Genomic DNA, 250677 nt, shown 5'->3' with positions numbered 1-250677 from the left:
AAGCAACATATTAGTACACCTAATCGGGCTAGTGCTTAAAATATTATATACTTTCTGAAACAAAGTTCACATATGCATTAATTATAAGCTCTTAAAGATTAATAACAACAACATTTTATTATCAGGTTACATAAAAATTATGCATTAGCTATAAGCTTCAAGCATTAACAATGAAAGTAACCACATTATGATTGGATAGGAATTACATCGGTCAATATTGTTAATCAACATACTTATAAAAAATTAAAAAAATTGTCTGTACTTAAAACAAGCGAATAACGGCAAGGCTAGAAATAAAATAATTTTTCAGGATTTTTTTGCTGTTTTACTACTAAACATATACTTAATATTGTTTCCGAACACAACTTGTGGGGCAACTTACCTTGACAGTAAGAAACTTTGGGATGGGTCAGGGCAAATGTGGTGAGGATATTCATTAATGCTACAGTGTTTGGATTGTCGTCCCTTCCTTGAAAAAACGGATGGCACCTACAAAAAAACATCGACATTTCTAAAAATAAAAAATTTAAGTCACTACATTAAGGTTTTGAGAAGTTATTCACATTTTTAAAAGCTACAGAAAGACATATTTGTCTATATACAGCAATTTGGTTTTTGAAGAGTTTTTTTTTATCTAAATAAGGCACACACTGTGCTATTTCATCCATAAATATAAAACATTTAGACACAGTAAGACTTAACAATTTTTTGTTTTTAACAATTTTACTAAAAGGTGTTTTATATGAGCTAATCTGGTTTTAAAATGCAAGTTCAATATTATATACCAACTCGGTTTTAACAATACAGTACATTGTAGGAAGCTATCCGAACTTTTTATAAATCAATCTGAAAATCTACATATGCTCATAAATTTAGTCAAAAAAATAAAAGGTTTTTAAAGTGCTAAAACTGGTTCAAAACTCAAAAACAAAACATAAATACCATGCTCAACACACTAACAAAAGTTTTGGTTTTACTACAGCATGTTTTAAACACTTAACTTAAGTTAACTTAAACTGCGCAAAAAATAAATTTAAAGACTATTAACTGACTTGGAAAAAAACAAAGGGTTACCCAAAGTTTTTTTTAATACAATTCAAACAATCATATTACCTGTCTGTTCTTAATACATCTTTCCAGACCATGTTCGAAATGTACTTGACGTTTTCGTTGTCAACTCGTGCTTGCCAAGTTCCCCTCAGTTGTTGATATTCCTCTGAAAGTGTAAATATTAACAAATAACTTGATTTTATACAAGTTTTAAACATACAGCAAAGTGCTTAACTTGTTACAATAGCTTTAAAAAACCTTAACATAAATAACCTTTTTAGAATCAAAAACGCTGGCAAATTCTAGATACATTGTTATTTTTCTTATATAACATAATTAAGGGGCAATTATGAAAAGCTAGACAGATAATTTATGTATACTTTGGGGTTGTTATCTACAGTGAAACGTGGGGTCCATAAAAAACATCCTAGCATGATTATGGGATGACAGGATGGTAATTTGGCAGGAAATAATAACGGTATGCGGCCAGGATTATCTTTGAAATTGTTGTTTGCGCAGTACAATACATTGCCACTGTTCCAATAGAAAACACTGTGTGAAAACCAACAACAAAACACTCAGCAAAAATGAAACCATGAAATAGAAGTACTTAATAATATCAGTGTTGTGATGAAATATGTCAGTGACTTGACTTCAGTGCAATTAAGTTACTGTTTTCAAATGACTTAACTTGACTAAAGTGTTTTACCCGTAATGTGCGTTTTTGTTCATTTTAGTTTTTTCACATTATTGGCCAAGTGTACAAACATTAATGTTATATTTTATGTCATTAACTTGCCTTAAAGTTGACTTGACTCGTTATTTTTGGAAAAGACTTGACTTGGAAGTAAGTTTTTTTTCAAATGACTTGTTGGGACTTAAATCATTTAAAAAAATGACTTGTTTACAACACTGGTTGAAATACAAATTTGAACTACAACAAAGTCAACTTTTTTCTATTTTGAATTTTACCAGTTTTTCTTTTCATATAAGACATTCTTTCTTCTCCCGATAGGTGGGATGGAAAAATGTTAAGCAGAAGTCTCCAGACTACTTTTCTTAAAGCTGGAACGATTCCACCGTGGTAGACACGGAGCCGGAGTTCCTCTGGATGCTTCAGCCTTCCACCTTCATCGAGGAACGCTCGGAACTCGACATCATCTGTATTTATATATATGTTTATATAAAAATACCTTTTCTGATTGAATAAAAAAAATTGAACGAAATATGATAAATGTTGCTATTAAACATGATAAAATTTCAATAAAATTTCTATTTTAAGCAAACAGAGTGAAGATGTCTATAAACTTCACTAAATAAAGTATTAGACTTAGTGCTAGGTATAAGAAAGCTAACACAAACCACACTAAAATTCTATAGAGGTTATAATGAAAAACAGAAATTACCCAACGGTGGCTTTGAAGGAAAAAATGCATACTCCAGATTGGCTGGACTAGCATTGTATCCCAAGCCAACTGTTAATTTGTTAAATGCACTCCCGAGTGATGACATCCAAGGCTTCTGTCCAGTGGGTAGAGTTAGAATGCTGTTCATACTAGAAACAAATAAAATAACCCAACATTTAAGACAGAAAAATTTGAAACATTAAAGCATGGTACATGACCGTGACAAGTATGTTTTATAGGGTATATTGTTAATAAAAGTGATAAGAGGCCAAAAAAAATAAAATAAAATCATTTAGAATCGCATTAAAACCCACTCAAAAATACCTAAACTTATACACAGTATTATATACATGTTACCTTTCAGACACAGGTTGCAAAATGTTCTTTACAAGGTTCGCGTTTGAAAATATGCTGTTATTGTCCGAACGCTCATAGTCTTTCATTTTGTGCATCAAACCATCCTTGTAAGGTTCAGCATCAAGCTTTAGTAAACAAAACTACTATTGCATTGCAAAAAACGACAATCACCTTAAATAAAACAAATCTATAAAAATACACATGATGCCTTCTGATAGGCAATTAGTCAACCTAATCAGAATTTCCGTGCAAGCAAGGTCAGGCTAGTCAAACAACTAGCTACCTTCGGCCATAACGGGACCTTCGCAGACTTAGTCGTAGCTGGTCAAAATTGTTGAATGACCATAGCACTATTGCCTGCTGCATGCGGTTTATATACATAATCTTTTTTTTAACAACATTATTTAATTACAAATTGCAACCTTTAGTCTTAAATGTGGATCAGAAGATGTCATAAAGGCAGCATCCAAATCCCAGTCAGTGAGCATTGACAGAAACACATTTTCACCAATGTCGTCGCGACAGAGATATGTTATGTGGAATGGTCTGCAGTAAAAACAAAACAAATTCACACGGCAAACCAAATATTTTGTTTATCTAATCAACAATTCACAAGGAAACAGACAAACAATTTATTCAACCTTTTTAATTTTTAAAAACCACGGAAGACAGTGACATAACCAAAAGCTATCTAATTAGGTGGCATAGGTTAAAAGCAAAACTCATTTATTGTTTAACTGAAAAACTAATCAAACAGCACTTATTTGTTTGGTATTAAATGTCCTTTCTTTTATATTCTGAAAAATGCTTTGCATTTAACACTTTGAAACTAAACAAAATTTACCATCAATGATGCCATATGCTTACCCACAAAGGTTAAATGCTTCAACCAAAATCTTTTGAAGATCTTCAAATGTTGTTAGATGGGGGTCAACTGCAAAGCTTTTACTTTCTGGATTGAAGTAGCCAGCATATTTCTTATAGTAAAAATAAATTATTTAAAATTTATAAGTTCAACTATTAAGTCACTGAACATTTTCATGCAAGTGTGTAATGTGCAACTGTGCCCTTTAAATCTATTGTTAAAGATTTTCTAAGAAACTGATTTACAATTCTTTCATCAAAGGGTGAACTATATATTTCTGTAGAAAAGAATTGATTTTATGTTTTCTGTTTTCATAAACAGTCTAAATATCATTTAGGTTAATAGTCGCATTTGTCTTATTAAAGAAATCTCAAAAACAAATTACTTGATAAATGACAAGTTCTGTACGAAAACTTAACAAAAGTAAGTTGCCGACATTTTTTTTAATTTAAAGAAACATTACTTGAAAATATTATTACCTTTACTTTGATGTGAACGACATCTTTTACATCACTTGACCGTTTCACTTTAAACATATCCGTCTAATAATAAGATGAGAAATTTGTGCAGGCATTCATCGAAACAGGCCAAATGGAGCAAATTAATAAAACTGTACTGAAATGCCTGATTGAAAAACATATCCCAATTATCAGAAACTTTATGGTTAATATAAATGACCCAGCCTGCATTTTATGTACCTTTTTCAAATATCTTTTCAACCGAAATTGTTGTCAGAAAGTTATCGATTAGGAATAGGGGTTAATCACCTTTTAACATTGCAAAACGAAGTAACCTAACTGCAAACCTGTGACTATAGCAAATGTTCTCCGGTGGTAATTCACATTATGTTATGAATAAGCGCTTTTGAGGGAGGAGTCTGCCTTTTGTTAAATTCAACGCTATACCATTCCAAGAAGAACTATAAAACCGGGTATATTTGTAAATAATGTAAGACGTCACGAATTAAATTCAAGTGTGACGTCACATAGTCACAGAGTCGCCATTTATTGTCAATGTTTCAATTTTGAAATTTTAAAGAAAATTAGAGCGACCTTGGCCATGATTCGCGCCATCGATCCTAAACATGATGAAAGACATTTAAATATAAATAACTTTTTTTAAAGTGGTTTTCCAAAGCTAAGGTGTAAATATGTCTTTGAGGACATTTTTCATTATCAATGGGCCTAATACCAAATACAGACCAACAAACCCCACGCTGTCTGACTAAACATTAGCACGTTTATAATCCACCATGATCTACTTTTACTAGTTCTGATGAGTTATGTACGTGATGCCACAAAAGCGAAAACAGTGTTAAAATTTTTAGAATAACAACCAGATGTAGGCTACTGGTTGTTGTAGGCTACATCGAGTATCCGCTACACAGTTAGGTCATACGTCAGGGGTTATTAAACTGGAGTACATCAACTTTTTGGAGTAACGTGAACTGTTTTCAAAGGTCCGTGAAGGCTCGTGGTAAAATAAGATAATTTTTGAAAAGAAAATAAATTAATAAAAACAACATTTTGCCATCTGATTTAGTGTATGTAGACTCGATATAATTAAGTCTAATAATTAGAATTATGTACGACCGGAGACAGGAGATTTCTTACGTCTATTTGAATCATGAGGTCAAAAATATGCTTAACAGTGATATTGGAGACCGGGGAGAAAAGTAAAATTGTAACACTCTAAGTGCGCCACCAACGGACAAACTTGAATCACGTGATTAACAATGCGCATGCGCCTTTCGGTTTATTTTCGCCATTCAAAGTTTACGCAGGCTACCGGTACCTAAAGTACAAACGAAGTTGTGAAAATAAACATTTATTTCAGGTAAGAAGGTAACTCTTTTTAGTTTTTGTAAGTATTGTTCAACCATTTAACTTGGAAATTTGAAAAGCATTCAAACTTATTTAGCATTATTATAGTTTATTTGTATATATTTTATGAATTAGTCAGTTGACTGGGCAAGTGGTGAACGAAGGTAAATATTGGCAGACATGGGCTTGGGTCGGTTGTAACAAAATTGACCGAGGTTGCTGTAACATTTGAAAGGTTGCAACTGACCCCGAGCGAAATTGTATAATGTAACAAAGTTACAAATATTTTCAACTGTTGTGAGAAACTTCAAACGAAACATTGACAACGTACGTTGCACATGTACAAATTTACAACAGTCTATCAGAAGTAACTAAAGAGTATTTCGACAAAATATACAAGTAGCACAAAAAGATGAGTTATTTTTAGGTAAGCCTTTAATTGTAAAAAGTGTCAATATAAAAGCAGACAGAAAATTAGAAAAAAATTGTACAGTAAAGATTCGTGTTTACAGAAAGAACAAAGAATACAATGTAAGACTTGTCCTATGACGAAAACGACAGTTTTAAAACAACCATATGAACTTCCGTTGGACATTACAAACATTGCTGGACCTTCATCTGCATAGCTTTGATAACGAATCTTGAATTTTTGCTGTAAAACACAGTTAGCATTCCCGATTTCTTGAGTCTTTCTGTAATAAAAGCGTTTTAGACAATAATTTAATATACTATCGAGTTAAAGAAGATTCTTTATAAAAGGTTTACAAATAATGCTCTGAAAAGGGTCCTACAAAAAGCGAAAAAGTCATGAAATGTAGCCTATTGTTTATCTAAACGCATTTTCATTGAATATTTTATGTTATTTTAAATTCTAAGAAACCATAAACGAATGTTTTTTATGCTCAATTTTGTTGTGATATACGTACTTAAGTAAATGCTGTTCAAATACATAATACGGTTTATAAACCATGTAAAAAGTGCGAAAAACAAATTTATAGTCAACAGTGCTTCTGGTATAAACAGTGTTGAATTCTGACTCACTTGGAATTACAATTTCTTGCCATTTGATGGGATAGTCGTTATTGCGTTCCGTGACACGTGGTTTGAAGGTCACTGGTGACACGTCTAGCCAAGCAGAACGAAGTCTAGTGAAGCTAGGGTCACATTGCTCGAACTGAATGTAGTTGGACCTAGTTCCAAGAATGATGATTGGTTTTCGTTTTACTTTAATCTCATATTAAAGGGAAATGGTAAATGCACAGCGGTTCTGGCAAATTATGTTATGGCTGACAGTTATAGTTGATCGTACAAGAATTATTTAAGCTTCAAGCATATTTTTACACAAATAAATGAACGTTCGTAACAGTGTTGACTGCGCGAAAATATTTTACCGGCTAAATTCTGAAGCTGATTAAGAGTATACATTTTAGCATTCTATATATAGGCCTACATATTATGCTTTCTATTCTGATCACATTATTCGAAAAGCATAAAAATATACAATTCAACCACGACTTTCGCTTTTTAAGATTCTAAGGAAATTATTAGTTTTACATCAGGTAAAACAGGGGACACTAAACTACGGCCCGCGGGTCTGATCGGTGCGTGATTTAATTCTTTCGGCCAGCGGAAATTTTCCAAGATGATACCAAAATACGGTTACCGGTATTAATATTTTTTTAAATGAGATGTTCAAAACTAAGCTAAATTCGGATGAAATTTTAAATAACACAAAATGAAAGCATAAAAATATACTAAATATTAAAACCATCGCTTTATGAGATTTTAAGGTTGTTATTAGTCACTCATCGGCTAAAACAACAGACCTCATAATAGGTGACTTGAAAATTCAGGAGTAAAACTTAAAAACATTTGTTTTAAAAACGTACCTTGTTCCGTCGTTTATACAGGCTGTTTTCGGATAAAAGGCCGCAGTGCAATTTCGATATCTATCCTCAAAGCATTGCGCTGTTGTCAGAAAAACAAGGCAAGCCAGACATAAAGGTAAAGCGGACCGTACCATAATAATTCAATAGGTTGGTTATCCTAAAAGATAAATTAAGGTCGAATAAAAGTTAAGTCTAATCAACAAGATTTGTGTAAAATATACCGGATCATTTTTTTTAAATCAAAATAGATATTTGAAAAAAGACAGTACGTACGATTTTTCGAAAATAAATTAACTGACTGTGACAATTTTCGGAAAATTCAAGCATAAACTAATTTGCTGGTCTTGACTGGTTTATTGTGAGACAAAAACACAGTTATGGTGTCACGAAAGGTGTATTTAACTTAATAAAACCAAACATAATAAATAGCAATGTACCTTAAAATTAAACCAAACGCTTTCTATATAGATTGAACATGTAATATTTTTTTGAGAACTGAGATAAGGTATATCGGTATATACTTGTAACTAACTGAAATGTTCATATACACAACGACACAACGTGTTTTCTCCGTTGAAGTCATCCTGAGGTCATAATGGCTAGTGATAACGGCACACATTACATACACCGATGCCTTCGGAAAGGCTTGTCGAAAGCAGTCAGCTTTTCTGTTCTTGTAACTAAAATAAAAATATGATAAACTATCGCTAGCAAGTTGCTGCTATAAGTAACATTTTCTAACGCGAAAGAAATCCAAAAAGTCAGTTACAGTTCTACTCGGTTTAACTGCAACCCATCAGTCGATGACTCAGTGCTTCGCGTCTTATTGTGCGACATTTGCCGTTAGTGCGAGGCTAAATCGGTCGAATGCAACCCGACCCTTAAATTGCTTGTTTGGCGTCGAAGAAGGCACGTTATCAGGAAACGCCCTTATCTTCGTGGTGTTATTTCGTGATCGCATCCTTAGCACGTCGCACGCACATCAATAAACATAAATAATCTTGACGACTGTGTGAATAATGAGTAAAGTACACTTCCTATAGCATTGAAGTCTTATGAAAATTAAATTTAGGATTTTTTATGCAAAGACAGTTAATTCGCCCTAATGACTTTATTAGTTTTGGCTAGTTGCTGCTTTTAGTCGGGCGTAATCTTATGTTTTTAGTTTAGTTTTTTTTATTTCGTACTTTGCTGTGATTTGTAACCTTCAGCGAAAGCAATGTTGAAAACAAACAATTTGTTGAAATTTAAATTTGGGTAAGCAGACTGATTTCGGTAAGAGCCTGAAGACATTCAGTGTACTATTTATAAGTTTGACGTTATCGTTGATAATTCTGACATTAAAAGAGCTATGATCCCATACAAAATATATTCACTGCGAATGTCGTAGAAGTTTTCGTACTTTAAACAGTTTCTAAAAAAGGTCCCCTAGTTTATAAATCGAAAGGCTTTCCAGAAAAATTGCATATTATATGAAAAGCCACATTAAAAAGATGTTATCGATTCGCGAAAAGCAAAAATACGCCTTGATATTGTTTAAGTTGCCAAAACCTTCATTTTGATGGTGCGATAAGACTCAAGACGACTTAAGCTATAAGACAAATTTATCAAAAATGAAGTTATGACATATTGGAAATGTATTCGAGATTCGCATGAAACCCGAAATATTTTTGTTTGGCTAAGTTAAAATAGGTAAAAAATACAATGGCAACGACCCCCCAAAAATTGGCCACCTCCCCCCAATTTAATTGTGGGTTAAACTCGTTTCATTAAATTAAAAGCCAGTAAATTTCTAGTCTTCTTCAAACTGAGTAACTTCGATTTTAATCTTATTTTTTTATTGTTAAAATTACATTCTTTCCAGAAACAAAAATTCGAAAAACAGTTCTTTAAAATACATATGAAGTAAGTTCTGGTGCAATGGTTGTAAATTGTGCGGCTTAATAGCGTTACAACGCTTTTATGACATTTATTAACCTTTCCTAACAAGACATACAGTTAACAGTAGCCTACATTAATCATGGAACATCCGAACTAACTGATTTTTGGTCTACTAAGTTCTGTACTTAGTTTAATCTTTATCATTGATGTGCAACCAGAATCGTTTGTTTTTCATCATTCGGATTCAGGCAGATTCTGTTATTCAAATGAAAATTCTGATTAAGCCCTTATGGCATTTATTAACTATTCCCAATAAGACATACAGTTAACAGCACACTATAAGAAAAAACAACACCCACAGGTGTGATACACTTTCTTTGTTTTATAATTATTAAAAATTAAAGTATTCCTAATAAACCTCCAATTAGTTAAATAAGAACACAGCAATATATGTGAAACCCATAAAGATAAGACCTTGGAAAGTTAGGCAGAAATTATTACTAACCATAAACGCTTGTTGGTGCAGATTGTCTATTCTAATACACCTAATTATGTAACATTTTCGTAGCATAAAATCTCCAAACTGAATATGGTCATTCAAATAACACGTGACGTAAATCAACATAAACACATTGTGGTATACAAATAAGATCAGGCTTAGTTCAACAGCGACGGAATTAGGATTCCTCCATTCTAGTTTCGTCTTTGTGAGTCAAAATGTTAACGACGCTTTTCACCGCGTAAATGTAGAGATCCATGTTGTTGCCGTAACCAAAAACTAAAAAAACATAAATAAAAAAAAATCGCTGTACCACAATGTTTTGGCAAAACTATGAAAACATATCCGTTATGGAAGGAGTGGCGACGAAAATTAATTGCAAGACTCACGGGTTTATTCGTTAACTTGCAGATTGCACTTAAAAACCCTGTACCATACATAGTTATTTTTAATGAGAACAGTGGTTATTAATCAGGTGAATGGTTCACCCCAGGGTGAATAAAATTTTCGCAAGGGTGAACCAACCAAAAGGGGTGAGTAAGGTGCCGTTATATATAGACGAGATAGTTTCATCATATCATGAGACAAGGGTGAATGAAATCTAGAGATAGTTGTTAGGCGTGAACAAAACTAAAAATGTTTAAGAAGTACTATGTAAAAAAGCACTGGAACCGCATTTATTAAAATTGAAGTAAAACTAGTCAACGAAAAATTATTAGGCCTATGCATCAACAGTTTTCTTTGGATCGGATGTAAGATTAACTCTTTAGAATAAATCGCATTTTTAACTTTAAACATGAGCATGAGCAAATTTACCAACAGGTTAAGAGGATGCGACAATCAATAAGCTTTTTCTATTATATACACACTTTTCTTTGTTTTGCTTTTTTCAAGAAGTGCGTAGTGACGTACCGTTGTGGTTATGACGTCTTCTCCCGTGATGGTGATGACGTCTTCTTCCTTCGACTTCATGTGATGACGTCAGCCCGGCAGTAAACAGCAATAGGGCAAGCAATACAGTGAACCTCATCTGAAGAAAATAGAACTTATATTTCTGTTAGTTTTAGGAGCGGAGTTACGATTCTATTTTTATTTTTAGGGCAGACAAGGGCATTATTTAGAAATTTCAGATGAAGTCACAAAGTTTCTATCGCGTGACGTCATAAAACAACTAATCAACTGTGGTTCTTTGCGTTTGCAACTGAAGTTCAATATGGTGTAACTGTAACTCACTATACAATCACGAGGTTACAAAGGCTGTTTTTAGAGAAAATTGAACTATATAGATTAATTTAACAAACTGTATTTTTAAGAGAGGATAGTTTTTCGTAAGCAATTCTAAATTTAAAGCGTGTAAAAATGTTTCCATGTTTTAATAAATTTGCCATCCTACATAAGTTTTGTTTAACATAAACTGGATTAAAATAAAAATCTTTGCACTATGCGGTATCTTTTGAGCATCTAACTAAAAATGCGTCTATGGACGTTTATTTACAATGCTAGGTGTTTTTAAGCGTAAACATTATTTTGACTACAGATAGCAAGATTGCGTTTAAATTGATTTAATACTCTTAAATATTTTTTTAGGTTGTGTTTATTTCTGCCGAGTAACTTACGTTAGTTATTGTCCAAGTTGTTTTTATCTCCAAAGAGCAAATATTACCAACCCTAGAGATGTAAAAGCACAGGTAAGCCAAACCCTAGATAGAAAGCAAAGCAGGTCAGTTACTTTAAGAACGCCTGACACTAATTCACTGCATAAAAGTGTTTTCTGAACAACACTGAAATAATTTATCTTTGCAGGTAACTTTAAATGAATACTAAGATATTTCTAACTATAGTGGGAAAACTATCACCATAGCAGTCGCAGTGGAGACCCGTAATGAGTATTGGTCCGGAAATCTTTTGTATACACTTAACGTTAGGTGATTTTTTCGTTTGGCTAGAACGCTAATCGGCGAACCTGTTTTATCGGTACGTTGGATATAAAAGTGAAAATTGTTTATTAAACCCAATTTAATTTGAAAATATCCTCCCACGAACAATGCTTAAACTTTTAAACCTTGAATATAAATCCTTTTTATATATTCGCAAGAGAAAATATATTAGTTCTTTTCAAAAATTGTGCGGGCATGCTTAAATATCATCTGTTGCTGTTTACATAGGCTAATTACATTAGTAACCTCGAGCATTTTTTGCGATATTATATAAATGCAATAATAATAATAAAACATTTTACTCATAGCGAATAAAAAACTTTATTTGAATTCTTCAAATTTATGAATATATTGACAAAGCATTTTGGCCGAAACCATAATGAAATAGTATACGCGAGGTGTCAAAACAGAAATATTTCAACTAAGAAAAAGAATATCCCATCGCGAATACTGCAAAGGTATTAAGAGCATAAGGCGCAAAATTTCCTGGAATAAATTGGTCCATGAATATTTTCAATTCAGAGTACCTTTGCCAATTCTTTTAACTTTAACGTAAACAAATAATAACGTCAACAAAAGTATTTCCAGCGATAAACTATCACATATAGTATACCATTGCAGAGAGCAATGTTTATAAAACTGATTCATGGTTTGACAATAAGGTGAATATAAACATTTGGCGACTAAACGATATGGGTGAAAGACAATTTATTTTTCAATTGTTTTTTTTTTTAACTTGCATGAATCTAAAAAGTCTAACGAAGATCATTATTTGTGAAATACTAGGCAAAAAAGTGAGATAGGTTTGCAACATTTCGTGTTCATGCTAACATGCCATTGTATCGTTGTTTGGGTCATATATATTTATATATATAACAAAAGTTAACTATCTATATCAGGTTGCTTTTTGGTCGGGCGAACAATTTGCAACATTCCAAGGTAGGAGTGAAAAACTGGTTCAAGGCCTGAGTCCGACGTTGGCATGCGCAAGACCAAACGACTTGGCCGTAGATGCCATTTGTTTACACTTTTACTACCCAGCGGTCGGGCTTCTAATTAATGTTATCTTCTTGATATTTTATTAGTGTTATGCTAAAATCAAGGAATAAATAAATTCGTCGACTCACCATATTAACTTTTGCATTTTCACTTTGCAAAATGATAACTGTTACAGTTCTGCTCGGGAATAAGTATACTTTCTCAAACATCAAATTTATTTTTGAGAACAAAACCAAACGTAACTTGAACTCTACACAGCTATCTTAATGTAGCCTGTAAACCGAACAGGTTTTGCGGCTTTTGGTTCATTAATAAGTTCTGATAATATTATGATGTTGCGTGACGATGTCACAAAGCTTCCAGAATCTGCAACATTAGCATTCCTAACTCTCTCTCATATGTCAACATTTTACATATTATCGCATTTTATGTGTTTTGACTCGCCCAAATTAAAGTAAACTTAGGTTTGTTTTTGCAAAATTGTTCCACTTTGAAGTGTTCTTGTTTTGGAGCCTAATGTCAGAGGTTTGACTTGACCTACAAAAAGCACACAAAAGTATATAGCATCATATTTTGAATGTTTCAAACAAATCGTAATTTGTTGTTCTATATTAATTCCATTCTAAGTCTTGTGTGGAACTTTATTTGCAGTCCGCACGATAGACGTTGCAATTTTCGGTTGACTGTATTTATCTCACTGCAAAAATGTTACTATCCTATTGCCTATTATTATTATCAAGTTTATTGATAAACTAACTCGCACTTAGTGAGGAAGATGTTTCGCGATGTAGTCCTTAATAAGCGCGCAACATATAGCGTTTCCCTAACATATATAAGTAAGCAGTACATATTAACGTTTAAGAACAACATATAGGCCACTATAGTAACCAGAATTCAACACTCAACTTATTTCTGGCCTCGATCCAGATGCAAAGCGCAAACTCAGATCTGGTATTTTCTATCGTAATTCCTGATGCAATACCAGTTAAACTGCAACTGTAGATGGGGGTATATTTTCCTAAATCGCAAAACAACACAGTAAAATGCAAACATGAACCATAAAAAACTACCACACTTCTTGCAAAGCTATTATCTACAGGCGTACAGCGTCAAAACATCACCAAGGGGGAGAAATATCAAAGGAAAGCAACTGTTTCAGGAACATAGTAACGCAATTCGCAGCCAACAATACTGTGACTTCAAAATCGAAAAAGGTATCCAATTTTAAAAACAAATCTAAACAGAACACTTATTTAAACGTACGATACCAACGTTATTTCCCCCTCCCCACCTGCGATAAAAAAATTATAGCCTCTAAACCGGACAGAGCAGCCGCAGCAGCCACGTGTACATTTGGTGTCCGGCTTCCATCCAGCAACCAACAGTGAAGAGGTCACTGAGCGCCTGTGCGCTATCCATACTGATGTCGAAAGGCATTTGGGCGATCGGCTCGTCAGGAGTGGACAGCAGGTTGGCGATCTGGTTGAGCACGTGTTTCCAGTCCTCCTCTAGCTGGGCGTCGATGGTCGGCGCCGTCGCTATGGTTCGCTGCGTGCTTCGGCGCCTCGCCGCTTTCTGAGTGGACTCTGCCGCAGCTGCCACCCGACCAAAGTACTCGTCGGTGCGCTGAGGGACAAAATACGAAATTAACGGTCATTTAAATACTAATTGAAGGTAAATTAAACACGTAAGAAGTTGGACAATTACAAACAAATGCCCTACAGCCATGACAATATCTGGTGTTATATCACAATCTTTCAAGAATATAGTCTTGTGCAAGTTATTTCTGACAAATAACAAGGCAAGTCCAATTCAAGGCATTCGTAGTTTTAGCTAGATTAAACTCATGTTTTTTCCATCTACAATTTTGAAACTGAAATACAATTGAAGCGGGTTGTGATATAATACACCGCCACTTATTGTTGCCTTACAAGGGACGGAATCTCTTAAAATTCAACGCCCAACTGATGTCACTTTTTTGTAATTATCAAACTTTGTGAACCAGAAAAACAAAAAGGCCGAGTGTTTTTTACCTGATCATTAAAAATACAGCAAAAGTAATAAAATATTGTATAAAATAAACTTGCTCTCGCAATTTTTTTGTTACCGTAGTATTATCAACTAACGATTTCATTTACCCAATATTAGGTCATGTCTAGGCACTATGCCAAACAAAAGTGACTGCAATAAAGTCACGACCTTATAGTATTACCAACATTAACAAAGCCCCAATCGCAAAACACCAACCCTCTTTTTTCAATTGTTACTCAACCGTCCTGTAAACTAACCAATGCTAATCAAAGTAACGCATAGTCGATACGCCTACAACTCGTCCATAACAGATCCGGCACACAAGATACATTTTTCGAACTTAAAAAATACCCGACAATCAATTTCTCCTTACCTTTTTCAGTGACGTCACTTGCTCGATGACGCTCTCCAGAAGGCGCACGGGGACTTCCCCGCGTGCGCAGTCGGCCTTGGCGCCGTGGTCGGCCCGGAAGGCGCACCAGAGGATGGCGGCGTGTCTGGCGCCGGGCTCCCGGTGCCACTGTACCGCAAGGCCGCTGGCCTTGTGGCGCGCGGTGGCGGGTGGCAGGTGACAGGTGGCAGAGTAGGCTGACAGGCGTGAGTAGAGGTAGTCATGTAGCGCGGTGATGCGCAGGAGAATGGTGCCGCTGTCAAGCGGGAAGCGAACCGTCGTTGCTCGGCCACCTGGAAAGAAAGGATTGTAATGAATGTGTTGGATAAACGAGTAGGCGAAAAAGTCTATTAAGCGGTTATTACGTTAATATTTCAGACAAGAGTTTTTTTTTAGGAGAACAGCTTTCTTCAACCTAAATATTAACCTAAAAAACAAGCCGCAATGATTTGTATTTAGATACCATATTGGATAAAATCATTAAAGCTTGGTAGAGTTAAACCCGAAAGCAAAATTTATTAAATAAGCAGTTATATGACCGTCGTTGCTCGGCTCCCTGGATTGACGTGGAGTATTTGGGTCTCGGAGAAAGGCTAATTAAATAACGTTGTCTGATGTTTTGGGAAAAGCGTGTTATACGTTTTGCTAAAAGGTAAACTGTGAAATAAGGGATCTACAAAAAAAGTAGAATCAGTTCATATGGGGCGTCATCATATTTCCATTTAAACAAATTTATGTCTCATTTTTTTAAGTTCTAATTTTAACTCGAACACAAATCTATATTAACTCATTAAATAAACAAGACGGAATACATAACCCAAACTTTGGTTAAAGCGTGTTAACAACTAAAGTGAAAGAAAAACAAATCAGAAACACAAATGGCCAAAGCACAAACACAAAACAGGTACTGAACATAATCAAGTTTGTCTATTTTGGACTGTTCATATTTTGCATATGGGCGACAGTTAGTGTTTCTACTACTAAATATAACAGCAATTACCAGATTCGAACATGTCTTCCCCGTAGCTCTCATCGGAGCCCATTTGTAAATCTTCTTCGAAACCAGCGCCTCCGCTTGCAACCAAAGTCGACAATCTAGCTTTCCTGTAATTCAACATATATTCGGTTAATGTTGACAAAACTACATACTTATTAGTTGTGTGTCTTGAGGTTTCCTTACAGGAATCCCCTTTAATTAATGCTTTTAAAACTTAGAGTTACGCAAAATATAAAACAATTTGTCTTTCTTTAGATTCGAATACGAATACGGGCAATGTAAACTTCAAAAAGTGGTAAGTAATTTATTAAACCTTTAAAATTCTACTTAGTAATTCTTTATATAAGGTGAAAGTAAAATATACGTTAAAACTTTTGCAAAATATCTGTATTTAAAAACATAATTTTGAATATATCAGGTTCGCATTTGCACAGCAGTCTTTTAGTCACAATTTTAAAAAAGTGTGGACAACAATCGATTATCGTAAACTTTAAAATTAATAAACAGTAAACTTTGAATTTGTAAATTGTAAAATGTAAAAGTTGACAATGCAAAAAATTGACGTTCCAACTTAAAAACAAAACAACCTTTATGTCAAAATAAATGTCAATCCCTAAAACAACACTAGAGTTGCCCAACAATCCATTTTAGCCATAACTCAACATAACAAGTAAAATCAGTTCACTTTTGTCCCATAAACCGCCACTTCTCACCTTTGCAGCAGCACGTTGTACATGAGCACGTGGATCCACGTCAGCTCGCCCGCCCGCGCCTTCACGTCACTCAGCAGCGAATCGACGCTGACGTCATTACCGTTCAGTGACGTCACGTCGAGCGTGCTGTGCTCGGTTGTGAGGTCGAGCACTACGAAGTCGGGCAGCGCGGCGCGCTCCTCGGCCGTGAAGGTCAGTGACGTCACCTGTTCAAGGTCAAATGTTTGGGTAAGAGATTTGTATGAATTAGATTTAACAATGAGACCAGTTTAAAGCAGGGCTGCGGAGCCGGTTAAATATAACCCGAGTCCGACTGCGACCAAAAATAAATATACCCGAGTCCCACCCCGAGTCCCAAATCCAACTTCGGTTAAATGTGAGATTTCGTCCCGAGTCCGGCCCTGACTCTACAGCCTGTATTCCGCCAATTTACGTAACTAAAATAATGTGGATATTCAGCGATTCACTTATAAGGGTCTCATATAATTCATTCACCCACAATACGTGATTGGAAAATATCCAACATATTCTATTCCGCCTTTCATATTTCAAGTTGGCGGCCATATTTGTTTTAAAATTTGTACTGCGCATGCGCATGTCAGGCTCGGGAAGTTTAACGTAGTCTTACTCGAGTCCCGAGTCCGACTCCGCAGCCCTGGTTTAAAGTACTGGAAATTTTATTTTTCGTGACATCGATGAATATCTAACTATACGGCAGTGTTTCTTAAACAGGTGAATGGTTCACTCTAGGGTGAACAAAATTTTGCAGGGGTGAACCAATCAAAAGGGATGAATAAGGCAGAACTGTCGGAAATGTACGATAGCTCTTTATTGAATTGACTACTGAACTGTTGTTTTTGCTTCGTGTAATAGTGAAGTTGGTTTGCACTGAGTGTATAAGTACAGAAAATTGGTGACTATGTTTTGTGCTTTTAAAGCTTCATATTTCTGGACTCGAGAAATTGTATATTTGCAATGGTAAAACTTAGCTTAAGTTGATCTTCACAAAAATCGAAACAACCTAAGTCATTTTGTGCTGATATTGATAGACGAGATAGTTTTATCAGCTCATGATACAAGGGTGAATGAAATCTGGAGATAGATGCTAGGGGTGAACAAAACTAAAAAAGTTTAAGAAGCACTGCTATACGGTAAGATTAGTGTTTAACGGTATAGGCCATGTCACATTGTATAACGGTACGGCCTGTTTGACCTACGTAAAAGCACTGAAAACTGTGATTTTTCCAGTATATATACTATTCCAAACAAGTACATTTTTTATGGTTTTAACAGAACTAGGGAACCTTGTGTCTACCCTATACTTTTTATAAAGCTATTTTTTGTATACCATAGAGCAGGGGTGGACTAACTGCGGCTCGCCGGCATGTTTTTTGTGGCTCTTCTAGTCGAATCGCAAAATTCCCCCCAAAATTTTAAAGGCTACCAAGAATAAGTTTATGAACGTTCTCTCTTTTTCTTTTCTTTATTTGGCCAGCATTTCGTTTATGACGTAACACTAAATATAGCTTCCGAAGAGATTTAGCAAATCAAACAAAACTAGACGGGGGTGCGGTTGTTTTATATTTTATCAGGGGGTATATTTTCAGGGCTTAGAGTTTATTTTCAATTTTTACTTTATTTTAATTTTTTTTTTTTTTTTTTTAATATTTTGTATTGTGTACTTTCATTTCCTTAAGTTGCAAGCAAAAACAGATATGGGCCGAAAACTTCCCCACTTAAAATATGCCTTTGATGCGAAAGGGATTCAAATAAGGCGTAGAATTTGGGGAATGATCGAAACATATATTTGATAAATAGAATTTACGTAGATAATGCGTATGGCCATTTTATTACATTTTGACCAGCTTACGTGTTTGAAAATCAAATATTATCATTCTCTTAAAGACTAAAAATGGTTTAACGCCTATGGTTTGCTATACTTTTGCAAACTTTTACTCGGTAATTTTTTACCATAGCCTGGTCCGAGCAATCACTGTTAAAACAGGCTTTAAATCTGTAGTTTCAAACAATATGAAAAACACTATTATGTTCTCAATACGCAAACTATTAAATCGAAAGTTTTGCTAGATGTTTAGGCCTGATGTTGGTATGCCGGTTGGAGCAAGATGCACGACAGGTGCTAACAGAGAGGCGTAGACTGCCTCAAGATTTCGCATTTAAACTTGCGGCGGTAAATACATCCTATTGACACTTAATTATTAGGCGAAGCTTATCGCGAAGTAATTGGTCGCCCGAAAAAAAGCTAACGCCGCATTGAAAGCAAGCATTATAAATGAGTCGCCGAAATTCTGCTTTGAACATCTCTACTCGCAATGCTTCCCTCCGTTAATTGTACGGTGGGTGAAACTTTATTCACGGCCTTACCTCTTTGTGTATTACCGCGACAATACGATGAAATACGATTTGGAGAATATTGGAAAAATCATATTTGGAGAATATTGGCTATTTGCACCTGTTCTGTATGTTACTCCAATCCAACATATCAACACACAATTATAAGTTGTGTATAATAATATAATAACTTATGGCTTTGAAGCGAAAGGGGTTCAAATATGGCGTAAATTTTGGGAAATGATCAAAACATATATTTGATCAATAAAGATTTACGTAGATAATGCTTACGGCCATGTTATTACATTTTAGTCAGCTAGCATGTTTAAAAAGCAAATATTTTCATTCTTTCTAAATGATTTAACGTCTATGGTTTGCTATACTTTTGTAAACTTTTACTCGGTAAATTTTTACCATGGCTTGGTCCGAGCAATCACTGTTAAAACAGGCTTTAAATCTGTAGTTTCAAACAATATGAAAAACACGATTATGTGCTTTATACGCAAACTATTAAATCGTAAGTTCTGCTAGTTGTGTAGGTCTGATGTTGGTATGTTGGTTGGAGCAACTTTCACAACAGGTGCTAACAGAGAGGCGTACACTGTCTCAAGATTTCGCATTTAAATTTGCTGCGGTAAATACACCCTATTGACACTTGATTATTAGGCGAAGCTTACCGCGAAGTAATTGGTCGCCCGAAAACCGATATTCTGCTGTGAACATCTCTACTCGCAATGCTTCCCTCCGTTAATTGTACGGTGGGTGAAACTTTATTCACGGCCTTACCTCTTTGTGTATTACCGCGATAATACGATGAAATACGATTTGGAGAATATTTGAAAAAATCGTATTTGGAGAATATTTGCCATTTGCACCTGTTCTGTATGTTACTCCAATCCAACATATCAACACACAATTAAAAGTTGTGTATAATAATATAATAACTTATGGCTTTGAAGCGAAAGGGATTCAAATATGGCGTAGATTTTGGGAAATGATCGAAACATATATTTGATCAATAAAAATTTACGTAGATAATGCTAACGGCCATGTTATTACATTTTGGTCAGCTAGCATGTTTAAAAAGCAAATATTTTTATTATCTCTAAATGATTTGACGTCTATGGTTTGCTATACTTTTTCCAACTTTTACTGGGTAAATTTTTACCATGCCTTGGTCTGAGCAATCACTGTTGAAACAGAGTTTAAATCTGCAGTTTTGAGCAACATGCAAACACGTTGATGTGCCTAATAAGCCACGTTTTATATTGAAAGTTTTGCCAATTTAAATCTAATAAACGCAATATTTATTTATTTATGACGCCATGTTATGACGTAGCTTTGTAACGTCGTCGTTAAGAATGCGTTTGTTGTTGCGGCCCGTGTATAATTATATTTGTTTAGGCCTGGTGTTGATATGTTTGAATGGTGCAACAATTACAACAGGTGCTAACAGAGATGTGTCCACTGCCTCAAGGATTCGCATTTAAATTTGCGGTGGTAAAATATTTAGTGTTGTAAGAGCAATAGGTTTATTTACTTAGAGAGGCCTCTTTATGAAAGGCAAGTCGCATTCGCCTAGCTTTACTAAGCAAGCCACTTCGAACAAAAACGTTGCACGCGCAGGACAATGAGGCGCAGCAGGGATGCCAGCAGCCGCCTCGTCGCGACGCGAGCTGAATAAAGCAAGTGATATGAAAGCATTCTGTATTTAAGTTTTTCTTCCGCTAGAAAGTATAGTAGATAGCTGTTATGAACTAAAACGATGACGTAACACTTTTGTTTTTGTCCCCCAATTGGAGGTGCCTAGGGGTGCAGCCTCATAAACCTCTACATAGCACCTTCATACCACTCTACGCCATGTCTGGAAAGTTCTACGATGTTCACTTTTTCTATAATGCTCTGGACAAAAATCGGTCTGAAATATGCCATAGCAAACCATAGCAAACCATAGCAAACCATATGATACCAAAAAAAAATAACGGCAAAAACAAGATATGTCCCGAAAATAAATTTTCGGCCCATATAATAACGGCAAAAACAAGATATGTCCCGAAAATAAATTTTCGGCTCATATAATAACGGCAAAAACAAGATATGTCCCGAAAATAAATTTTCGGCTCATATAATAACGGCAAAGACAAGATATATCCCGAAAATAAATTTTCGGCTCATATAATAACGGCAAAAACAAGATATGTCCCGAAAATAAATTTTCGGCTCATATAATAACGGCAAAAACAAGATATGTCCCGAAAATAAATTTTCGGCTCATATAATAACGGCAAAGACAAGATATATCCCGAAAATAAATTTTCGGCTCATATAATAACGGCAAAAACAAGATATGTCCCGAAAATAAATTTTCGGCTCATATAATAACGGCAAAAACAAGATATGTCCCGAAAATAAATTTTCGGCTCATATAATAACGGCAAAAACAAGATATGTCCCGAAAATAAATTTTCGGCCCATATAATAACGGCAAAAACAAGATATGTCCCAAAATAAATTTTCGGCCCATATAATACTGATATCAATAAATATTGTACGTGTTATTTTGCTATTACCGTTACTATTATTATGCTATTTATTACCGTTTTGTTATATTACAATTCTGTTATCATTGCTGAACTTGCATAATTTACCGTTTTTGCATTGAGATAGTTTTGAGGCTCTCTAGTACTTGTATTTTCTGCAAATGGCTCTTCCATTGAATACAGTTGCCCACGCCTGCCATTGAGGTACTATTTCAAAACGACTTTTGGTTGCCATTAAAGCTCAACCAAAATACGCATCAACTAATTGACAGAGCCTGTTAGGTGGGTTGTAGTATGTGGCCCACCTTATAGATCGTCTTATAACTAAAAAGGTTAAACATGTAGACTACTAACTTATTACTACCTCATATATACATAGGCGCAGTGTTTTAAGTCAATCTTGAGTATAAATGTGAGCTACACGAGTAAAATGAAAATGATTATTGGCAGAGACTTAAGCAAAAGGCTATTTCATGTTGTATGATGCTACCGCCTATTTAACATTTGGCAAATTGTTGAGGAAATAGTTCTAAATGGGAGTAGTTGGTTTTATTTTAGATTTAGGCTCCCAGCAGAGTGGCGCAGCGGAAGCGTGCTGGGCCCATAACCCAGAGGTCGATGGATCGAAACCATCCTCTGCTACATACGCTGTAATCGTATAGTGGTTAGTACTTCACGTTGTGGCCGTGACAACCCAGGTTCGAATCCTGGTTACAGCATGTTTTTGACTAAATATTTTTAAATTTCACAGGGCACATGCTTTCATCTATACAAAACAACTCGATGAAGCCATGTACATGTAAAGTAAATTACAAAAAAGCAATACATTCTTTTTTACTTTTAGGCAATAAAACCTATAGCAAGTTTCTTAATTCCTAATTAGAGCACTAAACTAAATATTTCATTAATAAATACACACTGTGCTCTAATTCTGGGCATATCGGGTTTTTAAACTGATGCATACAATATGACGTCACATACGAAATTATATGACGTCATGTTGATAAAAACGAGGTCTCTGCATTTGACAAGGATCCAAGATACAATAAAGACAAAAATTGGCCCAAAATGATTCAGGATTGCAGTCAGTCATAGAAAATCAACAAAACAGAAAACGACACTGCCACAACTAGGAACTTCAAAGAAAAAAAAATCACTTGCTTACCATGGGGTTGCCTGGCAGCACGGCGCGTTGCTGTGAACCCTTGGCAGCGTAGTAAGCGGCGCTGAGTGCTGTAGCCACTCTCTGCTGAGCCTGCGTTACCTCCAGAGGCTGCGAGAGAACTCCAACGTCGAGAGAGAAGCTGCGCTGCGGATTGGATGGCACCGGAGCCCCTGCTGACACGGATGGGGACGAAGAAGCGCGGTCGAGCTCAGTGGGAGGCTGGCCTTCTTCCGAGTACTGAAAAATAGATGATGATTACTAACTATATTTCAAAAACGTAAAAAAATTTATAATAATTTAGAAAAGTTTTAGAATTATCCAAATCCTAATTGTAATGTGTTGGGTAGTTCTGCAAATAACTATAATCATAACGGGACAGCATAAAATCCAAGATATTCTAATAGTTTTCTAAAAAGCCAAGAAAGGCGGTATAGCATTTAATAAAGTTACCACCTAGTTTATAAAGCAATGGCGGCGTACAAGAAAGTTAACTTTACGCTTTAAAACCGGCATTTAGAGACAGGCATATGTTGAGTTGCCCTGTAGTTATAGTTACACAACTAGATGGGAGTTCACAGCTTCAGAGAGCTAAAACAATGACGTCACAATATCTTCGGTTTTTTGTCCCCCAATCGAAAGCCCCTGGGTGGGCTGACTGATAAACCTCTTATGCACACCAACATACCACTCTACGTCTTGTCTGAATTTTGAGAATACTACGATGTATACTTTTTCTACAGAGCTTCGGACAAAAACCGGTCTGAAACATTTAACGGCAAAAACAAGATATGTTCCGAAAAAAATTTTTCGGCCCATATAATTACACTGTCGTGGCCCAGACCTACCTTAACCTCCAGTGTAACTAGATCGACGATGGCGCTTTCGATGTGAGCTTGCCTCAGCGCGCCAAGGTCACTGCCCATTGATTCGGTCAGCTTGACCGCTTCCCTCAAACTGGACAGAGCCGCCTTGGATGACTGGTTGACGCCGCTTGTGTGCGCGCCTCGCACCAGCATCCGTTGTACCTAAAAAAGTTTGGGTTGGAAATCGCTTTATGTGAAAAAAACAATTTTATAATGAAACCCTAAGGAAAGCATTTCAATTTAACCCAACTCATTTTTCAATTTAACCCAACTCCCAACTCCCCCAGAAGACTTAAGTCAAGCCAAGTCATTTAAAAACGGTGACTAAGTTTTGCTGTATTTCAGTTTGAAACACACTTTCGGTGAAATTAATTTTCTGAAATTTAATGTTTTATGTTTTATTTTACTAGTGCGGTGTTTTACGAAAAAATATACGTATTTTGAATTCAAAATTTAACTGCACGTTTGTTTAAGATAAAAGAAATATCTTACGAACAAAATTCCACCTTCTTATGTATGGACTTTGATGTTCATTTCACGTCTAACTCAACGTTTGTTAAACACTAACGCAGGGCCGTGTAACCTGCGGCGCGCGGGCCAAATGCGGCCCGCGGAACCAAAATGTGGCCTGCGGCGTGCTTTGGTTTTTGGCCCGCAACACAAAACATTCGTTAACTATTAAAATATTGAAACTTCCTGACTGTTCCTAAGTTTAGGTCGCCTTATAGCATGTAAATGTTTAGTTTATTAGAATCCCACAACCACGGAACAATCGCTGCAGTAGCTGCTAACAGTTAGTTACTAGTTTGTTCATAATTTTGAGTCAAAAATTGGATGGTTGACAGAAGCAAAAAGAGAAAGTAATTCCAAAGTAATATGACCTGTTAACAAAATAAAACTACAAAACTGTTTGTTTTTGATTTTGTTGCGGAAAGTGTACAAGTTGTGTGAAAGCTGACAGTGTGTGTTGCACTGAACGGTGAGCGCTGCAAAATTTTTCGTTATTGAAATGAGTTTGAATATCTATTTTACTTGTGGTCTATGTAGCAAAGGCATAATAAAAAATGGCCGCTTGATCTTTTTCGCTCATTTGAAATTTAATTGCTTTTAATTCAATTTCATTGTTCATGTGAGTTGTGAAAAAAAAACAAGAAACAAATTTCTCTCTGCGAAGCTGAAAAGTAGTTTTTTTACCGCAAAAATCTCGATCTAAATAGTTTTTCATCAAAGATGGCATTGTTCAGTTCAAAGTACGTGTGTGAACAATTTTTTTTCGAACTGGGGTTTATAAAATCCCCTCATAGCCTAGAACTAACAAATGGTTGGGGGAGCAAGACAGCTTCAAAGCTCACATTAAAGTGATTTTAAAAACTTTCCGTTGATTCGCTATAAACTATAAACACAAAACTGTTTTCGTTTCGTGGTTAGTCACAAACATGTAGTCAACGAGAAATGCAAACGGCCCGTTGTCTAATCCGAATACAAATATTTGGCCCGACAGTATGAAAGTTCTGGTTCAGTTAGAAATGCGCAAACGGGCATATTTACAGATTGTTCTCACTTTGGGAACTCTTTTCCAGTTTTTTCAGGCTTCTTTGTAGAAATGAAATCATTTAGCTGCAAATAAAGAATGCACAACAAACATGGTTCTGAAACGCGCTTGGATTTCCGCATTGCCGTCACGCATGACGTAGCGGTACGATTAGAAAAAGGCATTTGTCGTTGGTGAGAAACCATGCTCGAAGTACAGCGAAAACGTACACTGCACACTGCACAGGTCACAGGACAGCTGAAGTATAAACCGTTGTCATGCGATGCAACCCTAAGCTATGCTGTAGGTTAAAAGTTGGTGTATGTATGTAGTCCGAACGATTGGAATCTATAGAGTATGTCGATATTCATAAACGCGCATTTCCTACTATGAAAGGCAGGAAGTGCGACCGACTTTTAATTAGGGTTGGAGTGGCATCGCGCAGTAAACACTTCAACAGCAAAACTCAACAGTCTTAACAGTTAAGCCGAAGAAGTCAAGATTAGTGACGTTAGTTTCTGGTCATGTTTAAATTAGTCTATAAAATTTACGAAAATTGAAAGGTTTGCAGTGTCACGACTATAAGCTGGCCGCATAGTTTGTTTTTCAAATATCTTAACATAAAACTAGGTGACAGTTATTGTATCAGCTGTAATTTGGTCAACTTCTATGGCATACACTTATACATTACTTTTCTTAAAAGTATTATTATAAGTGTGGATACAATTTACGGGTTGGTATTAAAAATATATAGAACATTCTAAAACCATGTGTTCACTGAGCAAATCTAATCGGATAGAATTATTAATCCAATAGCATGATAGAATCAAGGTTTGAAAAATTAACTGTAAATTTGTATATTTTTAGAATACAAAATGATGTCGAAATATCAAGTGAATTTGATAAAAACAGAATTTGAACAACATAATGATAGAGCTATTACTGGTGATTCTGTCGCCACGGTAACGGATTGGTCACCACTTAAAACCGAAAGCACAGAATACGATTGTGACAGAAAGTGGGAGTCAGATAAAACCGAAATTCAGAGTACGAATGAAAACGACCTTATAAGAAATGAAATCAATTTCGATCAGGAAAACAGCGAAGAGTTTCGATGCCACGTTTGTGAAAAGTGTTTCAACAATCGCCGCCAGCTCAATGGACATTTGTCCAAAACCCATTTCAAAAAGCACCCATGCAAGATTTGTGGAAAACGTTTTGCTGCAACTTACGCTCTTAAAACTCACGCCAGGATTCACACTGGAGAAAGGCCGTTCAGCTGCAAATATTGTGAAAAGTCTTTTATCGACTTAACTACTGTTAGAAATCATGAAAGAACCCACACTGGAGAAAGACCCTACAAATGTAGGATTTGTGGAAAATGCTTTATTCAGACAGGACATCTTAGAAACCACGAAAAAACTCACCTCGGAGAAAAACCCTACCTATGTTTGATTTGTGGAAAACGTTTTGCAACAACTACCGGAATTAAAGCACACGGAATAATACACACTGGTGAAAAACCATACAAATGCCAGTATTGTGCAACCTGTTTTTTCAGCTTAAGTGATGTAAGAAATCACGAAAGAACTCACACAGGAGAAAAACCCTACAAATGCAAAGATTGTGGAAAATGCTTTATCCGGACAGGACAACTTACAATTCACAAGAGAATTCACCTTGGAGAAAAACCCTACAAATGCCAGTATTGTGGAAAGTGTTTTACCGGCTTAACTGCTGTTAGAAATCATGAAAGAATCCACACTGGAGAAAGACCCTACAAATGCAGGATTTGTGGAAAATGCTTTATCCAGACAGGACATCTTACAAATCACGAAAAAATTCACCTCGCAGAAAAACCCTACAAATGCAAATATTGTGAAAAATGCTTTATTCAGGCAGGACAGTGTACAAATCACGAAAGAACCCACCTTGGAGAAAAACTGTACAAATGCAAGTATTGTGAAAAACGTTTTACCTGGTTAAAAGGTCTCAAAGTTCATGAAAGAATACACACTGGAGAAAGGCCCTACAACTGCAAATATTGTGGAAAATGTGTTGCCCATACCGGAAAGCTCAGAAGTCATGAAAGAACCCACACTGGAGAAAAAATGATTGTTAGTAATAATAAAAAAACGCGAAAAAATTCCTACTTGGCAAAAATTTTAAGTCTCAAATTGGTTGAAAATATTTTACCCGACTAGAATCTTTTATAAACCGTTGAAAAAAACACTGAAAAAAACTTTCCAAATGCAAAAAATGCTTCGCGAAATAAATGCCATGAATAAAATCAACCCTGCCAATATTTAAAAAAGCAAGAATTCTGTAACAATTCCAAACCGGATGTCACGAATGTAATTGGTCGCAGCCCTTTTGTGCCGAACTATTAAATGGTGCGTTTGGTCGCGGGAAACGCCATTTCAGATCGGCCGCCCGTCGACTTTCATTTCCCTAGAGATATAACTTTGTTTACACTCCCGCATTCATGGCGCTGCGTGGTTTCTTTGTGCGTGATTTTAGCTGTTTTATAATGCGAAGTATAACGTTTGGGATTCGTCGAATGAAGATTAAGCGAATCGGACCCAATTTTAAGCACAGCATGCAACCGTATTAGATACAATCTGTAGCCTAATGCTAGGTATTTGATATTTATCTGTTCTTACGATAAACTGACTTATATTTCAATAGACATCTCATTGAGAAAGTAAAGTTAAATTTTAGCAGCTACTTTGGAAATTGTGTCCCGAACTAGTGTGCGGCACCGGATAAAACATTATAAAATAATAAGAATAAGGCTTACACTGGAAAATGCCCTTCAAAACAAACGTTACCAACAATGTTACTTCCAGATTTATTACAGACGTTTTATTTTTGCAAAAACGAGAACGTGTTGTTCGTTCGTTTATTTTTACAAATTTGATGTAAGCACGTTTCGTTTAAATCTGTAGGCCTTAAAGAATTGTTTTTTATTTCGTTACCAATTGTGTACAGTTTATGTGTGTCGTAAAGTTTTGACATTACAGTAATCCGCTGAGATACAATTAACCTATTTATCTTTCCTGCAAGGTGCCAACAAGAGACGAAAAATGTAAAGCCAAACCACTGTAGTAAAATAATATGTAACGTGAGAAGTTTAAATAACCCTATGCTACTCTTTTTTACTTACATGTCCACAGTGCTTTTAACTAATTTTCAGCTTTGAAAACAATTACGCTTACGGAAGTGTAGAATCGCTTTTTAACTAGTCAAAATTGAAAAACAAAACCCTTGAACATGACAAAATCAACCATAACCATATTAAAGTCTGCTAGCAAAGCGATATGCTGCATTCCAATTATGCAAAAACGCTAGATTCGTTTATAACCAAGGCTTAATTTTGTGATTGATATAGAGAAAGGGTTGGCAATCATGTTTAACCGGGAACCGCTGAGAAACAGAAATGTCTTGTACCCGGTTTGAAAAGGTGATCCAATATATGCATAAAATAAAGTGTGGTCTTTTTTAAAGAAAGCTGTAAAATGAATTGTTTTGTCAAACTGATAAGAGTAGAAAAAACAAAATTTGCCTTACTGGAGTGTTAGGGATGTGTTAAACTAGTGAAATAACTTATTTTGTTTCTCTCATATATTTGGAATAAATGATTTATTATATAGCGGGCAAAGTATGATGTAAAAAGTTCGTCGAAGTGACAATTACGCACGTGAATGATACAATGTTTAAGCATGTGCCTTGGAACTCTAACGTCTACTTGTATTTTCATTATAAACGTAAAATTTCGTTTAAATATAGTATAAACATCTCCCTCAAACATACGACTGCAAAGTTTTTTTTGTAAAGTCTGCACTGATAGTTTCCAATAACTTTCGGAAAAACAGTTACGATCTTGTAAAATTTAAAAAGTAAGTCAAACCTAAAAAACTTCATACCAACACTGAGCAAAAAACGAACTCACCTTTCCAAGTTGTACGAGTATTTCTGTGAGTAGCTGCGACTCGCCAGTGATGTTGGGTATGCAGAGAGATCGCGCCTGACCGAGTAGCTCAGCCGCCACCCGATGGTCGTCACCGACCGAGTCAGCCGGAACGGTCTGGACCAATCAGAAGTGGTGATTAGTTTAGAGTTATTTATGTTTGTCAGGTCTACTCCATTCGGTCGAATACTTTTTCTAAAGGTCTTTGCTTGCTACGAGGGCACATGTGTATAGCCCTAATTATATTAGCCGAAAATTTATTATCGGAACATATCTTGTTTTTGCTCGAATTATATGGGCCGAAAATTTATTTTCTAAAAATATTGGCTTTTTAAACATGCTAGCTGACCAAAATGTAATAACATGGCCTAAGCATTATCTACGTAATTTTTTATTGATCAAATATATGTTTCGATCAATTCCCAAAATCTACGCCATATTTGAACCCCTTTCGCTTCAAAGCCATAAGTTATTATATTATTATACACAACTTATAATTGTGTGTTGATATGTTGGATTGGAGTAACAAACAGAACAGGTGCAAATAGCAAATATTCTCCAAATATGATTTTGTCCAATATTCTCCAAATCGTATTTCATCGTATTGTCGCGGTAATACACAACGAGGTAAGGCCGTGAATAAAATTTCACCCACCGTATAATTAACGGAAGGAAGCATTGCGAGAAGAGATGTTCAAAGCAGAATATCGGCGACTCATTTATAATGCTTGCTTTCAATGCGGCGTTTTTCGGGCGACCAATTACTTCGCGATAAGCTTCGCCTAATAATTAAGTGTCAATAGGGTGTATTTACCGCCGCTAGTTTAAATGCCCATAGGCGTTAAACCATTTTTAGTCTTTAAGAGAATGATAATATTTGATTTTCAAACACGTAAGCTGGTCAAAATGTAATAAAATGGCCATACGCATATCTACGTAAATTCTATTTATCAAATATATGTTTCGATCATTCCCCAAATTCTACGCCATATTTGAACCCCTTTCGCATCAAAGGCATATTTTAAGTGGGGAAGTTTTCGGCCCATATCTGTTTTTGCTTGCAGAAACAAGTTAAGGAAAATAAAAAACAAAATATATAATACAAAGTACACAATACAAAAAATTAAAAAAAAGTTGAAAATAAACACTAAGCCCTAAAAATATCACCCCTGACAAAATATACAACAACCGCACCCCCGTTTAGTTCTTTTATGTTTTTTTTTGGTTTGTTTCAGACCGTTTTTTGTCCAGATTTTACAGGAAAACTATAATTTAGAGAGACTTCAAATGTCCATACAAGAAGAAGGCGTATATGTAGATGAGCCTTTAAGGGTTTAGAAGTCTATTTACCTAGGGGCCTTCAGCTGGGAGTAGAAATTGGAAACAAAATATGACGTCATCGTAAAATTGGTTTTAGCTCTGTACTCCTACCTAGCGGTGACAATATTTCCTAAAAAGGATCAGGTTTAAACGACACCGGTTATACCGACTGTCTCGCGTTAATACGCGACAAAGGGGCACTGTTAAAGCAGCGAACCAGATTCCGCCAAAAGGAGTACATTCTGCTTTGGAACGCCAGACACAAGTATGTTAATAAATACAGCCGAAACCTAAACACCTTATCGGCTGTTCTATGCAATATGAAAACCGTTCATTATGTTTTTATAAGCCTTTAGATTTGCGTATTTTTATTTTTATCATTAATGCATTAGGCAAACCATAAATAATCAATTCTTTGAAACGTATAAAGTCACTCTAAAAAACACGTACTCCGGTATGTTATGAATTCTACACTAAAAGCTAACATTGTATAACCTTAGCCCTAGAATGATTTAGCTCGTTTTAAGGGAATCGTTGCCCAATTCTGTAAGATTTACAAAATTTAACATTTGATCTCATGCGGCCCTTTGTAACAAACTTGCCCATTCTGGTTAGAATGTTTAATTAGGGCAATGAGTGAAAAATGATTTTTAAATGTAAAATCATTTTTTCAAATGTAATATCAGCCTAATAAGTCAATTACAGTCTTGCGATTTTAGGAAAATTAATTTTTGAAAGAAAAATACAATTTATCAGCGTCGTTCATCCATTATGTCACAGTTGGGCGCACAAACGTATGACGTGTAGATCGCAGCTGCAGTGTGGAGAAGTAGTTTCTACTGCTCTGTTGCGGAATAAAATAATCTTTGGTTGGCTCTATTATCTTGAAACTGATGCCTGGCAGCCCTAAACAGACACCGCGTAACGCAAAATGATTTATGTTTATTGTCGCGTACAAACTGCAGTGATGTGGTTCTAGTGACCTCCAATGCAGACAGGGGAACGAAAATACGTAATGAGTAGTGAAACATACTAAACGAAAGAAATTAGGCTACGCTTATTCGGAAACGGAACCTTTTACGCGCTTGCGATTACCCATCAACGTTTATTTATTGCTTCACTACCATAAAAATATATTTATTCGCAAGGATTAGGAAGAATTACAATTTTAACTGTAAAACAAAAACTGTAAAACTTTTCGCTTGCAATGGTAGAATATAATGGGCAATAATAAAACGAAATCAGTTTTTTTTGTGGTTTTGGAAAATTCGTTTCCTGTTTTAAAAGAACTAAACGAGTTTGCCGCAATCTATTAAGTGGAACATGCACTAAATGTTTTATTAATGCACAGAGCAAAATATTGTCACTTTTAGCCAAAACACACACTTCAAAGAAACATTCCAATCTCCATTACCAGGATTATAATTTAAAAAGGCTGGCATAAGTTATGTTAAAAGTCGAATATTGGTCAAGATCCATTATAAGTGTGGTACAACTTTAATATTTGGTACAGCTGTTCGGACTATAATTTCGATAGCCATAATAGGTTGAAAGGAAAATGTTGTGGAGGCTGTTTCGCGCTAATAAATGACAAAGGGGCACTTTGATTGCAGCGAAACAGATTACGTTGTATTTTGCTTTAAAATGCCAGAAGCCAGTATGCCAAACAAATACAAAAAAAAACCTAAAAGTCTCCCTGGCCATCGGATGTCATATGGATTTATGGAAACTGTTTAGTATGTTACCATCAGCATTTATATTTCGCAGTATAACCAGTTCATCGAAATGTATAACGTCATCTTGAAATTGTGCGCGCATTCTAAATTTTTATCTTAATAAACAAATACGGAATACGGTAAGAAACAGTCTAATGAATTCTAGACAAAAATCTCACAGTTTTAAGAATGAAATGTAATTTTTTTCGTCTATATTGGTAAAAGCAGTCATCTATTTATACAACGAAGATGAAATAATGATTTTATAGTTACAAGTAAACAAAACAAAATCTGTTGGGAATACTATTTACTAGGGTTGCCATATTTTTTACATAATCACTGCTAAACAACATGATGGTTTAAGGGGCGTAAAAAGGCCGGAAACGTCATAAGGTTTTTAAACTTTAAGAAACTTGCTGTTGTCACGCGAAACAGACCGCAAACAAGCAGCTTAAGTTAAGTGTTTTTGCGCAAAGCGCGAAAATGTTTTTTCTAATTGTTTTTACCATGTTCATTGTTATTATTTGAAAACGGATTTTGTTAATTGTGCCTCAAAATTTTGAGGATCTATAATCTAGCACTCATAAAGTTAACCTTTAAAACTTGACATATTCGGCTTTCATCTTTAAAATTTATGTTTATTATGTAATTTTGGTTTATAGGTTTTAAATTATGAGCGGGTCCTATTTTTTCGCAGTAAAATAGTGTAACGTTAAGTTATTTGAAGCTTTCTACGCCTACCTAACGACAGTAATATCTAGCAATATATCTCCCTTTATTAAGTGGTCGCCAATATGCTAGTTATTTAAATCAAACCGCTAGTAAACCATAAAAATGATACTACGAGTTCCTTGTTTGTTTTTCAGGCCTAAACAACCCAACATTCGGGTGCTTTTGTGGAAAATTAATAAAAAAAGTTAATTTTTAATTTAGAAAAAAAGATGATGAAGAAGGTTGTATATTTTTGTGGTTTTTGCCCAAGGGTTGGGGTAGCATTTTTTGAAGGACGTTTAAAAAAAAAATTAATATTGTTTTGTTAATGAAATATTTACTCCCGGGTGGAGAATGTTTGTTTATCGTTTATCTTTGGTTTCGGGGGAATCAAAAATATTTTTTTAATGGATTGCATTTTTTTTTATTTATAGAGGGGAAATAAGTTGTTTACCGTTAATCGAAAAAACCTTACGTTACGGAAAGGTATTCTCAGGCTTTTAAGCATTTAATTACTTAAAATAAGCTTTAAGTGACCTCAACCCTTTAACCAGTGGTATAGAGCTGCGATTTTCAATTTTATACATTAATCTGGAAAGATTGTTCGAAAAACAGACAAGTCTTACTTACCTACGTCAAGTTTAGAGCAATGCAAAAGTAGATTTTTACATAAGAATATGCATGTAAGCGAACTCATACTTTTTAATTTGTATGTTTTCGACTATTTTTTTTTATTCAATTGGAATTTCGGAATTTAGCAAGTTTGTCAAAAGGTACAATTTCTACAGAACTATAGACAAACCAACTTTTTTTAAAATTGATCACAAAACCTAAAACATTTCTAATGTTTCATCCACATAATTTTTTAATAAAACAGGTAGGGCTTTTATTTAACCAAATAATATAAAAGCAAAATATTAAATTAAACTAATAATCATAAGAGAAAAAAATTCAGACATTAGAGCTCTGTAACAAAGGAAACAATAATATAGAAGTCCAAAAAAAAAGTTTGATAAAAATAAATTAAATTTGGCACTTTATATCTTTTAAAATCGGAATTTCGTCTATAAAGGCCAGGTGTTAAGATTTTTAGGTTCAATTTTTGTTTCAGGCAACTTAAAATGTAAGGATCAATGCCAAAAAATGTAAACAAGACTCAAACAACCAAATCAACTAAACCACAGTAGTTCATTTCTCACCTGGAGCATGGCGTGCGCTATCCTCAACTTGATCTTAGAGAGGAGACTCGGGTAGGAGGAGAAGAGGTTCTTCGGAGGAGAGGACACGGTGGAGAGCTCTCCTCCTGCGTCGCGATGCTCGATCTTCTCTCCTTCCTGCATTGCCTTGAGTAGGAGCACGGAATGGGCGCTCTTGTATGAGAGGACGCTCTGAGGAAGAAGAGGAAGAGGACATTTGAAGGAAGGTCTTCTTTAAATTTGGTCAATGTATTTAATCCAGTATTATTTTATTTTATTGGGCGCTCTTTAATGAGAGGACGCTCTGAAAAAGAGGAAGAGTCTATAGTTGCGCAGGTCTTCAGTTATGGCAACGCAAGTAAAACAGGTGGCATTTTAAAGATACTTTTATAAGAATGCTATTAAGTCTCGTGATTTAGTTTGTCAATAACAAATAATTATTTTTATAATGACATTTCCAAAAGTTTAAAGATTTTTATTCAAGACATTTGAAAAACAATTCTATCTTTTTGTCAAATTAAGGTGCCGTTTTTGGGGCGGTGAGAAACTAAACGAAGCAAGGACTATTTAACAGAAAAATATTCGACAAAGTCCAAGTCTGGTCATTTGCCATATTACGAGGTACAACCATTTGATCATTTTATGACGTCATTATGTGCAATATCTATTATTACGTCATGAAAAAAATCAACCGATATGTGCTGAAGCGCGAAAAAACAAAAAATTCGTCAAAATTGTTGAATGACGTCAATAAAAAGCTAAATTAATTTGTTTACTTTATTAAAATCTTTAAAAACGAAAAAAGCACCTCTGCTGAAAAAACAACACTATTGATGCGCTTCAAGTCCAAGTTTAATCTTTAGCGTAATGTGAGTTACAACAAATCGAACATTGGATGGCGTCATTATGAACCCTAAAAGCGTACGATGACGTCATGTAAAATATTATAACACGTAAAAGACGAGATGTGCGGTCGTGCGAAAACACGAAACAATTCGAATAAATGATAAACACAAAACATAAAAAAATGTTAGATGACGTCATTAAAAAAACGAAAATCATAGGATCACATAAAAAACTGATGAAAAACTAAAAAACGCACCTCAGATGCGCTCGCTGACCCTGAGATGAGCGAGAGATCGGCGAATCTTGTCGTGCACTGGACGAGTCCGAGGACCGCGCGGTTGGAGAGCTCGGCTTGATCATCCAGGGAGGAGGAGGCGTCCTCCAACATGTGGAGGCTCTCCTCGATCGAGATCCCGTCCAAAGAAGAACCCTAGGGTCGAGGAGCAAGTATAATGATTTTAAAGCCATTTGATTTTCTTAAAGTTTATCGTATCAGTCGTAAGGTACAAGCTAAATGAAGCGGTTATATTCCCTTGTAAGGCTTAAGAAACGTTTTGTAACTGGGTGATTTTTGGAACATACCGTTTTAACCGTGCCTTCGCTATGGTGTTAAAAAGGCGTTCATACAGACCTCTTTAAATACACCACCAATGAAATACCAGCCTACAGTACAATTTGAACTCGCAATCTCTGAAATGGCAACTTTAGATACTCACCTGGATAAGGAAGAGGGCTTGCATTTCCACATCATCACATGCTTCTGCCTCGGCCAGTCCCTCTGCGCAGTAGAGCTGCGCCTGGGAGTGGTCAAGCGCTCCGGTGCTGTCCGGTGTGCCGCTGCCCACCTGCGTTTTGTGAATAATGTTAAACGATGCGATTTCATCATTAAACATACAAAGTTTTATGAGGCAAACGTACAATGTTGAAAATGAGTGAAGTTTATTTACAACACTCGAAATGCTACTAAATCCTTTATGTAATTAGATATTCACCAAACAACAAGCATATATTTCCAGTATTAGGTTTAACCAAAAAGAAAAATGTAAGGAAATGTACATACTTTGAAAAAAGCAGTTTTGGAGCGGATTACAGCGTACCAAAAAAATAACATTTTTGTTGTGAGGATATCTTTGACAATCACTTGATTAAATGCAAAGAAAAAATTTCAGGGAACAAAGTTCTTCGGGCAGTTTGTTGGTTTTTGTGTTTATATTATGTAGGTGCTTCGACAATCTGACTTTCAAGGGGGGTGGTTGGAGCTTTACAAGTTTGAGCCAAAGTACAACATTTCAAATTACCTTGCCAAGTCCCTTGACTTGAGTTGCAAGCGCTTGGCACATTCGAAGTCGACAATCCAGCCAGAGACGGGCGTTCAACCTTGCTCGGTATAGTTGCTCCAGCACCTGAAACAGCACATCGTTGTTAACCTGTGCTGCATGGTTAAATAGTACGGTGAAACTTGACGGGGCATACTGTATATTAGACTACAAGAGAATAGCTAAGCAACAAAAATTCGCGCTTCCAAGAGAAAACAAGAGCATATTTGGCCAGGAAGCCAATTTAGAAACTTTGGTATTAAAGTATCATAACCAGAATATTAAGTATTAAAAAGAGATTCTACTGAGGACCTAAGGTCGCTGAGTAGCATCCCCAAATTTCAAATTTTTAAACGATCTCTCGACATAACGCAAGCTTATACCTGGCTTGGTTCAGTGGCTGTTGTTGAGTCTACTAGTGTTGCCAGACTATAAAATGCCCTTGCCAGTGTTTAACGCAAGTATGTACCTGGTTGGGTTCAGTGGCTGTTGATTGTGCAGTAGACACTTGATCTACGAGTGTGCACATACTACTTAGTACTAGCATCTCTTTCCCACTGACCTAACGCAAGTATATACCTGGTTGGGTTCAGTGGCTGTTGGCTGTGCGCCAGAGGCTTCATTCACGATGATAACTATACGATTTATGAATAGCGGTCCTATCGTTCAAACTAACAGAAGTATATACCTGCTGGTTGGGTTCAGTGGCGGTGGGTTGTGCAGTAGACACTTCATGAGAGTTTCCATTCTACTTAACACTATAGAATGCATTTCGCTAGTGTTAAACGCGAGTATATATACCTGGTTAGGTTCAGTGGCTGTTGGTTGCGCAAAAGAGGCTTCGCGTGATACACGGTCAGCATTCTGCTTCTTCTTGCGCAGAGCCGACCTCAGCTTTCTGCTCGAGATGTCGGGTTTGTCATCGAACAATGGGCAACTCTGGAGCCGCTTGAGGGCGTTGAGTGCGACGGCAGCGCTCACCGATGATAACTAGGGAAAAGGTTTGGTAAAACGAAATCGAACGTATGTATATTTCTGCCTAAATGCCCTGATAATGTTTTTTTTTATTATGTTATCTTCGGTGGAACATTCGGAAACTAATTGGCTTGAAAAAAAAGGAATATGGCGAAAAACAAAAGTAAATGCCTGGCCTCAGCACTACGCGCTGATGAATTTGTTGGTATTAAGCTTTTTAATAATGAGTTTAAAGTATCTTTACTTGAAGATGACACCTTGGTTTTCCTTAAGGGTGATCAGGTAGATTTCGACAGAGTTTTTAATGTTCTCGACGAATACGGCCTAATGTCAGGTTGTAAAATTAACATGAATAAATCACTTGCGTTTTACGTCGGGCCCGGGCGACAGATTAGGACGGAGCGACCCTTTTTAGATAAAGGGTTAGCTTGGCCTGCAGAATCATTTAGGTATTTAGGCATAGAAGTTCCAATCATGTCACGAGATGATCTTTTTAAACTAAATTTCGGTAACTTCTTAAGCAATATAGGTACAATACTTAATGTATGGTCGTCACGAGGGCTCACCCTTTTAGGGCGAATATGTATTCTCAAAAGCCTGGTTATCCCATCACTAATTTATAAAGTCAGCGTCATCCCGATCAACCTTCCAAAAAACTTCCTGCGCAAACTTAAAACAAAACTTTTTCAATTTATTTGGGGCTCTAAATGGGAGAGGATAAAACGAACAAAATTGTACGCTAGCGTTGCTCAAGGTGGCGCTAACATGATCGATGTGGATGCCTACATCCTCGCGCTGAGTATGAAATGGGTAACAAAACTATTCGATGACAGTTGTAAGGCGCCTTGGAAAAAACTCGAAAGAAGTAGTATAAGCAACAATGAAATAGAATGTTGGCTTCGCGGAAGCCAGTCTGCCCTCTCTCAAAAAGCCCGAAAACTGATTCCTTTGCAAACTATCAGAAAAACAATTGCGGACTGCAAACAGTTGATTAGCATAATGTTTGCAAATCTAAGGAACGGTAGACCGTTGTGGATTAACGACCAGGTTCAATACCGTAAACAAACCTTTTTTATAAAGACTATGATTAATGCTGGCATATTGGATTACGCGCATCTTATCGACAATACAGATCATTACATGTCTTATGATAACCTCTCCCAATATTACAGCTTTTCCACCAACAATAATGATTATTTAGAACATCTAAAACTAATTTCGGCTATCCCTGGACAATGGGACTTGAATGAACCTAGTAACATATCCATGATTGACAACAAGTTGCAGACTTGTACCAAATTTCTCTTAAAACTTGATACAGTTAAAGAAATTTATTCACATATTAAAGATGCTGGCTTGTCCCCCCCCAGTCAAACAGCAAATCAAGTGGGAACAGATCTTGCAAGTTTTACCAAACCGAATCCCTTGGGACAAACTTTACCAAATTATCTACGACTGTACCGTGGAAAACAAACTTAGAAGTTTTCAGATAAAATTAAACCTTAGGGCCATCGTCACCAATGACGCCCTGTGCTCATTTGGAATTAAAGACTCAGATAAATGTGTTTTCTGCTGCGATGCATTAGAAACTGTAGCGCACGTGTTTTATTTTTGTACCAAAGTAGTAACTTTCTGGGAAGAAGTAACTGCCTGGATCTCGGCGAAACTTCTGATTGATTTACGCCCTAACCCTGTTCATATGTTGTTTGGTATTGTGGCAGATCAATCTGAAACCCTTTTGAATTGTTTGTTGTTGTGTGCGCGTTTCGTAATTTACCGCTGTAAGTAGGCCGAATCCGTGCCGAATTTCAATATGTTCCTAAATATGGTTAAATCTGTTCAGAAATCGGAACATCTTATCGCCATTCGGAATTATAAAATGAACGACTTTCTTTGCAAGTGGCAAGGGCTATTTTAACGATCACTTCATGTTACTCCGAATCCCCAACTGTATTTTAATGCCTTCCTGCTAATTCGTCGCTTTCCGACATGTGTTTTATCTCGCCTCTTTTTTTTTCTTTCGCACTCGCTTTATTGTGTCGCTATATAATAATAAAAAAAAAAAAAAAAAAAAAAAAAAAAATAGGGAAAAGGTTTGGTAAAACAGAATCGAACGTATGTATATTTCTGCCTAAATGCCCTGATAATGTTTTTTTTTCATTATGTTATCTTCTGTGGAACCTTCGGAAACTAATTGGCTTGAAAAAAAGGAATATGGCGAAAAACAAAAGTAAATGGTCGTTAGCTGCCTGAGAGCTTTTCTATATATTTTTTTCGCCATATTTATTTTAAAAAAAATTAAAAAAACAGGGAAAGGGGAAAACATAATATGTTTAGGACTCACTTGTAAGGTGAGCTTTCATAATGTCACTCAGGAAGATAAGCCAAGAGCTGTGATAAATATAATAGCACCTTCGTCGAAAAACTGGAGTGTTTTTTCTGCGATACAAGTTTTTAACTAAACCTCAACAACTTGTCATTATGATTTTTAAGGGAGAAAGCGGAAGAAATCGAACCGAGCAGACAAGAAAATGTGACAAGGACTCAAGTATTCCGTTTAAAATTTAAACATGAATCGGACTCGGGACTCAACGGAGTTGGGTTATTTACGCTGGAGTCGGACTCGGAACTCTGGTAAGACGCAAAAATACCGAGTCCCGTGCCTGACGCGCGCATGCGCAGTACTAAATTGGGAAACCGATAAGGCCGCAAACTAAAAATCACAAATGTGGAATGACGTATGGTGGAATATTTTCAAACCACGTCTGTTGGGGGCTGAGTTCATATGGCCCCCGAAACGAAAGTCACACTCGAGTTGTTTAACCGACTCAAAGACATGGTTTAAACAGGGACGCTACAGGATTCGGAAAAACTTTATCGTTTTTAGAGTCATTTTTCAAATTCTATGCAAGATTGAAAAAACTCTGATATTTTGTAGACCTAACTTTACCTGTCGCTGTTCGTAGACCTCTGAGAGCAGACAGTAGCCAGTTGTGAGAAGATACAGCTCCGAAGGAAGCAAGTTGTTCTCGGACGATTCGAAAGCTTTGGTCATAACGCCTGTCAAGTGTTCAGCCACTGATAGTAGCATACCTACAACAAAGAATCAAAAAGAAATTAGTACTTTTCAGTGCCTTGGTGTAGTAACACGAGGAGAGTATTAAAGTAGTATTTTTCTATGAAAAATTAAATGTGTCAAGCTCTCTAGAGTTTTACCAACTTTAAAAAATCGATTTGAAACTAACAATATTCTAGACGCAGTTTACTTGTTGAAATTTAGTTTACGTGCTACAGTGCTTTTGTCGTAGTAGGGAGTGTTCACCCAATTAAAATGAAAAGCAACCAAAACCACTTGATCCTAAAGAAATAAATGTCAATCAAGTATTTTGACACTCAAACAACCCGAGGTTATTGAGAATGATAGTAAGTTTACTAAACCAGTGAGCCAACTTAAGCGAAAGCAGCTTAAATATCAATCTAAAGCCTGTAGAGTTTAGAAAACAGACGAGATAAGACGAACAATCACCCAAGTTCTTGATATACCGACTAATTCAGGTTAACACATTACAAAACCCTTTGTAGTATCGATATATGTTCCACTAAAAACAGCCAGGTTAATCGTAAAAGGTGATAAAACGGTTAACATAGGATCCGGTGTTCATTTAAAATAAAATAGTATCGACTTTCTTCTTTATCAAGACTCAAGCATCTTAACGTATATATGTGGCTTCCTTTACTTGCCTTTAAGCAGCTGCAGACCGACCGGTCGATCCCGCTTGGTGAAGAGTTTGTTAATGTATCGTGATGCAGATGCCACAGAAAAGGCGCTGATGTTGGATCGTGCGTCGTCCGCCTGGTGAGCAGCGCCTTTTCCATGCTTGCCGGTTGGTGGCTGGCGCCCTCTGATAATAAGTAATATCGGTGGGTTTAGTACTGTAACTCGAACTCACGACATTCGGAATACGCGACTACTGTTTTATTAGTTGTACTATCAAGTCAACTTGTGAAATTCCTGAGCATTTTAGTCGCAAATGTAAGCTCACAACTTGTTGTTCAGGTGAACGGTTTTGTGGCAAAGTGCACTAAGTTGTACGAGACGACGGTTGTAACTAAAAAGTTACATTTAGCCAATAGTTGTTTTACGAACCTACTGGTTAAGCATTCCTGTTAAATTCTGTTAAAAAAATTATCCATTTTGTTTTTATCTTAACAATTCGTTTAAGATTTTTTGCTTAATTGATCAGCTAAGAAGTGGATAAGTAACTGTTTATGTTTATAAGAGGTGACCTCTAATCAGGAAATAGTTGTGTTTTAAAAAGTCAAAACAAAAAAAAAGTTTACACTCTGATAGGTAAGGATAAAACGAACCGCAGGTGAGTTAACAGTTAAAACAAAAAGCGTAGGGCTGCTTTATTTACGAAGCTATTTTATTTATTAATACTTTATTCACAAACACAGTCTGCGCTTTTTTGTTGACTTTATTTTAATTTCTTTAGTTTGAAAATGACAGGGAAAAAACATGGCAAAGGGAACCATTTGTCTAAAATATCACTTAAGGCCATTTCATCTACTACTCTCCAATTTCTTTTAATTACCAAGTCACTTTTGAAATTTTGACAACAACATTTTTTTTCAGCAAAAAATTGAAATCTTAAAAAACATGTTTTGACCAGAATTTTTAATTTTTGTTTCACGCCCTGTTATAGAAAAAACGACACGAAACAGTTTGTCAAAATTTAAAACAAAAATATAAAGAAACGTTTTTTTCAAGCTGTGATGTAAACTGGCCAAAAGGTACATTGAACTACAAACCAAAACAAAGCAATTCTCACTTTTGGCGCGACGTCTGCTGCTTAAAGTCAGGCGACACGAACTCCAGATCCTGCTGCGATGGCCTCTGAGGGATCCTCGATATACAGCCGGCCACGCGGGTCAATAACCTCGCTTGACCTAGAGTAACCTCGCAGGTCAGGTGAGGTCCGTAGAGCGACGATAGCGTTGTGGAAATGCGCTTGCTGGCCAGAACCTCCATCGCCTGCAATTCAATTTAAGATTAACATAGTTGTAGTCGAAGTTATGCCGCCGATATATTTTTAAAATTAATGAATTATTTTGATACTCCTCTCTACATTATACTGGAAATAATGACTTGATGTTTCTATTGCGAAAATAGTAATTTCAAGTGTTCTTAAAAATGTAGGTTTATTGTAAAACAGCAAATGTGTTGGACAAAGTAAGTCGCGTAAAATCCCGATTCAAAGCCATAGACATGGAAGTGTATTAGATATTTCTTCTTTAGATTTTGTAGGGCGACTTCCACCATATTTTTCACGATGCACTGACATATATACTTTGAGGCTAACAAAAACTTAGGTTGACTTCTTTTTTTTTTCGAAGCGCTTTCTTGGCATTAACAAACCCTGAATTAAATTTAGTACTATACTTATACCTTGAATGAAAAAATGTTTATTAGACTGCTCAAACGATTTTGCCGACACCATATCACGGAATTTTCTATAACTGTTCCTTTATCACGAGACACAAACATTAAAGATGCCATGAACTTTATAACCTTCATTTCTTTGCAGATAACCAAAGCACTAACCTATTTATATCGTTCCTTTTATTTTACTGTGCAACAAACTTTTAAGCTCATTTAGGACAAACCTTCAAGTTCTCCTGATCCTCCATCGACTTCATGGTGTTAAAGTTGACGGTTGGTACGGCCAACTCCGGACACATGAACGCCACGTCGCTCTGATGAGGAAGACGAACTCCGTAGAGGAGGTTAAGCGCCTCCGTGGTGGCTTCTTTGAACATCCGGAGGTCGGTAAGAGCGGAGAGCTTGAGACATCGGCACTGGACAGACTTTTGAACATCCCTGAAGATTGAAAAGTGGAGAATTGATAGTGGTTTATTTGTTACCACTGAAGGCAAATTTGGTAAATTTAAATCACATTTTGATTACAAAGAAAACAATTTATATTTGTTTGTAGCGGATTCGTTTGAATTAGGTTAGATAAATTTAAATCAATTAAGTGGTGACAAGGCCGTTATAAAAAAGATGTTTTTTTCAAGTTTTCAACTTTTCTATGCTATAAATTTTATTAGGTTCTAGTTTAGCCTAAAAGCAAAGGAAGCTAGACCATTTTTGCCGAAAACTACCGTTTAAATATTTATGTGCTGCCATTTAAAACATTTTTCGAAAATTGGAACGACTTGGATAAGATAATTATTCGAAAATATGTTAAGATTTTGCATCAAATCATCGAATAACGAAGCTGGTATTGGTGGTTTCACATATTTTGTATTGTATATTGTACGTTGAACTTTTACTTTCATCTTTATTGGGTAATTGGAAATAGTAATGACGTCATTCGTTATCGGATCAGATCGCGATACATTTTATCCAAAATATTCGGGTATCAGTATCGAAATAAAATGTCAAATATCAGATATCGCTAATACTCAGTATGGTTGCTTAGATATCGTGTTCCGTGATTTTACAAAATGTAATGGTTTTGTGCTGACCTGCTGACGAATGTGGCGAGGTACTGGTAGAAAGTTAGACAGGGAAGGGCCGAGAGACTGAACTGTAGGCTGACGAGGGAGTCGCACAACCAATGCAGGGAAGCAAGGAGACCACCCAGGTCGCATCGGAAGCGATCAGAAAAGATGTCGATGCCGTTGATCAGGGATCCTGATTGAACGCGGGACTTGAGCACCGGTGATCTACAAAGAAGACGAACTTGTTATCATATGAGCCTGACTTAACATTTGGTTTGTTTTTAATTTATTACAATATGACGTTAACCCTAAATAAAACTGCAGTTGAGATTAGCCAATGCAATTGCACTGGTCATAAGAAACGGAGATCAATGCGATACCGTAGGCCTTTGTAAATACCAATTAAAATCTGTCTACAATAAAGTCCAACTTTTACATTTTTTTTATGCCCCGAGTATAACTGTTGTAATTTTAGAACTAGCGTAGGCTTTGAAGCTCTAATATTATATATTAAATGCCTAAATTGAAGGCTCAGAACTTTCTTAGGCTTTCAAGCTTAAATATTGTGTATTTCAGTCCATAAATTTGATCATTAAAAGCTTAGGACTAGCTTATGCGCCAAGTCTTAATACTTTAAAGTTTAAACCCTTACAGAGCTTTCAAACGTTATAATTGTATGTTGCGGGCCCTGATTATGCCAGGTGTAGTCTTACTTGGTCTCAGTGGGTGAGGATTGTAACGACGCCTCCGCAGGACTCGGAATGATCTCGTAGGTTGCGTAGTCGTGGTCGGCGGTCGGATGCGGGAGGGAGGATCGGAAGATGGATCGGACCAGATGGGAAGAGAGAAGAGCACAGGAGGACTTCAAGTTGATGTTGACCGCCGTCAGTTCTCCTGTTGGGAGAAGATCCACCAGGTCCGGATTATTCAAGTTTATTAACAAAAAAGTTTTACGTACACAACCGAGATAAAGTTTGCTAAAATTGTAAACTAAACGGCGATTTCATAAAGGTATTTTTATAGTTCGGAAAATACTTAAATATTATTTTCGCCTAATAATGTCAAATAAGTTTAAAATAAAACTTTTATATACGGCCCGCGATCTTTGATTTTTACAGTAATCAGTGTTCTAATGACGTAAGCCTCTGATTTATCTTAAGTGCACTTAGTTCACTGTTTTCAAATACCTTGGCTCGACTTAGTTATTTAGGACAGAATGACTTGACTTGAACTTTAGTTATTTTCGCAATTGACTTGATTTATATTAAGGTGCTCTAATTTTTTAAACAAGTGTGGTGACCCCTGCATTAAACCAACAAGTAAGCCTTTTGATCGAACCGCACAATTTACAGATGTCTTATTTTTTCATAATAGGCTTACAAGTAATCTTTGCAATGTTTAGAGCACCTGTGCTATTGTCGTACTTCTGTCAAACTTACCGCAAAACGCAATTAATTGGAGCTGATTGTATGAAGTTTAATAACTTTTTACCAGGCAATTAAATCAAGCTCTTGAGCAACTTCCTTCCAACAAAGCGTTTTGTCAGTTTAGTCAAGAATGTGCTTATTGGGCGGTAAGAAATATTGAGATTTTTGATCACCTGACACGTGTCGTTGTGGAATTATAAGAAATTTAAAGATGTTTTACAACGATTTGCGTATCTGTTTAATATAACGGGATTTTTGTGCTTACCAAGTGTTTACATCATACAAATAAATCCTGAAATTGCAAGCCTGGGGAATAATGGTCTTTATGGGAAAGATTGAATCCTATAACTTAGCTGAAACCTGGTTGATTTTTCAGTAAAACATTAACGTGAAATGACAATGTTGATAAGTGATTTTTACTTGAGTTACTATGTCCATATTGTCAAGCAAAAACAAATTTATTGGTGCGTATTTTTGTTGCGCGTAAGTTAGACATTTTTTTTTCGGCGAACATCAAGTCTTCATTTAATTTGTTAGAGTATACGGAGCTAACAAACAAAATCTGCAAATTTCAAAAAAATGTTCAGTTGATGATAATAACACGATAGTTCATAAATTGTAGTTAAAAATTGACTTGAGAAAGAATAATAAAATGCCCGCGTCCAGTTCGTTTAAAGCAGCAGATAAGAGATAGAATTGTCAATTTATCGGATTTAAAGCCACTTTTACAAGCGGTAAAAGGAATTGAAACTAAAATAATTAAAGACCTGGCGTGGCGTTATGCATCTACATCCCACAAAAACTTGAAACAAAAGACGGAACATCAATCCTGGAATAACTTACCAGGCGATATATTACAGCCGCTAGAGGTGCCACAGAGTCACGTAAGCTAATTGATGGATTCGTGTCACAAATAACATATAAGCCAACCGTCAATAAACACGTCAGCAAACATGGGTTGCGGGGTTCTGGATTATAGGACGGGAAATATTACGTTATTCACCTTCCTACCTTGCCTTAGTAAATATGGAGTTATGGTTGTACGGTTTATTATGAACTGTGGGGCGGCATTTTTTTTTTGAGTGAGGCTAAAAAACTTTGATGTACACCTTAAACTTTTCACAAAATCGCCAAGAAACTCATGATGTTTAGTTTAAGTGTGTTTAGCTCAACGGTGCATTATGAACCTAGAACTTTCCTATTTACCCCTAATAATTACCGACACGCCCCTGACCCTAGTAACAAAACGGTTTTAAATTTCACGAAATTTTGAAAAATAAGTTTAAAAATCGGCCAAGAAACACGACTTTTTCCAAAACATGGGTGTGTTTCTGCGGGTGTGGGGTAAGGGTGGGTAAACAACCGCTTGGGAAGCGGAACATGGGGTTTGTGCTACCCTGGGGTGAATTACCGTAACCCCTTTTTACCGGATGTAATGCGAAGTTAGTCACTTATTTTTCCCGGTTGCAAGAACACAAGCAAAACAAACTAAGAACGAAAAACCACTGATTCTAACCTATTTTATTTCATCTCCATTTCTATTTATTTTCTAGTAAATTAAATTCACACAGTAAAACAACTCAATTCATGGTGGACTGTGTATTGTTTTAAAGCTTTTTGAAATACAAAACATTAGCTTAACGATTACCGAATAAAATAACATTAAATACGGAACATTTATTGAGACCAATAACTTTTGGTTTGTTCGTAAATGGTTTGTTCTACTATTTGGAGTGTACTGTTTTATTTAGTTTTGTATTTTGAATGTAAAAAAGTGTCAAATTTGACCGCCAAACATAATTTTATAGAAATTAAAAATTGTTTTTTTACAATATTAAAAACAGTGTTGCACTGAATATGTGTATAATGGAAATCACCTTGACCCTTGCAAGATAAATGTCGACCTTAATTCCTGATCAGTAACAGCAGAATACTCTAGAAAAGCAGCAGAATACTCTAGAAAATGCAATTCAGGTCAGACACCATAAATTGTGAATTTTGCTGATATTAGAAACAGCATAGTGTTTTAACATTGATTATATGACAGTGTGATGTGTACGAATATTAAAACTAAACCTAAAAATCGTATCGCATTTAAATTAAATAAAAGTTCGCACCTGTTGCCTAAATACAGTTAAACAGGTTTGTCACAGTTTGTCACAGTTTGTCACAGTCGAAGCCATTGATCTGTTGTTGACCCGCAAACATTGACGCAAGTTGACAAAAATTTACCGAAAACATCTCGCCTTAGTGGAAACCCACTAATCCACATAATCCCACACTCAGCACGTAACATACAACGCCAAATATACTTGAAGCATTTGGTAAAAGCAAATATTTAGGTGCCCTATACAGTTTACTGTGTCCTTTTCTATTTCGCCACTTTAAAGAAATCTTTGGGTTCTTTCTAAATATATATATTTATATATATAATATGTATAAAAATTTTAGCTAGTTGAAAAAGCCGCTTTAAAGACCTCTAGGCCTATAAGAATCTTTCATTCGCAAATTGAAGATTATTCTGCGTTTTATTCTTTCCTTAAAAATAATTTGTAGGTTGTGCAAGTAAAAGTGCGAGACTCGGTCACACTTTGAAACCACAAATTGACCGATTTTTTTGTTTTTAAGCCACAATAAAAAAGCTTCTCAGGTCAATTAATGTGAACTGGTCAAAACACGCCTTAGTGTTGTAAATACTTTTCTTTTGTGTTCAAACAAACTTTAAAGCTAGTCGAGAAAAACTACTCTTCGTCTTTTTATAAAAGGCTTTTCTACTAACCTTAGGACCAGCCAGAATTCAACAAAAAGCTGTAAAATGGAAGGAGACTATGCAAACTGGATAAAATAAAGGCTCCAAACTGGTATCAGGAAAATTGTATTTCACTTTTATCAAATGGCAAGTTACATGCTGATGTTATATTCTATTCATTAGCACATGGGACTTTTTACAATAATCATCGAAATATGCCGAAGTGCTGTAAAAGACGCATCCATGCTAATTCCAAACGGTCGTTTAAACGGAACAAAAAATACACCGCAGCAGCGACCAGCGTTGTTAAAATCATGTTTTTCGACCTGCCAGAAAAGCACAAGTACACTGGTGAAAAGCGATTTGCCGCCTGTAGGATTGCTGGTCGATAAAGGGCGCTAAAGATTTTTGTATTTAGTTAGTTTGTAAATAGCGAGAAGTTGAAACGAAAGCCTCTGTAAGCCAAACACAAGTTGTGTTCTGACACTTTTAACGTTGCATCTTGTTCGCAAAGGTGGTCCTTACACTCCTACATCCAACAAAAGTCAGAAGTTTAACATAACATCCACGCGCCTTGCCCCCCAATGACGTCACACTTACCCCCAGTTCGTGCGATTCCCCCCGCGGGTCGCGGGCCACCCATTGTTGCGACATAACGCGTCGCTTTTTTCTCCCACATACGCTTATATAAGAGCAGGACGTTGGTTTGAGAAGTTGTATTGTGAGGTTGGGTCTGTTGTGAGATAACGTTTAGTAAAAATTCCGTTTGATATTTTTGTTGCGTCTACGATTAATTTATAGGATTGGTATATTTTAGATTTGCACTTTGGTACATGTTTTAAATTGTAATGGGAGTCACAGCCGGTTAAAAATGAGCAACATACAATTTCGTTAAAATTCAAAATAACAGAACTTAAGTTTAAATGAGCAGTAGAAAGCATTCTGATCTTCTCAATTTAAAAAATCTAGTTTTTGTGATTTATTATGTGACTGTTGCCCGCCCGGATTAATAGATTTATTAAGAACAACAAGTTTTAGATTGTTAAACGCTTGCCTTAACACAGCTCACCGTTCAAAATAACACCACAATTATCGATTTTACAACGCTGGATGTATGCGCCTATAACTCTGTTGATGTTTACGAACGCTATAAAGATAACATGCTTAAGTCTGCTAGTCTTTAAACGCTAAACAGCAGACTGAGATAACTGAAAGCTTCTCCCTACAATTTAATGCATTCAGTCCACAAAGTGGCCTAAATAGGTGGCCAAAATGAGGACCGAACCTTTTTTGGCCTGATTTTGTGCTATTATTAAACATTTCTGTTTATACCGACGTTACGAGTTTAACCAGAACTTTAATTTCACAATTTTGTGGCAACACAGAACTAAAAAGTAGCTTTAAATTATGGGCTTTTAAACGGCCAGATTTTTTGGCCGGTTCAGCAGCTGGCGGCGAAATATGAGAAGTTGTTTGTGTTGGGAAAACATCAATCGCGATGCAAAGTTGCGCTCGCTTCACAGGGAGGCTGACTTTAATGTAACTCCGCTTAAATATTAGAAGGTTTCGAGCAGAATGCAAGGAATTTTCGGGTAAACATAAAATGGTTTACTTTAAATGGATGCAATAAAGGCGTTCTGTACGAAAATAGTCTCTGTTTGTTTAGCAATGTATTTGTAAGTAACGAGGTTTAGAAAAGGTGAGATGCTTTTCTAATAGTGTGAAAAACTTTAAGGAGTTATTCTACAGAAATGCGAAATATATATTTGTCGGACATAAGCAAAAGTTTTTGAAAGTTTAAGGTTCAATGCCACTAGAATATTTACGACAGTTCATAACCACATCAAGCTTAACTTGTATTTGTGTAAAAAGTGTTACAAATAGTGTGCCTTTCTAAGGTTAAGACTTCAAAGAAATTTTGGAACTGTGGTAATACTTTCTGTGTTTTACAGAAATAGTTTAACTAAAAGAAGCAATTCTAAAAAGCAAAAACCACAAAAAAATGAAACTAAACGCGATATTTGCGACTCTGCTTCTCCTGATTTTGCTTTTTCCGCTCCTCACCGAATCGAAGCGGCGCAGGTGCCGGGTCGGGGAATCCCCTCAGACCCACAACTGCCGACGAAGGGGGAGAAAAGGGGGTTTCCCAGCCCAGCCCCGACCACCGCGCACAGAAAGAAGACTTCGGGGAAAAAATCTTCGTCGTCGGAAATCCAGGCTCCGAATCCCGGCGTAAGTTCATCGGCGGGAAACGGGAGCCTCTCGTCCGGGGACGCGCTCTACTGCGGTCCTTGCTCGGAGAGACATTGTCCTTCCTTCGCCGGCTACAAATGCAAGGGAGGTGTTGCTCGTGGATTCTGCAACTGCTGCCGCGAATGCGCCAAGGTTTGGGTTGTTAGGGTTGTTTGTTTATATCGAGCTACACTGATTATATTCGGGTGAAGAATAAGTCGTTTTTTTCTTTTGTTTGTTGTTTTGTTTAAAGTGATATTAAGGGGTTTAATCATCAAAGGAGCGTTGGGTTTGAAAACTGCTTGTTGTACCGTGTTATTCCAGTAGCCTACATGTATTTTTACAAAAAACAAAATAGCATTTGTCAAACTAACCCGAAGGAGAAAACGACTTCCCACTATGCCGTTGGAAAATCATGATTTAGGTTGTACAAAAAATACTTCCAACAAGTGACGTAATTGGGCGGCTGAGGAAAAAATAACCCTATTTAAAATTTAGATAATTTTGGATCCTTTTACCACTTTTGGTGTACAAGAACGAAAAGCACAGTAACAAAACGAGTTGGCAAAATAAAAATTGCAAACTGGGAGAAATAAATATAATTTGAACGCTGCCCTGGGGGACAAGCTCAAACTCGGCTGACAACAAAAGTGATTATATAAAAAAATAAGATTCTAGATCACGCCTCTTTCAAGGTTATTTGAGGAACAGTTGACTATAATTGCGCCGTACAAATAACGTGTCTCAGGTTAAACAGAAAAACTTCTAATTATTTCTCTCTGATATTTATTCAGGTTGAGGGGGAGCTTTGCGGGGGGTTACACGACCACTACGGCAAGTGTGACGTCACACTGGAGTGCCGCTTCGCCGAGAGCGTGGGTAAGCGGTCGGTGCTCGGGGCTGGGGGAGAGAAACCAAGTGTCGTCATCATGATGTCACACAAGAAGACGTGCCACAAAAGTAAGTTGCGCAATAAATGTGCATAAATGTATTTAACAATGCTTTCAAGCTGCAACCTTATGTAAGGTGGCAAATGATTTTAAATTAAAAAACTGATGCATCATATTATTTTAAAATAACATTGGAGAAGAAATATTTTAATAAAATGGACTTAAAGTTCGAACATATTTACCAAAATATTATTGCTAAATTTCAATAAAATATGCATAAGATGAAATTCCGTATGAAGCAAAAAATAACACGACATTAAAAAAATACTACAAATTAGAAAACAACAATTAAACTTGAAAGGCAGCCAAGAATCATTTACAGCTTGCGGTTATTTTCAGCAATAATACAACTTAAGGAAGATTGTATTCCAGAGTATAAACCTCTTGGATAAAAGTGCAACCAACAGACAAACTCCTTCTTAAAGTGTTTGTTTTTAATAGTTTCCACAAAGTTGTTATGCTGAAGAAATGTTTGTGGATCAGAAAACATTTCGTCGAAGTTTTGAATGCCATGTTTGGGATCCAACGCGAAATCTAATCGTCGTGATTGTTACGAAACAATGAGAGCACGCGCGCGGTTTCTAAATTACACGCCATTATTAAAGAGTAGGGCTACAAAACGTATCCTTTCTAAACGCCAAGTAATTGAAATCATAGAGTTTTTGATATGTTTTTGTGTTTAATAAATTCGGTATCTTAAGTAAACAGTAAAAATAAACACACAAAAAAAAAACCTAGTGACCCAAATGCACATCCTTATTGCAGCGATTCGAAAGCTAAGGATCTGCTAAAGGAGCTGGACTTAGCACTCCTCTTACAACTTGTTTAAGGTGTAAGACAGGGGGTCTTCAATTGGCCATGACTCCCTTCAATGAGCTCTCAACACTTTGTGCCCCCCCCCCTCCCCGCTCACGAATTGGGAAAAGCTTCACATAAAGTCACAATAGAAGTCTATAAAGTCATATCGAAACCGACATAAATTTTAGTTTAACTGGCTAATATTTGAAATGAGATACACTTGTGGCCACCTGAAGACTGCTCCGTGGTCCTAGAGGGACCAGGGCCAAGGTTGAGAAACGCGGGTGTAAGCCAACAAGTAAAATAATAACAACAAATATTTTGGAATGCAAGTTTTACGAATAAATCCTCCGCAAGGTTAAGCAAACAGTTTTTTTTATAGAAAAAAGCATGTATTTGTGTTCTGAGACGTTGTTGCCAAAAACAAACTCTAGAATTATATTAATTTATCTCAAAACCACCTACAGGGATGTGAACGACTTTCTTTAATAACTTAATAGCCCCATTGACTTACCTAAAAAAAGTTGATTATCAATTGTTTTCGTCGAAGTAAAAAAATCCTTAAAACGCAAACAAACAGCAACTAGAAGTAACCTGTTGTAGGACTGCATGACGGTCGAGAGCTGTGACGTGACCGAAGTCTCGATGACGTCAGAGGACTGGAAGTCGATCGTGATTATGTCATGAGAGGTGGATGAGTGGGGTTCCAAACGCTAGGTCGAGAACTCGACGTTCGAACTGTTGGATTCGAGGCTGGAAAATAACACAGTTAATACGATATAGTCACTTTTTTCTTATGTTTCATGTTATAGGTGCGGAACATAATGGTAAGAGGTTTGTAGTAAGGCCTAGTAGGAATACCAAAGCCCATACAGAAGTAAGTAGCATTTTGAACGCTTCGAATATAAAAAAAAAAAAAAAAAACTTGTCACTCAGTCTGGCAAACGGCAACGAAGACGTGACCAAGAAATAAGATACGTGCAGCGTTCAATTGCAGGGAGATAATAGCATCCACTTTTTTTAAGGTCATGCCGATTAGTCTAATGTGTCATTTCCGGAAAATGAGGTTAACCCTTAAGCACAGATCTGGGTAAAATCAAACGCAAAACTTTTAGCTTCAACAATCAAAATGAAGTGCCTAAGGAACACGATAGTAAGTTTTGAATTAATATTAGTCAAGTGTAGCTAAGTATCAGATATTTGGGTAAACATCGAGTATCCCAAATCGAAACAAGTACATAGAGTGAATATCAAATTCTAAGCTTCTAATTCATTTTAAACATGGTGAAACAGCAGTGCTTCTTCAACATTTGCTACAGTGGGAAGTTTACTTTTAAATTGTGAGAGTCCTTAAAACACTTACTTGCCTAGTTCAAATCGTTTAAAGACATGTCAAACTTTTGCGGATGAAAAAGGGTTAGGAAAGCAAATGCGTTTTTTTCTAGAAGTTGTACATGTAATATTGTCACGCTTTACGTAATATTGTCACGATTAGGCTATAATCTTGACAGTAATAAATAATTCAAAGCCAAAAGCAATCCTTTACGTTCACTCTCTAGTTTTTTGCGAAAGTATCATTTGAACTATGAAAAATTTTAAATTTTTCATAACCAATAACACCGAGAAGGCAAAGTTGCTCGTATTCAAAAAACCAATCGACTGTCTGTTAAAGGATGCCACGATAGCCCTTTAAACTCCAAGTTTATTTTCTTCACAAATCAACAGTGGTGGAGTCTAAGAATTTATCCAGACTGGAAATATAAATATTTTGTTTTAATAGTTTTTTAGACGATTCAAAAATAATGCATATGTTTTACGTGTTAAGCCCGTTTTTTTATTGCGACCGCCTTAGCTATTTCTGATGGTGAAACAGATGGTAAAGAATTTACTCGCACCCTAACCCAACTATAATGTTAGCAATATAACCCCCCGGACGAAATGTGGAAGGCCAGCGTCAAAAAATGATTTACACATCAATAACTTTAACAGGCAGTATGCCAAATATATAGTGACGGAAAACGCGAATTTTGAAGAGTAATTTGTTTGTTTGTGGACGGGACTGTTCTAGGCTAGGGTGAACAAAAAAAAAACGTGCAGAACAACTTGAAAATGAGTCAAAACACATTAAGTGAGTTTTGCAAACGGCAACAAAGCCGACGCGACTAAGAAACAAGATACGTGCAGCGGTCGATTTTAGAGAGGTAATGGCATTCACGTTTTTAACGTTATGATCATCCGACTCGACATGAGGTGTCGTTCCTGCAAAATGCGGTTAACCCTTAAGCACAGATAGGGATAAAATCAAACGCAATACTCTAAGCGTCGACTTACAAAATAAAGTGCCTAAGGAAACTATATTAAACAAGTTTGAATTAATATTAGTCAAGTGTAGCCAAGTACCAAATATTTGCATAAACACCGATTATTATGCAAAATCTAAACAAGAACATACAATAAATATCAAATTGTAAACTGCTAATTCATTTTAAACATGGTGAACCAGCAGTGATTTCATTACCATGTTGAAGTCAATTTAGAAATTCTCAAAACGTCAAACTACGTATACCTATACTTTGTTTGCTTTGATATTCTTTTTAAGTGTAACTACAACCTCCAGCCGTTATGTTCCAAAACAAAAACATTTACCACAGTGAACAGTTTACTTTTAAATTGTGAGAGTCCTTAAAACACTTACTTGCCTAGTTCAAATCGTTTAAAGACATGTCAAACTTTTGCGGATGAAAAAGGGTTAGGAAAGCAAATGCTGTTTTTTTTCTGAAATTTGTACACGTAATATTGTCACGCGACATTAGGCTATAACATTGACAGCACTTCGCGAAAGCAATTCAGTACAGCATATAAGATCAGAGGGGTTAGAATTAGCCAGCATACAAATGTAATGCTATACAGTCCACATTTTAAAGTGTGATTCGCAGTCGGCGTAGAATCAATCAAAAAGTCCATGCAAACAAATTAAATCCAAAAGCTATCCTTTACGTCCACTGTCAATTTTTTGCGGAAGTAGCATTTAAGCTATGAAAATTTTTGATTTTTTATAACCAAACACCAAAAAGGCAAAGTTGTTCGTCTTTAAAAATACAATCGACTGTCTGTTAAAGGATGCCATGATAGTGATAGTGATTTAAACTACGAGTGTATTTTCTTCACATATTGACAGTAGTTGAGTCTAAGAACGTATAGGCTATTCAGGACAAATTTGACATCCAAATATTTTGTTTTGATAGTTTTCTAGACGATTCAAAAATAATGCATACGTTTTACGTGTTATGCGCGTTTTTGATTGCGACCGCTTTAGCTATTCCTGATGGTGAAACAGATAATAAAGAATTTGTCATAATCAACAAGCTACCGAATGGATGTCAATACGAAAACGAGACCACGCTCCCTGAAAACAGTGAGTATATATGGAACAATGCAAATGCAATATCAAATCTTTTCAATGAGCTGCTCAAAAAAAAGTTTAGGAATACTTGTTACAGGCAAATACTTTGCTAATAAGAGATAACAATATTGTGCAGTTTTGGCGTCGATTATAAAATCGTTTAACATTCTAACAATTCTATGCAGAATACAAAGCCAAGTTTCAATCAACTGATTTTAACGGATGGATGAACACAGGAATATCACGGTACAGTTATAGGAGGTTTATACTTGGATACGCAAACTATTATCATGTACCAACATGGAAAAGAGTTAACCAAACCAAACCAAATGGAAAAGGTGATGAATAATTGTATTGGTGTCATTAGCATACCAGGATATGATGTTTAAAACTATTAAGGAGGGGCTAAATTGAAGTTTTTGCTATTCCTAACTAATGCTGTTCGTTGGCAATAAAATATTTGCCCATTAGTAAAAAAAAATAGTGACTTGTTTTTGACATACTTTTTTTTGACAAGCACTAAACATTAAAATTGTTAAATTTTATTGATAGTATAAATACCCTCAAATTAAGTATGGAGCAATATTTTGCTTTACGGTAAGCAAGTGTTTACATAAGAATAAGGCATTTTGTCAAAGTTTCTGGTAGACTATATGGTAATAAATACCGCGTAATGATTAAGTAATTTGACACACAACCTTGGGTCAAATCCGGTTTAGCTCGCTAAAGCAACTAAATGGAAGATAACAGTTCGTAAAGACAGCGTTGTCTCCATGTTCTCTTTTTCTAAGAGTTGTTCTCATTTCTAAGTGCACTTTTCGAAAAATAATCTTGTGCTCATTTCTAAAAAAGTTCATATTTTGGGTTTGATTTATTATTATGTTTTATTGTACATTTTTAAAATATACCACACCGCACCCCGCCTAACTTATTTGCTATTTAAACACAATAATTATATCAACTATAGTGAACCACTATATGAGGATGGGCAGCGAAGGACTGGCAGGCGGCGATAAAGTCAGTTTGCACACAAAGTACGAGCTGGCCGGTTGCTTCTGCGTGCATTTGGACTTCCGCATACCTGTACCTGGCGACAGCTTGAACGTCTACGCCTTCCGTACACGGTTGGCAAAAATGGATAAGAAACAGACCGAGTGGAAGAGACTTTCTGTGCAAGTCGACAGAGAAAAACAAACTATGGTAGGTCAAAGGGTGTCACTATGTTATTTAACATCTGTCATTACTGCAATTTCAAAAAAGAATCGGCTTTCAGACAAATATATCTTCGTTTTTTAGATGGTGCCTGTTCAGGCCAAAAAACTATTTTTCCATTTTTTGAAAACAAAAATAACTTTAAATTGGTTAAAAACCAGCCACAAAGTCGAACTTTAACCGAGTTTCGTTCCAGATTCGAGTTGTTGGGATCAAGGGCTATAACTCTGTTGGGGCAGTGGAGGTCGACAACTTGTACATGATGAAGGGAATGTGCGGCAAACCGCAATATGGTCGATAAAGCCAATTAAACTTGGTTGTTATAATGCATACGTTGTGCAATTTTTCATTTAAGTCATATAAAATGTAAATTAAAACTATAATCAACTTTCCTTTCAGAATTAACCTATTTTACTGTTATTGTCAATTACATTTTTTGTCCATTACTTGCTTATGAAGGGAGTGTGCGGCAAACTAAATTATACCAACAATTCATTAACGACAGATCATTATTAATTAATGGAAAGCCAATCATCCACGAACGATGTTGTAATACATCAAGCCTAAATTGTGATTTTGCATAAAAGGTTCAATTCATACGAAATATAAATTGCAATTATAATAAACAAACTTTGCTGCATTTATTTTTCGTGCTGTGATTGTCGATTATATGCCTTTGCGATGCAAGAAATAATCTCTAATAGTGACAAAATGAAAAAGAAACCATTTCTAAAAAATTACAAAATTAACTCGCAAAAGGCCTTCAAAGGCCCATACTGACGTATCCTTCATAATCTGGGTTGCAATTAATTTCCTACAGCAACAAAAAAACAGTTGTTACAATGGAAATTGCAAAAAGTAATAATTGAAAAAGTTATACTTGACCCACCCAAACCGAAACGCTAACTCGCACCCTAACCCAACTATAATATGAGCAATATAACCCCCCGGAAGAAATGTGGTAGGACCAGCGTCAAAAATTGATTTACACATCAATAACTTTAACAAACAGGAGGCCAAATATATAGTGACTGAAACGTTTTCACGAAGCGAGTTTGAAGTGTAATTTGCTCGTTTGTGGAAGTGACTGTTCTAGGGTGAACAACGAAAAACGTGCGGAACAACTTGAAAATGGATCAAAACACATTAAGTGAGTTTTGCAAACGGCAACAAAGACGACGTGACTAAGAAACAAGATACGTGCAGCGGTCGATTTTAGAGAGGTAATGGCATTCACGTTTTTAACGTTATGATCATCCGACTCGACATGAGGTGTCGTTCCTGCAAAATGCGGTTAACCCTTAAGCACAGATAGGGATAAAATCAAACGCAATACTTTAAGCGTCGACTTACAAAATAAAGTGCCAAGGAAACTATATTAAACAAGTTTGAATTAATATTAGTCAAGTGTAGCCAAGTACCAAATATTTGCATAAACACCGATTATTATGCAAAATCTAAACAAGAACATACAATAAATATCAAATTGTAAATTGCTAATTCATTTTAAACATGGTGAACCAGCAGTGATTTCTTCACCATGTTAAAGTGAATTTAGAAATTCTCGAAACGTCAAACTATGTACACATACTTCTTTATTGGCTTTGATATTATTTTTTAGTGCAACTACAACTTCCAGCCGTTATGTTCCAAAGCAAAAACATTTACCACAGTGGGCAGTTTACTTTTAAATTGTGCAAGTCCTTAAAACACTTACTTGCCTAGTTCAAGTCGTTTAAAGACATGTCAAACTTTTGCGGATGAAAAAGGGTTAGGAAAGCAAATGCTGTTTTTTTTCTGAAATTTGTACACGTAATATTGTCACGCGACATTAGGCTATAACATTGACAGCACTTCGCGAAAGCAATTCAGTACAGCATATAAGATCAGAGGGGTTAGAATTAACCTGCATACAAATGTAATGCTATACAGTTCCACATTTTAAACTGTGATTCGCAGTCGGCGTAGAATCAATCAAAAAGTGCATGCAAACAAATTAAAGCCAAAAGCAATCCTTTACGTCCACTGTCTAGTTTTTTGCGGAAGTAGCATTTAAGCTATGAAATTTTTTTATTTTTGATAACCAAACACCAAAAAGGCAAAGTTGTTCGTCTTTAAAAATACAATCGACTGTCTGTTAAAGGATGCCATGATAGTGATAGTGATTTAAACTACGAGTGTATTTTCTTCACATATTGACAGTAGTTGAGTCTAAGAACGTATAGGCTTTTCAGGACAAATTTGACATCCAAATATTTTGTTTTGATAGTTTTCTAGACGATTCAAAAATAATGCATACGTTTTACGTGTTATGCGCGTTTTTTATTGCGACCGCTTTAGCTATTCCTGATGGTGAAACAGATAATAAAGAATTTGTCATAATCAACAAGCTACCGAATGGATGTCAATACGAAAACGAGACCACGCTCCCTGAAAACAGTGAGTATATATGGAACAATGCAAATGCAATATCAAATCTTTTCAATGAGCTGCTCAAAAAAAGTTTAGGAATACTTGTTACAGGCAAATACTTTGCTAATAAGAGATAACAGTATTGTGCAGTTTTGGCGTCGATTATAAAATCGTTTAACATTCTAACAATTCTATGCAGAATACAAAGCCAAGTTTCAATCAACTGATTTTAACGGATGGATGAACACAGGAATATCACGGTACAGTTATAGGAGGTTTATACTTGGATACGCAAACTATTATCATGTACCAACATGGAAAAGAGTTAACCAAACCAAACCAAATGGAAAAGGTGATGAATAATTGTATTGGTCAAATCTTGTTTAGTTCGCTAAAGCACCTAAAGGGAAGATAACAGTTCGTAAAGACAGTGTTGTCATTATGTTCCTTATTTCTAAAAGTTGTTCTCATTTTTGAGTGCACTTTTCGGAAAATAACCTCGTGCTCATTTCTAAAAAAAGTTTTTATTTTATTTTGTTGTACATTTTTAAAATATACCACACCGCACCCTGCCTAACTTATTTGCTATTTAAACACAATAATTATATCAACTATAGTGAACCACTATATGAGGATGGGCAGCGAAGGACTGGCAGGCGGCGATAAAGTCAGTTTGCACACAAAGTACGAGCTGGCCGGTTGCTTCTGCGTGCATTTGGACTTCCGCATACCTGTGCCTGGCGACAGCTTGAACGTCTACGCCTTCCGTACACGGTTGGCAAAAATGGATAAGAAACAAACCGAGTGGAAGAGACTTTCTGTGCAAGTCGACAGGAAAAAACAAACTATGGTAGGTCAAAGGGTGTCACTATGTCATTGAACATCTGTCATTACTGCAATTTCAAAAAAGAATCGGCTTTCAGACAAATATATCTTCGTTTTTTAGATGGTGCTTGTTCAGGCCAAAAAACTATTCTTCCATTTTTTAAAAACAAAAATAACTTTAAATACAACTTGTCGTTGTTGCCCAACGTTAAAATTCAATCATTTAATACCAATTATTAATCTCTTGTTTTCTAATTTTATATTGTATGTTGTAACGCGCATAGCCTTTGATTGATGGTTAAAAAACAGCCACAAAGTCGAACTTTAACCGAGTTTCGTTCCAGATTCGAGTTGTTGGAATCAAGGGCCTAAACTCTGTGGGATCAGTTGAGGTCGACAACCTGTACATGATGAGGGGAATTTGCGGCAAACCGCAATATCAAGGATAAAGCCATTTAAACTTGATTGTGATAATGCATACGTTCTGCGATTTTGCATAACCTGTTCAAGTCATATAAAATGTATTTTAAAACTATAGAAGGAAAACATTGATGAGGTTTGTGGAAAATTCGTTGGACAAATGCAAGCATTGTGATAAAAGCTTTAATCAGTTAAGCCATGTAAAACACCATAAAAAACACAAAACTGGCGTAAAACCTTACAATGCAACATTGGGAAAAATGTTTTTCCGGGCCAAGTGGAGTTCAACACTACGAAAGAACTTTTACTATAGAGAGAAATGTTTTGTGGAAAAGGATATTTCTGGAGAGAGCCCTTAAACGTCATGAGAGAATGGGAAAAAAACGTATGAATGCACATCGGAAAACGTTTCGCCTAAACAAAAGCCCGTTCATCATGTGTGAACTTCATTCACAGTCCGCACGATCTTGACGTTTGCAATTTTCGATGGAATGGAATTATCTCACTGCAGAACGTTACTAAGCCACTGCAAAATGTTTTTATCCCCTTACAAAAAGTTAGTTTTAATATTGTTATCAACTTTATTTATAAACCAACTCGTACCTAATGCAAAACATGTTTCGCTAGGACTATGCAGACTTTATTAAGCGCGCAACATAATAGCGTTTCAGATAACTACTCTTACATGCCAAGCAGAAACGTCTCTAAGATAGGGTCCTGGTTTTGCACGACCAATGACCATTACTTAACGCTAATGCCGCGTGCCTCGCAGGCTTATGCAGCTCAAAAAATTGACCTCTGCAAATTTGGGCGTGATCTGTCATGCAGCTTAACTGGATAGTTTAAAACAAATTTTCATCAAACCACATGTGTTGGTTATGAAATGTTTCCTAGAAATACGCGATGATTTCCTCATGCATATCAGTAAGCAGTACATATTAATGTACAAGAACAACACATAGGCCACTACAGTAACCAGAATTCAACATTCTACTTATGTCTGGGGTCGTTCCAGATGCAAAGCGCAAAAGCACCTGGTATTTTCTATCGTAATTCTTGCAGTAACACCACTTAAAATGCAACTGTAGATAGGGGTTTATTTTCTTAAATCGCAAATCAACACAGTGAATACAAACGTGAACCCAAAACAACTATCACACTTCTTGCAAAGCTATTATCTACAGGCGTACAGTGTCAAAAGGTCACCAATGGGGAGAAACATCAAAAGCAACTCTTTTGGGAACACAGTAACGCAATTCGCAGGCAACAATACTGTGACTTCTAAATAGTAAAAGTTATCCAATTGCAGAAGAAAATCTACACAGAACACTTATTTAAACGTACGATACCAACGTTGTTTCCCCCTCCCCACCTGCGATAAAAAAAAATTATAGCCTCTAAACCGGACAGAGCAGCCGCAGCAGCCACGTGTACATTTGGTGTCCGGCTTCCATCCAGCAACCAACAGTGAAGAGGTCACTGAGCGCCTGTGCGCTATCCATACTGATGTCGAAGGGCATTTGGGCGATCGGCTCGTCAGGAGTGGACAGCAGGTTGGCGATCTGGTTGAGCACGTGTTTCCAGTCCTCCTCTAGCTGGGCGTCGATGGTCGGCGCCGTCGCCAGGGGTCGCTGCGTGCTTCGGCGCCTCGCCGCTTTCTGAGTTGTCTCTGCCGCGGCCGCCACCCGACCAAAGTACTCGTCGGTGCGCTGAGGGAAAAAACACGAAATTAACGGTAATTTAAACCCGAATTAAAACGTACAAGCCAATTCAAGGCCTTTGTAGTTATTCGCTAGATTAAACTCAAGGTTTGCCACAAAAAGGCCGGGTGGTTTTTAAACGATCAATAAAAATACAGCAAAATGAAAATATTGTATAAAAGGATACACTCTGGCAAATTTGGTCTTCCCTGAGTATTATCAACTAATGATGTCACCAAAATAAAATGACTGCAATAAAGTCACGACCTTAGTATTACTGACATTAACAAAGGCTCCAAATCCCAACACAGCTTAACCCTATTTTTCATATTGTTAGTCAACCGTCCTCTAAACTAACCAATACTAACCGAAGTAACGCATTAAAGTCAATACGCCTACAACTCGTCCATAACAGATCCGGCACACAAGATACATCTTCCGAACTTAACAAACAGCCGCGTTCCATAATTACAACTTCGCCTCACCTTCTTCAGCGACGTCACCTGCTCGATGACGCTTTCCAGCAGGCGAACGGGGACTTCCCCGCGTGCGCAGTCGGCCTTAGCGCCGTGGTCGGCCCGGAAGGCGCACCAGAGAATGGCGGCGTGCCTGGCGCCGGGCTCCCGGTGCCACTGAACCGCCAGGCCGCTGGCCTTGTGGCGTGCGGTGGCGGGTGGCAAGTGGCAGGTGGCAGAGTAGGCTGACAGGCGCGAGTAGAGGTAGTCATGTAGCGCGGTGATGCGCAGGAGAATGGTGCCGCTGTCAAGCGGGAAGCGAACCGTCGTTGCTCGGCCGCCTGGAAAGAAAGAATTAGGATGAATGTGCTAGAATCTAGATAAACAAGTAGGCAAAAAAGCTATTAGGCGGTTGATGTACGTTAACATTTCAGATCAGAGTTTTTTTTAGTGAGAATTAAGAGCGTCCAGTAAATACAAACCCAAAAAACAAGCCGTAATGATTTGGATTTAGATACCACTAAATATTGGACAAAGTCATTAAATCTGGGTTGAGTTAAGCCCGAAAGCTAAAATTATTAAATAAGCAGTTATATGACCGTCCAGAGAATGGTTAATCAGATAACGATGTTCGATGGTTTAGGAAAAGCGTGTTATATGTTTTGCAAGGAGTAAAACCGTAAAATATGGGATTTATAAAAAAGTAGGATCAATTCACATGGGGCTTCATAATTTCATTCAAACAAATTTAAGTCGCATTTTTGTAAAGTTCTAATTTTGAACTTGAACACAAATCTATATAAATTTATTTAATAAACAAGACAGAATGGATAACCCAAACTTTGCTTAAAGCGTGTTAACAAATAAAGTGAAAGAAAATACAAATCAGAAACACAAATGGCCAAAGCACAAACACAAAACAGGTACTGAACATAATCAAGTTTGTCTATTTTGGACTGTTCATATTTTGCATATGGGCGACAGTTAGTATTTCTACCACTAAATATAACAGCAATTACCAGATTCGAACATGTCTTCCCCGTAGCTCTCATCGGAACCAATTTGTAAATCTTCTTCGAAACCAGCGCCTCCGCTTGCAACCAAAGTCGACAATCTAGCTTTCCTGTAATTCAACATATACTCGGTTAATGTTGACAAAACTATATACTTATTAGTTGTGTGTCTTGAAGTTTCCTTAAATACAACCTAATTTAAAAGATTGAAACAAAATAAAAGATTGTAACAAACAAGGACTCCCCTTTTATTAATGCTTTTAAAGCTTAGAGTTACGCAAAATATAAAACAAGTTGTCTTTCTTTAGATTCGAATACGAATACGGTCAATGTAAACTTCAAAAAGTGGTAGGTAATTTATGAAACCTTTAAAATTCTACTTAGATATTCTTTATATAAGGTGAAAGTAATATATACGTTAAAACTTTTGCAAATAAATGTATTTAAAAATATAATTTTAAATATATTAGGTTCGCATTTGCACAGCAGTCTTTTAGTCTCAATTTTAAAAAAGTGTGGACAACAATCTATTATCGTAAACTTTAAAATTAATAAACAGTAAACTTTGAATTTGTTAATTGTAAAATGTAAAAGTTGACAATGCAAAAAATTAACATTCCAACTTAAAACCAAAACAACCTTTATGTCAAAATAAATGTCAATCCCAAAAACAACACTAGAGTTGCCCAACAATCCATTTTAGCCATAACTCAACATAACAAGTAAAATCAATTCACTTTTGTCCCATAAACCGCCACTTCTCACCTTTGCAGCAGCACGTTGTACATGAGCACGTGGATCCACGTCAGTTCGCCCGCCCGCGCCTTCACGTCACTCAGCAGCGAATCGACGCTGACGTCATTACCGTTCAGTGACGTCACGTCGAGCGTGCTGTGCTCGGTTGTGAGGTCGAGCACTACGAAGTCGGGCAGCGCGGCGCGCTCCTCGGCCGTGAAGGTCAGTGACGTCACCTGTTCAAGGTCAAATGTTTGGGAGAGATTTGTATGAATTAGATTTAACAATGAGACCAGTTTAAAGCAGGGCTGCGGAGTCGGTTAAATATAACCCGAGTCCCACCCCGAGTCCCAAATCCAACTTCGGTTAAATGTGCGATTTCGTCCCGAGTCCGGCCCTGACTCTACAGCCTGTATTCGGCCAATTTACGTAACTAAAATAACGTGGATATTCAGCGATTCACTTATAAGGGTCTCATATAATTCATTCACCCACAATACGTGATTGGAAAATATCCAACATATTCTAATCCGCCTTTCATATTTCAAGTTGGCGGCCATATAAGTTTTAAAATTTGTACTGCGCATGCGCATGTCAGGCTCGGGTAGTTTAACGTAGTCTTACTCGAGTCCCGAGTTCGACTCCGCAGCCCTGGTTTAAAGTACTGGAAATTTTATTTTTCGTGACATCGATGAATATCTAACTATACGGCAGTGTTTCTTAAACAGGTGAATGGTTCACCCTAGGGTGAACAAAATTTTGCAAGGGTGAACCAATCAAAAGGGATGAATAAGGGAGAACTGTCGGAAATGTATGATAGCTCTTTATTGAATTGACTACTGAACTGTTGTTTTTGCTTCGTGTAATAGTGAAGTTGGTTTGCACTGAGTGTATAAGTACAGAAAATTGGTGACTATGTTTTGTGCTTTTAAAGCTTCATATTTCTGCACTCGAGAAATTGTATATTTGCAATGGTAAAACTTAGCTTAAGTTGATCTTCACAAAAATCGAAACAACCTAAGTCATTTTGTGCTGTTATTTATAGACGAGATAGTTTTATCAGCTCATGAGACAAGGGTGAATGAAATCTGGAGATAGATGCTAGGGGTGAACAAAACTAAAAAAGTTTAAGAAGCTCTGCTATACGGTAAGATTAGTGTTTAACGGTATAGGCCATGTCACATTGTATAACGGTACGACCTGTTTGACCTACGTAAAAGCACTGAAAACTGTGATTTTTCCAGTATATATACTATTCCAAACAAGTACATTTTTTATGGTTTTAACAGAACTAGGGAACCTTGTGTCTACCCTATACTTTTTTATAAAGCTATTTTTTGTATACCATAGAGCAGGGGTGAACTAACTGCGGCTCGCCGGCATGTTTTTTGTGGCTCTTCGAGTCGAATCGCAAAATTCCCCCCAAAATTTTAAAGGCTACCAAGAATAAGTTTATGAACGTTCTCTCTTTTTCTTTTCTTTATTTGGCCAGCATTTCGTTTATGACGTAACACTAAATATAGCTTCCGAAGAGATTGCGCCAATCAAACAAAACTAGACGGGGGTGCGGTTGTTTTATATTTTGTCAGGGGGTATATTTTCAGGGCTTAGAGTTTATTTTCAATTTTTACTTTATTTTAATTTTTTTTTTTTTTTTAATATTTTGTATAGTGTACTTTCATTTCCTTAAGTTGTTTCTGCACGCAAAAACAGATATGGGCCGAAAACTTGAATTTGGGGAATGATCGAAACATATATTTGATAAATAGAATTTACGTAGATAATGCGTATGGCCATTTTATTACATTTTGACCAGCTTACGTGTTTGAAAATCAAATATTATCATTCTCTTAAAGACTAAAAATGGTTTAACGCCTATGGTTTGCTATACTTTTGCAAACTTTTACTCGGTAATTTTTTACCATGGCCTGGTCCGAGCAATCACTGTTAAAACAGGCTTTAAATCTGTAGTTTCAAACAATATGAAAAACACTATTATGTTCTCAATACGCAAACTATTAAATCGAAAGTTTTGCTAGATGTTTAGGCCTGATGTTGGTATGCTGGTTGGAGCAAGATGCACGACAGGTGCTAACAGAGAAGCGTAGACTGCCTCAAGATTTCGCATTTAAACTTGCGGCGGTAAATACATCCTATTGACACTTAATTATTAGGCGAAGCTTATCGCGAAGTAATTGGTCGCCCGAAAAAAAGCTAACGCCGCATTGAAAGCAAGCATTATAAATGAGTCGCCGATATTCTGCTTTGAACATCTCTACTCGCAATGCTTCCCTCCGTTAATTGTACGGTGGGTGAAACTTTATTCACGGCCTTACCTCTTTGTGTATTACCGCGACAATACGATGAAATACGATTTGGAGAATATTGGAAAAATCATATTTGGAGAATATTTGCTATTTGCACCTGTTCTGTATGTTACTCCAATCCAACATATCAACACACAATTATAAGTTGTGTATAAGAATATAATAACTTATGGCTTTGAAGCGAAAGGGGTTCAAATATGGCGTAAATTTTGGGAAATGATCAAAACATATATTTGATCAATAAAGATTTACGTAGATAATGCTTACGGCCATGTTATTACATTTTAGTCAGCTAGCATGTTTAAAAAGCAAATATTTTCATTCTTTCTAAATGATTTAACGTCTATGGTTTGCAATACTTTTGTAAACTTTTACTCGGTAAATTTTTACCATGGCTTGGTCCGAGCAATCACTGTTAAAACAGGCTTTAAATCTGTAGTTTCAAACAATATGAAAAACACGATTATGTGCTTTATACGCAAACTATTAAATCGAAAGTTCTGCTAGTTGTGTAGGTCTGATGTTGGTATGTTGGTTGGAGCAACTTTCACAACAGGTGCTAACAGAGAGGCGTACACTGTCTCAAGATTTCGCATTTAAATTTGCTGCGGTAAATACACCCTATTGACACTTGATTATTAGGCGAAGCTTACCGCGAAGTAATTGGTCGCCCGAAAACCGATATTCTGCTGTGAACATCTCTACTCGCAATGCTTCCCTCCGTTAATTGTACGGTGGGTGAAACTTTATTCACGGCCTTACCTCTTTGTGTATTACCGCGACAATACGATGAAATACGATTTGGAGAATATTTGAAAAAATCGTATTTGGAGAATATTTGCCATTTGCACCTGTTCTGTATGTTACTCCAATCCAACATATCTACATACAATTATAAGTTGTGTATAATAATATAATAACTTATGGCTTTGAAGCGAAAGGGATTCAAATATGGCGTAGATTTTGGGAAATGATCGAAACATATATTTGAGCAATAAAAATTTACGTAGATAATGCTAACGGCCATGTTATTACATTTTGGTCAGCTAGCTTGTTTAAAAATCAAATATTTTCATTATCTCTAAATGATTTGACGTCTATGGTTTGCTATACTTTTTCCAACTTTTACTGGGTAAATTTTTACCATGCCTTGGTCTGAGCAATCACTGTTGAAACAGAGTTTAAATCTGCAGTTTTGAGCAACATGCAAACACGTTTATGTGCCTAATAAGCCACGTTTTATATTGAAAGTTTTGCCAATTTAAATCCAATAAACGCAATATTTATTTATTTATGACGCCATGTTATGACGTAGCTTTGTAACGTCGTCGTTAAGAATGCGTTTGTTGTTGCGGCCCGTGTATAATTATATTTGTTTAGGCCTGGTGTTGATATGTTTGAATGGTGCAACAATTACCACAGGTGCTAACAGAGATGTGTCCACTGCCTCAAGGATTCGCATTTAAATTTGCGGTGGTAAAATATTTAGTGTTGTAAGAGCAATAGGTTTATTTACTTAGAGAGGCCTCTTTATGAAAGGCAAGTCGTATTCGCCTAGCTTTACTAAGCAAGCCACTTCGAACAAAAACGTTGCACGCGCAGGACAAAGAGGCGCAGCAGGGATGCCAGCAGCCGCCTCGTCGCGAAGCGAGCTGAATAAAGCAAGTGATATGAAAGCATTCTGTATTTAAGTTTTTCTTCCGCTAGAAAGTATAGTAGATAGCTGTTATGAACTAAAACGATGACGTAACACTTTTGTTTTTGTCCCCCAATTGGAGGTGCCTAGGGGTGCAGCCTCATAAACCTCTACATAGCACTTTCATACCACTCTACGCCATGTCTGGAAAGTTCTACGATGTTCACTTTTTCTATAATGCTCTGGACAAACATCGGTCTGAAACATGTCATAGCAAACCATAGCAAACCATAGCAAACCATAGCAAACCATATGATATCAAAAAAAAATAACGGCAAAAACAAGATATGTCCCGAAAATAAATTTTCGGCCCATATAATAACGGCAAAAACAAGATATGTCCGGAAAATAAATTTTCGGCTCATATAATAACGGCAAAGACAAGATATGTCCCGAAAATAAATTTTCGGCTCATTTAATAACGGCAAAAACAAGATATGTCCCGAAAATAAATTTTCGGCCCATATAATAACGGCAAAAACAAGATATGTCCCGAAAATAAATTGTCGGCCCATATAATAACGGCAAAAACAAGATATGTCCCGAAAATAAATTTTCGGCCCATATAAATAGCGGCAAAAACAAGATATGTCCCGAAAATAAATTTTCGGCCCATATAAATAGCGGCAAAACTGATATCAATAAATATTGTACGTGTTATTTTGCTATTACCGTTACTATTATTATGCTATTTATTACCGTTTTGTTATATTACAATTCTGTTATCATTGCTGAACTTGCATAATTTACCGTTTTTGCATTGAGATAGTTTTGAGGCTCTCTAGTACTTGTATTTTCTGCAAATGGCTCTTCCATTGAATACAGTTGCCCACGCCTGCCATTGAGGTACTATTTCAAAACGACTTTTTTTTGCCATTAAAGCTCAACCAAAATACGCATCAACTAATTGACAGAGCCTGTTAGGTGGCGTTGTAGTATGTGGCCCACCTTATAGATCGTCTTATAACTAAAAAGGTTAAACATGTAGACTACTAACTTATTACTACCTCATATATACATAGGCGTAGTGTTTTTAGTCAATCTTGAGTATAAATGTGAGCTACACGAGTAAAATGAAAATGATTATTGGCAGAGACTTAAGCAAAAGGCTATGTCATGTTGTATGATGCTACCGCCTATTTAATATTTGGCAAATTGTTGAGGAAATAGTTCTAAATGGGACTAGTTGGTTTTATTTTAGTTTTAGGCTCCCAGCAGAGTGGCGCAGCGGAAGCGTGCTGGGCCCATAACCCAGAGGTCGATGGATCGAAACCATCCTCTGCTACATACGCTGTAATCGTATAGTGGTTAGTACTTCACGTTGTGGCCGTGACAACCCAGGTTCGAATCCTGGTTACAGCATGTTTTTGACTAAATATTTTTAAATTTCACAGGGCACATGCTGTCATCTATACAAAACAACTCGATGAAGCCATGTACATGTAAAGTGGATTACAAAAAAGCAATACATTCTTTTTTACTTTTAGGCAATAAAACCTATAGCAAGTTTCTTAATTCCTAATTAGAGCACTAAACTAAATATTTCATTAATAAATACACACTGTGCTCTAATTCTGGGCATATCGGGTTTTTAAACTGATGCTTACAATATGACGTCACATACGAAATTATATGACGTCATGTTGATAAAAACGAGGTCTCTGCATTTGACAAGGATCCAAGATACAATAAAGACAAAAATTGGCCCAAAATGATTCATGATTGCAGTCAGTCATAGAAAATCAACAAAACAGAAAACGACACTGCCACAACTAGGAACTTCAAAGAAAAAAAAATCACTTGCTTACCATGGGGTTGCCTGGCAGCACGGCGCGTTGCTGTGAACCCTTGGCAGCGTAGTAAGCGGCGCTGAGTGCTGTAGCCACTCTCTGCTGAGCCTGCGTTACCTCCAGAGGCTGCGAGAGAACTCCAACGTCGAGAGAGAAGCTGCGCTGCGGATTGGATGGCACCGGAGCCCCTGCTGACACGGATGGGGACGAAGAAGCGCGGTCGAGCTCAGTGGGAGGCTGGCCTTCTTCCGAGTACTGAAAAATAGATGATGATTACTAACTATATTTCAAAAACGTAAAAAAATTTATAATAATTTAGAAAAGTTTTAGAATTATCCAAATCCTAATTGTAATGTGTTGGGTAGTTCTGCAAATAACTATAATCATAACGGGACAGCATAAAATCCAAGATATTCTAATAGTTTTCTAAAAAGCCAAGAAAGGCGGTATAGCATTTAATAAAGTTACCACCTAGTTTATAAAGCAATGGCGGCGTACAAGAAAGTTAACTTTACGCTTTAAAACCGGCATTTAGAGACAGGCATATGTTGAGTTGCCCTGTAGTTATAGTTACACAACTAGATGGGAGTTCACAGCTTCAGAGAGCTAAAACAATGACGTCACAATATCTTCGGTTTTTTGTCCCCCAATCGAAAGCCCCTGGGTGGGCTGACTGATAAACCTCTTATGCACACCAACATACCACTCTACGTCTTGTCTGAATTTTGAGAATACTACGATGTATACTTTTTCTACAGAGCTTCGGACAAAAACCGGTCTGAAACATTTAACGGCAAAAACAAGATATGTTCCGAAAAACATTTTTCGGCCCATATAATTACACTGTCGTGGCCCAGACCTACCTTAACCTCCAGTGTAACTAGATCGACGATGGCGCTTTCGATGTGAGCTTGCCTCAGCGCGCCAAGGTCACTGCCCATTGATTCGGTCAGCTTGACCGCTTCCCTCAAACTGGACAGAGCCGCCTTGGATGACTGGTTGACGCCGCTTGTGTTCGCGCCTCGCACCAGCATCCGTTGTACCTAAAAAAGTTTGGGTTGGAAATCGCTTTATGTGAAAAAAACAATTTTATAATGAAACCCTAAGGAAAGCATTTCAATTTAACCCAACTCATTTTTCAATTTAACCCAACTCCCCCGGAAGACTTAAGTCAAGCCAAGTTATTTAAAAACGGTGACTAAGTTTTGCTGTATTTCCGTTTGAAACACACTTTCGGTGAAATTAATTTTGTGAAAATTAACGTTTTATGTTTTATTTTACTAGTGCGGTGTTTTACGAAAAAATATACGTATGTTAAATTCAAAATTTAACTGCACGTCTGTTTAAGATAAAAAAAATATCTTACGAACAAAATTCCACCTTCTTATGTATGGACTTTGATGTTCATTTTACGTCTAACTCAACGTTTGTTAAACACTAACGCAGGGGCGTGTAACCTGCGGCGCGCGGGCCAAATGCGGCCCGCGGAACCAAAATGCGGCCCGCGGAACCAAAATGTGGCCTGCGGCGTGCTTTGGTTTTTGGTCCGCAACACAAAAAAATTAGTTAACTATTAAAATATTGAAACTTCCTGACTGTTCCTAGGTTTAGGTCGCCTTATAGCATGTAAATGTTTAGTTTATTAGAATCCCACAACCACGGAACAATCGCTGCAGTAGCTGCTAACAGTTAGTTACTAGTTTGTTCATAATTTTGAGTCAAAAATTCGATGGTTGACAGAAGCAAAAAGAGAAAGTAATTCCAAAGTAATATGACCTGTTAACAAAATAAAACTACAAAACTGTTTGTTTTTGATTTTGTTGCGGAAAGTGTACAAGTTGTGTGAAAGCTGACAGTGTGTGTTGCACTGAACGGTGAGCGCTGCAATTTTTTCGTTATTGAAATGAGTTTGAATATCTATTTTACTTGTGGTCTGTGTAGCAAAGGCATAATAAAAAATGGCCGCTTGATCTTTTTCGCTCATTTGAAATTTAATTGCTTTTAATTCAATTTCATTGTTCATGTGAGTTGTGAAAAAAAAACAAGAAACAAATTTCTCTCTGCGAAGCTGAAAAGTAGTTTTTTTACCGCAAAAATCTCGATCTAAATAGTTTTTCATCAAAGATGGCATTGTTCAGTTCAAAGTAGGTGTGTGAACATTTTTTTTTCGAACTGGGGTTTATAAAATCCTCTCATAGCCTAGAACTAACAAATGGTTGGGGGAGCAAGACAGCTTCAAAGCTCACATTAATGTGATTTTAAAAACTTTCCGTTGATTCGCTATAAACTATAAACACAAAACTGTTTTCGTTTCGTGGTTAGTCACAAACATGTAGTCGACGAGAAATGCAAACGGCCCGTTGTCTAATATGAATACAAATATTTGGCCCGACAGTATGAAAGTTCTGGTTCGGTTAGAAATGCGCAAACGGGCATATTTACAGATTGTTCTCACTTTGGGAACTCTTTTCCAGTTTTTTCAGGCTTCTTTATAGAAATGAAATCATTTAGCTGCAAATAAAGAATGCACAACAAACATGGTTCTGAAACGCGCTTGTATTTCCGCATTGCCGTCACGCATGACGTAGCGGTACGATTAGAAAAAGGCATTTGTCGTTGGTGAGAAACCATGCTCGAAGTACAGCGAAAACGTACACTGCACACTGCACAGGTCACAGGACAGCTGAAGTATAAACCGTTGTCATGCGATGCAACCCTAAGCTATGGTGTAGGTTAAAAGTTGGTGTATGTATGTAGTACGAACGATTGGAATCTATAGAGTATGTCGATATTCATAAACGCGCATTCCCTACTATGAAAGGCAGGAAGTGCGACCGACTTTTAATTAGGGTTGGAGTGGCATCGCGCAGTAAACACTTCAACAGCAAAACTCAACAGTCTTAACAGTTAAGCCGAAGAAGTCAAGATTAGTGACGTTAGTTTCTGGTCATGTTTAAATTAGTCTATAAAATTTACGAAAATTGAAAGGTTTGCAGTGTCGCGACTATAAGCTGGCCGCATAGTTTGTTTTTCAAATATCTTAACATAGAACTAGGTGATAGTTATTGTATCAGCTGTAATTTGGTCAACTTCTATGGCATACACTTATACATTACTTTTCTTAAAAGTATTATTATAAGTGTGGATACAATTTACGGGTTGGTATTAAAAATATATAGAACATTCTAAAACCATGTGTTCACTGAGCAAATCTAATCGGATAGAATTATTAATCCAATAGCATGATAGAATTAAGGTTTGAAAAATTAACTGTAAATTTGTATATTTTTAGAATACAAAATGATGTCGAAATATCAAGTGAATTTGATAAAAACAGAATTTGAACAACATAATGATAGAGCTATTACTGGTGATTCTGTCGCCACGGTAACGGATTGGTCACCACTTAAAACCGAAAGCACAGAATACGATTGTGACAGAAAGTGGGAGTCAGATAAAACCGAAATTCAGAGTACGAATGAAAACGACCTTATAAGAAATGAAATCAATTTCGATCAGGAAAACAGCGAAGAGTTTCGATGCCACGTTTGTGAAAAGTGTTTCAACAATCGCCGCCAGCTCAATGGACATTTGTCCAAAACCCATTTCAAAAAGCACCCATGCAAGATTTGTGGAAAACGTTTTGCTGCAACTTACGCTCTTAAAACTCACGCCAGGATTCACACTGGAGAAAGGCCGTTCAGCTGCAAATATTGTGAAAAGTCTTTTATCGACTTAACTACTGTTAGAAATCATGAAAGAACCCACACTGGAGAAAGACCCTACAAATGCAGGATTTGTGGAAAATGCTTTATCCAGACAGGACATCTTAGAAACCACGAAAAAACTCACCTCGGAGAAAAACCCTACCTATGTTTGATTTGTGGAAAACGTTTTGCAACAACTACCGGAATTAAAGCACACGGAATAATACACACTGGTGAAAAACCATACAAATGCCAGTATTGTGCAACCTGTTTTTTCAGCTTAAGTGATGTAAGAAATCACGAAAGAACTCACACAGGAGAAAAACCCTACAAATGCAAAGATTGTGGAAAATGCTTTATCCGGACAGGACAACTTACAATTCACAAGAGAATTCACCTTGGAGAAAAACCCTACAAATGCCAGTATTGTGGAAAGTGTTTTACCGGCTTAACTGCTGTTAGAAATCATGAAAGAATCCACACTGGAGAAAGACCCTACAAATGCAGGATTTGTGGAAAATGCTTTATCCAGACAGGACATCTTACAAATCACGAAAAAATTCACCTCGCAGAAAAACCCTACAAATGCAAATATTGTGAAAAATGCTTTATTCAGGCAGGACAGTGTACAAATCACGAAAGAACCCACCTTGGAGAAAAACTGTACAAATGCAAGTATTGTGAAAAACGTTTTACCTGGTTAAAAGGTCTCAAAGTTCATGAAAGAATACACACTGGAGAAAGGCCCTACAACTGCAAATATTGTGGAAAATGTGTTGCCCATACCGGAAAGCTCAGAAGTCATGAAAGAACCCACACTGGAGAAAAAATGATTGTTAGTAATAATAAAAAAACGCGAAAAAATTCCTACTTGGCAAAAATTTTAAGTCTCAAATTGGTTGAAAATATTTTACCCGACTAGAATCTTTTATAAACCGTTGAAAAAAACACTGAAAAAAACTTTCCAAATGCAAAAAATGCTTCGCGAAATAAATGCCATGAATAAAATCAACCCTGCCAATATTTAAAAAAGCAAGAATTCTGTAACAATTCCAAACCGGATGTCACGAATGTAATTGGTCGCAGCCCTTTTGTGCCGAACTATTAAATGGTGCGTTTGGTCGCGGGAAACGCCATTTCAGATCGGCCGCCCGTCGACTTTCATTTCCCTAGAGATATAACTTTGTTTACACTCCCGCATTCATGGCGCTGCGTGGTTTCTTTGTGCGTGATTTTAGCTGTTTTATAATGCGAAGTATAACGTTTGGGATTCGTCGAATGAAGATTAAGCGAATCGGACCCAATTTTAAGCACAGCATGCAACCGTATTAGATACAATCTGTAGCCTAATGCTAGGTATTTGATATTTATCTGTTCTTACGATAAACTGACTTATATTTCAATAGACATCTCATTGAGAAAGTAAAGTTAAATTTTAGCAGCTACTTTGGAAATTGTGTCCCGAACTAGTGTGCGGCACCGGATAAAACATTATAAAATAATAAGAATAAGGCTTACACTGGAAAATGCCCTTCAAAACAAACGTTACCAACAATGTTACTTCCAGATTTATTACAGACGTTTTATTTTTGCAAAAACGAGAACGTGTTGTTCGTTCGTTTATTTTTACAAATTTGATGTAAGCACGTTTCGTTTAAATCTGTAGGCCTTAAAGAATTGTTTTTTATTTCGTTACCAATTGTGTACAGTTTATGTGTGTCGTAAAGTTTTGACATTACAGTAATCCGCTGAGATACAATTAACCTATTTATCTTTCCTGCAAGGTGCCAACAAGAGACGAAAAATGTAAAGCCAAACCACTGTAGTAAAATAATATGTAACGTGAGAAGTTTAAATAACCCTATGCTACTCTTTTTTACTTACATGTCCACAGTGCTTTTAACTAATTTTCAGCTTTGAAAACAATTACGCTTACGGAAGTGTAGAATCGCTTTTTAACTAGTCAAAATTGAAAAACAAAACCCTTGAACATGACAAAATCAACCATAACCATATTAAAGTCTGCTAGCAAAGCGATATGCTGCATTCCAATTATGCAAAAACGCTAGATTCGTTTATAACCAAGGCTTAATTTTGTGATTGATATAGAGAAAGGGTTGGCAATCATGTTTAACCGGGAACCGCTGAGAAACAGAAATGTCTTGTACCCGGTTTGAAAAGGTGATCCAATATATGCATAAAATAAAGTGTGGTCTTTTTTAAAGAAAGCTGTAAAATGAATTGTTTTGTCAAACTGATAAGAGTAGAAAAAACAAAATTTGCCTTACTGGAGTGTTAGGGATGTGTTAAACTAGTGAAATAACTTATTTTGTTTCTCTCATATATTTGGAATAAATGATTTATTATATAGCGGGCAAAGTATGATGTAAAAAGTTCGTCGAAGTGACAATTACGCACGTGAATGATACAATGTTTAAGCATGTGCCTTGGAACTCTAACGTCTACTTGTATTTTCATTATAAACGTAAAATTTCGTTTAAATATAGTATAAACATCTCCCTCAAACATACGACTGCAAAGTTTTTTTTGTAAAGTCTGCACTGATAGTTTCCAATAACTTTCGGAAAAACAGTTACGATCTTGTAAAATTTAAAAAGTAAGTCAAACCTAAAAAACTTCATACCAACACTGAGCAAAAAACGAACTCACCTTTCCAAGTTGTACGAGTATTTCTGTGAGTAGCTGCGACTCGCCAGTGATGTTGGGTATGCAGAGAGATCGCGCCTGACCGAGTAGCTCAGCCGCCACCCGATGGTCGTCACCGACCGAGTCAGCCGGAACGGTCTGGACCAATCAGAAGTGGTGATTAGTTTAGAGTTATTTATGTTTGTCAGGTCTACTCCATTCGGTCGAATACTTTTTCTAAAGGTCTTTGCTTGCTACGAGGGCACATGTGTATAGCCCTAATTATATTAGCCGAAAATTTATTATCGGAACATATCTTGTTTTTGCTCGAATTATATGGGCCGAAAATTTATTTTTTTTTTTCTAAAAATATTGGCTTTTTAAACATGCTAGCTGACCAAAATGTAATAACATGGCCTAAGCATTATCTACGTAATTTTTTATTGATCAAATATATGTTTCGATCAATTCCCAAAATCTACGCCATATTTGAACCCCTTTCGCTTCAAAGCCATAAGTTATTATATTATTATACACAACTTATAATTGTGTGTTGATATGTTGGATTGGAGTAACAAACAGAACAGGTGCAAATAGCAAATATTCTCCAAATATGATTTTGTCCAATATTCTCCAAATCGTATTTCATCGTATTGTCGCGGTAATACACAACGAGGTAAGGCCGTGAATAAAATTTCACCCACCGTATAATTAACGGAAGGAAGCATTGCGAGAAGAGATGTTCAAAGCAGAATATCGGCGACTCATTTATAATGCTTGCTTTCAATGCGGCGTTTTTCGGGCGACCAATTACTTCGCGATAAGCTTCGCCTAATAATTAAGTGTCAATAGGGTGTATTTACCGCCGCTAGTTTAAATGCCCATAGGCGTTAAACCATTTTTAGTCTTTAAGAGAATGATAATATTTGATTTTCAAACACGTAAGCTGGTCAAAATGTAATAAAATGGCCATACGCATATCTACGTAAATTCTATTTATCAAATATATGTTTCGATCATTCCCCAAATTCTACGCCATATTTGAACCCCTTTCGCATCAAAGGCATATTTTAAGTGGGGAAGTTTTCGGCCCATATCTGTTTTTGCTTGCAGAAACAAGTTAAGGAAAATAAAAAACAAAATATATAATACAAAGTACACAATACAAAAAATTAAAAAAAAATTGAAAATAAACACTAAGCCCTAAAAATATCACCCCTGACAAAATATACAACAACCGCACCCCCGTTTAGTTCTTTTATGTTTTTTTTTGGTTTGTTTCAGACCGTTTTTTGTCCAGATTTTACAGGAAAACTATAATTTAGAGAGACTTCAAATGTCCATACAAGAAGAAGGCGTATATGTAGATGAGCCTTTAAGGGTTTAGAAGTCTATTTACCTAGGGGCCTTCAGCTGGGAGTAGAAATTGGAAACAAAATATGACGTCATCGTAAAATTGGTTTTAGCTCTGTACTCCTACCTAGCGGTGACAATATTTCCTAAAAAGGATCAGGTTTAAACGACACCGGTTATACCGACTGTCTCGCGTTAATACGCGACAAAGGGGCACTGTTAAAGCAGCGAACCAGATTCCGCCAAAAGGAGTACATTCTGCTTTGGAACGCCAGACACAAGTATGTTAATAAATACAGCCGAAACCTAAACACCTTATCGGCTGTTCTATGCAATATGAAAACCGTTCATTATGTTTTTATAAGCCTTTAGATTTGCGTATTTTTATTTTTATCATTAATGCATTAGGCAAACCATAAATAATCAATTCTTTGAAACGTATAAAGTCACTCTAAAAAACACGTACTCCGGTATGTTATGAATTCTACACTAAAAGCTAACATTGTATAACCTTAGCCCTAGAATGATTTAGCTCGTTTTAAGGGAATCGTTGCCCAATTCTGTAAGATTTACAAAATTTAACATTTGATCTCATGCGGCCCTTTGTAACAAACTTGCCCATTCTGGTTAGAATGTTTAATTAGGGCAATGAGTGAAAAATGATTTTTAAATGTAAAATCATTTTTTCAAATGTAATATCAGCCTAATAAGTCAATTACAGTCTTGCGATTTTAGGAAAATTAATTTTTGAAAGAAAAATACAATTTATCAGCGTCGTTCATCCATTATGTCACAGTTGGGCGCACAAACGTATGACGTGTAGATCGCAGCTGCAGTGTGGAGAAGTAGTTTCTACTGCTCTGTTGCGGAATAAAATAATCTTTGGTTGGCTCTATTATCTTGAAACTGATGCCTGGCAGCCCTAAACAGACACCGCGTAACGCAAAATGATTTATGTTTATTGTCGCGTACAAACTGCAGTGATGTGGTTCTAGTGACCTCCAATGCAGACAGGGGAACGAAAATACGTAATGAGTAGTGAAACATACTAAACGAAAGAAATTAGGCTACGCTTATTCGGAAACGGAACCTTTTACGCGCTTGCGATTACCCATCAACGTTTATTTATTGCTTCACTACCATAAAAATATATTTATTCGCAAGGATTAGGAAGAATTACAATTTTAACTGTAAAACAAAAACTGTAAAACTTTTCGCTTGCAATGGTAGAATATAATGGGCAATAATAAAACGAAATCAGTTTTTTTTGTGGTTTTGGAAAATTCGTTTCCTGTTTTAAAAGAACTAAACGAGTTTGCCGCAATCTATTAAGTGGAACATGCACTAAATGTTTTATTAATGCACAGAGCAAAATATTTTCACTTTTAGCCAAAACACACACTTCAAAGAAACATTCCAATCTCCATTACCAGGATTATAATTTAAAAAGGCTGGCATAAGTTATGTTAAAAGTCGAATATTGGTCAAGATCCATTATAAGTGTGGTACAACTTTAATATTTGGTACAGCTGTTCGGACTATAATTTCGATAGCCATAATAGGTTGAAAGGAAAATGTTGTGGAGGCTGTTTCGCGCTAATAAATGACAAAGGGGCACTTTGATTGCAGCGAAACAGATTACGTTGTATTTTGCTTTAAAATGCCAGAAGCCAGTATGCCAAACAAATACAAAAAAAAACCTAAAAGTCTCCCTGGCCATCGGATGTCATATGGATTTATGGAAACTGTTTAGTATGTTACCATCAGCATTTATATTTCGCAGTATAACCAGTTCATCGAAATGTATAACGTCATCTTGAAATTGTGCGCGCATTCTAAATTTTTATCTTAATAAACAAATACGGAATACGGTAAGAAACAGTCTAATGAATTCTAGACAAAAATCTCACAGTTTTAAGAATGAAATGTAATTTTTTTCGTCTATATTGGTAAAAGCAGTCATCTATTTATACAACGAAGATGAAATAATGATTTTATAGTTACAAGTAAACAAAACAAAATCTGTTGGGAATACTATTTACTAGGGTTGCCATATTTTTTACATAATCACTGCTAAACAACATGATGGTTTAAGGGGCGTAAAAAGGCCGGAAACGTCATAAGGTTTTTAAACTTTAAGAAACTTGCTGTTGTCACGCGAAACAGACCGCAAACAAGCAGCTTAAGTTAAGTGTTTTTGCGCAAAGCGCGAAAATGTTTTTTCTAATTGTTTTTACCATGTTCATTGTTCTTATTTGAAAACGGATTTTGTTAATTGTGCCTCAAAATTTTGAGGATCTATAATCTAGCACTCATAAAGTTAACCTTTAAAACTTGACATATTCGGCTTTCATCTTTAAAATTTATGTTTATTATGTAATTTTGGTTTATAGGTTTTAAATTATGAGCGGGTCCTATTTTTTCGCAGTAAAATAGTGTAACGTTAAGTTATTTGAAGCTTTCTACGCCTACCTAACGACAGTAATATCTAGCAATATATCTCCCTTTATTAAGTGGTCGCCAATATGCTAGTTATTTAAATCAAACCGCTAGTAAACCATAAAAATGATACTACGAGTTCCTTGTTTGTTTTTCAGGCCTAAACAACCCAACATTCGGGTGCTTTTGTGGAAAATTAATAAAAAAAGTTAATTTTTAATTTAGAAAAAAAGATGATGAAGAAGGTTGTATATTTTTGTGGTTTTTGCCCAAGGGTTGGGGTAGCATTTTTTGAAGGACGTTTAAAAAAAAAATTAATATTGTTTTGTTAATGAAATATTTACTCCCGGGTGGAGAATGTTTGTTTATCGTTTATCTTTGGTTTCGGGGGAATCAAAAATATTTTTTTAATGGATTGCAGTTTTTTTTATTTATAGAGGGGAAATAAGTTGTTTACCGTTAATCGAAAAAACCTTACGTTACGGAAAGGTATTCTCAGGCTTTTAAGCATTTAATTACTTAAAATAAGCTTTAAGTGACCTCAACCCTTTAACCAGTGGTATAGAGCTGCGATTTTCAATTTTATACATTAATCTGGAAAGATTGTTCGAAAAACAGACAAGTCTTACTTACCTACGTCAAGTTTAGAGCAATGCAAAAGTAGATTTTTACATAAGAATATGCATGTAAGCGAACTCATACTTTTTAATTTGTATGTTTTCGACTATTTTTTTTTATTCAATTGGAATTTCGGAATTTAGCAAGTTTGTCAAAAGGTACAATTTCTACAGAACTATAGACAAACCAACTTTTTTTAAAATTGATCACAAAACCTAAAACATTTCTAATGTTTCATCCACATAATTTTTTAATAAAACAGGTAGGGCTTTTATTTAACCAAATAATATAAAAGCAAAATATTAAATTAAACTAATAATCATAAGAGAAAAAAATTCAGACATTAGAGCTCTGTAACAAAGGAAACAATAATATAGAAGTCCAAAAAAAAAGTTTGATAAAAATAAATTAAATTTGGCACTTTATATCTTTTAAAATCGGAATTTCGTCTATAAAGGCCAGGTGTTAAGATTTTTAGGTTCAATTTTTGTTTCAGGCAACTTAAAATGTAAGGATCAATGCCAAAAAATGTAAACAAGACTCAAACAACCAAATCAACTAAACCACAGTAGTTCATTTCTCACCTGGAGCATGGCGTGCGCTATCCTCAACTTGATCTTAGAGAGGAGACTCGGGTAGGAGGAGAAGAGGTTCTTCGGAGGAGAGGACACGGTGGAGAGCTCTCCTCCTGCGTCGCGATGCTCGATCTTCTCTCCTTCCTGCATTGCCTTGAGTAGGAGCACGGAATGGGCGCTCTTGTATGAGAGGACGCTCTGAGGAAGAAGAGGAAGAGGACATTTGAAGGAAGGTCTTCTTTAAATTTGGTCAATGTATTTAATCCAGTATTATTTTATTTTATTGGGCGCTCTTTAATGAGAGGACGCTCTGAAAAAGAGGAAGAGTCTATAGTTGCGCAGGTCTTCAGTTATGGCAACGCAAGTAAAACAGGTGGCATTTTAAAGATACTTTTATAAGAATGCTATTAAGTCTCGTGATTTAGTTTGTCAATAACAAATAATTATTTTTATAATGACATTTCCAAAAGTTTAAAGATTTTTATTCAAGACATTTGAAAAACAATTCTATCTTTTTGTCAAATTAAGGTGCCGTTTTTGGGGCGGTGAGAAACTAAACGAAGCAAGGACTATTTAACAGAAAAATATTCGACAAAGTCCAAGTCTGGTCATTTGCCATATTACGAGGTACAACCATTTGATCATTTTATGACGTCATTATGTGCAATATCTATTATTACGTCATGAAAAAAATCAACCGATATGTGCTGAAGCGCGAAAAAACAAAAAATTCGTCAAAATTGTTGAATGACGTCAATAAAAAGCTAAATTAATTTGTTTACTTTATTAAAATCTTTAAAAACGAAAAAAGCACCTCTGCTGAAAAAACAACACTATTGATGCGCTTCAAGTCCAAGTTTAATCTTTAGCGTAATGTGAGTTACAACAAATCGAACATTGGATGGCGTCATTATGAACCCTAAAAGCGTACGATGACGTCATGTAAAATATTATAACACGTAAAAGACGAGATGTGCGGTCGTGCGAAAACACGAAACAATTCGAATAAATGATAAACACAAAACATAAAAAAATGTTAGATGACGTCATTAAAAAAACGAAAATCATAGGATCACATAAAAAACTGATGAAAAACTAAAAAACGCACCTCAGATGCGCTCGCTGACCCTGAGATGAGCGAGAGATCGGCGAATCTTGTCGTGCACTGGACGAGTCCGAGGACCGCGCGGTTGGAGAGCTCGGCTTGATCATCCAGGGAGGAGGAGGCGTCCTCCAACATGTGGAGGCTCTCCTCGATCGAGATCCCGTCCAAAGAAGAACCCTAGGGTCGAGGAGCAAGTATAATGATTTTAAAGCCATTTGATTTTCTTAAAGTTTATCGTATCAGTCGTAAGGTACAAGCTAAATGAAGCGGTTATATTCCCTTGTAAGGCTTAAGAAACGTTTTGTAACTGGGTGATTTTTGGAACATACCGTTTTAACCGTGCCTTCGCTATGGTGTTAAAAAGGCGTTCATACAGACCTCTTTAAATACACCACCAATGAAATACCAGCCTACAGTACAATTTGAACTCGCAATCTCTGAAATGGCAACTTTAGATACTCACCTGGATAAGGAAGAGGGCTTGCATTTCCACATCATCACATGCTTCTGCCTCGGCCAGTCCCTCTGCGCAGTAGAGCTGCGCCTGGGAGTGGTCAAGCGCTCCGGTGCTGTCCGGTGTGCCGCTGCCCACCTGCGTTTTGTGAATAATGTTAAACGATGCGATTTCATCATTAAACATACAAAGTTTTATGAGGCAAACGTACAATGTTGAAAATGAGTGAAGTTTATTTACAACACTCGAAATGCTACTAAATCCTTTATGTAATTAGATATTCACCAAACAACAAGCATATATTTCCAGTATTAGGTTTAACCAAAAAGAAAAATGTAAGGAAATGTACATACTTTGAAAAAAGCAGTTTTGGAGCGGATTACAGCGTACCAAAAAAATAACATTTTTGTTGTGAGGATATCTTTGACAATCACTTGATTAAATGCAAAGAAAAAATTTCAGGGAACAAAGTTCTTCGGGCAGTTTGTTGGTTTTTGTGTTTATATTATGTAGGTGCTTCGACAATCTGACTTTCAAGGGGGGTGGTTGGAGCTTTACAAGTTTGAGCCAAAGTACAACATTTCAAATTACCTTGCCAAGTCCCTTGACTTGAGTTGCAAGCGCTTGGCACATTCGAAGTCGACAATCCAGCCAGAGACGGGCGTTCAACCTTGCTCGGTATAGTTGCTCCAGCACCTGAAACAGCACATCGTTGTTAACCTGTGCTGCATGGTTAAATAGTACGGTGAAACTTGACGGGGCATACTGTATATTAGACTACAAGAGAATAGCTAAGCAACAAAAATTCGCGCTTCCAAGAGAAAACAAGAGCATATTTGGCCAGGAAGCCAATTTAGAAACTTTGGTATTAAAGTATCATAACCAGAATATTAAGTATTAAAAAGAGATTCTACTGAGGACCTAAGGTCGCTGAGTAGCATCCCCAAATTTCAAATTTTTAAACGATCTCTCGACATAACGCAAGCTTATACCTGGCTTGGTTCAGTGGCTGTTGTTGAGTCTACTAGTGTTGCCAGACTATAAAATGCCCTTGCCAGTGTTTAACGCAAGTATGTACCTGGTTGGGTTCAGTGGCTGTTGATTGTGCAGTAGACACTTGATCTACGAGTGTGCACATACTACTTAGTACTAGCATCTCTTTCCCACTGACCTAACGCAAGTATATACCTGGTTGGGTTCAGTGGCTGTTGGCTGTGCGCCAGAGGCTTCATTCACGATGATAACTATACGATTTATGAATAGCGGTCCTATCGTTCAAACTAACAGAAGTATATACCTGCTGGTTGGGTTCAGTGGCGGTGGGTTGTGCAGTAGACACTTCATGAGAGTTTCCATTCTACTTAACACTATAGAATGCATTTCGCTAGTGTTAAACGCGAGTATATATACCTGGTTAGGTTCAGTGGCTGTTGGTTGCGCAAAAGAGGCTTCGCGTGATACACGGTCAGCATTCTGCTTCTTCTTGCGCAGAGCCGACCTCAGCTTTCTGCTCGAGATGTCGGGTTTGTCATCGAACAATGGGCAACTCTGGAGCCGCTTGAGGGCGTTGAGTGCGACGGCAGCGCTCACCGATGATAACTAGGGAAAAGGTTTGGTAAAACGAAATCGAACGTATGTATATTTCTGCCTAAATGCCCTGATAATGTTTTTTTTTATTATGTTATCTTCGGTGGAACATTCGGAAACTAATTGGCTTGAAAAAAAAGGAATATGGCGAAAAACAAAAGTAAATGCCTGGCCTCAGCACTACGCGCTGATGAATTTGTTGGTATTAAGCTTTTTAATAATGAGTTTAAAGTATCTTTACTTGAAGATGACACCTTGGTTTTCCTTAAGGGTGATCAGGTAGATTTCGACAGAGTTTTTAATGTTCTCGACGAATACGGCCTAATGTCAGGTTGTAAAATTAACATGAATAAATCACTTGCGTTTTACGTCGGGCCCGGGCGACAGATTAGGACGGAGCGACCCTTTTTAGATAAAGGGTTAGCTTGGCCTGCAGAATCATTTAGGTATTTAGGCATAGAAGTTCCAATCATGTCACGAGATGATCTTTTTAAACTAAATTTCGGTAACTTCTTAAGCAATATAGGTACAATACTTAATGTATGGTCGTCACGAGGGCTCACCCTTTTAGGGCGAATATGTATTCTCAAAAGCCTGGTTATCCCATCACTAATTTATAAAGTCAGCGTCATCCCGATCAACCTTCCAAAAAACTTCCTGCGCAAACTTAAAACAAAACTTTTTCAATTTATTTGGGGCTCTAAATGGGAGAGGATAAAACGAACAAAATTGTACGCTAGCGTTGCTCAAGGTGGCGCTAACATGATCGATGTGGATGCCTACATCCTCGCGCTGAGTATGAAATGGGTAACAAAACTATTCGATGACAGTTGTAAGGCGCCTTGGAAAAAACTCGAAAGAAGTAGTATAAGCAACAATGAAATAGAATGTTGGCTTCGCGGAAGCCAGTCTGCCCTCTCTCAAAAAGCCCGAAAACTGATTCCTTTGCAAACTATCAGAAAAACAATTGCGGACTGCAAACAGTTGATTAGCATAATGTTTGCAAATCTAAGGAACGGTAGACCGTTGTGGATTAACGACCAGGTTCAATACCGTAAACAAACCTTTTTTATAAAGACTATGATTAATGCTGGCATATTGGATTACGCGCATCTTATCGACAATACAGATCATTACATGTCTTATGATAACCTCTCCCAATATTACAGCTTTTCCACCAACAATAATGATTATTTAGAACATCTAAAACTAATTTCGGCTATCCCTGGACAATGGGACTTGAATGAACCTAGTAACATATCCATGATTGACAACAAGTTGCAGACTTGTACCAAATTTCTCTTAAAACTTGATACAGTTAAAGAAATTTATTCACATATTAAAGATGCTGGCTTGTCCCCCCCAGTCAAACAGCAAATCAAGTGGGAACAGATCTTGCAAGTTTTACCAAACCGAATCCCTTGGGACAAACTTTACCAAATTATCTACGACTGTACCGTGGAAAACAAACTTAGAAGTTTTCAGATAAAATTAAACCTTAGGGCCATCGTCACCAATGACGCCCTGTGCTCATTTGGAATTAAAGACTCAGATAAATGTGTTTTCTGCTGCGATGCATTAGAAACTGTAGCGCACGTGTTTTATTTTTGTACCAAAGTAGTAACTTTCTGGGAAGAAGTAACTGCCTGGATCTCGGCGAAACTTCTGATTGATTTACGCCCTAACCCTGTTCATATGTTGTTTGGTATTGTGGCAGATCAATCTGAAACCCTTTTGAATTGTTTGTTGTTGTGTGCGCGTTTCGTAATTTACCGCTGTAAGTAGGCCGAATCCGTGCCGAATTTCAATATGTTCCTAAATATGGTTAAATCTGTTCAGAAATCGGAACATCTTATCGCCATTCGGAATTATAAAATGAACGACTTTCTTTGCAAGTGGCAAGGGCTATTTTAACGATCACTTCATGTTACTCCGAATCCCCAACTGTATTTTAATGCCTTCCTGCTAATTCGTCGCTTTCCGACATGTGTTTTATCTCGCCTCTTTTTTTTTCTTTCGCACTCGCTTTATTGTGTCGCTATATAATAATAAAAAAAAAAAAAAAAAAAAAAAAAAAAAAATAGGGAAAAGGTTTGGTAAAACAGAATCGAACGTATGTATATTTCTGCCTAAATGCCCTGATAATGTTTTTTTTTCATTATGTTATCTTCTGTGGAACCTTCGGAAACTAATTGGCTTGAAAAAAAGGAATATGGCGAAAAACAAAAGTAAATGGTCGTTAGCTGCCTGAGAGCTTTTCTATATATTTTTTTCGCCATATTTATTTTAAAAAAAATTAAAAAAACAGGGAAAGGGGAAAACATAATATGTTTAGGACTCACTTGTAAGGTGAGCTTTCATAATGTCACTCAGGAAGATAAGCCAAGAGCTGTGATAAATATAATAGCACCTTCGTCGAAAAACTGGAGTGTTTTTTCTGCGATACAAGTTTTTAACTAAACCTCAACAACTTGTCATTATGATTTTTAAGGGAGAAAGCGGAAGAAATCGAACCGAGCAGACAAGAAAATGTGACAAGGACTCAAGTATTCCGTTTAAAATTTAAACATGAATCGGACTCGGGACTCAACGGAGTTGGGTTATTTACGCTGGAGTCGGACTCGGAACTCTGGTAAGACGCAAAAATACCGAGTCCCGTGCCTGACGCGCGCATGCGCAGTACTAAATTGGGAAACCGATAAGGCCGCAAACTAAAAATCACAAATGTGGAATGACGTATGGTGGAATATTTTCAAACCACGTCTGTTGGGGGCTGAGTTCATATGGCCCCCGAAACGAAAGTCACACTCGAGTTGTTTAACCGACTCAAAGACATGGTTTAAACAGGGACGCTACAGGATTCGGAAAAACTTTATCGTTTTTAGAGTCATTTTTCAAATTCTATGCAAGATTGAAAAAACTCTGATATTTTGTAGACCTAACTTTACCTGTCGCTGTTCGTAGACCTCTGAGAGCAGACAGTAGCCAGTTGTGAGAAGATACAGCTCCGAAGGAAGCAAGTTGTTCTCGGACGATTCGAAAGCTTTGGTCATAACGCCTGTCAAGTGTTCAGCCACTGATAGTAGCATACCTACAACAAAGAATCAAAAAGAAATTAGTACTTTTCAGTGCCTTGGTGTAGTAACACGAGGAGAGTATTAAAGTAGTATTTTTCTATGAAAAATTAAATGTGTCAAGCTCTCTAGAGTTTTACCAACTTTAAAAAATCGATTTGAAACTAACAATATTCTAGACGCAGTTTACTTGTTGAAATTTAGTTTACGTGCTACAGTGCTTTTGTCGTAGTAGGGAGTGTTCACCCAATTAAAATGAAAAGCAACCAAAACCACTTGATCCTAAAGAAATAAATGTCAATCAAGTATTTTGACACTCAAACAACCCGAGGTTATTGAGAATGATAGTAAGTTTACTAAACCAGTGAGCCAACTTAAGCGAAAGCAGCTTAAATATCAATCTAAAGCCTGTAGAGTTTAGAAAACAGACGAGATAAGACGAACAATCACCCAAGTTCTTGATATACCGACTAATTCAGGTTAACACATTACAAAACCCTTTGTAGTATCGATATATGTTCCACTAAAAACAGCCAGGTTAATCGTAAAAGGTGATAAAACGGTTAACATAGGATCCGGTGTTCATTTAAAATAAAATAGTATCGACTTTCTTCTTTATCAAGACTCAAGCATCTTAACGTATATATGTGGCTTCCTTTACTTGCCTTTAAGCAGCTGCAGACCGACCGGTCGATCCCGCTTGGTGAAGAGTTTGTTAATGTATCGTGATGCAGATGCCACAGAAAAGGCGCTGATGTTGGATCGTGCGTCGTCCGCCTGGTGAGCAGCGCCTTTTCCATGCTTGCCGGTTGGTGGCTGGCGCCCTCTGATAATAAGTAATATCGGTGGGTTTAGTACTGTAACTCGAACTCACGACATTCGGAATACGCGACTACTGTTTTATTAGTTGTACTATCAAGTCAACTTGTGAAATTCCTGAGCATTTTAGTCGCAAATGCAAGCTCACAACTTGTTGTTCAGGTGAACGGTTTTGTGGCAAAGTGCACTAAGTTGTACGAGACGACGGTTGTAACTAAAAAGTTACATTTAGCCAATAGTTGTTTTACGAACCTACTGGTTAAGCATTCCTGTTAAATTCTGTTAAAAAAATTATCCATTTTGTTTTTATCTTAACAATTCGTTTAAGATTTTTTGCTTAATTGATCAGCTAAGAAGTGGATAAGTAACTGTTTATGTTTATAAGAGGTGACCTCTAATCAGGAAATAGTTGTGTTTTAAAAAGTCAAAACAAAAAAAAAGTTTACACTCTGATAGGTAAGGATAAAACGAACCGCAGGTGAGTTAACAGTTAAAACAAAAAGCGTAGGGCTGCTTTATTTACGAAGCTATTTTATTTATTAATACTTTATTCACAAACACAGTCTGCGCTTTTTTGTTGACTTTATTTTAATTTCTTTAGTTTGAAAATGACAGGGAAAAAACATGGCAAAGGGAACCATTTGTCTAAAATATCACCTAAGGCCATTTCATCTACTACTCTCCAATTTCTTTTAATTACCAAGTCACTTTTGAAATTTTGACAACAACATTTTTTTTCAGCAAAAAATTGAAATCTTAAAAAACATGTTTTGCTCAGAATTTTTAATTTTTGTTTCACGCCCTGTTATAGAAAAAGCGACACGAAACAGTTTGTCAAAATTTAAAACAAAAATATAAAGAAACGTTTTTTTAGAAGCTGCGATGTAAACTGGCCAAAAGGTACATTGAACTACAAACCAAAACAAAGCAATTCTCACTTTTGGCGCGACGTCTGCTGCTTAAAGTCGGGTGACACGAACTCCAGATCCTGCTGCGATGGCCTCTGAGGGATCCTCGATATACAGCCGGCCACGCGGGTCAATAACCTCGCTTGACCTAGAGTAACCTCGCAGGTCAGGTGAGGTCCGTAGAGCGACGATAGCGTTGTGGAAATGCGCTTGCTGGCCAGAACCTCCATCGCCTGATATTCAATTTAAGATTAACATAGTTGTAGTCGAAGTTATGCTGCCGATATATTTTTAAAATTAATGAATTCTTTTGATACTCCTCTCTACATTATACTGGAAATAATGACTTGATGTTTCTATTGCGAAAATAGTAATTTCAAGTGTTCTTAAAAATGTAGGTTTATTGTAAAACAGCAAATGTGTTAGACAAAGTAAGTCGCGTAAAATCCCAAATCAAAGCCATAGACATGGAAGTGTAATAGATATTTATTCTTTAGATTTTGTAGGGCGACTTCCACCATATTTTTCACGATGCACTGACATATATACTTTGAGGCTAACAAAAACTTAGGTTGACTTCTCTTTTTTTTCGAAGCGCTTTCTTGGCATTCACAAACCCTGAATTAAATTTAGTACTATACTTATACCTTGAATGAAAAAATGTTTATTAGACTGCTCAAACGATTTTGCCGACACCATATCACGAGACACAAACATTAAAGATACCATGAACTTTATAACCTTCATTTCTTTGCAGATAACCAAAGCACTAACCTATTTATATCGTTCCTTTTATTTTACTGTGCAACAAACTTTTAAGCTCATTTAGGACAAACCTTCAAGTTCTCCTGATCCTCCATCGACTTCATGGTGTTAAAGTTGACGGTTGGTACGGCCAACTCCGGACACATGAACGCCACGTCGCTCTGATGCGGAAGACGAACTCCGTAGAGGAGGTTAAGCGCCTCCGTGGTGGCTTCCTTGAACATCCGGAGGTCGGTAAGAGCGGAGAGCTTGAGACATCGGCATTGGACAGACTTTTGAACATCCCTGAAGACGAAAGGTGGAGAATTGATGGGGGTTTATTTGTTACAACTGAAGGCAAATATGGTAAATTTAAATCACATTTTGATTACAAAGAAAACAATTTATATTTGTTTGTAGCGGATTCGTTTGAATTAGGTTAGATAAATGTAAATCAATTAAGGGGTGACAAGGCCGTTATAAGAAAGATGTTTTTTTTTTGTTTTTTTCAACTTTTCTATGCTATAAATTTTATTAGGTTCTAGTTTAGCCTAAAAGCAAAGGAAGCTAGACCATTTTTGCCGAAAACTACCGTTTAAATATTTATGTGCTGCCATTTAAATTTTTTTCGAAAATTGGAACGACTTGGATAATATAATTATTCGAAAATATGTTAAGATTTTGCATCAAATCATCGAATAACGAAGCTGGTATTGGTGGTTTCACATATTTTTTATTGTATATTGTACGTTGAACTTTTACTTTCATCTTTATTGGGTATTCGGGAATAGTAATGACGTCATTCGTTATCGGATCAGATCGCGATACATTTTATCCAAAATATCGGGTATCAGTATCGAAATAAAATGTCAAATATCAGATATCGCTAATACTCAGTATGGTTGCTTAGATATCGTGTTCCGTGATTTCACAGAATGTAATGGTTTTGTGCTGACCTGCTGACGAATGTGGCGAGGTACTGGTAGAAAGTTAGACAGGGAAGGGCCGAGAGACTGAACTGTAGGCTGACGAGGGAGTCGCACAACCAATGCAGGGAAGCAAGGAGACCACCCAGGTCACATCGGAAGCGGTCAGAAAAGATGTCGATGCCGTTGATAAGGGATCCTGATTGAACGCGGGACTTGAGCACCGGTGATCTACAAATAAGGCGGATTTGTTATCATATGAGCCTGACTTAACATTTGATTTGTTTTTAATTTATTAGAATATGACGTTAACCCTAAATAAAACTGCAGTTGAGATTAGCCAATGCAATTGCACTGGTCATCAGAAATGGAGATCAATGCGATACCTTAGGCCTTTGTAAATGCCAATTAAAATCTGTCGAATAAAGTCCAACTATTACATTTTTAATGCCCCGAGTATAACTGTTGTAAGTTTAGAACTAGCGTAGGCTTTGAAGCTCTAATATTATATATTAAATGCCTAAATTGAAGGCTCAGAACTTTCTTAGGCTTTTAAGTTTTAATATTGTGTATTTCAGTCCATAAATTTGACCATTAAAAGCTTAGGACTAGCTTATGCGCCAAGTCTTAATAATTAAAGTTTAAACCGGTCATGTTCAAATGGCGGATCGCGATCCGGTTCCGGATCTTTTCAACGTTTTGCGCGGATCTTCTAATGTAGTCTTGAAAAAATAAAATACTTACTTTTTGACTATTTTAACTATACGTAAGTGCGAGAAATTTTCGCGCTTCGCGCGAAGGATTTTTCTACGTCCAACTTGTTTACGTATTAATGCTGTCATTTGAACTAGATCAGCGCTTCAACGGAAAACGTATTCAAAAATAGTCATATATTTTTTAACATTTTTATTTTCGGCAATGTAATAAAAACTTGCAAGAAATTCAAAAGAAATGCTGGTATACCTAAAAAAAAATCGCGCTCGCTTCGCTCGCCCCTGACAAGGTTAACAACGACTAAACAAGATTAACTATTATCGCGTTTCTTCGAAAGTACTTTTATTACACTTTTCATTAGTAGTATGGATGACGACGTTTGGGCTCGAATTTCAAACCAAACAAACGCCTTTTTTTCGCGCTTTGCACCAACACTTTACTGTCTCCTTAAATGTATTTAAACACGCTTTCAAGTGAAAAAAGAAATCCGAGGTCCGCCTGATTAAAAGTTGTTCTAACAATTTAATAACACAATTCTCAGTTAACATTTTGTGCAGCCCACAAAACCTTTCTGAGTTTGGTGTTGGCCCGCGACTAGAAAAAGGTTGCCGACCCCTGGTCTAAACCAACTCATCATTTTTCTCACTGAAACATTCTTGGTGCTGTAGCACACTTCATTTTTGACTTTTAAAAGTTATCAATATGTTGTAAGGTACATTTACACAAATAAAGCACCATAAAAATTAAAGCGTGACCAATATGTTTACTATTCGCATTTGGTGGATCATCATGTTGTCAGGTTTGACTGTGGTGGATCATGGCAGAAATCATTTGAACACCCCTGGTTTAAACCCTTACAGAGCTTTCAAACGTTATAATTGTATGTTGCGGGCCCTGATTATGCCAGGTGTAGTCTTACTTGGTCTTAGTGGGTGAGGATTGTAACGACGCCTCCGCAGGACTCGGAATGATCTCGTAGGTTGCGTAGTCGTGGTCGGCGGTCGGATGCGGGAGGGAGGATCGGAAGGTGGATCGGACCAGATGGGAAGAGAGAAGGGCACAGGAGGACTTCAAGTTGATGTTGACCGCCGTCAGTTCTCCTGTTGGGAGAAGAGTCGGTTAATTCTTTAATACAGCGCTTCTCAACTTTGTTTATTTTTTAATACCGTGGTTCTCAATTTTGTTTATTTTTTAATACCGTGGTTCTCAATTTTGCTGCCGCGGCACCCTGAGGTGCCATTTCTAATCCTCAAGGGGCCGCGACATATTTGGGAACATTTAACATTCTGATATTTGCTCAATTCTTACAACTTTTTGTGTAAGATTAGAGTGGATTAAATCCAAATATAACAAAACTTCGGCGAATAACTTGACAAATATTTCAGATATTTGTTGCCAACGACTCAACAATACCCATCAACGCTACACTTATAGGTTTTACCTATTTTGCAGGAGAGCGATGTTGCAAGAAGACATCCCCAGATGCCGCACATCTTGAGTAAGTGGGCGGGAATGTCTTCTACATCTTTCAGCTTCTGCCTCCAGTTGTGGATCGAGCTCTTGCATCTCAGTACCTGAAAAAATGGTATAATTTTCGTATTTTTTTTAAGGGCGAGCGTCTGTAGTTTTTTAAATCTGTAAATGCTATTTAAGTATAATTAATTTTCAGCTAAATGGCTAAATGTGTTTGAAAGGCATCATTTACAATAATGTAAATTGAGGTTATCGAAATAGGTTACATGTGTCTGAGAATAACAGAACAGATTAGTCTAAAGTGGCAGGTGAAATATGCCGTCTAAAAATCAGTGGATAAATGACCGTGAGGATTCACTTTTTTTAAGGTCAACCAGAAAGAGGCGGGTTGATAACCTATAGCGCACGTTACGCAAATATAAAACTAAACATTAAAATAATTAGTTGTCATAAAGATAGCTGAAATCCTATATTTAAAATTACTTAAGTAAAACACGACCAAATAATAACCAGTCGTCATCTTAGTTGCAGGAAAATGACAAAGGTGTGAAAAATAACAAACCAGCGCTATTTAAGCGGCCACTTAGAATGGGATACCTTTAAAAACATTTACCTGATCAAGTGCCAAGGTCCACCACTTGTGTGCCGCCCTCTTGTTACCTTGGTGATAGTAGAGGTCAGCGAGTTCATTTGACGCTTGCGCCACTAGGTCGCGTTGTCCGTGAGAGAGCAGCAGCTCGATTGTCCTGAAGGTTTTAGGAAATGTAAATTCGAGTTCATACTGCTTTAACGTTACACAATCGGCATGGATGCGTAAATTGCTACATCCTTATTGCGGCGATTTGAAAGCTAAGGATCTGCTAAAGGAGCTGGACTTAGCACACCTCTTACAACTTGTTTAAGGTGTAAGACAGGGGGTCTTCAATTGGCCATGACTCCCTTCAATGAGCTCTCAACACTTTGTGCCCCCCCCCCCCTCCCCGCTCACGAATTGGGAAAAGCTTCACATAAAGTCACAATAGAAGTGTATAAAGTCATATCGAAACCGACATAAATTTTAGTTTAACTGGCTAATATTTGAAATGAGATACACTTGTGGCCACCTGAAGACTGCTCCGTGGTCCTAGAGGGACGAAGGCCAAGGTTGAGAAACGCGGGTGTAAGCCAACAAGTAAAAAAAATGCAAGTTTTACGAATAAATCCTACGCAAGGTTAAGCAAACAGTTTTTTTTATAGAAAAAAGCATGTATAACTTAATAGTCTCATTGACTTACCTTGTAAAAGTTGATTATCTATTGCTTTCGTCGAACTAAAAAAAATCCTTAAAACGCAAACAAACAGCAACTAAAAGTAACCTGTTGTAGGACTGCATGACGGTTGAGAGCTGTGACGTGGCCGAAGTCTCGATGACGTCAGACGACCGGAAGTCGATGGTGGTGACGTCCTGAGGGGTGGATGAGTGGGGTTCCAAGCGCTTGGTCGAGAACTCGACGTTCGAACTGTTGGATTCGAGGCTGGAAAATAAACAAAGTGTATACGATATAGTCACCTTTTTCTTATGTTTCATGTTATAGGTGTGAAGCATAATGGTTGTACTAAAACGTAGTAGAAATATCAGAGCCCATGCAGAAGTAAGTGGCATTTTAAACGTTTCGAATATCTCATTATTCATTTTCAACAAAAAAACTTGTCACTCAGTCTGGCAAACGGCAACTAGGACGTGACTAAGAAACAAAATACGTGCAGTGGTTGACTTCAAAAAGGTTATAACATTCACGTTTTTTTTTCAGGTCAAGATTATGGTGACCCGTCTAGGATGCCATTTCCGGAAAATGAGGTTAACCCTTAAGCACATATCTGGATAAAATCATACGCAAAATTTTAGAGTTTACCATACGAAATAAAGTGCGTAAGGAACACGATATTGTAAAAAAAAATTGAATTAATATTAGTGAAGTGTAGCTGAGTACCGAAAATTTGCGTAAACATTGGGTATCCCAAATTAAAACAAGTTCATAGAGTGAATATCAAATTCTAAATTCATAATTCATTCTAAACATGGTGAACCAGCAGTGCATTTTTTGCCATGTTAAAGTGAATTAGGAATTCTCGAAACGTCAAACTATGTACACATACTTCTTTATTGGCTTTGATATTCGTTTTAAGCCAAACTACAACTTCCAGCCGTTATGTTCCAAAACAAAAACATTTACCAAATTGAGTAGTTTACTTTTAAATTGAGTCCTTAAAACACTGACTTGCCTAGTTCAAATCGTTTAAAGACATGTCATTTTTTTGCGGATAAAAGGGTTAGGAAAGCAAATGCTGTTTTTTTCCTGAAATTTGTACATGTAATAGTGTCACGCGACATTAGGCTATAACATTGAGAGCACGTCGCGAAAGCAATTCAGTACAGCATATAGGATTATAGGGGTTAGAATGAACCTGCATACAAATGTAATGCTATACAGTTCAACATTTTAAAGTGTGATTCACCATCGGCGTAGAATCAATAAAAAATTCCATGCAAGAATAATTCAAAGCCAAAAGCAATCCTTTACGTCCACTGTCTAGTTTTTGGCGAAAGTAGCATTTAAACTATAAAAAAAATTGTTTTTTTTATAACCAAACACCAAAAAGGCAAAGTTGTTCGTCTTCAAAAATCCAATCGACTGTCTGTTGAAGGATGTCACGATAGACATTTAAACTCCGAGTTTATTTTCTTTACATCTTAACAGTAGTGGAGTCTGAAAATGTATTCAGGATAAACTTGACATCAAAATATTTTGTTTTGATAGTTTTTTAGACGATTGAAAAATAATGCATACGTTTTACGTGTTATGCGCGTTTTTGATTACGACCGCTTTAGCTATTCCTGATGGTGAAACAGATGATAAAGAATTTGTCATAATCAACAAGCTACCGGATGGATGTCAATACGAAAACGAGACCACGCTTCCTGAAAACAGTGAGTATATATGGAACAATGCAAATGCAATATCAAATCTTTTTAATGAGCTGCTCAAAAAATAGTTTAGGAATACTTGTTACAGGCAAATGCTTTGCTAATAAGAGATAACAGTATTGTGCAGTTTTAGCGTCGATTATAAAATTGTTTAACATTCTAACAATTCTATGCAGAATACAAAGCCAAGTTTGAATCAACTGATTTTAACGGATGGATGAACACAGGAATATCACGGTACAGTTATAGGAGGTTTATACTTGGATACGCAAACTATTATTTTGTACCAACATGGAAAAGAGTTAACCAAACCAAACCAAATGGAAAAGGTGAGGAAAAGTTGTATTGGTGTCATTAGCATACCAGGATATGATGTTTAAAACTATTACAGTGGGGCTAAATTGAAGTTTCTGCTATTAACTAATACTGACTAATACTGTTCGTTGGCAATAAAATATTTGCCTATTGGTAAAAGAAAATAGTGACTTGTTTTTGACATACATTATTTTTGACGCACCTACCATTAAAAATTGTTGAATTTTATTGATAGTATAAATACCCTTAAATTAAGTATGAAACAATATTTTTTTATTATGAGAAGCAAGTTTTTACATAAAAATAAGGCATTTTGTCAAGTGACTTGTTTTTGACATACATTATTTTTGACAAGCACCTAACATTAAAAATTGTTGAATTTTATTGATAGTATAAATACCCTTAAATTAAGTATGAAACAATATTTTTTTATTATGAGAAGCAAGTGTTTACATAAAAATAAGGCATTTTGTCAAGTTCCTGGTAGAACATATTGTAATATATACTGATTAATGCTTAGGTAATTTGACACACAACCTTGGGTCAAATCTGGTTTAGCCCGCTAAAGCACCTAAATGGAAGATAACAGTTCGTAAAGACAGCGTTGTCATTATGTTCCTTATTTCTAAAAGTTGTTCTCAATTTTGAGTGCACTTTTCGGAAAATAACCTCGTGCTCATTTCTAAAAAAGTTTTTATTTTATTTTATCTTGTTGTACATTTTAAAATATACCACACCGCACCCTGCCTAACTTATTTGCTTTTAAAAACACACCAATTATATGAACTATAGTGAACCACTATATGGATGGGCAGCGAAGGACTGGTAGGCGGCGATAAAGTCAGTTTGTACACAAAGTACGAGCTGGCCGGTTGCTTCTGCGTGCATTTGGACTTCCGCATACCTGTGCCTGGCGACAGCTTGAACGTCTACGCCTTCCGTACACGGTTGGCAAGAATGGACAAGAAACAAACGGAGTGGAAGAGACTTTCTGTGCAAGTCGACAGAGAAAAAGCCACTATGGTAAGTCAGTCAAAGGGTGTCATAATTTCATTCAACATCTGTCATTATTGAAATTTCATAAAATAAATCGGCTTTGAGACAAATATATTTAGATGGTGCTTGTTCAGGTCAAAAAACTATTCTTCCACTTTTTGAAAACTTAAATAACTTTAAATGCAACTTGTCGTTGTTGCACAACGTTGAAATTAAATCATTTATACCAATAGTTAATCGCTTGTTTTCTAATTTTATATTGTATGTTGTAATGTGCATAGCCTTTGATTGATGGTTAAAAACCAGCCACAAAGTCGAACTTTAACCGAGTTTCGTTGCAGATTCGAGTTGTTGGAATCAAGGGCTATAACTCTGTTGGGGCAGTTGAGGTCGACAACTTGTACATGATGAAGGGAATGTGCGGCAAACCGCAATATGGTCGATAAAGCCAATTAAACTTGGTTTGTAATAATGCATACGTATTGCAATTTTGCATTTATGTCCCTTTAAAATAAATCAAAAATATAATCAACTTTCCGTTCAGAATTAACCTATTTTACTGTTATTGTCGATTATTTTTTTTGTCCATTACTTGCTTATGAAGGGAGTGTGCGGCAAACTAAATTATACCAACAATTCATTTATTATAGTCATTATAATTAATGGAAAGCCATTCATTCTCGAACGATGTTATAATACATCAAGCCTAAATTGTGATTTTGCATAAAAGGTTCAATTCATACGAAATGTAAATTGCAATTATAATAAACATACATTGCTGCATTCATTTTACGTGTTGTGATTGTCGATTATATGCCTTTGCGATTCAAGAAATCATCTCTAATAGTGACAAAATGAAAAAGAAACCGTTTCTAAAAAAATACAAAATGAACCCACAATAAGCCTTCAAAGGCCCATACTGACGTATCCTACATAATCTGGGTTGCAATTAAATCCCTACAGCAACTACAAAAAAAAAAGTTGTCACAATCAAAATTGCAAGAAAGAAATAATTAAAAAAGATATACTTGACCCACCCAAACCGAAACGCTAGCTCGCACCCTAACCCAAACTAATGTTATCAACATAACCCCCCGGACGAAACGTGGTACGACCAGCGCGAAAAAATGATTTACACATTAATAACTTTAACAGGCAGGAGGCCAAATATATAGTGACGAAAACGTTTTCGATAAAGCGAATTTTGAATAGTTATTTGCTCGTTTGTGGACGTGACTGTTCTAGGGTGAACAACAAAAAACGTGCAGAAAAAGTTAAAATGTGTCAAAACACATCAAGAAAATCGTGCAGACGTCAAATCGTGCAGACTGGTTATATGATTTACTGCAATATTTCAATAAAATTCGGTCAAACCTCGATCACTTTTGTAGTTTAACGAACGCAAAAGGTTTCGCGTAAACCCCAAAATACAAATGTTTTTAGATTTTCCACGAGACTATGCAAAGCAACATTATAGTAATTGCAGTATTCAATAAAATAAAGGAAGTCGCGAAAATTATTCAGTTTAGAACAGGATTGAGTGAATAGAAACCTGCCTAAAAGTGTAATGATACATTGTAAGGTGTGAATCTTCAGTCGATGGACAGTCCATAAAAAAATTGATCGCAGGAACAATTCAAAGCCAGAGCCGAACCCTTTTGTTCACTTTGTAACTTCCAGCGATTTTCAGTAGCGATCAAAGCATTTTCTGTATATTTTAACCCAGTATAGAACAGGCAAAGCTGCTCCTCTTCAAACAGTGATCTATAAACTGTCTTTCAAAAGACGTGACAATATAGTTGTTTGAGTTCAAAGTCTCGTTTGCCTTGTTCTCAAAAGTAAGTTTATATGTAGTTTAATTTATCGTCGTTATTTTATCCTTTTTCGAGATCATTTCGAAAAATGCAGAAGTTGCGTGGGTTTTTTCTTGCTATTGCCTTATCTATCCTTTATGAAAAAACAAATGGTAAAGAATTTGTCATAATAAACAAGCTATCGGATGGATGCAAACACCAAAACGAGACAACGGTTCCTGAAAACAGTGAGTAAATTTGGAACATCACAAAATGAATATGCTTATTCGACGAATTATTCCCTTATTCCTTCTTAAATTTCATCAAGAATAACACTAATAAAATGTCAAGAAGATGACACTAGTTGGAAGCCGACACGTTAGGTGTTAAAAGTCACTTTAAAGAGTTGCTTTAGCATCGACAATAGGCTCATTTAACTTTATTTTACTTCTGCAGAGTACAAAACCAAGTTCGAAACAACTGATTTGCACAGATGGAGGAAAACAGGCGTGTCACCCTATGGTTATTGGAGGTTCAGACTTGGATACACCATCTTCAATGTACCAACATGGAAGAGAGTTGTGGAGACCAAACCAGATGGAAAAAGTCAGTTATAATAATTTAGATTTAACACAAGGGCTGTAAACATAATATTGTTAATCATTTCTGAAGTTTTTTTTTGCAATTTAGGTATTGTAATGATTTAGCTCTACAGATATTCTTCTTCGACATTTTAGTTTTATTTATAATAATCCAAACCTAATACTAGACAATTACTACATGAGGATGGGCAGCGAAGGACTGATAGCCGGTGATAAAGTCAGTTTGTACACAAAGTACGAGCTGGCCGGTTGTTTCTGCGTGCATTTGGACTTCCGCATACCTGTGCCTGGCGACAGCTTGAACGTCTACTCCTATTTAACACTGTTGGCAAGAATGGACAAAAAACAGACAGAGTGGAAGAGACTTTCTGTTCAAGTCGACAGAGTGCCACTATGGTAGGTCAAAGGGTGTCATTATACCATATATAATAATTAGGGACTCGCAGTTTTCTAAGTGTCTATTGTGTGTTGTTATCGAATTTGTTTGGTGCTCCTAAACCTGAGAAGAAACAAACTTAAACCGAGTTTCGTTCCAGATTCGAGTTGTTGGTATCAAGGGCTACAACTCTGTTGGGGCAGTGGAGGTCGACAACTTGTACATAAGGAAGGGAGTGTGTGGCAAACTAAAATATAGCGGTTAAAGCCAATAACTGCTTGTTGTGATAATGCAAATACGTTCTAAGTTTACTTAACTAGTTCAAATCTTATAAACAATGTTAAACAAAACTCTTTTTCAACTTTCCTTTGGGCACTGATTTTTTGTTGTGATTGTCCATTACTTGCTATTGCAAACACACTAATATAACAACACAAGTTACATATCCAACTAAACATCCCACGACAAGAGGGTGTGGTTCATTAAAAAAAAGATTGTTTTTTCGTTGATGTGTTACAACCTAAATTAAATGGTAACCATCGTTAGTCTTTCAATTACTAACCAATCTGAGAACTCATATAAATGCGTTAAATTTGACAAACTTACACCAAATCCCAGAAATATCGTATTATATCCTGGTAGTCATAAGATTTAAAATAAAAAAAATGTTAAACTCATTTACTACAGTTTTAAGTAACAAATCGCCCAATCGCATAAAAATAGCTTATGTCTAATTGCACTTCCATTCTTTAGGAAAAAACATATTTTTTAAGGTTATTATTTAAATTTAAATTGTTTCGAACAATTAATTACAGTTTATACGACTAAATAACTCACACTGAGGGTTCCCGAATAACTCTAGGTCCCACTTAAAGTATAAAAAAGTACTTTTACATCTATACAATTCAACATGAAAAGCAGTAGGTCAAATATTAGGACGGAATCGCTCATATTTAGGTAAAAAATTTTAAATGCAATATGCTAATTTGTGGACGTAATCATTGCACGGCAAACAACACAAAACGTGCTAAACAACTGGGTAGTGTGGCCAAAATACATCAAGTGGTAATTACGTTGACCTAAACGTTCCTAAAAAGCGTTTTTTAGGTCAAATCTAAAACGTTTTTCGGCATTAATTTATGTCATAGTGGTCGATTGCTACGAGACGAATTTTGCGACCAAGAATATATTTCCACTTTTGAATAAATAGACGAACAAAGCTGAGGCAGTAATTTTATGTTTCAATCGTATTTGTAAAAGATCGTGTTGTACATTTGTAAGGCTTAGCTATACTTTATTGAAAATAGTTCCTCTCCAGAATAATACCTATTCGAGAGTACAAATATCTTAAATATAAAGGCTGGGAGGCTTGCAATTTACAACCGTGGCGAAAACTTACTTTGCAAATTCTTTTCATAATGTTGCGAATTCACCAGTGCTCACTTTGTGCACATAAATGTAAACTATACTATGGTTAATTGTGTGAACAAACAAACTGATCCAGTGTTTACATGGTACTGGTGTTGAAGTACAAACTACAAGTGTAGTCGTCCAATTTCGAGGAGCAGCAGAAACAAAATGCTCGTGTTATGTTTAGTGATTTTAGGGGAGAGCTTACTCACTTAAAAATTACGACAGCTAAGAATATGCAAACCTCACTAAATTTAGATGCAATATACATCCAGCTTTCTAATCTATATCTAAGTAAAGCCTACACAATACTCATGCATCTTTTTAATGAGTGGTTCTTACATTTTAACAACTTGGGGGCAACTAAAAACAAAAAAGTTGCCCATTTGTAACAACCGTTACTACGGCAAATATATGGGTAAACGATTATCCATCTAGTGGTGAATTGTGTGCTTTCAAGTCCCAAACACTTCTGTATGCCAAATTGTAATACGAATTGGTTATTTAAAAATAATTATCAAAAAGTTCCACGGCCTCGAGACTAGACCGCAACACAGCTTGAAAATTCTTTTGTTAATTAGAGCTGATTTTTAAACTTACTTTGCGCTTGTTTTTCTCGACTTGGCAAAGTTGTTGTGCTGGGAAGCCAAATAAACCGAGTAGAGCCTTCTGGAATGCTGCAGGGCGCGGGATGTGTACTGCGACTTGGACATCGAAACACGGAGAAGCTCCATGCTGAAATGTATCACATTGTAATGGAAACAAGCTACTAGGCTCAGTTGGTTAAGGCTGCAAATAACAATACAGTCCTGGTCTACTACATATTGCTTGTGACCGCATAAACCAGCAACAAAAGTGAAAATGACTCGGTATTTTAAGTTGACATGATTGCAAAACTGACTTCTTTTTTATTTCGTCAGAAAAGTACATGCCGTTTGTCTTTCAGGTAAACGGCGACTATGTGTTGGTAACATATATGTATTATTTATCATTGGTGTTTCTATTGTCAACATGTTTTTAATGTTGCTATTTATTCATTCGAAATAGGGAACCTAAATGTTGTAGATATTAAACTTTTGTGCAACTGTCTGATAAAGACTGTCAAATTATACAATTAAATGAGAATGTGGTAAAAAAAAGTACTAACGCCGTATTTGAGTCATATAAAATAACAATCCTGAACAATAATATTTTTGTTATAATTACAGAAAAAAAAGTAAACAAAATTTTATAATACAGAAGGAGCTCACCTGTGTTTCGAATGTACAAGTATTAATAACTAAACTTATAACAAGATCATTTTTCTCTGAAAGTATAATACAGCGGAGTTGACTTGTTTTCAACAAAGGCGTCAGCAGCTCACCTGTGTATGGAGTCGAACGGCACGCAAGCAAGTGCCATAGCTCTTCTTCCGCTTTCGTATACGTCGTGTGACGCCGGGTCTATATGACCTCCTACCCCGACCGATGACGCGTCACTAGTGTAGTTCACGGTCAGCTGATGACGTAGATAATCCCTGCGAACCATTTTTTTATTATTTTGAAATGTTAAAAAATGTTGTATCCAAAAAAATTATTTTTTTAACACAGTCACATTAGCAACAAGAGTCGTGAAAATATAAGCAACAGACACAAGGGCAACAGTCAAAAACGACAGAATAACAACAAAAACAAAGGAAACTCAAGCAAAATAGCGACAACCTCAACAACAAGCACAACAATGACAACAACAAAAACGCCATTCGTCGGTATTTGATAACAAGTTCGCTGCATCAGTCACGTTGTTAACCATGACAACAGTAACAGCAACAAAATGAAAAAAAAAACATAATAATAACCATAACAAAAACGTCAATAACAAATACCACCAAAAAAAACTTAACCAAAATAACAACAACCACTACAACAAGCACAACAACAAGCACACCAACAAGAACAACAACAGCAACAAAACGTCACTCGTATGTTGTCGAAAACAAGTTCGCTGCAACAGTCACGTTATTAGCTACGACATCAACAAAAAAAAAATAAATAAAATAAAAAAAACAAAAAACATTACCATATCAAAAACGTCAACAACAGCCACCACTCACCGGTTGTCGACCTTCTTTTTTCCGATCATCTGCGCTGCCCCTGTGAAGTGGGGCTGGGGGTGACGCTCTCCCCCACACTTCTGCACCCGCTCGTGCAGCCGGAACTGCGCATGCGCAAGAATAGGCGTCATGACGTCACAGTAGCGGTCGTGGGTCAGAGCCGAGAAGCGCAGGCTGAGGTCTATCAGTTGCTCCCACCTATTGGTAAAAGACACGTCGATTAAAAACGGTTTGCTAACCATAAAGTTTAAACAGTCTGTTCTTAATTTTTTTGTATTATCGCAAACCCTAAGAGAAAAATCTAGAAAAATTTTCGTACACGATTGGCTGATTTAGTAAGAATATCAAAGGCCATGTAAAAGTAGGTAGCATTTTGAACGTTTCGAATATATCTCTAACAAAATATGTTACCTATTTAGGCTTTAATATTCTTACTACGTCCAACTAAAACCTCCAACCATTATGCTCCAAAATTAGCTGATTTGTTTTTGTATAAAAATATGCCACAGTTTAAACCTGTGTGTTTTTATATTCTTTTAGTATTTTTAGACCTAATTATTTACCCTATAATTAATAAGGAATTAAGGGTTGTATTTAACAAATAATAAAACAGCACCGGAATGAAATAACTATTTGTATTTTAATGTGAATTAGGGTGTAAACATTTGGAATGCTGATACCACTTTATGTCACAGCCAGCACCATAATATTATAGATAAGTCACCTCTTTAAAAGCGAAAAACTAGTAAATTAACCCTGTCGAGAAATGGAATTTAAGCGCTTTTTCATTTTTTATCAATTCTTATTAAAACTACCACATCATCCACAAGCAAACATTTGACTCTTTACCTTTCCTCGAAGTAGAGCATCTGAATGGCCTGAAAGACGACACGCTTGACCAGTGACACGTCAGTGAGACTGACGTCATCCAAGCGGGACTCAAACTTGAGAGAAGCCCCTCCACTGACGCTGGTGATGTCCCCTGCAAAGCTGTCCACTGGCCAGATGGCCGAAGCGTCCGAGCGTTCCTGCATGGACACCAGCATGTCCAGTAGGAAATCGGCGGCCATTGACACAGGACGCCACATCAGGCCTCTGTGAAAGGACAAACCGTTGGTCAGAATTTTTGGGTTAAATGGGTTATTTACAATTAGTTTATTCATTTGTAAGAGTATTACGACTTTCGGGAGGACAGTTAGTCACGTATAGTTTTCACCAGGGCTGCGAACAAGTCATTTCAAAATGATTGAAGTCCCAGTCTAGTCATTTGCGAATTGACAAGTCCAAGGGAAGTCATTTATAAAAAAAACATATTAAGTCCAGTCCAGGTCCAAATCATTAGTGACGCAAGTCAATTTCAACACATATCATTGGCATCAAAAATTAATATGAGAAAAATGGTAAACACGTTTCGTTCTGTCCAATATTTTTCAAAGCAAACGTAAAAAATCGAAACAAATAGCAAGTTAACATTTATTACATTTACTAATTGACTAACATATCCCAGTTTTAATAAAAAGTATTTAATTAAAAAATTTTAACGTTGTTAATTCATTTGTCTAAATAACTTAAGGTAAAGTCATTTTACCCAAAAGACTTAAGTCAAGTTAGGTCATTTAAAAACAGGGATTTAAGTGCACTTTAGTCAAGTCGACTAAAGTCATTACAAAACTGGCTTCGACGATTTTGTTTCCAAATTAAACAGGTTGTGACTAAATATATAAAAATCGTATTACAAAACAATGCCATAAATCGGCATTCGACATTTTTAAAAACGAAGTCAATAAATTAGAATTAAATTTAGTTAAAAAAGGAGAAGTTAATGACTTAAGTGACCTTTTTTGAAACTTAAATTACCTTTCTGAGAAAACTGAGATAAAAGTAAAAAATTTGAGGTCTGGGCAAATGCAACTGCGTGTAGCTTTATACCGAAACGAATCAAGCACATGAAATCGTTTAGTTTGAGGCAAAATAGATGTTATTGGTGTCAGTGGGCCGAGTATTTACGAAAAACATTGTACATATCATGTTAAACAATGTTGTAACAGTACTTTTCATTTTAAAGCTCGTATCAAATAATGTAAACTTTTAATAGCTTCTCTACTATACAAATAAAAAATCAACGCCTTTAAAAACATATATTAAAAACCAAAAATAAAAATGCCGTCACTCTGACCTGATTTTCTGAGGCGTGACCCCAGGGTCGGTGAGGTCGGGCATGGTGACCAGGACGGACATGACACAGGACACAAGTGACCTGGACAGGTTCTGCATGAGAGTCCAGTGCTGACCGCGGTGGGCCAAGACCAGTCCGCGACGGAAGCTGAGCATCGAACTCTGTGGGAAGCGATAAAATGACACTAATTAATTTAGTTAGAGAGTCGTGATTTTGGTTTCATTGCACATTACACCATTTAACAAGTAGCGGTACATCCATTCAACAGTTACGCGATGTTGAACATGGTCTTGGATCGGTCCTCTTATCAGCGAGCGTGCGCCCGTGGAACTGTTTGACCTTATACCTTTTATTGCCCATTTTTGCGCTTGCGCCTTTACTTCGTCTTTTTCCACTGTATTGTTTTTGTATTTCTACTTTGACCCGATGAAGCAAAGTTGTTTGAAAGCTCGTCCACTTAAAAATACAGTTTGTCAAAAGTGTCACTTTTTAGTTATTGCATAAAATATTACTTTATTTAAGTTAGCGCGTTTAGTTAAGCTATAGGAGTAATTCAATGTAGTGCAAAGGTAATCTAAGATTCCAAGTCAAAGTTTCTTGCTCTAAGGCCTGTCACATATTATTTTTTTATCACATATAATTTCGATAACTTGTGTTTTACGTACCGCAATATTAATACCCATTTCACTATTTTACAAACAAAAGGATTTCCATCAGTTAACGTCGGTAAACATTACAGCTCAAATATCGGATGTATTATATTTTGCGAATGTTCAAGTTTGGGCGATATCGTTTAAGGTACAAGGAAATATGGCTAAGTTAGGTACTGAGTAAGAATAGATTAAACTCTTTTCTACTGGTTATGTATGAATTGCACCGACATCAAATGCCAGGATCTGAATTGGTTACAAAGTCACAAACCTTCCCCGAGTATTCATAAAACACAACAAACGCTTATATTATATAGCAGCGAGCTAGACTTATTTGCAGTAAGGATTTGCATCGTAAACTGTTCAAAAATCACAAGCTTGAAGCAGAGGGTGTAGAAAAATTAGACAAAATAAACCAGAAAACTGATATTATTCCAGCCTGAATAAAAACCGATTTACCATGAGGCTCTCCATAGTTTCTGAAGGCTGTGCATATTCTTCATGTCCTTGGCTGGAGAGAAGTGAGTCGGAGTTGCTTCGATGAGTAATGCCACTGTCGGGTCGCGCGTCGTCTAAGTCACCTGGTGTTGGGTTTGTAGCTGGGGGTGGAACTGGAGCAGCAACTGAAAACGAAATCAATAAGTGATGTTTATAATTGTTCAAGCATATTGGTATGAGGTTGCAGTAAGAATACCAAAGCCCATACAGAAGTAGGTAGCATTTTGAACGTTTTTTAATTATCCCTTTATTAATTTCCAACAACGTGAATAAAAGATAACCTTAATTGTGAAAGGATCAACAGCCCGTATATTCAGCAGCTGAAACCGGCATACTGTGTACTAGATAATGGGTGCCGTTTGTCCAGTACGACCCCAGAAGGGTTTGATCACAGAATCCACATTGCGTATATGTACGTTCCAGTTGCTGAAAACTCTTTTAAATTAGAAGCATTTCCCCACCTAGCGAGCTTGATATAGCGAGGTGTGCAGCCCTCTCTAACGCTCGAGCAACTTCGTGTCTCCCCTCAACGTTGAAAGCACTCTGTGGTCTCGGCATGTCGTTCCAACCAACAACCAGGGCACCGCTCGAATCGTACGACCACCAGTCCTGCAAAAAAACAAGGATTTCGTTATAAATAGGTAAATCCGATTATAAAATGTATACAGTTGAAATTGGCATAGAGAGTTAGATATTAGGAAATGCATATGTTTGATGGAAGTTTGTGCAATCGAAATTCATTTTAACGAAAATCTAGAAAAAACGGTGCAACTCAAAGCGACTATATTTCCGAAAGAACACATTTTTAAATTTCTGTTTACAGAACAGAAAAGTTTGGTAATAATCGTGGCGTAGGATTGTGTTCTCAAATTACTACTCGGTTTTGTTTTGGGATTGTCACCAATATTGCTCGAGTTTTGCTACTACCGACCACTAATAAATTGATGAGAGGTTCCTCACAAAAATTTACAGATACAGAAATTTCCACCACGACCGAAGGAAAACAACAAAAACCCTTAAGTGGTATGTTTTTAAAATGACAACCAATATTTTCGCAGATAAAACAACCATTCGTTAATTGACGAAAAACGTATCACCAACGTTGCTTCACTACCCTAAATCCAACCTTATCCAAACATAAGTTGTATTTTTCTACCCCGTAAAACAAAAATCACTTCGCCCCACCTGGTCCAAGAACTCGGCTGTACGCGACGGTGGTGTCTTTCCCGCGTTCGAACGAGTCTTGCCTCGAACCATCTCAAGGAAGTCATCGTAGTGCAGCAGCGCCACCAGGTGGTTGAACTCAGCACGCCAGGGCATCTCTTCGGCAGAGATCTGCAGAAGTAAACAAGTGTAATGAAGTAATGACTGTCTTCACAAAACATACAAAAAATAAAAATAAAATGAAAAAACAAATAGTAACAAAAAACAAAACAAATTAAATAGAAAAAAAAAAGTATAAGTCGAAATTTATATATCGTGGGTGAAAATGTGATGATGTTGTAGCCTAAACAACGCTCTGTGATGTTTTACACTACGTCGATTGTAGTTCTAACGCATTCGTAGATGAACATATTTTTTAACTCTTTGCTAAAGAGCAAGGTTAATAGCTAAGTTTACCGCTTTAACCACGCACCACTATGTGTTGTGCATCGTTAAATAGACTAAAATGGCAGAAAAGTGTGATTTATTAGCATTTTTTTTGCTAGCCGAAGTCTTATAACCCAGCTTTTATGAACTGAAATTTGAATTTGGTAAAAACATGTCAACTCAAGGGATATTATTATTTTTCATTTTCCTGCTCTTGTTATGGAATCTCGATTTAGAGCATCCCAGAGTGATGAAACACGGCTGTGCGAAAGCCTCAAGATTTCAACGCAATTTGTCGTTAAGTAACATAAAGGGAAGAGCAAAAAAGGAACACCGAAACATCTTCGACATAAATATAGGCTAAAATAAAACGCAACTCATTACCTTTCTCAGCTTCTTCCTCTTGACAGAGTTCCTGAACGCCTCGACGAAGCTCTGCTCGAGGATGCCGAGCGCTCTCAGCTCCCTCTCCTCCACCTCTTCGTTTCCTGGCATTCCTCCGGTCTTCTTCCGCAACATCGCAAGCTTCTTCTGCTTGTCCCTGGAGGAATGAGGAGTGAAACTTGACTTTAATGATCTAGAGCAGGGATTCCTAAACTTTTTTTAACGCGGACCACTAAAATTTAGTTTAGCTTTGCGTGGACCACGGCGGGCAAAACATTTTAAAAAGTGACGTCACAATACAATAAACTTCAGAGATATGCTGATTTCGGTCTAAAAATGTGAAGGTGAAAATAGAGTCTAAATGCGTTCAGTGCTAAAAAGTTTTCTTTTAATTAAACTTTGATTAGTTCTTAAATAATACCTTAATATTTCAATTAGGCCATCATGGGCCCTTAAAACTAGTTCTCGGACCCCACAAGGGGTTCATGGACTACAGTTTAAGAACCCCTGCATTAGAGTCACTGTTGTCAAATGACTTGACATAAGTCTTAAGGGTAAAATGACTTAAAATTGAGTCATTCAGTCAAATAACGTGGTTTAAAATAAGTGTTTTCTTTAAACATTGATTAATAAAGCTGGGTTGTTCATCTCAATTGTTGCCGTAATACATTTTGCAGGATGTATATTGCGGTTTTGTTATTTTCAGTTAAGCCAACGTACTTTTCTCTTGAAGTAGAACGAAATAAAATACAATGTTTCGGGCAACCTTTTTTCAGACAAAATTAGTTTTTAGCAACATACTTCTGTTTCTTGGCGTTCTTCTTTGCAGGGTCCTGGGAAAACTCAACCACTGCTGCTGCGTATTTCTTCGCCTCGTCTCCCTGGACCGCAATGCCGCCGGGCTGCTTCGAGACCAGGGCATGGTTGACTGCGTACTGCTCGTTGCGTCGGTGGAGCGTTGAGAGGACGTCACGTGACCAGTCGATAGCAAGGTCGATCTGCTGCAGACGCAAGGCTTTCTTCAAGACCTGGAAAGCAAGTATGTGGATATATTGGCTTACTGTTCATCTCTGAAGTCATTATGTAAGATTGTAACTGTTCGATTGCTTATTATGACGTTGTGCAATTTTTGCCTAGGGTTTGGTAGGGATCAGACGTTCATTGCTGCTTAAAACATCAAGTGAAGCAAATATAGGGCTTTATTGACTCATTGTTATCATCCCTTAAGTCATTATGTAATTCAATATTAGTTTGATTGCTTGTTATGGCGTTGTGAGCATTTGGCCCAGGGTTTGTTGGGATCAGATCTGCATTGCTGCCTAAAGCATCAAGTAATCCTGTAGATTTTGGACTAACTTTATTTCCTTACTCGCAAAGAGGTTAATCTTCGGGATTTTTAAAGTTGGGCGTTCTCTCATAAAACACTGAAAATCTAATAAAAAGATAAACAAGGCATACACAAAAATAATAATACTCTCTTGTTTTTAAGCGCTTGTTCAAAACAATATTTCGATTAAGGCTAATACGAAGTATGTAGATTAAAATTGTTAATCCTAACAAACCTTTAACGATTTTGATTCTTTGAACGGAAAAATATAGTAGTGAAAACAGCAAAATTTCCAATAACGCATTCAAAATCCCTCAACACCCCACATATCAACCCAACAACACAAATTCCAAAAAAAACACTCACGTAGACGAAGAACTCCAGGTAGCGCGTGCGGCGACGGAACTTGTTCAGTTCGCGGTAGGCGACGATTGGCTTCATGCGCGAGATACGAACCAGTACTTGTGTGGCGTCCTCGAAGCCCGTCAGCTCGCCCGCTGCCCTTGTGTCCCGGGAAATCTCGGCCAGGCGTTCCTCCAAGGCGGCCAGCTCTTCGTTGGACACCACGTCGGGCACGGCACCGGCCCCCTTGCGCGACCTGGAAGTAACGAGGTTATTCGTGAAAAAAATGCTTTGATGCGTTTTCCAAGAAGAAAGATTTGGAAACACTTTTAAAAATCCCAGCGAGAAATAATTTGGAAACAGCGGTCACTGCCATAAGATCGCGCAAATTCAATAGCGACCTAACAGTATAAGGTTTTTTATTCGTGAAAAAATGGCTTTAATGTTGTAAAAAATCCAACAGGAAAATAACTCGTGAAATGGTTTCGATGCTCCTAAGCTTTCCCTTTTATAGTTATAATTTTATGTTAATACTCCTCCAATTATAGCTACCACATTTTTATTAAAGCACATGTTGCTAACAGTCTGTAAATTATAATTATAATTAAAATTATATATATATTCAGTCAGGACTAAGGTTGGTGTATTGGTAAAGCTTTCCTGGTGTTACTGTTCGGTAAAGACTTCCATATTCTTTAATGTAAATTATCACAAGAAAAAGGAAACACTTTCATCAAGATTGCAGAAATAAAGAGGGGGTTAATGTGCAAGTTGCAGGAATAAAAGTATTAAAATTCGTCACAAAATGTAAGTTTTCAGGCAAAATATCTCTGCAATAAATGTTTACAAGTTTTCAGGTAAATCATTTAAATACTACCCCCATTTAAGTTATGGAATAAATTATTTGAAAACACTAATTATTATATACAAGTTGTGGCGAAATTATTTGGAAACACTAACTTGCTCCTCTTAGCGCTAATCTGTTCTTCCGACCCGTCAACGGTCCTGGTGGAGCCTCCTTCCATCCTAAGAATCTGCTTGCCGGACTCGATCGCTGCTAGAGCGGCATTTATCTTGCCGTGGGCCTTGGTCACCTGCGAAAACACAAGTGTTTCACATAGATGTATACCATATGTCAACCCATATATGTAGCTTGTAAAACGACCTGACTTTTACATGTCCAATCGAAGAAACCGAAAATAATTTAGACATTGCCGAGTAAAAAAGGTTTATGTTTGGTCTTTTGGTTTATTTCAATAGAAATGAACGAAGCTACAGGATTCAATTAGACATTGGAAGATATCCCAATAATGCGGTCTAGAAGATTTTTATCTATCTAAAAGGTTTATTGTTCGTCTAAGAATAATAAATTTGCCCAAATAACTAATGTATATTCTGGAGTAGTTTTAAAAATTTTGGTTAGTTTTAAAAGTAACAATTTAATTTTTAAAATCATTAGATTTGACAAAGGGGGCGGGAAATTGCTTAAAATATGTACTATGAGACGCTCGGTGGAACTGGTTTAGTAATATACTCCAAATAAAGCGAAATACAGAAGGGTGTTCAAGTTTCAGCAGATGACTTATTCGCAAAACAATTCACAATAAACATTAGAAGGCCCAGATTAAGAATACAAAAAGAAGAATTTGAAACCTTGGAAATATAATGAGTGAGCGCCGCCACCATGTGGTGAAGTGACTGGGTGATCGAAGAACGTTTAACTTTCAGAATCCCGCCGACCTCTTGCAATGCAGAGTGACATTTGGAAGCTACCTAAAAAAACAGAAAATATTAATACGGTGACAACAAAAGACTAGCAACAAATGACCAAGGCCATGAAACAAATTTCGGCCACAAAACAAACAAAATTTAAAAATTAAAACGCCGTATAACATCGGAGAGTTCTACAGGTTAAGTCTGGCGCCTTAGACCAATCGGCTATCCTGACTTGTTAAATGAAAAACAAATAACAGTTTTCCCCATGGCTGTCAGAAAAACACAAATTCGAAAGTAATGTCAGAAGTGGGATTCGAACCCACGCCATTCGGAGACCAGAACACCCATATCACCGCAGAACAGTGAAGCTTCTAAGCTTGAGTCTGGCGCCTTAGACCACTCGGCCAGCCTGACTTGATTAATAGAAAAACTAATAACAGTTTTCCGTATTGCTGTCAGAAAAACGCAATTTCAAAATTAGTGTCAGAAGTGGGATTCGAACCCACGCTTCCATTCGGATACCAGAACACCTATATCACAGCAGAACAGTGAAGCTTTAAAGCTTGAGTCTGGCGCCTTAGACCTTTCGGCCATCCTGACTTGATTGATAGAAAAACTAACAACATTTTTCTATATTGCGGGCGGAAAAACAAAAAATAAAAATTAGTGTCAGAAGTGGGATTCGAACCCACGCCTCTATTCGGAGACCAGAACACCCATATCACCGAAGAACAGCGAAGCTTTCAAGCTTGAGTCTGGCGCATTAGACCAGTCGGCCATCCTGACTTAATTAATAGAAAAACTAATAACTGTTTTCCCTATTGCTTTCAGAAAAATAAAAAATAAAAATTAGTGTCAGAAGTGGGATTCGAACCAACGCCGCCGTTCGGAGACCAGAACACCCATATCACCGCAGAACAGTGAAGCTTTAAAGCTTGAGTCTGGCGCCTTAGACCACTCGGCCATCCTGACTTGCTGTTCTAACAACTAAAAACTGTTTGGTTTATTGCGGGCGGAAAAACGCAAATTTAAAATTAGTGTCAGAAGTGGGATTCGAACCCACACCTCCATTCGGAGACCAGAACACCCATATCACCGCAGAACAGTGAAGCTTTCAAGCTTGAGTCTGGCGCCTTAGACCACTCGGACATCCTGACTTGATTAATAGAAAAACTAATAACAGTTTTCCGTATTGCTGTCAGAAAAACAAAAATTCAAAACTAGTGTCAGAAGTGGGATTCGAACCCACGCCTCCATTCGGAGACCAGAACACCCATATCACCGCAGAACAGCGAAGCTTTTAAGCTTGAGTCTGGCGCCTTAGACCACTCGGCCATCCTGATTTGCTGTTCTAACAACTAAAAACTGTTTGGTCTATTGCGGGCGGAAAAACACAAATTTAAAATTAGTGTCAGAAGTGGGATTCGAACCCACGCCTCCATTCGGAGACCAGAACACCCATATCACCGCAGAACAGCGAAGCTTTTAAGCTTGAGTCTGGCGCCTTAGACCACTCGGCCATCCTGATTTGCTGTTCTAACAACTAAAAACTGTTTGGTCTATTACGGGCGGAAAAACACAAATTTAAAATTAGTGTCAGAAGTGGGATTCGAACCCACGCCTCCATTCGGAGACCAGAACACCCATATCACCGCAGAACAGTGAAGCTTTAAAGCTTGAGTCTGGCGCCTTAGACCACTCGGCCATCCTGACTTGATTAATAGAAAAACTAATAACAGTTTTCGGTATTGCTGTCAGAAAAACAAAAATTCGAAACTGATGTCAGAAGTGGGATTCGAACCCACGCCTCCATTCGGAGACCAGAACACCCATATCACCGCAGAACAGTGAAGCTTTAAAGCTTGAGTCTGGCGCCTTAGACCACTCGGCCGTCCTGACTTGCTGTTCTAACAACTAAAAACTGTTTGGTTTATTGCAGGCGAAAAAAACGCAAATTTAAAATTAGTGTCAGAAGTGGGATTCGAACCCACGCCTCCATTCGGAGACCAGAACACCCATATCACCGCAGAACAGCGAAGCTTTTAAGCTTGAGTCTGGCGCCTTAGACCACTCGGCCATCCTGACTTGCTGTTCTAACAACTAAAAACTGCTTGGTCTATTGCGGGCGGAAAAACGCAAATTTAAAATTAGTGTCAGAAGTGGGATTCGAACCCACGCCTCCAATCGGAGACCAGAACACCCATATCACCGCAGAACAGTGGAGCTTTAAAGCTTGAGTCTGGCGCCTTAGACCACTCGGCCATCCTGATTTGATTAATAGAAAAACTAATAACAGTTTTCTGTATTGCTGTCAGAAAAACAAAAATTCAAAACTAGTGTCAGAAGTGGGATTCGAACCCACGCCTCCATTCGGAGACCAGAACACCCATATCACCGCAGAACAGTGGAGCTTTAAAGCTTGAGTCTGGCGCCTTAGACCACTCGGCCATCCTGACTTGATTAATAGAAAAACTAATAACAGTTTTCTGTATTGCTGTCAGAAAAACAAAAATTCAAAACTAGTGTCAGAAGTGGGATTCGAACCCACGCCTCCATTCGGAGACCAGAACACCCATATCACCGCAGAACAGTGAAGCTTTAAAGCTTGAGTCTGGCGCCTTAGACCACTCGGCCATCCTGACTTGATTAATAGAAAAACTAATAACAGTTTTCCGTATTGCTGTCAGAAAAAAAAAAATTCAAAACTAGTGTCAGAAGTGGGATTCGAACCCACGCCTCCATTCGGAGACCAGAACACCCATATCACCGCAGAACAGTGAAGCTTTAAAGCTTGAGTCTGGCGCCTTAGACCAATCGGCCATCCGGACTTGATTAATAGAAAAACTAATAACAGTTTTCTGTATTGCTGTCAGAAAAACAAAAATTCAAAACTAGTGTCAGAAGTGGGATTCGAACCCACGCCTCCATTCGGAGACCAGAACACCCATATCACCGCAGAACAGTGAAGCTTTAAAGCTTGAGTCTGGCGCCTTAGACCACTCGGCCATCCTGACTTGATTAATAGAAAAACTAATAACAGTTTTCCGTATTGCTGTCAGAAAAACAAAAATTCAAAACTAGTGTCTGAAGTGGGATTCGAACCCACGCCTCCATTCGGAGACCAGAACACCCATATCACCGCAGAACAGTGAAGCTTTAAAGCTTGAGTCTGGCGCCTTAGACCACTCGGCCATCCTGACTTGATTAATAGAAAAATTAATAACAGTTTTCCTTATTGCTGTCAGAAAAACAAAAATTCAAAATTAGTGTCAGAAGTGGGATTCGAACCCACGCCTCCATTCGGAGACCAGAACAACCATATCACCGCAGAACAGCGAAGCTTTTAAGCTTGAGACTGGCGCCTTAGACCACTCGGCCATCCTGACTTGATTAATAGAAAAACTAATAACAGTTTTCCGTACTGCTGTCAGAAAAACAAAAATTCAAAACTAGTGTCAGAAGTGGGATTCGAACCCACGCCTACATTCGGAGACCAGAACACCCATATCACCGCAGAACAGTGAAGCTTTAAAGCTTGAGTCTGGTGCCTTAGACCACTCGGCCATCCTGACTTGATTAATAGAAAAACTAATAACAGTTTTCCGTACTGCTGCCAGAAAAACAAAAATTCAAAATTAGTGTCAGAAGTGGGACTCGAAGCCATACGCCTCCATTCGGAGACCAGAACACCCATATCACCGCAGAACAGCGAAGCTTTTAAGCTTGAGTCTGGCGCCTTAGACCACTCGGACATCCTGACTTGATTAATAGAAAAACTAATAACAGTTTTCGGTATTATTGTCAGAAAAACAAAAATTCAAAACTGAAGTCAGAAGTGGGACTCGAAGCCATACGCCTCCATTCGGAGACCAGAACACCCATATCACCGTAGAACAGTGAAGCTTTAAAGCTTGAGTCTGGCGCATTAGACCACTCGGCCATCCTGACTTGATTAATAGAAAAACTAATAACAGTTTTCCGTATTGCTGTCAGAAAAACAAAAATTCAAAACTAGTGACAGAAGTGGGATTCGAACCCACGCCTCCATTCGGAGACCAGAACACCCATATCACCGCAGAACAGTGAAGCTTTAAAGCTTGAGTCTGGCGCCTTAGACAACTCGGCCATCCTGACTTGCTGTTCTAACAACTAAAAACTGTTTGGTTTATTGCAGGCGAAAAAAACGCAAATTTAAAATTAGTGTCAGAAGTGGGATTCGAACCCACGCCTCCATTCGGAGACCAGAACACCCATATCACCGCAGAACAGTGAAGCTTTAAAGCTTGAGTCTGGCGCCTTAGACCACTCGGCCATCCTGACTTGATTAATAGAAAAACGAATAAGAGTTTTCCGTATTGCTGTCAGAAAAACAAAAATTCAAAACTAGTGTCAGAAGTGGGATTCGAACCCACGCCTCCATTCGGAGACCAGAACACCCATATCACCGCAGAACAGTGAAGCTTTAAAGCTTGAGTCTGGCGCCTTAGACCACTCAGCCATCCTGACTTGATTAATAGAAAAATTAATAACAGTTTTCCCTATTGCTGTCAGAAAAACAAAAATTCAAAATTAGTGTCAGAAGTGGGATTCGAACCCACGCCTCCATTCGGAGACCAAAACACTCATATGACCGCAGAACAGCGAAGCTTTTAAGCTTGAGTCTGGCGCCTTAGACCACTCGGCCATCCTGACTTGCTGTTCTAATAACTAAAAACTGTTTGGTTTATTGCGGGCGGAAAAACGCAAATTTAAAATTAGTGTCAGAAGTGGGATTCGAACCCACACCTACATTCGGAGACCAGAACACCCATATCACCGCAGAACAGTGAAGCTTTTAAGCTTGAGTCTGGCGCCTTAGACCACTCGGCCATCCTGACTTGATTAATAGAAAAACTAATAACAGTTTTCCGTATTGCTGTCAGAAAAACAAAAATTCAAAATTAGTGTCAGAAGTGGGATTCGAACCCACGCCTCCATTCGGAGACCAGAACACCCATATCACCGCAGAACAGTGAAGCTTTAAAGCTTGAGTCTGGCGCCTTAGACCACTCGGCCATCCTGACTTGATTAATAGAAAAATTAATAACAGTTTTCCGTATTGCTGTCAGAAAAACAAAAATTCAAAATTAGTGTCAGAAGTGGCATTCGAACCCACGCCTCCATTGGGAGACCAAAACACTCATATGACCGCAGAACAGTGAAGCTTTTAAGCTTGAGTCTGGCGCCTTAGACCACTCGGCCATCCTGACTTGCTGTTCTAACAACTAAAAACTGTTTTCCGTATTGCTGTCAGAAAAACAAAAATTCAAAACTAGTGTCAGAAGTGGGATTCGAACCCACGCCTCCATTCGGAGACCAGAACACCCATATCACCGCAGAACAGTGAAGCTTTAAAGCTTGAGTCTGGCGCCTTAGACCACTCGGCCATCCTGACTTGATTAATAGAAAAACTAATAACAGTTTTCCGTATTGCTGTCAGAAAAACAAAAATTCAAAATTAGTGTCAGAAGTGGGATTCGAACCCACGCCTCCATTCGGAGACCAGAACACCCATATCACCGCACAACAGCGAAGCTTTTAAGCTTGAGTCTGGCGCCTTAGACCACTCGGCCATCCTGACCTGCTGTTCTAACAACTAAAAACTGTTTCGTTTATTGCGGGCGGAAAAACGCAAATTTAAAATTAATGTCAGAAGTGGGATTCGAACCCACGCCTCCATTCGGAGACCAGAACACCCATATCACCGCAGAACAGCGAAGCTTTTAAGCTTGAGTCTGGCGCCTTAGACCACTCGGACATCCTGACTTGATTAATAGAAAAACTAATAACAGTTTTCGGTATTATTGTCAGAAAAACAAAAATTCAAAACTGATGTCAGAAGTGGGACTCGAAGCCATACGCCTCCATTCGGAGACCAGAACACCCATATCACCGTAGAACAGTGAAGCTTTAAAGCTTGAGTCTGGCGCATTAGACCACTCGGCCATCCTGACTTGATTAATAGAAAAACTAATAACAGTTTTCCGTATTGCTGTCAGAAAAACAAAAATTCAAAACTAGTGACAGAAGTGGGATTCGAACCCACGCCTCCATTCGGAGACCAGAACACCCATATCACCGCAGAACAGTGAAGCTTTAAAGCTTGAGTCTGGCGCCTTAGACAACTCGGACATCCTGACTTGATTAATAGAAAAACTAATAACAGTTTTCGGTATTATTGTCAGAAAAACAAAAATTCAAAACTGATGTCAGAAGTGGGACTCGAAGCCATACGCCTCCATTCGGAGACCAGAACACCCATATCACCGTAGAACAGTGAAGCTTTAAAGCTTGAGTCTGGCGCATTAGACCACTCGGCCATCCTGACTTGATTAATAGAAAAACTAATAACAGTTTTCCGTATTGCTGTCAGAAAAACAAAAATTCAAAACTAGTGACAGAAGTGGGATTCGAACCCACGCCTCCATTCGGAGACCAGAACACCCATATCACCGCAGAACAGTGAAGCTTTAAAGCTTGAGTCTGGCGCCTTACACAACTCGGCCATCCTGACTTGCTGTTCTAACAACTAAAAACTGTTTGGTTTATTGCAGGCGAAAAAAACGCAAATTTAAAATTAGTGTCAGAAGTGGGATTCGAACCCACGCCTCCATTCGGAGACCAGAACACCCATATCACCGCAGAACAGTGAAGCTTTAAAGCTTGAGTCTGGCGCCTTAGACCACTCGGCCATCCTGACTTGATTAATAGAAAAACGAATAAGAGTTTTCCGTATTGCTGTCAGAAAAACAAAAATTCAAAACTAGTGTCAGAAGTGGGATTCGAACACACGCCTCCATTCGGAGACCAGAACACCCATATCACCGCAGAACAGTGAAGCTTTAAAGCTTGAGTCTGGCGCCTTAGACCACTCGGCCATCCTGACTTGATTAATAGAAAAATTAATAACAGTTTTCCGTATTGCTGTCAGAAAAACAAAAATTCAAAATTAGTGTCAGAAGTGGGATTCGAACCCACGCCTCCATTCGGAGACCAAAACACTCATATGACCGCAGAACAGCGAAGCTTTTAAGCTTGAGTCTGGCGCCTTAGACCACTCGGACATCCTGACTTAATTTATAGAAAAACTAATAACAGTTTTCCGTATTGCTGTCAGAAAAACAAAAATTCAAAACTAGTGTAAGAAGTGGGACTCGAACTCACGCCTCCATTCGGAGACCAGAACACCTATTTCACCACAGAACAGTGAAGCTTTAAAGCTTGAGTCTGGGGGCTTAGACCACTCGGCCATCCTGACTTGATTAATAGAAAAACTAATAACAGTTTTCCCTATTGCTGTCAGAAAAACAAAAATTCAAAACTAGTGTCAGAAGTGGGATTCGAACCCACGCCTCCATTCGGAGACCAGAACACCCATATCACCGCAGAACAGTGAAGCTTTAAAGTTTGAGTCTGGCGCCTTAGACCACTCGGCCATCCTGACTTGATAAATAGAAAAACTAACAACAGTTTTCCGTATTGCTGTCAGAAAAACAAAAATTCAAAACTAGTGTCAGAAGTGGGATTCGAACCCACACTACCATTCGGAGACCAGAACACCCATATCACCGCAGAACAGTTAAGCTTTAAAGCTTGAGTCTGGCGCCTTAGACCACTCGGCCATCCTGACTTGATTAATAGAAAAACTAATAACAGTTTTCCGTATTGCTGTCAGAAAAACAAAAATTCAAAATTAGTGTCAGAAGTGGGATTCGAACCCACGCCTCCATTCGGTGACCAGAACACCCATATCACCGCAGAACAGCGAAGCTTTTAAGCTTGAGTCTGGCGCCTTAAACCACTCGGCCATCCTGACTTGCTGTTCTAACAACAAAAAACTGTTTGGTTTATTGCGGGCGGAAAAACGCAAATTTAAAATGAGTGTCAGAAGTGGGATTCGAACCCACGCCTCCATTCGGAGACCAGAACACCCATATCACCGCAGAACAGCGAAGATTTTAAGCTTGAGTCTGGCGCCTTAGACCACTCGGCCATCCTGACTTGCTGTTCTAACAACTAAAAACTGTTTGGTTTATTGCGGGCGGAAAAACGCAAATTTAAAATTAGTGTCAGAAGTGGGATTCGAACCCACGCCTCCATTCGGAGACCAGAACACCCATATCACCGCAGAACAGTGAAGCTTTTAAGCTTGAGTCTGGCGCCTTAGACCACTCGGCCATCCTGACTTGATTAATAGAAAAACTAATAACAGTTTTCCGTATTGCTGACAGAAAAACAAAAATTCAAAACTAGTGTCAGAAGTGGGATTCGAACCCACGCCTCCATTCGGAGACCAGAACACCCATATCACCGCAGAACAGTGAAGCTTTAAAGCTTGAGTCTGGCGCCTTAGACCACTCGGCCATCCTGACTTGATTAATAGAAAAACTAATAACAGTTTTCCGTATTGCTGTCAGAAAAACAAAAATTCAAAACTAGTGTCAGAAGTGGGATTCGAACCCACGCCTCCATTCGGAGACCAGAACACCCATATCACCGCAGAACAGTGAAGCTTTAAAGCTTGAGTCTGGCGACTTAGACCACTCGGCCATCCTGACTTGATTAATAGAAAAACTAATAACAGTTTTCCGTATTGCTGACAGAAAAAAAAAAATTCAAAACTAGTGTCAGAAGTGGGATTCGAACCCACGCCTCCATTCGGAGACCAGAACACCCATATCACCGCAGAACAGTGAAGCTTTTAAGCTTGAATCTGGCGTCTTAGACCACTCGGCCATCCTGACTTGCTGTTCTAACAACTAAAAACTGTTTGGTTTATTGCGGGCGGAAAAACGCAAATTTAAAATTAGTGTCAGAAGTGGGATTCGAACCCACGCCTCCATTCGGAGACCAGAACACCCATATCACCGCAGAACAGCGAAGCATTTAAGCTTGAGTCTGGCGCCTTAGACCACTCGGCCATCCTGACTTGCTGTTCTAACAACTAAAAACTGTTTGGTTTATTGCGGGCGGAAAAAACGCAAATTTTAAATTAGTGTCAGAAGTGGGATTCGAACCCACGCCTCCATTCGGAGACCAGAACACCCATATTACCGCAGAACAGCGAAGCATTTAAGCTTGAGTCTGGCGCCTTAGACCACTCGGCCATCCTGAATTGATTAATAGAAAAACTAACAACAGTTTTCTATATTGCTGTCAGAAAAACAAAAATTCAAAACTAGTGTCAGAAGTGGGATTCGAACCCACGCCTCCATTCGGAGACCAGAACACCCATATTACCGCAGAACAGTGAAGCTTTAAAGCTTGAGTCTGGCGCCTTAGACCACTCGGCCATCCTGACTTGATTAATAGAAAAACTAATAACAGTTTTCCGTATTGCTGTCAGAAAAACAAAAATTCAAAACTAGTGTCAGAAGTGGGATTCGAACACACGCCTCCATTCGGAGACCAGAACACCCATATCACCGCAGAACAGTGAAGCTTTAAAGCTTGAGTCTGGCGCCTTAGACCACTCGGCCATCCTGACTTGATTAATAGAAAAATTAATAACAGTTTTCCGTATTGCTGTCAGAAAAACAAAAATTCAAAATTAGTGTCAGAAGTGGGATTCGAACCCACGCCTCCATTCGGAGACCAAAACACTCATATGACCGCAGAACAGCGAAGCTTTTAAGCTTGAGTCTGGCGCCTTAGACCACTCGGACATCCTGACTTAATTTATAGAAAAACTAATAACAGTTTTCCGTATTGCTGTCAGAAAAACAAAAATTCAAAACTAGTGTAAGAAGTGGGACTCGAACTCACGCCTCCATTCGGAGACCAGAACACCTATTTCACCACAGAACAGTGAAGCTTTAAAGCTTGAGTCTGGGGGCTTAGACCACTCGGCCATCCTGACTTGATTAATAGAAAAACTAATAACAGTTTTCCCTATTGCTGTCAGAAAAACAAAAATTCAAAACTAGTGTCAGAAGTGGGATTCGAACCCACGCCTCCATTCGGAGACCAGAACACCCATATCACCGCAGAACAGTGAAGCTTTAAAGTTTGAGTCTGGCGCCTTAGACCACTCGGCCATCCTGACTTGATAAATAGAAAAACTAACAACAGTTTTCCGTATTGCTGTCAGAAAAACAAAAATTCAAAACTAGTGTCAGAAGTGGGATTCGAACCCACACTACCAATCGGAGACCAGAACACCCATATCACCGCAGAACAGTTAAGCTTTAAAGCTTGAGTCTGGCGCCTTAGACCACTCGGCCATCCTGACTTGATTAATAGAAAAACTAATAACAGTTTTCCGTATTGCTGTCAGAAAAACAAAAATTCAAAATTAGTGTCAGAAGTGGGATTCGAACCCACGCCTCCATTCGGTGACCAGAACACCCATATCACCGCAGAACAGCGAAGCTTTTAAGCTTGAGTCTGGCGCCTTAAACCACTCGGCCATCCTGACTTGCTGTTCTAACAACAAAAAACTGTTTGGTTTATTGCGGGCGGAAAAACGCAAATTTAAAATGAGTGTCAGAAGTGGGATTCGAACCCACGCCTCCATTCGGAGACCAGAACACCCATATCACCGCAGAACAGCGAAGATTTTAAGCTTGAGTCTGGCGCCTTAGACCACTCGGCCATCCTGACTTGCTGTTCTAACAACTAAAAACTGTTTGGTTTATTGCGGGCGGAAAAACGCAAATTTAAAATTAGTGTCAGAAGTGGGATTCGAACCCACGCCTCCATTCGGAGACCAGAACACCCATATCACCGCAGAACAGTGAAGCTTTTAAGCTTGAGTCTGGCGCCTTAGACCACTCGGCCATCCTGACTTGATTAATAGAAAAACTAATAACAGTTTTCCGTATTGCTGACAGAAAAACAAAAATTCAAAACTAGTGTCAGAAGTGGGATTCGAAACCACGCCTCCATTCGGAGACCAGAACACCCATATCACCGCAGAACAGTGAAGCTTTAAAGCTTGAGTCTGGCGCCTTAGACCACTCGGCCATCCTGACTTGATTAATAGAAAAACTAATAACAGTTTTCCGTATTGCTGTCAGAAAAACAAAAATTCAAAACTAGTGTCAGAAGTGGGATTCGAACCCACGCCTCCATTCGGAGACCAGAACACCCATATCACCGCAGAACAGTGAAGCTTTAAAGCTTGAGTCTGGCGACTTAGACCACTCGGCCATCCTGACTTGATTAATAGAAAAACTAATAACAGTTTTCCGTATTGCTGACAGAAAAAAAAAAATTCAAAACTAGTGTCAGAAGTGGGATTCGAACCCACGCCTCCATTCGGAGACCAGAACACCCATATCACCGCAGAACAGTGAAGCTTTTAAGCTTGAATCTGGCGTCTTAGACCACTCGGCCATCCTGACTTGCTGTTCTAACAACTAAAAACTGTTTGGTTTATTGCGGGCGGAAAAACGCAAATTTAAAATTAGTGTCAGAAGTGGGATTCGAACCCACGCCTCCATTCGGAGACCAGAACACCCATATCACCGCAGAACAGCGAAGCATTTAAGCTTGAGTCTGGCGCCTTAGACCACTCGGCCATCCTGACTTGCTGTTCTAACAACTAAAAACTGTTTGGTTTATTGCGGGCGGAAAAAACGCAAATTTTAAATTAGTGTCAGAAGTGGGATTCGAACCCACGCCTCCATTCGGAGACCAGAACACCCATATCACCGCAGAACAGCGAAGCATTTAAGCTTAAGTCTGGCGCCTTAGACCACTCGGCCATCCTGAATTGATTAATAGAAAAACTAACAACAGTTTTCTATATTGCTGTCAGAAAAACAAAAATTCAAAACTAGTGTCAGAAGTGGGATTCGAACCCACGCCTCCATTCGGAGACCAGAACACCCATATTACCGCAGAACAGTGAAGCTTTAAAGCTTGAGTCTGGCGCCTTAGACCACTCGGCCATCCTGACTTGATTAATAGAAAAACTAATAACAGTTTTCCGTATTGCTGTTAGAAAAACGCAAATTTAAAATTAGTGTCAGAAGTGGGATTCGAACCCACGCCTCCATTCGGAGACCAGAACACCCATATCACCGCAGAACAGCGAAGCATTTAAGCTTGAGTCTGGCGCCTTAGACCACTCGGCCATCCTGACTTGCTGTTCTAACAACTAAAAACTGTTTGGTTTATTGCGGGCGGAAAAAACGCAAATTTTAAATTAGTGTCAGAAGTGGGATTCGAACCCACGCCTCCATTCGGAGACCAGAACACCCATATCACCGCAGAACAGCGAAGCATTTAAGCTTAAGTCTGGCGCCTTAGACCACTCGGCCATCCTGAATTGATTAATAGAAAAACTAACAACAGTTTTCTATATTGCTGTCAGAAAAACAAAAATTCAAAACTAGTGTCAGAAGTGGGATTCGAACCCACGCCTCCATTCGGAGACCAGAACACCCATATTACCGCAGAACAGTGAAGCTTTAAAGCTTGAGTCTGGCGCCTTAGACCACTCGGCCATCCTGACTTGATTAATAGAAAAACAAATAACAGTTTTCCGTATTGCTGTCAGAAAAACAAAAATTCAAAACTAGTGTCAGAAGTGGGATTCGAACCCAAGCCTCCATTCGGAGACCAGAACACCCATATCACCGCAGAACAATGAAGCTTTAAGGCTTGAGTCTGGGGCCTTAGACCACTCGGCCATCCTGACTTGATTAATAGAAAAACTAATAACAGATTTCCGTATTGCTGTCAGAAAAACAAAAATTCAAAATTAGTGTCAAAGGTGGGATTCGAACCCACGCCTCCATTCGGAGACCAGAACACCCATATCCCCGCAGAACAGCGAAGCTTTTAAGCTTGAGTCTGGCGCCTTAGACCACTCGGCCATCCTGACTTGCTGTTCTAACAACTAAAAACTGTTTGGTTTATTGCGGGCGGAAAAACGCAAATTTAAAATTAGTGTCAGAAGTGGGATTCGAACCCACGCCTCCATTCGGAGACCAGAACACCCATATCACCGCAGAACAGTGAAGCTTTAAAGCTTGAGTCTGGCGCCTTAGACCACTCGGCCATCCTGACTTGATTAATAGAAAAACTAATAACAGTTTTCCATATTGCTGTCAGAAAAACAAAAATTGAAAACTAGTGTCAGAAGTGGGATTCGAACCCACGCCTCCATTCGGAGACCAGAACACTCATATCACCGCAGAACAGTGAAGCTTTAAAGCTTGAGTCTGGCGCCTTAGACCACTCGGCCATCCTGACTTGATTAATAGAAAAACTAATAACTGTTTTCCGTATTGCTGTCAGAAAAACAAAAAATTAAAACTAGTGTCAGAAGTGGGATTCGAACCCACGCCTCCATTCGGAGACCAGAACACCCATATTACCGCAGAACAGTGAAGCTTTAAAGCTTGAGTCTGGCGCCTTAGACCACTCGGCCATCCTGACTTGATTAATAGAAAAACTAATAACAGTTTTCCGTACTGCTGTCAGAAAAACAAAAAATCAAAACTAGTGTCAGAAGTGGGATTCGAACCCACGCCTCCATTCGGAGACCAGAACACCCATATCACCGCAGAACAGTGAAGCTTTAAAGCTTGAGTCTGGCGCCTTAGACCACTCGGCCATCCTGACTTGATTAATAGAAAAACTAATAACAGTTTTCCGTACTGCTGTCAGAAAAACAAAAAATCAAAACTAGTGTCAGAAGTGGGATTCGAACCCACGCCTCCATTCGGAGACCAGAACACCCATATCCCCGCAGAACAGCGAAGCTTTTAAGCTTGAGTCTGGCGCCTTAGACCACTCGGCCATCCTGACTTGCTGTTCTTACAACTAAAAACTGTTTGGTTTATTGCGGGCGGAAAAACGCAAATTTAAAATTAGTGTCAGAAGTGGGATTCGAACCCACGCCTCCATTCGGAGACCAGAACCCCCATATCACCGCAGAACAGCGAAGCTTTTAAGCTTGAGTCTGGCGCCTTAGACCACTCGGCCATCCTGACTTGCTGTTCTAACAACTAAAAACTGTTTGGTTTATTGCGGGCGGAAAAACGCAAATTTGAAATTAGTGTCAGAAGTGGGATTCGAACCCACGCCTCCATTCGGAGACCAGAACACCCATATCACCGCAGAACAGCGAAGCTTTTAAGCTTGAGTCTGGCGCCTTAGACCACTCGGCCATCCTGACTTGCTGTTCTAACAACTAAAAACTGTTTGGTTTATTGCGGGCGGAAAAACGCAAATTTAAAATTAGTGTCAGAAGTGGGATTCGAACCCACGCCTCCATTCGGAGACCAGAACACCCATATCACCGCAGAACAGTTAAGCTTTAAAGCTTGAGTCTGGCGCCTTAGACCACTCGGCCATCCTGACTTGATTAATAGAAAAACAAATAACAGTTTTCCGTATTGCTGTCAGAAAAACAAAAATTCAAAACTAGTGTCAGAAGTGGGATTCGAACCCAAGCCTCCATTCGGAGACCAGAACACCCATATCACCGCAGAACAATGAAGCTTTAAAGCTTGAGTCTGGGGCCTTAGACCACTCGGCCATCCTGACTTGATTAATAGAAAAACTAATAACAGATTTCCGTATTGCTGTCAGAAAAACAAAAATTCAAAATTAGTGTCAAAGGTGGGATTCGAACCCACGCCTCCATTCGGAGACCAGAACACCCATATCCCCGCAGAACAGCGAAGCTTTTAAGCTTGAGTCTGGCGCCTTAGACCACTCGGCCATCCTGACTTGCTGTTCTAACAACTAAAAACTGTTTGGTTTATTGCGGGCGGAAAAACGCAAATTTAAAATTAGTGTCAGAAGTGGGATTCGAACCCACGCCTCCATTCGGAGACCAGAACACCCATATCACCGCAGAACAGTGAAGCTTTAAAGCTTGAGTCTGGCGCCTTAGACCACTCGGCCATCCTGACTTGATTAATAGAAAAACTAATAACAGTTTTCCATATTGCTGTCAGAAAAACAAAAATTGAAAACTAGTGTCAGAAGTGGGATTCGAACCCACGCCTCCATTCGGAGACCAGAACACTCATATCACCGCAGAACAGTGAAGCTTTAAAGCTTGAGTCTGGCGCCTTAGACCACTCGGCCATCCTGACTTGATTAATAGAAAAACTAATAACTGTTTTCCGTATTGCTGTCAGAAAAACAAAAAATTAAAACTAGTGTCAGAAGTGGGATTCGAACCCACGCCTCCATTCGGAGACCAGAACACCCATATTACCGCAGAACAGTGAAGCTTTAAAGCTTGAGTCTGGCGCCTTAGACCACTCGGCCATCCTGACTTGATTAATAGAAAAACTAATAACAGTTTTCCGTATTGCTGTTAGAAAAACAAAAATTCAAAATTAGTGTCAGAAGAGGGATTCGAACCCCCGCCTCCATTCGGAGACCAGAACACGCATATCACCGCAGAACCGCGAAGCTTTTAAGCTTGAGTCTGGCGCCTTAGACCACTCGGCCATCCTGACTTGATTAATAGAAAAACTAATAACAGTTTTCCGTATTGCTGTCAGAAAAAAAAAAATTAAAATTAGTGTCAGAAGTGGGATTCGAACCCACGCCTCCATTCGGAGACCAATACAACCATATCACCGCAGAACAGTGAAGCTTTTAAGCTTGAGTCTGGCGCCTTAGACCACTCGGACATCCTGACTTAGTTAATAGAAAAACTAATAACAGTTTTCCGTATTGCTGTCAGAAAAACAAAAATTCAAAACTAGTGTCAGAAGTGGGACTCGAACCCACGCCTCCATTCGGAGACCAGAACACCTATTTCACTACAGAACAGTGAAGCTTTAAAGCTTGAGTCTGGCGCCTTAGACCACTCGGCCATCCTGACTTGACTAATAGAAAAACTAATAACAGTTTTCCGTATTGCTGTCAGAAAAACAAAAACTCAAAACTAGTCTCAGAAGTGGGACTCGAACCCACGCCTCCATTCGGAGACCAGAACACCTATTTCACTACAGAACAGTGAAGCTTTAAAGCTTGAGTCTGGCGCCTTAGATCACTCGGCCATCCTGACTTGATTAATAGAAAAACTAATAACAGTTTTGCGTATTGCTGTCAGAAAAACAAAAACTCAAAACTAGTGTCAGAAGTGGGATTCGAACCCACGCCTCCATTCGGAGACCAGAACACCCATATCACCGCAGAACAGTGAAGCTTTAAAGCTTGAGTCTGGCGCCTTAGACCACTCGGCCATCCTGACTTGATTAATAGAAAAACTAATAACAGTTTTCCGTACTGCTGTCAGAAAAACAAAAAATCAAAACTAGTGTCAGAAGTGGGATTCGAACCCACGCCTCCATTCGGAGACCAGAACACCCATATCACGGCAGAACAGTGAAGCTTTAAAGCTTGAGTCTGGCGCCTTAGACCACTCGGCCATCCTGACTTGATTAATAGAAAAACTAATAACAGTTTTCCGTACTGCTGTCAGAAAAACAAAAAATCAAAACTAGTGTCAGAAGTGGGATTCGAACCCACGCCTCCATTCGGAGACCAGAACACCCATATCCCCGCAGAACAGCGAAGCTTTTAAGCTTGAGTCTGGCGCCTTAGACCACTCGGCCATCCTGACTTGCTGTTCTTACAACTAAAAACTGTTTGGTTTATTGCGGGCGGAAAAACGCAAATTTAAAATTAGTGTCAGAAGTGGGATTCGAACCCACGCCTCCATTCGGAGACCAGAACCCCCATATCACCGCAGAACAGCGAAGCTTTTAAGCTTGAGTCTGGCGCCTTAGACCACTCGGCCATCCTGACTTGCTGTTCTAACAACTAAAAACTGTTTGGTTTATTGCGGGCGGAAAAACGCAAATTTGAAATTAGTGTCAGAAGTGGGATTCGAACCCACGCCTCCATTCGGAGACCAGAACACCCATATCACCGCAGAACAGCGAAGCTTTTAAGCTTGAGTCTGGCGCCTTAGACCACTCGGCCATCCTGACTTGCTGTTCTAACAACTAAAAACTGTTTGGTTTATTGCGGGCGGAAAAACGCAAATTTAAAATTAGTGTCAGAAGTGGGATTCGAACCCACGCCTCCATTCGGAGACCAGAACACCCATATCACCGCAGAACAGTTAAGCTTTAAAGCTTGAGTCTGGCGCCTTAGACCACTCGGCCATCCTGACTTGATTAATAGAAAAACAAACAACAGTTTTCCGTATTGCTGTCAGAAAAACAAAAATTCAAAACTAGTGTCAGAAGTGGGATTCGAACCCAAGCCTCCATTCGGAGACCAGAACACCCATATCACCGCAGAACAATGAAGCTTTAAAGCTTGAGTCTGGGGCCTTAGACCACTCGGCCATCCTGACTTGATTAATAGAAAAACTAATAACAGATTTCCGTATTGCTGTCAGAAAAACAAAAATTCAAAATTAGTGTCAAAGGTGGGATTCGAACCCACGCCTCCATTCGGAGACCAGAACACCCATATCCCCGCAGAACAGCGAAGCTTTTAAGCTTGAGTCTGGCGCCTTAGACCACTCGGCCATCCTGACTTGCTGTTCTAACAACTAAAAACTGTTTGGTTTATTGCGGGCGGAAAAACGCAAATTTAAAATTAGTGTCAGAAGTGGGATTCGAACCCACGCCTCCATTCGGAGACCAGAACACCCATATCACCGCAGAACAGTGAAGCTTTAAAGCTTGAGTCTGGCGCCTTAGACCACTCGGCCATCCTGACTTGATTAATAGAAAAACTAATAACAGTTTTCCATATTGCTGTCAGAAAAACAAAAATTGAAAACTAGTGTCAGAAGTGGGATTCGAACCCACGCCTCCATTCGGAGACCAGAACACTCATATCACCGCAGAACAGTGAAGCTTTAAAGCTTGAGTCTGGCGCCTTAGACCACTCGGCCATCCTGACTTGATTAATAGAAAAACTAATAACTGTTTTCCGTATTGCTGTCAGAAAAACAAAAAATTAAAACTAGTGTCAGAAGTGGGATTCGAACCCACGCCTCCATTCGGAGACCAGAACACCCATATTACCGCAGAACAGTGAAGCTTTAAAGCTTGAGTCTGGCGCCTTAGACCACTCGGCCATCCTGACTTGATTAATAGAAAAACTAATAACAGTTTTCCGTATTGCTGTTAGAAAAACAAAAATTCAAAATTAGTGTCAGAAGAGGGATTCGAACCCACGCCTCCATTCGGAGACCAGAACACGCATATCACCGCAGAACCGCGAAGCTTTTAAGCTTGAGTCTGGCGCCTTAGACCACTCGGCCATCCTGACTTGATTAATAGAAAAACTAATAACAGTTTTCCGTATTGCTGTCAGAAAAAAAAAAAATTAAAATTAGTGTCAGAAGTGGGATTCGAACCCACGCCTCCATTCGGAGACCAATACAACCATATCACCGCAGAACAGTGAAGCTTTTAAGCTTGAGTCTGGCGCCTTAGACCACTCGGACATCCTGACTTAGTTAATAGAAAAACTAATAACAGTTTTCCGTATTGCTGTCAGAAAAACAAAAATTCAAAACTAGTGTCAGAAGTGGGACTCGAACCCACGCCTCCATTCGGAGACCAGAACACCTATTTCACTACAGAACAGTGAAGCTTTAAAGCTTGAGTCTGGCGCCTTAGACCACTCGGCCATCCTGACTTGACTAATAGAAAAACTAATAACAGTTTTCCGTATTGCTGTCAGAAAAACAAAAAATCAAAACTAGTGTCAGAAGTGGGATTCGAACCCACGCCTCCATTCGGAGACCAGAACACCCATATCACCGCAGAACAGTGAAGCTTTTAAGCTTGAGTCTGGCGCCTTAGACCACTCGGCCATCCTGACTTGATTAATAGAAAAACTAATAACAGTTTTCCGTATTGCTGTCAGAAAAACAAAAATTCAAAATTAGTGTCAAAGGTGGGATTCGAACCCACGCCTCCATTCGGAGACCAGAACACCCATATCCCCGCAGAACAGCGAAGCTTTTAAGCTTGAGTCTGGCGCCTTAGACCACTTGGCCATCCTGACTTGCTGTTCTAACAACTAAAAACTGTTTGGTTTATTGCGGGCGGAAAAACGCAAATTTAAAATTAGTGTCAGAAGTGGGATTCGAACCCACGCCTCCATTCGGAGACCAATACACCCATATCACCGCAGAACAGTGAAGCTTTTAAGCTTGAGTCTGGCGCCTTAGACCACTCGGACATCCTGACTTAGTTAATAAAAAAACTAATAACAGTTTTCCGTATTGCTGTCAGAAAAACAAAAATTCAAAACTAGTGTCAGAAGTGGGACTCGAACCCACGGCTCCATTCGGAGACCAGAACACCTATTTCACTGCAGAACAGTGAAGCTTTAAAGATTGAGTCTGGCGCATTAGACCACTCGGCCATCCTGACTTGATTAATAGAAAAACTAATAACAGTTTTCCGTATTGCTGTCAGAAAAAAAAAAATTAAAATTAGTGTCAGAAGTGGGATTCGAACCCACGCCTCCATTCGGAGACCAATACAACCATATCACCGCAGAACAGTGAAGCTTTTAAGCTTGAGTCTGGCGCCTTAGACCACTCGCACATCCTGACTTAGTTAATAGAAAAACTAATAACAGTTTTCCGTATTGCTGTCAGAAAAACAAAAATTCAAAACTAGTGTCAGAAGTGGGACTCGAACCCACGCCTCCATTCGGAGACCAGAACACCCATATCACCGCAGAACAGTGAAGCTTTTAAGCTTGAGTCTGGCGCCTTAGACCACTCGGCCATCCTGACTTGATTAATAGAAAAACTAATAACAGTTTTCCGTATTGCTGTCAGAAAAACAAAAATTCAAAATTAGTGTCAAAGGTGGGATTCGAACCCACGCCTCCATTCGGAGACCAGAACACCCATATCCCCGCAGAACAGCGAAGCTTTTAAGCTTGAGTCTGGCGCCTTAGAACACTCGGTCATCCTGACTTGCTGTTCTTACAACTAAAAACTGTTTGGTTTATTGCGGGCGGAAAAACGCAAATTCAAAATTAGTGTCAGAAGTGGGATTCGAACCCACGCCTCCATTCGGAGACCAGAACCCCCATATCACCGCAGAACAGCGAAGCTTTTAAGCTTGAGTCTGGCGCCTTAGACCACTCGGCCATCCTGACATGCTGTTCTAACAACTAAAAACTGTTTGGTTTATTGCGGGCGGAAAAACGCAAATTTGAAATTAGTGTCAGAAGTGGGATTCGAACCCACGCCTCCATTCGGAGACCAGAACACCCATATCACCGCAGAACAGCGAAGCTTTTAAGCTTGAGTCTGGCGCCTTAGACCACTCGGCCATCCTGACTTGCTCTTCTGACAACTAAAAACTGTTTGGTTTATTGCGGACGGAAAAACGCAAATTTAAAATTAGTGTCAGAAGTGGGATTCGAACCCACGCCTCCATTCGGAGACCAGAACACCCATATCACCGCAGAACAGTTAAGCTTGAAAGCTTGAGTCTGGCGCCTTAGACCACTCGACCATCCTGACTTGATTAATAGAAAAACAAATAACAGTTTTCCGTATTGCTGTCAGAAAAACATAAATTCAAAACTAGTGTCAGAAGTGGGATTCGAACCCACGGCTCCATTCGGAGACCAGAACACCCATATCACCGCAGAACAATGAAGTTTTAAAGCTTGAGTCTGGCGCCTTAGACCAATCGGCCATCCTGACTTGCTGTTCTAACAACTAAAAACTGTTTGGTTTATTGCGGGCGGAAAAAACGCAAATTTAAAATTAGTGTCAGAAGTGGGATTCGAACCCACGCCTCCATTCGGAGACCAGAACACCAATATCACCGCAGAACAGTGAAGCTTTTAAGCTTGAGTCTGGCGCCTTAGACCACTCACAACTAAAAACTGTTTGGTTTATTGCGGGCGGAAAAAACGCAAATTTAAAATTAGTGTCAGAAGTGGGATTCGAACCCACGCCTCCATTCGGAGACCAGAAGACCCATATCACCGCAGAACAGCGAAGCTTTTAAGCTTGAGTCTGGCGCCTTAGACCACTCGGCCATCCTGACTTGATTAATAGAAAAACAAATAACAGTTTTCCGTATTGCTGTCAGAAAAACAAATATTCAAAACTAGTGTCAGAAGTGGGATTCGAACCCACGCCTCCATTCGGAGACCAGAACACCCATATCACCGCAGAACAATGAAGCTTTAAAGCTTGAGTCTGGCGCCTTAGACCACTCGGCCATCCTGACTTGCTGTTCTCACAACTAAAAACTGTTTGGTTTATTGCGGGCGGAAAAAACGCAAATTTAAAATTAGTGTCAGAAGTGGGATTCGAACCCACGCCTCCATTCGGAGACCAGAACACCCATATCACCGCAGAACAGCGAAGCTTTTAAGCTTGAGTCTGGCGCCTTAGACCACTCGGCCATCCTGACGTGATTAATAGAAAAACTAATAACAGTTTTCCGTATTGCTGTCAGAAAAACAAAAATTCAAAATTAGTGTCAGAAGTGGGATTCGAACCCACGCCTCCATTCGGAGACCAGAACACCCATATCACCGCAGAACAGCGAAGCTTTTAAGCTTGAGTCTGGCGCCTTAGACCACTCGGCCATCCTGACTTGCTCTTCTAACAACTAAAAACTGTTTGGTTTATTGCGGACGGAAAAACGCAAATTTAAAATTAGTGTCAGAAGTGGGATTCGAACCCACGCCTCCATTCGGAGACCAGAACACCCATATCACCGCAGAACAGTTAAGCTTGAAAGCTTGAGTCTGGCGCCTTAGACCACTCGACCATCCTGACTTGATTAATAGTAAAACAAATAACAGTTTTCCGTATTGCTGTCAGAAAAACATAAATTCAAAACTAGTGTCAGAAGTGGGATTCGAACCCACGGCTCCATTCGGAGACCAGAACACCCATATCACCGCAGAACAATGAAGTTTTAAAGCTTGAGTCTGGCGCCTTAGACCAATCGGCCATCCTGACTTGCTGTTCTAACAACTAAAAACTGTTTGGTTTATTGCGGGCGGAAAAAACGCAAATTTAAAATTAGTGTCAGAAGTGGGATTCGAACCCACGCCTCCATTCGGAGACCAGAACACCAATATCACCGCAGAACAGTGAAGCTTTTAAGCTTGAGTCTGGCGCCTTAGACCACTCGGCCATCCTGACTTGCTGTTCTAACAACTAAAAACTGTTTGGTTTATTGCGGGCGGAAAAAACGCAAATTTAAAATTAGTGTCAGAAGTGGGATTCGAACCCACGCCTCCATTCGGAGACCAGAAGACCCATATCACCGCAGAACAGCGAAGCTTTTAAGCTTGAGTCTGGCGCCTTAGACCACTCGGCCATCCTGACTTGATTAATAGAAAAACAAATAACAGTTTTCCGTATTGCTGTCAGAAAAACAAATATTCAAAACTAGTGTCAGAAGTGGGATTCGAACCCACGCCTCCATTCGGAGACCAGAACACCCATATCACCGCAGAACAATGAAGCTTTAAAGCTTGAGTCTGGCGCCTTAGACCACTCGGCCATCCTGACTTGCTGTTCTTACAACTAAAAACTGTTTGGTTTATTGCGGGCGGAAAAAACGCAAATTTAAAATTAGTGTCAGAAGTGGGATTCGAACCCACGCCTCCATTCGGAGACCAGAACACCCATATCACCGCAGAACAGCGAAGCTTTTAAGCTTGAGTCTGGCGCCTTAGACCACTCGGCCATCCTGACGTGATTAATAGAAAAACTAATAACAGTTTTCCGTATTGCTGTCAGAAAAACAAAAATTCAAAATTAGTGTCAGAAGTGGGATTCGAACCCACGCCTCCATTCGGAGACCAGAACACCCATATCACCGCAGAACAGCGAAGCTTTTAAGCTTGAGTCTAGCGCCTTAGACCACTCGGCCATCCTGACTTGCTGTTCTAACAACTAAAAACTGTTTGGTTTATTGCGGGCGGAAAAACAAAAATTTAAAATTAGTGTCAGAAGTGGGATTCGAACCCACGCCTCCATTCGGAGACCAGAACACCCATATCAACGCAGAACAGCGAAGCTTTTAAGCTTGAGTCTGGTGCCTTAGACCACTCGGCCATCCTGACTTGCTGTTCTAACAACTAAAAACTGTTTGGTTTATTGCGGGCGGAAAAACGCAAATTTAAAATTAGTGTCAGAAGTGGGATTCGAACCCACGCCTCCATTCGGAGACCAGAACACCCATATCACCGCAGAACAGTTAAGTTTTAAAGCTTGAGTCTGGCGCCTTAGACCACTCGGCCATCCTGACTTGATTAATAGAAAAACAAATAACAGTTTTCCGTATTGCTGTCACAAAAACAAAAATTCAAAACTAGTCTCAGAAGTGGGATTCGAACCCACGCCTCCATTCGGAGACCAGAACACCCATATCACCGCAGAACAATGAAGCTTTAAAGCTTGAGTCTGGCGCCTTAGACCACTCGGCCATCCTGACTTGCTGTTATAACAACAAAACACTGTTTGGTTTATTGCGGGCGGAAAAAACGCAAATTTAAAATTAGTGTCAGAAGTGGGATTCGAACCCACGCCTCCATTCGGAGACCAGAACACCCATATCACCGCAGAACAGTGAAGCTTTTAAGCTTGAGTCTGGCGCCTTAGACCACTCGGCCATCCTGACTTGCTGTTCTAACAACTAAAAACTGTTTGGTTTATTGCGGGCGGAAAAACGCAAATTTAAAATTAGTGTCAGAAGTGGGATTCGAACCCACGCCTCCATTCGGAGACCAGAACACCCATATAACCGAAGAACAGCGAAGCTTTTAAGCTTGAGTCTGGCGCCTTAGACCACTCGGCCATCCTGACTTGCTGTTCTAACAACTAAAAACTGTTTGGTTTATTGCGGGCGGAAAAACGCAAATTTAAAATTAGTGTCAGAAGTGGGATTCGAACCCACGCCTCCATTCGGAGACCAGAACACCCATATCACCGGAGAACAGTTAAGTTTTAAAGCTTGAGTCTGGCGCCTTAGACCACTCGGCCATCCTGACTTGATTAATAGAAAAACAAATAACAGTTTTCCGTATTGCTGTCACAAAAACAAAAATTCAAAACTAGTGTCAGAAGTGGGATTCGAACCCACGCCTCCATTCGGAGACCAGAACACCCATATCACCGCAGAACAATGAAGCTTTATAGCTTGAGTCTGGCGCCTTAGACCACTCGGCCATCCTGACTTGCTGTTCTAACAACTAAAAACTGTTTGGTTTATTGCGGGCGGAAAAACGCAAATTTAAAATTAGTGTCAGAAGTGGGATTCGAACCCACGCCTACATTCGGAGACCAGAACACCCATATCACCGCAGAACAGTTAAGCTTTAAAGTTTGAGTCTGGCGCCTTAGACCACTCGGCCATCCTGACTTGATTAATAGAAAAACAAATAACAGTTTTCCGTATTGCTGTCAGAAAAACAAATATTCAAAACTAGTGTCAGAAGTGGGATTCGAAACCACGCCTCCATTCGGAGACCAGAACACCCATATCACCGCAGAACAATGAAGCTTTAAAGCTTGAGTCTGGCGCCTTAGACCACTCGGCCATCCTGACTTGCTGTTCTAACAACTAAAAACTGTTTGGTTTATTGCGGGCGGAAAAAACGCAAATTTAAAATTAGTGTCAGAAGTGGGATTCGAACCCACGCCTCCATTCGGAGACCAGAACACCCATATCACCGCAGAACAGCGAAGCTTTTAAGCTTGAGTCTGGCGCCTTAGACCACTCGGCCATCCTGACGTGATTAATAGAAAAACTAATAACAGTTTTCCGTATTGCTGTCAGAAAAACAAAAATTCAAAATTAGTGTCAGAAGTGGGATTCGAACCCACGCCTCCATTCGGAGACCAGAACACCCATATGACCGCAGAACAGCGAAACTTTCAAGCTTGAGTCTGGCGCCTTAGACCACTCGGCCATCCTGATTTGCTGTTCTAACAACTAAAAACTGTTTGGTTTATTGCGGGCGGAAAAACGCAAATTTAAAATTAGTGTCAGAAGTGGGATTCGAACCCACGCCTCCATTCGGAGACCAGAACACCCATATCAACGCAGAACAGGGAAGCTTTTAAGCTTGAGTCTGGTGCCTTAGACCACTCGGCCATCCTGACTTGCTGTTCTAACAACTAAAAACTGTTTGGTTTATTGCGGGCGGAAAAACGCAAATCTAAAATTAGCGTTAGAAGTGGGATTCGAACCCATGCCTCCATTCGGAGACCAGAACACCCATATGAACGCAGAACAGCGAAGCTTTTAAGCTTGAGTCTGGCGCCTTAGACCACTCGGCCATCCTGACTTGCTGTTCTAACAACTAAAAACTGTTTGGTTTATTGCGGGCGGAAAAACGCAAATTTAAAATTAGTGTCAGAAGTGGGATTCGAACCCACGCCTCCATTCGGAGACCAGAACACCCATATCACCGCAGAACAGTTAAGTTTTACAGCTTGAGTCTGGCGCCTTAGACCACTCGGCCATCCTGACTTGATTAATAGAAAAACAAATAACAGTTTTCCGTATTGCTGTCACAAAAACAAAAATTCAAAACTAGTGTCAGAAGTGGGATTCGAACCCACGCCTCCATTTGGAGACCAGAACACCCATATCACCGCAGAACAATGAAGCTTTAAAGCTTGAGTCTGGCGCCTTAGACCACTCGGCCATCCTGACTTGCTGTTATAACAACAAAAAACTGTTTGGTTTATTGCGGGCGGAAAAAACGCAAATTTAAAATTAGTGTCAGAAGTGGGATTCGAACCCACGCCTCCATTCGGAGACCAGAACACCCATATCACCGCAGAACAGTTAAGTTTCAAAGCTTGAGTCTGGCGCCTTAGACCACTCGGCCATTCTGACTTGATTAATAGAAAAACAAATAACAGTTTTCCGTATTGCTGTCAGAAAAACAAAAATTCAAAACTAGTGTCAGAAGTGGGATTCGAACCCACGCCTCCATTCGGAGACCAGAACACCCATATCACCGCAGAACAGCGAAGCTTTTAAGCTTGAGTCTGGCGCCTTAGACCACTCGGCCATCCTGACTTGCTGTTCTAACAACTAAAAACTGTTTGGTTTATTGCGGGCGGAAAAACGCAAATTTAAAATTAGTGTCAGAAGTGGGATTCGAACCAACGCCTCCATTCGGAGACCAGAACACCCATATCACCGCAGAACAGTTAAGTTTTAAAGCTTGAGTCTGGCGCCTTAGACTACTCGGCCATCCTGACTTGATTAATAGAAAAACAAATAACAGTTTTCCGTATTGCTGTCACAAAAACAAAAATTCAAAACTAGTGTCAGAAGTGGGATTCGAACCCACGCCTCCATTCGGAGACCAGAACACCCATATCACCGCAGAACAATGAAGCTTTAAAGCTTGAGTCTGGCGCCTTAGACCACTCGGCCATCCTGACTTGCTGTTCTAACAACTAAAAACTGTTTGGTTTATTGCGGGCGGAAAAACGCAAATTTAAAATTAGTGTCAGAAGTGGGATTCGAACCCACGCCTCCATTCGGAGACCAGAACACCCATATCAACGCAGAACAGCGAAGCTTTTAAGCTTGAGTCTGGTGCCTTAGACCACTCGGCCATCCTGACTTGCTGTTCTAACAACTAAAAACTGTTTGGTTTATTGCGGGCGGAAAAACGCAAATTTAAAATTAGTGTCAGAAGTGGGATTCGAACCCACGCCTCCATTCGGAGACCAGAACACCCATATCACCGCAGAACAGTTAAGTTTTAAAGCTTGAGTCTGGCGCCTTAGACCACTCGGACATCCTGACTTGATTAATAGAAAAACTAATAACAGTTTTCCGTACTGCTGTCAGAAAAACAAAAATTCAAAACTAATGTCATAAGAGGGATTCGAACCCACGCCTCCATTCGGAGACCAGAACACCCATATCACCGCAGAACAGTGAAGCTTTAAAGCTTGAGTCTGGCGCCTTAGACCACTCGGCCATCCTGACTTGATTAATAGAAAAACTAATAACAGTTTTCCGTATTGCTGTCAGAAAAACAAAAATTCAAAACTAGTGTCAGAAGTGGGATTCGAACCCACGCTTCCATTCGGAGACCAGAACACCCATATCACCGCAGAACAATGAAGCTTTAAAGCTTGAGTCTGGCGCCTTAGACCACTCGGCCATCCTGACTTGCTGTTCTTCGTGACTTGCTGTTCTAACAACTAAAAACTGTTTGGTTTATTGCGGGCGGAAAAACGCAAATTTAAAATTAGTGTCAGAAGTGGTATTCGAACCCACGCCTCCATTCGGAGACCAGAACACCCATATCACCGCAGAACAGTTAAGCTTTGAAGCTTGAGTCTGGCGCCTTAGACCACTCGGCCATCCTGACTTGATTAATGGAAAAACAAATAACAGTTTTCCGTATTGCTGTCAGAAAAACAAATATTCAAAACTAGTGTCATAAGTGGGATTCGAACCCACGCCTCCATTCGGAGACCACAACACCCATATCACAGCAGAACAATGAAGATTAAAGCTTGAGTCTGGCGCCTTAGACCACTCGGGCATCCTGACTTGCTGTTCTAACAACTAAAAACTGTTTGGTTTATTGCGGGCGGAAAAAACGCAAATTTAAAATTAGTGTCAGAAGTGGGATTCGAACCCACGCCTCCATTCGGAGACCAGAACACCCATATCACCGCAGAACAGCGAAGCTTTTAAGCTTGAGTCTGGCGCCTTAGACCACTCGGCCATCCTGACTTGCTGTTCTAACAACTAAAAACTGTTTGGTTTATTGCGGGCGGAAAAACGCAAATTTAAAATTAGTGTCAGAAGTGGGATTCGAACCCACGCCTCCATTCGGAGACCAATACACCCATATCACCGCAGAACAGTGAAGCTTTTAAGCTTGAGTCTGGCGCCTTAGACCACTCGGCCATCCTGACTTGATTAATAGAAAAACTAATAACAGTTTTCCGTATTGCTGTCAGAAAAACAAAAATTCAAAACTAATGTCATGAGTGGGATTCGAACCCACGCCTCCATTCGGAGACCAGAACACCCATATCACCGCAGAACAATGAAGCTTTAAAGCTTGAGTCTGGCGCCTTAGACCACTCGGCCATCCTGACTTGCTGTTCTTCCTGACTTGCTGTTCTAACAACTAAAAACTGTTTGGTTTATTGCGGGCGGAAAAATGCAAATTTAAAATTAGTGTCAGAAGTGGGATTCGAACCCACGCCTCCATTCGGAGACCAGAACACCCATATCACCGCAGAACAGCGAAGCTTTTAAGCTTGAGTCTGGCGCCTTAGACCACTCGGCCATCCTGACGTGATTAATAGAAAAACTAATAACAGTTTTCCGTATTGCTGTCAGAAAAACAAAAATTCAAAATTAGTGTCAGAAGTGGGATTCGAACCCACGCCTCCATTCGGAGACCAGAACACCCATATCACCGCAGAACAGGGAAGCTTTTAAGCTTGAGTCTGGCGCCTTAGACCACTCGGCCATCCTGACTTGCTGTACTAACAACTAAAAACTGTTTGGTTTATTGCGGGCGGAAAAACGCAAATTTAAAATTAGTGTCAGAAGTGGGATTCGAACCCACGCCTCCATTCGGAGACCAGAACACCCATATCAACGCAGAACAGCGAAGCTTTTAAGCTTGAGTCTGGCGCCTTAGACCACTCGGCCATCCTGACTTGCTGTTCTAACAACTAAAAACTGTTTGGTTTATTGCGGGCGGAAAAACGCAAATTTAAAATTAGTGTCAGAAGTGGGATTCGAACCCACGCCTCCATTCGGAGACCAGAACACCCATATCACCGCAGAACAGCGAAGCTTTTAAGCTTGAGTATGGCGCCTTAGACCACTCGGCCATCCTGACTTGCTGTTCTAACAACTAAAAACTGTTTGGTTTATTGCGGGCGGAAAAACGCAAATTTAAAATTAGTGTCAGAAGTGGGATTCGAACCCACGCCTCCATTCGGAGACCAGAACACCCATATCACCGGAGAACAGTTAAGTTTTAAAGCTTGAGTCTGGCGCCTTAGACCACTCGGCCATCCTGACGTGATTAATAGAAAAACTAATAACAGTTTTCCGTATTGCTGTCAGAAAAACAAAAATTCAAAATTAGTGTCAGAAGTGGGATTCGAACCCACGCCTCCATTCGGAGACCAGAACACCCATATCACCGCAGAACAGCGAAGCTTTTAAGCTTGAGTCTGGCGCCTTAGACCACTCGGCCATCCTGACTTGCTGTTCTAACAACTAAAAACTGTTTTGTTTATTGCGGGCGGAAAAACGCAAATTTAAAATTAGTGTCAGAAGTGGGATTCGAACCCACGCCTCCATTCGGAGACCAGAACACCCATATCAACGCAGAACAGCGAAGCTTTCAAGTTTGAGTCTGGTGCCTTAGACCACTCGGCCATCCTGACTTGCTGTTCTAACAACTAAAAACTGTTTGGTTTATTGCGGGCGGAAAAACGCAAATTTAAAATTAGTGTCAGAAGTGGGATTCGAACCCACGCCTCCATTCGGAGACCAGAACACCCATATCACCGCAGAACAGCGAAGCTTTTAAGCTTGAGTCTGGCGCCTTAGACCACTCGGCCATCCTGACTTGCTGTTCTAACAACTAAAAACTGTTTGGTTTATTGCGGGCGGAAAAACGCAAATTTAAAATTAGAGTCAGAAGTGGGATTCGAACCCACGCCTCCATTCGGAGACCAGAACACCCATATCACCGCAGAACAGTTAAGTTTTAAAGCTTGAGTCTGGCGCCTTAGACCACTCGGCCATCCTGACTTGATTAATAGAAAAACAAATAACAGTTTTCCGTATTGCTGTCACAAAAACAAAAATTCAAAACTAGTGTCAGAAGTGGGATTCGAACCCACGCCTCCATTCGGAGACCAGAACACCCATATCACCGCAGAACAATGAAGCTTTAAAGCTTGAGTCTGGCGCCTTAGACCACTCGGCCATCCTGACTTGCTGTTATAACAACAAAAAACTGTTTGGTTTATTGCGGGCGGAAAAAACGCAAATTTAAAATTAGTGTCAGAAGTGGGATTCGAACCCACGCCTCCATTCGGAGACCAGAACACCCATATCACCGCAGAACAATGAAGCTTTAAAGCTTGAGTCTGGCGCCTTAGACCACTCGGCCATCCTGACTTGCTGTTCTAACAACTAAAAACTGTTTGGTTTATTGCGGGCGGAAAAAACGCAAATTTAAAATTAGTGTCAGAAGTGGGATTCGAACCCACGCCTCCATTCGGAGACCAGAACACCCATATCACCGCAGAACAGTTAAGTTTTAAAGCTTGAGTCTGGCGCCTTAGACCACTCGGCCATCCTGACTTGATTAATAGAAAAACAAATAACAGTTTTCCGTATTGCTGTCACAAAAACAAAAATTCAAAACTAGTGTCAGAAGTGGGATTCGAACCCACGCCTCCATTCGGAGACCAGAACACCCATATCACCGCAGAACAATGAAGCTTTAAAGCTTGAGTCTGGCGCCTTAGACCACTCGGCCATCCTGACTTGCTGTTATAACAACAAAACACTGTTTGGTTTATTGCGGGCGGAAAAAACGCAAATTTAAAATTAGTGTCAGAAGTGGGATTCGAACCCACGCCTCCATTCGGAGACCAGAACACCCATATCACCGCAGAACAGTGAAGCTTTTAAGCTTGAGTCTGGCGCCTTAGACCACTCGGCCATCCTGACTTGCTGTTCTAACAACTAAAAACTGTTTGGTTTATTGCGGGCGGAAAAACGCAAATTTAAAATTAGTGTCAGAAGTGGGATTCGAACCCACGCCTTCATTCGGAGACCAGAACACCCATATCACCGCAGAACAGCGAAGCTTTTAAGCTTGAGTCTGGCGCCTTAGACCACTCGGCCATCCTGACTTGCTGTTCTAACAACTAAAAACTGTTTGGTTTATTGCGGGCGGAAAAACGCAAATTTAAAATTAGTGTCAGAAGTGGGATTCGAACCCACGCCTCCATTCGGAGACCAGAACACCCATATCACCGGAGAACAGTTAAGTTTTAAAGCTTGAGTCTGGCGCCTTAGACCACTCGGCCATCCTGACTTGATTAATAGAAAAACAAATAACAGTTTTCCGTATTGCTGTCACAAAAACAAAAATTCAAAACTAGTGTCAGAAGTGGGATTCGAACCCACGCCTCCATTCGGAGACCAGGACACCCATATCACCGCAGAACAATGAGGCTTTATAGCTTGAGTCTGGCGCCTTAGACCACTCGGCCATCCTGACTTGCTGTTCTAACAACTAAAAACTGTTTGGTTTATTGCGGGCGGAAAAACGCAAATTTAAAATTAGTGTCAGAAGTGGGATTCGAACCCACGCCTCCATTCGGAGACCAGAACACCCATATCACCGGAGAACAGTTAAGTTTTAAAGCTTGAGTCTGGCGCCTTAGACCACTCGGCCATCCTGACTTGATTAATAGAAAAACAAATAACAGTTTTCCGTATTGCTGTCACAAAAACAAAAATTCAAAACTAGTGTCAGAAGTGGGATTCGAACCCACGCCTCCATTCGGAGACCAGGACACCCATATCACCGCAGAACAATGAGGCTTTATAGCTTGAGTCTGGCGCCTTAGACCACTCGGCCATCCTGACTTGCTGTTCTAACAACTAAAAACTGTTTGGTTTATTGCGGGCGGAAAAACGCAAATTTAAAATTAGTGTCAGAAGTGGGATTCGAACCCACGCCTCCATTCGGAGACCAGAACACCCATATCACCGGAGAACAGTTAAGTTTTAAAGCTTGAGTCTGGCGCCTTAGACCACTCGGCCATCCTGACTTGATTAATAGAAAAACAAATAACAGTTTTCCGTATTGCTGTCACAAAAACAAAAATTCAAAACTAGTGTCAGAAGTGGGATTCGAACCCACGCCTCCATTCGGAGACCAGAACACCCATATCACCGCAGAACAATGAAGCTTTAAAGCTTGAGTCTGGCGCCTTAGACCACTCGGCCATCCTGACTTGCTGTTCTAACAACTAAAAACTGTTTGGTTTATTGCGGGCGGAAAAACGCAAATTTAAAATTAGTGTCAGAAGTGGGATTCGAACCCACGCCTCCATTCGGAGACCAGAACACCCATATCACCGCAGAACAGTTAAGTTTTAAAGCTTGAATCTGGCGCCTTAGACCACTCGGCCATCCTGACTTGATTAATAGAAAAACAAATAACAGTTTTCCGTATTGCTGTCACAAAAACAAAAATTCAAAACTAGTGTCAGAAGTGGGATTCGAACCCACGCCTCCATTCGGAGACCAGAACACCCATATCACCGCAGAACAATGAAGCTTTAAAGCTTGAGTCTGGCGCCTTAGACCACTCGGCCATCCTGACTTGCTGTTATAACAACAAAAAACTGTTTGGTTTATTGCGGGCGGAAAAAACGCAAATTTAAAATTAGTGTCAGAAGTGGGATTCGAACCCACGCCTCCATTCGGAGACCAGAACACCCATATCACCGCAGAACAGTGAAGCTTTTAAGCTTGAGTCTGGCGCCTTAGACCACTCGGCCATCCTGACTTGCTGTTCTAACAACTAAAAACTGTTTGGTTTATTGCGGGCGGAAAAAACGCAAATTTAAAATTAGTGTCAGAAGTGGGATTCGAACCCACGCCTCCATTCGGAGACCAGAACACCCATATCACCGCAGAACAGCGAAGCTTTTAAGCTTGAGTCTGGCGCCTTAGACCACTCGGCCATCCTGACTTGATTAATAGAAAAACAAATAACAGTTTTCCGTATTGCTGTCAGAAAAACAAATATTCAAAACTAGTGTCAGAAGTGGGATTCGAACCCACGCCTCCATTCGGAGACCAGAACACCCATATCATCGCAGAACAATGAAGCTTTAAAGCTTGAGTCTGGCGCCTTAGACCACTCGGCCATCCTGACTTGCTGTTCTCACAACTAAAAACTGTTTGGTTTATTGCGGGCGGAAAAAACGCAAATTTAAAATTAATGTCAGAAGTGGGATTCGAACCCACGCCTCCATTCGGAGACCAGAACACCCATATCACCGCAGAACAGCGAAGCTTTTAAGCTTGAGTCTGGCGCCTTAGACCACTCGGCCATCCTGACGTGATTAATAGAAAAACTAATAACAGTTTTCCGTATTGCTGTCAGAAAAACAAAAATTCAAAATTAGTGTCAGAAGTGGGATTCGAACCCACGCCTCCATTCGGAGACCAGAACACCCATATCACCGCAGAACAGCGAAGCTTTTAAGCTTGAGTCTAGCGCCTTAGACCACTCGGCCATCCTGACTTGCTGTTCTAACAACTAAAAACTGTTTGGTTTATTGCGGGCGGAAAAACAAAAATTTAAAATTAGTGTCAGAAGTGGGATTCGAACCCACGCCTCCATTCGGAGACCAGAACACCCATATCAACGCAGAACAGCGAAGCTTTTAAGCTTGAGTCTGGTGCCTTAGACCACTCGGCCATCCTGACTTGCTGTTCTAACAACTAAAAACTGTTTGGTTTATTGCGGGCGGAAAAACGCAAATTTAAAATTAGTGTCAGAAGTGGGATTCGAACCCACGCCTCCATTCGGAGACCAGAACACCCATATCACCGCAGAACAGTTAAGTTTTAAAGCTTGAGTCTGGCGCCTTAGACCACTCGGCCATCCTGACTTGATTAATAGAAAAACAAATAACAGTTTTCCGTATTGCTGTCACAAAAACAAAAATTCAAAACTAGTGTCAGAAGTGGGATTCGAACCCACGCCTCCATTCGGAGACCAGAACACCCATATCACCGCAGAACAATGAAGCTTTAAAGCTTGAGTCTGGCGCCTTAGACCACTCGGCCATCCTGACTTGCTGTTATAACAACAAAACACTGTTTGGTTTATTGCGGGCGGAAAAACAAAAATTTAAAATTAGTATCAGAATTGGGATTCGAACCCACGCCTCCATTCGGAGACCAGAACAGCCATATCACCGCAGAACAATGAAGCTTTATAGCTTGAGTCTGGCGCCTTAGACCACTCGGCCATCCTGACTTGCTGTTCTAACAACTAAAAACTGTTTGGTTTATTGCGGGCGGAAAAACGCAAATTTAAAATTAGTGTCAGAAGTGGGATTCGAACCCACGCCTACATTCGGAGACCAGAACACCCATATCACCGCAGAACAGTTAAGCTTTAAAGTTTGAGTCTGGCGCCTTAGACCACTCGGCCATCCTGACTTGATTAATAGAAAAACAAATAACAGTTTTCCGTATTGCTGTCAGAAAAACAAATATTCAAAACTAGTGTCAGAAGTGGGATTCGAAACCACGCCTCCATTCGGAGACCAGAACACCCATATCACCGCAGAACAATGAAGCTTTAAAGCTTGAGTCTGGCGCCTTAGACCACTCGGCCATCCTGACTTGCTGTTCTAACAACTAAAAACTGTTTGGTTTATTGCGGGCGGAAAAAACGCAAATTTAAAATTAGTGTCAGAAGTGGGATTCGAACCCACGCCTCCATTCGGAGACCAGAACACCCATATCACCGCAGAACAGCGAAGCTTTTAAGCTTGAGTCTGGCGCCTTAGACCACTCGGCCATCCTGACGTGATTAATAGAAAAACTAATAACAGTTTTCCGTATTGCTGTCAGAAAAACAAAAATTCAAAATTAGTGTCAGAAGTGGGATTCGAACCCACGCCTCCATTCGGAGACCAGAACACCCATATGACCGCAGAACAGCGAAACTTTCAAGCTTGAGTCTGGCGCCTTAGACCACTCGGCCATCCTGACTTGCTGTTCTAACAACTAAAAACTGTTTGGTTTATTGCGGGCGGAAAAACGCAAATTTAAAATTAGTGTCAGAAGTGGGATTCGAACCCACGCCTCCATTCGGAGACCAGAACACCCATATCAACGCAGAACAGCGAAGCTTTTAAGCTTGAGTCTGGTGCCTTAGACCACTCGGCCATCCTGACTTGCTGTTCTAACAACTAAAAACTGTTTTTGGTTTATTGCGGGCGGAAAAACGCAAATTTAAAATTAGTGTCAGAAGTGGGATTGGAACCCATGCCTCCATTCGGAGACCAGAACACCCATATGAACGCAGAACAGCGAAGCTTTTAAGCTTGAGTCTGGCGCCTTAGACCACTCGGCCATCCTGACTTGCTGTTCTAACAACTAAAAACTGTTTGGTTTATTGCGGGCGGAAAAACGCAAATTTAAAATTAGTGTCAGAAGTGGGATTCGAACCCACGCCTCCATTCGGAGACCAGAACACCCATATCACCGCAGAACAGTTAAGTTTTACAGCTTGAGTCTGGCGCCTTAGACCACTCGGCCATCCTGACTTGATTAATAGAAAAACAAATAACAGTTTTCCGTATTGCTGTCACAAAAACAAAAATTCAAAACTAGTGTCAGAAGTGGGATTCGAACCCACGCCTCCATTCGGAGACCAGAACACCCATATCACCGCAGAACAATGAAGCTTTAAAGCTTGAGTCTGGCGCCTTAGACCACTCGGCCATCCTGACTTGCTGTTATAACAACAAAACACTGTTTGGTTTATTGCGGGCGGAAAAACAAAAATTTAAAATTAGTATCAGAATTGGGATTCGAACCCACGCCTCCATTCGGAGACCAGAACAGCCATATCACCGCAGAACAATGAAGCTTTATAGCTTGAGTCTGGCGCCTTAGACCACTCGGCCATCCTGACTTGCTGTTCTAACAACTAAAAACTGTTTGGTTTATTGCGGGCGGAAAAACGCAAATTTAAAATTAGTGTCAGAAGTGGGATTCGAACCCACGCCTACATTCGGAGACCAGAACACCCATATCACCGCAGAACAGTTAAGCTTTAAAGTTTGAGTCTGGCGCCTTAGACCACTCGGCCATCCTGACTTGATTAATAGAAAAACAAATAACAGTTTTCCGTATTGCTGTCAGAAAAACAAATATTCAAAACTAGTGTCAGAAGTGGGATTCGAAACCACGCCTCCATTCGGAGACCAGAACACCCATATCACCGCAGAACAATGAAGCTTTAAAGCTTGAGTCTGGCGCCTTAGACCACTCGGCCATCCTGACTTGCTGTTCTAACAACTAAAAACTGTTTGGTTTATTGCGGGCGGAAAAAACGCAAATTTAAAATTAGTGTCAGAAGTGGGATTCGAACCCACGCCTCCATTCGGAGACCAGAACACCCATATCACCGCAGAACAGCGAAGCTTTTAAGCTTGAGTCTGGCGCCTTAGACCACTCGGCCATCCTGACGTGATTAATAGAAAAACTAATAACAGTTTTCCGTATTGCTGTCAGAAAAACAAAAATTCAAAATTAGTGTCAGAAGTGGGATTCGAACCCACGCCTCCATTCGGAGACCAGAACACCCATATGACCGCAGAACAGCGAAACTTTCAAGCTTGAGTCTGGCGCCTTAGACCACTCGGCCATCCTGACTTGCTGTTCTAACAACTAAAAACTGTTTGGTTTATTGCGGGCGGAAAAACGCAAATTTAAAATTAGTGTCAGAAGTGGGATTCGAACCCACGCCTCCATTCGGAGACCAGAACACCCATATCAACGCAGAACAGCGAAGCTTTTAAGCTTGAGTCTGGTGCCTTAGACCACTCGGCCATCCTGACTTGCTGTTCTAACAACTAAAAACTGTTTGGTTTATTGCGGGCGGAAAAACGCAAATTTAAAATTAGTGTCAGAAGTGGGATTGGAACCCATGCCTCCATTCGGAGACCAGAACACCCATATGAACGCAGAACAGCGAAGCTTTTAAGCTTGAGTCTGGCGCCTTAGACCACTCGGCCATCCTGACTTGCTGTTCTAACAACTAAAAACTGTTTGGTTTATTGCGGGCGGAAAAACGCAAATTTAAAATTAGTGTCAGAAGTGGGATTCGAACCCACGCCTCCATTCGGAGACCAGAACACCCATATCACCGCAGAACAGTTAAGTTTTACAGCTTGAGTCTGGCGCCTTAGACCACTCGGCCATCCTGACTTGATTAATAGAAAAACAAATAACAGTTTTCCGTATTGCTGTCACAAAAACAAAAATTCAAAACTAGTGTCAGAAGTGGGATTCGAACCCACGCCTCCATTTGGAGACCAGAACACCCATATCACCGCAGAACAATGAAGCTTTAAAGCTTGAGTCTGGCGCCTTAGACCACTCGGCCATCCTGACTTGCTGTTATAACAACAAAAAACTGTTTGGTTTATTGCGGGCGGAAAAAACGCAAATTTAAAATTAGTGTCAGAAGTGGGATTCGAACCCACGCCTCCATTCGGAGACCAGAACACCCATATCACCGCAGAACAGTTAAGTTTTAAAGCTTGAGTCTGGCGCCTTAGACCACTCGGCCATTCTGACTTGATTAATAGAAAAACAAATAACAGTTTTCCGTATTGCTGTCAGAAAAACAAAAATTCAAAACTAGTGTCAGAAGTGGGATTCGAACCCACGCCTCCATTCGGAGACCAGAACACCCATATCACCGCAGAACAGCGAAGCTTTTAAGCTTGAGTCTGGCGCCTTAGACCACTCGGCCATCCTGACTTGCTGTTCTAACAACTAAAAACTGTTTGGTTTATTGCGGGCGGAAAAACGCAAATTTAAAATTAGTGTCAGAAGTGGGATTCGAACCAACGCCTCCATTCGGAGACCAGAACACCCATATCACCGCAGAACAGTTAAGTTTTAAAGCTTGAGTCTGGCGCCTTAGACCACTCGGCCATCCTGACTTGATTAATAGAAAAACAAATAACAGTTTTCCGTATTGCTGTCACAAAAACAAAAATTCAAAACTAGTGTCAGAAGTGGGATTCGAACCCACGCCTCCATTCGGAGACCAGAACACCCATATCACCGCAGAACAATGAAGCTTTAAAGCTTGAGTCTGGCGCCTTAGACCACTCGGCCATCCTGACTTGCTGTTCTAACAACTAAAAACTGTTTGGTTTATTGCGGGCGGAAAAACGCAAATTTAAAATTAGTGTCAGAAGTGGGATTCGAACCCACGCCTCCATTCGGAGACCAGAACACCCATATCAACGCAGAACAGCGAAGCTTTTAAGCTTGAGTCTGGCGCCTTAGACCACTCGGCCATCCTGACTTGCTGTTCTAACAACTAAAAACTGTTTGGTTTATTGCGGGCGGAAAAACGCAAATTTAAAATTAGTGTCAGAAGTGGGATTCGAACCCACGCCTCCATTCGGAGACCAGAACACCCATATCACCGCAGAACAGTTAAGTTTTAAAGCTTGAGTCTGGCGCCTTAGACCACTCGGCCATCCTGACTTGATTAATAGAAAAACAAATAACAGTTTTCCGTATTGCTGTCACAAAAACAAAAATTCAAAACTAGTGTCAGAAGTGGGATTCGAACCCACGCCTCCATTCGGAGACCAGAACACCCATATCACCGCAGAACAATGAAGCTTTAAAGCTTGAGTCTGGCGCCTTAGACCACTCGGCCATCCTGACTTGTTGTTATAACAACAAAACACTGTTTGGTTTATTGCGGGCGGAAAAAACGCAAATTTAAAATTAGTGTCAGAAGTGGGATTCGAACCCACGCCTCCATTCGGAGACCAGAACACCCATATCACCGCAGAACAGTGAAGCTTTTAAGCTTGAGTCTGGCGCCTTAGACCACTCGGCCATCCTGACTTGCTGTTCTAACAACTAAAAACTGTTTGGTTTATTGCGGGCGGAAAAACGCAAATTTAAAATTAGTGTCAGAAGTGGGATTCGAACCCACGCCTCCATTCGGAGACCAAAACACCCATATCACCGGAGAACAGCGAAGCTTTTAAGCTTGAGTCTGGCGCCTTAGACCACTCGGCCATCCTGACTTGCTGTTCTAACAACTAAAAACTGTTTGGTTTATTGCGGGCGGAAAAACGCAAATTTAAAATTAGTGTCAGAAGTGGGATTCGAACCCACGCCTCCATTCGGAGACCAGAACACCCATATCACCGGAGAACAGTTAAGTTTTAAAGCTTGAGTCTGGCGCCTTAGACCACTCGGCCATCCTGACTTGATTAATAGAAAAACAAATAACAGTTTTCCGTATTGCTGTCACAAAAACAAAAATTCAAAACTAGTGTCAGAAGTGGGATTCGAACCCACGCCTCCATTCGGAGACCAGAACACCCATATCACCGCAGAACAATGAAGCTTTATAGCTTGAGTCTGGCGCCTTAGACCACTCGGCCATCCTGACTTGCTGTTCTAACAACTAAAAACTGTTTGGTTTATTGCGGGCGGAAAAAGGCAAATTTAAAATTAGTGTCAGAAGTGGGATTCGAACCCACGCCTACATTCGGAGACCAGAACACCCATATCACCGCAGAACAGTTAAGCTTTAAAGCTTGAGTCTGGCGCCTTAGACCACTCGGCCATCCTGACTTGATTAATAGAAAAACAAATAACAGTTTTCCGTATTGCTGTCAGAAAAACAAATATTCAAAACTAGTGTCAGAAGTGGGATTCGAAACCACGCCTCCATTCGGAGACCAGAACACCCATATCACCGCAGAACAATGAAGCTTTAAAGCTTGAGTCTGGCGCCTTAGACCACTCGGCCATCCTGACTTGCTGTTCTAACAACTAAAAACTGTTTGGTTTATTGCGGGCGGAAAAACGCAAATTTAAAATTAGTGTCAGAAGTGGGATTCGAACCCACGCCTCCATTCGGAGACCAGAACACCCATATCACCGGAGAACAGTTAAGTTTTAAAGCTTGAGTCTGGCGCCTTAGACCACTCGGCCATCCTGACTTGATTAATAGAAAAACAAATAACAGTTTTCCGTATTGCTGTCACAAAAACAAAAATTCAAAAGTAGTGTCAGAAGTGGGATTCGAACCCACGCCTCCATTCGGAGACCAGAACACCCATATCACCGCAGAACAATGAAGCTTTAAAGCTTGAGTCTGGCGCCTTAGACCACTCGGCCATCCTGACTTGCTGTTCTAACAACTAAAAACTGTTTGGTTTATTGCGGGCGGAAAAACGCAAATTTAAAATTAGTGTCGGAAGTGGGATTCGAACCCACGCCTCCATTCGGAGACCAGAACACCCATATCACCGCAGAACAGTTAAGTTTTAAAGCTTGAATCTGGCGCCTTAGACCACTCGGCCATCCTGACTTGATTAATAGAAAAACAAATAACAGTTTTCCGTATTGCTGTCACAAAAACAAAAATTCAAAACTAGTGTCAGAAGTGGGATTCGAACCCACGCCTCCATTCGGAGACCAGAACACCCATATCACCGCAGAACAATGAAGCTTTAAAGCTTGAGTCTGGCGCCTTAGACCACTCGGCCATCCTGACTTGCTGTTATAACAACTAAAAACTGTTTGGTTTATTGCGGGCGGAAAAAACGCAAATTTAAAATTAGTGTCAGAAGTGGGATTCGAACCCACGCCTCCATTCGGAGACCAGAACACCCATATCACCGCAGAACAGTGAAGCTTTTAAGCTTGAGTCTGGCGCCTTAGACCACTCGGCCATCCTGACTTGCTGTTCTAACAACTAAAAACTGTTTGGTTTATTGCGGGCGGAAAAAACGCAAATTTAAAATTAGTGTCAGAAGTAGGATTCGAACCCACGCCTCCATTCGGAGACCAGAAGACCCATATCACCGCAGAACAGCGAAGCTTTTAAGCTTGAGTCTGGCGCCTTAGACCACTCGGCCATCCTGACTTGATTAATAGAAAAACAAATAACAGTTTTCCGTATTGCTGTCAGAAAAACAAATATTCAAAACTAGTGTCAGAAGTGGGATTCGAACCCACGCCTCCATTCGGAGACCAGAACACCCATATCACCGCAGAACAATGAAGCTTTAAAGCTTGAGTCTGGCGCCTTAGACCACTCGGCCATCCTGACTTGCTGTTCTCACAACTAAAAACTGTTTGGTTTATTGCGGGCGGAAAAAACGCAAATTTAAAATTAGTGTCAGAAGTGGGATTCGAACCCACGCCTCCATTCGGAGACCAGAACACCCATATCACCGCAGAACAGCGAAGCTTTTAAGCTTGAGTCTGGCGCCTTAGACCACTCGGCCATCCTGACGTGATTAATAGAAAAACTAATAACAGTTTTCCGTATTGCTGTCAGAAAAACAAAAATTCAAAATTAGTGTCAGAAGTGGGATTCGAACCCACGCCTCCATTCGGAGACCAGAACACCCATATCACCGCAGAACAGCGAAGCTTTTAAGCTTGAGTCTGGCGCCTTAGACCACTCGGCCATCCTGACTTGCTGTTCTAACAACTAAAAACTGTTTGGTTTATTGCGGGCGGAAAAACGCAAATTTAAAATTAGTGTCAGAAGTGGGATTCGAACCCACGCCTCCATTCGGAGACCAGAACACCCATATCAACGCAGAACAGCGAAGCTTTTAAGCTTGAGTCTGGTGCCTTAGACCACTCGGCCATCCTGACTTGCTGTTCTAACAACTAAAAACTGTTTGGTTTATTGCGGGCGGAAAAACGCAAGTTTAAAATTAGTGTCAGAAGTGGGATTCGAACCCACGCCTCCATTCGGAGACCAGAACACCCATATCACCGCAGAACAGTTAAGTTTTAAAGCTTGAGTCTGGCGCCTTAGACCACTCGGCCATCCTGACTTGATTAATAGAAAAACAAATAACAGTTTTCCGTATTGCTGTCACAAAAACAAAAATTCAAAACTAGTGTCAGAAGTGGGATTCGAACCCACGCCTCCATTCGGAGACCAGAACACCCATATCACCGCAGAACAATGAAGCTTTAAAGCTTGAGTCTGGCGCCTTAGACCACTCGGCCATCCTGACTTGCTGTTATAACAACAAAACACTGTTTGGTTTATTGCGGGCGGAAAAAACGCAAATTTAAAATTAGTGTCAGAAGTGGGATTCGAACCCACGCCTCCATTCGGAGACCAGAACACCCATATCACCGCAGAACAGTGAAGCTTTTAAGCTTGAGTCTGGCGCCTTAGACCACTCGGCCATCCTGACTTGCTGTTCTAACAACTAAAAACTGTTTGGTTTATTGCGGGCGGAAAAACGCAAATTTAAAATTAGTGTCAGAAGTGGGATTCGAACCCACGCCTCCATTCGGAGACCAGAACACCCATATCACCGCAGAACAGTTAAGTTTTAAAGCTTGAGTCTGGCGCCTTAGACCACTCGGCCATCCTGACTTGATTAATAGAAAAACAAATAACAGTTTTCCGTATTGCTGTCACAAAAACAAAAATTCAAAACTAGTGTCAGAAGTGGGATTCGAACCCACGCCTCCATTCGGAGACCAGAACACCCATATCACCGCAGAACAATGAAGCTTTAAAGCTTGAGTCTGGCGCCTTAGACCACTCGGCCATCCTGACTTGTTGTTATAACAACAAAACACTGTTTGGTTTATTGCGGGCGGAAAAAACGCAAATTTAAAATTAGTGTCAGAAGTGGGATTCGAACCCACGCCTCCATTCGGAGACCAGAACACCCATATCACCGCAGAACAGTGAAGCTTTTAAGCTTGAGTCTGGCGCCTTAGACCACTCGGCCATCCTGACTTGCTGTTCTAACAACTAAAAACTGTTTGGTTTATTGCGGGCGGAAAAACGCAAATTTAAAATTAGTGTCAGAAGTGGGATTCGAACCCACGCCTCCATTCGGAGACCAAAACACCCATATCACCGGAGAACAGCGAAGCTTTTAAGCTTGAGTCTGGCGCCTTAGACCACTCGGCCATCCTGACTTGCTGTTCTAACAACTAAAAACTGTTTGGTTTATTGCGGGCGGAAAAACGCAAATTTAAAATTAGTGTCAGAAGTGGGATTCGAACCCACGCCTCCATTCGGAGACCAGAACACCCATATCACCGGAGAACAGTTAAGTTTTAAAGCTTGAGTCTGGCGCCTTAGACCACTCGGCCATCCTGACTTGATTAATAGAAAAACAAATAACAGTTTTCCGTATTGCTGTCACAAAAACAAAAATTCAAAACTAGTGTCAGAAGTGGGATTCGAACCCACGCCTCCATTCGGAGACCAGAACACCCATATCACCGCAGAACAATGAAGCTTTATAGCTTGAGTCTGGCGCCTTAGACCACTCGGCCATCCTGACTTGCTGTTCTAACAACTAAAAACTGTTTGGTTTATTGCGGGCGGAAAAAGGCAAATTTAAAATTAGTGTCAGAAGTGGGATTCGAACCCACGCCTACATTCGGAGACCAGAACACCCATATCACCGCAGAACAGTTAAGCTTTAAAGCTTGAGTCTGGCGCCTTAGACCACTCGGCCATCCTGACTTGATTAATAGAAAAACAAATAACAGTTTTCCGTATTGCTGTCAGAAAAACAAATATTCAAAACTAGTGTCAGAAGTGGGATTCGAAACCACGCCTCCATTCGGAGACCAGAACACCCATATCACCGCAGAACAATGAAGCTTTAAAGCTTGAGTCTGGCGCCTTAGACCACTCGGCCATCCTGACTTGCTGTTCTAACAACTAAAAACTGTTTGGTTTATTGCGGGCGGAAAAACGCAAATTTAAAATTAGTGTCAGAAGTGGGATTCGAACCCACGCCTCCATTCGGAGACCAGAACACCCATATCACCGGAGAACAGTTAAGTTTTAAAGCTTGAGTCTGGCGCCTTAGACCACTCGGCCATCCTGACTTGATTAATAGAAAAACAAATAACAGTTTTCCGTATTGCTGTCACAAAAACAAAAATTCAAAAGTAGTGTCAGAAGTGGGATTCGAACCCACGCCTCCATTCGGAGACCAGAACACCCATATCACCGCAGAACAATGAAGCTTTAAAGCTTGAGTCTGGCGCCTTAGACCACTCGGCCATCCTGACTTGCTGTTCTAACAACTAAAAACTGTTTGGTTTATTGCGGGCGGAAAAACGCAAATTTAAAATTAGTGTCAGAAGTGGGATTCGAACCCACGCCTCCATTCGGAGACCAGAACACCCATATCACCGCAGAACAGTTAAGTTTTAAAGCTTGAATCTGGCGCCTTAGACCACTCGGCCATCCTGACTTGATTAATAGAAAAACAAATAACAGTTTTCCGTATTGCTGTCACAAAAACAAAAATTCAAAACTAGTGTCAGAAGTGGGATTCGAACCCACGCCTCCATTCGGAGACCAGAACACCCATATCACCGCAGAACAATGAAGCTTTAAAGCTTGAGTCTGGCGCCTTAGACCACTCGGCCATCCTGACTTGCTGTTATAACAACAAAAAACTGTTTGGTTTATTGCGGGCGGAAAAAACGCAAATTTAAAATTAGTGTCAGAAGTGGGATTCGAACCCACGCCTCCATTCGGAGACCAGAACACCCATATCACCGCAGAACAGTGAAGCTTTTAAGCTTGAGTCTGGCGCCTTAGACCACTCGGCCATCCTGACTTGCTGTTCTAACAACTAAAAACTGTTTGGTTTATTGCGGGCGGAAAAAACGCAAATTTAAAATTAGTGTCAGAAGTAGGATTCGAACCCACGCCTCCATTCGGAGACCAGAAGACCCATATCACCGCAGAACAGCGAAGCTTTTAAGCTTGAGTCTGGCGCCTTAGACCACTCGGCCATCCTGACTTGATTAATAGAAAAACAAATAACAGTTTTCCGTATTGCTGTCAGAAAAACAAATATTCAAAACTAGTGTCAGAAGTGGGATTCGAACCCACGCCTCCATTCGGAGACCAGAACACCCATATCACCGCAGAACAATGAAGCTTTAAAGCTTGAGTCTGGCGCCTTAGACCACTCGGCCATCCTGACTTGCTGTTCTCACAACTAAAAACTGTTTGGTTTATTGCGGGCGGAAAAAACGCAAATTTAAAATTAGTGTCAGAAGTGGGATTCGAACCCACGCCTCCATTCGGAGACCAGAACACCCATATCACCGCAGAACAGCGAAGCTTTTCAGCTTGAGTCTGGCGCCTTAGACCACTCGGCCATCCTGACGTGATTAATAGAAAAACTAATAACAGTTTTCCGTATTGCTGTCAGAAAAACAAAAATTCAAAATTAGTGTCAGAAGTGGGATTCGAACCCACGCCTCCATTCGGAGACCAGAACACCCATATCACCGCAGAACAGCGAAGCTTTTAAGCTTGAGTCTGGCGCCTTAGACCACTCGGCCATCCTGACTTGCTGTTCTAACAACTAAAAACTGTTTGGTTTATTGCGGGCGGAAAAACGCAAATTTAAAATTAGTGTCAGAAGTGGGATTCGAACCCACGCCTCCATTCGGAGACCAGAACACCCATATCAACGCAGAACAGCGAAGCTTTTAAGCTTGAGTCTGGTGCCTTAGACCACTCGGCCATCCTGACTTGCTGTTCTAACAACTAAAAACTGTTTGGTTTATTGCGGGCGGAAAAACGCAAGTTTAAAATTAGTGTCAGAAGTGGGATTCGAACCCACGCCTCCATTCGGAGACCAGAACACCCATATCACCGCAGAACAGTTAAGTTTTAAAGCTTGAGTCTGGCGCCTTAGACCACTCGGCCATCCTGACTTGATTAATAGAAAAACAAATAACAGTTTTCCGTATTGCTGTCACAAAAACAAAAATTCAAAACTAGTGTCAGAAGTGGGATTCGAACCCACGCCTCCATTCGGAGACCAGAACACCCATATCACCGCAGAACAATGAAGCTTTAAAGCTTGAGTCTGGCGCCTTAGACCACTCGGCCATCCTGACTTGCTGTTATAACAACAAAACACTGTTTGGTTTATTGCGGGCGGAAAAAACGCAAATTTAAAATTAGTGTCAGAAGTGGGATTCGAACCCACGCCTCCATTCGGAGACCAGAACACCCATATCACCGCAGAACAGTGAAGCTTTTAAGCTTGAGTCTGGCGCCTTAGACCACTCGGCCATCCTGACTTGCTGTTCTAACAACTAAAAACTGTTTGGTTTATTGCGGGCGGAAAAACGCAAATTTAAAATTAGTGTCAGAAGTGGGATTCGAACCCACGCCTCCATTCGGAGACCAAAACACCCATATCACCGCAGAACAGCGAAGCTTTTAAGCTTGAGTCTGGCGCCTTAGACCACTCGGCCATCCTGACTTGCTGTTCTAACAACTAAAAACTGTTTGGTTTATTGCGGGCGGAAAAACGCAACTTTAAAATTAGTGTCAGAAGTGGGATTCGAACCCACGCCTCCATTCGGAGACCAGAACACCCATATCACCGGAGAACAGTTAAGTTTTAAAGCTTGAGTCTGGCGCCTTAGACCACTCGGCCATCCTGACTTGATTAATAGAAAAACAAATAACAGTTTTCCGTATTGCTGTCACAAAAACAAAAATTCAAAACTAGAGTCAGAAGTGGGATTCGAACCCACGCCTCCATTCGGAGACCAGAACACCCATATCACCGCAGAACAATGAAGCTTTATAGCTTGAGTCTGGCGCCTTAGACCACTCGGCCATCCTGACTTGCTGTTCTAACAACTAAAAACTGTTTGGTTTATTGCGGGCGGAAAAACGCAAATTTAAAATTAGTGTCAGAAGTGGGATTCGAACCCACGCCTACATTCGGAGACCAGAACACCCATATCACCGCAGAACAGTTAAGCTTTAAAGCTTGAGTCTGGCGCCTTAGACCACTCGGCCATTCTGACTTGATTAATAGAAAAACAAATAACAGTTTTCCGTATTGCTGTCACAAAAACAAAAATTCAAAACTAGAGTCAGAAGTGGGATTCGAACCCACGCCTCCATTCGGAGACCAGAACACCCATATCACCGCAGAACAATGAAGCTTTATAGCTTGAGTCTGGCGCCTTAGACCACTCGGCCATCCTGACTTGCTGTTCTAACAACTAAAAACTGTTTGGTTTATTGCGGGCGGAAAAACGCAAATTTAAAATTAGTGTCAGAAGTGGGATTCGAACCCACGCCTACATTCGGAGACCAGAACACCCATATCACCGCAGAACAGTTAAGCTTTAAAGCTTGAGTCTGGCGCCTTAGACCACTCGGCCATTCTGACTTGATTAATAGAAAAACAAATAACAGTTTTCCGTATTGCTGTCAGAAAAACAAATATTCAAAACTAGTGTCAGAAGTGGGATTCGAAACCTCGCCTCCATTCGGAGACCAGAACACCCATATCACCGGAGAACAATGAAGCTTTAAAGCTTGAGTCTGGCGCCTTAGACCACTCGGCCATCCTGACTTGCTGTTCTAACAACTAAAAACTGTTTGGTTTATTGCGGGCGGAAAAAACGCAAATTTAAAATTAGTGTCAGAAGTGGGATTCGAACCCACGCCTCCATTCGGAGACCAGAACACCCATATCACCGCAGAACAGCGAAGCTTTTAAGCTTGAGTCTGGCGCCTTAGACCACTCGGCCATCCTGACGTGATTAATAGAAAAACTAATAACAGTTTTCCGTATTGCTGTCAGAAAAACAAAAATTCAAAATTAGTGTCAGAAGTGGGATTCGAACCCACGCCTCCATTCGGAGACCAGAACACCCATATGACCGCAGAATAGCGAAACTTTCAAGCTTGAGTCTGGCGCCTTAGACCACTCGGCCATCCTGACTTGCTGTTCTAACAACTAAAAACTGTTTGGTTTATTGCGGGCGGAAAAACGCAAATTTAAAATTAGTGTCAGAAGTGGGATTCGAACCCACGCCTCCATTCGGAGACCAGAACACCCATATCAACGCAGAACAGCGAAGCTTTTAAGCTTGAGTCTGGTGCCTTAGACCACTCGGCCATCCTGACTTGCTGTTCTAACAACTAAAAACTGTTTGGTTTATTGCGGGCGGAAAAACGCAAATTTAAAATTAGTGTCAGAAGTGGGATTCGAACCCATGCCTCCATTCGGAGACCAGAACACCCATATCACCGCAGAAGAGTGAAGCTTTAAAGCTTGAGTCTGGCGCCTTAGACCACCCGGCCATCCTGCCTTGATTAATAGAAAAACTAACAACAGTTTTCCGTATTGCTGTCAGAAAAACAAAAATTCAAAACTAGTGTCAGAAGTGGGATTCGAACCCACGCCTCCATTCGGAGACCAGAACACCCATATCACCGCAGAACAGTTAAGCTTTAAAGCTTGAGTCTGGCGCCTTAGACCACTCGGCCATCCTGACTTGATTAATAGAAAAACAAATAACAGTTTTCCGTATTGCTGTCAGAAAAACATAAATTCAAAACTAGTGTCAGAAGTGGGATTCGAACCCACGCCTCCATTCGGAGACCAGAACACCCATATCACCGCAGAACAATGAAGCTTTAAAGCTTGAGTCTGGCGCCTTAGACCACTCGGCCATCCTGACTTCCTGTTCTAACAACTAAAAACTGTTTGGTTTATTGCGGGCGGAAAAATCGCAAATTTAAAATTAGTGTCAGAAGTGGGATTCGAACCCACGCCTCCATTAGGAGACCAGAACACCCATATCACCGCAGAACAGCGAAGCTTTTAAGCTTGAGTCTGGCGCCTTAGACCACTCGGCCATCCTGACTTGCTGTTCTAACAACTAAAAACTGTTTGGTTTATTGCGGGCGGAAAAACGCAAATTTAAAATTAGTGTCAGAAGTGGGATTCGAACCCACGCCTCCATTCGGAGACCAGAACACCCATATCACCGGAGAACAATGAAGCTTTAAAGCTTGAGTCTGGCGCCTTAGACCACTCGGCCATCCTGACTTGCTGTTCTAACAACTAAAAACTGTTTGGTTTATTGCGGGCGGAAAAAACGCAAATTTAAAATTAGTGTCAGAAGTGGGATTCGAACCCACGCCTCCATTCGGAGACCAGAACACCCATATCACCGCAGAACAGCGAAGCTTTTAAGCTTGAGTCTGGCGCCTTAGACCACTCGGCCATCCTGACGTGATTAATAGAAAAACTAATAACAGTTTTCCGTATTGCTGTCAGAAAAACAAAAATTCAAAATTAGTGTCAGAAGTGGGATTCGAACCCACGCCTCCATTCGGAGACCAGAACACCCATATGACCGCAGAACAGCGAAACTTTCAAGCTTGAGTCTGGCGCCTTAGACCACTCGGCCATCCTGACTTGCTGTTCTAACAACTAAAAACTGTTTGGTTTATTGCGGGCGGAAAAACGCAAATTTAAAATTAGTGTCAGAAGTGGGATTCGAACCCACGCCTCCATTCGGAGACCAGAACACCCATATCAACGCAGAACAGCGAAGCTTTTAAGCTTGAGTCTGGTGCCTTAGACCACTCGGCCATCCTGACTTGCTGTTCTAACAACTAAAAACTGTTTGGTTTATTGCGGGCGGAAAAACGCAAATTTAAAATTAGTGTCAGAAGTGGGATTCGAACCCATGCCTCCATTCGGAGACCAGAACACCCATATCACCGCAGAAGAGTGAAGCTTTAAAGCTTGAGTCTGGCGCCTTAGACCACCCGGCCATCCTGCCTTGATTAATAGAAAAACTAACAACAGTTTTCCGTATTGCTGTCAGAAAAACAAAAATTCAAAACTAGTGTCAGAAGTGGGATTCGAACCCACGCCTCCATTCGGAGACCAGAACACCCACATCACCGCAAAACAGTTAAATTTTAAAGCTTGAGTCTGGCGCCTTAGACCACTCGGCCATCCTGACTTGATTAATAGAAAAACTAACAACAGTTTTCCGTATTGCTGTCAGAAAAACAAAAATTCAAAACTAGTGTCAGAAGTGGGATTCGAACCCACGCCTCCATTCGGAGACCAGAACACCCATATCACCGCAGAACAGTGAAGCTTTCAAGCTTGAGTCTGGCGCCTTAGACCACTCGGCCATACTGACTTTATTAATAGGAAAACTAACAACAGTATTTTATATTGCGAGCGGAAAAATAAAAATTAGTGTCACAATCGGGATTCGAACCAACGCCTCCATTCGGAGACCAGAACACCCATTTCACCGCAGAACAGTGAAGCTTTCAAGCTTGAGTCTGGCGCCTTAGACCACTCGGACATCCTGACTTGATTAATAGAAAAACTAATAACAGTTTTCCGTATTGATGTCAGAAAAACAAAAATTCAAAACTAGTGTCAGAAGTGGGATTCGAACCCACGCCTCCATTCGGAGACCAGAACACCCATTTCATTGCAGAACAGTGAAGCTTTCAAGCTCGAGTCTGGCGCCTTAGACCATTCGGCCAACCTAACTTGATTAATAAAAAACTAACAACAGTTTTCCCTATTGCGGGCGGAAAAACAAAAAATCAAAATTAGTGTCAGAAGTGTGATTCGAACCCACGCCTCCATTCGGAGACAAGAACACCAATTTCACCGCAGTACAGTGAAGCTTTAAAGCTTGAGTCTGGCGCATTAGACCACTCGGCCATCCTGACTTGATTAATAGAAAAACTAACGACAGTATTCCCTAATGCGGGCGGAAAAACAAAAAATAAAAATTAGTGTCAGAAGTGGGATTTGAACCAACGCCTCCATTGGGAGACAAGAACACCAATTTCACCGCAGAACAGTGAAGCTTTCAAGCTTGAGTCTGGCGCCTTAGACCACTCGGCCAACCTAACTTGATTAATAAAAAACTAACAACAGTTTTCCCTATTGCGGGCGGAAAAACAAAAAATCAAAATTAGTGTCAGAAGTGGGATTCGAACCCACGCCTCCATTCGGAGACAAGAACACCAATTTCACCGCAGAACAGTGAAGCTTTCAAGCTTGAGTCTGGCGCCTTAGACCACTCGGCCAACCTAACTTGATTAATAAAAAACTAATAACAGTTTTCCTTATTGTGGGCGGAAAAATAAAAAATCAAAATTAGTGTCAGAAGTGGGATTCGAACCCACGCCTCCATTCGGAGACCATAACACCCATATCACCGCAGAACAGTGAAGCTTTCAAGCTTGAGTCTGGCGCCTTAGACCACTCGGCCATACTGACTTGCTGTTCTAAAAACTGTTTGGTCTATTGCAGGCGGAAAAACGCAAATTTAAAATAGTAACAGTAGTGGGATTCGAACCCACGCCGCCATTTGGAGACCAGAACACTCATTTCACCGCAGTACAGTGAAGCTTTCAAGTTTGAGTCTGGCGCCTTAGACCACTCGGCCATTCTGACTTGTTGAGTGAAAAAGAAGTAACAGTTTTCCCTATTGCGGGCGGAAAAAAGCAAATTAAAGCTTTAAAGCTTGAGTCTGGGCCATCCTGACATGCTGATTTAAAAACAAATAATTTTTCCCTATTGCTTCAACAAAACAAATTTCAGCAATGGATCGAACATTTGTGCTAAACTGTTTACATCATTTCAGTTTCGGACAAGTTCGTAATATCGTGGATTGGTTTCTTTCCGTTTTGTATCGGACATCCATATTTGTAAATATAACAAATTACCTGCAAGACCGGTATAGACGATACGTCTGCTTGTATAATAGGAGCTATCAGGCCGTAGGTCTGCACCGCCGCTTGGAGCAGCATTGAGGTGTCGTTAAGCCAACCAGCTATTTCCATGGCAACCAGCATACGCTCGCATTGCTTGAGCCGCTCGATCTGGCCTGTGATTGTAGGCAATACATGTTTTGTTAAATTCAACTAGAAAGCAAGGTATTTTTGTAACGTTTTTTGGACTAGCGTGTCGTTGGCTTATATCGAAAAAAAAACGCTCTGTTAGTTTAATTTAGCAAAGTTAAATTACGAAATATCTTCCAAATATTCAGGATTTTGAATATCTGCTGTTCAAAAAATCAAAAATGTGTGTTTAAAATAGAACAATTTGATCCTTGTAAAAAATGAAAAAAAAAGTTGCAGTGTTAATTAATAAAAAAAAAAAATTGCGGTGTAGAATTAAAAAAAAAAATCTCGACTGTTGGAATTGCTAATCTTGCCAAGTTAATCGCTTAATGCAACAAAATATGATCAAATACAAGACCGATTAACCAGGTTATTAATGTCAAGCGAAAAAGTTACATTTAGTTTGGTCTAAACCAGGGGTCGGCAACCTTTTCGTAGTCGCGGGCTAAAATACTAACTCAAAGGCCTCTGCGGGCCGCAAAAAATGTTAACTAACATTTGTGTTGTTAAAATGTTACAACAACTTGTGTGTATTAAAATGTTAACTAACATTTGTGTTGTTAAAATGTTACAACAACTTATGTGTATTAAAATGTCACCATTGGTATACCGGTATTTCTTTTGCAAGTGTTTACTACATTTAAAAAAAAAATTGTTAAAAAATATTTGTCCAATATTTTTGAATACGTTTTCCATTTGTCGGCATCACACTTGGCAGCTTTCCACAGCACAACAGTAAAGAAGCGCTAATCTAGTTAAAAAAGAGCATCAAAACGTGAAAAAAATGGATGTCAAAAGATCATTCGCGCTAAGCGCGAAAATTTTTCGCTATTACGTACTTTAAATAGTCAAAAAGTATTTGAAATGAACTCGTGTGTAATTTGTCAAAGTGGCGGCGGGCCGGATGAATTACATTGGCGGTAGGTTGCCGACCCCTGAGTCTAAAACTAACTTCTGACAAGAAATATGTTTTGCTAACAGATCGGTACCGACGTGAAAGTACATTTGGACGACTACCGATAACCTGATCTGGATCAGGTGTCGGCTACAAACCGACAATAACGATCTTACAACCAATGAAACAAAGGTTGGTATAAAGTTTTATAAACGTATTTCCTTACCTAACTTAATCGATCGAAAAGCCCAAGTAACCATTAAGACAAAACTGACAGCAAAACGTACACCAAGACTGTCCAACCTGCGCCTACAGAACTTACGGGCCCGCTAATGCATATAAAACTAATAAGAATATCAAAGCCCATACAGAAGCAGGTATCATTTTGAACGTTTAGAATAACTCTTTATTCATTTTCAACAAGAAAGAGTTATTCGAAACGTTCAAAATGATACCTGCTTCTGTATGGGCTTTGGTATTCTTATTACGTCTTACTACAACCTCCAACCATATAAAACTAAGTTTACAATTTGTAGTATTTGATTTAATAATGATCATTAGTAAGAAAGTCAAACTTAATTGCTATCGTAAATTTCACTTTATACATGACGTTTTTAACGAAACCCAGCCATAAGACCTATATAAAAAACAACATCAACGTCGGAACAAAACACAGTTCGGCATAAGACCAAAATAGGGTTACGACCTAATAGTCGTAATAACGTGCAAGTCAGAATAAATAAGACCCAAAGAGTCAGAATCAGGCCTATACAACCTTTTACCAAGCCCCCAAACAAAACGTCGACATCAAAATGACCGATGCCAGACCGACAGCCCCGATCGTCCATTACCCTCTATCGTTATTTTGGCCATTTAGGCCTTATTTATTACTTTAAGACGTTTTCTGACGGGTTATATTTAGACGATTTAGATTTTAGACCTTATTCTGTCGTGCATATTACTGTGTATTTGGCTTTATTATGTCATTGGTCTTAATACTATGGTATTATAGATCATCTATACTTTAGAAATTTTTGCCTCGTATTGCGTGTTCCTGTTTTTACCTGACTGATACACTGTAAATACGGCACCATAAAGGAAAATAATGTACTGACGACGCGCTATGCTTGTTTAATTAGTTATTTCCTCCAAAATAAAAAAAGTTAAAATTGAAGACTGAATAAACGTTACTGTAGTCATTTACAGCGTTTGTGGCCGCCCTATGCGGCACTTGCAACAACACATGTTTGGGCAGGCCCAAATTTATATATACAACAAGCGAACACACTTACTCGGCATCAAGGGTCCTTCGTTGCACAACTTGTCGCAGTAGATCCCACCGTCACGCACCGCCGCCTCAACGCCGACGAAGACTGACGTCAGCGCGTGACGTAGCAGCACCGGCGAGCTCGCCAGCGCCACCGCCTGGTCGAGGTGGTAGGTGGTGAGGGCGAAGTCTTGGCGAGCGACGCTGTTCCAAGAACCCGACGAGTCGTTCCTCTGTGACTCGATGAAGTGGTCCCAAAGAACTGAACAGGCGCGCCTGGACACGCCAAGGCAGCCGAGTTTGTAGCTGACCTGCGAACAAGAAAAATGCGAAACGGTTATTGTGTTTTTCACTGTAATTTTTTTTCTAGTGGCTCAGGGTAAAGAATACCTAAAAATTGAGTGTTTTGCGAACCATAATTAACACACTAGGTGTGGTTGAGACTGACCTGCGCACAAGAACAAAAATGTCAAACGGTTACTGTTTTTTCGTTTAATCACTGTAATATTCTTCTAGTTGCATTGTTGGATAGTAGGGTAAAAATTTCCGGAAAATTGTTCGGTAAAATTACCGAAAAATTTGACACACTTGGTGTGTTCGTAGCTGACCTGCACACAAGAACAAAAATGTCAAACGGTTATTGCTTTTTTTTTCACTGTTTTATTTTCTAGTGCTGGCACTGTAGGATGGCAGTGTAAAAATTACTGGGAAATTGGTCGTTTTGCGTAACCTAATTAACACACTAGGTGTTTTTGTAGCTGACCTTGGAGGTTACTGTTTTTTTTACACAGTACTTGTTTTCTAGTGGCACTATTGGATGACAGGGTAAATAACTAAAGATTACCGGAAAATTGGTTGTTTTGCGAAAAATAATTGACACACTAGGTGTGTTTATAGCTGACCTGCCAACAAGAATACAGCTTTTTGAGTTTTTTTATGTGCTGGGAATGTTGGATATACGATGTTTTGTTTGAATGTTGCGAACCCCTGGATTAATAGGTAAATGTGACTAAAGCAATATTACTGCCCGAAGGCAAAGTTCTGAAGACATTGACAGCATTGCACTGCGGGCCGGGCCTTGTAAGGCAAAGTTGGAATTCCTGTACATCTATATAAATTAAATTGCCAATTGTGCACCTGTTCAACTATTTTAGGTTGGTTGCTTGTGTTTTCGCAGTTTTGTTTCGATTTTTGCCGTTTTTTCGTGTAAAGCGAGGCCGACACAGGCTTAAACTAACAATTTTCAAGCGGCAATGATCGATTTCCTAAGTTATTATTTTTTGTAAACTGTCGCATGAAAACTAGATCGAAAAGGTAGTCGGTTGCAATTAAAGATAATATGTATCAGTCAAAAACGATTGAAACATTTTCAACAGTCGTTGGTGTTAAATGTACGCCTACGACACAAGTGGAACAGTAAAGCAGTTTGCCTTGAAATTTTAGGAATGAGGGCAAAGTCTTACCAGGAGACTACCAACTGAAAACCCGGCCTGTTTTTTTATAAAAAATGGACAACAATCTCAAGTCACAGCAACGACACCAACCTGCACCAGAAATCCCCACGTCGCTAGTATTGAGAGCGGCTGACAGGCTACTATGGACCGTCCACTATCTCCAACCGAACCTCCAATCAACTTGCCGTCGCTAGTGTAGGCCGCCACAGCGAACAAGTACCTCTGGTTGGGCTCCAAGCCGTCCACCCTTAGCACGCAGTCGGCGCCTGCGGGTACTTCTTCTCCGGTACCTGGGTAGGGACAAATATTGCATCGTTGCAATGAACCTTAGACGAACTGCTATAATTGAGGTTTAATTGTTTTTCTGTGCGTCGTAAACAAACAACTATTTTTATAAAGTATATAGTTTTAAGCCGTTGTTGCACCGAATATGTTATATTGGAAATCACTTTTGACCTGTTTCGACGGCTACAAACCAACAGCAAAATAGCCCAGCAAAGGTTATAATTCAGGTCAAACACTTTTAATACATGTTGAAAAAAAAGATATGTATATAATTCGCCGGCAAAGGCTTCGTCAGTATATCTTAGTTCAAATGAATGTTATATTTAAGATATACAGATGATGCATTTGCCGGCGAAATATATATATATATATATCTTTCAACATCTATAAAAAGTGTCTGACCTAAATTACTAGCTTTGCTGGAATATTCTGCTGTTGGTTTGATAGCCACTGAAAGTTCGCACATTTTAAGTGAAATATGTCGTGGTGGCAAGTGTAGCGTTTTAAAAACAAACGACAAATTATTTTTAACGAATTATAAACAGATACTAAAAACACCAAAGTTTGAAGAATAGCTGGTACAAGACACTGTCGCGGGTTTGAATTATATTGCGTTTAACGTAAGAAGTGTCTACAGCTTTGAACAAAAATAAGCTAAAAAATAGTTGTTTCGTCACACTTACCCGGAAGAAAATAGTCGTTGAGTCGAACTTTGACGTTGGGACCAGCAGCCAGACGTCCAAATATCCGATACCAAGCAACCTGTAAGTTGAATAGACACAGATTGAATTTGACAGGAATAGTCAATAAATTAAAACGCATTACGAAAATCCGAAAGCAATGTAATTCCAACTGGTGTAAAACTGTTTAGAAATGCCAGCATTAATTTTTTTAAATATTTTTAGGCAGATATAACCTCGAAGATTAAAAAAAAGCTTTCTATGTTTTAAGGATTACGATTAGACCAGTGTTAAGGGTCCTGATAAGTGATTGGCACAAATAGATAATATGGCAACAACGAGTGGTTGTTGCCCTCGGAGATACATACGAGTACCATAGAGCTAACAACGCCACAAATGCAAGTCAACGGTCACAAATGTTAAGAAAGCTTATTTTTATATATTAAAGATCACACGCAGAAGGGTTCCTGCAGCGAACTAAATAGCCTCACCTTTGCGGTATCCGGTTTGAAGTAGGCTGGCTTGAACGTCATGGAGTGGTTTGATCTCGAGAGCAGGATGGGAGGAGGGGGAGTGGGAGAGTAGATTTCCTCCTCTTCGCTCCTGTTCAGACGAATCCAGCTATCTTCGAACAATCTGCCCATAGGAGAGCATCATTATTAACAATTTGATTACTGTTTTTTTTATGTATTGGTGGGATATTTACTGCTGGTGAATGACTAATTCTTTGTAAAGAGCACAGCTAGAATGTTGCATCAATCGTTTGGGCTTGTGTAGTTTTTGCTTTACGGCCGTATTTTGTACGCGTTGTTGAAAATTATTAAACACGAGTAGACCTCCTTGAAGGTTCTATTAGGGGCCTCTATACATTAAAAGGCGTTTGACTATTTGTTTTTATAAATTTACCAGCAAAATATGCTGTTGCTAATGAACATGCTGTTGCTACCAGGTATAGTATACTAAAAATAAGCTATTACGGTACTTATTTATTTTCTCCAACGCTTCGGCTAGCTATATGCAGAAAGTTTTACATGGGTTGGTTTTGATGTATTCCCTGATGAAGGTATCCTGCATAGGTAGTCGAAACGTTGGATCAAATAAATAAGTACTAGAAGAGCTTCTTTTTATAGTATTGTTCGCAAATTCATTCCAACACGCTTACTACCGTTTATCGTCGGTTTGTGCGTGCTGTATCGTGGTCACCGCTTTATTGAGGAGTTTCAGTGCCTTTGGGTCTTCCGCACTCAGCTGATCGGCTTCTTGCATGTACATTATGGCCTTAGACACCAGAGAACCGCCCACGTACTGTTTAAGGTTTTCCTGGGTTATGCTCTTCAGAACACTGCAGAATTTTTTATTTTTTTTTAATAAAGAACAGGTTTCTGACTGAAACTATGGGTTTATATAGTCACATACCCAGATTTGGCAGCTTTAACGTGATTGCGATGGAGTGTGAAATACATATAAAGATCTCATTGAAAAACATATATTTACTATAGATTATATTTCGTCATAAAAACGAACATAGTTCCATACAGAACAGAAATAGAGTGCGCTTTAACCAAAGAAAACCTAATATTTTAAGTAGGCTCAAGTCGCTACATTCGTGATGGGTACAAAAAATACAAAGAATTCACAAAGTTTTGTAAAAAACCAACAATATATTGCGCCATAAAGTTCGGAAATAGCTGACCAAACAAAAAATGAACGCCCATGCCATTAACTAACTAGCATTTAACGTCGTTAAAGCATAGTTTTTTTTAACTGTTCAAGGTCTGTTCCCTGAACATATTTCCTCGTATACTATTTCACAAGTTTAACTGTACTTACACGGTCGATGGAGCTCTGCTGGACGAGTTGATTTCCTTCTCGACAGATTGCGACAAATTGAAGTCGAGCACCTTTAGCGCCACCCTGTGATGGACTGTGAGCAGTTCTACGTGAAGGTCACGGATGAGCGCTTCCGATGTTGACGTCATGTGGTCTATGACCTGTGCTCGTGAGAACATCAAGTTTAACACATTAGCTAACAACGCGTTACACGTTCGGCATATAATATTATTTTTATCGGTAAAGGGACATTTTATGAGCTAGTTTAAAGGTTTACTGACTTCTTGTCAAAGTGGCAGTAGACAAACAACCTAAGCTTGTCGTGCAAAGACATCAAAAGACAAAAAATCGAACTGCGGTATGTAAATAAAATAAGTATAAGGTTTATTTTGGAGGTTTTAAATACCGGCTACTAAAGATTCAGGATTCAATAGAAGTAAATCATACAGTAACCTATAAACAGGCTGTAAAAAGGATTCTCAGCTGGTTTCCAAATTAGCCCTGCTTTAAGTATATACTGTAAAATTCTAAACCATATCTATGTGAAAGGCAGCCTAAACAATTACATAGACAAGTTATGACTAAATTAAATTAAAAAAATGTTAGTTTTAGTCCTAAGAACAGGGCTTTCTGTTTTAGAGCACAAACTCAAAATAGCTGCACCAAAGTCAAGCTTAGTTTTTTTGTCTCGCTAGGAAGGACAACCAAAACAGAGTGCCCTATCTTCATTATTGGACTGATCACGTGATTCCCTTTTTTCGTTACGCTAACACCTTTCTTGTGGCTGTCCTTGATCGCACAGTTTTAGACAGTTACACATTTACGATAGCTTGATTATAGGTTAGAGGTCTGTTCGCAGCTACTATGCTACTAAGGTGTTTTTGACGTTTTACGTCGAAAAAATAGAATGAACTTGAATCTATATCTGGCGCTTTCGTTAGATTTTGTCATTGACCGCTTTTTTACGTCATATAAATGTTATACTGACACTACAAATATACACTTGCTTAAAACAGTCCAAGCACTAAAACGATCTTTTGTTACAATGAATGTTTTAGTTGTTCGCCCAACACGAAAGACTGTTCCCCGGGTTACATTGATTATATCATTATCAGTTCATGACAGGAACTCAAGAAATGATTCAAGCGTCCAATTATATATTGAAGCGTCCAACACAAAAAAACAATAGTAAATCATTTAAAAAAACTGAACCTTAAAAGGATAAAATGACGGTTAAGTTAATTGGATGTTTTAGTTGTTCGATACTTTTTTGTGTTTTTGCGTTGGTTTGTGTAATGTTAGGTAATTGTGATCGCTACAAAAGCATACGATCCGTAGGACAAATATATAAACTGACATTTGCTCATAATTAAAACAGTCAAAACATAACGAAAATGCGAATACCAAATCGTGCTTAAGCTAATAAAACGCTCATCTTGCTTCAAATACCTATAACAGAAAAACACTGTGACTGCAAAAGTATAAAGAACTTTTCACCTTTTTGGCGGAAAATGAATAGCTTAACATCATAGGAGAGGTTTACAACAAATCCCAACAAATTCTCTGAAAAACACACTTTAAAAGTTGTAACTTATCACCTGTTCGTCAGCAGGTATCCAGCTAATATCAGCCACACTTCTGGCGTCGTCGGACGCCATATTGGATCGCCCGAATGCCACGCAGTCGAGTCCGTCGCGTAGCACCTGCAGAGCGCTGCCGAGTTGCGAGGCGGGCGACATCTGAGTAGTCGAGTACATGGAGTGACGCGACATGTTGCCAAGATCGTCCGAGTAGTTGGCCGCTGAAAAAGTAAAAGCGTAAAACTTAGGAAAAAAGTAGAAAAATATGCTTTACGATTCACAGCTCGGGTTTTTTTTAAACGCATGTTTTCTTTTTCAAGTCAAACGACCATATTTGTAGTAAAGGTGACTCAAATAATTTTTCTTTTTTTTTTGTAGTAAATAAATTAGAAATATTTGTTATTAGCCACATTTGTCTATTTCTAAATCTGGATTTAGGTGGCAAGGTTTAACGGCAATTTTTTTAAATCTTGATAACCTTTGCAATATTTTTTATTTCCCTTGTGAAGCGCGGTTGTGCGAAACCTAGTCAACATTGAAATAGAATTTTTCGATCAACAGTGACACCTGATATCCAGATGCATAAAATACAGTATAGGTCGGTAGAATTCAACCACTGTATAACGTAGTTGTCCAAGTCGACACGTTCGGGCGAAATGCCACAAATTTCAAATCTAATGCAATTTGTTGATAGCCAAAATTTATTTGATTTAGTTGCAGGTGAATTTCCGGTTTTATCAAAATGCTACTTGCAAGTTTGCTAAATAGAATCTTATTATAACTAAGCTAACTGTGAATTGCACAGTTAATCAAATGTAGTTCGGACTATGCTTTAAAAATTAGGTTTTGGTAATGTTGTAAGTTAAACTGTACGTAAATTTAGGAGCTGAAAAAACCTAATTAGGCGCAAAAAACAACGCGTAACTTTTAGTATACTTTTGCAGTTTATCAACAACTATATTTTACTGCGTTTTGTGGCTTTTACAAGAAATTAGTTTGGCCGAGTTGCCGCAGAGCGCCGCATAAATAATTCTGAACATTTTGTAGCACGGTTATCGCATACCGCGTGTTGTATTCCAGAGGGTGTTTTTCTTAGTTATTTGAAGTGAAAGAGTCAGTAGTTTAAACAAAAGTGTTTCACCCTAAAAATGTAAGCTGTGGTAAGGAATTTTGTGCATTAACTTAAAATCCCCTTCAATATTGGAATGCAAATGTTATCCACCTAACAATACCGCTTATATGACACCCAACCTTAAAAAATTCTGCCCAGATACGTAGTCAGCAGTAAATTTTCGCCAAATATTTTGAACTTGTAAGAGTGTTTGGTTTGGAACACCGCCGATCGACGCAGAAAAATAAGACATGCTGAGTAGGCAAACTATATTAATATCTTAAAGCAAAAGCCGCTACCTCACTTAAAAAACGACGTTATACAATATCAGCAGTACAATATTTATCATTTTTTTAGGTGGATATGATCCCTGTGGCCCCTCCCTGGCCACGCCTATGTTTCCGCCCGAACTATCTCTAGTTGGCAGTTTACTGGAAAGTTTCACCAAGCAGTAAGGTAAACTCACAGTCGGATCCGGCGAGAGCCTCCAGCGAAAGAGCGAGTCTTAGAGTTACTTCGACCATCAGTTCTGGATCCACGCTCCCTATACCCGCCCACATGAGAGACGCGTGAACGATGCTGAGAATGTGAACCCACTGTGAAAGGAACGTGGTAGAATGTTTATTAGATGTTATCAGTGTTGTCATTTTAAAATAACTCAAGTCCCAGTCGAGTCACTTGTAAAATATCTTCAGTCCAAGTCACGTCATTTGTAAAGTAACTTAAGTCCAACTCAAGTCGTTTTAAATAAATAACACGTAAAGTCCCAGTCAAGTCATGAGTTGCCCAAGTCAGGTCCCAGTCAAATCACTGATATAAAAAATAAACAATAAACAATTGGGAAACTTGTCCGATTGTGAGGAATAATTAAATTTTTAAAAAACACAAAAAAACACATGTATCAATCTAATCGTTCTACGTGCAAAAACTGAGAAAAATAAAAAAATTACAAACAGTTATATGAAAACACTTAATTTCAACCGAAGGCATTTTACGCCTAGCCTTAATTCAAGTCTTTTATCCGATATACTTAAGTCAAGTCAAGTTATTTTACCAAAACTATTTAAGTCAAGCCATTTAAAATCAGTGACTCATGTGCAAGTCATTGATGTAAGTTATTACAACACTTGATGACAGATTTTCTACTCAATGTAGTTCATATACGCCAGTAAATGGAAAAATGCCTACAAATTAAACCAATTGCAACAAAAGTTTGTTTTGTTAAAACACAACGAAAAGATGCCGGGAACTCACCTAAAAAATCCTTCTGGAAAATATCGTGTTTAAAGCGTCATAATGACGTCTTGCAAATTCCTTAATTTCAAACGCATTTAAACACTCAAGTTGGATTGTACAGTATCAAAACGTCACCTTGAAAAGTGATATTTAGTCACATGCGTCACGGTGAAATTTACTTTCTCGCACATTTCAAACAAGCAAATGCCACTCACCTTTCCTGCACTTCCAGTCCTGAATAGAATCGATCCCATGTCGGTTTTGGAGCCAGACGTAAACTTCCCGAAAACCATCTTGCATTTTTGCCACAAAAGTAAACAGGCGTCCACCACCATGTCTCTGGAAAATAAAAAGGATATTCGATTTAAAATAAGCCGTAGGAAGCCACAATTAGTAAAGTCAAAGAGGGTGGCGTTAGGTTAAAAAAGTTTAAAATACGTTTGGATTAGGGCTAAGGTTTGTATTGGGGATAAAGTTAGTTCAGGCCTTTAGATACGTATGTTTTCGTGTTGGGTCTAATTGACTTGTCCCAAATAATCAGTAGGACTGGGACTTGACTTGCTTTTTGTTAAAAATGATTTGACTTAAGCATAATTAATTTTACAAATAACACGGACAAGATTTGGTCATTTTAAAAAGGACGTATTAACAACAGTCAGATTACTGAAAGGCTTGGGTATGGGTTATTATTTATGGAGGGGTTGCTTAAGGGTTTCGGCATGAGTTAAAATTTCAGATCGAATTATTTATACAAGGGCGAGGATTTGTGTTGGGCTCGGAACTGGGTTTGAGCTTTGGTTAGCGTTTAAGTTTAAATGCATGGCTTGGGCCTAATTAAGCCGGCGCCAAGAGATCGCACAGGCCCATCTTTAACCCTTTAACTGAACAACTTATCGCCAGTACCATCAAGCATATAAAATATACGTTCTTAAGGAAACTCCCATCATCAAACCAATCTCAATAAATCGAATGATACATTACATTTAGTCGACCAACAGGCCAAATCAAACGGCGGCCCAATTTTTTCGTCAACGTCAGAATAAAAAAATTCGGAGTATGACCAAAATTAGACTAACAACTAGTTACTAAACGTTAGAATAAAATCTAAACCAGCAATTGATTGACCCAAGTCATTACAACACTGATTTTTTTTTAACAAATGACCCCCGCTAGGATTTTAAATGTGTAGGAATTTTAATGTATTCACGTACCCTTAAAAATGAGTCCACGGTATGTGACTACCTATGCCACAAAGTCTTGACTCTTTTGAGAAAAACCTATGGTCTGGGGAACACAACAAACGAAGAGTTTTAAACTCAGCAACACGCACCTGTCAATCAAAACGTCGCCGTCGAGTCCTTGCGGCGCGAATAGCGTGGGCTGATTGACGCAGTAGAACACCGTCTCGGCCATATTCACCAGGTCGTCGCTTATCTGCACCGAATGTACCGAGCCCTGGGTGGGGGGAGGAGCCGGCGCCGATGACTCCAAGGTTTCGTCGGCGCCGGACGGGAGCACGGAACCGCTGGTGGTGGTCTGGAGTCTTTTTTGGGAGCGCGAGTGGACCAGACGCTCCATGACGAGTAGAAGCGCAAGACACAGCTCGGTGCCCGAATACTCGCCAGCACCCCCTACGCCGCCGCCCGAAGACGCGCCCTCGCCGGATTTCTAAAAAAGAGAATTTTTAATGTTAAGAAAGGTCTGTTTTTTTTTGTATTTATGGTTTAATTTAAAAAAAATATTTTTTAAATTGACTCGGGCTTTTGGGCCTTCAGTTTTATTGCTCTAATTTATTTATGCTTGCGAAAGTAAAAAAAGAAAAGAAAAACAATTCTCCGAAGGCTAAGCACTAGCAGATTTGCAATTACATAGGCCATATGTAAAGTTGTAAAATTGATAATATAACATGCCGCAATAATTTTGTAATTGCGTTAGTTTTTTTATTTCTGCAAAAGATCAGGAAGTTACTAGCGTTCTGAAAAGGTGGGTTTGATAAAGAAATGATGAGGTTCGATTTTCGACAAAAAAATTAAACTATTAACAACATAAAAATTTAGGGTCAGGTAGTAGACATTGGTTTCGATACCCAATATTTTCGTTAATATATATCGTGGTGTGGTTTGTTATGGCAGTTAAAATCAGGTCGCTCTTTACAAGATTTAAAACAGAGGCGTGCAACATACGGCCCGCGGGCCACAGATTTAAAAAGTTATTTGTAACGGAATCATTGGCATTTATCAATTTGTATTACGTCACACTGTCCGAACCTCTGTTATTGCGTCATAGTGTGCATTGTAGTAAAACTGCCTTGTTTTGCTTGCAAAAAAGAAAGGTTGATTATTAAAGGTGGAAATTAACAAGCAAGATGTAGTTCGCCTGCTTGTCAAAACGTTATATCAGTAATAAAAGAGTATAATTTCTAAGGGACACTATAGTTAAAAACACTATGCTAATTATGATAGCGTTGTAGGTCAATTGCGGGTTGATAAAATGCTGCAATTGAAAAAGTCTTTGAGCAAACAACAAGAGGTATTTCATTGTTATAAGAAAGACGTTGAGCTTGTTACAAAACTGGGCAATAAGTTATCGAAAGCAATTGCCGAAAAAGAAAAGCCTGTTTAAGACAAAATTCAGGAATCAGCTCACAGATGAGCAACTGTTAAATGAACTTCGAGTTGGCACTTCTGCAAAACTAACAAGATATCTGGTCAGAGAAGATATCACACATCTCATTAATCGCTTAATGAGTAACTTGATTCTACACGGTTTTCCAATAAAAAATTTGTATAAAAAATATATATGTTGTTCGATTGTCCGGCCCGCACCACCATCATAGTTATACATTATAACCCGCTGCGATAAACAGTTGCACGCCCCTGATTTAAAACAACTTGAAACGCTGAAAATGGTTCGATAAATCCTTCTCGAAAAGACTCGTTTAATCTGCGATTCAAAATGCACGGTATTTCGCAGAGAAACACATACAAATATAAAATCAATACTTTCCATATAACGTACGGCAGATTTTTTTGTAAGGGTAGATTTGTTTTCTCACGCATTTTAGCTTGACGAAATTTTCGGTTTAAAACGAATGAAGTATCACAAGAGCTTTACAGGTTTCTTAGATTTTCATTAGAAATTATAAATTTGCAAAATCCGGAAATTAAATTAAAATTCTTAAGTCACCTTGATGTAGATCAAAGCGCAATCCAGTAGAGTGTTGAACGTCGTCCATTGCTCGTAGCAGAACGCCAGTTTGATGAATCTCACCACTGCGATGAGAGTTACGCCGTCCTCACCTGAGCACAGAAAAAAATAACATCGACTTTTTCTCAAAGTAATTCGTAAGATAAATTCCAAACCCAGGACATATGTTTGAATGGTATGGTTATTTTCTAAAATTACCGTACTACTAGTCGGTTTGTAATATGCATAGCTAATGATGAAGCATTTAGAAACATGTTGATCTTTGAGGCGATCTACAGTATTTAGGAGAAAAAACCAAATACATAAATAAACATTTTTAACATCACAATAAATATGCTGTTGCTACAAGGCATAGCATCCTAGAAAGAGGCTCTTCTTATTTCTAGTCCAACATCACAAGTTTGGGCAATAACCTTGTTAATATTGCAGGACATGTTATCCAGTAAAAAAAATGTACATATTTATTTAAATTAAAAATATTTTTGCCCTTGTTCTACCAATCCCACACATAGCCCGATAAACCATCCCAATAGCGAAATGTTAATTTCATTCAAAATTCCAAACACCAACCTGTACATTAATGATTATGAACAGATCGTGGTAAATTGTGAAAATACAGACCTGCTGCTGCAAGTTGTATCATGGACTTGTCGTGTCTGACACCTGCCAACACTGAATGATCAGCCCCGCTTGCAACATGGCTTGTAATACCACCTCCGCCTGTAGTAATGTAGTAATATTAAGAGATAATGTGTTGATGGGGTTAGAAAATCGGTTAGGCTGAAATTATTAGGGGATTTAGTGATGTGCACAGGGGTTGGGTAAAATGCTGTATAGGCCTGACTCTGGCCATTTAGGTTTTATTCCAACGGGTTAGGACTTATGTTGATTTAGACGATACTACGACTATTATTTTGGTCTTATTCAGAACTGTGTTTTATTTCCGACATGGTGTTGTTCTTATTTCGGTCTTATGGCTAGAGTCCGTCCTAGTAATATCAATAACTAACTACATTGTTTCGTTGTGCAATTACCAAGGAGTGTCAAAGCAACACTTGCAAATCAGGATTTTATACAATATGTAGTCGCAACTACAATTTTTTTTTTCTATATTATTAAGTTGGGACGGGACTATCAGTCATTAAATTAACCTTTTTTTGAAACATTAAGAACCTTAGTGTAACGCCAGTTGTAAAGTTTTCGTTTCAGTGCATTTCTCGTTTAAAACAATACCTTTTAGTAGCCTCATATTAGTGGTTGAGCGACTTATTGCGCATTTATAAAGATATTTTGAGCCGTATAACAGTAAGATACATGTTGAAAATCATGTTGAAATCGCATTTCTATAAAAACATACCTGCAATAATTTCCTTTCCAGCGAAAAAGAGTTCGGCGGTAACATCGTTCATATCGAAGTCGGTCGAGGATGGTCCCGTCTGTAAAGTTCTTCTGTGTGGGTCTGACAGAGCTTCAACGATGGCAAGAAACTGAGCGGCTCCTCCCTCAAACATCTCACTCAACAGTTTCTCGGTAACTGTTCTTGGCCAAGTTAGCTATAAAAAAAAAGTAATAACATAAAGCACAGCTCAAAGAAGTCGTGTTTAAAGGAAAATAGACCAAAGTAACAAACAGGTCACTGCTTTGGCAAGTCTTCTAAAGGAAATTTTTAATTTCCAAGAAGTTTCTAATACGTATATATATTTTTTTGAATTATGTACGGTCAAATAATTCAAAAAAAACACTTAAAAATTTCTCTTTTATACTTTTCTCTTTTATTTAAATACGTTTTAATTAAAAAAAAAGTCATAAACATTCAATTTTTTTGATCAAAATCTTTTTGTATACAAAAAATGCACGCTAAAAAAATTCTATGATATATTTTTTTAACCTTACTTTTTTAGCCATTAGCCATGGAAGATTCTTAAAAATTTAATTTTGATTAACGTATTAGGTTTTTACAATAACATAACAAACATGGTTTGGAGTTTGTAATAACAGTTGTTTTACCTGGGCAGCTTCTTTCAGATTGTTTTTAACCTTTGGCCTCAACAGTCCTTTTGGTTTTCTGCGGCTCTCATAAACGCTTCTCTTGAAAACCATTGACGCCATTTTTGCAGTTGCCTGGCGAAACAAATGCATTGAAACAAATGCATTAAAGCAAAATTATTTAACTGACAGGTCACAAAGCATATACCTGACGAAATGTTAACTGAGTAGAAATACTCTCGGAGCTATCACTGAGTCGTTCAAGCTCACTGAGTTCTTGCAGTTTCCCGAGTGCCCTTCTAGCAAATGCCTGTATAGAAAAACCATTAATTTATTGTGGTAGATTGTGATGATAAGCTTTAAGGGGTGAACATAAAGAATTTTTCCCGATTTTTAGCAGACAGCATGGGAGACTTCGTTTTACTCATACTACTGGCTATCTGGGCCTTCCACTTAGAATACTTGTACAAAAATAATTAAAGTAAGTTTGTACTTATATATTTATATAAAAAGGAAAGAGAGTAAGCATACTTGGTGAGCTTTGAAAAAAATATAGTAGCTATTACAACTGAAAATATATAAATTTTTACTTTGCACAACAATCATTCCTGTAAAGAAGCGTTTTCTCTACTGACAATCAAAGACTACCCATCTGAATATCATCAGATTACAGCACAAGTTGCCTGATAATAATTTAATGTTTGCCAAATAATTTTGGAAAATACTTAGAAAGACATTACCTCTGCATGGTGTCCAGACTTGCAGTCATAGTATGCAAGGCAGACAGCAGAATACAGAGTAACTCTCCATGTGAGATACTTTACACCAAGAAGAGGGACTGATGTCTCCATAGTGCATGCAGCCCACAGCAGGAATTCAATTGCCTATCAAAGGTAACATTTTACAAAATGTCAATTAAATCATTTGTAGTATAAATTAATACAAATAACTTAATAATTTACACTGGAAAGATGGAAAGATAAAACTAGACTCATTTCAAACCCATCAAACATAATAAAATCATGACGATGGAAATATATATTTTGCTGTAAAGTTTGGAAAAAACATTTTCAATCAATATTTTTTTTATTCTTGTCTAAGGCTTCTCTATTTGTAACTGCAAACTAATAACATTATGCTACAAAACCATTATTATTATGTAAGTATTTACCTTTATGGAGTTGCCAGTTGTCATAAGATTTCTGCAAATTTGGTACATGATAATAGTACAGTTGTACAAAATCCAGAAAAGGGTTTCGTTTGATAAGAGGCACTGCATGAAGGTGCGCAGGCCTTTTAAAACCTGCTGGACCTTTTCCACAGAATTTGGCAATTGCAGGTTGGGATCAAGCACATTCAAACTCCTGTATTGGCACATGTAAATTCCCTAAAAAATATGTCATAATAAGCTCAAACCAAAACATGGTACTAAATTAACGGAATGCAAAGGTAAGCATATTTAGCCTAACTAGGTGTAATTTTGATAGGCACTTGTGTCATCATCAGTTTATGTACTTAACATTAACTGATGATGACATACTGAACCACTTTACTGAAGTCATGACAAAAAATAGTACTTGGATGTACACAGTTATAAACAAACATATTTAAATGCCACTTAGATTTCCTCACAAAAAAAAATAGTTAAAATAATAAACATTTTCCTAGGAGCTAGCGCACGAAAGTAATATTCCAAGTATTTCATACCAACAAAGCCTTGGCCGTAAGAATGCTCTCCTGCTGGGTTTGTTCTGCATCAAAGAAAACCTTGTGATACGAATCTGCATCTGCAACATGACCAGAAGGGTGCTGCTTGTATCTTGTTTCGATGTATCTACTGAAGCATTGAAAGTTGGCAACATCGTAGAAGCCATGCTCGAGCAGAAAGTCGCCAACGCTGATAAGTTTCGAGTAGAAATGATCAAGTGGAAGGCGAGGTTCAAACTTGTTCCAGGTGTTAAAAAGCCAGTTGGACCTAAAGCACATAAACAGCTGTAAAATTTTATATTTATTGAATTGACAAACAAAATTAATATTTCTGTTCGCAAAAAACACAGATTATATATGTGAGCATTTTTTGTAAGCACATTTAAGTTTAGACCTGAAACAAATTATTGTACTACATTCTTAGAAAGTTAAATGACCACCAGTGACATGACAAATAGTTTCAGAACCCTCAATAAACAGTTTTAAAATATGAAAATACAGTTTTTATAAGAAGTTTACAGCAAACAATACATTTTTTGGCGCTAGTCTGGAATCCTACCACCTAGTTAGGTACAATAATGAAACTAATCATGTAAAGTGAATATAGAAACTGGGAGAATACATCTAATAATACATATACCAACACTCACCCATAAACTAACCAGAATCTTAACCCACATATCGTGTGTTGATTCAATGATTATTTACACGCTGTGATAGGATTCTAGACAAGTGCCCCATATTTTCACATAAAATAATCTATATTCACCCTCTTGAGCAGGCTTCGGTTTCGCCTTTCGGGGTAGTTGTCCGTTGAGCAAAGTAGGCAAGAACGCCTTTTATTTCCTTTTCGGCGGCACATACCACTGGGTTGCTTTCATCTATGTCCCCGTAGTAAGATGCATGAGCAGGACGAATGGTCGACAGTGCGACATTGATCAGCGTCGATGCCATTTCGGCACAACAACTAGGGCAATTATAATGACTGAGTATGTGATGAGGTAAGCTATAGTAAGCCAAGCCCAATCAGGCATACCACCGAACACTTATTTCCATTGAAGCGATGGCCTGTTGTTAGCTTAAAAATCTGTGAATTTAAAACAACGACAGAATTAGAAAAATTTTACTGAAAATAAAGCCGTATTGGTTGTGAAATAGCAATAAAAAACAAATAAATTACAGTTAAGTTTAAAGTTATTTGAGGCTTTTTGCGTCACTACGGTTACCAGTTGTATATCGGATGAGCCAAAACAACATACATATTTAAAAGATAAATTGACATTTTAGTGGTACTAAAGTTTTAAAAATAATTTTAAAGTATCTAATCTTTGCCAATTTTTTTTGTAATTTACCAATCTTTGACAACCTTTAGAATTTTACCTGGGTTATTCAAAATTAATACGATCAATTCCTATAAAAAAGGGTAAGAATAAGTGTTGTAAAGTTGCTCTGTAAAATGTAAAGGAACCCCAATTCTCAAAAGTGTTTGAGAATCGAGATAAATTTGATATAGTTAAACCATAACTTTGTTGATTATTTCTTTCTGCTTGACTCGAAAGACACCTGTTGAGTGATTTTGTCAACTTTAATTTTTAGCAGATTTGTTGAACAATATTTAACTAGAAGGCTTAACATAAAACGAGCAATCGCGTAAAATAGATTGGTCTGTTCAATCAAGAAGCATAACAGTTTTAACAAATATAAAATCAGTGCGAAGTCGAAAGATTTACCGAGCACTGTGTAGCCAGGTCGCAAAGAGCACCGGTACGCAAAAACATTGTGCCCCTTTATGCCGACTATCATGGATCTCCCAGACATATAAGATAACATCAGCAATATAAATCTGACGGTGTTGGCCTTACTTCATCATAACAGCAACGCGTTTTTAATTTATATTGCATTGCAAAATAGCTAATTGCAGTGTCAATGAATTAACTTAATGTACTTTTACTGTTTTCAAGTAACTTGACATGACTTAAGTCTTTAGGGTAAACGGACTTGACTTCAGTCTTTTGGATAAATAAGCTAAGACAATAAGCCGAGTATTTTTGTAATTTTTTTTGTAAATTGAGTTACTCATCTCAATATTAAACATAAAACAATTTGCTTGCAAAATGTTGCGTTTTTGTCATTTTTAGTTGATTTAACGCTCATAATTGGACTAGTTTTCAAATTTAATAGTTTTATTTTCATGAAAATAACTTTGACTTGGAGTTGATTGCTCTGAAATTGACTTTCACTGGGACCTGAGCTGCCTTGAAAAATACTTGACTTGGACTTGAGTTAGAAGTTAGTATTGATCTTAAATCCCTTAAAACCCTTATTAGTCGACTAACGGCTACAAACTGCCTTGCGAAACACACCACCCACTAGTGCGCGTAAACAGTGTAACTTGTACTCCGGAAACGAACACCGATATTTCAAATCTGGCGCCAAAATCAAAGTCGAAACGAGACGCGAAAGTTATGTATAATATAATATATAGTGGAGCGGCCGGGGCCACGGTCTATTGCACGAAATGACGTCATACAGGGGTCGGCGGTCCGACAAAACAGGGGGTCGGTGTCCTGAGGAACCAATCACGGTCCCTCGACCGTAAGAAGGAAAACGGAGGGTCTCAGCGCAAAAAAACGCTGAAATACGAAACGCTGCCTGATATTCTTTTTTTGTTGGCAAAGCATTGCTTAATTGCCGATCTTTTAAACGTTGTTGGAAAAAAATGTGTCAAAATTAAAGTAAGTGTGAACCAAAAAAGTAAGTTTTTATGGTTAAGAATTTGTAAATGGCAACAAGTATTCCATTGTAGGGTTACAAGTAATGACAGTAATAAGCTGTAAACGTTTAACCATAGACACGACCTTTTTGTCAAATTTGTTCTTTTACATAAAAACGAATTGGGAAAAAATTTAAACGGGCTGCAGCTATAACATAGCGCTCAGTATAATAACGAAACATAAAACGGTCGCGATTCCGCGAGCAAATTCAATAGGAGTACGATACGACTACGTCTTAACAACACCGATGACGGCTCTCTTTTACGGGGATGCCCCCGCAAGCAGAGAAGTGAGAATGCAGTGGAACAAAAAAACGAAGGCGACAGTTTCTCTAGAGCTCGGTAGATGGTGAAAAAGTGGCTTATGTGACGAAGCTAGATTCTACCGGCGTGATAACACGGTGACATGGCTCGACGAATACAGGTTGAGGGCCCGACTGAATACAACAAGTGGAATGCATTTGCGAAGTTAAAGAGTTACAGGTTGTCAGTGGGGGCATCTTTTGTACACCGGGTCGCTGCTGTTGCTTGGTTCATTTTGTGAAGCCTTGGCTAAATTTTAAACGCGAATATAAAAACAAATTTGGCGGACTGCCTAAAAGTTGATCAGTTCAGTTTAGTTGCGCTTTCACCTGTTTTAATCCAAACATCTACCCACCAGTTAGGGAAAGGACGTCAAAGCATGTGAAATTGTAATAGGTCGATCAATCATTTTAAAAATGTCTTTCCCGATAGCAATAAACTCAAAAGTCATAAAGCGGTCTATATTTTAAACGTGAAGTGAAATCAAATTTGTAAACCTCTTGGTAGTTGATTTGTAAGTTCATATAAGTTTTTTTTTGTCTCCAAAGCGAAAACATATATTGTATCAGTTGAGGAAAAATAAAACTGTAATAAATCGGAAAATTATTATCTTACAAATGCCTAACCCGATAGCAAAAAACGAAATGTGTTAAAGCGGCTAGATTTCCAAAAAACAAATTATAAACCGCCTTGTAGTTAAATCTTTATGCCTTCGAAGCGAAACTTATTATCAACTGATCAGCTGAGAAGGTTTATAAAAGGAAATTAAAGTCAGTGACACGGCATATTTAGATGCAGTTAGCCCTTACAAGAGGGGTATCGTAACGCGAGACGAAACAGCGAAAATATTTTGCGCTAAACCGAGGCAAGGAAATGGAAATAACAACACAATATCGGCCTTTGGTCGCCGAGCGAAAGAATACAAGCAGAAATTGCACTAAAACTCGAGTGACTTGGCTATAACGACGATACTTTTTCTCACCCCAAGATGTTCACGGGATAGGTTTTTAAATAGATATAGATTTTGCAGGCACACACACACGCAGACAATAATGGTATATAGAATAGATACTATGGGGCGACAGGACAAAATGGATTCGCGAACCGCAGCCTTTAGTTAATACAAAACTTCTCGACAGCATTTGGGTGAATGAAAACGCAAATGTCAAACTTAAAATTATAAACAGTTGATTGAAATTAATCGTTGGGACACGTTTGATATTTTTTGTCACGGTTTTTGTCTCTTTGAACTCAAAGCAAATAAAATTGGGCGAATTTCGTGAACGTGGTACAACAAGTGACGACTCGTCGGGTAAATGCCTAGGCTCCTAAAAGCGTATACAATATAAAGAGGTTTGGAGTTTGCTAAAACGCATGGTTTGGACAGCGGGATTTTTTGCTAAATTTGTTTATGGAGCGTTTTTGCTTTTATAAGTTATTATTTTATACAACTTAAGAGTCGGTCACGCGATGGTAGCAGAGGGTTTGTATTTTCTCTTTTTTAGTCGTTAATTTGCAGTGCAAAATATAGATGTTTCTGCCAAGATGAAGAATGCGCTGTTTCTGTTTTTCTTTGTCAGGTAATTTGCAAAACATTAGTTAATTCAATTTGAAAAAATATATTTCTAATAAGAGATTTCTGTTGTGAATGAAGTTTGATACAATATTAATAGTATAACGTATTTCCACGGATGGATTTGTCCGTTTCGGGGTCTATAGTTAAACCAGTAACATGACCGTAAACAAATGTGACATCCCAGTGTCTTTACCAGTGGAACCTAGGACAAACAAATCAGTTGCCCCCAAATTTATAAGAATATGGTATGCTTACTTTGTGCCACAATATTATATGCAAGTGACCTACAACGCCATCGGTAAACCGAATCTAGATAGTAAATATCACATTTCAAAGTAAATATCTGTTCTTAGTACATTAAAAAAATGGTAATAACCAATATCTCTTTTTAGCATTGTGAAAAAATCAGGGTATTGTAAATATCACCTTCAGCAAAACAGGGGCAACCGCACGAGAAGCTTGCCAGGAATAGAACTACGATAACCAAAACAAAACATCGCCAACAACGCTTGCGAAATAAACAAACGAGCCGCCGCGGCCCGTGGCATTTCGTCACTTCCGGCAGCTAAAACGAAGCCTACGCGGCTACGTCACGATACGGATGACGTCACGTGTTGTTGTGGTGACGTAGGCCGTGGGAAGAGGAGTGCACGAGCGGCAGTTGTCGTAACGAGTGGGCGGGAACCGAGGTGAGCCGTTGTTAATTGTTCGACGAGCTCGGTTTTAAAATTTAAACCATAACAAACGGCATTGTTGGATTTAAATCATAACAAGCGGATATTTTGGTGGCCGACTGTGGCGGGAAATGTAAGTAACCGCTTTACGAGGACCATTCGCAAAACTTCGAGAAGAATTACTATTATATAACATAAGATAGTGGAGCATAACGGTTGGAGTTTGAAGTCCAGTGGGTTTTTTAACCATTTTGACATGTGAGAAGAACTTTAAGTATTTGTGAAAATTGTAATATTATCACATGCAGCCTTTTAATTTATAATTAACACTAGTTAGGACCTGGAATCTGCACTCAATGAACATTAAAACTTAATATTCGGAAAGCTGTTTCGTCTATTTTGCCTATAATTTTGTAAAGATAAACAGCTTGCAAAACTAACCCCCAAACTTGGTCCAATTACCGCTTTTGGACAAATTACAGATTAAGAACCACTGTTGTAGTCAAACGTGGAATAAATGAGTACATGTCAAATCCCATGTAAAAGTAGGTATCATTGTCCGAACGTTTCGAACAATTCTGTTGTCAAGTGCCAACTATTTTTGAGTAAGCTTAATACGTCTCAGGAACATTGCATTTTTCAGGCGAATAAATATTTCGATGGCTTATACTTAACAGCGGGAGGCAAAATGAGTAACAGAGCGCTGCAGTAACCGACCGGAACAGCAGTAACGCTACGATGACGTCAAACTGACGTCGCAGTGACGTAACGAGTCGAAATTTTGGTCACCAGCAACGCAACGACAAACTTGACAAGGGGGCTTTCCCGGTGCGTCCTATTTTGTAAAACGAGCGAAAAACGGCGAAAAATTGTCGCGCGACTGACATTTGAAGAAAATATTGCGGCCCGAGCTCGAACGCGATAATGCGCTTTTTCGGAAGTTTTCTGGCGCTAGTGGAGCAGACGCCCTATGCACTGAAGCACTGTAACAAAAACACATTTTTTTGATCAACTAACTATACAAATACTTTACTAATTTATTTCAACAGATTCCATTTGAAAATGAAATCCAATTTTCCTATTTAAACAAATCTACGCTCTTATTGTTAAACTTCCTTCTGTACGTAGGACGTCACGTTACTAGGCGCCGTTAAGTTATTTTAAACTTGCGTGCAAGATTAGCCTTCCTCTGCAGTTGCAAACGAAAGAGAGCCGAAAAAAGTCGATTTTCGATCGCTTCGCTGAACAAGGCGACCAAATGGCTAATAATTCTTTTGCCAGGCGCTCTTAAACTAGATTACGTGGACCCCTTGTGGGTACGTGGACTAGTTTTAGGGGGTCCATAAAGGCCAAATCGAACCATAATAGTTTTGGGGGGCTCCGGGAGAAAAAAGTTAAAAAACCCTTTTCCAATGCAGTGCATTTGCAACTGAGCCTACGACATGGCCGAGCAAAGTTAACACTTAACCAGTATGAAAAAGACTGGCTTTGCGTTTCAATAATAGAAGGTCGTTTCGGCGCGCCTCTCCAATAACACAAAAGGCAAGGCCCGAAATTTCCATAGAATTTGGCGAATTTTCGAGCCCCTGCGAAAACTTCCCAGCATGCTACACACTAGAACGGAGCAACAGCTTAAGCGGCGAAAACACTTTAAACTAAAGGTAAGCGATGCTTGGCGAATTGGCGTCGTTCGACTCCAAATCGCTGCCCTGAGTTCCGGGGGGGAATGGACCCGGACAGAGGGGGGTGGAACCGAGACGCGCCCGGCCCTCTTCAAGTTGGCGGCGCGCTTGGCCGTGCTGGTCAGGAAGTTGCCCAGGGCCCTTACAGTGGGCGGGTTGGCGCCCCGGGTCGGGGACCTTTCGGGGTCCGCTGTGCTGACGTGGGTGGTTGGGCACTATTCCGTGTTGTTGTTGCTATTTGCTCGGATGCTGAAGTTTGTGTTGCTGTTGTTGTTGTTGTTGCTGGTGTTCTCGGTGACCGACGAGAGGTTGTACATTGAGGTGGGACGGCCCTCGCCCGAGAAGGTCGCTCTAAGGTCTGCCGAGAAGATTAATTTGGAGTCAAATTTTCGATCTGGAGTAAATGTCCTAAGCCAGGGGTAAATTTCAGCTTGGGGTAAATTCCAGTCTGGGGTAAATTTTAGTCAGGGGTGAATTTTTGCCTGGGGGGAATTTAGCCAAGGGTAAATTTTAGCCAGGGGTAAACTTTAGCCTGGGGTGAGCTCTATCGTTGGGTTAAATTTCAGCCTAGAATAGAATTTTAGCGTGAGTTTAAATTTTAGTCCGAGGTAAGTTTCAGCCTGGGGTCAAAGTTCAGCCTGGGGGCAATTGTATTAAATTTCAACCAGTTGGCCTGTCGCTTTAATCGTAGTTTGCATGCCAGGCAAAACATAGCAGTCTGAGTTGCAAATAAAAAGAGGGCACAAAAATCGTCTCGTTTTGCATGTTACTAGGTTAAATCGCCTATAAAATAAAATTACGCAAAATAAACGTTAAATTGTTCGATTCATTTCGGCCAAACTTAAGCATTTTGCAGTTGCAGACAATATCAATGCGTTTACTGTAGATCAGTGGTTCCCAAACTGAGGTCCGTAAGAAAGTTTTTATGGGATTCGCGCAATATCTATGAGTACTGAACTGACAGATAGAGTAATTGTTTTACCATTAGTTCCACCGGGTGAAAAAGTAAAAATAAACACACTGATCTAGATAGAAGCACAGAAGCCAAACGCAAATGATCGATGCCAAGGAAGTAGCAAGAAACAGACAATTAAAGACGCCACCATGCGTAAAAAAATTGAAGGCCATTTTCATGTTTTTTTTTCATCCCTTGCCGAAATTAAGGCAAAAAATGAAGATGGCTGCTTTTTTAAGCGGTCAACAGGGATATGGTGTTTATACCTCCTAATGCGCTTATATGTGACCAAGTGCCTACTAAAGCGGGTGTTGCTGTTTTAGCGCGCGTTTCCGCAAGCAAACGAGGCAAAGGGGGACGTGAGGTGACTATACAAGGAAACGACACGCGACTGAGAAGGCCCTAACTGCTCCTACTATACTGCATAGTGCTGCTGCTGCTTTTTCAAGCCACCTCTACTGGGTTCGCTTTAAATGGTCTATTTCTGTAGAGGCGTGAACCACCGACCCATACAAGGAGCTGCTTGGTGTACGTTTTAAGGCGCAGGTGTATTGAAGGTGCATGGGCAGTCGGGCACATATACGTAACACCAGGAAACGATAAAATGGGTAGCGGGATTGAATGTGGGGAGCACTTAGATAACGCAATGCATCAAGGGTTCCCTGAGACACTAAGTTGCATTACACAGACGTATTAGAAGTGTGGTAATTCTAGCTAAGCACACGTGAAATATGAAGTTGCAAGCAAATTATTTACTCAATCGAATGCTGTACTTTGATTTATACTTATATTTTCAACTTTTAATTAAACCTTATTAGTTTGTCTACCAGTTATATGATTGTTTTTATACACAACTGAACTACATTAACTTGGGATCTAACAAAATTCATAAGATCACGTTTAAAGAACACCAAATTTGTTTGTAAAACACCAATCATTTTTGCGATAATTCACAAAAGATATATGACATGAATAATTACAATGTTCTACCTCTTCTAGTGATAAGAAAACGGCCCTTGTTTCAAGGCGCCCTTGAACCAAAAAATTAACAGCCGCTAAAACTGATTTTTTGCAAAACAAACTTGGGTTAGTTTTTTACAGCAATCTACACACAAACACACAAGCTAACATAATATCCGGTTGCATTACAACGACCAACTTACTGTCGTCCGTAGGTTCTAGAATAACAACTACAAAACACACAAAACGATTTCAGTCGAGTGACGAAATTGTCGAAAACAAAATTAAAGCTAGATCGAAAATTTTAAGTTAAATGTCTCGTAAATGCTATTTAAAAACAATATACTTAAATTAATTTTGGAAAAATAATAATGAATTAAAAAAGTAGAAAAAGTCACCTAATTTAAGAAGGTGTATTCTTAAATATCTTAATAAAAACATCCTAAAGTTGAAAAATATCAATATCCACTAAAAACAATCGGATAAAGAAGTGCAAAACTCACAATTTTTACCCAAATTAAAAAACAAATGATTGTATTCGTAAAAAACATCAGGGCTCGGAAAGACGTGTCGTATATAATTTTATTTAAAGCGTTGTCTTTGTAGATCTAATTGGACAACAAAGTTAGACGAAACAGTTTTGTTTTAAAAAAATGGGGTATTAAAACAAAAAAAATCTTGGGATTGCTATAAAAATCAGTATCGCATGAAAATAAACAAAGACGCGACAAAATTTGATGAAACTGACGAAATTAGGAAAAAAACAAAAGGCCGAGTCAAACTCACGTGACTCGTTTAGGTTCTGCATCGATGACGACATCTTCTTCGAGTCGATGAGTAGCGAGTTGCCGGTCCGCGACTCGCTCGGCGAAGTGGCCTGCGCGCGCTCCAACTCGGCTGTACTCGGCGAGTAGGGAGAAAGAAAAAAGGCAAAACAAAAATGGGGCGAGTTAGCGAGGAAACACAAAATAAAGCCAAACTCGTAACTTCGCAATTACGCGATGTGCGTTCTGATTAAAGCCGATCAAATGGCTGCTGTTTCTGCTGTTAGAAAAAAACGAAAAAGTTTTGTTGTTTTTTTTTTCTTCACGCGAGTAAAACACTTACTTTTTATTATTCGGCTTTGACGACTTCTGCTTGACAGAGAAACGAGTTATTTAAAGGAATTAAAACAAAAAAGGTTTTTATTGTTGTCCAGTCGCCACATGGGATTGCTAAGTTTCCCAAAACTAAATTTTGTGAAACCCTGTTTTCCTATTAGTGATATCAGCGTACATCGAAAAGATCAGTGCTTCCCGACCAGTGGGTCATTTCTAAATGTTACAGTCTTCTATTAGATTGGAAAATTATTGCCTTATTATTAGATGTGTTTTGTCGCATTACCTTATTCAGTTCGTACGCCAGTTTAGTAAAGATACAAGTTTTGTGTAACTGTTGACCATATTTCCAATTAGTTGCATTTTAAATTATTGCTAAACAATTTGGTCATACCTCATTGTTATTTGCACAATGAAACCGCATTAAAAGTGAGTCGCATATTGATGTGCATAGCTTACCTCCGATCCTTAAGGACTCCATCTGCTGCACTTCTGCTATGCTTTCCTGCAAATCTGCGACGAACTTGTTGCGATCCTGTTCATTTGGGGCGTTAAACGTGATCAGCACCTTGTTGTCCAGTGAGTTGATCAGACGGATACCGTTAGGGAAGTCTGAAATGAAAATAGGTAAAAAATTATTTAATTATAAGTAAATTTAATCAACAGAATCCAGATTGTAAGACTTGGGTGTTTATTAGCTGATGCAATTTTAGCGATTCTCAGTCGCGTTAGGAGAGTCAGGAGAATCAAAAATATAAAAAGTCAGCTTTTTTAGGTATTAAATCTACACGAATTGTGTAGAAAAACCGAATGCTGATGGAAAAAACTAATCCATCCTAAGCTTAAAACAACTATTTTTTACACACGTTTAGCTGCACGTAGACGCACCCGACCGTAAAGCATCATCAGCAGTGGTATGCAACAAACACGTTTAAAATAGAGTGAGTGGGCAGTTGAGACGAATAACATGTCTTTGACGCAATAGTCGTTTTCACAGTGCGATTCGACATTTGGTATGTGGCAAAACGTGACGAAGCGTCTATCAATTAAAAAACACTGCAGCAGCACGTTTTTAACGTTTATGCGCGTTTCAGCTGCATATTTTTCACGACCGACGCTTTTGACACTTGCCTACTCCAAATTGACAAGCACAACTAAAAACTTTAATTATTTGCAAAAATCTGAAGGTACCATAATATGCATGTTTGAGTTGGGGTTTACTCTTCCAAAACATTCTGTGCGTCTCATTTTCTAGTCACGCTACATAAGGAAATCAATAGGACAAGCCGAATCTCAAGTATGGCGAACGTTTTTGTGTCTAAATTTGAAAAGCATTTCGCGGGCTGCATTTGTGACATGAAGTATTTTCAACGCAACTGCAGTTTGTAAAGCGAACATTATTAATCCAAATAAATCAGCTACTTCATCTACTACGATTTAAAAAAATATTTTTTATTAATTTTAACTGACAAGACCTAAATTGGTTTGCATTAAGCTGTTCGTACAGAGAATAATCAAATTCAGCGATAGCTAATAGTATTAACAATGAACTCGCTAAGTGTGTTTCGCAGGAAGTTGGTTGTTTAGTAAAATTCCAAAAATGCAAATGGTAATAGCCTTTTTCAGCGCTGGTCCAAAATCCTGCCACATTTCTTTTACCGTTTTTATGCGTGTTTTTAAATTGAGGTTAACGATTTCGTTTGCTCTTTGCGTCGAAATAAGCCACCACTTACACAAAATGTAAAACATACCTGGTTCATTTTAGGGCCTCAGCAGGCTTAACAATTCTTTGAAAGTGGTTTCGTTGATCTAAATCCAATTTAAAATACTTTCCTAAAGAGGGACGCGACAAAAGACACCGAATCAAACAATAGTCGGGCAAAACACGGCATATATGTTGTCAACAACTAACGGGTCGCAAAAAAACGCTTCTAACAAAGGAATCGCCGATCACGTAACGAACGAGGAAAGACGAAAAGCGATGCGGGTTTAGGGCGAAAAATCAGTTTCGGCACACGCTTTCACTAGAGCTAGATATTGGTTTGTTAGCGGAATACACAAAAGTGAACTGTCTTTTCAAAGTGAAATGAACGCGGGTCGCGTTGATATTTTTTTATAGAATATGCTAAATGAAAGCTAATAAGATCAAAAAATAAAAAAGCTAAAAAGGTAATATTCTCTATTGAAACTCAAATACACTCGAAAAATGACACCCCCAAAAACAGCATATTAAAAGTAGAAGATTTATGCAGGATTTTCCAAAATACCCTATTTACTTATAATAATTCGTGTGCCGTTTATCGTTGGTCATTAAAGCTTCAGAATGATACACATATGTGAATCATGCAGTCTCTCATTTTCTTGAATTCCGGAAATACAGGGTCCGTATATACGGGGCGTTTTTGGAGCAATTAGGATAATGTGATAAATGTGCTATTTTTATTACAGTTAATCAGGCATACTTGGGTACACTATGCACGGATCTGTAATGTAGCTTGATATAATGAATTGCAAAGCCAAAAAGGTCAAGTAGATCGACATTATCTTGATTAAGACGTTTCGATACGAGCTGGTATCATCTTCAGTTAATAATCAGGTATAGCGCTACATATTGCTAGTTCAGAACTTAAATGTTGTAAAAATAAACAATTAAAACAATAGCCAAATCAAACACTGATTGCTTATATATGGTTTTTACCTATCTATCATAAAAGGGTTGTTTTATAATGAAAACTCAAAGACATTTAAAGTCACTTTGAAGAAAATTTGTAGGTTTTACGACCTAAAAGTCAACCGCTCGACGTGGTTTTCAATATGATTAAAAAACAAAACAAACAACTGTCATTGTCCACTCAATTTAAAATATTTTTTTAATTGTATTTATCGGTACTATCTATAACTTGAGTTGGACAAAAAACAAATTCTAAGCATACGGTTTTTTAAAGACTTTTTAATATGTAAATGAATTCAAAGACATTAAAAGACGTTTCAAAATTGAAAGACTTTGTGGCAACCCTGCGTAATTACGCAAACATGCATAGAATTGTAGCAAACGATCACTCACATGCGGTTTCGAACACAAGTACGTTCATTCCGTGCAAGGAGAGGGATTGCTTATAAGTGTGCGTCGTAAAGGTCTTCTTTTTTTGGAGAACTTTGGCGATCTGAAACAAAAAACATATTATAATAAGTTAGGTACGGAAAAATATGAAAAACCTGTACAGGTAAGCCTATAAAACAGGGGCCGGGAACCTTTTTAGCTAAGGGAGCCATAAAAGCCAAATTTTCCTGGTTGTATTTCCATGAGAGCCATATAATACTTTTTAAACATTTAGTTATTGGTTGGCAAATAATAGTAAATTAAACAGGGCCGTTTTATTTTGTTCTATAGGTTTCCGACCCCTGCTATAAAATGTTATTCTATTCATCACAGACAAAAAACAACATAGTTTGTATGTATGGTAGTCAAATGTTTGCGTAATTCCCGAATGGATGTATCGTCAATACACATATAAGAACAAAAAACAAAATCGCAGAAACGCTGAACATCTAGAATATGTCAACTTCCTATCGTAAAAATGTTGACACAAAAATCAAGTTTTCGAAAAAAAGGCTTTTTGTTATGGAAAGACTATCTATTTGAACAAATGAATACATTTTAAAGTACGGACAATTTGGCCGAATATTAAGAAAAGTCCTACTGTTTGCGTATTTGTAAATCCTTGCAAACACAACACAAAACAACATTTCTACCATTAGACGTTCAGTAAAGTATAGTGTAAAAAAAACTATGGGAGATTTAGAGGTGACGACACCAAATTACGTCATATATTGGAGGAACAAAAGTTTGCTGCATATAGACATTAGTTTTCGCAGTGAAATTGTATGCCGGAAAACCATCCCGTCTAGTAGCACCACTAGTTGACACTCATTTTGATACATAACATTTTCTAGTTAACAATACCCTTGACAAAATGTTAAAAATCAGTTTTGACCGTAAAACAGTTTTCTCATTTATTTTTAGCCCATGGAACGAGAAAAAGTTTTGGAACCGTTTGTCTAGGATGACGCAGCAGCAGCGTCGGCGTCAGTAAAGAGCGGATATGCGCTGAGTCACCGCCTAATATACACGCCTATAAGTATGTGCTGGCGTGCAGTGGATAGCTCTAGTGGCTGGAGCGGTGGCCGCAAAAATTCCCATTGGTCAGACGTAATGCATTGGAATATGTGTATGCGCCAGAATATCGCTTAATAACGCGTATCGCGGTTTCTCCACTTGCGCTGCTACTGCTGCGTTTTATGCCTCGTTATACCATCTTGGGAGATTTTTTATCAAATGTCATGCAAGTTGTTTTACTGCAACTAAAGTGACTTTCAGAGTCTTGCGGTTTCAAAGAGACGTGGCTTCAAATTTACTCAAAGTTCCTCACTACAAAAAAACTCTTTTGACTGTTCCGTCATGTCATAAAAGGGTATTCATTTTTTAAGGATAAACTAAATACATAAAGATGGTATTATTTATACTACAACTCATAGAACAACTGACTTGTGAATTGTGAGTTGTGACTACAGAAAAGTATGGAAGAATATTTGCTTTTATTTAAGGTCATTGTGGTCAGGGCGAAGCGATTAAGTTTAATAAACATTTAGTCCGCTTCTTACTGCATTAGCATTTTTAAACATTGCTAAAAAAAGGCTTACGTCAAGGCATCATAACAATCATGGTGAAATAAAATAAAATTTTATCAGCGAATTTTTAAGAATATTCTACTTGAATTTCGGGTAAATATGGTTTATGTGCCAAACATATAATTTTAATTTTGAAAGATATATAAAATCAGACGCTTAAGAAAACAATTAAGGCCAAGTCTGTTTCAATACCATTGAAATATCAAACCTTTAAAAAACAAGTTTAGTCCACGCCAGGTTTCAATATAATGTTGTTGAAATAACAAATCTTAAAATAACATTTGAAAAACGTAGTGGGAAACGGTTTCCATTATAGAAGAATGTTTTTTCTCGTGACAAGAGGCCAGAAAATATTGACAAACACCGCGGCAGACACAAAAGACCTTGTCAGCTTTACGACGGCCCAATTGCCTTTGGTATCTGGCGTTGGACAAGCTGACAATGTTCGTGTAACAAGCTGCGGCGTCTCTGATACCAAGGAGGCGACAAGGGTGACTTATGCCGTTTAAGCTGTGTGGATTGTGAAAGAGCGTTCTTTGGAGCAACCGAGAAAATTAAAACTACACGGTCACGCACACAAACTGCTATCACTATTTGCAACCTTTTTTTGCAAGAACTAATACAAATTATTCCAAATTATTAACGCCTAAAAGTAGTTATACCAAATGTTGGCGCGAAGTATGACAAAAGTATAGTCTTATCGTTTATTGATTCTATATTTAGCTCTGTTTCAAGCAAAGTGAATAGGCACAAAGTGCAACAGGAGCTAACAACGTGAGGTTTTAAACACGAATTTGACGCCTATTGAATTCCTTGCACTAACATGATGTTCACAGTAACACCGTAGGAACGTCCACACAATGCATACATCTGATTATTTGCTTGGAAAAAATTGAAGTTTAATATTTAACTTTTCTGTCACTGATTTGACTTGGATTTGACTAGCTGTTTATGGAAACTTAACCAAGGTATTTTGCAAAGACATTATAGAAATATATGTATCCAATCATTTGGTGGTTGGCGAGATTATAATTACAATTTTACCTATATTTAACCATTAGTGAGCGTTTAACAACATATTTTTAAAAGGCGAGACAAAGAACACAGTAACCTTGGCGCAAGCGCACAAAACAGATTTATATTTTTTTTCAGAAAGGTCTGAAGTCCAACGGCAGCACATCAAACGCCAAAATTCACAAGCCGATACCAACTTAAATAGCACAAATCGTAATATCCCGAAAAAGCAACATTCGACGGACAAAAAGCGAATGGCACTTGGGCGCCGATCAGAGTTCAGATAAAAAGGGTTGACATAAACTTCAAAGTATTCCAAGGTGTTCGCCAAACGTTGGCGATTTTGGAGAACCACTGGCCACTTTATGGCGACATCGCACGCGATATAACATAAACGTTGAAGGCAATCGAGCATGCAGTTGCCGGAAATAAAAGGGAGCTCGATCTGTCTCAATACAGCAGCAGCAACAGCAGAGTTCGGCAAAGCGTTTCACACCAGCAACTTGAAGTTACATTACACGGGGCCACATCTCATGGCTATTTGGAATTCGAATTCCTTGAGTTCTATTCACGGCGATCACCGACCAGCCATCCAAAACTAAGGTGTACAAACTGTCGTTTTCATAGCGAACAATTTCTTAAAATTTAGGCAAATTTTACGAGTGTTGCTTTGTTAAAATTCAGACAATATACAGATGTAAGATACATTACTTCGAAGGTTATATATTTTTTTAAGATATAGACCTTGAAAATATGGATATACCATGGAAATAGGACGGTTCAAATGGCAGCATTGGTTATGGCCATGAATTTTTGCACCTTTTCGCCTGTTCAGAGTCTGGCAAATTTCTAAGCGACCATGTCAATAAGCCCACGCGTACAATACCTAGCTATGTTCGAGATTACACAATTCGTTTCTTCGATTTTTAAATTATGTAGCAAATTTGACGAAAAGGGTTAATGTGAAATACCACTGATTCGTAAGTTTTGTTAATTTGAATTATTTAAATTAGGTAAAAATATAAACCGTAAAGTGGTAAACCAGTGATTCCTTAGCTTTTTAGCGCTATTGTCCATGGTGAGAATTTGATGCATTGCAAATTACCCCCTTTTGAAAAGTAAAAAATTATGACCAGCGACCAGTGAATAAAATAAGCAACACTTGTATTATTGTATCATTTGCATTTAAAATAAAAAAAGGCTGAAATATTAACCGCGGGTAAATAACAACTGTATTTAACCTAAACCAGTGGTTTTCCAACTACGTTTGGTCAGATCTGACCTACAGGTGACACAATGACGAAACTATGGTGTAAAAAAGCATCTTATTTCGAAGTGACCAACATAAACTGACCCACAAAGTACGGAAGGATCTTCCTACGTAGGATTACGACAAAGCAGTCGCCAATTTGGCGTCGACAAATAAAGCGGCAATTTTGCTTGTCCTGAGTTTAGTGCAGTTCTATTTCGGCCGCAAAATGCAAAGCAGGTGTTACGTGGCGTTGCATTGCGTATCTACCACGCAGAGGTATCTACCACGCAGAGGGTCACACAAACAACGATATATTTTTACACTGGAATACGTAAACGTTACATCATAATTTACAATTCGCGTGTTATTTCCATAGACAGGATAACATTTTTTTCTGGATACATTCTATACACTAAACGATAGCAACAAATGAGGAAAACGTTATGTTTATCCGATAATTTACTTACACAAAATTAGTATTGTTCTCTCTCTTGATAATGGTAACCTACAGAACCAATCTACTACAAATTTAAAACATATTGGCACTAAAACAAAAAATATTGACCCACCAGTATCATGTCGTTGAAAAGAAACACCTCTCGTTGGTGAAGTCCCATCTTTTGTGGCTTGTTAGGGTCGTTGACCTGGTAGAGGCGGCAGTAACATACAAGGCGACGGTGGGGGACGGCAAGGACGGGTTTCTTGCCCACGATGTTGCGTTCCACCTGCAAAAAAGCACTAATTTAGGCGTTTGTTTGATAGCAGATCGCTGTTTCTATTACGGTTATAGGCTAATGGTTCCCAAACATCTTGGATTGCGGCGCAAATTTGAGTTTTGTGAATATCTTGCGACCCAGAATACAAACCACTAGTATGCAATGCGCTAGTTCTTGGTGAATTTCGTAAATTGTGTGCAAACCATTTTTAAATAGTACAAAGGCGTTTTACTACTTTGACCAATTTAATAAACTATTCAACTCCAATATTGTTCTGTAATCAACTAAACTTGACTTTATGAACAGATAAGTGATTTGTTGAATGAGGTGACTTGTATGCAACCAAAAGTGCTATGATGTAATAATTCAGTTCAATAAGATAAAACCAAGCAAATGAGTTTGATAGAAATTCAATCCATGTTGAGATTAAAAAACTTGAATGGAAGGATTAAAGTTTATAGATAAATTTACAACAGTCCATTCATCGGGCAATAGTACCTGCACGACCCACTTTTTTACCGGATCGCGACCCAAAACGACAGACTGAATTTTTTACCGTAGTTGCAAAAGCTCAAGGCCCATGATAAGCTGTAGCAAACTTATATTAGCCGGTTATTTTTTTCTTAGGTTTAGTTCTCGGGGTACCTTTCAAAAATGCTAAAATTTGTAGGGCTAAATGTTCAATTTGTTATTTTTAAGCAGAAGAGGATTTCGAAAGATTACTGAAAATGTTGTCAACTATTATGTTGTGTTAACTGATATACGCTTTTTGTTTTGTTGGCGGACACATGTTTTTTGTAAATATTGTAAATAAAAACACTAACTGCTCATTTTGCCGTACGACTTTTCCACGTTTTGACTATTGGGAAATTTTGCCAATAAATAGTATACAACGGAAGTATATATCAAGAAGCTATTGGAAATGATTGAATAAACGTGTTTTACGCGGTCGCTTGTTGGAAAATTCCGGTATAGAGGCTTTGATATAGGCGAGGAAAATTATTAACAACAGCTAGTTTCCGCCGTAGTTGCCCAATTTAAGAGACAGTTTCGCTTTCTTTAATAGCAGATCTTTCCATTTTAATAGCTGGTTTAAATGGCGAAATGAGGCCTATTAGGTGTGGCGCGCCCTAAAAGTTCGTTTCTGACTAAAAACTTTAAAGGCTATATTCATCAGAAAAACAGTAGGTTTACAACTGATCTGTCTAAAATATTAGGTATCGGTATCGGAATAAAATGTTGAGAACAGGACAGCCCTGCAACTGGTTTTGTGGCCGGTCTGTGTTAACAACTTTTAGCAATAGTCTCTTGAATAGATTCTATACCTCTCTGCTATAGTTAATTATTGATTGGCTTGTAAACAATTGCAATGCGTGAATACAAAAAAATCTGCAGCCCGCTGTCGTCTTAACACAAGGCGTAAAACGTGCAAAATTGCCCGCGTTAATTTGTCCACTAAAATAAAATCTGCTTATGATTAGCAAGCATGAATTCGTTCAAGGACGAAGAAAGGCTCGCAGCAAAACAAGTCCAAAGCGAACCTAATTGACCTTGATCGATCCATAAGTTTATGGAGAATCGAAACGATTATCGATCGCACCAAGAGCTTCAAGGGTATATACACATCAAAGGCTGGCAGCTTTCATTTAACGCTTGATCGCCCTGGCCACTCGATAAAAAGTGAAAGTTTTTAAAGAAACAGAAAGTAAACCTCTCTAAGTTGCCTTTGTAAAACAAATAATGTTTGGATCATTTTTTGCGGAAAAGAGTTAACAACTCTTGAACGTAGATAACTCGGGGTTTAAATTAGATTTTTTGATTGTTTAATTCGGCATAAATTTATACTGATTTCTGGTAAACTTAACGTGCAGCCAGATTTTTAAATGACGCAGCTGTGTGACTTCAAACTATTTTCCATTTTCTTTTCTACACGCCGTTGTGACTTTTGGAAATCTGGCCGAAGATAATTTTATGCAGATTTGAAAGTTTCTCCACATAACATACCATTAAAATTTATCGTATTTTTGACACAAATGCGAATTTCGAGAGTGCAAACTTTAGGGCAACACAAATGTTTTGAAATAAAGCAATAACCGCGCGTTGCAGTGGTCAATAGAACAGATGTCTTATTGACAGGTTAAACATAAAAACAAAATAATTATTGTAAAGCTATACCAATTTGAACTTCCTTTTAAAGAAGTGCAACTCTAAGCCAGGGACAAAACCAGCGACCTTGGGAACTCGCATAAAAATAACAACACATTTAGAAAACCGGCAAATGTCTCACCTCGATGACTTGTGTGACGTGGTCGTCCAGGGTGGTAAACTCCTTGTTGCGGATCCGGTGGTACATGTTCTTGAGTAAAACCTCGTCAAGGTCTTCGCCGTTGTCCACACCTGGTCAATACAAACGGTCAGTGTAAGGTCACTTGACATGATAGGTCAGGATGAGATCAGGTTTGCATCAAAATATGCCGGAACTCAAAATTAGCCTAGCTTGAGCACCAAGTTTTACCCCTGGCTGGTTTGCATGCCCTTCAAAAGCGGGGAACTGTTTTATAGCAACGTATATTGAAAACAGGTTGTTAAAATAACAGCGTTTATAAATAATGGGCTTTGAAAAATGATTTCATAAGAAGGGAAACTGGTTTTCCAGGGATGTGGAGTTACTCAGTCCGACTCCAGGAAAACAATAAACCCGAAGATCCAACTCTGGCTCCGACTCTACAGCCTGTATTTGACCCATTTACGTAACTAAAATGAGGTTAATATTCAGCCATCAACTAATAGGGAGGCATATAACTCATCCACCCACAATAGATGACTGGAAAATATTCTACCACATACTATTCCACCTTTATAATTTACAGTTTATTCAGCAGAAACGAAACACTTTTATAAAGTATCAGCAGTGGCCAACCGACCAACGACCGAATAGTTCAAACGACAACCATTTTGAAATAAGCGGCAATTAAACTATCAGGAATGACTAACCAAACAAAGACCAGATAGTAAAAACACTTATTAAATTCCTGTGGACATTAGTAGTACTCTGGAACTTAGAAGGCGGAATTCAGCTTAAAATAGCCAAGAACTTCTTTATTGGCTTAATAAATGTCTCATTTTTATTCTCAGTTAACGTAAATTCCGCTCACAATAGGTTGGATGCCAGAATAAAAGCAAATGCGCATGGAATTCACATTAAAGCCCACTACAAAAGGTAATAAACAGGTGGATGAACGATTTACATCGTCCGGATATTTTAAAAGGGCTAAAAACGTTAACGCGTTTGGGCTGCGTTGTGATTCTAAACGCTGTCCTGTCGACAGAAACAAGATTCAAAAACAACAGAAGTGTTGGTCGTCACTAAAAGATTCCCGGGCGGTAAAGTGTGACGCGTGTGGAGGAAGAAACACAGCAGCATCTTAGTGTTAGCGGCATATGCTTGGCGCGGTGTCCATTTAGTTACGCTTCGTTTGGGCTGCGGCGATTTTAAATGGCACGTATGCCGCATTTAGCCGCGCAAATCCCAGTAGTGTTGAGTCACGTCAGCAAACGCGAGTTTTTTGGGGCGAACGCTCAGAATAAAACAGACTTTCGGCCGAAGAACGCAATCTGGCCGATTCAATTCGCGGCTTGGCACCTTCTGCTCTGATTAAAGTGATTTTGTGTGTCTAGTGAAAACATACACACACGCAAAAAATGAAAAATTAACATGGACCGAGCTTCGAAAAAACAACAAATGTTCAATAATGGAAATTTATCACAACTTTGACTCTAGCGAAATTTGTTTGGCTGTAACAACTTCTAAAGGTGCGTAATAAGACAATATATAGTTACGATAATAATGGCAATATGACAAAGTACAAAAGTCAGGCAGACACCTAATAAAGGGCTCCAGCCTTATAAAACGAAATTAGACCAATGTCCGTTTTCCAAAAACCCAAACTCAACGTCATCACTAACTTCTCTAATAATCTCAACCTTAACTTAATTTTTAACTTCGCCGATACCCGCCCCTAACCTAACAGGGCCGAAAAATCAATCGCTTAAAATATTTTACACTTTCAGATGTGACCAGAAGCCAAAACCAGCAAAAAGCTGCCACAACAATGAGGAAACAATATAACAACAACCTTACAACCTCACCTCCGTTTACTGTTTTTTAAATGAACTGCGTTACATAACTTCACAACAAAAATTATAATCAAAATGGATGCTATAAAAAAAAAGGAAAAACAATAAACATATACGTAACTCAATTGTTTTATATGCCAAAACCGAAAAACAAACGAGCTAAAAACAAAAAAGGCAATTTTCCCGTGCCTACGCAAATTTGCAGATATGTGAAACAAATGTCTAAAAAAGGGTGGTTGTGTGCATTTTTCTGTGACCGGACGTCGGAACATGGTTTAGCCATCAACGCCAATGTGTATCGGGGGCAACATAATTGCTGGGTATTTATGGCTCAGTACGATATAGGGCGTGTCCTGGCATGCGGCCACGCCTATTTTCGGCCTTCTTGAAAAATTTGGCCCTTGTGCGTCTTTTTGACTCGCCTCGTTCGCGGCTTGTCGATTCACGTTCATTCCGCGTGACGTGGGCGGTTTATGACGCTGTGTGACGTCATACTAGGCGTGTCTCACTATTCGACGCGTGGAAATGTAAGGTCGAACTATCTTGGTCAGGTTCCTTGGCGATAAATAAGGCATGTCAAGGTATAGGGCGGGATATTGGTAGAAAAAAGGGAGGGATTTAATCCTGCCCAACATAAGGATAGCGGTTTAGCTTCCGGAGATAAAGCTGTTTGGAGATTAAGGCTCTTAATGTGTGGCGATTTTCGACTGCTTAAATATTGACTTTTTGGTTATTAAGTGCAGATCGAGCTAGTGCATTACTACCTACATGCGCTTAAGAGGATTGACTAACACTACGATTTTGGCAATTAATGGTTTAGGGAAGCGATTTGGTTAAGGGTTCTCAACCTTCTTGACTTGTACCATTGAGCGGATTTTACTGTTGCTGCGCATTACCTAGTTTCCAAAACATTGCAGCTAAAATCAGCTTGCATACAATTGAGAACCACTGGTTTAACGACTACTAGAACAATCAAAGTATCCATGTAAATTGAAAAAAAATGTATACTCCACCCTTCACTCACAATACACTCTTCAACGGCCACTTTTTGGTGATATATACAGCATTTTAAGGTAAAGCGGGGTATTGGTAGGACAAAAGGTAGAGATTTTACCCCGCCCAAAATCAGGGTGGCAGCGTTTATTTTTTATTTTTTAATGTGGGACTGAAAGGCTTATGAGCCGCCAATCTTGTGTAAAAAATGCTTACTGTGGGGCATATTACACATTCGTTGTTATGACGTTGTAAACAATGCATTAGAAGTAAATATAGCATTTACTAGTGGTACGTATATCGCAAGATAAGAACTAGGGCAATCACTTGCTATAACGATCAAAGTGCCTAAAAAAGGGCCCAGACAGCTGTTGTATTTATCACAGATAAAGACTAATGAAATGCCATTTAAAATTGTATTTTTAACCAAAACAATATTAAGGGTCTTGACAACATAGCATATCGTGACATATACTACCTTTACATAAAAAATGTTACTCTAATTATAGTAATAATAAAGTATCTCAATAAATTGTATAAATTACACACGAACTACAGACCTTTTAAATTCTTGATGAACTCTGACTCTGTCATTCTCTTTTCGTGCTTCATGTTGGGTGAGTGAAGGTCGGTGTTGAGCATTATGATGGCAAAAGCAAGGACAAAGATGGCGTCAGGGTTGTGAAGACTTTCCACCAGCTTCGGGTTGCAGGTGCAGTAACGCTGGGAAAAGGCCTGAAAAATAGACAATAAATTTAAAATGTACATCACTGCATAAAAATGTGTATTTCTGGGTGTTCTTATTATATATACATTATTATACATACATTTCCTGCAAGCCTTTCGATATTCTAATATCAATTTCATGCACAAATAATGTAAGAATTACAATAGACACGTGTCTGTAGCATTAAAAACAACATATAAGCCAGGATTTTCAACATTATAACGTTTGGCAGTTTTGTAGTTTTTTTCATTAATAAAGGAAAATGGCCTGAAAAATACACAATAATTTTAAGGGTATATCATTGCATATAAAAAACCTAAAGTCTGAATCTGTCGATCAATGAGGCAAGCAAACAGGCTAGAAAATACTAACCTTCAGTGAGGTTTGGCCTTATCACATATGAGTTTAACAACTGTGATCTAGCCCTTTTGAAGCAGCTTTTTGGCCAACTATAATGACTTCTGATTTGTAAGCCGAAATTCTTGGTCAAAGAGCAGCTTCAGAAGGGCTAGATCACTGTTGTTAAACACATGTGTGTATATCTTTCATTGAATTACTTCATATAAATGTGTATTTTAGGGTGTTATTTATTATATATATGCATTTCCTGCAAGGCTTTCATTTTCTAATATCAATGTTATGCACAAATAATGTAAGGATTACAATATACACATGTCTGTAGCATTTTATACAACATATAAGCCAGGATTTTCAACATTATAATTTTTGGCAATTTTGTAGTTTTTTCTTTAATAACATCTAACCTGATAAGGCATTAGTTTATGCTAGAAACTTTAAAATATAAAATAGGTGTATTTTTTATATTCAGGTGCCCATATAATATCTTACAGTCAGGCATATAATATTTTACAGTATTATAACAATTAAATACCATATCCTTATTCCAACCTTTCTTAAAATAGCGAAAAGCACCAGGTAAACATTGTGTTTATTTTGTGATTATTTGTTGATAAAGTGCAGCAGTCTGGCGCTGCCATGTTTTCTTGCCCACAAAATGTGGGAGGGAAATAACTACAAGAGAAGTAAAAAGTGACTCATGCAACCTGATGAGTAATGCACAAGTCAGCAAGTTGCCTCCGAAACTGTTGTAACACTTTGTGCAACCGGATTGTCACACTATTAACATTGTTCATCTCATGAGGAAATTGTCAGAAAGGCATTGAAGACCAGCAACATTATCAAAACCCTGGGGCAATCCTAAAATCAAATGTGTGTGTGTTTTGTTTAGCGGCAAGCGCCACTAGGTATGTGAGCCATGCAAACAGGACGTGCTGCTATTTCCTGTCAACTATCGGCTTCTTGCAATGTTTGTACTTGCACACACTGGGGACTTGAAAGAAATGTGTGCCAAACGTCCGATTGCTGTGTGACACACACTGGTTGTGCGCAAACATTTGGTGACATTACGACAGGCTGTTGACTGCAGTAAATCCGTGTTCAGAGGGGAACAAAACTACACTTGCTTTATTGTTACTGATTTGAAAGCAACTGAAACCACCCGAACACCTAATTAAAACTTAACATTACCCAGCACTCTTACTTATCTACAATCTTCTTAAGGCCAATATAGGGGTCATTCAGGTTTCGAGAATTACTGATTTTAAAAAGTGCATGGCTACATGTTGTGATAGACATATCCTGTACAAAGGTTCTAATAGTGAAAGACTTTTTTACCTTTTAACAATCTAGGGTAAAGAAAATTATTTAAAGCTTTGTAAATACACCAATATTGGGCTTACGATATGAGACAGTGACATGTATACTGTAAACTACATGTTTGTGCGTATGTTTTTGTAACCGAAAACAACAATTTTACTAACGCTGTTGCTGTGAACATTCAAACCAACATCACTAAATATGCCTAGATTCAACTCTGTTAGCAGTGTGCCAAAAATTGATCGTTTATTATTCTTGTATCACTGGACCACTGAAAATAATATAATAATGTAGAAAAATGCAAACTTCTTTAATATCAACAATAACATAACACTGTAACATTTTAAATATAAATGTCAAAGCCAATCAGGTTGAGTAAATCAACACCCTCTTAATAATTTCATCATCATCAGTTAAAAATATTTTTTTTTCTAATCATCAGTCAAAAATACAAATTATGAACAATGTCGATTTACTGAACCTATTTGGTTTTGACAATCATCTTAAAGCTACATGACAAATCCTTGTATAGTGTACTTAATTGTAACATTATAGTCTACAAGTTATACTCAATCGTTTGTAACAGGCACCAAACAAATAGGACAAAACAGCAAAGCAAGTGTAAACCTACCTCGATAAGCCTTTCCACTTTCTGTGCCTCTCCTTGCACTTTGATTTGCGATTGAAACTGGCGAAGGGCTTCATCCAGTTCCAAACCACTGAAGTCCAATAACTCACACAGAGAACTGCAAAGTTGAACAAGTTAAGCAAAGGGAATGCTTTTGATCGGCTTAAATTTTGCTTGGAAATGGTGATGTCCGATATTTGGGATTTTATTCCGAGACCGTGGGGGCTCTCAAACTGGGATCCGTGAACCCTTTTGGGGGTTCCATAAAACCTTTATAAATCTTGGGGCATTATTAAAAAATGTAAAACATTTTCGAAAAATATTTTATTTAAAAATAAATGCCTTGACCTCTCATGAAATCCATTTAGACTTAATTTAGTTACATATTTGCACAGAAGTCCTACTAAAATCAGCAGGACCTCAAAGTCGATTGGTTTTAAAATGTCATCCCTTGGTTCATGCAAACCGAAAAATATTTGAGGGTCACTGTTTGAAAAAGTTTTAGAACCCCTGCGATACTGATACCAGTATTACCCAATATTTTTTATACAAAAAATAAAATGCGATTCAAAACCTTATTTCATCAAGACTGATTGCAACAATTAAAATGGATTAAATTAAAACATTTAAAGGTATTTTTTCAGATTATGAGCCCAACATTTGCCTGTATTAGTATCCGCACTGTTACCAGTCTAGTATCAGACAGATAGTAATTTTACAACTTGGCATCGGGTAGGGGATCAGGATATATAATTAGACAACCCTACTTCCAATAAATTAAAATATCTCAGTTTTGCTTTATAATATTCTAGGGACAAAGCCAAATGATAGCTTCATATAAACCAAAAGATTACCTTTTATTGAGTGAATGAAATGTGAACATAACACATTTAAGGACACCTCATGCCTTAAAGGGGATATTGGTAATGCACTGAATAATATAGAAAACTGAAAATTGTGGACATTTAACAAAACAAAATTTAAGCCTTCTTAAATACATCTTTCATAGGCTGTTTATCTTGTTTTGGTGTTACGCATTTTTTAAAATAAAAACTTTTAAATTTTAGTCACAGAACACCTAAAAACTTATCTTATTTAAAACTATTTAGAAAAATAAAAAAAGAATCACCAAAAATTAAAGGTATGCAAAAGACAAAAAACAAAAGACAAAAAAATAAAAATATAACTTACTATAAAAATATAACTTACTCTAAAACCTCCTGGTTAAACACTTTCTGCATATTTCCCAGGTATTCTCCAACCATTTGACGACTAAGTCCTTTTCGGTTTAGCAGAAATGAAGCAACTGAAGGTGGTGTGTTTGACACGAACATGTGCTCAATGAGAAACGCAAGGCCTTTGCTTGGTTTTCTAAAAGGAAATAAATTGTTATCTTCAATACAACAACTTATTTTTGTATGCTTTTTTAAAAAAACAAGAAAAAAATCAGCGGCTATAAAGGTAGCTCACAAATTACGATCTGAGAAAGAACACTTACTAGAACCACGATATTCATGGCATAAAATCAATAGTATGCTGCTATAGCTGCAATTAGGCTGAAATATGTTACACCTTCCTAATGATCCAAGCTCAGTATCGTTATATACAGGGTTGACACACATTTTTATAAAATATCCAAAGACATTGAAAGATTTTTCAAGGAAAATTTATAAATTTATAAAGACCTAATTAGGGCAACTTAACATGTTTTGAATAGAACTTAAATACAAAATACCATGGTCAACACAATAACAAATAGGTCAAAGATTTGCTTTACAATGACACTTCCCAAACAAATAACATAATCTGCCCCTAAAAAAATGCAACGACCATCAATATGCAAATCAATTCAAAGACATTCTAATAGTTTTAAAGATGCAAAGACTTAGTGGCAACCATGTACAACTTATATAGGTCTGTTGGAATAATTAAGAATTAGTCGAATTACCACATCTTTAGAAAAAAAATCAGAAATCACAGAATTGTTAAGAAGGAAAAATCACAGACTTGTTAAAAAGGTTGAGGCCGATGCGATAGAGCCGCTTTCGCATGACGTCATTGTTGACCTCGTTATGCCAGCTTCCTCGAACAGAGATGTTACTCCTGCGCTGGTAGCCACCGGGCTGCAGCATGTTCTCACTCACAACTGACGAAAATTCACTTGAAATGCTCGCAGTGTCTGAGCTGCAAAGGTAATTTTGGAGGAATTATGATCAAAGTACATGCAGAAGTAGGTTACAAAACATAATTTTTTTTTAATTTGTGTTTATATTCAGCATTACAAAGATAGCCAAAAAAGCTTTTATTTCTTCAAGTTTAAAATATATAAACCTAAACAATGTATAATGTTGCATCTTTTTGCTATTGTTGGGAAATAGCCTTTAAATTTTGCTATTGTTGGGAAATAGCCTTTTTAAAACTAGAAACGATTAGACTCCTACAGAAATATTTCCGTAAATTTAGTTGAAATTGGAATTATTACAAACATTTTGGAGTTAAAATATTTTTTCCCAACATATGTAAATATATAATATGTTTATTCTAATTATGTTTACTTCAAATTCTGCAACCTATTATTTACACTGGAATTTAGCATGTTGTTTATTGAAAAAGACTCTTGCATCTTCTTTTTAATTTACAGACTGGAATTAACATGTTTAAGACACAGGAATGGGATTCATTCGTGACTATTCACAGAAAAGAAGCAACATCCATTTAAGCGAACAATGTTACCCACCTGCGAATACTGTCCCTGTCATGTTCAACGTCGTTACTCGTCAAGCTCACTTCCGAGTTGGTCCGATGCCAAACCGGTGACGCTCGTCGATTTACGATCTCACTGTCGCTGTTTCGCGATCGAGTGGAGAGCGTGGCCTTTGACCTTGGCAAGAAGGGGTCGGGGTCCAGAGCCTGGGTTGTGTGCTCGGGGGTGGCAGGGAGTTCCGATCCCAGCAGAACCACAGTTTCATAGCTGAAAAGGAAAAGTTTGCAAGATACTCATGCGCTATGCATACATCCTCCTATTTAAAACACTTAGATGAACTCTGCCAAACAAATTTGCTTAAATCAGGTCAAGTTGTTTGATTACTATAATTTTGTTTTTTAAACACCAAAACAAACTGAAATCTTAACTATATGATTTCTCTAAAGTATCTATATAATATTCAGTGTAAATAAAATTACTGAATTGTTATAATTAACAGAACTTATGGGATTAAGTAGACTATAAAGTAAATATACCATACCACGGAAAGAAAAGGAACACATTTTCATCGTGTTTTAGTGTAACAGTAAAATTAAACCAAACAGAACAAGCTTCCTTTTACAGCAAACTAATGAATCCAATACAAAAAAAAACATTTATTCATCATACGAAAACATCATTTCCTTACCCGTGCCTCTTTTTTCTTCTTGGAACGGTTTGATAAGGTGTCGTTGGCGCATTTTCTAAAATCCTCTGCACAATTTCATCATTGGACAGTGGCTCGTTGAGCGGGGTTAGTGGGGTTAGCGGAGGTTCCGACTCAGTGGGGGTCACTGATTCAGTTTCTTCCAGTGTTTTATCACTTGCGACCCCATTACTTCCAATGTCCGCCTTCTCAAGAACTTCACTCAAGTTTGTGACAGGTAATTCCCCGTTTGGGGTTATTTCCTCGTCAGCCCCAGGTTCTTTTTTGTGGTTCGACTCGACGAAGGAATGTTCCAGAACAAGTTCAACCACTTCAACGTCATTGTTCGAATTGTTTTTCGACACTGATTCTGGCGATTTTGGTGAAGTTGGTGATTTTGGAGTCTTTGGAGACTTCGGAGACTTCGGAGAGGACTCATTTTCACTTATGGTCGAAGGAACAACATGTGGTACGCTTTCCACCGTTAATCGGCGGATTTTTGAATGTCTAATTTTCCTAAAGTTGATCTTCATTCTGTATTTACGGTAGGCCTCCTGAATTATTCGAGCAGCGTTTTCCGCTTTCGCTGCACCGCCATAAAATTTCTGAAAATTTAAACTATATTATATATATATGCTTTATTTTGAAATCCACAAAGCAACGCAATAAAATTGTCCCAATTTATGTGATGATTGTCACATTAGTTCTGAACACATTATTATCAACAAAAGGGTATATTTTTTAAAAATCTGAAATCACTGAGGCTGTAGTTTAGTGTTTCCAAAAAAGTAGCGTTACTTGTGTTTTAATGACAATCCTAAACAAAAAAGCAAATAAATACAATAAAAATGCTACTTAGTACTCACCCTTATGACTTCAATTTGTTTGTCCTGAATGTCTGAGCTTAGTTCATAGTTAAGTCGATTCGATTGAACATCTTGCTCTTCAAAATTTTTACGTTGGAAACTCGACGATCTGTTTACTCCTGTACCCCCAACATCCTCATCAGCTGTAAAAAAATTATAAATAAGGCAAAGGATGCAAAAAATGTACCACTATAATAAAATTGGCAACAAACATTTTAAGAACATTTTTTGGTCAGCAAAGTGTAACCTTAAATAAGAGCTTATAAGTGCATCAAGTTTCTTAATTTAGGTTTTGTTACATTTTAAAATGTTTATATATTACTGATTTTTTCATTTGTACAAAATATATATAAACAGAAAACATTGCCACTTTGTTTTTTGGTTTTCAGTTGATTTTTCTAAGGCAAAAACAACTTTAATTAGGCATCATCTAATCTTTCATCTAAAAATATTTTTTCTACTAGGGGTTTTACTTTTACGTGTTGGGGTATTGAACTTTTATGTGTGTATACACTGTATAGTATATGCGTACAAACATTTGGTCAACCAACGCTAATAGAATTGTTACCTTGACCGGTACTGGAATGAGAAAGGTTGCGCTGGTGTAGGACTTTACTTCTACCAGATGATGTCCGTCTTTTGTGCTTCTTAACACTTTGTTCCGCACTACAAGAAATCGGTCAGTAAGTATCTACGTTCAATATTTAGTCAGTTAAATATTTCAGTGACAGGCTCCGGGTTATGGAAAGGTTTTAGCTGTAATGCTATTCAGATTTTATAAATTCGAAATAATCCTACTTAATTGATAAATTTGTACAACTTAATGCACATTCAAACTCCATACAATCTAACATTGTAGTGCTATATGTTCCAACAGTTTGTTGAATTTTTATTTTTGTAGTAAACTTTTTGTCAGGCACACACAAAACGCAAAATTGGCATTAAAAAATAAGTTGTTTCACATTCATATACATTTGAAAAGTTGGATAGTTTAAAAAGTATGTAAATATTTTTCCTTTGAGAAAAAGTAATTAAATTGATATTTGCATACGAACATAAATGTATAATATAGGTTATTAAAGTTTATTTAAATTGTTGTGACATATTTTGGTAAATGTAGTGTTAATATCGACCAAGCACTACATACTAATAAACAGAGAATTTTGACAAAAATGCAAACTTGTTATATATATTTGCCTTGAAATAATGCATAATTAAAGAATGGATCTTTAATATCCTAATGAAAAAAAATAACACCATTTATAACCCTTGAACAATAACCAAATGGAGCATAATAATCTCTACTAATAAGCAATTTACCAATTGTAACAAAAAATAATGGGTTTGGCTAATTTCCTTTAAGCGGTTATGAAGTATGCTGAGCGCTTTACGAGAATAAGGGAGTTGGCCACATGAAAGTGTCTACAGTGAAAAATGATGAATTCAAGACGACGCTGCAGCTCGATACAAGGGAAGTGATGTCATTTCCATGCTCTGTATTATTTTCATCAATGCAAAAAAGTTTCTTGCCAAGCAATTCGAAACGCATAGAGAAGAAAACGCATATAAAGCAATGGATAAAGGCTACTTTAATGGATAAAAAAAAGAGTAGTTCAATAAAATGTTTTTCCAAAATGCAGTCCTCAAAAACAACTGCTTTTCAAAAAAATGAATTTTACCATAATTTAAAATTTGTTTTTAATTTAGTAATGTATTACTATTACTAAGTAAGACATATGCAAGGTATTTATATTATATATATACTGTAAATGAAACTTATACCAAATGCAACAATAGAAACATGTTCTCACTTTTTTTAGTTATTGCTAACCTAAATGCACATAGCTTTTATATATAACCTATTAAATGTTTATATTACTTCGATAATTGCTCTTGAATCTACGTGATGATACTACACACAACTTTCACCATAAATAAATATGCTGAACTATATTACTTTGTACCATCACACGTAAATGTGTTTGTGTTTCAAAAATGACTGCTTACTGTTCACACATAATATTACCCATCTTTAATAACACTTTATAAACCTTAACAAAACGACTCTTAAATTGAAACATGCGTTAAAGTTTATCATCATTTTAACCTTTCTCAGAGAGAAGTCCACCACACCCATTAAACAATATATATTTTTTTCATTATGCTACACCACAAATATGAAACACTAGAACTTTAAACTTACCTGTGGTTTTCAAGTTGTTGAACTTTTTCGAGCAGTGTGTCGCGCGCCTTTGACAGGTTTTCAACCTCAGAAACAAGTGACTTTATTCTTTGGTTCTGCTGGGCAATGGTGGTCTCCTGCTCATCTATAAGGCTTTTTAACTGGCCAAGCAAATCCTGGGACTTAGAGCTCATTGTAGTTTGCAATGGTTAAGATTTTGGTAAAAAAAAAACTTCCGTTAAATTTCACAGAAAAATGACTTGATGAAATGCAACATAATTCCACATTGTAGCTCCATATGACCCTTCCTCAGCCCAATACTACAAGCCAATCAGTATTCAGTATCAGTTCCAAGACATTCATATTAATTAAGTTATACCACCAGCAATGGTGACCTTGGAAAACCTGCAAGCATATGCAAAACGATTTTTAACAAACAAAAAAATTATAGGAACAGCTGCAAAACGTCCACAGCTTAAACTGGAAACTTTCAGAAACAGGATATAAATATATTAGGAAAAGGGCATTCTGTGTACATAAACTTTTAAATTGGTTTAAAACATTTACAAAAGAACAATATGTCAATTTATTAAATGTTACAATTTATACTTTTATATTGAAATTGCTACACAAACTGTTGTAATGTGTTTTTAAGCTTTACATTTAAAGTTTGTTTAAGAGCAGCATAGCAAGAGATAATAACAAAGTGGGCTATTACCTATGATAAGCGGCTGATTTAAATTACAGCCTAGGAGGCCATAGGCTACAATAATGTGGTTTAATTGCCAAAACACAACTCTACTTAAAACATATAATTATCAACACACTAAACAAACAGAAACTAGTCTTGTGAGAAAACTGTTCAATAAAATGTTTGGTAGTATTTGTTCATTTCAATAATTAAATTTAAAAACATTTTACAACTTAATTGCAGCCTAGAACAGCAATTAAATGTGATTAAATCGAGCTAATACAAATCTCTGTGCACATAGATCATAAATAATCACATACATGATATCATTTTAATATTGGGTTTTTAATAATAAACTTTGGAAAATAAAACAAAAATTATCCATACTGTTGTTACTTGAAAAATATACAATGTCAATTGTCAATAATTTTATTGCATACTTTCAGAACAAAATTATAGTGAACATTAAACAATTTTAGAAAAAGATTAAAACACACATCTTACAAAAACAGCTCATTTGTTTTAATATCAAAACCAAACAGAACTTTTATCAAAAACTAAGCTGTTCTAAACATCTGCACAACTATACAACCATACACCATTTAAAGCAAAACCTAAATTAAACATATTTAAACCGGAATTATCTGCACAATTTATTAACAAATTTGTAATGTATAAGTCTTGCACTTTACATAAAATAATATGTTCCATAAATCATGACATACACAATTTTTACTTGAATACAGGCATTTTAAACTTGGCTATATAAATTTTTGATGTTTTCTTAAAGCAACAATGCGAAACATGTAGTTTCAATTCTATTTCATATTATATGTAAATTCATGATAGGCCAACTGATCATATTACATATCATGCCTTTTCAAAAGTATGCGGTAAACTTTTCATCTTGTGTACTATAGTTATAGGTAAGTCAAACTTTATTAGGGTCAGATCCAGAAATAAACATACATTAAAACTGTAATCTAAATGTATTACACATACTATAAAAAAAAAATTCAGTGCATATTTAATTTTGCAGTTTTTTTGCCATACTTTCCACAATGGCCTAAGAACTGTATAAAAAAACATATTTTTTCCAATTCAAACTATTGCTAAAAATCAAAAAAAATTAGTTCAAACTAAAAAAAATATCTGTTAATTATCGGTAATAACAAGGATTTAATGTGATCAAGTTTCATCTTGTACCACAGTTTTCATTGGTGTTGAATTGACTTTAAAATAAATTTTCAAAAAATTGGTATACAACCAGAGAAAGAGGAAAAGTGTGAATTATTTTATTCAAAATATAGCACAAATTACAAGACGCTGGTCTGAAATTCTACCACTTTTTTTACATAAGTAACAACCAGTTACCAGAATTGAAATTGCAAACTAGGAGAATAAATATAAAAATGCTCGATTCAGCTGAACCAAAACGCTAACCGGTACTCTAGACCAGTGGTTCTCAACCGCCGGTCCGCGTCAACTTTTCTGCCGGTCCGCCAAATATTTACAATTTTATATCTCAATTGCAAAATGCAAGATGTTAAAAGCTTGTTCACCAAATTAAGATCTTCGCCAGTTCCGTAATTTGCAGCATTGTCACGTAACATAAAGTTAATTGTCTACTTTGGACTTACCGTACGTTACAATGAGCAGTGTTGTGCCCAACTGTTTATAAGTAGGCTACACGTCGTTGAAGTCTTCTTCTTTAAGATAGTTGTATGGGAAAAACTTTCGTATACCACGTAGGATATAAGAAAGACAGCAGAAAATTGCTAATTTAATTGAAGTTTCCAGTCTTTGCTTTTAAGTTGCATACTTTTGTCGTAATTGCATTTTGGGTTGATTTTGATTTTTAAAGGTCCACCGGTCCGCAAAGTTTGTTTTGAAATTTCACCGGTCCGTAAGCTAAAAAAGGTTGAGAACCACTGCTCTAGACTCAGTAAGGTGCGTTTTTCACCCTAGGGAATAAGTCCAAACTCTGATGGGCATAAAATAATTATTTATCAGGGGGAGACATTATTTGGATTAGGGTGCGAGTCCAGTCTGTATTTCATGTAACTTTACACTGATCTTGCGGGTGCAGCGGCAAATTTTCAGGTTTGCGGGTGTTTAATCGATTTTTGCACACCTAAGGTGGGAAATATGACAACAATTTACTCTTTTTTTCTAAATTGTGTGCAATATACTAATTCAGGTGTGCACACGAATTTCTTGATAAAGAAATATTGGTTGGGCATCTGCCCCTTAATGCAGACTGGTTGCAAGTAAGCGTTTGGGTCCTGACTGCATTTCATAATTTGTGGCCGTCAAAGATTTACGCTAAGATTTTTTTCGCTGAAATTCTACACCAAAATAGTCCAGTATTTACGCCAAGATTTTTTTCGCTGAAATTCTACACCAAAATAGTCCAGTATTTACGCCAAGATTTTTTTCGCTGAAATTCTACACCAAAATAGTCCAGTATATACGCTTAAAACAACAATTTATTCTGGTAAATTAACTAGGTCGGCGATATTTTACGACAAATGGCGTCACTAGCTTGATTTTGGGCAAATTTTCCACACAAAAGATTTCTGGCAGTTGAATGTAATCAGGGTTTGGGTGAGTCAAGTATAAAATTTCAATTTTGACAACTCATTGTGTTACTGTACTTTGGTTACAGTACAAAAGAGGGGTAGAAAAACTAGAATCTAGACCAGTGACAATAAAAGTATTGTTTTATTTAAAAGCATTTTTAAACAAATATATTCTTAAAATTTGACAAAAATACTTTATTAGTTAAAAAATGTACAACAAAAAGCAGATTGCATTTCAAAACAAGTTTTACCTAAAGACGAAACAATGTAAATTTTAGAAAAATAATCAAGAACGTTACAAACCCATGTTCATAAATGCCTATTCTTAAATTAACTCAAATAACTGTCCTGGATTTTAAAGCAGCAAAATAGCTCAGTTTCATCACATTTTCTAGGTTTTAAAACTACCCTCTATGTTAATATCGGCTGCGTGTAGCGCAGCAAAACTAACCATATGAAGTAAAGTAAGATCAGTGAAATCTAACATTTGCACAGACGCTAAAACTTGTCCACCCACAAAGTAGTTTGACAACGTTGTTGTTAAAAATAACGCCACCTATAAAAAAGTCGCTAATATTACCGACGTTTCGTTAGCTTGCATTTCTTGTGCTTAACCAAGCTAAAAGAAAGGAATTTTAATTATAGCTTCTAATATATTTGTCAAGATACTATTTATCAAATATAAAGAACAAGTGAGAATAAAATGGCGTCGATCTTTAAAACCAGTTGATTAACTTATCGACAAAATTACGGGATTGAGTTTGTCGCTATAACGAATTCGTGTTGTGTTTGGTATAATTTCCAAACAGAAACAAAGTGAAATGTCTCAAAACTGTTATTCTTATTAGCATTTTTTGGTAAAATAGTAGATATTTATCGTATTTATAATAGTAGTAGACACTTATGATAAACCATAGTTATCAACAATACCAACTGATGCATACAAACAACTTATAAATTTATTAAAAACAAGTTACACTGTTTGTAAGATTTTGGTAGACGTTTAACTTGATGATAATTTACCCATGCACTATATTAACAGCTTTATACCCTAATTAAACACATTTTAACGCAACAAGTGTGGTAAATCAGTTAAAAAACAGGGCTGGTCTCGAATCCTACCACATTTTTTGGTTGTGCTTTAGTAAGGTTCATCGTGCAAAAATTAGAATATTAAATATTTTCAAAACTTGCATTTATATACATATTTTAGTGAAAAATGTTAAGGGCTACCATCATGTAAGTAAAATAAGAAACATGATGTCCAACCCAAGTCAACTGGAAGAGAGAAAATTTGTCATCTTGTCCCCGCTTTCAATCCAAACAGTTGGCGAAAGTGTCGGAATCGAGCATGTGCCTGAAAACATAATGCACGCACTGGCCGAAGATGCCACTTACAGATTAAGAGAAATTGTGTCCAAGAGCTGCCGATTCATGACAATGTCACACAGAAAAAACCTCAAGGGCTCCGATGTGGATAAAGCAATGTATTGGAGCAACGTTCCTTGTGTGAAAGGTGTTCCGGACAATTTGGATTTCATGCAAGTCGGTGATGTCACCTGTGCTGTAGATTCAACCTTAAGTCTTAAGGATATCGTAGAGAAGGAGGTTCATCAAGCAGCACCAAAGCGGATAAAGTTGACATCAGAAACCCTAATGGATAAAAATCAAAAAGAAGATGGTGTGTCCTTGTATTTTAATTTATTTCAAAGAGTTGCACAAAAAAATATATATTTTCATACCTTGAATTATGATTACCTTCCATTTGTTTTGCTAAAGATCTATGGCAATGTTTATTTAAAACACAGTCAGTGAAATTATTTGACATTACATGCCACAAGCTGTACAGTTCACTTTGTACAAATATATTTACATCAGGGTTGTTTAGATTTCAAAAAAGTTTAGCTAATCAAAGTTTTTCCTATGGGTTTGACCTTAAAAATAGGATTAATTTTTTGTCAATCCTGTCAACTCTAATATACATTACCTTTTGGACATATATAAATTTGAAAATCTGTCACAGGATTTCAGGTCCTGAACAAGTTTATTGAATCTATGTTGACCACAACGCATAAAATGTAAACAGAATTAAGAACAGTTTAAAGACCCTATTCTTTGGGTTGATTTTAAAGCGTATACTTAAAAAAATTAAAGCTATAAAAATTATATTAATATGTTTTTAGATCTGGAAATAGAAAATAGTTCAGTCCCCGAAGATGAATGCACGTCCTACTACACTGCACTTGTGGAATGTGTTCTCAGCGATAACAATACCTTGTTTGAAGAAATGTTAAAAGACATCAGTAAAAACGCCAGAATAGCTCCGACACTGCCATATTTCACTAACTTCCTAGCAGGAACAAATCTGGTCAGCCACGATCTCGGAAAGTTATCCTGGATGTTGTTTACAGTCAGAGCCCTACTCTCCAACCCATACATTTCGCTGGACCACTACATCATGCCGCTTCTCAAGTCTGTCATGTACTGTGTCACTGAACCACTTGCTGCCTCCATAAATCCGCTCAACGACCATTGGAAGCTTCGTGACTACGGCGCAAGGTTACTCGCCGAAATTTTGTTGAGATATAGCTATGTTTCGACAACCCTTACACAGCATGTACATTCTGTTGTAAAACAAATCCTTGCCGATCCAACAAGGCCGTTATGTACTCATTACGGTGCCCTCGCCATAATGGTATCATTGGGTCCGGAGATTATAGTGGACCAGCTACTCCCAAACTTGAAACAATATGTTGCAGATGTGGTGGAACCAGTGCTGTGCAATTTCTCCATCGGGAATGTCCATTTAAAAGAGGACGCCCTTAAGGTTGAAGGGGTGATTAAAATTTGTCTGCAGCTTCTGTACGCTGCACAGCTGCGATCCCCTAGCAGGGAAAAAACGTTGAACAGTTTTGACGCATTTGTGCTCGCTAGCGAACTTTTCGGCGACTCATTGGTTTGGCTGGAGTCGGAGTCGACTCTGCAACAAGCAGAAGCCGTAACCAGCGGAGTTTCGCCACATCCCGGCGATTTACGACTTTTAGGAGATTCGCCGCACGGATCGATGCGTGGCCTTTCAGTAGGGGACGTGTTTGACTGCAGCAGTAGCAGACCTTTTCACAAACAAATCCAAATCAAATTTGGAAATCGGGTCAAGGCGCGCCGACGTCGTTACGACAAGCCGGCCGAAACGGATTTTAGCGACACCGCTGATCGTCTTTCGGCCTACGTTGGCAACATTAAAACGAGAGTGTTACTTCCTTGCCAGATTAACTGCTCGCTGCTGTCGTGGCTGTAACGCTTATGGTGAATATTTTTCGCAAAAATACATAATATTTTGCTGAGTTTGCTTTGAGTGACTTTTTCCAAACTTGCAATTTTTTAGCAAAATTTAAGGCAGTGCAGTATTAGACAAGGCATTTTATTGTGGTATACATTATACACACATCTAGGGACGTCTTCTTCCGTGAGGAAAAAAAGGAGAAAAAATAAAACAAAAGACGCATTTAGTGTTCGACGCTTATAAAGAAACCATGAAAAACTACAAAATACGAGAGTTGGCAAAAACGTTTGCAAAAAAATGTTCCAACGAAATCGGTTGAGTCTGTAACGGAAGGGGTACAGATAACGCAATACACTATTGCTACACACAAGTTGGTTTTTAAGAGAAAACGTTTGTTTAAAGTTCATCAGTTAATAAATAGGCTGGAACACACGAATCGAAACAGGTTCGAAACATAAAACCGGCTAATATTACAAATGCTATAGCCGTCGCCAAATCGGTGTTGTTATTTAACTTGAAAACCGTATCAAAGCAAAAGAATCGATAAAATAGGTGGGCGGCAAAACAAACTTTGCCTGTAAAAACGTATAGCGGGCTCTTAAAATCATGTCAGTAAAACTTAGATTGCACGTAGTAATAGGGTCCAAAGTTTCTCCGTAAAAACTCGATTGCTTGAAATGACGACAAGAAAGTAGAAAAACGATCAAAGTAGCAAAAAACATGATGTATCGATGATGATGGCGTTAAAACGTGTGTCTAGTGCGCTCGCTTTGGTTAGTAAAAGCTTGCATAAAATCGATAGGAAACCGAAGCAAAAGACAGATTGGCGCAGGCTTTTTTGTTTGAAGCACTACAGACTGATTCAAGCACAATGACGGAAACAATACAGAAAAAAATGATCAAATCCCGTAAGGATTGACAGGTTGCCTTCGAGATTGTAAATTTGACTGGGGTTCAGCTGAATATTGTATATACCAAATCAGTTTTTTTGGTTCAGCTTTGGCGCCCGCTAGATCATTTATTCAACTATTCCACCAGAGTATGGAATTATACCCATAGTTGCTGTAACAGAAGTTAGCTATATTTTGATATACCGTTGGAGAAATCAGACCGTTTCGGCCACTCAAAACACCTTAATTTAACGCAATTCCTGATTAGGCTTGCCAAGCGTTAACCTTATAAAAATAACCGTGAAATGGTCTTTTTTAGTTTGGTTCGATGCGACTTGTACCCAACAGTATATATACTCTATAAATACCGAACGAACGCATTAGTCCCTGAAAAAACACACATCTTCGAAAATGCCGAACACGCGAAAACGACAAGAATATTATTAATGATAATAAAACGGAAATTGTCAAACACAATAATATCGTCATCACTTCGCGCACAAAACCTGCGGCGGTTGGCAAAAACTCTTCATTTCTCATTCGAAAGCTCAAACCCGTCGAATTGTTATAAAGACGTCCATCAGAGTACTCGTACACCTCGAGTTATCACGCATTCTAAGCTCAGAGAGAATCCGCATGGTGGCGCAAGAGAGTCGCCTTTTTTCTCGCACCGGGGAGCGAATGTGGTGGTTCTCTCCCGCTTCGGTCGAGATCCGCAGGAAGCGCTCGGTTCGCGGAGAGTTGTTTTGGCACTTTGGCGGCGACACCGGCCGGCGTCCTGACAGGAACACGCGGCGAGCGCGTGCCCAGCGCGTGATCACGGCCGTTTCGTGGCTCGGGAACGGTTTAGAGGTTGTTGCTGTAAGCCCGGGCTGGGCCAGGCGCGTCAGTTGAGCGTCGGGTTGTTGGCGTCCGACAGGAAGATGTCGTCCTTTATCATCTCGTTCATCATCACATCCGAATACTGCTGCCGGGCGCCACATAAAGAGAGAAGGGACAAGTTTAGGGGGCGTGTTTTGTGGCGTGTGGTTTAAAACGCTCTATGTGTGGTAGGTGTGGCGGGTTAGTGTTTTATCATGGACGGGGAAACTGGCGATTTTGATGGAATGTGCGCCGGTTACGATAAACTAAACAGTGCGAGCGCACACGGCGCAAAAGCTAAGTAAAAACATGCCTTGCCTGAAAATTGGTTGCAGTAGAATAACCCAAATAACTTAAGTGAAAGTTGTATTTCTGTTGGAACAGTACACTTCTATTTTTTGTTTGGGCAATTTTGGGAAAAACGCCGTGTAATTTAGTTACATTCCAGAATATGCCTTGTTGCTTATTAAACACTGTAAACCACATCGCGATAACTAGGCCAAAACACATTTGTTTTGGGTAAAAATGTACAGCCATAAATGCACTAAAATTTCTTTGGTGAGTTTCAACTTGTAGCGGAACCTTAATTTTTTATTGTATACATGTGAAAACGCCGTTTACGTCAAACGTAAATTTCCATATTTTTGCGAATGTTTAATATAAATTCCAGAAGACCAAACTTAAAAAAAATACATAGATCCAAAAAGAAAGCACAGCATGGTTTTATTTATCCTCAGTATTTATTTATCCTCACCTGAGTGTCTTCGGCGAGTAAAGCGCTGAAGCCGGTGTCGTCCAGCATGTGGCTGTAGTCGGCGTTGGTCGGCGTTTCCAGCGTGAACTCGGAGATGTCCATGTCAGCCAAATCTGCGTGAAGAATATAATTCCTCTTTTGTGCTCGAAATTGTATTATTAAGGGCATTTTTTCAATGTCGACTATTCGGACTTGCTCCGTTTTTGTATTGTGGGCGGGATTAGGGGCAAAGTACAACCAAAAGCGGAAATGTCATCGTTCATCACCCGGCAAACTGCGCATTCGTTTTTGCCTGGTTTTATTGTAAGAGGACTATGCCTCGATGTTACTTTATGGCTTTAGTATGACAGGGTTACCACACGATTTCATGAAAAAAGTTGGTTGACATTTATTAGAATATAATTCGAAAACTGAACAGTATAAAAGCGATGGTCGACAGTCCACACAATAACAAGTGGAAAAATTGTTTTTTGACATTTTTTTTTTACCATTCTAAACACCTAACTCAAGCTGGACATAAAATAATTTCAAAGATTTAAAAAATAGGGCTTTTAAAAGACTTTTCAATATGCAAATCAATTTAAAAGACAAAAAAAGACTTAAGACTTTGTTGCAACTCTGTATAATGCGTTAATTTTGGTGTTTTTTAGATGTTTAGTTGCCCTTTTGGATAGGCCCGCTAAATGATTGAAGCTACAACACAATAAAAAACTGGCAACGCAATCCACATCGTAAATTTAAAACCGGTTGTCACACTCTTCCACTGTAAGTTAACAATAAAGTTGGAAACTAAAGCTTTACAATAGTGCTTTTTTTTAACCTTTTTTTAAACAGACCCCTAAAAAACTTGTTCATGTGGACCAAGGACTGGCATGCATAGTAACGTCATAAAACATGTACTTAAGAAACCTGCTGCTTAGGTATGAAAACCAAAACAGCAGGTTTCTCAATACCTTTTCATGACGTAATTTCTAAAAAAATATATACATATAAAACTAAATACATTCAAGAAGAATGTGTCAAACCGTAATTTAAAAAAAAATTAAATTATTTTATTAATTTTTTTTAATGAACCACTAAGATTTTATTGATGTTTTCATGGACCCCTAAAACTAGTCCACGTACCCGCACAGACCCCAGTTTAAGAACCCCTGCTATAAAATTGTCTACAAGCGACCCAGGGCTGCATATGGCGGGTTTAAAAACAAAAATTGGAATTTTTCGTGTAAGCCTTGGCGTCAATACTCACTCAGGGTGCCACTGGCCATGGGATCCATGGTGGGAAGCATCAGGTTGTTTTCCTGTTGTTGCTGCTGCTGCTGCTGCTGAGGAATCGGCGAATGAACAGAGTGAAAACTCGGCGATGGGGAAACAACGTTAAGGAGGTTTTGCTGTATGTGTTGCTGTGTTTGTTGTTGTTGTTGTTGTTGCTGTTGCTGTTGCTGCTGCTGTTGCTGCTGCTGCTGTTGCTGCTGCTGTTGCTGCTGCTGTTGTTGTTGTTGCTGTTGTTGTTGGGGCGATACCTGTCCGATCTGGAGATCGTTTACCAGCAGCTAAAAAAAGGTAAAAAATATGTAAGTAAACTAATTCCAGTATTCGTTAAGTACCCAAGTTGAAAATGCGTGGGTTTAGAATTTCTCTAAACCAAACCACATTTATCTAAACACAAGCAGCATGACACGTATCAGAATATCAGTTTAAATATAAGAAAACCAGCCAAAAAAAGTTGGAGAATATTAATCTGACAGTACGCATAATATAATTCGCGTGGGCGCCGGATCCATCCGGTAAATAAAAGCAACTGTTATTTGCGAGCCAAGGTAAAAGGACGTATATCGGTTTAAATCTGACCATATAAATTCCATCCGGCTTATTCACGTAATTTTAAACAAAGCCATGCGCCGCTTCAAAGTGGCGTGTATAAATGGGCCCACTTGTACACACGGGGAGGTTTTCGGTGAAATTCCACTGCCGACTTATTTTGCCCTTGACAGAACAGCACATGTTTACGTCAAGGTCACTTTTTCGTCAGCGCGGTCCGAGGCCTACGAAATTCTTGCGCAATCTAAACAATGACGACGCAAAGACGGAGAAACGCCGTTTTAAAGGGGCTTCCCTCCCGATCGGGCAAAACAAGTAATGGGCGTCATCTGGCGAATTTTGACGCTTTATATGACAACTTCGACTTAATAAACACAAGAGGAATTGGAAATTAACCGACAGGCCAAAAACGCGTTGCCTCATGCTTGTCAGAAATATTTTTTGGGTAAGCACGAATGAAAAAATTCAGAGGCTTTTGTGATTCTTTTCTATTTTCGAATTCTGATGGGTGTTTTAACAATGCAAAGTCGTCATACCAAGCGAATGATTTTACAATTACGCATAGTATGTGAAAAAAACAATACCTAAAGAACATTTAATCATCTCCTTAACATTTCTATGACTTTTAACTCATTTTAACTTAAACAAAATCGAAAATACGCCTTTCAAATACTTTCAGAAAACTGTTTTTTTTTTCGCTATCACAGCGACGTTTTAGTTCAGGTGTTCGCTTTTGTACCACCGTTTTACCAAGTCAAGATTTTTCAGTGATTAGATCAAAAATAAACGGAGGCTTCATTTTGAGCAAAAAAAACACCATGCCCTGATGAAATGGCTTCACAAATATCAAAACAATTTGCTTAAAAATTTAACCAAAAGTATTTTATAATTTGTAATCAAAATAATTCGATTTGCTATACGTGACCTGGACTTTAATGTGTCAAGCTGCACACAGTCTAAACACACACACACTCCAAAACATTGCAAAGTTCTTTACCTGGGCGGATAGGAAGGGTTGCTGCTGCTGTTGGTCAGCGCTTCCTATTGGCGTGTGGTGGAAGATACTCGGGTCGTTTGAGTTGCTCGCTGGGCTGGTGACCAGGATGGGCGACTGGTTTGGTGGAGTCACCGGATTCGAGGGAAAACTAGATACCTGGAGCTCTTGCTCTGTAAAAAAATGCAAAAAATAAGTTACACGAAGTCTGTTTTAGGTGTTTGATTTTTTACCAAAAGATGTTACTTGCGGCTAAAAAAACACAAACAAGTGAAAACAAATTACAGATATTTTAGTACTTTACTACTGCAAATTACAGATATATCAACATCTTTTTAACTATTAAACCTCAAATATAAAAAAAATGTTTGTTAAAGCAGCACTGTCCTTTAAAACGCAAACCCGCAAGGATTATTGGGCCCTAAGTCTCCGTTTTTTATGATTTGGCGATGTAACGAAGTCCAACCTTAGTCTTTTTTTTCCAAGTTTTATAGCAGATGATTTTTGAGTATGAAGCATTACGGTGGCAAAATTTACGCCATTATTGATTATTTTAAAAGCCATTTGCAGAGTATCATTTCTAAAAACTAGATTTTTAAAAAGAAATGCCACAATATTTTTGGACCCATAAACATTGTTTTTACTTTGAAGGGCGCTTTAAAACTGTTTTAAAATAGCAAACGAGCACAACTAACTTGTCCAAGAAGATTCTTAGTAAGTTTTTAATCAAAACGTGGTTTACCCTGCAAACTCTCACTTTATGCACACTTCGTGCTGCACTAATTATTGGATGTGTCATGTGTGTCCGAAAGCAGCTGACTCGTGTGACATTCTGGCGTCCGTCACGTAAAATGTATAATTATCCAAAGTCAATTTTTTTTAAGTTATAATGATTGAAAATCAGTGTTGGCGGCAAAGGCGAGTAAATCAGGAAATTCCACTACAAGGGTAGAAGCTTTTCGACGAAGCTTTACGAGCGATTCATGCCATGCTTGGTTGGAAAATAAGGGTCCAAAGTTCAATTCAGCAAGCGTCTTGTTTTTGCCAACGCTTAAAAAACAGGCCGGTCCTTATAACAGAAAAGTTAGCTACTCGCCGAACAACAAATTATTGTAACCGACGACAAATCAACTGGTCTTTCATCCGGTCCCGGTTGAGATCGGGTGGCGCTTTTCGTCTATTGACGGGGAAAGGTGAAAAGGCCATGGGTAACATAAGAGTGAAGAGAAAAACTAGCGATCGCACTCGTGACTTTTTAGAAGCGCGTGTGTTTTTATGTTGAATGGTGAGAGAATGCATCAGTTTACGCAAGGTTTTGAGGAGAATGGCCCCGTGTACGCTTGATCGAGCATGAAAAACGCCGATAATTTACGTTGCCACGGATACGAATTAAACAGGATGGGTACACATTGGCGCCTTGATAAGAAAAAAACCCTTGTACATTTTTACAGTCTAAAAAATTCCTACAATTTTACCGGCTTAGGAAAAAACTGAAAACGACACATTGCATCGGGCCAGTTAGAAATTAGAATGACAATTTTAAAAACAACTGGGATGTCCTTTTTTGCACTAAAGTAATTTTTTTAACTGCAACAAAAATTAGGCTGTGTGATCAGATTTCTAGGGGTAAAACTATCTAAAATCTATACAATTCGATTTAACTTTTACTTCCACCAGGTATCCTTCAAATAAGGCAACATCACAAGACCTGGTCAATAAATCAATCAATCACCCAACCAACCAACCGACCTGGCGTAAAGTTGATCTCCCGTGTGGGTGAGGTATGGTTGCTGAGCAGAGTCTGTACCATGGCTTGCTTTTCCTGTTGGTCGTTGCCCAGAGCAATCCCGCTTTGCTGCACCAGCATTTCCAGTTCCTGTACAGAAAAACACAAATGAATACCAACGACCAACGTTCAGTCAACAACAAGCCACGGTAGAAGTAAATATCAAAGTTTAAAGTATAGCATTGTGCCAACGTTCCAATCGAACAATGCGCATTATTGACCTCATAATAGTTTGACTTTGTGATATGACGTTTCAAAAGTAGTAGAGCCCATACGGAAATAGGTTGCAATAAATGACTTTTTCAATTAAACACTGTAGACGTTAGAATTGTTTTAAGTTTTATAAAACGAATAATATGTGTGTATACAGTATATGTAGCATTGCAAAAAAAAAAAACTTTTTATCCGTTTCCAAAGGAAACACATTTTTTAGAAAATCTAACACAACATTACCTTCATGGGTCAAAAATGATTTGCAACTTTGATTAGTGTGGCAAGGTTTTTGTTGTAATTAAGGTTTAAACACGTTGACTCCTTAAAAGCATTATTAATCAAAAAAACGTTTTTTAAAGTAGTCTTGTGATAAACGGCAACCAAAGACAAATAAAAAATGGCCTTGACTGGTTCGTTTGCTAAACGCACGTGATACTATAAAGCTGAGGAGTGGAGAGCCTTTATCAGTTTACACAAGAGAACAACGATTTGGCACCACAGCGGCACCACGTTATCCAACAACGCGTGCAATTCTCCTAACTGCCGGCGAAGTGAGTCAACACAGAGAGCCAAGATGTGCAGCAGCGGACAATAGGAGCCACTTTCTCCTTGATTACAAGTATACAGAGATTACAGCATTGTGGAAGCTGCCGGAGCGATATCTTGGCGATTTGGATCTTAGCAAATCGACTTTGGACCTTAAAGGGTGATAGCCCCATATTTAGTACTCTGTCAATATCACGTGTTTTGCAGTCTTGTTGTGCCTTAAGCTGCTACTCAGTGTGGCAAATTTCAGAATGCTATGCGTTAACACGGAAACAAAACCAAGCACAAAGTCCATACACCGAATTGCCGTTTACGTAATGTATACACGACACGTGTTTTAAAATAAACAACACGAAAAAAAAATTAGAAGTCGAAAAGCTCAGGCCCCAGGGATATTGTAACGGCAATGGAAATATTTCCCTAGTTTTAGTGTTTAGAATGCCGGTGAAGCTTTTTATCCGGGTAAATTTAATATTATGTTTTTGCTTTTTAAAGTATTTAAACTTAAAAACAAAAATATCCCAATCTTGAATCAATAGTGGTAAAAACGCACCAATATATTCATTTGTAAACGGACAATAATTTTTTTTTTAATGAAACTGTTGTCTTCCCAAATTTCAAGCAAAAAGGCGACACAATCACAAACGGTTACCTGCACGCGCAAGAGAAGTTTCTTATTCATCTCCTCCATCTGTTTAGCGCGTTGCGCCACTTTTCGGCTTCGCTGTTGATCCGCCTGAAGCGAGTAAATGTAGTCCACGGCAGCCTTGAGTATGGAGCCCTTGTTCCACCTCGCGTCACTGTGCGACAAAAAATCGATTGAAAACCTGGACCCGTTTAACCTTAGTATATAGCAGGAGTACGGACTTTATATGAAGTGTTTTACGAAGTAGGTTGAAAACAACCCCAGATACCGACTCCGGTAAAAAAAAATTAGTCGGACTCCGGTCTTATATTCCGATTCCGTCTACGACACTACAGCCTGTATTCCAATTTATTTACGGAACTAAAATAGGGTGGACATACAATAATCCACTCATGGGGGTGTCTTTCAACGTATCCCCCCACATACACAGTTGAAGAATATTCCACCTTATGTTCTTCTACCTTATTCACAGTGCTGCCTTATCAGTTTAGAAATTTTGTACTGTACATAAGCGTGTCGGACTCGGTACTCAGGTAGTTTTATGGAGTCTTACCGACTATGCAGCCCAGTATACACACTACACAGGCAACATGAGTACTATTACTTTTCTCGAAGTTTTTCTTTTGATTCGATTTACGAATAATCGAAAAACAAGTTACCCTTGAGGAATTCACAGGTTTAAAGTTACAAACTTTTGCCTCAAACAAAAAACAACAAGTAAAAATTGTTTACATTAAAAACATCAGTCTTTGGTAAGTAGCATGGCTTTGTGAAACAGTCCAATATAAAGTGAAGTGTGCAGACTTACGGGTCCAACGACTTGGGCACCATGTGGCCGAGCTCCTTAATTCTGTCGTTGATGTTGTAACGTCGTCGTCTTTCGACTGAAAAGAAGCAAGAAAAGGTGTTTGTGTGCGTACATTAAACATGCCAAGATCACGTGTGTTTGTAGTATGATAGCGAATAACAGTTTTCAGAAAATTGGACAGAAAGCTGTCGGGATTTGAAATGAGCTATGACTATGGGAATACCACCTACTTTATGCTGTTTCTGACAAAGACAGCAAAAGTAAAATTTAAAACCAATATCTTCAATAAAACACTAAACTAGCGGAAAGCTTCAATTTTCGTTAACCTTCTGTTTTTCAATTTCTCCATATAAAACACTAAGACAACAAATCTCACCGCAATTTTCACATAACTTTTAAATTATAGAGAATTTTAAATCAATACTTATAAAAAACTAATCCATCCTCGCATTTTAGGTAAGTCACCGTTTTTTTTACTGTAATTTTCGAGACAATCTGCACAATTAATCGTAATGGCGTAGTAAAAATCTTGAACCCATGCAGAAGTATATAGAGATGGTAAAGATGAATGTTCGACATTCGAAACGTTCAAAATGTTATCTACATCTGTATGCTTTGATATTCTTACCACGTTTAAATACAACCTCCAACCATTAGGCTCCAAAGTTAATAATCTTATTGACTTACTGATGTTGTGGTTGTCTTTCTTGATGCGATCCTTGGCGAAGAGTCGCATCTCATCGTCGGTGACTTCCCTCTTCACCAGAGGATAGGAGGAGGAGGTTTGCTCCTGTATCACCCCTGGGAGGCGCTGTGCGGAGGAGCTGCGAGCAAAGCCGCCGAGATCGGAGGGAGATATCGTAGGAAGCTGAGAAAATGAGAACGTTAAAGTTTAAGAGGATTTTTAGCGCTGGATATTCGTCTATTTATTATTCTGGTGAGTTTTTAACATTTATCAACAAAACATAAATATTGGAAACTGAAAAACTGTCATTTTTTTAAGCAATGGTACTTTACCAGAAATTTAAAAATGTTTATGTAAAAATGAAAATCTTATCTTTAAGAGAAGAAATGATAGGTACCAATTTGTTATGTTAAAAGGAAGGCGTGCTGCAAAAAGTGAATTCGTGACAACACATATTTTAAATTAAAACATAAAAAGTAACACAGTCATCAAAAATCCTTAAACAGTATCGCCGTTCATAATTAACAATTAAACCTACGATCGTCAAAGACTAAGTGCCTTAAATTTCCTAGTGATAAATTTATAAACAGTATTTATAAGGCGTTGCCTGGACCACGTCAGTGGCACAAGGTGTCTTAGTATGTGGCGCGAATTAATTAGAGCGCCGAGCTATAAATAAACTAAAAGTCAGTCTCCTTTATCAGGCGAGGTAAGCTAGGGGCTTCCGGCCCAATCAAACGCAAGTGTCGCAATCTCCAGATGGCCACTAACCAAGGAAGAAGCGACGAAAAAAGGTCGAACGAGGTCTTACTCATCGGGCACCAATTAATTAAGCGCGAGCGGTAAATACAACAGTTAAGATTTTAATTTATTTTTTGAATTAGAGAATCTTACCTATAGTGCGTATAGTGGAAAACAAACAATTGTGGCTGCATATCCAGTAAAAAATTACAAACTAAGTATCAATTAAAATTAAGTATCAAAGAAAATAAACGAAAATATCAGTTTGTTGTTTGTATGTAACAGAAAAATCTATTTCGCCCATATACGAACATTATCAATACCTAAAAACAAAATAAATAAAACGTAAATGAACAAGAAAAGGGAAAATTAGCGGAGCATTAGGCGAAGCTCCAAATGCTGCAACTAGTATAACAATACAACAAACAAAATTAAAAACATTTTCACATTTTTTTTATAAGTTTAGTACAGTTTGATCACATTCCTTATATAATTATTTTTTGATTAGAGACTTACGGTGCTTGCGTTGCGTTCGTAGCGAAAGTTTTCGTCCAAGCTCGATTCGATGCTCACAATGTCGTCCACGATCTCATTTACCTGAGGTAAAAAGGCGTTGTGGTTACATTGGGGAACCGTATTATCAATATGGAGTGCCTATTGGCCTCTGTGATAATTTATACTGGGTATAAGGATATCAATTAAGAAAAAAACAATGAAGTGGACCGTAATACAATTTTAAAAAACATTAGGGCTGTTAAGTTGCTACTTGTTTATGGGCATAGCTCTAGAAAATAAGCGCAAGTTTTAACTTTGTTTCATTGGCATTGTGCGCTTATGACGTTATAATCGTTAGGATTGATTAAGAATAACTTTTTGCTATAACAAAGAAACAGATTGCCAGGTATTTTTTCTAGTTTCAAACCCAGTAATCCCTGAGCCATTTTGCGCATTTTGCACAGATAAACTTTGCATAGAATATGTGTAACGCTGTAGCCCTGGCTATGACCTTTACCACAATTCGCGAGGCTCTATATAAAAAAATTATGAAATAAAATAACACGACGTTTACAGCACTACCCAACACCTAACGTTACAAAACTACAGTGTGACAATTAAAACAAATAAAACGTGCTGGTTTAAACACTATTTCGCGTAGCCTCTGGCAGGCGTGAGGTTTTTAGGTTTTACCTGGGGTGCGTAGTAATGCTGATTTTCGCAGTGCCACCAGGGCTGCCATTGCGCGTATTCGTACATCCAAGTCATTTCACTCCCTATACTTAAGGCACTTAAGTAAACTGTACCACAAACTGCGGAATTTTATCTATAAGGCAAATACACGTGGTGTTTGCTATATTACTCAGACAAAGCTTTATATTCCATTTAAATCTGGCTGCTGGCGATAACATTTCGAAAAACAAGCCAAACATGCCTTTGTCAGTGTTCAGCAAACGGGCCCACACTGTACTTAAATCTTGAAAAAAAAAACTAAAAAAAAAACTAAAAAAAAAACATTCACAAAGAAGCTGATTTCACGAAATCTAAACAACAGGCTTTTTAGCCTTATGACAAAACTGGAACAAAACCTAAACTTAAGCAATCATACTTTTCGGAGAGTGGACAGCGAAACACCAACACCTCGGACATTTATACAACCTGGAACAATTTACAGTAAACCAACAAACAGGAACGGCGCCACACCAGCGCAAGATCGACTATCTCGTGACGGACCCTTGAAAAATATTAATCGGCAAATCATATTCGAAAAAAGACGGGATTGCGCATGCGCGAAATCGGACAAAGGGCACCCCGAGGAGACAATGGAGGCGCGCGAGAGTCTTGCGCGATGTGGGCGCTGGACTTCCGGTCAATAGCTGAAAACCGGAAGTGGCCACGCCTCCCTAAGACGTTGTGAAAGTGACTAAGGTGTTTATATCGCCCGAGCAAGTAAACATCCAAGAGCCAATATATATTTCTATCTATGTCAGCCTTTCTTAACCTGGGGTAAATTTACCCCAGTTCGTCGTTTTAGGGGATATATGAGCTAACAATCAAAATATTCACATCGGTTGACAGGACTCATTTTCGTTGTGCATTATATACTACTTTACCAGACATTGAACAACTCGTTTCCAAAAAGCAAGGACAGCCATCGCTTGGAATATAACTGATGTAATTTGGTACTTACGTTTTTTTAATAAATGAGCACCATTTTTTATATTGGGGGTAAATCTGATATTCATCTTTGTTAAAAGAGTAAAACGTACAAAAAAGGTTAAGAACCTCTGATCTATGCTGAATAAAATAACTGGAAGTTGTAGTTGTGCGACGGCAAGGGGTTGTAGGTAAATGGCTGGAGGGTGGAATTTAGAACAAATATCAAAGCCCGTACAAAAGTAGGTAGGTATACTTTTTAAGTTACATATTAAAGTTTACCGGCCCAAAGTGTTACCTGCTACTGTATGGGCTATGCTATTTATTTTATACGTCTTTCTGTCTAGTCTAGTACAGTGATTCTTATCCTTTTTGGCGCCGTTACCCGAAGAGGTGATTATGGATTTTAATTTCTCTATTTTAAAATAAATCACGACTCGTAGCCCTTTAATGTAAAAACAACACAAGAATGACCTAAAAATTGCAATAAAATTGTGATATATCAGAAGGCTAATATCAGTTTTATCAATACAGCGTTTCAGGTTTCAACATCTCATATCATTGTCAAAATTACCCCCTCCCTGTATTAGTCAAAATTTTCCCTCTTGGTGGCAAATACCCAGAGGTTAAAAAACACTGGTCTAATGGCTGACAGGAACTTGCGAAATTCCTGGGCTATGAGCACAGCAGCGGACGGCTGAGATATGCAAATTGCGACGCTTGTTTTAACTAAACGGATCTTGCGTTTGCGTTGTGTTGCAACTCGTTATTCTATGTCTATCTAACTCGATATAACAGTTGTATTGACTTTTAATTGATATTTAACACGTCTGCCAATATAGTAAAAAAATCTTCTATGCGCAGTATTTTTACACTTTGCTGAAAACACTTTTTTATCAGTGTTAAAAAAATCTTAAAGAAAATGAATTTAAATAAGATTCAAAGTGTTCGTACAAGTCGCGAAAAATGTGCTATGCATTTTAATACTTAGTATTTATATTAACACTGTTATTTAAAAAAAGTTATTTAACGTAAAAAATATGGTTTAGAAAAATCTACTTAAATTGAAGATTCGAACAGTTCATTTAAAAGGCAAAAAATATTATCTAAGCGTTACAACTTTATACTACATTTTTTTATATGTCGCAAAAATTGCTTAAAAATAAGTTTAAATAGTAAAACTTTTTTAAGCAAGGGTGCGTGACAAACTAAGTGCGTGACAATTTAGCAAGGTCAAAATAAAATTACTCGCCGCACAGCGCAGCCATTATTGCAAAACGCTTGCGTCAGCCTCATTAGCGCTGAGGCTATAGACGACGAACGAAAAAGGCCCGAGGCCAGAAAATCCCCGCTGGTCGAAATAGCTTGCGGCGGGCCAACCACCGATCGTGAGGATATCTCGCTATACTTGGTCTTGGCGAGGATTGGAAGCAGTTGCCAGGCGTCTATAGTTCAGTTGCCTCTAATTTTAGATTCCCGGGTTAAGTTTTTTATGAGCGTTTTTCCCACACCTTTACCGCCGGATTGCAGTTTTTTTCGGTCGATCGTTGTTGAGTTACGAAGTGTCAAAAATTTTGGTACGTTAATCAGATTACCAGAGCGCCTTAAATGTATACTGTTTTTACCTTCACACCATTTTTGCGCCGGAAACATGTTGGACCTTTATTTTTTGATTCGTAAGCTTTTTAATATTGTGACCAATTATTTTAAACTTTGCCTAAACTAAGTGTTACGGTTTTTGGGCTTTCCTCAGTCAAGAAAATACGAAAGAGATTTTCTACTTTGGCCTGATGAAACAAAGTTGTGCGAAAGCTTGTCAACATTTTAATACAAGGAAACAGCCAGCTAAAATCCAGATTAAGAAAGAGAAAATCGGTCGTTAAAATTTCTTGATGAAATATCTATTATTATCACTTTTAAAACCAAACCGGGGGAAACGCTTTTTATAACTACCCTCTAAGTTCGGTTAAAAGTCCTTTTATTGTCCGACTTCGACCGTTTTGCGGTTGGTTGGTGATTATTTACTTTATCAATTATTTTAACATTAGTCCAAAGGCTTTAGCCTATTTACGAGAAGCCCAGTTGCACCAAATGAACTTTGTCCATCCCAGTGGACTCTGATACAGTTTGTAAAACGTTTTGCCCAGTTAGACCGTTCGCTGCTGCTGCTCAATCGATTTCCACATCGAACGAAAGCAATTGGCGTATTTGCGCTTCGATGGTTGAGGGCGTTTTCGGGGTGTGTCATTAACTTTTCGCTTAACTGAAATTACGTCCATAGCGAAACCATAAAGGTGCTCGCTATACATAAGACATGATATCTTGAAACTGTGTCTAACTATCTAACGAAACCTGGTATATTTTTAATCAGAGTATTCTTTTCGGGTTTCCTAATCAATAGGATTTTTTTAGTAATTAGGATAGGTTTCAATTATTTAGTGTTGACTTTTTATTAAATAATTTATAAAAAATATCGGTCAGTTAAACTGTGAAAAAACTCTTACTTGTTAATCACGCATCTGATGATAATTTTTCATTGAAAAACGTAATTACACCTTTTCGCTAAACTGTTAAATACGGTAATGGCTTTCGTCCAAAGAACGAAATAAAAACTTAAGAACGAAATAAAAACTTAACAAATCATTGCAGGGCAAAAAATACCTTTTAAAAGTCAGCAAGCTGTGTAGGCTAAAAACTTCTTTGTGCAAGCTATGTTAAAGAAGGCTGCGCCAATTTTTAGCTATCTTTTCAAAACTTGGAAAAAAATTCTATGGTTAAACAGCGCCTAAATATCCAAAAAGAAAGCCTGACCAAAAGTATTAAACCCAAGTAAGGTAGGCAGTATCGGGGCTCAGTCTGCTGACTAAGCTTTCGCGGAAATAACCGAGCATTGGCGAACGCACAATGACTACGCACAATCCCTGCTCGCGTTTGGAGAAATGAAATTTGGCGAGCAAAGCGTATTGCGCTCGTGGCCACCGATCTCTTAATCCGTCTATTTTTGTCTCTCCTCTCTTTCTGCAAAAAGAGGCCGACACCAGCTGAACTTGCGATTGCGAAAGGGTTGCGCAATCTCCCTCTCTCTCTGTGTATAGGTGTAAACAAAACCACGCATCTTTGGCGAATTTTATCGCTTCAAAAATGTGCTTCCTAGCTTATTCGAGTCGCCGTGGTTTCTAAAAATAAACGTATTTTTTACTTGGAAAATCAAAAAATTAACGCATGTCTGTCGTTAAAGGCCTTTTAAATATTATTGCAGTTGCTAAATAAAGAAATTCCGACAAACTAAAAGCGCTATCATCTTATTTTTTTCTTTTTCTTTTTGTTGCTATAGCGTTTCTATTAAAAAAGCTATATCTCACCCAAAGTGATTCATAAATTCGAATTAGACGTTTATTTGAAGCGGGGTCGTTACATCAACAAGATACCTTAAAACTCATAAATAGTTTTACAAACTAAACTCGGCAGTTAAACGACGTTTTCTTAAGTTTCTCCAAAGGTACAACTGTAATAAACCATACTTTTTACCTAACGTTTTTTACAAATATTTCACCAATTTTGACAAATCCAATAACATCATTGATTGCAGCAAAATGCCGATTTTCTTACAATGTCGTAGACACTCACTTTCTTCACACACGTTTGTTCCTCAATACACTCTCCACAATTGAGCGAACTGCAAATCGCGCCCGAATGTGACGCGGAAAAAAACTGGGGAAACTTTCTCGATTGTTGGCGGCCTATGGAGCTCTTTGACTCATAGCACGAACGTTTTTTTCTAAAGCCCATGCAAAGGTGCCCCGGCCTCCGTTTCCAACTCGCGTTTTCGCGTGGATAGTAAATAAAAATTAGGAAAAACATTTGGAAAAAAATATTCATTTTTTTTTTTTAAATCCAAACAAAAAATAAACCTAACATTTGAGTAATTTCGTATTTAAGCGTTAATTTGAAACAATACGCAAAACAAAACTGAAATACGACCAATTTTTTTATTATGTTTTTCTTATGCTTTAAAAAAGTTTAAAAAAAGTATACAAAACTTGGATGTGTCAATTCAAAACAAATCTGCAAAACGTTTAATTATTCGCGTAAAAATCAGGAAATCTTGGTATTTGACAATAGTAACAGAAAGGGGCCTCTGCAACAATTAAGTTTAAATTAGAAAATTTTTTACTAATTAATTCAAACGATTTGGAAGCTTTTGAAGAAATTCACGAAGCGTTTTAGGTGGGATGGTACTTGCGTTGGCTGCAACGCACTATGTTTTTCACAAAGTCATAAAACTTATGGGGTACACAAAACAAATATTTTTTAAAACTGGGCCAACTTAAAGCCTTTTTTTTTAATTTTAGTCACTTAACACGTGACCACTGTCCAGCCTAAGTGACTCAAATGAGTTTCCATTCACCAAACTAGAGAAAATGCTTCAATCGCATTTAAAATGCAGTAAAGCCAGACAAGTACTGAAACAAACTTTAGACCGATTTCCTCTTGATTTTCTGAAAAACGTCAGATTTAAGATAAAATTTTCTTTTTAAATGACCAATAATCATCTATAACTGCGCACTTTGCGATGTACGGCAAAAACGCGCATAAGTTTCTAAACCTGGCTACAAAAACCTCTCTACAAAAATACGTTGCATCACATAAAGTCCAGTGGGCGTTTTAAACAATTGGTAACAATTCTTCCCCCGCATTAGCGCATGGCAAATAACCATCTTAAAGAGCGTACATGAAACGGGCTATTGTTTTTACACGTGTGATCGGGTATTTCCTGCAATTGCAACGGGCTTTGGAAATCTTACAACCTTAACGCTAGAAATACAGTTTGGAGAAGTGGCAAATCAAATTGTTTTTTAATGATTAATCTAGGCTTTTCGAATAAAATTTATAGATTTCCAAAGACCTAAAATTGGATCAATCCTCACTCGGCATGCTTTGAATATAATTCAAAAACAAAGTTACAGTACAAATGCCACGGTCAACAAAATATCAAACAGTTTTAAATTTCGTTTTACAAAGGCACCTTTTTTGCGTAACTTAAGCTGAAAATAAAAAAAAGGCTAAGACTTTTGGAAAAGCACAGGATTTCCAAAGACTCTTCAATACGAAAATCCATTCAAAGACAGTCAACGACATTTAGAAAAAACGAAAACATTAAAAGAACGCCCGATTTCTAGCCGGAAAACTTTCAGCAAAATTTCTAACCGCAGACAGACAACGTTGCTTTCGAAAAAAACACTCTCTTTCTATCGACCCTCTTGATACCTTAACTAAGCCGATTCTGTGATGGTCTCAACCAGGGCCCCACTTATATCGGGATTTCGATGGAACAGGATCTACGTTAGATCGCAGAAATCGCGCGCGTACCGTACGTCAATCAAGCCGCTCCATGACGCAACAATAGCGCGGTGATTCAAAAGATGCGCGCAGTCGCCTTCTCCAGCAGAAGAAGGCACAATGGAAGGGGTTTCGTGGTCCTAAAACCCGAAAACGTGGATATTGTGCGGCGGGAAGTACCCACTGGAGCAATTGTGCGTGCCGGGGTTTTTGCTGAGAAGTCGATTCAGAGGCGAAACAATGCATTTTGTGTTGAGCCGCTGCACTAACAACGTAGGTTTTGCGCACGAGTTGCAATGGGTGACTTGCGAATTAACGTCGTCGCCCGAATGCAGCTTTCGCAATACTTTCAACGTGGTAAGTGGACTACGTTTTATGCAAATTTTCGCAGATGTATTACGGATGTGTTGCAAAGCGACCTCTTCAAAACAAAGCCCTCCCCCTTTTTCACCGACGATTTAGTGTCTTTTTGTGAATTTTTGAACAGAAAGTGAGGTCCATTTTAATTTTTGCACTACTTTATCGTCTAGTTTTGCAAAAATTGTTTAAACTAGTCGAATGTTGTATAACATTTCCCAGATTGTCACCCGCAACTTTTTGTTCTTCCTGGAAAACTTAGGTGCAAAACATGGCCAGAGTGACGTTTCACAAAACTTCTACGACATCCAAAGGTTCTCCCCCCCCCCCCCCCCCCCTATCGTTTCCTGGCTTTAGCCATGTCTCTTAACGACCGCCTAATTCTAACGGATGTGCTAAACTTGGTCAACAGCAAAATATCAAGTCCGTTCAAAATAATAGCTTTCATAATATCAACCCACTTATTTTAATACCATATTTTTTGGCAAATGATAGAAGTAGGTGACAGTTACTTTGCAAGCGGCACGCAAATAGCCGATGGGTAAAAGTCAAGACAAACGCGGCTTTTCTAAGGGGACATAGTGCTACCACAACAAAATAAGGACAAACTGGCTTGCAAATACAATTGTGGCTTTGCTAACAATCCAAGAAATAAAGGGAAAAGAAAATTTACATTTTTTAAGATGTAACCCTGAAAATAAGGACAAATGTAAGCAAAACAGACGGTATGGCATCCCTGATTTAAGGGCAACTATCTCTGCTACATTGGTTCACGTATTTATAATGCCTGCGTGAGAAATAATTTTCAAAAAGTCGGAAATACCCCAAAACAATTAGCTTCTGAGACCCCAAAACGTACAAAAGTAGCGCACTGTTGCAATCTTCGGCGCGTGAGGCATGTCCATATTTGGTCTATTGCGCCATAGTATTACGCACGTGTGTATAGAGCCCTGTACAAACACGCGTGTATGCTGTATAGCGCCGACACATAGGTGTGCGCCTGCAATGAGTGTGACTCACCGAATCCGAGGATAGATTGAGTCGGGCCATCGGGCTTGCTGGCGTGCTACCGTGGATTGCAACGTTGTTGGCGGCATCGCCTGCAAAAACACGAGAAGAAAGAGGTTTAGAGACTGTTGTTTGATTTGTTTTTGTTAATACAAATCGCTGCAAAGTGATTTTATTATTTGCCAGATTTCGCGTTGTAATATTCTAATTCAACTAGTCGTCGGTTTAGCACAGTTTAAATAGATATTAAGCTTTTAAGCTGTAGCATAAAAAATGATGTTTTAGAATATTTAACCACGAGTCGGCAAACAAACCGCAGAAGACAGATTTTTTTTAAATAATTTATAATATTTTTTGCAATATTTGTTTTCCCACAGTTTAGCACCGTTGAGCTATTAACCTAATAAATAAATCGTATCTTTTAGAATTCTTTAGGATTCTACCATAGGTGCCCCTGTTTGGAATTCGATAGTCGATGTTCAGATGTGTTTTTGGTGAGCATTGGCTCAGTTTCGAATTATCAAGGTTGAAAAACGTCTGATGGCAAATCCGCTCCTAAAAAACACTTTTCCAGTAGTAATTTGTAGGAGATTTCTATACACCTCCCATTTAAAAATGTGCTTTTTCTTGTTGTTTAAATTTGCAAAAAAAAAGTATTGTGATTTGCGTGGGGCTTCAAAATCCATTTTTCAGTGTTTAAACGTAATTTACGATAAAAATTTGCCGTTTAACACAAAAATCAAACCGCGTATTTAATGACAATTCCAGTTGCGTTTAATCAAAAAAAAAAAAAAAAGATTTGCATACAAGGAGGAAAGTTATTTATCTTGCCAGACACCACGCTCTGACAATTCCTATAAAGATTAATATTTCGCGACACAACACAGACAAGCCTTGCGTCACGAATGTGAAAAGCTGAAATGCGTTAAAACGCAAAACGACCCACGACCACTAGCTATACGTAGTATTTCGTGGCGCCAAAATATTCATATTACACCCAGAGCTCGACACGAGACGGCACGACCCCAAAAATATAGGACATCTGGTTTCGATTAGTTTCCATACCGGCCATTCTGCATTGTATTGTGGTAATTGAGCTTTATGGGCAATGCAACTTTCCGTTTTTCTATTTTTTTAACTTACCCTCTAAAATTCGCTCGTCACCACCATGCTTGATATATTGTCAATAGTTAAAAAAATGTCCATGTTGTTTAAACTTAACCAAAAAATTAAAAAAGGTGCTCTCACTGAAAACACTGTATTTAATCCCCGCAAAAATATACCCACTTTAATGAAAAAATGCAGCAACGATTAACTCAAGGTAAAAAGCCGTGCCAAGCACATCTTTCATTTGGAGTAACGTGGGCATATTTTTTTTATCCCTGTGCTTGTCCTATCAAGATTTTCGGCATTAAAGCGGCTCCTGTTTCATTGAGAGCCTTTCGGCCATGCAATTGGGCCTATTGCTAGCAACAAAGCAGTACAATACAATGGTCTGTGAAAGCAATACATTAGTGAAACGAAAGTGCACATGGGGTCATTCACGGATGCTAATTCTACGGGTATTTTAAGCCGGCCTCTATTCGCAAACCCGAAAGAACTTTCAAGTGAGTAGCATTAAGCTTCGTGAAGTCAATGCGAGTGGTCAACGGCTTGATTGTGCATTAACAAAGAAACGACCCTGGTTTAAATTTAAGCCGTTTCTTAACACGAATTGGAATTGCTAAAATAAGTCTTTGTTTAAAATCTAAAGTAATTTCCCAACCTTACAAAAGAAAGAAAGTAGTAATTAGGTTTATAACAGTAATTAGTTGTGACAATTTTGTTAACATCCTAAAAAAGAGTTTTACCACTCAAAACGCCGAACAAATAAAAAATTTGCGCTTTTTCACAAAACACGTGTGTGCTAAAACCAAAAAATATATACAAGGTTGATGAACCCGTCATCCTATATCTAGATAAAAAAATCATACACATTTCGTTGGTGTTAAAAATTGTTTAATTTTCTGGTTAAATTATTTGTTTTCGGTGATTAATGGCTTATTCTAAAGGGCTACAAATAACAATGTTTCTTTCGGGTAGTGAGTGGCTTCAGGTTAAAATTCTCATTTTTTAGCGGGTGAGGTGTACAAACTTTTCATAGCTTTGGGTGTAAATGTAACAATGGAATCGTCACCTCCTACTCCGCTGGGGGCGCTAGACTGTGGCGGTGGGTTGAGCAGCTGACGCACCACGTACTTTGTGCCGTCGTGTGATTGACTGAGGTACTCGCGCACCTGGTTGCGCTGCGTCTCCCTCACGTGGTACTTGGTGGGGTTGTCCAGGCCGGTTTCCACCTGCGGATCAAAAAGCGTTCGAAAGTTTGTTGGCGGTCGTTTTTTCATTTTTTTTTTCATTATCGCGAATAAACAAAATTGACAAGAATGCTCGGACTTAACGCTAGAACTACCATACGGGTCAATTGAACCTTTTGCAAATTTCTTTTTAAATTTTGCGAAAAGTTTTTCTTGCTACCGATCCACTTTTTAAGTGTATGAACTTCTTTTTAAACGTAAAAAAAAGTTTCTTCAGAACAAAATTAAGGTTGTTAGATGGCACTTGGCGATAGTTTCTTTGGATTGAAAATCAGATTTTAGAAAACAGAAATAACGAAACATAGATATACACAATGTGTTCTGTGATCAAGCACTTTTGGGATCGTATTGGTCAACGATAACGGCACCCATGTATGGTAGACAAGATGCCTTCGGAGAGGCTTACCAATATCAGTCAGTTTGATCAGGATTCGTTTTAGAAACAATTAGATAAATTGTGCCATCAAGATAGTAAATAAGGAATTTGGGTCTTTTACACTAAAAAGTCATTTAATGTAAGAAACAAAGTGATCAAAATTATTACGTTTTTAAGTTAGATATGACAGCCTTGTAAAATTTGCTTGCGTTTTCCAAGTGTAAAAACATTATGTAGAAAATACAGCAAATGGTGACATAAGGAAAATGGAAATTGGAAGAAGGCTTCTGTACGAATTGAATGAATAGAATACTAGTTGCGTTACGATCGACTGAGTCGAAAAATTACTAAACCACAGCTGACAAATCACATTGCTGATCTTCAAAACCCAGAACAAACAAAATTTACTAGCCAGTTTCTAATTTTGCCCAGACGACTGCTCCAGCCACAGCGAAGATATCACCATTGAACGCCACTTGGGCGAAATTATATATAATGCGTTTAACAGAAAGTTTTACCCGATGTTGTACACTTAAAATAGTTCTACATCTTAATACATAGTCATGGGGGGTAATATAAACTAAAGGTTTTGCCAATAGGCACGCCTTACATAAAGATACACCCTGTTAAAACCTCATAAGAACTGTCGGGATAGTTTTCGCACAAACCGCCAATTGCGCACCTGGCATTGGTAGTACGCGCCGTAGACGATGCTCTTTTTGTAACGCAGCGACGAAGCGGCCTCGCTGGTTGCAGAGTTCCCCAACTCGGGAAGCTTCCAATCGCCCTTGCCCTGACCAACAACGTCAGGCGCCACATTAGACTGCTGAAGGGCTAACGAATCGCCGTATGAAGAAGCGGTTTGCGGCCAAGGGCGGCTTTGGGGCGCGCTGGAGGCTGGTGGGTGACTCAGCATTGTCGCCATTGGTCGCTGCTCTTTGCTGACTCGACATTCCGGTGGAATGTAGCGCATTGCATTGAACTGAGCGTTGTGTAGCTGCTGCTTGTCGTACACGTCCCCGACTAGTGGGCTATTCTTCCTAGGCGCTGAACTATTGTTGAAGTACAAGCTACTTTTCGTCATCACTACTACTGTTAAGCAAAATATCGACAGCCTTCACTGGAGTGCGAGATAAACTGACTGACCTTGCGTACGATCTTGCTGAAAATAGAAACCTTGGCCGCCGAAAAAAGTGCATTAGGGAAGTGCTCTTAGCGACGTTTTAATAAGGCTTTTAATATTAAACTAATATCAAGTATCCGCCTGGGCCCGGGTATGGCTTTGAGTGGAAGCCGGGACAAGTTAATCTCGCGCAGATTACGCCAGCTTTGTCGAACGTGTTTCACGCCGGCGCGATGTGGAATTAAGACAAACGTTAATACGGGAAGCTAAAAATTAACTTCCCGACCCGGTACGGCGACGGGACTATTATTTCGCGTCGAGAGGCCCGAAATAAAGCAAGTTGTCAAGGCCACCACTTTAAATTAAACTGTTCCAGTCGCTATTCTTAGGCCAGATTTTCTATTCAGAGAGCAAATTACGGCTATTTGAGGTAAGCGGCTGTGTAAGTTGGTAAACAAAAAGGGCATTCAGAAATGCTTGAAAATGGTGGCTCTTCTAAAAACGGCCAGGCGAACTGGCCTGTACGTGTTTTGTGCCTCGTAAATAAGGGTAAGTTGCTAGTAAACCTGTTTGATCTAATATGAGGGAAACGATTGGTAAACAAACTACATTTCAGCTGTTTTGCTTTCATTCAAAGCCTTATTTGAGCTTACGTTATCCCCTGAACGCTTTGTTACTGTTCTCTGTATATTCTTTGCGCTGTGGTGTGGCGTGCAGTATATTTATATTTCACCAAACATTGTGTCATAGAAGTTATATTCTGTCAATCAATCCCAGCAAACAAAATTAGTTTTAAACATCCAAGTCATTGTCTCAATACCAAGGAATAAATATTACTACTAAAAGCAGTTCTTACCTTAAATTATAACTGTTCTATTTACATTGATCAGAGAACAATCCTTTCTTACCGAACAATTGCTTTCTTTCCAGAACAAAACAAAACAGTTGCACAATAGCAACATTTAAATAAGGACACCATTGCAATACAAATGTATCAGTTGTAATACAAATGTGTAACAGCATGAAGGTATGATATACCCAATGATACAACATGAACTATTTCCACGAAATGAAACATCAAAAACGTTTAACAATTATCTAATAATGCTCAATTGACATTTCACATCACCATATAGCAAGTTAATCACCATTTGTTTCGCTCAGATTGTTTGAACTTTAATATTAATGCCATAACAGATATCTATTTCCAAAAAACCTAATGATCTTTCATTTATTTGCAACAATTAAAAAAGGTGTTTTTAAAGAGTCTTAGGTACGAAAAGAAGACAAAACTTTCTGCCTATAAATGTGACAACATAAAACAGCCCAAAGCACAACCAAGCTCCGCCACTGTAGACTGTAGCAATTGCAGTTTTAAATAATTTATGGCAGCCAAACCCTCTACAAGTTTTTGAAAAAGTATGAAACTATTTAGTTGAAACAAATAATGATTGAACTGCAATTTTCAAACAGCTTGGATAGGAAACAAAAAGTCGTTTTGGCTTAATCTGTGTAAAAGTTACATTGTATATACTTTTAGTTCTTGTTTTGCATGAAAAATAAACCAAATTTTAATCTATGTTAAATGTTACCTAATCCTTAGAACTAAGCTCAACAATAAAAACTATTTGCTAGGTCAATAAACCGTTGAATTTGGTTGTGGGCGCATTAATCATAATATTTATCCATAGTTTGTTCAGCTTTACTGAGTTGCCTATGGTTAAGGAAAAACAAGAACAGTAAATGCAAAGTATATTCACAAATAAATGCACAAAACCAATCATCAACCATACTAAATGCACCAAACCAATTATTAACCATGCCTTGAACATCTGATAAAAAATAAATAATGTTCCATAACACATTTAGGAAGTAAGATTGAAAATTATGCTTAAAACAAAGAATAGGGTTCACTAAGGCTCAACATTCAAGATTAAACGGCCTACCTTTAAAATGGCAGAGGGAAGCTGAGGTGTGGAAATTGAAATCGCGGGGCAAGTTATGGATGAAGAAGCAGAGGTCTTGGAAGTGGAAAACATTCGCAATCCAGCATTTTGCTGTGACTGTTTGTCCTCTTGCAGGGTCTGAAAAAAAACAATCTCATAAAAAAAAAAAATTGAATACAATACAAACTTATTTTTTTTTTACATTAGAAAATGAAAGTTGAACAGAGTATTTTTTATTAGGGTTGTAAACTGTTACAAACCAAGAATAAAAATAAAAAGTTTTTAAAATATACATATTTTTATGTGAAAAGGCAACATTAGGTGGGGCAATAAAAATTAGTATGGTATTGCAGTAAACTTTGTCATGTGTAACACTTAATTTCAAAAAATCAACATGTTTAATAATTTAATAGAGTGGAACAAGGCATAAACTTTTTTGCAAAATAAATTCCATGAACAGTTTGATAGCAAAGTTGACTTTTTACTAGCATTATAATAAAAGACCATGTACTGCATCGCTACACAAAGCAACTCGAGAAACATTTCTGCTGCTGGTTAGATGTCATGCGTAAAGCCAAACTTGCTGACCCCTTTCATGAGTTTATGATAAAAAATATTTAGGCAGTAAATAATATATTCAAGCAACACTTTTTGTTTTATTTTAGCAGTTGAGCCTTTTTTACATACAAGCAGTATTATTTTGTCCTTTACTTTCCAAAAGGCATGGTATTGCTGTTTTATGTACTCGCACTTACCCGAGCCCTTTCCATTTCCATCTTCATACTCATTCGACTCATGTTGCTGCTGTTGTTGTTGCTGTTTGTTTGTGAGGTAACACCACTGAAAAAAAATGTATATTAGCCACTACAGCAAATACCTAAATCAAGTTTTTTTTAAGATTTATATATTTTGCAACACAGCAGTGATGAAATACACTCATGATCATGATTAAACTTTTGAGCAGATGCCAGGATCTGCTCAGGAGAAAATATTTGTATACATTAGTGGCATTTGTAGCTGTTAAAACTATTTTAGTATGTCAGCTGAAGAGTAATTCTCCAGCTTTTTTTAACCTCAATAATTTACACACCCTATTAAACAACCTAAAAGAGTATTTTTTTAACACTTAAAATTACCAACTGAACTCTGCAAAAAAATATCACATAGTGCCTAGTCAACTATGTCTTGTTCACATTGGCTGCAATATCAGAAACTAAACTTGTTTCTCTTTCTGCTTTTAGTCACAAACAACTTTTTAGTTTAACGTTTGGGTAAAATTTAAAAGTTATAGACTAAATAACAAACTACAGTAAGATAACCACTACAAGTTGTGCATACAACAACAAAAAATGTACGTCCTATCTACAAAAAGGATGGGCGCTGGTCTAGAATTCTACAACAACAAACATGATTTGGGTTAGGGTGTGGTTAGCGTTTCGGTTTGGGTAGGTTAAGCAATATTATTAAATAATAATAGTTGACGCACCCTCACCCAAACACTAACCTATACACCCTAACCAAAATATTGTGCTAGCTTTAAAAATTAAACGCTGTGGTAGGATTCTAGACCACCGCCAAAGCATTTAATGTAGTATGAATGAGTCATCAAAGCTACAAGTAGTAAAGTATTTTCGGTTTTGTTAAATCCCCTAAACTATATTATGTATAGTAGTTGTACTATGACTAGTTGCACAAACTAGTGTGTGATGGCAATTAGTGATGCATTACATATGGGTGATATTATAACTATGGCTGCATTTTATCACAAGAAATATGAAGTGATTTTGAATTTTGTCAAAAGGACGCAATATAAAGGGACATAAATAATATATCCTAAAAAATGCTATTATCTCTAAAGCGGGTACAATTTAAATGTCCTAAAAATGGAAATGCAACATGGATTTCTAAACCTTTTAAATACTTGCTTACAAATATTACATTATACTTCAGTTGTCAAAGCTTACCACTCACTTTTTCAAAACAAATTCTAACTATTGTAAACCACAAATTGCTAACTAAATAAGGCTAATACCCCTAAAGGAGTAAAACAGGCATTGTTTAAATGTAAGTCTATAGACACTCCTAAAATATTTATATATACCTAAAATAAATAAGAAATTCGAAAACTATACACTTATAAGCTTGTGGCATTGCTAATTAAAAAAAAACGTGCATTACTACAACTATCTTAATTATTTAGCCGTCTGAAATAGAAAGCCTAATCCTTTGTTTGAAGTAGCGGCGTACACGTTACAATAAATCGCATACATTTAATATGGAAAGAGACTGCAATCTGTAAAAAATATGCTTCAAAAACAACCCTAAACTGAAAACCGACAAATCAATGTTGTTATCTTACCAAATGTGGTGGTTGTAGTTTCCCGAAACCCAGTCACGTACAGAAAGCAGACAATAATAAAACTTTTGCAAAGTGGAACGTACGAATGACCGAGAAAAATCCGACTTTCTCTCAGCTAAGCCCTTGCGCAATCAAGCGTGACCAATACTTAGTAAGCCTATTCGCTATTCAGTCAATCTGAAATTTGGTAAACAACGCCATTATACGACACATTTCGGTGAAAACACTGACAATTTTTTCTGTTGTGCCTTTTGTGTCTTTTTGTGTTACATTTTTTTCTATTGCTCACTGCCCCTTATACGATTCTGCTTGCTGCAACGTCGCTAGAGCGCCACGCCTCACCCTGACAAACATACCAAAACGGAACTGTCTGCGTCAGCTGGCTTCTGCCTTTCGACTGAGGCGAAGCGCAGGCCGCGTCCGCGCTATAAAGCCAAGGTGTTTTCCCTTCGCGCTGGCTTTCTTGGCGACTGAAGGAGGGCCAGCCGGATTCCTCGAACGTTTTGAAAAGGTTTCCATTCTAGTTAACGCTAGGTCTCGCGAATTTCTAACAGTAACTACAACACTAAATTTTCCTAAGACTTTCAATACTAAAACTGGAGCTTAATGAACGAAACTCAAACTTTAGGCGCACAAAATACAATTGTTTTAAGATATAGTTAAAAACAAACCTTTTGACTGGTCTTATGACACGAAGTAGCACAGTTTTTCGACTCTGCGTTTCCACTTTGGTATTTCCCGTCGCCGTTTTGGGAAGGTGGTAAACTTTGGTGATTGGTGGACGATTGACGATCGTTTTCGCAAGTGTTCCGGTTGCCTTATCGAGGGTCCGTTTCACGAATATCACGGGCTTTTTCTTGGTTTTGTTCGGACAACTTACCAGCGACTTGGCCTGAAAAACTTGGACCAGAGGTTTGGGCGCCCCAATGCAAGTATTAAACTTGGTGACGACTGATTTTAAGTCGACGGCCTTCACTGTAGGATCCAAGACCTTGACCGTCGGTGCAGCTGGTTTAGCTGCTTCTGGGGTGGGCAGATTGGCGATTTCACAAGCACTGTCCGACGTATCAGTACCGTAGCCTTCGGAGCCGTGCACCGAACGGTTGTCTACAGAGGCCGGCGGGGTAGAAAGCAAACTGCGAAGGAAATCGCCATCGTCGTCTTCGCTGTCGTATGTGAAGTTATCCCAGTCGTCGAACAGCGGGTCCAGGTCGTTTTCTATGTCCCGGCGCGGACTGTACGGAAACAGGTCACAAAAGTCGCTTACATCCAGGGCCGCCTTGTCCGAGGCGGGGTTAACGTAGCAGTGGTCCTTTTCTACTGCCTCCACTTTCACTGAATCTGTTTCCTGAGACTGTGGGCTAAAAAAACACAAAACCAAAATTGTTTAAGTTTTCGTGCGTGGTAGGAGACAGACAGATATCGAAAACAACTTTCTTAATTGTTTTTTTCCCGTTTAACTACTATCGGGGAAAGTCACGAGACGCTAAAGTTGAGTAGGTCACGATTGGAAAATTTCTCGCTTTACGTGGTATGCGGATCTGCATGATTTTCGGCATAATTGCAAAAGCGGTAGACTAGCACACACACACATAGGCTATTTGGGTTTCGTGTACGCCTAAGCAGTGTGTTTACATAAGAACAGATTTTTAAATATTACGAGTCTCATCGGGAAATGATACGCTTAACATATTCCGGGTAAATTTAATTGCTAGCGTTATTAGATCTATAGCATATGTCAAACAGTAGCGGAATTACGATGCTGACTGATACTGTGGGTTGGTGTAGGTTTATTGGGTTGATGTAGGTAGATACATTGGCACTGCCTGACACTTATCAAGGCAGATTCACTTACACTTGCCTAAAGGTATCGGTACGGTGTTGTTTGCAATTCATGAAACTCGTAGAATAAAGTGGCTTACAAAACGCCTAACCTTGGGATTAAAATGCAAAAAAACTGTTAAATAGCTTTAACTTTACCTGCTTTCGTCCAGCTTCTGTTGCTTAGCAGCGGTCACACAGGCCAAACTTTCGAAGTCATCCTTGGCTGTTCGCTTCTCGGCTTGCACAGGCGATTCCAGCATCAATTTCATTACTATTCCTAATCGATTCTAACAAAATAATAAAATAAACGATTGCCTGCGTTTGCCTGCAGTCAGCAAAAACAACAACAACTGCGAAAAACGGCACAAAGTTATCTTCTTGTTAAACTCAACGGCAGCGAAATGCTGTTGGCCTGACGGGGCGCTCTATTTCTGATGGTGTCGATTAAAATGCAGCGTTGATTAATGCGCCAGGAAACAGTGTTTCGCACACTGACTTGTGCATTCTATCTGGAGTAGCGCATCCGCTGGCAACACACGCCCGGGCCGCTGCACACAATGAAATGTCCTTGCCGCTTCCAGTCATAAAATTTCAACTCCCAGCAGAGAATTGGCCTCGGCTGTAAATCCACCGGCAAATGAGCCTTTTCCTGGGCGCGAGGCGAAAAATCAATACTTCCATGCACCAATTCTGTGCGCGCGCCTGTACGTTTAAGCGGCCGATTCTATCCATTCAGACAGTTTAGACTTCGATTTACGACTGCTTGCCGCCTAAAGGAAAGGCTACTATTGTATAAACGCGCTATAGTTTGGGCAACGGGCTGTTATGGCGCTTTAAAAGGCTCGTAACATTCCTGGTTTGCACTCGGAATTTTGCCGGACGCAGGTCAAACTGTAATCACGCAGTTCCTAAGCAGCAACAGCAGCAAGGAACAAACGCAGGCAGCAGCGGTATTATCACGCCGAAAGGTCTGCAGTTCTTGCGCCGCTGGTCCCCGCACCCTTGAAAGCAAAAACCTCGACAATATCGCTCGCCGGGCCTGAATAAAACATCTGCTGCAAGTTACGGCGCTAAGAGCGTGCAAAATCGATCGACAGC

The 250677-nt window shown here is 38.4% G+C and overlaps 8 protein-coding genes and 260 non-coding genes across 268 annotated transcripts in view; 5 read left to right on the top strand and 263 right to left on the bottom strand.

Moving 5' to 3' along the window:
- The window catches only part of LOC146167395 (TBC1 domain family member 25-like), an 11938-nt gene extending 7645 nt beyond the window's left edge, over window positions 1-4293 (bottom strand). The window contains exons 1-8 of the mRNA XM_083396398.1: window positions 4158-4293; window positions 3681-3790; window positions 3236-3359; window positions 2814-2938; window positions 2457-2605; window positions 2023-2211; window positions 1114-1216; window positions 383-489 (exon numbers count right to left, since the gene is read on the bottom strand). Coding sequence (XP_083252524.1) covers window positions 383-489; window positions 1114-1216; window positions 2023-2211; window positions 2457-2605; window positions 2814-2938; window positions 3236-3359; window positions 3681-3790; window positions 4158-4214 — 964 coding nt within the window. The 5' untranslated portion in view covers window positions 4215-4293. The remainder of the gene's footprint in view (window positions 1-382; window positions 490-1113; window positions 1217-2022; window positions 2212-2456; window positions 2606-2813; window positions 2939-3235; window positions 3360-3680; window positions 3791-4157) is intronic.
- A 1120-nt stretch (window positions 4294-5413) lies between these two features.
- LOC146167394 (uncharacterized) lies at window positions 5414-7542 on the bottom strand. Its single transcript, XM_083390595.1, has 3 exons — window positions 7391-7542; window positions 6543-6691; window positions 5414-6193 (listed from the first exon to the last, which is right to left on the bottom strand). The coding sequence occupies exons 1-3, from the start codon at window positions 7522-7524 to the stop codon at window positions 6096-6098; spliced, it is 381 nt and encodes a 126-aa protein (XP_083246721.1). The 5' UTR covers window positions 7525-7542; the 3' UTR covers window positions 5414-6095.
- A 6084-nt stretch (window positions 7543-13626) lies between these two features.
- On the bottom strand, window positions 13627-182223 carry LOC146167131 (cilia- and flagella-associated protein 54-like). Its single transcript, XM_083390976.1, has 54 exons — window positions 181920-182223; window positions 181151-181418; window positions 180615-180830; window positions 180184-180327; window positions 179652-179753; window positions 179465-179578; window positions 178815-179010; window positions 178079-178177; window positions 177437-177549; window positions 175581-175918; window positions 174466-174589; window positions 173481-173610; window positions 171922-172124; window positions 170324-170484; window positions 169659-169835; window positions 168985-169129; window positions 168497-168575; window positions 167619-167818; window positions 166100-166385; window positions 163736-163896; window positions 112301-112420; window positions 111608-111741; window positions 110672-110903; window positions 109780-110006; window positions 108979-109135; window positions 108190-108339; window positions 107466-107613; window positions 106966-107129; window positions 105857-106017; window positions 104530-104775; window positions 103681-103878; window positions 102952-103104; window positions 102189-102323; window positions 94487-94645; window positions 93745-93877; window positions 93100-93232; window positions 44559-44739; window positions 43870-44070; window positions 43006-43219; window positions 42171-42373; window positions 41080-41240; window positions 40289-40431; window positions 37165-37353; window positions 36346-36450; window positions 35764-35892; window positions 35304-35477; window positions 34205-34393; window positions 29242-29376; window positions 23741-23920; window positions 22896-23132; window positions 16839-17044; window positions 16129-16232; window positions 15111-15421; window positions 13627-14332 (listed from the first exon to the last, which is right to left on the bottom strand). The coding sequence occupies exons 1-54, from the start codon at window positions 182102-182104 to the stop codon at window positions 14021-14023; spliced, it is 9465 nt and encodes a 3154-aa protein (XP_083247102.1). The 5' UTR covers window positions 182105-182223; the 3' UTR covers window positions 13627-14020.
- On the top strand, window positions 22378-22449 carry Trnah-gug (transfer RNA histidin (anticodon GUG)). Its single transcript has one exon. It is a non-coding gene; the product is annotated as a tRNA-His (tRNA).
- On the top strand, window positions 26165-27752 carry LOC146167392 (uncharacterized). The gene has a single exon (XM_083391232.1). The coding sequence runs from the start codon at window positions 26165-26167 to the stop codon at window positions 27491-27493; it is 1329 nt and encodes a 442-aa protein (XP_083247358.1). The 3' UTR covers window positions 27494-27752.
- Trnah-gug (transfer RNA histidin (anticodon GUG)) lies at window positions 69490-69561 on the top strand. Its single transcript has one exon. It is a non-coding gene; the product is annotated as a tRNA-His (tRNA).
- LOC146167390 (uncharacterized) lies at window positions 73290-74839 on the top strand. The gene has a single exon (XM_083391185.1). It carries the CDS (start codon window positions 73290-73292, stop codon window positions 74616-74618), a length of 1329 nt encoding a protein of 442 aa, XP_083247311.1. The 3' UTR covers window positions 74619-74839.
- Window positions 112662-112777, bottom strand: Trnal-caa (transfer RNA leucine (anticodon CAA)). The gene is made up of 2 exons: window positions 112740-112777; window positions 112662-112704 (listed from the first exon to the last, which is right to left on the bottom strand). It is a non-coding gene; the product is annotated as a tRNA-Leu (tRNA).
- Trnal-caa (transfer RNA leucine (anticodon CAA)) lies at window positions 112845-112963 on the bottom strand. The gene is made up of 2 exons: window positions 112926-112963; window positions 112845-112890 (listed from the first exon to the last, which is right to left on the bottom strand). It is a non-coding gene; the product is annotated as a tRNA-Leu (tRNA).
- On the bottom strand, window positions 113217-113335 carry Trnal-caa (transfer RNA leucine (anticodon CAA)). The gene is made up of 2 exons: window positions 113298-113335; window positions 113217-113262 (listed from the first exon to the last, which is right to left on the bottom strand). It is a non-coding gene; the product is annotated as a tRNA-Leu (tRNA).
- On the bottom strand, window positions 113402-113520 carry Trnal-caa (transfer RNA leucine (anticodon CAA)). Its single transcript has 2 exons — window positions 113483-113520; window positions 113402-113447 (listed from the first exon to the last, which is right to left on the bottom strand). It is a non-coding gene; the product is annotated as a tRNA-Leu (tRNA).
- Window positions 113588-113706, bottom strand: Trnal-caa (transfer RNA leucine (anticodon CAA)). The gene is made up of 2 exons: window positions 113669-113706; window positions 113588-113633 (listed from the first exon to the last, which is right to left on the bottom strand). It is a non-coding gene; the product is annotated as a tRNA-Leu (tRNA).
- On the bottom strand, window positions 113773-113891 carry Trnal-caa (transfer RNA leucine (anticodon CAA)). The gene is made up of 2 exons: window positions 113854-113891; window positions 113773-113818 (listed from the first exon to the last, which is right to left on the bottom strand). It is a non-coding gene; the product is annotated as a tRNA-Leu (tRNA).
- Window positions 113958-114076, bottom strand: Trnal-caa (transfer RNA leucine (anticodon CAA)). The gene is made up of 2 exons: window positions 114039-114076; window positions 113958-114003 (listed from the first exon to the last, which is right to left on the bottom strand). It is a non-coding gene; the product is annotated as a tRNA-Leu (tRNA).
- Trnal-caa (transfer RNA leucine (anticodon CAA)) lies at window positions 114144-114262 on the bottom strand. The gene is made up of 2 exons: window positions 114225-114262; window positions 114144-114189 (listed from the first exon to the last, which is right to left on the bottom strand). It is a non-coding gene; the product is annotated as a tRNA-Leu (tRNA).
- Trnal-caa (transfer RNA leucine (anticodon CAA)) lies at window positions 114330-114448 on the bottom strand. Its single transcript has 2 exons — window positions 114411-114448; window positions 114330-114375 (listed from the first exon to the last, which is right to left on the bottom strand). It is a non-coding gene; the product is annotated as a tRNA-Leu (tRNA).
- On the bottom strand, window positions 114515-114633 carry Trnal-caa (transfer RNA leucine (anticodon CAA)). Its single transcript has 2 exons — window positions 114596-114633; window positions 114515-114560 (listed from the first exon to the last, which is right to left on the bottom strand). It is a non-coding gene; the product is annotated as a tRNA-Leu (tRNA).
- Trnal-caa (transfer RNA leucine (anticodon CAA)) lies at window positions 114701-114819 on the bottom strand. The gene is made up of 2 exons: window positions 114782-114819; window positions 114701-114746 (listed from the first exon to the last, which is right to left on the bottom strand). It is a non-coding gene; the product is annotated as a tRNA-Leu (tRNA).
- Window positions 114887-115005, bottom strand: Trnal-caa (transfer RNA leucine (anticodon CAA)). The gene is made up of 2 exons: window positions 114968-115005; window positions 114887-114932 (listed from the first exon to the last, which is right to left on the bottom strand). It is a non-coding gene; the product is annotated as a tRNA-Leu (tRNA).
- On the bottom strand, window positions 115073-115191 carry Trnal-caa (transfer RNA leucine (anticodon CAA)). The gene is made up of 2 exons: window positions 115154-115191; window positions 115073-115118 (listed from the first exon to the last, which is right to left on the bottom strand). It is a non-coding gene; the product is annotated as a tRNA-Leu (tRNA).
- Window positions 115259-115377, bottom strand: Trnal-caa (transfer RNA leucine (anticodon CAA)). The gene is made up of 2 exons: window positions 115340-115377; window positions 115259-115304 (listed from the first exon to the last, which is right to left on the bottom strand). It is a non-coding gene; the product is annotated as a tRNA-Leu (tRNA).
- On the bottom strand, window positions 115445-115563 carry Trnal-caa (transfer RNA leucine (anticodon CAA)). Its single transcript has 2 exons — window positions 115526-115563; window positions 115445-115490 (listed from the first exon to the last, which is right to left on the bottom strand). It is a non-coding gene; the product is annotated as a tRNA-Leu (tRNA).
- Trnal-caa (transfer RNA leucine (anticodon CAA)) lies at window positions 115631-115749 on the bottom strand. Its single transcript has 2 exons — window positions 115712-115749; window positions 115631-115676 (listed from the first exon to the last, which is right to left on the bottom strand). It is a non-coding gene; the product is annotated as a tRNA-Leu (tRNA).
- Window positions 115817-115935, bottom strand: Trnal-caa (transfer RNA leucine (anticodon CAA)). The gene is made up of 2 exons: window positions 115898-115935; window positions 115817-115862 (listed from the first exon to the last, which is right to left on the bottom strand). It is a non-coding gene; the product is annotated as a tRNA-Leu (tRNA).
- On the bottom strand, window positions 116379-116497 carry Trnal-caa (transfer RNA leucine (anticodon CAA)). The gene is made up of 2 exons: window positions 116460-116497; window positions 116379-116424 (listed from the first exon to the last, which is right to left on the bottom strand). It is a non-coding gene; the product is annotated as a tRNA-Leu (tRNA).
- On the bottom strand, window positions 116565-116683 carry Trnal-caa (transfer RNA leucine (anticodon CAA)). The gene is made up of 2 exons: window positions 116646-116683; window positions 116565-116610 (listed from the first exon to the last, which is right to left on the bottom strand). It is a non-coding gene; the product is annotated as a tRNA-Leu (tRNA).
- On the bottom strand, window positions 116751-116869 carry Trnal-caa (transfer RNA leucine (anticodon CAA)). The gene is made up of 2 exons: window positions 116832-116869; window positions 116751-116796 (listed from the first exon to the last, which is right to left on the bottom strand). It is a non-coding gene; the product is annotated as a tRNA-Leu (tRNA).
- On the bottom strand, window positions 116937-117055 carry Trnal-caa (transfer RNA leucine (anticodon CAA)). Its single transcript has 2 exons — window positions 117018-117055; window positions 116937-116982 (listed from the first exon to the last, which is right to left on the bottom strand). It is a non-coding gene; the product is annotated as a tRNA-Leu (tRNA).
- Trnal-caa (transfer RNA leucine (anticodon CAA)) lies at window positions 117122-117240 on the bottom strand. The gene is made up of 2 exons: window positions 117203-117240; window positions 117122-117167 (listed from the first exon to the last, which is right to left on the bottom strand). It is a non-coding gene; the product is annotated as a tRNA-Leu (tRNA).
- Trnal-caa (transfer RNA leucine (anticodon CAA)) lies at window positions 117308-117426 on the bottom strand. The gene is made up of 2 exons: window positions 117389-117426; window positions 117308-117353 (listed from the first exon to the last, which is right to left on the bottom strand). It is a non-coding gene; the product is annotated as a tRNA-Leu (tRNA).
- Trnal-caa (transfer RNA leucine (anticodon CAA)) lies at window positions 117494-117612 on the bottom strand. The gene is made up of 2 exons: window positions 117575-117612; window positions 117494-117539 (listed from the first exon to the last, which is right to left on the bottom strand). It is a non-coding gene; the product is annotated as a tRNA-Leu (tRNA).
- On the bottom strand, window positions 117679-117797 carry Trnal-caa (transfer RNA leucine (anticodon CAA)). Its single transcript has 2 exons — window positions 117760-117797; window positions 117679-117724 (listed from the first exon to the last, which is right to left on the bottom strand). It is a non-coding gene; the product is annotated as a tRNA-Leu (tRNA).
- Window positions 117865-117983, bottom strand: Trnal-caa (transfer RNA leucine (anticodon CAA)). Its single transcript has 2 exons — window positions 117946-117983; window positions 117865-117910 (listed from the first exon to the last, which is right to left on the bottom strand). It is a non-coding gene; the product is annotated as a tRNA-Leu (tRNA).
- Window positions 118050-118168, bottom strand: Trnal-caa (transfer RNA leucine (anticodon CAA)). Its single transcript has 2 exons — window positions 118131-118168; window positions 118050-118095 (listed from the first exon to the last, which is right to left on the bottom strand). It is a non-coding gene; the product is annotated as a tRNA-Leu (tRNA).
- Trnal-caa (transfer RNA leucine (anticodon CAA)) lies at window positions 118798-118916 on the bottom strand. The gene is made up of 2 exons: window positions 118879-118916; window positions 118798-118843 (listed from the first exon to the last, which is right to left on the bottom strand). It is a non-coding gene; the product is annotated as a tRNA-Leu (tRNA).
- On the bottom strand, window positions 118984-119102 carry Trnal-caa (transfer RNA leucine (anticodon CAA)). The gene is made up of 2 exons: window positions 119065-119102; window positions 118984-119029 (listed from the first exon to the last, which is right to left on the bottom strand). It is a non-coding gene; the product is annotated as a tRNA-Leu (tRNA).
- Trnal-caa (transfer RNA leucine (anticodon CAA)) lies at window positions 119170-119288 on the bottom strand. The gene is made up of 2 exons: window positions 119251-119288; window positions 119170-119215 (listed from the first exon to the last, which is right to left on the bottom strand). It is a non-coding gene; the product is annotated as a tRNA-Leu (tRNA).
- Window positions 119356-119474, bottom strand: Trnal-caa (transfer RNA leucine (anticodon CAA)). The gene is made up of 2 exons: window positions 119437-119474; window positions 119356-119401 (listed from the first exon to the last, which is right to left on the bottom strand). It is a non-coding gene; the product is annotated as a tRNA-Leu (tRNA).
- On the bottom strand, window positions 119728-119846 carry Trnal-caa (transfer RNA leucine (anticodon CAA)). Its single transcript has 2 exons — window positions 119809-119846; window positions 119728-119773 (listed from the first exon to the last, which is right to left on the bottom strand). It is a non-coding gene; the product is annotated as a tRNA-Leu (tRNA).
- Trnal-caa (transfer RNA leucine (anticodon CAA)) lies at window positions 119914-120032 on the bottom strand. The gene is made up of 2 exons: window positions 119995-120032; window positions 119914-119959 (listed from the first exon to the last, which is right to left on the bottom strand). It is a non-coding gene; the product is annotated as a tRNA-Leu (tRNA).
- Window positions 120100-120218, bottom strand: Trnal-caa (transfer RNA leucine (anticodon CAA)). The gene is made up of 2 exons: window positions 120181-120218; window positions 120100-120145 (listed from the first exon to the last, which is right to left on the bottom strand). It is a non-coding gene; the product is annotated as a tRNA-Leu (tRNA).
- On the bottom strand, window positions 120285-120403 carry Trnal-caa (transfer RNA leucine (anticodon CAA)). Its single transcript has 2 exons — window positions 120366-120403; window positions 120285-120330 (listed from the first exon to the last, which is right to left on the bottom strand). It is a non-coding gene; the product is annotated as a tRNA-Leu (tRNA).
- On the bottom strand, window positions 120470-120588 carry Trnal-caa (transfer RNA leucine (anticodon CAA)). The gene is made up of 2 exons: window positions 120551-120588; window positions 120470-120515 (listed from the first exon to the last, which is right to left on the bottom strand). It is a non-coding gene; the product is annotated as a tRNA-Leu (tRNA).
- Trnal-caa (transfer RNA leucine (anticodon CAA)) lies at window positions 120656-120774 on the bottom strand. The gene is made up of 2 exons: window positions 120737-120774; window positions 120656-120701 (listed from the first exon to the last, which is right to left on the bottom strand). It is a non-coding gene; the product is annotated as a tRNA-Leu (tRNA).
- Window positions 120842-120960, bottom strand: Trnal-caa (transfer RNA leucine (anticodon CAA)). The gene is made up of 2 exons: window positions 120923-120960; window positions 120842-120887 (listed from the first exon to the last, which is right to left on the bottom strand). It is a non-coding gene; the product is annotated as a tRNA-Leu (tRNA).
- Window positions 121028-121146, bottom strand: Trnal-caa (transfer RNA leucine (anticodon CAA)). The gene is made up of 2 exons: window positions 121109-121146; window positions 121028-121073 (listed from the first exon to the last, which is right to left on the bottom strand). It is a non-coding gene; the product is annotated as a tRNA-Leu (tRNA).
- Window positions 121213-121331, bottom strand: Trnal-caa (transfer RNA leucine (anticodon CAA)). The gene is made up of 2 exons: window positions 121294-121331; window positions 121213-121258 (listed from the first exon to the last, which is right to left on the bottom strand). It is a non-coding gene; the product is annotated as a tRNA-Leu (tRNA).
- Window positions 121399-121517, bottom strand: Trnal-caa (transfer RNA leucine (anticodon CAA)). Its single transcript has 2 exons — window positions 121480-121517; window positions 121399-121444 (listed from the first exon to the last, which is right to left on the bottom strand). It is a non-coding gene; the product is annotated as a tRNA-Leu (tRNA).
- Window positions 121585-121703, bottom strand: Trnal-caa (transfer RNA leucine (anticodon CAA)). The gene is made up of 2 exons: window positions 121666-121703; window positions 121585-121630 (listed from the first exon to the last, which is right to left on the bottom strand). It is a non-coding gene; the product is annotated as a tRNA-Leu (tRNA).
- Trnal-caa (transfer RNA leucine (anticodon CAA)) lies at window positions 121771-121889 on the bottom strand. Its single transcript has 2 exons — window positions 121852-121889; window positions 121771-121816 (listed from the first exon to the last, which is right to left on the bottom strand). It is a non-coding gene; the product is annotated as a tRNA-Leu (tRNA).
- On the bottom strand, window positions 121957-122075 carry Trnal-caa (transfer RNA leucine (anticodon CAA)). The gene is made up of 2 exons: window positions 122038-122075; window positions 121957-122002 (listed from the first exon to the last, which is right to left on the bottom strand). It is a non-coding gene; the product is annotated as a tRNA-Leu (tRNA).
- Trnal-caa (transfer RNA leucine (anticodon CAA)) lies at window positions 122329-122447 on the bottom strand. Its single transcript has 2 exons — window positions 122410-122447; window positions 122329-122374 (listed from the first exon to the last, which is right to left on the bottom strand). It is a non-coding gene; the product is annotated as a tRNA-Leu (tRNA).
- Trnal-caa (transfer RNA leucine (anticodon CAA)) lies at window positions 122515-122633 on the bottom strand. The gene is made up of 2 exons: window positions 122596-122633; window positions 122515-122560 (listed from the first exon to the last, which is right to left on the bottom strand). It is a non-coding gene; the product is annotated as a tRNA-Leu (tRNA).
- On the bottom strand, window positions 122701-122819 carry Trnal-caa (transfer RNA leucine (anticodon CAA)). Its single transcript has 2 exons — window positions 122782-122819; window positions 122701-122746 (listed from the first exon to the last, which is right to left on the bottom strand). It is a non-coding gene; the product is annotated as a tRNA-Leu (tRNA).
- On the bottom strand, window positions 122886-123004 carry Trnal-caa (transfer RNA leucine (anticodon CAA)). Its single transcript has 2 exons — window positions 122967-123004; window positions 122886-122931 (listed from the first exon to the last, which is right to left on the bottom strand). It is a non-coding gene; the product is annotated as a tRNA-Leu (tRNA).
- On the bottom strand, window positions 123071-123189 carry Trnal-caa (transfer RNA leucine (anticodon CAA)). Its single transcript has 2 exons — window positions 123152-123189; window positions 123071-123116 (listed from the first exon to the last, which is right to left on the bottom strand). It is a non-coding gene; the product is annotated as a tRNA-Leu (tRNA).
- Trnal-caa (transfer RNA leucine (anticodon CAA)) lies at window positions 123257-123375 on the bottom strand. The gene is made up of 2 exons: window positions 123338-123375; window positions 123257-123302 (listed from the first exon to the last, which is right to left on the bottom strand). It is a non-coding gene; the product is annotated as a tRNA-Leu (tRNA).
- Window positions 123443-123561, bottom strand: Trnal-caa (transfer RNA leucine (anticodon CAA)). Its single transcript has 2 exons — window positions 123524-123561; window positions 123443-123488 (listed from the first exon to the last, which is right to left on the bottom strand). It is a non-coding gene; the product is annotated as a tRNA-Leu (tRNA).
- Trnal-caa (transfer RNA leucine (anticodon CAA)) lies at window positions 123629-123747 on the bottom strand. The gene is made up of 2 exons: window positions 123710-123747; window positions 123629-123674 (listed from the first exon to the last, which is right to left on the bottom strand). It is a non-coding gene; the product is annotated as a tRNA-Leu (tRNA).
- Trnal-caa (transfer RNA leucine (anticodon CAA)) lies at window positions 123814-123932 on the bottom strand. The gene is made up of 2 exons: window positions 123895-123932; window positions 123814-123859 (listed from the first exon to the last, which is right to left on the bottom strand). It is a non-coding gene; the product is annotated as a tRNA-Leu (tRNA).
- Window positions 124000-124118, bottom strand: Trnal-uaa (transfer RNA leucine (anticodon UAA)). The gene is made up of 2 exons: window positions 124081-124118; window positions 124000-124045 (listed from the first exon to the last, which is right to left on the bottom strand). It is a non-coding gene; the product is annotated as a tRNA-Leu (tRNA).
- Trnal-caa (transfer RNA leucine (anticodon CAA)) lies at window positions 124186-124304 on the bottom strand. Its single transcript has 2 exons — window positions 124267-124304; window positions 124186-124231 (listed from the first exon to the last, which is right to left on the bottom strand). It is a non-coding gene; the product is annotated as a tRNA-Leu (tRNA).
- On the bottom strand, window positions 124372-124490 carry Trnal-caa (transfer RNA leucine (anticodon CAA)). The gene is made up of 2 exons: window positions 124453-124490; window positions 124372-124417 (listed from the first exon to the last, which is right to left on the bottom strand). It is a non-coding gene; the product is annotated as a tRNA-Leu (tRNA).
- Trnal-uaa (transfer RNA leucine (anticodon UAA)) lies at window positions 124558-124676 on the bottom strand. The gene is made up of 2 exons: window positions 124639-124676; window positions 124558-124603 (listed from the first exon to the last, which is right to left on the bottom strand). It is a non-coding gene; the product is annotated as a tRNA-Leu (tRNA).
- Trnal-caa (transfer RNA leucine (anticodon CAA)) lies at window positions 124744-124862 on the bottom strand. The gene is made up of 2 exons: window positions 124825-124862; window positions 124744-124789 (listed from the first exon to the last, which is right to left on the bottom strand). It is a non-coding gene; the product is annotated as a tRNA-Leu (tRNA).
- Window positions 124930-125048, bottom strand: Trnal-caa (transfer RNA leucine (anticodon CAA)). Its single transcript has 2 exons — window positions 125011-125048; window positions 124930-124975 (listed from the first exon to the last, which is right to left on the bottom strand). It is a non-coding gene; the product is annotated as a tRNA-Leu (tRNA).
- Window positions 125116-125234, bottom strand: Trnal-caa (transfer RNA leucine (anticodon CAA)). Its single transcript has 2 exons — window positions 125197-125234; window positions 125116-125161 (listed from the first exon to the last, which is right to left on the bottom strand). It is a non-coding gene; the product is annotated as a tRNA-Leu (tRNA).
- Trnal-caa (transfer RNA leucine (anticodon CAA)) lies at window positions 125301-125419 on the bottom strand. Its single transcript has 2 exons — window positions 125382-125419; window positions 125301-125346 (listed from the first exon to the last, which is right to left on the bottom strand). It is a non-coding gene; the product is annotated as a tRNA-Leu (tRNA).
- Trnal-caa (transfer RNA leucine (anticodon CAA)) lies at window positions 125487-125605 on the bottom strand. The gene is made up of 2 exons: window positions 125568-125605; window positions 125487-125532 (listed from the first exon to the last, which is right to left on the bottom strand). It is a non-coding gene; the product is annotated as a tRNA-Leu (tRNA).
- On the bottom strand, window positions 125673-125791 carry Trnal-caa (transfer RNA leucine (anticodon CAA)). Its single transcript has 2 exons — window positions 125754-125791; window positions 125673-125718 (listed from the first exon to the last, which is right to left on the bottom strand). It is a non-coding gene; the product is annotated as a tRNA-Leu (tRNA).
- On the bottom strand, window positions 125859-125977 carry Trnal-caa (transfer RNA leucine (anticodon CAA)). Its single transcript has 2 exons — window positions 125940-125977; window positions 125859-125904 (listed from the first exon to the last, which is right to left on the bottom strand). It is a non-coding gene; the product is annotated as a tRNA-Leu (tRNA).
- On the bottom strand, window positions 126045-126163 carry Trnal-caa (transfer RNA leucine (anticodon CAA)). The gene is made up of 2 exons: window positions 126126-126163; window positions 126045-126090 (listed from the first exon to the last, which is right to left on the bottom strand). It is a non-coding gene; the product is annotated as a tRNA-Leu (tRNA).
- Window positions 126230-126348, bottom strand: Trnal-caa (transfer RNA leucine (anticodon CAA)). Its single transcript has 2 exons — window positions 126311-126348; window positions 126230-126275 (listed from the first exon to the last, which is right to left on the bottom strand). It is a non-coding gene; the product is annotated as a tRNA-Leu (tRNA).
- Trnal-caa (transfer RNA leucine (anticodon CAA)) lies at window positions 126415-126533 on the bottom strand. Its single transcript has 2 exons — window positions 126496-126533; window positions 126415-126460 (listed from the first exon to the last, which is right to left on the bottom strand). It is a non-coding gene; the product is annotated as a tRNA-Leu (tRNA).
- On the bottom strand, window positions 126600-126718 carry Trnal-caa (transfer RNA leucine (anticodon CAA)). The gene is made up of 2 exons: window positions 126681-126718; window positions 126600-126645 (listed from the first exon to the last, which is right to left on the bottom strand). It is a non-coding gene; the product is annotated as a tRNA-Leu (tRNA).
- On the bottom strand, window positions 126786-126904 carry Trnal-caa (transfer RNA leucine (anticodon CAA)). The gene is made up of 2 exons: window positions 126867-126904; window positions 126786-126831 (listed from the first exon to the last, which is right to left on the bottom strand). It is a non-coding gene; the product is annotated as a tRNA-Leu (tRNA).
- On the bottom strand, window positions 126972-127090 carry Trnal-caa (transfer RNA leucine (anticodon CAA)). The gene is made up of 2 exons: window positions 127053-127090; window positions 126972-127017 (listed from the first exon to the last, which is right to left on the bottom strand). It is a non-coding gene; the product is annotated as a tRNA-Leu (tRNA).
- Window positions 127157-127275, bottom strand: Trnal-caa (transfer RNA leucine (anticodon CAA)). Its single transcript has 2 exons — window positions 127238-127275; window positions 127157-127202 (listed from the first exon to the last, which is right to left on the bottom strand). It is a non-coding gene; the product is annotated as a tRNA-Leu (tRNA).
- Trnal-caa (transfer RNA leucine (anticodon CAA)) lies at window positions 127343-127461 on the bottom strand. Its single transcript has 2 exons — window positions 127424-127461; window positions 127343-127388 (listed from the first exon to the last, which is right to left on the bottom strand). It is a non-coding gene; the product is annotated as a tRNA-Leu (tRNA).
- On the bottom strand, window positions 127529-127647 carry Trnal-caa (transfer RNA leucine (anticodon CAA)). Its single transcript has 2 exons — window positions 127610-127647; window positions 127529-127574 (listed from the first exon to the last, which is right to left on the bottom strand). It is a non-coding gene; the product is annotated as a tRNA-Leu (tRNA).
- On the bottom strand, window positions 127715-127833 carry Trnal-caa (transfer RNA leucine (anticodon CAA)). The gene is made up of 2 exons: window positions 127796-127833; window positions 127715-127760 (listed from the first exon to the last, which is right to left on the bottom strand). It is a non-coding gene; the product is annotated as a tRNA-Leu (tRNA).
- Window positions 127900-128018, bottom strand: Trnal-caa (transfer RNA leucine (anticodon CAA)). The gene is made up of 2 exons: window positions 127981-128018; window positions 127900-127938 (listed from the first exon to the last, which is right to left on the bottom strand). It is a non-coding gene; the product is annotated as a tRNA-Leu (tRNA).
- Trnal-caa (transfer RNA leucine (anticodon CAA)) lies at window positions 128086-128204 on the bottom strand. The gene is made up of 2 exons: window positions 128167-128204; window positions 128086-128131 (listed from the first exon to the last, which is right to left on the bottom strand). It is a non-coding gene; the product is annotated as a tRNA-Leu (tRNA).
- Window positions 128270-128390, bottom strand: Trnal-caa (transfer RNA leucine (anticodon CAA)). The gene is made up of 2 exons: window positions 128353-128390; window positions 128270-128317 (listed from the first exon to the last, which is right to left on the bottom strand). It is a non-coding gene; the product is annotated as a tRNA-Leu (tRNA).
- On the bottom strand, window positions 128458-128576 carry Trnal-caa (transfer RNA leucine (anticodon CAA)). The gene is made up of 2 exons: window positions 128539-128576; window positions 128458-128503 (listed from the first exon to the last, which is right to left on the bottom strand). It is a non-coding gene; the product is annotated as a tRNA-Leu (tRNA).
- On the bottom strand, window positions 128644-128762 carry Trnal-caa (transfer RNA leucine (anticodon CAA)). Its single transcript has 2 exons — window positions 128725-128762; window positions 128644-128689 (listed from the first exon to the last, which is right to left on the bottom strand). It is a non-coding gene; the product is annotated as a tRNA-Leu (tRNA).
- On the bottom strand, window positions 128830-128948 carry Trnal-caa (transfer RNA leucine (anticodon CAA)). The gene is made up of 2 exons: window positions 128911-128948; window positions 128830-128875 (listed from the first exon to the last, which is right to left on the bottom strand). It is a non-coding gene; the product is annotated as a tRNA-Leu (tRNA).
- Trnal-caa (transfer RNA leucine (anticodon CAA)) lies at window positions 129015-129133 on the bottom strand. Its single transcript has 2 exons — window positions 129096-129133; window positions 129015-129060 (listed from the first exon to the last, which is right to left on the bottom strand). It is a non-coding gene; the product is annotated as a tRNA-Leu (tRNA).
- On the bottom strand, window positions 129200-129318 carry Trnal-caa (transfer RNA leucine (anticodon CAA)). Its single transcript has 2 exons — window positions 129281-129318; window positions 129200-129245 (listed from the first exon to the last, which is right to left on the bottom strand). It is a non-coding gene; the product is annotated as a tRNA-Leu (tRNA).
- Window positions 129385-129503, bottom strand: Trnal-caa (transfer RNA leucine (anticodon CAA)). The gene is made up of 2 exons: window positions 129466-129503; window positions 129385-129430 (listed from the first exon to the last, which is right to left on the bottom strand). It is a non-coding gene; the product is annotated as a tRNA-Leu (tRNA).
- Window positions 129571-129689, bottom strand: Trnal-caa (transfer RNA leucine (anticodon CAA)). Its single transcript has 2 exons — window positions 129652-129689; window positions 129571-129616 (listed from the first exon to the last, which is right to left on the bottom strand). It is a non-coding gene; the product is annotated as a tRNA-Leu (tRNA).
- Window positions 129757-129875, bottom strand: Trnal-caa (transfer RNA leucine (anticodon CAA)). Its single transcript has 2 exons — window positions 129838-129875; window positions 129757-129802 (listed from the first exon to the last, which is right to left on the bottom strand). It is a non-coding gene; the product is annotated as a tRNA-Leu (tRNA).
- On the bottom strand, window positions 129942-130060 carry Trnal-caa (transfer RNA leucine (anticodon CAA)). The gene is made up of 2 exons: window positions 130023-130060; window positions 129942-129987 (listed from the first exon to the last, which is right to left on the bottom strand). It is a non-coding gene; the product is annotated as a tRNA-Leu (tRNA).
- On the bottom strand, window positions 130128-130246 carry Trnal-caa (transfer RNA leucine (anticodon CAA)). The gene is made up of 2 exons: window positions 130209-130246; window positions 130128-130173 (listed from the first exon to the last, which is right to left on the bottom strand). It is a non-coding gene; the product is annotated as a tRNA-Leu (tRNA).
- On the bottom strand, window positions 130314-130432 carry Trnal-caa (transfer RNA leucine (anticodon CAA)). Its single transcript has 2 exons — window positions 130395-130432; window positions 130314-130359 (listed from the first exon to the last, which is right to left on the bottom strand). It is a non-coding gene; the product is annotated as a tRNA-Leu (tRNA).
- Trnal-caa (transfer RNA leucine (anticodon CAA)) lies at window positions 130500-130618 on the bottom strand. The gene is made up of 2 exons: window positions 130581-130618; window positions 130500-130545 (listed from the first exon to the last, which is right to left on the bottom strand). It is a non-coding gene; the product is annotated as a tRNA-Leu (tRNA).
- Window positions 130686-130804, bottom strand: Trnal-caa (transfer RNA leucine (anticodon CAA)). The gene is made up of 2 exons: window positions 130767-130804; window positions 130686-130724 (listed from the first exon to the last, which is right to left on the bottom strand). It is a non-coding gene; the product is annotated as a tRNA-Leu (tRNA).
- Window positions 130872-130990, bottom strand: Trnal-caa (transfer RNA leucine (anticodon CAA)). The gene is made up of 2 exons: window positions 130953-130990; window positions 130872-130917 (listed from the first exon to the last, which is right to left on the bottom strand). It is a non-coding gene; the product is annotated as a tRNA-Leu (tRNA).
- Window positions 131058-131176, bottom strand: Trnal-caa (transfer RNA leucine (anticodon CAA)). The gene is made up of 2 exons: window positions 131139-131176; window positions 131058-131103 (listed from the first exon to the last, which is right to left on the bottom strand). It is a non-coding gene; the product is annotated as a tRNA-Leu (tRNA).
- Window positions 131244-131362, bottom strand: Trnal-caa (transfer RNA leucine (anticodon CAA)). Its single transcript has 2 exons — window positions 131325-131362; window positions 131244-131289 (listed from the first exon to the last, which is right to left on the bottom strand). It is a non-coding gene; the product is annotated as a tRNA-Leu (tRNA).
- Window positions 131429-131547, bottom strand: Trnal-caa (transfer RNA leucine (anticodon CAA)). The gene is made up of 2 exons: window positions 131510-131547; window positions 131429-131467 (listed from the first exon to the last, which is right to left on the bottom strand). It is a non-coding gene; the product is annotated as a tRNA-Leu (tRNA).
- Trnal-caa (transfer RNA leucine (anticodon CAA)) lies at window positions 131615-131733 on the bottom strand. Its single transcript has 2 exons — window positions 131696-131733; window positions 131615-131660 (listed from the first exon to the last, which is right to left on the bottom strand). It is a non-coding gene; the product is annotated as a tRNA-Leu (tRNA).
- Trnal-caa (transfer RNA leucine (anticodon CAA)) lies at window positions 131986-132104 on the bottom strand. Its single transcript has 2 exons — window positions 132067-132104; window positions 131986-132031 (listed from the first exon to the last, which is right to left on the bottom strand). It is a non-coding gene; the product is annotated as a tRNA-Leu (tRNA).
- Trnal-caa (transfer RNA leucine (anticodon CAA)) lies at window positions 132357-132475 on the bottom strand. The gene is made up of 2 exons: window positions 132438-132475; window positions 132357-132402 (listed from the first exon to the last, which is right to left on the bottom strand). It is a non-coding gene; the product is annotated as a tRNA-Leu (tRNA).
- Window positions 132542-132660, bottom strand: Trnal-caa (transfer RNA leucine (anticodon CAA)). The gene is made up of 2 exons: window positions 132623-132660; window positions 132542-132587 (listed from the first exon to the last, which is right to left on the bottom strand). It is a non-coding gene; the product is annotated as a tRNA-Leu (tRNA).
- Trnal-caa (transfer RNA leucine (anticodon CAA)) lies at window positions 132727-132845 on the bottom strand. The gene is made up of 2 exons: window positions 132808-132845; window positions 132727-132772 (listed from the first exon to the last, which is right to left on the bottom strand). It is a non-coding gene; the product is annotated as a tRNA-Leu (tRNA).
- Trnal-caa (transfer RNA leucine (anticodon CAA)) lies at window positions 132913-133031 on the bottom strand. The gene is made up of 2 exons: window positions 132994-133031; window positions 132913-132958 (listed from the first exon to the last, which is right to left on the bottom strand). It is a non-coding gene; the product is annotated as a tRNA-Leu (tRNA).
- Trnal-caa (transfer RNA leucine (anticodon CAA)) lies at window positions 133262-133380 on the bottom strand. The gene is made up of 2 exons: window positions 133343-133380; window positions 133262-133307 (listed from the first exon to the last, which is right to left on the bottom strand). It is a non-coding gene; the product is annotated as a tRNA-Leu (tRNA).
- Window positions 133448-133566, bottom strand: Trnal-caa (transfer RNA leucine (anticodon CAA)). Its single transcript has 2 exons — window positions 133529-133566; window positions 133448-133493 (listed from the first exon to the last, which is right to left on the bottom strand). It is a non-coding gene; the product is annotated as a tRNA-Leu (tRNA).
- Window positions 133634-133752, bottom strand: Trnal-caa (transfer RNA leucine (anticodon CAA)). The gene is made up of 2 exons: window positions 133715-133752; window positions 133634-133679 (listed from the first exon to the last, which is right to left on the bottom strand). It is a non-coding gene; the product is annotated as a tRNA-Leu (tRNA).
- Trnal-caa (transfer RNA leucine (anticodon CAA)) lies at window positions 133820-133938 on the bottom strand. Its single transcript has 2 exons — window positions 133901-133938; window positions 133820-133865 (listed from the first exon to the last, which is right to left on the bottom strand). It is a non-coding gene; the product is annotated as a tRNA-Leu (tRNA).
- Trnal-caa (transfer RNA leucine (anticodon CAA)) lies at window positions 134005-134123 on the bottom strand. Its single transcript has 2 exons — window positions 134086-134123; window positions 134005-134050 (listed from the first exon to the last, which is right to left on the bottom strand). It is a non-coding gene; the product is annotated as a tRNA-Leu (tRNA).
- Window positions 134191-134309, bottom strand: Trnal-caa (transfer RNA leucine (anticodon CAA)). Its single transcript has 2 exons — window positions 134272-134309; window positions 134191-134236 (listed from the first exon to the last, which is right to left on the bottom strand). It is a non-coding gene; the product is annotated as a tRNA-Leu (tRNA).
- On the bottom strand, window positions 134377-134495 carry Trnal-caa (transfer RNA leucine (anticodon CAA)). The gene is made up of 2 exons: window positions 134458-134495; window positions 134377-134422 (listed from the first exon to the last, which is right to left on the bottom strand). It is a non-coding gene; the product is annotated as a tRNA-Leu (tRNA).
- Window positions 134563-134681, bottom strand: Trnal-caa (transfer RNA leucine (anticodon CAA)). Its single transcript has 2 exons — window positions 134644-134681; window positions 134563-134608 (listed from the first exon to the last, which is right to left on the bottom strand). It is a non-coding gene; the product is annotated as a tRNA-Leu (tRNA).
- Trnal-caa (transfer RNA leucine (anticodon CAA)) lies at window positions 134749-134867 on the bottom strand. The gene is made up of 2 exons: window positions 134830-134867; window positions 134749-134794 (listed from the first exon to the last, which is right to left on the bottom strand). It is a non-coding gene; the product is annotated as a tRNA-Leu (tRNA).
- Window positions 134935-135053, bottom strand: Trnal-caa (transfer RNA leucine (anticodon CAA)). Its single transcript has 2 exons — window positions 135016-135053; window positions 134935-134980 (listed from the first exon to the last, which is right to left on the bottom strand). It is a non-coding gene; the product is annotated as a tRNA-Leu (tRNA).
- Trnal-caa (transfer RNA leucine (anticodon CAA)) lies at window positions 135121-135239 on the bottom strand. The gene is made up of 2 exons: window positions 135202-135239; window positions 135121-135166 (listed from the first exon to the last, which is right to left on the bottom strand). It is a non-coding gene; the product is annotated as a tRNA-Leu (tRNA).
- Trnal-caa (transfer RNA leucine (anticodon CAA)) lies at window positions 135306-135424 on the bottom strand. The gene is made up of 2 exons: window positions 135387-135424; window positions 135306-135351 (listed from the first exon to the last, which is right to left on the bottom strand). It is a non-coding gene; the product is annotated as a tRNA-Leu (tRNA).
- Window positions 135491-135609, bottom strand: Trnal-caa (transfer RNA leucine (anticodon CAA)). The gene is made up of 2 exons: window positions 135572-135609; window positions 135491-135536 (listed from the first exon to the last, which is right to left on the bottom strand). It is a non-coding gene; the product is annotated as a tRNA-Leu (tRNA).
- On the bottom strand, window positions 135675-135795 carry Trnal-caa (transfer RNA leucine (anticodon CAA)). Its single transcript has 2 exons — window positions 135758-135795; window positions 135675-135722 (listed from the first exon to the last, which is right to left on the bottom strand). It is a non-coding gene; the product is annotated as a tRNA-Leu (tRNA).
- On the bottom strand, window positions 135863-135981 carry Trnal-caa (transfer RNA leucine (anticodon CAA)). Its single transcript has 2 exons — window positions 135944-135981; window positions 135863-135908 (listed from the first exon to the last, which is right to left on the bottom strand). It is a non-coding gene; the product is annotated as a tRNA-Leu (tRNA).
- On the bottom strand, window positions 136048-136166 carry Trnal-caa (transfer RNA leucine (anticodon CAA)). Its single transcript has 2 exons — window positions 136129-136166; window positions 136048-136093 (listed from the first exon to the last, which is right to left on the bottom strand). It is a non-coding gene; the product is annotated as a tRNA-Leu (tRNA).
- Trnal-caa (transfer RNA leucine (anticodon CAA)) lies at window positions 136233-136351 on the bottom strand. Its single transcript has 2 exons — window positions 136314-136351; window positions 136233-136278 (listed from the first exon to the last, which is right to left on the bottom strand). It is a non-coding gene; the product is annotated as a tRNA-Leu (tRNA).
- On the bottom strand, window positions 136419-136537 carry Trnal-caa (transfer RNA leucine (anticodon CAA)). Its single transcript has 2 exons — window positions 136500-136537; window positions 136419-136464 (listed from the first exon to the last, which is right to left on the bottom strand). It is a non-coding gene; the product is annotated as a tRNA-Leu (tRNA).
- On the bottom strand, window positions 136604-136722 carry Trnal-caa (transfer RNA leucine (anticodon CAA)). The gene is made up of 2 exons: window positions 136685-136722; window positions 136604-136649 (listed from the first exon to the last, which is right to left on the bottom strand). It is a non-coding gene; the product is annotated as a tRNA-Leu (tRNA).
- Trnal-caa (transfer RNA leucine (anticodon CAA)) lies at window positions 136790-136908 on the bottom strand. Its single transcript has 2 exons — window positions 136871-136908; window positions 136790-136835 (listed from the first exon to the last, which is right to left on the bottom strand). It is a non-coding gene; the product is annotated as a tRNA-Leu (tRNA).
- Trnal-caa (transfer RNA leucine (anticodon CAA)) lies at window positions 136976-137094 on the bottom strand. The gene is made up of 2 exons: window positions 137057-137094; window positions 136976-137021 (listed from the first exon to the last, which is right to left on the bottom strand). It is a non-coding gene; the product is annotated as a tRNA-Leu (tRNA).
- Window positions 137162-137280, bottom strand: Trnal-caa (transfer RNA leucine (anticodon CAA)). The gene is made up of 2 exons: window positions 137243-137280; window positions 137162-137207 (listed from the first exon to the last, which is right to left on the bottom strand). It is a non-coding gene; the product is annotated as a tRNA-Leu (tRNA).
- Trnal-caa (transfer RNA leucine (anticodon CAA)) lies at window positions 137347-137465 on the bottom strand. The gene is made up of 2 exons: window positions 137428-137465; window positions 137347-137392 (listed from the first exon to the last, which is right to left on the bottom strand). It is a non-coding gene; the product is annotated as a tRNA-Leu (tRNA).
- Window positions 137532-137650, bottom strand: Trnal-caa (transfer RNA leucine (anticodon CAA)). Its single transcript has 2 exons — window positions 137613-137650; window positions 137532-137577 (listed from the first exon to the last, which is right to left on the bottom strand). It is a non-coding gene; the product is annotated as a tRNA-Leu (tRNA).
- Trnal-caa (transfer RNA leucine (anticodon CAA)) lies at window positions 137717-137835 on the bottom strand. Its single transcript has 2 exons — window positions 137798-137835; window positions 137717-137762 (listed from the first exon to the last, which is right to left on the bottom strand). It is a non-coding gene; the product is annotated as a tRNA-Leu (tRNA).
- On the bottom strand, window positions 137903-138021 carry Trnal-caa (transfer RNA leucine (anticodon CAA)). The gene is made up of 2 exons: window positions 137984-138021; window positions 137903-137948 (listed from the first exon to the last, which is right to left on the bottom strand). It is a non-coding gene; the product is annotated as a tRNA-Leu (tRNA).
- On the bottom strand, window positions 138089-138207 carry Trnal-caa (transfer RNA leucine (anticodon CAA)). The gene is made up of 2 exons: window positions 138170-138207; window positions 138089-138134 (listed from the first exon to the last, which is right to left on the bottom strand). It is a non-coding gene; the product is annotated as a tRNA-Leu (tRNA).
- On the bottom strand, window positions 138275-138393 carry Trnal-caa (transfer RNA leucine (anticodon CAA)). Its single transcript has 2 exons — window positions 138356-138393; window positions 138275-138320 (listed from the first exon to the last, which is right to left on the bottom strand). It is a non-coding gene; the product is annotated as a tRNA-Leu (tRNA).
- On the bottom strand, window positions 138460-138578 carry Trnal-caa (transfer RNA leucine (anticodon CAA)). Its single transcript has 2 exons — window positions 138541-138578; window positions 138460-138505 (listed from the first exon to the last, which is right to left on the bottom strand). It is a non-coding gene; the product is annotated as a tRNA-Leu (tRNA).
- Trnal-caa (transfer RNA leucine (anticodon CAA)) lies at window positions 138646-138764 on the bottom strand. The gene is made up of 2 exons: window positions 138727-138764; window positions 138646-138691 (listed from the first exon to the last, which is right to left on the bottom strand). It is a non-coding gene; the product is annotated as a tRNA-Leu (tRNA).
- Window positions 138831-138949, bottom strand: Trnal-caa (transfer RNA leucine (anticodon CAA)). Its single transcript has 2 exons — window positions 138912-138949; window positions 138831-138876 (listed from the first exon to the last, which is right to left on the bottom strand). It is a non-coding gene; the product is annotated as a tRNA-Leu (tRNA).
- Window positions 139016-139134, bottom strand: Trnal-caa (transfer RNA leucine (anticodon CAA)). The gene is made up of 2 exons: window positions 139097-139134; window positions 139016-139061 (listed from the first exon to the last, which is right to left on the bottom strand). It is a non-coding gene; the product is annotated as a tRNA-Leu (tRNA).
- Trnal-caa (transfer RNA leucine (anticodon CAA)) lies at window positions 139202-139320 on the bottom strand. The gene is made up of 2 exons: window positions 139283-139320; window positions 139202-139247 (listed from the first exon to the last, which is right to left on the bottom strand). It is a non-coding gene; the product is annotated as a tRNA-Leu (tRNA).
- Window positions 139388-139506, bottom strand: Trnal-caa (transfer RNA leucine (anticodon CAA)). Its single transcript has 2 exons — window positions 139469-139506; window positions 139388-139433 (listed from the first exon to the last, which is right to left on the bottom strand). It is a non-coding gene; the product is annotated as a tRNA-Leu (tRNA).
- On the bottom strand, window positions 139590-139708 carry Trnal-caa (transfer RNA leucine (anticodon CAA)). Its single transcript has 2 exons — window positions 139671-139708; window positions 139590-139635 (listed from the first exon to the last, which is right to left on the bottom strand). It is a non-coding gene; the product is annotated as a tRNA-Leu (tRNA).
- On the bottom strand, window positions 139961-140079 carry Trnal-caa (transfer RNA leucine (anticodon CAA)). The gene is made up of 2 exons: window positions 140042-140079; window positions 139961-140006 (listed from the first exon to the last, which is right to left on the bottom strand). It is a non-coding gene; the product is annotated as a tRNA-Leu (tRNA).
- Trnal-caa (transfer RNA leucine (anticodon CAA)) lies at window positions 140146-140264 on the bottom strand. Its single transcript has 2 exons — window positions 140227-140264; window positions 140146-140184 (listed from the first exon to the last, which is right to left on the bottom strand). It is a non-coding gene; the product is annotated as a tRNA-Leu (tRNA).
- Trnal-caa (transfer RNA leucine (anticodon CAA)) lies at window positions 140332-140450 on the bottom strand. The gene is made up of 2 exons: window positions 140413-140450; window positions 140332-140377 (listed from the first exon to the last, which is right to left on the bottom strand). It is a non-coding gene; the product is annotated as a tRNA-Leu (tRNA).
- Trnal-caa (transfer RNA leucine (anticodon CAA)) lies at window positions 140534-140652 on the bottom strand. Its single transcript has 2 exons — window positions 140615-140652; window positions 140534-140579 (listed from the first exon to the last, which is right to left on the bottom strand). It is a non-coding gene; the product is annotated as a tRNA-Leu (tRNA).
- Window positions 140720-140838, bottom strand: Trnal-caa (transfer RNA leucine (anticodon CAA)). Its single transcript has 2 exons — window positions 140801-140838; window positions 140720-140765 (listed from the first exon to the last, which is right to left on the bottom strand). It is a non-coding gene; the product is annotated as a tRNA-Leu (tRNA).
- On the bottom strand, window positions 140905-141023 carry Trnal-caa (transfer RNA leucine (anticodon CAA)). Its single transcript has 2 exons — window positions 140986-141023; window positions 140905-140950 (listed from the first exon to the last, which is right to left on the bottom strand). It is a non-coding gene; the product is annotated as a tRNA-Leu (tRNA).
- Trnal-caa (transfer RNA leucine (anticodon CAA)) lies at window positions 141090-141208 on the bottom strand. Its single transcript has 2 exons — window positions 141171-141208; window positions 141090-141135 (listed from the first exon to the last, which is right to left on the bottom strand). It is a non-coding gene; the product is annotated as a tRNA-Leu (tRNA).
- Trnal-caa (transfer RNA leucine (anticodon CAA)) lies at window positions 141275-141393 on the bottom strand. The gene is made up of 2 exons: window positions 141356-141393; window positions 141275-141320 (listed from the first exon to the last, which is right to left on the bottom strand). It is a non-coding gene; the product is annotated as a tRNA-Leu (tRNA).
- Window positions 141461-141579, bottom strand: Trnal-caa (transfer RNA leucine (anticodon CAA)). Its single transcript has 2 exons — window positions 141542-141579; window positions 141461-141506 (listed from the first exon to the last, which is right to left on the bottom strand). It is a non-coding gene; the product is annotated as a tRNA-Leu (tRNA).
- Window positions 141646-141764, bottom strand: Trnal-caa (transfer RNA leucine (anticodon CAA)). The gene is made up of 2 exons: window positions 141727-141764; window positions 141646-141691 (listed from the first exon to the last, which is right to left on the bottom strand). It is a non-coding gene; the product is annotated as a tRNA-Leu (tRNA).
- On the bottom strand, window positions 141831-141949 carry Trnal-caa (transfer RNA leucine (anticodon CAA)). Its single transcript has 2 exons — window positions 141912-141949; window positions 141831-141876 (listed from the first exon to the last, which is right to left on the bottom strand). It is a non-coding gene; the product is annotated as a tRNA-Leu (tRNA).
- On the bottom strand, window positions 142016-142134 carry Trnal-caa (transfer RNA leucine (anticodon CAA)). The gene is made up of 2 exons: window positions 142097-142134; window positions 142016-142061 (listed from the first exon to the last, which is right to left on the bottom strand). It is a non-coding gene; the product is annotated as a tRNA-Leu (tRNA).
- On the bottom strand, window positions 142202-142320 carry Trnal-caa (transfer RNA leucine (anticodon CAA)). The gene is made up of 2 exons: window positions 142283-142320; window positions 142202-142247 (listed from the first exon to the last, which is right to left on the bottom strand). It is a non-coding gene; the product is annotated as a tRNA-Leu (tRNA).
- Window positions 142388-142506, bottom strand: Trnal-caa (transfer RNA leucine (anticodon CAA)). The gene is made up of 2 exons: window positions 142469-142506; window positions 142388-142433 (listed from the first exon to the last, which is right to left on the bottom strand). It is a non-coding gene; the product is annotated as a tRNA-Leu (tRNA).
- Trnal-caa (transfer RNA leucine (anticodon CAA)) lies at window positions 142574-142692 on the bottom strand. Its single transcript has 2 exons — window positions 142655-142692; window positions 142574-142619 (listed from the first exon to the last, which is right to left on the bottom strand). It is a non-coding gene; the product is annotated as a tRNA-Leu (tRNA).
- Window positions 142760-142878, bottom strand: Trnal-caa (transfer RNA leucine (anticodon CAA)). Its single transcript has 2 exons — window positions 142841-142878; window positions 142760-142805 (listed from the first exon to the last, which is right to left on the bottom strand). It is a non-coding gene; the product is annotated as a tRNA-Leu (tRNA).
- Window positions 142946-143064, bottom strand: Trnal-caa (transfer RNA leucine (anticodon CAA)). Its single transcript has 2 exons — window positions 143027-143064; window positions 142946-142991 (listed from the first exon to the last, which is right to left on the bottom strand). It is a non-coding gene; the product is annotated as a tRNA-Leu (tRNA).
- On the bottom strand, window positions 143131-143249 carry Trnal-caa (transfer RNA leucine (anticodon CAA)). The gene is made up of 2 exons: window positions 143212-143249; window positions 143131-143176 (listed from the first exon to the last, which is right to left on the bottom strand). It is a non-coding gene; the product is annotated as a tRNA-Leu (tRNA).
- On the bottom strand, window positions 143316-143434 carry Trnal-caa (transfer RNA leucine (anticodon CAA)). Its single transcript has 2 exons — window positions 143397-143434; window positions 143316-143361 (listed from the first exon to the last, which is right to left on the bottom strand). It is a non-coding gene; the product is annotated as a tRNA-Leu (tRNA).
- Trnal-caa (transfer RNA leucine (anticodon CAA)) lies at window positions 143502-143620 on the bottom strand. Its single transcript has 2 exons — window positions 143583-143620; window positions 143502-143547 (listed from the first exon to the last, which is right to left on the bottom strand). It is a non-coding gene; the product is annotated as a tRNA-Leu (tRNA).
- On the bottom strand, window positions 143687-143805 carry Trnal-caa (transfer RNA leucine (anticodon CAA)). Its single transcript has 2 exons — window positions 143768-143805; window positions 143687-143732 (listed from the first exon to the last, which is right to left on the bottom strand). It is a non-coding gene; the product is annotated as a tRNA-Leu (tRNA).
- Trnal-caa (transfer RNA leucine (anticodon CAA)) lies at window positions 143873-143991 on the bottom strand. Its single transcript has 2 exons — window positions 143954-143991; window positions 143873-143918 (listed from the first exon to the last, which is right to left on the bottom strand). It is a non-coding gene; the product is annotated as a tRNA-Leu (tRNA).
- Window positions 144058-144176, bottom strand: Trnal-caa (transfer RNA leucine (anticodon CAA)). Its single transcript has 2 exons — window positions 144139-144176; window positions 144058-144103 (listed from the first exon to the last, which is right to left on the bottom strand). It is a non-coding gene; the product is annotated as a tRNA-Leu (tRNA).
- On the bottom strand, window positions 144244-144362 carry Trnal-caa (transfer RNA leucine (anticodon CAA)). The gene is made up of 2 exons: window positions 144325-144362; window positions 144244-144289 (listed from the first exon to the last, which is right to left on the bottom strand). It is a non-coding gene; the product is annotated as a tRNA-Leu (tRNA).
- Window positions 144429-144547, bottom strand: Trnal-caa (transfer RNA leucine (anticodon CAA)). The gene is made up of 2 exons: window positions 144510-144547; window positions 144429-144474 (listed from the first exon to the last, which is right to left on the bottom strand). It is a non-coding gene; the product is annotated as a tRNA-Leu (tRNA).
- Window positions 144615-144733, bottom strand: Trnal-caa (transfer RNA leucine (anticodon CAA)). Its single transcript has 2 exons — window positions 144696-144733; window positions 144615-144660 (listed from the first exon to the last, which is right to left on the bottom strand). It is a non-coding gene; the product is annotated as a tRNA-Leu (tRNA).
- Trnal-caa (transfer RNA leucine (anticodon CAA)) lies at window positions 144801-144919 on the bottom strand. Its single transcript has 2 exons — window positions 144882-144919; window positions 144801-144846 (listed from the first exon to the last, which is right to left on the bottom strand). It is a non-coding gene; the product is annotated as a tRNA-Leu (tRNA).
- Trnal-caa (transfer RNA leucine (anticodon CAA)) lies at window positions 144987-145105 on the bottom strand. The gene is made up of 2 exons: window positions 145068-145105; window positions 144987-145032 (listed from the first exon to the last, which is right to left on the bottom strand). It is a non-coding gene; the product is annotated as a tRNA-Leu (tRNA).
- On the bottom strand, window positions 145173-145291 carry Trnal-caa (transfer RNA leucine (anticodon CAA)). The gene is made up of 2 exons: window positions 145254-145291; window positions 145173-145218 (listed from the first exon to the last, which is right to left on the bottom strand). It is a non-coding gene; the product is annotated as a tRNA-Leu (tRNA).
- Trnal-caa (transfer RNA leucine (anticodon CAA)) lies at window positions 145359-145477 on the bottom strand. Its single transcript has 2 exons — window positions 145440-145477; window positions 145359-145404 (listed from the first exon to the last, which is right to left on the bottom strand). It is a non-coding gene; the product is annotated as a tRNA-Leu (tRNA).
- Trnal-caa (transfer RNA leucine (anticodon CAA)) lies at window positions 145545-145663 on the bottom strand. The gene is made up of 2 exons: window positions 145626-145663; window positions 145545-145590 (listed from the first exon to the last, which is right to left on the bottom strand). It is a non-coding gene; the product is annotated as a tRNA-Leu (tRNA).
- Trnal-caa (transfer RNA leucine (anticodon CAA)) lies at window positions 145730-145848 on the bottom strand. The gene is made up of 2 exons: window positions 145811-145848; window positions 145730-145775 (listed from the first exon to the last, which is right to left on the bottom strand). It is a non-coding gene; the product is annotated as a tRNA-Leu (tRNA).
- Window positions 145915-146033, bottom strand: Trnal-caa (transfer RNA leucine (anticodon CAA)). Its single transcript has 2 exons — window positions 145996-146033; window positions 145915-145960 (listed from the first exon to the last, which is right to left on the bottom strand). It is a non-coding gene; the product is annotated as a tRNA-Leu (tRNA).
- Trnal-caa (transfer RNA leucine (anticodon CAA)) lies at window positions 146101-146219 on the bottom strand. Its single transcript has 2 exons — window positions 146182-146219; window positions 146101-146146 (listed from the first exon to the last, which is right to left on the bottom strand). It is a non-coding gene; the product is annotated as a tRNA-Leu (tRNA).
- Trnal-caa (transfer RNA leucine (anticodon CAA)) lies at window positions 146286-146404 on the bottom strand. Its single transcript has 2 exons — window positions 146367-146404; window positions 146286-146331 (listed from the first exon to the last, which is right to left on the bottom strand). It is a non-coding gene; the product is annotated as a tRNA-Leu (tRNA).
- Trnal-caa (transfer RNA leucine (anticodon CAA)) lies at window positions 146471-146589 on the bottom strand. Its single transcript has 2 exons — window positions 146552-146589; window positions 146471-146516 (listed from the first exon to the last, which is right to left on the bottom strand). It is a non-coding gene; the product is annotated as a tRNA-Leu (tRNA).
- Window positions 146657-146775, bottom strand: Trnal-caa (transfer RNA leucine (anticodon CAA)). Its single transcript has 2 exons — window positions 146738-146775; window positions 146657-146702 (listed from the first exon to the last, which is right to left on the bottom strand). It is a non-coding gene; the product is annotated as a tRNA-Leu (tRNA).
- Window positions 146843-146961, bottom strand: Trnal-caa (transfer RNA leucine (anticodon CAA)). Its single transcript has 2 exons — window positions 146924-146961; window positions 146843-146888 (listed from the first exon to the last, which is right to left on the bottom strand). It is a non-coding gene; the product is annotated as a tRNA-Leu (tRNA).
- Window positions 147029-147147, bottom strand: Trnal-caa (transfer RNA leucine (anticodon CAA)). The gene is made up of 2 exons: window positions 147110-147147; window positions 147029-147074 (listed from the first exon to the last, which is right to left on the bottom strand). It is a non-coding gene; the product is annotated as a tRNA-Leu (tRNA).
- Window positions 147214-147332, bottom strand: Trnal-caa (transfer RNA leucine (anticodon CAA)). The gene is made up of 2 exons: window positions 147295-147332; window positions 147214-147259 (listed from the first exon to the last, which is right to left on the bottom strand). It is a non-coding gene; the product is annotated as a tRNA-Leu (tRNA).
- Trnal-caa (transfer RNA leucine (anticodon CAA)) lies at window positions 147401-147519 on the bottom strand. Its single transcript has 2 exons — window positions 147482-147519; window positions 147401-147446 (listed from the first exon to the last, which is right to left on the bottom strand). It is a non-coding gene; the product is annotated as a tRNA-Leu (tRNA).
- Trnal-caa (transfer RNA leucine (anticodon CAA)) lies at window positions 147586-147704 on the bottom strand. The gene is made up of 2 exons: window positions 147667-147704; window positions 147586-147631 (listed from the first exon to the last, which is right to left on the bottom strand). It is a non-coding gene; the product is annotated as a tRNA-Leu (tRNA).
- On the bottom strand, window positions 147772-147890 carry Trnal-caa (transfer RNA leucine (anticodon CAA)). Its single transcript has 2 exons — window positions 147853-147890; window positions 147772-147817 (listed from the first exon to the last, which is right to left on the bottom strand). It is a non-coding gene; the product is annotated as a tRNA-Leu (tRNA).
- Trnal-caa (transfer RNA leucine (anticodon CAA)) lies at window positions 147957-148075 on the bottom strand. Its single transcript has 2 exons — window positions 148038-148075; window positions 147957-148002 (listed from the first exon to the last, which is right to left on the bottom strand). It is a non-coding gene; the product is annotated as a tRNA-Leu (tRNA).
- On the bottom strand, window positions 148142-148260 carry Trnal-caa (transfer RNA leucine (anticodon CAA)). Its single transcript has 2 exons — window positions 148223-148260; window positions 148142-148187 (listed from the first exon to the last, which is right to left on the bottom strand). It is a non-coding gene; the product is annotated as a tRNA-Leu (tRNA).
- Trnal-caa (transfer RNA leucine (anticodon CAA)) lies at window positions 148328-148446 on the bottom strand. The gene is made up of 2 exons: window positions 148409-148446; window positions 148328-148373 (listed from the first exon to the last, which is right to left on the bottom strand). It is a non-coding gene; the product is annotated as a tRNA-Leu (tRNA).
- On the bottom strand, window positions 148514-148632 carry Trnal-caa (transfer RNA leucine (anticodon CAA)). Its single transcript has 2 exons — window positions 148595-148632; window positions 148514-148559 (listed from the first exon to the last, which is right to left on the bottom strand). It is a non-coding gene; the product is annotated as a tRNA-Leu (tRNA).
- Window positions 148700-148818, bottom strand: Trnal-caa (transfer RNA leucine (anticodon CAA)). Its single transcript has 2 exons — window positions 148781-148818; window positions 148700-148745 (listed from the first exon to the last, which is right to left on the bottom strand). It is a non-coding gene; the product is annotated as a tRNA-Leu (tRNA).
- Trnal-caa (transfer RNA leucine (anticodon CAA)) lies at window positions 148885-149003 on the bottom strand. The gene is made up of 2 exons: window positions 148966-149003; window positions 148885-148930 (listed from the first exon to the last, which is right to left on the bottom strand). It is a non-coding gene; the product is annotated as a tRNA-Leu (tRNA).
- Trnal-caa (transfer RNA leucine (anticodon CAA)) lies at window positions 149070-149188 on the bottom strand. Its single transcript has 2 exons — window positions 149151-149188; window positions 149070-149115 (listed from the first exon to the last, which is right to left on the bottom strand). It is a non-coding gene; the product is annotated as a tRNA-Leu (tRNA).
- Window positions 149255-149373, bottom strand: Trnal-caa (transfer RNA leucine (anticodon CAA)). The gene is made up of 2 exons: window positions 149336-149373; window positions 149255-149300 (listed from the first exon to the last, which is right to left on the bottom strand). It is a non-coding gene; the product is annotated as a tRNA-Leu (tRNA).
- Trnal-caa (transfer RNA leucine (anticodon CAA)) lies at window positions 149441-149559 on the bottom strand. Its single transcript has 2 exons — window positions 149522-149559; window positions 149441-149486 (listed from the first exon to the last, which is right to left on the bottom strand). It is a non-coding gene; the product is annotated as a tRNA-Leu (tRNA).
- Window positions 149627-149745, bottom strand: Trnal-caa (transfer RNA leucine (anticodon CAA)). The gene is made up of 2 exons: window positions 149708-149745; window positions 149627-149672 (listed from the first exon to the last, which is right to left on the bottom strand). It is a non-coding gene; the product is annotated as a tRNA-Leu (tRNA).
- Trnal-caa (transfer RNA leucine (anticodon CAA)) lies at window positions 149813-149931 on the bottom strand. The gene is made up of 2 exons: window positions 149894-149931; window positions 149813-149858 (listed from the first exon to the last, which is right to left on the bottom strand). It is a non-coding gene; the product is annotated as a tRNA-Leu (tRNA).
- On the bottom strand, window positions 149998-150116 carry Trnal-caa (transfer RNA leucine (anticodon CAA)). Its single transcript has 2 exons — window positions 150079-150116; window positions 149998-150043 (listed from the first exon to the last, which is right to left on the bottom strand). It is a non-coding gene; the product is annotated as a tRNA-Leu (tRNA).
- Trnal-caa (transfer RNA leucine (anticodon CAA)) lies at window positions 150184-150302 on the bottom strand. Its single transcript has 2 exons — window positions 150265-150302; window positions 150184-150229 (listed from the first exon to the last, which is right to left on the bottom strand). It is a non-coding gene; the product is annotated as a tRNA-Leu (tRNA).
- Window positions 150369-150487, bottom strand: Trnal-caa (transfer RNA leucine (anticodon CAA)). Its single transcript has 2 exons — window positions 150450-150487; window positions 150369-150414 (listed from the first exon to the last, which is right to left on the bottom strand). It is a non-coding gene; the product is annotated as a tRNA-Leu (tRNA).
- On the bottom strand, window positions 150554-150672 carry Trnal-caa (transfer RNA leucine (anticodon CAA)). Its single transcript has 2 exons — window positions 150635-150672; window positions 150554-150599 (listed from the first exon to the last, which is right to left on the bottom strand). It is a non-coding gene; the product is annotated as a tRNA-Leu (tRNA).
- On the bottom strand, window positions 150740-150858 carry Trnal-caa (transfer RNA leucine (anticodon CAA)). Its single transcript has 2 exons — window positions 150821-150858; window positions 150740-150785 (listed from the first exon to the last, which is right to left on the bottom strand). It is a non-coding gene; the product is annotated as a tRNA-Leu (tRNA).
- Window positions 150926-151044, bottom strand: Trnal-caa (transfer RNA leucine (anticodon CAA)). The gene is made up of 2 exons: window positions 151007-151044; window positions 150926-150971 (listed from the first exon to the last, which is right to left on the bottom strand). It is a non-coding gene; the product is annotated as a tRNA-Leu (tRNA).
- On the bottom strand, window positions 151111-151229 carry Trnal-caa (transfer RNA leucine (anticodon CAA)). The gene is made up of 2 exons: window positions 151192-151229; window positions 151111-151156 (listed from the first exon to the last, which is right to left on the bottom strand). It is a non-coding gene; the product is annotated as a tRNA-Leu (tRNA).
- Window positions 151296-151414, bottom strand: Trnal-caa (transfer RNA leucine (anticodon CAA)). Its single transcript has 2 exons — window positions 151377-151414; window positions 151296-151341 (listed from the first exon to the last, which is right to left on the bottom strand). It is a non-coding gene; the product is annotated as a tRNA-Leu (tRNA).
- Trnal-caa (transfer RNA leucine (anticodon CAA)) lies at window positions 151482-151600 on the bottom strand. The gene is made up of 2 exons: window positions 151563-151600; window positions 151482-151527 (listed from the first exon to the last, which is right to left on the bottom strand). It is a non-coding gene; the product is annotated as a tRNA-Leu (tRNA).
- Trnal-caa (transfer RNA leucine (anticodon CAA)) lies at window positions 151667-151785 on the bottom strand. The gene is made up of 2 exons: window positions 151748-151785; window positions 151667-151712 (listed from the first exon to the last, which is right to left on the bottom strand). It is a non-coding gene; the product is annotated as a tRNA-Leu (tRNA).
- Trnal-caa (transfer RNA leucine (anticodon CAA)) lies at window positions 151853-151971 on the bottom strand. The gene is made up of 2 exons: window positions 151934-151971; window positions 151853-151898 (listed from the first exon to the last, which is right to left on the bottom strand). It is a non-coding gene; the product is annotated as a tRNA-Leu (tRNA).
- Trnal-caa (transfer RNA leucine (anticodon CAA)) lies at window positions 152038-152156 on the bottom strand. The gene is made up of 2 exons: window positions 152119-152156; window positions 152038-152083 (listed from the first exon to the last, which is right to left on the bottom strand). It is a non-coding gene; the product is annotated as a tRNA-Leu (tRNA).
- Trnal-caa (transfer RNA leucine (anticodon CAA)) lies at window positions 152224-152342 on the bottom strand. The gene is made up of 2 exons: window positions 152305-152342; window positions 152224-152269 (listed from the first exon to the last, which is right to left on the bottom strand). It is a non-coding gene; the product is annotated as a tRNA-Leu (tRNA).
- Window positions 152409-152527, bottom strand: Trnal-caa (transfer RNA leucine (anticodon CAA)). The gene is made up of 2 exons: window positions 152490-152527; window positions 152409-152454 (listed from the first exon to the last, which is right to left on the bottom strand). It is a non-coding gene; the product is annotated as a tRNA-Leu (tRNA).
- Trnal-caa (transfer RNA leucine (anticodon CAA)) lies at window positions 152595-152713 on the bottom strand. The gene is made up of 2 exons: window positions 152676-152713; window positions 152595-152640 (listed from the first exon to the last, which is right to left on the bottom strand). It is a non-coding gene; the product is annotated as a tRNA-Leu (tRNA).
- Window positions 152781-152899, bottom strand: Trnal-caa (transfer RNA leucine (anticodon CAA)). Its single transcript has 2 exons — window positions 152862-152899; window positions 152781-152826 (listed from the first exon to the last, which is right to left on the bottom strand). It is a non-coding gene; the product is annotated as a tRNA-Leu (tRNA).
- On the bottom strand, window positions 152967-153085 carry Trnal-caa (transfer RNA leucine (anticodon CAA)). The gene is made up of 2 exons: window positions 153048-153085; window positions 152967-153012 (listed from the first exon to the last, which is right to left on the bottom strand). It is a non-coding gene; the product is annotated as a tRNA-Leu (tRNA).
- On the bottom strand, window positions 153153-153271 carry Trnal-caa (transfer RNA leucine (anticodon CAA)). The gene is made up of 2 exons: window positions 153234-153271; window positions 153153-153198 (listed from the first exon to the last, which is right to left on the bottom strand). It is a non-coding gene; the product is annotated as a tRNA-Leu (tRNA).
- On the bottom strand, window positions 153339-153457 carry Trnal-caa (transfer RNA leucine (anticodon CAA)). The gene is made up of 2 exons: window positions 153420-153457; window positions 153339-153384 (listed from the first exon to the last, which is right to left on the bottom strand). It is a non-coding gene; the product is annotated as a tRNA-Leu (tRNA).
- On the bottom strand, window positions 153525-153643 carry Trnal-caa (transfer RNA leucine (anticodon CAA)). Its single transcript has 2 exons — window positions 153606-153643; window positions 153525-153570 (listed from the first exon to the last, which is right to left on the bottom strand). It is a non-coding gene; the product is annotated as a tRNA-Leu (tRNA).
- Trnal-caa (transfer RNA leucine (anticodon CAA)) lies at window positions 153710-153828 on the bottom strand. Its single transcript has 2 exons — window positions 153791-153828; window positions 153710-153755 (listed from the first exon to the last, which is right to left on the bottom strand). It is a non-coding gene; the product is annotated as a tRNA-Leu (tRNA).
- Window positions 153895-154013, bottom strand: Trnal-caa (transfer RNA leucine (anticodon CAA)). Its single transcript has 2 exons — window positions 153976-154013; window positions 153895-153940 (listed from the first exon to the last, which is right to left on the bottom strand). It is a non-coding gene; the product is annotated as a tRNA-Leu (tRNA).
- On the bottom strand, window positions 154081-154199 carry Trnal-caa (transfer RNA leucine (anticodon CAA)). The gene is made up of 2 exons: window positions 154162-154199; window positions 154081-154126 (listed from the first exon to the last, which is right to left on the bottom strand). It is a non-coding gene; the product is annotated as a tRNA-Leu (tRNA).
- Trnal-caa (transfer RNA leucine (anticodon CAA)) lies at window positions 154267-154385 on the bottom strand. The gene is made up of 2 exons: window positions 154348-154385; window positions 154267-154312 (listed from the first exon to the last, which is right to left on the bottom strand). It is a non-coding gene; the product is annotated as a tRNA-Leu (tRNA).
- Trnal-caa (transfer RNA leucine (anticodon CAA)) lies at window positions 154452-154570 on the bottom strand. The gene is made up of 2 exons: window positions 154533-154570; window positions 154452-154497 (listed from the first exon to the last, which is right to left on the bottom strand). It is a non-coding gene; the product is annotated as a tRNA-Leu (tRNA).
- Trnal-caa (transfer RNA leucine (anticodon CAA)) lies at window positions 154638-154756 on the bottom strand. The gene is made up of 2 exons: window positions 154719-154756; window positions 154638-154683 (listed from the first exon to the last, which is right to left on the bottom strand). It is a non-coding gene; the product is annotated as a tRNA-Leu (tRNA).
- Window positions 154824-154942, bottom strand: Trnal-caa (transfer RNA leucine (anticodon CAA)). Its single transcript has 2 exons — window positions 154905-154942; window positions 154824-154869 (listed from the first exon to the last, which is right to left on the bottom strand). It is a non-coding gene; the product is annotated as a tRNA-Leu (tRNA).
- On the bottom strand, window positions 155009-155127 carry Trnal-caa (transfer RNA leucine (anticodon CAA)). Its single transcript has 2 exons — window positions 155090-155127; window positions 155009-155054 (listed from the first exon to the last, which is right to left on the bottom strand). It is a non-coding gene; the product is annotated as a tRNA-Leu (tRNA).
- On the bottom strand, window positions 155194-155312 carry Trnal-caa (transfer RNA leucine (anticodon CAA)). Its single transcript has 2 exons — window positions 155275-155312; window positions 155194-155239 (listed from the first exon to the last, which is right to left on the bottom strand). It is a non-coding gene; the product is annotated as a tRNA-Leu (tRNA).
- Trnal-caa (transfer RNA leucine (anticodon CAA)) lies at window positions 155380-155498 on the bottom strand. The gene is made up of 2 exons: window positions 155461-155498; window positions 155380-155425 (listed from the first exon to the last, which is right to left on the bottom strand). It is a non-coding gene; the product is annotated as a tRNA-Leu (tRNA).
- Trnal-caa (transfer RNA leucine (anticodon CAA)) lies at window positions 155565-155683 on the bottom strand. The gene is made up of 2 exons: window positions 155646-155683; window positions 155565-155610 (listed from the first exon to the last, which is right to left on the bottom strand). It is a non-coding gene; the product is annotated as a tRNA-Leu (tRNA).
- Window positions 155751-155869, bottom strand: Trnal-caa (transfer RNA leucine (anticodon CAA)). The gene is made up of 2 exons: window positions 155832-155869; window positions 155751-155796 (listed from the first exon to the last, which is right to left on the bottom strand). It is a non-coding gene; the product is annotated as a tRNA-Leu (tRNA).
- Window positions 155936-156054, bottom strand: Trnal-caa (transfer RNA leucine (anticodon CAA)). The gene is made up of 2 exons: window positions 156017-156054; window positions 155936-155981 (listed from the first exon to the last, which is right to left on the bottom strand). It is a non-coding gene; the product is annotated as a tRNA-Leu (tRNA).
- Trnal-caa (transfer RNA leucine (anticodon CAA)) lies at window positions 156122-156240 on the bottom strand. Its single transcript has 2 exons — window positions 156203-156240; window positions 156122-156167 (listed from the first exon to the last, which is right to left on the bottom strand). It is a non-coding gene; the product is annotated as a tRNA-Leu (tRNA).
- Trnal-caa (transfer RNA leucine (anticodon CAA)) lies at window positions 156307-156425 on the bottom strand. The gene is made up of 2 exons: window positions 156388-156425; window positions 156307-156352 (listed from the first exon to the last, which is right to left on the bottom strand). It is a non-coding gene; the product is annotated as a tRNA-Leu (tRNA).
- On the bottom strand, window positions 156493-156611 carry Trnal-caa (transfer RNA leucine (anticodon CAA)). Its single transcript has 2 exons — window positions 156574-156611; window positions 156493-156538 (listed from the first exon to the last, which is right to left on the bottom strand). It is a non-coding gene; the product is annotated as a tRNA-Leu (tRNA).
- Window positions 156679-156797, bottom strand: Trnal-caa (transfer RNA leucine (anticodon CAA)). The gene is made up of 2 exons: window positions 156760-156797; window positions 156679-156724 (listed from the first exon to the last, which is right to left on the bottom strand). It is a non-coding gene; the product is annotated as a tRNA-Leu (tRNA).
- On the bottom strand, window positions 156865-156983 carry Trnal-caa (transfer RNA leucine (anticodon CAA)). Its single transcript has 2 exons — window positions 156946-156983; window positions 156865-156910 (listed from the first exon to the last, which is right to left on the bottom strand). It is a non-coding gene; the product is annotated as a tRNA-Leu (tRNA).
- Window positions 157051-157169, bottom strand: Trnal-caa (transfer RNA leucine (anticodon CAA)). The gene is made up of 2 exons: window positions 157132-157169; window positions 157051-157096 (listed from the first exon to the last, which is right to left on the bottom strand). It is a non-coding gene; the product is annotated as a tRNA-Leu (tRNA).
- On the bottom strand, window positions 157237-157355 carry Trnal-caa (transfer RNA leucine (anticodon CAA)). Its single transcript has 2 exons — window positions 157318-157355; window positions 157237-157282 (listed from the first exon to the last, which is right to left on the bottom strand). It is a non-coding gene; the product is annotated as a tRNA-Leu (tRNA).
- Trnal-caa (transfer RNA leucine (anticodon CAA)) lies at window positions 157423-157541 on the bottom strand. Its single transcript has 2 exons — window positions 157504-157541; window positions 157423-157468 (listed from the first exon to the last, which is right to left on the bottom strand). It is a non-coding gene; the product is annotated as a tRNA-Leu (tRNA).
- Window positions 157608-157726, bottom strand: Trnal-caa (transfer RNA leucine (anticodon CAA)). Its single transcript has 2 exons — window positions 157689-157726; window positions 157608-157653 (listed from the first exon to the last, which is right to left on the bottom strand). It is a non-coding gene; the product is annotated as a tRNA-Leu (tRNA).
- On the bottom strand, window positions 157793-157911 carry Trnal-caa (transfer RNA leucine (anticodon CAA)). Its single transcript has 2 exons — window positions 157874-157911; window positions 157793-157838 (listed from the first exon to the last, which is right to left on the bottom strand). It is a non-coding gene; the product is annotated as a tRNA-Leu (tRNA).
- Window positions 157979-158097, bottom strand: Trnal-caa (transfer RNA leucine (anticodon CAA)). The gene is made up of 2 exons: window positions 158060-158097; window positions 157979-158024 (listed from the first exon to the last, which is right to left on the bottom strand). It is a non-coding gene; the product is annotated as a tRNA-Leu (tRNA).
- Window positions 158165-158283, bottom strand: Trnal-caa (transfer RNA leucine (anticodon CAA)). The gene is made up of 2 exons: window positions 158246-158283; window positions 158165-158210 (listed from the first exon to the last, which is right to left on the bottom strand). It is a non-coding gene; the product is annotated as a tRNA-Leu (tRNA).
- On the bottom strand, window positions 158350-158468 carry Trnal-caa (transfer RNA leucine (anticodon CAA)). Its single transcript has 2 exons — window positions 158431-158468; window positions 158350-158395 (listed from the first exon to the last, which is right to left on the bottom strand). It is a non-coding gene; the product is annotated as a tRNA-Leu (tRNA).
- On the bottom strand, window positions 158535-158653 carry Trnal-caa (transfer RNA leucine (anticodon CAA)). Its single transcript has 2 exons — window positions 158616-158653; window positions 158535-158580 (listed from the first exon to the last, which is right to left on the bottom strand). It is a non-coding gene; the product is annotated as a tRNA-Leu (tRNA).
- Trnal-caa (transfer RNA leucine (anticodon CAA)) lies at window positions 158721-158839 on the bottom strand. Its single transcript has 2 exons — window positions 158802-158839; window positions 158721-158766 (listed from the first exon to the last, which is right to left on the bottom strand). It is a non-coding gene; the product is annotated as a tRNA-Leu (tRNA).
- On the bottom strand, window positions 158906-159024 carry Trnal-caa (transfer RNA leucine (anticodon CAA)). The gene is made up of 2 exons: window positions 158987-159024; window positions 158906-158951 (listed from the first exon to the last, which is right to left on the bottom strand). It is a non-coding gene; the product is annotated as a tRNA-Leu (tRNA).
- Trnal-caa (transfer RNA leucine (anticodon CAA)) lies at window positions 159092-159210 on the bottom strand. Its single transcript has 2 exons — window positions 159173-159210; window positions 159092-159137 (listed from the first exon to the last, which is right to left on the bottom strand). It is a non-coding gene; the product is annotated as a tRNA-Leu (tRNA).
- Window positions 159277-159395, bottom strand: Trnal-caa (transfer RNA leucine (anticodon CAA)). Its single transcript has 2 exons — window positions 159358-159395; window positions 159277-159322 (listed from the first exon to the last, which is right to left on the bottom strand). It is a non-coding gene; the product is annotated as a tRNA-Leu (tRNA).
- Trnal-caa (transfer RNA leucine (anticodon CAA)) lies at window positions 159463-159581 on the bottom strand. The gene is made up of 2 exons: window positions 159544-159581; window positions 159463-159508 (listed from the first exon to the last, which is right to left on the bottom strand). It is a non-coding gene; the product is annotated as a tRNA-Leu (tRNA).
- On the bottom strand, window positions 159649-159767 carry Trnal-caa (transfer RNA leucine (anticodon CAA)). The gene is made up of 2 exons: window positions 159730-159767; window positions 159649-159694 (listed from the first exon to the last, which is right to left on the bottom strand). It is a non-coding gene; the product is annotated as a tRNA-Leu (tRNA).
- Trnal-caa (transfer RNA leucine (anticodon CAA)) lies at window positions 159835-159953 on the bottom strand. The gene is made up of 2 exons: window positions 159916-159953; window positions 159835-159880 (listed from the first exon to the last, which is right to left on the bottom strand). It is a non-coding gene; the product is annotated as a tRNA-Leu (tRNA).
- On the bottom strand, window positions 160020-160138 carry Trnal-caa (transfer RNA leucine (anticodon CAA)). The gene is made up of 2 exons: window positions 160101-160138; window positions 160020-160065 (listed from the first exon to the last, which is right to left on the bottom strand). It is a non-coding gene; the product is annotated as a tRNA-Leu (tRNA).
- Window positions 160205-160323, bottom strand: Trnal-caa (transfer RNA leucine (anticodon CAA)). Its single transcript has 2 exons — window positions 160286-160323; window positions 160205-160250 (listed from the first exon to the last, which is right to left on the bottom strand). It is a non-coding gene; the product is annotated as a tRNA-Leu (tRNA).
- Window positions 160391-160509, bottom strand: Trnal-caa (transfer RNA leucine (anticodon CAA)). Its single transcript has 2 exons — window positions 160472-160509; window positions 160391-160436 (listed from the first exon to the last, which is right to left on the bottom strand). It is a non-coding gene; the product is annotated as a tRNA-Leu (tRNA).
- Window positions 160577-160695, bottom strand: Trnal-caa (transfer RNA leucine (anticodon CAA)). Its single transcript has 2 exons — window positions 160658-160695; window positions 160577-160622 (listed from the first exon to the last, which is right to left on the bottom strand). It is a non-coding gene; the product is annotated as a tRNA-Leu (tRNA).
- Window positions 160763-160881, bottom strand: Trnal-caa (transfer RNA leucine (anticodon CAA)). Its single transcript has 2 exons — window positions 160844-160881; window positions 160763-160808 (listed from the first exon to the last, which is right to left on the bottom strand). It is a non-coding gene; the product is annotated as a tRNA-Leu (tRNA).
- Window positions 160948-161066, bottom strand: Trnal-caa (transfer RNA leucine (anticodon CAA)). Its single transcript has 2 exons — window positions 161029-161066; window positions 160948-160993 (listed from the first exon to the last, which is right to left on the bottom strand). It is a non-coding gene; the product is annotated as a tRNA-Leu (tRNA).
- Window positions 161134-161252, bottom strand: Trnal-caa (transfer RNA leucine (anticodon CAA)). The gene is made up of 2 exons: window positions 161215-161252; window positions 161134-161179 (listed from the first exon to the last, which is right to left on the bottom strand). It is a non-coding gene; the product is annotated as a tRNA-Leu (tRNA).
- Window positions 161320-161438, bottom strand: Trnal-caa (transfer RNA leucine (anticodon CAA)). Its single transcript has 2 exons — window positions 161401-161438; window positions 161320-161365 (listed from the first exon to the last, which is right to left on the bottom strand). It is a non-coding gene; the product is annotated as a tRNA-Leu (tRNA).
- Window positions 161505-161623, bottom strand: Trnal-caa (transfer RNA leucine (anticodon CAA)). Its single transcript has 2 exons — window positions 161586-161623; window positions 161505-161550 (listed from the first exon to the last, which is right to left on the bottom strand). It is a non-coding gene; the product is annotated as a tRNA-Leu (tRNA).
- Trnal-caa (transfer RNA leucine (anticodon CAA)) lies at window positions 161690-161808 on the bottom strand. The gene is made up of 2 exons: window positions 161771-161808; window positions 161690-161735 (listed from the first exon to the last, which is right to left on the bottom strand). It is a non-coding gene; the product is annotated as a tRNA-Leu (tRNA).
- On the bottom strand, window positions 161876-161994 carry Trnal-caa (transfer RNA leucine (anticodon CAA)). Its single transcript has 2 exons — window positions 161957-161994; window positions 161876-161921 (listed from the first exon to the last, which is right to left on the bottom strand). It is a non-coding gene; the product is annotated as a tRNA-Leu (tRNA).
- Window positions 162062-162180, bottom strand: Trnal-caa (transfer RNA leucine (anticodon CAA)). Its single transcript has 2 exons — window positions 162143-162180; window positions 162062-162107 (listed from the first exon to the last, which is right to left on the bottom strand). It is a non-coding gene; the product is annotated as a tRNA-Leu (tRNA).
- Window positions 162612-162730, bottom strand: Trnal-caa (transfer RNA leucine (anticodon CAA)). Its single transcript has 2 exons — window positions 162693-162730; window positions 162612-162657 (listed from the first exon to the last, which is right to left on the bottom strand). It is a non-coding gene; the product is annotated as a tRNA-Leu (tRNA).
- Trnal-caa (transfer RNA leucine (anticodon CAA)) lies at window positions 162983-163101 on the bottom strand. Its single transcript has 2 exons — window positions 163064-163101; window positions 162983-163028 (listed from the first exon to the last, which is right to left on the bottom strand). It is a non-coding gene; the product is annotated as a tRNA-Leu (tRNA).
- On the bottom strand, window positions 163168-163286 carry Trnal-caa (transfer RNA leucine (anticodon CAA)). Its single transcript has 2 exons — window positions 163249-163286; window positions 163168-163213 (listed from the first exon to the last, which is right to left on the bottom strand). It is a non-coding gene; the product is annotated as a tRNA-Leu (tRNA).
- A 5706-nt stretch (window positions 182224-187929) lies between the features above and the next one.
- On the bottom strand, window positions 187930-213839 carry LOC146167130 (IQ motif and SEC7 domain-containing protein 1-like). The gene is made up of 15 exons (XM_083395666.1): window positions 213462-213839; window positions 211827-211924; window positions 211259-211401; window positions 210396-210997; window positions 209741-209974; window positions 209011-209187; window positions 208213-208374; window positions 207007-207121; window positions 204532-204706; window positions 201129-201238; window positions 198695-198850; window positions 194235-194334; window positions 191630-191782; window positions 190860-190970; window positions 187930-188516 (listed from the first exon to the last, which is right to left on the bottom strand). The coding sequence occupies exons 1-15, from the start codon at window positions 213632-213634 to the stop codon at window positions 188374-188376; spliced, it is 2652 nt and encodes an 883-aa protein (XP_083251792.1). The 5' UTR covers window positions 213635-213839; the 3' UTR covers window positions 187930-188373.
- Window positions 213840-217933: 4094 nt separating this feature from the next.
- LOC146167129 (TAF6-like RNA polymerase II p300/CBP-associated factor-associated factor 65 kDa subunit 6L) lies at window positions 217934-220052 on the top strand. Its single transcript, XM_083395853.1, has 2 exons — window positions 217934-218394; window positions 218897-220052. Exons 1-2 carry the CDS (start codon window positions 217971-217973, stop codon window positions 220009-220011), a joined length of 1539 nt encoding a protein of 512 aa, XP_083251979.1. The 5' UTR covers window positions 217934-217970; the 3' UTR covers window positions 220012-220052.
- Window positions 220053-220120: 68 nt separating this feature from the next.
- LOC146167128 (uncharacterized) lies at window positions 220121-249851 on the bottom strand. The gene is made up of 15 exons (XM_083395765.1): window positions 249736-249851; window positions 248427-249116; window positions 246152-246236; window positions 245397-245534; window positions 241774-241933; window positions 239610-239689; window positions 231258-231338; window positions 230003-230183; window positions 229316-229391; window positions 228514-228661; window positions 227066-227192; window positions 225320-225489; window positions 223751-224054; window positions 222502-222614; window positions 220121-221853 (listed from the first exon to the last, which is right to left on the bottom strand). The coding sequence occupies exons 1-15, from the start codon at window positions 249846-249848 to the stop codon at window positions 221773-221775; spliced, it is 2547 nt and encodes an 848-aa protein (XP_083251891.1). The 5' UTR covers window positions 249849-249851; the 3' UTR covers window positions 220121-221772.
- Window positions 249852-250677: the final 826 nt, after the last annotated feature.

The sequence above is a fragment of the Ascidiella aspersa genome, chromosome 1 (genome assembly GCF_963924565.1).
Source record: "Ascidiella aspersa chromosome 1, kaAscAspe10.2, whole genome shotgun sequence".
Classification (NCBI taxonomy): domain Eukaryota; kingdom Metazoa; phylum Chordata; class Ascidiacea; order Phlebobranchia; family Ascidiidae; genus Ascidiella; species Ascidiella aspersa.
This window is presented reverse-complemented; position numbering and strand designations above follow the sequence as displayed.

Bases quoted from the DNA above. Each gene is read 5' to 3' on its own strand.
- LOC146167131 (XM_083390976.1), bottom strand. From the start codon at position 182,104: ATGGCATCGACGCTGATCAATGTCGCACTGTCGACCATTCGTCCTGCT. The intron at 93,878-94,486 runs GTTACTTTTAGT...TAAAACCTTCAG, and splicing joins GTCATGCAGTCCTACAACAG to GACAATCGAGCTGCTGCTCT. The intron at 15,422-16,128 runs GTAATTGCTGTT...CTTTCTTTCCAG, and splicing joins GGAAGACATGTTCGAATCTG to GTGGCCGAGCAACGACGGTT.
- LOC146167128 (XM_083395765.1), bottom strand. From the start codon at position 249,848: ATGAAATTGATGCTGGAATCGCCTGTGCAAGCCGAGAAGCGAACAGCC. The intron at 245,535-246,151 runs GTAAGTGCGAGT...GTTTTTTTTCAG, and splicing joins TGGAAATGGAAAGGGCTCGG to ACCCTGCAAGAGGACAAACA. The intron at 227,193-228,513 runs GTAACCGTTTGT...TTTTCTGTACAG, and splicing joins AACTTCTCTTGCGCGTGCAG to GAACTGGAAATGCTGGTGCA.
- LOC146167129 (XM_083395853.1), top strand. From the start codon at position 217,971: ATGATGTCCAACCCAAGTCAACTGGAAGAGAGAAAATTTGTCATCTTG. The intron at 218,395-218,896 runs GTGTGTCCTTGT...ATATGTTTTTAG, and splicing joins TAAAAATCAAAAAGAAGATG to ATCTGGAAATAGAAAATAGT.
- LOC146167390 (XM_083391185.1), top strand. From the start codon at position 73,290: ATGATGTCGAAATATCAAGTGAATTTGATAAAAACAGAATTTGAACAA.
- LOC146167130 (XM_083395666.1), bottom strand. From the start codon at position 213,634: ATGAGCTCTAAGTCCCAGGATTTGCTTGGCCAGTTAAAAAGCCTTATA. The intron at 210,998-211,258 runs GTGAGTACTAAG...TTAAATTTTCAG, and splicing joins AACAAATTGAAGTCATAAGG to AAATTTTATGGCGGTGCAGC. The intron at 209,188-209,740 runs GTGGGTAACATT...TTACCTTTGCAG, and splicing joins GACAGGGACAGTATTCGCAG to CTCAGACACTGCGAGCATTT.
- LOC146167394 (XM_083390595.1), bottom strand. From the start codon at position 7,524: ATGGTACGGTCCGCTTTACCTTTATGTCTGGCTTGCCTTGTTTTTCTG. The intron at 6,692-7,390 runs GTACGTTTTTAA...TCTTGGAACTAG, and splicing joins TGTATAAACGACGGAACAAG to GTCCAACTACATTCAGTTCG. The intron at 6,194-6,542 runs GTGAGTCAGAAT...CTTTTATTACAG, and splicing joins GCAAGAAATTGTAATTCCAA to AAAGACTCAAGAAATCGGGA.
- LOC146167392 (XM_083391232.1), top strand. From the start codon at position 26,165: ATGATGTCGAAATATCAAGTGAATTTGATAAAAACAGAATTTGAACAA.